The sequence below is a fragment of the Macaca thibetana genome, chromosome 1, assembly GCF_024542745.1.
Source record: "Macaca thibetana thibetana isolate TM-01 chromosome 1, ASM2454274v1, whole genome shotgun sequence".
NCBI lineage: Eukaryota > Metazoa > Chordata > Mammalia > Primates > Cercopithecidae > Macaca > Macaca thibetana.
Window position 1 is genome coordinate 202,312,301 of NC_065578.1, and position 283,239 is coordinate 202,595,539.

General features: G+C 43.4%; 4 protein-coding genes, 1 long non-coding RNA gene and 1 pseudogene across 16 annotated transcripts; 2 read left to right on the top strand and 4 right to left on the bottom strand.

Annotated features, from left to right (window-relative positions):
* Positions 1-27,908: 27,908 nt before the first annotated feature.
* C1H1orf198 (chromosome 1 C1orf198 homolog) lies at positions 27,909-59,273 on the bottom strand. 3 transcript variants are annotated; one of them, XR_007721490.1, is made up of 5 exons: positions 58,806-59,273; positions 46,360-46,410; positions 34,487-35,029; positions 30,348-31,000; positions 27,909-30,009 (listed from the first exon to the last, which is right to left on the bottom strand). XR_007721490.1 is itself a non-coding variant. In XM_050769313.1 (4 exons), exons 1-4 carry the CDS (start codon positions 59,136-59,138, stop codon positions 30,004-30,006), a joined length of 933 nt encoding a protein of 310 aa, XP_050625270.1. In that variant the 5' UTR covers positions 59,139-59,273; the 3' UTR covers positions 27,909-30,003. The 3 variants fall into 3 exon arrangements, 2 of the variants coding, with proteins under 2 accessions (XP_050625270.1, XP_050625257.1); XM_050769313.1 differs by lacking the exon at positions 30,348-31,000; XM_050769300.1 differs by having other exon boundaries at positions 27,909-31,000.
* A 6,094-nt stretch (positions 59,274-65,367) lies between these two features.
* LOC126942216 (uncharacterized) lies at positions 65,368-69,897 on the top strand. The gene is made up of 3 exons (XR_007721530.1): positions 65,368-65,676; positions 65,828-66,088; positions 69,674-69,897. It is a non-coding gene; the product is annotated as an uncharacterized LOC126942216 (long non-coding RNA).
* TTC13 (tetratricopeptide repeat domain 13) lies at positions 69,873-171,901 on the bottom strand. Of its 10 annotated transcripts, none has more exons than XM_050769087.1 (23): positions 171,589-171,871; positions 152,749-152,843; positions 149,829-149,904; positions 145,919-145,989; positions 136,940-137,005; positions 135,357-135,449; positions 132,376-132,492; positions 130,998-131,108; positions 125,357-125,439; positions 123,225-123,366; positions 122,787-122,961; positions 120,446-120,602; positions 116,957-117,087; positions 116,283-116,415; positions 115,283-115,375; positions 112,555-112,638; positions 111,642-111,726; positions 107,349-107,458; positions 103,435-103,570; positions 102,280-102,359; positions 99,422-99,500; positions 99,193-99,272; positions 69,873-69,957 (listed from the first exon to the last, which is right to left on the bottom strand). In XM_050769087.1, exons 1-23 carry the CDS (start codon positions 171,857-171,859, stop codon positions 69,921-69,923), a joined length of 2,505 nt encoding a protein of 834 aa, XP_050625044.1. In that variant the 5' UTR covers positions 171,860-171,871; the 3' UTR covers positions 69,873-69,920. The 10 variants fall into 10 exon arrangements, 8 of the variants coding, with proteins under 8 accessions (XP_050625044.1, XP_050625033.1, XP_050625025.1 ...); XM_050769076.1 differs by lacking the exon at positions 69,873-69,957 and adding an exon at positions 96,663-97,432 and having other exon boundaries at positions 107,349-107,455; positions 171,589-171,901; XM_050769068.1 differs by lacking the exon at positions 69,873-69,957 and adding an exon at positions 96,663-97,432 and having other exon boundaries at positions 171,589-171,901.
* On the bottom strand, positions 86,129-86,238 carry LOC126945670 (uncharacterized; annotated as a pseudogene).
* Positions 171,902-172,082: 181 nt separating the features above from the next.
* ARV1 (ARV1 homolog, fatty acid homeostasis modulator) lies at positions 172,083-192,530 on the top strand. Its single transcript, XM_050769351.1, has 6 exons — positions 172,083-172,308; positions 180,571-180,690; positions 182,341-182,494; positions 187,734-187,958; positions 189,073-189,219; positions 192,077-192,530. Exons 1-5 carry the CDS (start codon positions 172,135-172,137, stop codon positions 189,213-189,215), a joined length of 816 nt encoding a protein of 271 aa, XP_050625308.1. The 5' UTR covers positions 172,083-172,134; the 3' UTR covers positions 189,216-189,219; positions 192,077-192,530.
* Positions 192,531-208,820: 16,290 nt separating this feature from the next.
* FAM89A (family with sequence similarity 89 member A) lies at positions 208,821-229,672 on the bottom strand. Its single transcript, XM_050769397.1, has 2 exons — positions 229,328-229,672; positions 208,821-212,068 (listed from the first exon to the last, which is right to left on the bottom strand). Exons 1-2 carry the CDS (start codon positions 229,616-229,618, stop codon positions 211,805-211,807), a joined length of 555 nt encoding a protein of 184 aa, XP_050625354.1. The 5' UTR covers positions 229,619-229,672; the 3' UTR covers positions 208,821-211,804.
* Between the last annotated feature and the right edge of the window lie 53,567 nt (positions 229,673-283,239).

Below are 283,239 nucleotides of genomic sequence, written 5' to 3' on the forward strand. Positions count from 1 at the left end.
CCCTGCCTCCCTGGCTGCCCTTTCATAGTCTCATCATGCTTTCTCCTTGGGTTTACACCTAGTTTTTGGTGTTCTTCTCATCTCACTCTATACACTGCTCCTGGTTCATGTTTGCTGTTCTAGTCTCCTTGTGAGCCAGCGTGCAGTATAAAACATGTATAAAGGATTATAAAGCTGTACTCCTCCTGCCTTTCAATATCTCAACACACTCAGCTCCTCCATTATACACACTTACCAGAACCCAACTTGTGTGTATGGGTTTAGTGTTCTCTCTTGTCCTTCCCAGTCTACCTTCTACATTCTAAAAAGAGAGTCACCCACCCGGACGTTTCCTTGCAGTCACAGGCATGGAAGGAAGCATGGAGACTTTATGGTTCCATCTCTATGTCACTTCCTCCCATGCCTGTGTCTTCACCCTGGCCTCTTTGGGCTCCTTGACAACACATGGAGAGTTGGGGCTGCTCTCACTCGCAGCTCCACCAGGTCTTCCCCAGCGGCCTCTGCTTGTGCACTCTGCGGATGCTGGATGCCCACTCTGCCAGCGCAGGAAGGCTGCAGAGTAACCCCGCTGCTTACAATAGTTCCTGCCTCCCTATTGCTCCCAGAAAAATGCCAAGAACACCAGCAAAGTCCTGGTTACTTCTAGCGTGGTTAGACAAGCCCGTCAGGATGTAGCCCTGGACTGGGACTGACAGGTCTCTCATTTGGAACCGGGCCCGTAGCCTGGCTGGGTCACAGCACTGCCCTTAGCCTCTCAGCGCTCGCCCCCTGCAGGTCTCCCCCAGGAATGAGGAGCAGCTCAACAGTGGGGACGAGGTCAAGCCACGTTCATTGTCATGTATCCTCGGTGCCCAGCACAGCTTCGGACCCACGGGACGTGTTGATTAATGTTTGTGGAACAAAAGTGTGGATGAAAGGAAATCTTGGATTCAGAATATATTCCTGTCCCCTTCAGTCTCTTTGAATGGTCAGAATAGGCTTGTGTTTTGTGGCTCTGTGAAGTGTTGCTTACTGAACAGTCGTTTGCTGGCACATAAAACTGGCTCTGTCACTGCTCCAAAAGCATCCACGGTGTTTGGCTCTGGAGATGGCATTATGCCTTCCAGATAGAAATTGCAAGCACACAGCGTGGCCCTCATAGGAGCCATGAGCATTATGGTTAAAACCTTTGAGAGAAAACAGGTGCACGCCCTTTTGCTAAGCACAAGAATCAGTGCAATTCATAGAACATGCCTGCTGTACACAATTATTACAACTTTAAAAACATCACCAATCCAAGCTGCACTCAGTTGGTGTGAAGTCCCTGGAAATGTTAGAGAATGTGGGGTTGAGATTCCCACATAAACCCTATATTACGTTTACCATGATCTATTATTTCATTTTCTAGAAATATAAAACAAATCAGTTATTTACAAAGCTGATTTTTTTTTTTTTTTTTTGCTAGGAATTGGTCACTGTATTTGCAGCAACAGAACTTTCCTTAGCTGAAATCACAGAGCTATATATTATTTTGGATGGCATATCATGGGAATATGCACAATAATAACTCGTGAAGTCCTCATTGAGCTCTATCCACCAATTATAAGTCCTGCTATTTCTAAACTGCTTTATAAACAGTGGGGTGTTTTGTGATATATTTATTATAATGAGTTTAAGTCATAAAAATGTAAGGAAAACACTGTAAAATCTTCCCAAATATCATCATCAGTTTTGACAATCATTTTGTAAATCTTATCATGGTAAAATATGTACAACAAAATATACCATTTTAACCATTTATAGATATACAGTTTGGTAGTATTAAGTACATTCTCCATGTTGCACAACCATCACCGTTATCCATTTTCAGAATGTTTTCAACATGCCAACAGAAACCATGTAATCATTAAACAATAACTCCCCAGTCCCTCCTCCATCCAGCCTCTGGCAACCTCTGTTCTACTTTCTATCTCTATGAATTTGCCTATTCCAGGTATCTGAAATAAGTGGACTCATACAATATTCATCCTTTTGTATCTGGCTTATTTCACTTGGAATAATGTTTTCAAGTTTCATCGTGTTGTGGCATGTATCAATATTTTCTTCCTTTTTCGGGCGAAACAGTATTCCACTGTACAGATATCCCAAGTTTTGTTTATCCATTCATCTGTTTATGGAATTTAGGTTATTTCCACCCTTTGGCTACTGTGAATAATGTTGCTATAAACATTGGTGTACAAGTAGCTGTTTAAGGTCCTGTTTTCTTTTGGGTACATACCCAGCAGAGAAACTGCTGGATCATATTATAAATTTTTTAACTTTTCAAGGAATCACCAAGCTTTTTTTCCACTTAGCTGTATCATTTTACATTTCTACTGGCGATGCACAGGGTTCCAATTTCTTCGTACCCTCACCAACACTTGTTATTTTTAACAATAACAGCTATCCTAATGGGTGTGAAGTGGCATCTTGTTGTGGTTTAGATTTATATTTCCCTAATGATAAATAATGTTAGCACTTTTCATGTGCTTATTGTGCATTTGTATGTTTTCTTTAGAGAAATGTCTACTCAAGTCTTTTGCCCATTTTGGAATTGCCTTGTTTTTTATTTTTGAGTTGTGGTTCCTATATTCTGAATAGTGATCCCTTAGCAGATATATGATTTGCAAGTCTACTCTCATTCCATGGGTTGTCTTTTTATTCTCTTAATAGTGTCTTTTGCTGCACAAAAGTTTTTAATTTTGATGAAGTTCATCTATTTTTTTCTTTTATTGCCTATGGTTTTGGAGTTATAACCAAAAAACCATTGCCAAAACCAGTGTCATGAAGATTTTCTCCTATGTTTTTGTCTAGGTGTTTTATAGTTTTAGCCATTAAATTTAGGCCTTTGATCCACTTTGAGTTCGTTTTTGTGTACAGTTTTCAGTAAGGATCCAATTTCATTCTTTTGCATGTGAATAATCCAATTATCCCAGTACTATTGGTTGAAAGGACTGTCTTTTCCCCCCAATGAATGGTTTTGGCAGTTATCAAAATCAAATGACTGTACACATGACAGTTTTTTTTTTTTTTTTTTTTCTGGACTCTTTATTCCATTCCATTGGTCTGTATTTCAGTCTTCATGCCAGTTCTACACTCTTTTGATTACAGTAACTTTATAGTAAGTTTTGAAATCAGGAAGTATGAGTCCTCCAACTTTGTTCTTCCTTTTCAGGATTGTTTTGACTTTATTATTTTATATGGAATTCTTGGAGATGTCATATAAACTTTAGGATAAGATTTTCTATCTCTACAAAAAAAAAAAAAACCTGCACCTAGATTTTAATAGGATTGCATTGAATCTGTAGATCACTTTGGGAAATATTAATATCTTAATGTCTTTCAATCATTAACATAGGATGTCTTTCCAGTTATGCCTTCTTTAATTTCATTCAGCAATGTTTTATAGTTTTTGGTGTACAAATATTTGCCTTTTTGGTTAAATTTATTTCTAAGGGTTTTTTATGTGCTTGTAAATTAAATTGTTTTAATTTTCTTTTTGAATTGTTCATTACTAGTGTGTAGAAATGCAATTGATATTCATGTGTTGATTTTATATCCTGCAAGTTTGCTGAATTCATTTTTTGACAGATTTTTGTGGAATTGTTGTGGTTTCCTGCATATAAGATCATGCCATCTGCAAACAGAGATAATTTTACTTCTTCCTGCCCATTTGGATGCCTTTTATTTTTTTTTCTTGCCTAAGTCCTCTGACTAGGACTTTGTAGTACTGTGTTAAATAGAAGTGGTGATAGCAGGTGTTCTTATTTCTGATTTTAGGAGAAAAGTTTCAGCTTTTCAACATGGAATATGAAGTTAGCCTCAAGTTTTTTATATATGGCCTTTATCATGTTGAGATAGTTTCTTCTATTTTTACTTTGGTGGGTGTTTTTACCATGAAATGGTATTGAATTTTTTCAGATGTTTTTTTCTTTTCTTTTTTTTTTTTTTGTGAGATGGAGTCTCGCTCTGTCGCCCAGGCTGGAGTGCAGTGGCCGGATCTCAGCTCACTGCAAGCTCTGCCTCCCGGGTTTATGCCATTCTCCTGCCTCAGTCTCCTGAGTAGCTGGGACTACAGGCACCCGCCACCTCACCCGGCTAGTTTTTTGTATCTTTTTAATAGAGACGAGGTTTCACCACGTTAGCCAGGATGGTCTCGATCTCCTGACCTCGTGATCTGCCCGTCTTGGCCTCCCAAAGTGCTGGGATTACAGGCTTGAGCCACCGCGCCCGGCCTCAGATGCTTTTTCTTCATCAATTGCTATTATAATGTAGGTTGTATCTTCATTCTATTTATATGGTGTGTTACATTGATTGGTTTTCATATGTTGAACTATCCTTGCATTCCAGGAGTAGACCTCACTTGATCATGATATATAATCCTTTTGTTATGCTGCTAAATTCAGTTTTCTAGTATTGTGCTGAAGCTTTGTACATCAATATTCATCAGAGATATGGGAACATAGTTTTCTTTTATTATCTTTATCTGACTTTGTTATAAAGTTAATGCTTGCCTCATGAGTTAGGAAGTGTTCTCTCTTCAACTTTTTGAGGAATTTGAGAGTGGTTGATGCTAATTCTTACTGAAATGTTTGGTAGAATTCACAAGTGATACTGTCTGGTACTGGATTTTTTATTTGTTTCATTATTGATTCACTCTCCTCATTGAGTAGAGGTCTGTTCAGATTTTCTGTTTCCTCATGAGTCAGTTTTGGTAGATTGTGTTTCTAGGTACTCATTTATTTTGTATAGGTGATATAAAATTGATTATAATCCCTCCTTTCATTTCTGATTTTAGTAAATTGAGTCTTCTCTCTTTTTTTCCTTGGTCAGTCTAGCTAATGGCTTGTCAATTTCATTGATGTTTTCAAAAAACTGCCTTTTGGCTTTGTTGATTTTCTCTATTGTTTTTATATCTCTATTTTGTTTATTAATGTTCCAATGTTTATTATTTTATTTCTTCTGCTATCTTTGGATTTTGTTTTTCCCTTTTTTGGTTCCTTGAGGTGTATAGTTCAGTTATTGATTTGAAATCTTTCTTATTTTTTAATGTATGCATTTATAGCTATAAATTTCCCTTATAATGCTATTTTCACTGCATCTCATCAGTTTTAGTATGTTGTGTTTTTGTTTTCATTTACATCAGTGTATTTTCCAATGTTTTCGAGATTATTTTTCTTTGTTATAGTATCTTTGGTATAGAGTACAGGTTTCTAGATTGACTGTTCTTTTTTCTCTCAATATTTTAAAGACATTGCTCCACTTTCTTTTAACTTACAATATTTTTTATGAGAAATCCATTACCATCTTTTAAGATTTTTACTTTATTCCTGGTAGTTAGCAATGTGATTATAATGTGCCTTTGTACTTTCTTTGTGTTTCTTGTGCTTGGTGTCCACTGAGTTTCTTGGATTTGTGAGTTTATAGTTTTCATTAAATTTGGAAAATGTTCTGTCATTATTCATTCAAATATTTTTGTTCCCCTTCTTCTGCTTTCTGCTTTGGGCAATTTAATTACATGTATATTAGACCACTTGAAGTTATTCCATAGCTAACATGCTCTCTTAATTTATTTTTCAGTCTTTTTTCCTTCTGTATTTGATTGACTAGTTTGTCTTCAGATTTACTGAATTTATCTCTAATGTCTACTCTGCTGTTAATCACATTTTCTGTATTTTTTATCTAAGCCATTGTGGTTTTCATCTCTAGAAGTACAATTTGGGTCTTTCAATGTCTTCCATTACTTTTTTCTTTTTCTTTTTCTTTTTTCTTTTTCTTTTTATTTATTATTATTATTATTATTTTTTTTTTTTTGAGATGGATTCTCGCTCTATTGCCCAGGCTGGAGTGCAGTCAGCTCACTGCAACCTCTGCCTCCCGGGTTCAAGCAGTTTTCCTGCCTCAGCCTCCCAACTAGCTGAGATTACAGGCATGCACCACACCTAGCTAATTTTTGTATTTTTCATAGAGACAGGGTTTCAAGCTGTTGGCCAGTCTGGCTTGATCTCCTGACCTCAGGTGATCCACCTGCCTCAGCTTCCCAAAGTGCTGGGATTACAGGCATGAGCCAGAACGCCAGCCAATTTCTTCCATTTCTTTATTTAACATGTTCAATATTTTTTCTAGCTTCTTGAACACATGGAATACAGTTATAATAACCATTGTCATGTCTTTGTCTACTAAATATATTGTCTGTGTCAGTTCTGGGTCAGTTTCAACTGACTGATTTTCCCCCTCATTATGGGTTGTGTTTTCCTGCTTGTTTGCATGACTGGTGATTTGTGATTGAATGCCAGACAATGGTTGCTGGATAGTTTGTATTCCTATAAATATTATCAAGCTTTGTTCAGGGACACAGTTATCTGAAATGAGTTTGATCCTTTTGAGCCTTGCTTGTAAGTTTTGTTAGGTGGGACCACAGCAGCATTTAGTAGTTTTCGTTTTCCCCACTGCTGGACTCATGCAGAATATTCAGAAATTCAGAAAATCTGCCTATTTTAATGTCTATAACCTTAATTACATATCAAAATCCCTTTTTCCAGATGACATAATGCACTCACAGGTTTCTGGGATTAGGGCATGAATAATTTAGAGGGCCATTAGCAGGCCTTACACAGTTCACCCTCAGACTCCCTCCCCGCTGCAATATTCATGTCTGTTCCATACACAAAAAAGAGTTGTGCTCCTGAGTTTGTACCTACTGCTGCATGGTTGAAGGCACCACAGAGATTGGAAATTGTCAAAAAGATACTGCCTTTGCCCAGGATTGAGCCCAGATCAATCCTACTTCTGCTCAGGTGTTACCCTGTTCTTGCTGGTGTTACAAACTTCCAGAAACTACCACACTGTCAAACCCGAAAGAGAAGATTCTCTCTTCTTTCTGTGTTCTGATCTTCTCTCAGGCCCTCTCTCCTATTCACAGTACCTAACAGTAAGCCAGTTGGCAAAGTATCTTTGGTTTGCAGACACCTCACTTGGCAGTATGGATCATAGGAAGGTCAGTGTGAGGCTAGATGAATTTGGCTGGACTTACCTCTCCTGCTGTCTTTGGTTCTGACCAGTGGAGTCAATGCACAAATAGCAATAGCCAGTTGGTGAACAAAGAATCAGATATATTCATCACTGGGCAAACTCCTCTGAAGTGCTGCTTAAATCTGGATTGTGGAGAATGGGTTAGTCATGAGGGCAATGTAGCAGCTCTGAAGAGGGTGGGTTTAGGCTAACTCTACAAGGGTTAGAAAAACTGCAAACTGACTTTGCTGCAGCTATAGGAAGGTTCTACTGCTGCTGGGGTGGAGAATTCAGGGTGATGGTCATAGCAACAGTAAGTGGACAGAAGGCAGACAAGAAGGAGCAAGTCTCCTCTTCCTCCTCAAGCCTCCCAGTCTCTTTTCAGGCCTCTTACTGTTACAGCCTCACAGGGAGCAGCTACAAAACAGAAATGGGTTTTGCAGAGAACCAGCCTCAGTGCCACAGAGCAGGGCATATGTGGATAAATGTGGAGCTGAGAGATTAGCACCTAAGACTGACAAACCCTGTACCTGGGTGGTGCTAAAAGTGCATAGAACACATGCATGACCTCTCCATGCAGACACAGATCTGTGGAGTAGCTATTCTCCCAGGGAGGAGAGAACTTGAGGCTGCAGGGAGGCCAGAATATCCTCTCTAGTATGTCTCCATGTGGGAAGAGTTAGTCCTCCTACCACTGAGCCAAGACAAAACCTTCCTTCCCTTGCACAATGGCACTGGGCCAAGTAATAGTGACAATTGCTGAGGACAGTGGTTACACAGACTTTTGCAATCTGAGAAAGCAAAGATGCAATTTGTGCCATGAATATAGGTTGTCTAAAGGGAACACGTAATGTGTTTTTAGTAAAAAGTTATTTCCTATAGAAAAGTATATATGCATGCGATTAATTGTAATGATGAAATTCTAAGGGCTTGCTACAACTCTTATAGGAAAGACCAGAGTTAATGCAAATTTTATACTAACACATTGCACAGAATAAATCTTTCTAAAGAATATATAATTCAGATTAATGAGTAGTCAATCACCTTAGCCATTTTTTCTAAATATAAAGTTTTTTTTTTTTCTCTAAATTAACTTCTGCATTTTTCCACAAAAATCAGAAGGTGCTTTTGGAACTGTACAAAGCGTGAACTCAAATGTAAATGATAGATTTCAGTTGACAATAATGTGTCAGTATTGGAGTTCATCAATTGCGATAAATGTACCACATCAGTGTTAATGTGTGTGTGTGTGCACGCGCATGTGCATGAGTGTGTGTGTGTTAGTGTTAGGAGAAACTGTGGAGGGAGAGAGGGGAAGAGAGGATATACTCTGCTTGCTGTTCAATTTTTCTGTACAACTAAAACTGTAGCTTTGTTCTGATTACTTTTAAATTGAAAACCATTTCCTGAAAAATTGCCATCACTGTTTTCTAGTGCCTTTGACTTCTTATCATGGCCCCTTGATGGGGACTGTCCAGACAGCTCACGCCTCCCTTTGTTCATGAAGGTGGGCGTGTTCATCACTGGTGGGCGTGCTCATCACTGGGTGGTTTCTGAGACTGAGGAGCCATTAGCTTTCAGACTACCTGTGCTTCAACTTCTAGCTGCAGTTGGCTGGTGGCTATTTTCACTTCAGCAAGAACTTCACTAGATGTGTAGATCTTTGGAAATCAAGACCAAGCTTGAGTAGAATATTTTTCCAGACATCTCTGAGGTTGAATTTGCAACCTCCTGTGAAGATTTGTCAGTGTTCTCTGAATCCTGGGTTTTGAAAGCTTCCCAGTTTCATGTTTGTCTACGATTTTTACAACATGATTCTGAAAGTTCTGGCAAATATAACGTTTTAAATGGACACAACTTTCGGACTTCCATGTTGGTGTCTGTATTGTCCAGTTTTAGCAAGAACCCTGCTAAGTCAGCTTAACCAGATTGTCCATATTCAATATCTGATCACCATCAACATCTGATCAGGTTCCTCATCTTCCACCACTTGCCAGGTGATGTCTGATCACCCTGGCCTGCCTTCAGCAAGAATCCTCTTAGGTTGGTTTAGCCAGAATCCCCCTTAGCCCTAATGCTTCCTCTTACTAATTTTCCATCCGATGACCACTTCCTCCACTCTACTGCTTCACTATAAATTCTCACTTTTCCTTGTTGTATTCAGAGTTGAGACCAATCTCTCCCCTGCACTGCAGAACACCACTGCTGTGATCCCTACACCTATCTCCATGTTTCTGAATAAATAAAATCTCCCTTACCATCTTTTTTTTTTGAGATGGAGTCTTGCTCTGTCGCCAACCTCCTCCTCCCGGGTTCAAGCGATTCCCCTGCCTCAGCCTCCCAAGTAGCTGGGATTACAGGTTCGTGCCACCACGTCCAGCTAATTTTTGTATTTTTAGTAAAGACGGGGTTTCACCGCGTTGGGCAGGATGGTCTCCGTCTCTTAACATTGCGATCTGCCTGCCTCAGCCTCCCAAAGTGCTGGGATCACAGGCATGAACCACCGTGCCCGGCCTCCCTTACCATCTTTAATAAATGTCATGATTATTTTTTTATTTAACATTATCTCCTATCCCTGCCCTTCCCACCCTACACATGCTTACACCCCAGTGTCTCCCCTGTCTAACTCTGTTTGGAAGAGGCAGTACAGGATCATCTGCCAGATAGTCTCCCTCTCAGCCCCTGCTCCTAAGTCACAGGGCATTGATGTTCTAGACTAAAGTTTTTCTGAAATGAAACCACAGCCACACACTGCCCAACGTGTTTTTATTACCATAGTGTTGAAAAAAATATATAGAGATTCACTGAGGCCCATATAGGAACTGGAGAAACACATGGAATCACCATGCATGAAATCACTTAGAAGGAAGCTGCAAGACATTATGTGCCTATTAAATAATGGAAAATGGAATGTGCATTTTAAAAATAAGCCTTTCACCAAGACCCAAGACAAATGAGATCATCTTCTTGGAAAGAGCTAGCCAGGCGTGGAAGAAATCCCACCATCCTTGTTCATGCCTTTACATATGAGGATGTGAAGAGGCTGGAGGCCAAGGCTTCTCACATACATTCACCAGGGGTGCGGGGTTGGTAATACTTTTGGTTCTCAGACAGAATGAAAGAGAAGCACAGAGAATTTTGTTTCTCAGTCTGTCTCTCTCATCCTCTTCCCGTGTCTGAAATATCTAGACACTGCCCTTAATTGTGCCGGGGAACATGTGGCCCAGACAAATGAAAACCAATCAGTGCCTCATTTCCTCACTTTACAAATTCAGGAATTCTGATGTTGTCTTTGAAAGAAGGTAGAACAGGCGCAGAGAGAGGAATACTTACTCACTTCCACACAACCTTCCGGAGGAACAGTGGTGGCCCAGCCTAAAGCCTGACGGAAGAGAAAGAGTGGTAGGAGCCATGAAGAGGAAGGATGAAGCAAAGATGGCTGACGTGACCATGGGACAGACGGAGGAAATGGTCCCGCTAACACAAGTGAGTAAACTGGAAGCAGGCGTGGTGGCACGAGCCTGTAACCCCGGCTACTCCGGAGGCTGGGAGGATCGTGTGAGTCCAGGAGCTGAAGATCAGCCTGGGCAACATAGTGAGACCTTGTCTCAAAACCAAAAATAAAATGGGTCATTGTGACGAGGAGTATATTTCAGTTTGAGATTTGAGGTCACTATGGAATATCAATGTAAAAACATCCTGATCGAAAATGAGAGTGTGGGAGTGGATTCTTTGTGAGATTTTGGAGCTGGTGATTTGAATTTAAAAGGCGCCAATTCAGATAAGTCATTTAAAAGCCAAGATTTCACAAGAAAGCGCGTGTGAAAAGAGAACACCTAAAGGTAGAGAGCCTTACAGGAGCCTGGTGTTAGGACAGAGAAAAACGAAGAACTTCTAAAAATAATAATAAAAAAGTAACATACAACTCCAAAAAAAAATGATAATAATAATAGTAAAATAAAGGAGATGTCAGAGATGTTCTGAGATGTGTCATATGGCCCAGAATTTTGTTGGCATGGACTAGAGAGAGATTTGAACTCTGGTCTGTTTGAATCTGAAGTCCATTCTTTTCCCACCACTACTTCTAAAACAAAAACACATCCCCTCAACCCAAACCCTCTCTCTTCTTGGGCTCCAAAGGCTTCCAGAAGTGCAGTTACCTTCTAGGTCTTCAGAAAAGGAGTTCGATTCAAGGCACCAGAGAGGAGATGGAGAGGGCCAATAGCTAAGACCCAGAGAGAAGCCAGCTCCGCAGTGGAGAGAAGCAGATACCTGGCCTAGAGCCACACCACCGAAAGGTGATGCAACCTGGCTCTCTCTGAGGCTGAAGGCCAAGTTCTGTCCATGGTCCTACACTGCTGGGAGGAGAATGTTCTGAAGAAGAGATACCCGCTTGTTACTGAAAAGTCAGAGAGGCTTCAGATGCTGATGAATGGCTTAATTGTGCTCCAAGATTACCAGTGGCTTTCAAAAGTACAGATATGAATGGGTAAGGATGTAGCGAAGAACAGTTGTTATAAATGGCTCCATCAAGCATCCTGACCACAGGGAGCACAAGCTTGGTCTATAGGGGGCTGAGTGGGCCCTGGAATGAGGGAAGGCATTTGATTACAGAGGAACAAGGACAGCTGTTTAAAAGCGGAGCACAGTCTACGGCCTTACCACCTTGAATACACCTGATCTTGTCGGCTACACAGGGTCGGGCCTGGTTAGTACTTGGATGGGAGACCACATGGGAACACCGGATGCTGTAGGCTTTAAAAAAAATGCATAACGAGCTCCTTGAGACTGAGTTTAAGATGAGAGGAAACATTCAATTCAGTCCACTACCATTGAGGGTCTTCTATGAGCCAGGCACGGTGATAAATTAAATGCTGGGGATACAGCCTAGAGTTTGATGCAGTTCCTGCTACTAGGAGCTGCAGCGTGGAGGAGTGAGGCAGCTGCAGGAACAGACCTCTGTGATAGAGGAGTGAGTGCTCCTGGTGTCACCTGTGATCGATTGATTGCATGTGGCCCTACCCTTCTCCTGGCCTGTGCCATAGTCCCTGCCCCATCACTTTGGAGTGCCTCCCCTTTGACTCTGGGACCAGCCTTGAGATTTGCTTTGTGTCGGCCAATGGGACACAACTGGTATATCGAAAAACCTCGCTCTTGTTCTCAACCACTTCCGTGAGATTGTAGCAGTCTAATTTGACCAGAGTACAAGAGGGACACGCAGTTCAGTCACCCTGATGGCCCCGTGCCAGCTGATTGCAGACACATGATGGAGAATGAGTCCAGAACAGTTCTGCTGAGACCCCCAATCCCTGGCCCAGGGATCTAGGAGCTAAATAGATGCCTATTGTTCTAAGCCATGGAATTCTGATGTTGTTTTGATGCAGGGTTGTGTGGCAATAGATAACTGATACACTATTTGAACAGAAGGAAGCATTGTTTCAGTTTACTTTGGGGTGGTGGGGATGACAAAAAAGGGTAAAAAAAAAAAAGAAGGGATTCAAGGCTACACAAGGAAGAGCCTGGGGCAGTAGAGCCCCCATACATTTGCATAAATAAGGAAAATAGTACATAGCACGTAAGGCAGGGCAGAAGGTAGAGTAGGGGAGCTCAGGCATGAGCTGGCAGGTGGGTGGGTGGCTTCTTGGGGCTAATGGGGAGAAGCCGTCCTCATGAATGGGAGAGAGAAGCTGAAGAGGCTGCATGGAGGACCAGGTTTGAACAGACAGCGCTGGGTCCAAAGGTGGCCCCAATAAAGCAGCTGTTGTTCTTGGAGCCAGGCCTTTCTCCTGCTTCCTGTGTGACCCTCCCAAGAGCCCAAGAGTCGGAAGCATCATCACACCCACGTTCCAGATGAAGAAAGTGCACCACGAGAAGCAAGGCAGCTTGCCCAAGTCACCCAGTGCAGGCATGACAGAGAGCGCCAGAGCAGGAGAGGAGGGCCCAGGCCGGTCTGGAGCCTCCATTTCTAGAGGAAAGGTGAGAAGAAAGTCCTGGAGAGAGGACCCTGGGGGTGGTATGGGGGCTTAGGAAGGACACGAGAGACCAGCTGCCATGGAAAGTGAGGCTAGGAACAGATCAGGGACTGCAAAGCCTTGGCCACACCTCTCTCCAGCTCTGCTCAGCAGCCAGGAGGCAGGAGCAGACAGACAATGGGAGTCAGGGCATGAAACATTCACGCTAAGCTTTAGCAGGAGGCCCCGGCAGCCAAGGGATTTCAGATGGAAGGAAAGACATAGATGCGGAAAGAAAGAAACCAGGAAATCCAGGAGAGGATGGAGGGCCTGGCAATTGAAAGAAGATGAACCAAGGGTCTCAGAAGAGCCAAGTGGGTGGGGGGGAGGGATGAGGCCCTGAACAAGGAGGATGTGGGCAGAGGGGCTTCTGTACCATGAGACGGTTATAAGGCCCCTGCCTACTACCAATACTGTCCAAGTCACAGGAGGGCTGTCATGGCAAACTGCACAGCTGTCTACAAATACCAGGGATAATGACTCCCCAGCATCCCACTCCTGGGTCCAGGTGACAGCAGGCATCAAGACACTGGCAATTTGTCTTTTCAAGATCATTGCAAGATCTTTTGCAATGATGGAAATGGGAAAATTCATCCAACACACAATTATGCCCATGTGGTGGAAAAGCACTCATTCCATTTCTTTTCCTCTGAAACTTGGCTCCTCCTTCTCCTGTGACTTGGCCAGGGCCAGGCCAGGCGGATGGAAAAGCCAGCGTCAGTGATGTGGAGGTCGTTCATGGCACAGGGCTTAGGAGCCTGGATGTTCTGGGAGAGCCCTGCTCGTTCATCTCATCCAGGGACAATATTGCCTCTGTCCACGGGAAGAGCCGGGTTCCGGCAGCGAGGGAGGCCGCTTGCAGCTGACAGGGTATTAACTGTGAAGCCTTTGGGTGGGAAAATAAAACTCCCCACCTCTCCTGCCAAATGAATATTTAAATTGGGGCCAGGTGTGGTGGCCAGGCACGGTGGCTCACGCCTGTAATCCCAATACTTTGGGATGCCGAGGCAGGTGAATCCCTTGAGGTCAGTACTTCAGTTCGAGACCACCCTGGCCAACGTGGTGAAACACCATCTCTACTAAAAATACAAAAATTAGCCAAGCATAGTTGTGTAGGCCTGCAGTCCCAGCTACTCAGGAGGCTGAGGCAGGAGAATCACTTGAACCCAGGACCCAGAGGTTGCAGTGAGCGGAGATCGCCCTACCGCACTCGAGCCTGGGCAAAAAGAGTGAGAATCCATCTCTAAATAAATAAGCAGGCCTTTTTTAAAAGAGGGGAGAAGAGGCCCGGAAGAAGCAAAGTATATACCAAAAAATGAGCTGTCCAACAGCGTGAACCCTTCAGAGCAGCAGCAGCCCTGGCGGCGGTTGCAGTCCAGCCCGGTGGGCCAAGGATGGGTTTGGCCTGGATTTCTAGAAATAGCCTGTGGTGAGATCTGCTCACAGGGACCTTTATCTCTGGAAAAGCCGGGGGACCACACACTTCAGGTCACTTGCCTCTGGAGATTTAAGCATTTCTTTTTCTAGCTCCACATCCTGGTGGCTGACCTTGGTGGCCTGGTCTGGGTCTTCCCCCGAAAAGGTTGGCGGTGCCTGGGGCAAGAGGGCAAGAAGTCAAAGAGCTCCATCAGCAGAGATTTGTTGCCTACCTTGCCCAGTTCGTTTGACTGAATTCCCCAGGACCCAAACTGCCCATTTATGAATTTCTGACCCCACCTAAAGACAATAAGGTTTCGGAGAGAAAGCTGACAAAACTGTCCCTGTGTATCTAGAAGATCGAGAGTGTCATGGACTGTGAAATGTCACAGGTGGTGTCTTTTTCCTCCAGCAAATGGGCCCTGAGGCTTGGGCAGCCACCACCCCTGATATGGTGCCAAAGTTGGACCAGATCCTGCCCAGTAACGGGGTGCTGGAGACGTTGATCCAGACTGCATCCATCCTCGGAGACGCCCAGAGCCTCTGGACAGCGAGCCAAAGGAAACGGTTCTAACAGAGCTTCTGCCTCCAATTAGGAAGAGCACAGCACATTGGAGAACGCGTTTTCTTCCACAAGCCAGGGAGGAAACACATGTGGGATCCAACAGGAACCCCATCCTGGCTTCCCCTCTCAGTCACACTGCCAGGCTCAGGGCAGGACGAGGACACATGGCTTTGCCTCTACAGCATAGAGCCCCACGGAGGGGACTGACAGGAGCACCATTTAGAACTTCAGAAGGCTTGTGACGGTCAGAATCTCAGCAGGCCCTCTGTGGAGTGGTTCTCACTTTTCTGAATCAGGGACCCCTTTGAGAATCTGGTTAAAAAAAGTTATGAGTCTGTTCCTCCAGTACATGCACAGACACATAAGAACGTGTGTGTCATCTCAGAGCGTGCGCAGACTCCCTGACCACCTGTGGACTGCGGGTTAGTTCCTGTCTCCTCTGTCTCCCTGAGCAGGTGACACGTGGCTAATAGTGTGCAGAGCAGGACTGGACTTCAGAACTCCAAACCCAGAGCCTTTTTATCTCTCTTCCACTGCCTCCATCTGCCTGATAGATTTCAGAGCCTTTCGAGAGCCTTGGAGAATGGAAACTTCCCTGTGTTGATTCTAATCTGGACTTCATTCACCCCTGAATCAAGAACTCCAGTGAGGCCCCCGCCGAATCAAGAACTCCAGTGAGCACCCCCCCTGAATCAAGAACCCCAGTGAGACCCCCTTGTGCCCCCTCACACTTTTAAGGCTTGCATCCATGGCTTGAAGTCCCATGCCCCTGGGAGAGTGGCTCAGGGTCAGCCAGGTATTGGATGCCAACAGACTTGTCTAGGAACTGCTGCCTCCACGAAGACACTGGGCTTGGAGAGAGAGTAGAAGGTCTCATCCTCAAGGTCTCATCTCCACCAGGCCACAGGGTCCCAAAAAAGTCACATAGTAAATAGAAGGGGTATTTTTCAGGCCCAAATTATAGCCTGAGCTAAACTAATGAAACCGGTTTATTAGGTCAACTGTATTCACTGGGGAAATAATGCTCTTTTTTTTCTGCAACTGTACTACCTCTAGAATTCCTCTTCCCTTCTTTGGACAATATCTCCACCATTCCCTAAGGCCTTCTTCTTAGGGGCAATGACTCACTTTCTGGCACTAAATGTCCAGCTCAGGCCCAGCTAGCTTCTGGGTGTCCAGTTTGCACTCCAGGCAGTGGATGGGCCAGTGGCTCTCACGATGGTCTCTCTTGTTGCCCTGCCATGGAGATAGCCCCAGATAGCCCCCCACAAACATATAGGGTTTTCAAGGATGTGCAGAGGGAGGACATGAATTGCCAGAGCCATCTGGCAGCAGCAAGGCCAGCAGAAGTGATGCCTACCAGGTGCCAGACACTGCTCCAGAGACCGGACATTCTGCAAGCCTGGCAGAGCCTTGACTCTCAAGGAGCTGGTGGTCTACTGGACATGCAAGTCAAGGATGCTTTTATCTGGCAGCCGGAAGATGAATGTGCTTTGTAAAATGACTTGATTATTAAGATCATAGAGAGCAGAGACGGCTATCTATGTCGATTTTTATTACAGTTTAATCTAGAAAATCCAAAAATAGCTATATGAGTCACCAGTCAGGAGATGTGTTTCAGGGTAGATGGCAGTTTGCTGAGCAAAGAATCAGGAGGCTGTGGGGAGAAAGGACATGTTGTAACCCTAATGCCTGGAGGACATTAAACCTCTATCCCTGCTTCTGATTTGCATTTGCTACATAAGACAGACACTGATACAACAAAACTGTAAGCAACTCTCCAAGCTATAGGATGCAGCTGTCACCGAGTTTCAGGGGAAGGAAAGGGCACCAGAGTTTGCTTTCGGGCTGCTTTGATAATGAGCTCCCTGATAATGACAAACAACACAGGTGAGGTTTCCGCTACGTGCCAGTCTCTGTTGACTGTGCCTGCCAGTGTTATTCCTTTTGTCCTCATACCAACCATATGACACAAAACTATTGTTTTACCCGTATTACAGATGAGGAACTTGGGAAAGAGAAAAGTTAAGTCACATGTCTTATGTGACTTACTGATAAGAAGGCACTTAGAAATGGAAACTCTTTCTGGGGTAATTGAAGCAATTTGTAATTGCGCCCCTGACAGGACATAACCAATGGGTAGGGGAGGATTTTCATGAGTGGTCCAGTTCTAGAAAGCAGGTCATTCACGTAATAGCACATTTTCCTAAATGGCATTGCAAAAGTGGCTGTGCCTAGAATCCCAAGGGATTTGGGATTCTGGCCATGAGGAGAAGTGGAGAGAAACTGTCCAAAGTGCAGGCTATTTATTGATCACAGAAACCCTGCATCAGTGCTGACTGAGTCTGGGATGCAGGCTGATGCAAGGAAAGTGAGTGATTCCAGGAGAAATCAGCTGTTCTGCCTGCCTCCCATGGGGCCCTAAAACTGCACCGTCTGCCTCAGTGCACTACCTGTGCAAGAGCCCATGTTGGAGGAGGGCAAAGGCCCCAGGGAGAGCAGAGCTGGGTATGCAAGGGCTGGAAGACAGAAACCAGAGTATGCAGGGCTAGTCTGCCAGGAGCAACACTGGGCACCTGCTTCTCCAGCTGCCCAAGGCCAGGAGGGCTTCTCAGCCACTGTCCTCATCCACTACCCCTGTTCTGGTGCTGCCAGGCACAGAATGCACCTGGAGGAAGAGCTGAGTAGAATGAGAGCTGGAGGGTGGGAGCTGGCGTGTTGGAGGGAACTTGAGCATAACTTAGGTCCAGGCACTCGACACCCCCTCTGGAGTCAGCCCCTGGGGAGTCAGAAAAACAGAGGTAGCGAATCCCACTGCAGGGAGCTGGCAGAGTCAGGTGGCATGCACAAGAAAGAGCACAGCAAGAGGGGCCTGGAAATGGGAGCAAAGTCATCAAAGGCATGGCACCCTCTTCAGTGGACAGGCATGGCCTCAGAGGTGGTGGCAAAGAAGGAGGACAAGGGTCTGGCTAGCTATGTAGAAGCCTTTTGGGGCACTGGCACAGGGAGCCACCTTCTGCCCCCTCACCTCCAGCTGCCCCCGATTCATTGTGCAACTGCTGATAAAACAACAACTGTCACTGATGGCACACTTACTGTGTGCCGGGCGTTATGTTAACAGCTATTTTATTCAATCCTCTCAACAACCCTGTGAGGTTGAGAGAGATGATAGAATCCATCACATCACATGGCTGGGAAGGAATCTCAGTCTGTGCAACTCAAAGTCCATTCTTAACCCCCCACCCTCCTGCATACCCTCACCTGGAGCTCCCCAAGCTGAGACTAGAGGTGCTGTCCAGGAGGGTCCCACAAGCAACTGAGGATTGGAGACCCCCGTGTTCTTAATCTTGTGCTCTAGAAGGAAAGAGAGCTGAGTGTGGAGCAGGCACACACCGTGCCCAGGCACACACCGTGCCAAGGCCCCTGGAGCTCAGATCTAAGATTCAAGGCGTGTAGGGCCCAGGCACTTTTTGGTCACTGAGACTGGCTCACCCCTCCTGCCACTCCCTGTGTCTTCCCATCCACGACCCCACCCCTACCCCAAATGTGAGCAGTCAGTGATGCTCTTTTAGAAACCACACTACAGAGAATGTGGCTGTTTTCTGGATGGCTTCAACCTGCTTTCCGGCAACAATCAAACCCACATCATGCTCTGCCAAGGCCACGTGATCCTCCAGGCCCTGACACTGGCACAGTCAGTGGTCAGCATTGCCATTAGACATGGGAGAAGCTGAGTGCAGCATGAGGCCTGAATCTACCACAGGGAAGCCATCTCACCCAGGAAAAGGACTTCTGACCCCCAAAGCAGAGAATGTGCCCAGCCTATCTGTGGTTAAGAGACCGCTCATTCATTGAATGAGAACTCATTCATTGAACTCATTCATATGAAAGTCATGGCCACTCATCTGTGCACCATGTCTCTGAAGAAGCCCCTGGGTCTGGGCAGCAGCCAGCCTGTCCACCCCCTCCCCACGGGCTGCTCTCAGCCAGCTGCTCAATCTCTGCCTCCTGCATACAACTCTGCTTTTTACCTCACTGGTCCTACTCCCCTGGCCCTGGGATGCTGCTCTTGGCTCTGCAGCTGTTTGGCTGGATGCCTCTGAATAGAACATTCAGCCTCTATGTTCTTCTATTTCTTCAACTGGAAAACAGAGAGAAATATGGTCATCATTTTTTTGAAGGGGTGAAGGAGTCATTGGAAGAAATAGCCTGGTAAAGATTCAAAACCCATCGGCTATTTGGAAGAAAAGCTGCAGCATAAATAAGCTGCTTGGCCCAAGGCCCATTTTGTACGCTTCTTTGAGGTCGATCTTGTTTATTTTCCTGGCTCACAATCCCTAAAGGTTGGGGTGGGCCAAAAGGCAAACCTGCCCTTTGCAGGGGCCTCTCCTGTCAAATGAATCTGATGACTTGATGGAGCAGTGGGTGGAAGGGAACATGGCCCTGAAAGGTTAGTGGTGGAATCCCTGCTGGAGAGAAATGACGCTGGCCCAGGGGGATATGCTTTGTGCCCAGCCTGGACAAGCTAGTTCACTTCTCGGGGCATATGCTCTCCCTTCCCCGTCATGAGAATAAGAACACCAACTCTACTCCCTGAGAGTCTCCTAACTTGGTCTCCTGAGAACCCAATGGGGCTGGCAGGGAAGGGATGATTACATCTGTGTTATAGAGAAGAAAACAGACTTATTCAAAGTCGCAGAAGTAAGTGGGGACAAGACTTCAGTCTTCTGCCTACATGACTCATTTTCATACAATAGGTACATTAACCCTAACATAGAGCCGTGATATGAGTCAAATGAAAGAATGTACAGAAGGCCTTCCAAAAGGGGGTGAAGCTCTATGCAGTGCTGTCCAGCAGAAATATAATGCAAGCCACATATGTGATTTTTATCACATAGGTGTAACCACATTTAAAGTGTAAAAAGAAACAAGTGAAATTAATTTTCATTGATGTTATATTTTATTTAATCCCATATATCCAGAATATCATTTCAACATGTAATCAACATAACAAAAATATCAATGAAATATTTTGCCTTCTTTCATACTAAGTCTTGGGAATCTTGTGTGTACCTTACACTTCCATACACTTCAGTTAGCACTAGCCCCATTTCAATTGCTCAGTAGCTGCATATGGCCGGTGGCAGCTCTTTGGGACAGCTCGGTCTGTCAAATGGCAGGACAGGTAACTCCTGCCAGGCTACTCCTAAGCTGGGGCAGCTATGAGGATCCACAAGGCCGACTCAAAGGGGCTGGAGAACTGCTCAGAGACAGAGAATAAGAACCGTGGAAGCAACTCGAACATTTTCACTGCCCAGGGGTCTTCCACCTTTATGTCTTTTCACCAGAACCTTTTCCCAACAAAAACTGGATGCAAACCCTCAAGGTAGGAAAGAAACGAACCCAGGGCTCTCCAGTTGAAGGGCTCAGACCAGCCAACAGGCCTCTTTCCAAGGTGTCCCCCGAAGCTCCCACTTGAAATGTTAAGTGTTTTTCTTGTAGACATCAAATAGTAGGCTTTAAAAAATTTTTTTATTTATTTTTGTCAGTCTTGCTCTGTCACCCAGGCTGTAGTGCAGAGGCACGATCTCGGCTCACTGCAACCTCCGCTTCCCGGGTAAAAGCAATTCTCCTGCCTCAGCCTCCCCAGTAGCTGGGATTACATGCGTGCATCACCACACCTGGCTAATTTTTGTATTTTCAGTAGAGATGAGGTTTCACCATCTTGGGTAGGCTGGTCCCAGGAGTTTGAGACCAGGCTAGGCAACATGGTGAAACCCCATGTCAAAAAAAAAAAAAGAAAGAAAATTAGCTAGGCATGGTGGTGTGTACCTGTAGTCCCAGCTACTTAGGAGGCTGAGGTGGGAGGATCACCTGAGCCCAGGGAGGTCAAAGCTACAGTGAGCCATGATCATGCCACTGCATATCAGCCTGGGTGACAGAGTGAAATGTTCCACTTACTTTAAGCTTGTATATTTGGGGGTGAAACATCTGTAGTCATTTTTGTATTTTTTTTCCTTCTCTGTACTTCATAGGTCTTTTTTTTTTTCTAGCTGTTCTATAGATTTTCTTTATTATTGATTTTCAGTTATTTGTAGCATGCTTTGGTATGTTCGTGTGTGTGTGTGTTTGTGTGTGTGTGTTTACCCTACTTCAGGTTCATTGAACTTCTTCTGTAAGTTTATAATTTTTATCACCCCCACATTTTGAAAAAGTTTGGCCATTATTTCTTCAAATTTTTTGATCCCTTCCTCTCTCTCTTTTCTTTCTGGGACTCTCATTACTCATACATTAGATCTTGTAATATTTCCCCACATGATAATGAGGAATTATTCCTCTTTTTCCCAATCTTTTGGTTTCTGTCCTTCACTTTGGACAGATTCTATTGCTATGTCTTTTAGCTCAATAATTTCTGCAGTGTGTCATCTAATTTTAATCTGATATAGGAAATTTTTATTTTATATATTGCTTTATCCTTTCAGCTTCCATTATCCTCTTCATCATCTTCACATTTTACTTCACATCCTTGAGCATTTGCATAATGTTTATCACAGTTGTTTTAATCTCCCGTGTGCTAATTCCTCATCTCTGTCACTTCTGGGTTGGTCTATCAGTTGACTTTTCTCCTGTGTATGAGTCACATTTTCTTGCTTAGTCAGTAAGTAATTTTTGATTGGTTGCTGAACATTGCGAATTTAATGTTGTTTAGTGCTACATTTTGTGATTTTTTTTTTTTTTTTTTTGAGACTGAGTCTCACTCTGTTGCCCAGGCTGGAGTACAGTGGCACGATCTCAGCTCACTGCAACCTCCACCTCCTGGGTTCAAGCAATTCTCCTGCCTCAGCCTCCCTAGTAGCTGGGATTACATGCACCTGCCACCAGGCCCAGCTAATATATATATATATATTTTGTATTTTAGTAGAGACAGGGGTTTCACCATGTTGGTAAGGCTGGTCTCGAACTCCTGACCTGAAACAATTCACCTGCCTCGGCCTCCCAAAGTGCTGGGATTACAGACGCGAGCCACCATGCCCGGTCCATTGTGATATTTTTATAAAGGGTTTTGGGCCTATTCTGGTAGCAACTAAGTCATTTGTGAGTCGGTTTAATACTTTCATGCCTTGTTTCAAAACTCTTTTAGGGTAGATCTAGACTACTCTTTATTCTAAGGCAAAGTTAACCCCACTTCTAATGCATGGCCCTTCTAGCATCTCTGATGAGAGCCCCACATATGCAACCTGGTTTGCACTGTGGCTGGAGGGAGGTTGAGTGATTCTTGGCCTCATGTAAACTCTGGGAATTATTCATTTTTGTAGCTCCCTGATAACTGTTGCTTCGTTGGAAGTTGATGTTGTCCAGGCACTAAAGTTTCACACATGTACAGATTGGTCTTTGGCCAAAGATTTAGGAAATCTCCATGCAAATTTCTGGAAACGTTCCTTTCTGGAACTCTGCCCTGTCTATTCTAGCCCCTTTGGCCTCCCCAACTTCAAACTCATCCTCCTTAGCAAAGCAAAACTGCCAGGCTCTGTCTGTACTTCTCCCCCACTCCTATGCTACAGTCCAGAAATTACTGCCAACACTCTCAAGGAGACTCCAATGCATATTTCTGGAGCTCTTTTTCTGCACAGTTCCCTCATGCAAATCCCAGCCTCCTTTTTGTGCCCAAACTCATTCTCCTCAGCTCAGAGAAACTTGCGTGCTGTGCTTAGAATCCTCACCTCCTACAACACAATCGAGAAAATGTCTCAAGCCAGAAAGCCGTGACAATCATAAGGCTTATCTCATTCATGTCCTCTCTCCCAAGGATCACAGTTCTACATTGTCTGTTGTCCAAAGTCTATAAAGAGTTGTTTCACATACTTTGTACACTTTTCTAGTTGTTTATAACAAGAGGGTAAGCCTTGTCCCAATTGCTCTGTCATTGCCAGAAGCAGAAATCCTCTTTTAAGAACTTTCAACTATAAAATTGTTTGTGTAGTCATATATTTAGTCTGTCTCCTCCACTAGAATATAAGCCCCATGAGGGTAGCAACTATGTCTGTATTATACACTGCTGAATCCCCAGTACCCAGCACCAGGCTGCAACACAGTAAGACTATGAATAAAAAATACATTACAGTATTATAATTCTGGGGCTGGATGAATCAGGGAAGGAGAACGAAATGAGGGGGTTGAGGGAGGGAAACAGAGAGCATGACACAAAAAGAACTGCCAGGGCCCATGTGGTTTCCAGATTTGCATTTGGATCTCATTTCCAATCTGGGCTGTCCCTGTGAGATACATGCCTTTCATTTGGACTTGACTATTTTCATAATAAAATGCTTTAAAATGCTGGTATTGTGTTAACGCACTCGACTATATTTTCCAACACGTTCTGTAATGTAGTTAGAAAACTTAAAATAATTTCAGAAATCCTCACACATTATTGTCTATGATTTTATTGCATGACAAACTTCGTTGGAGTAAACTTCAGGTTGCTGTGGTGAAGCCACTGGCCAATTGATGAAATCATTTCTTCCTTTGCAGAGTGCCCTGCCCCACCTCACACAGCCTGTGTGACTTCTGTCCCCAAGGAACAGGCACCAGGTCCCACTTGCATTGATCCACTAACCTTTACACATGTCAGCTGATGAACTATAGAGTCACACAACTATCGAGAGTGACACCAACTGCAGCCAAACAGCCAAGTCACAAAATGTTGAATCAATGTCAGCCAAGGACCACCTCTGATCTAATAAGCTGGCTAAATAAATGAGACTCCTGTCTCATGTGAGAGCTCAGCAACAGACTTAGGTGATGCACAATATCGAATTTCTTTGTAAGTGGGCGCCTACTAGCACGTGATTACCATTGGTTCACTTAAGACCCCTCTGTTATATTTTTTTCCTGCCACCTTTATTTCCACCCCTATTCCTCCCATAGGCTACCATTCTATTCTGTTAAATATATCTTGTTTATTTGCATATATTTAAAATTACGCAAGTGATGTTGCTATATATACTATGCTTTTAATGTCCCCCCCCCACCCAAAACTCATGCTGAAATTTAATCCCCAATGTGGCTCTATTGAGAGGTGAGGCCTTTAAAGGATGATTGGATCATGAGGGCACTGTCCTTATGGTGGACTAATCTCATGGACTAACAGATTAATGGATTGATTTAATGGGTTACCATGGGAGTGGGACTCATGGTTTTATAAGAGGAAGAGAGACCTGAGCTAGCACACTAGCACACTCAGTCCCCTCACAATGTGATAGCCTGCACCACCTCGAGACTCCGGAGAGAGTCCCCGCCAGCAAGAAGGCCCTCACCAGATGCAGCCCCTCAATCTTGTACCTCTCAGCCTCCATATCTGTAAGAAATAAATACCTTTCTTTTATAAATTACCCCATTTCAGTTCTTCTGTTATAAACAACAGAAAAGGGACTAAGACAATATTCCATTTTGTGTTTTCCTTTTTCCAATAATATGCTTGTTCAGATCCATCCATATTTCTATGTATACATCGAATTCATTGCTGTTAATTGGTACCTAATACTCCATGGTGTGGGTGCACCTAGCCCTCCTTCCTCCCATCCAGCTTGCTTCCAACTCCCACAAATGAACAGCACTGTAGTGAACAGCCCCGTACAATGAACAGGTCCCTTAAGTAGCTGTGTGAGAACTACTAAGGGATATATATGTGGGAAATTGTGGGGTCACAGGATATACGTATAAATAATCTGGCAAAATAGTACCAGATTACTCTTGATATGCTAGCTGCACAGTTCCTCCACCTCAGGATTTCTCAGCCTTGACCCTATTACCCTTCGGAGCTGGATAATTCTTGGTTGTGGGGAAATACCCTGTGGACTATAGGATGTTTAGCAGCATTCCTGGCCTCTATCCACCGAATGCCAGTAGCACCTCCCTCCCCAGCTGTAACAATAAAAAATGTCCCCTGACACTGCCAAATACCCTCTGGGGTGGGGGAAGTCTCTGCAGTTGAGAACCACTGCTTTATCCCATTTTTGCCAAAACTTGGCATGATACAGCTCTCTATTTTATTTTCTCTACCAGTTATTTTTAGCACCTTTTCATAGACTGACGGTCTTTAGGATTTTCTCTGTTAATTTTCCATTGAGATCACTGACCTCCTTTTGTTAATTTACAGGAGTGCCCTCTATGTTCTTGATGCTTGTGCTTTATCGGAATTGACATAGCAAACATCTTCTCCATTCTCTCAGCTAATTAACTCTATCCATCTTCACTGATAAAAATCTAAACTTTTATGTAATCAGGTTGTTTTGCTTTATGGTTTGTGCTTTTGAAGTTTTATTAAGGACCTTTCTTGCCCTAAGTCACAAGCTTTTTTCCTCTATTAGCTTTACAGTTTTACCTATGACAATCTGGTCTTTAATCCGTAGAACTCACCTTCTACATAGTGTGGGGAAGGAACCCACATTTACATCTCTCTGTGCAAATTCATCCACCCATATAGTGAGAATCCTTCCTTTCCCCTGCCAGTTTGTGGTGCCATTTTGATTGTAAATCAGGTTCCCAAAGACACATGGCTTTGTCCCTGAGCTCTCCATCCTGTTTCATTCCTCCAGTTGTCTGTTCTTGCACCAATACCCACAAACTGTAATTCCATGGCCCTGTAACATGCTTTCATCACAGAGCAAGCCACCCCTCCCTCACTTCTTTAGTGAACTAGTTCTGTGTTTGTAACTTAATTTATCTGATTTCTCAAAACTATCCAACTGGAATTTTTATTGAAGTTGCACTAACTCTCAGGAGGCTGAGGCAGGAGAATGGCGTGAACCCGGGAGGCGGAGCTTGCAGTGAGCCGAGATCGCATCACTGCACTCCAGCCTGGGCGACAGAGCGAGACTCTGCCTCAAAAAAAAAAAAAAAAAAAAAAAAAAAAGAATAAAAGAAAGAAAGTTGCACTAACTTTATGAAATTATTTGGGAAGTAACTTTTCAAATATTGTTACCCATCCAAGATTAATCAGATCTTCTTCTAATTTTTCTATTTAACTTTTAGAGTTTTCCTTAAAGAAGTGTGTGCGCTTACATTGACTCCTGGACGCTGTATTTGTGCCTGCCATTATGAGGGGTATTTTTTTGTTTCTAGTTCAAATTGCTGCTTGTTAGGAACTGAATTGTCCCTCCTCCACCCCAAATTCCTTTATGTTGAAGTCCTAACCCCCAATATCTCAGAATGTGACTATTTGGAGTCTGGGCCATCAGACAGGTAATTAAGTTACAATGGGGTGGCTAGGGTGGGTCCTAATCCAGTACGACTGATGTCCTTTTTTTTTTTTTTTTTTTTTTTTTTTGAGACGGAGTCTCGCTGTGTCTCCCAGGCTGGAGTGCAGTGGCGTGATCTCGGCTCACTGCAAGCTCCACCTCCCGGGTTCACGCCATTCTCCCGCCTCAGCCTCCCAAGTAGCTGAGACTACAGGCGCCCGCCACCACGCCCGGCTAGTTTTTTTTTGTATTTTTAGTAGAGACGGGGTTTCACCATGTTAGCCAGGATAGTCTCGATCTCCTGACCTCGTGATCCACCCGCCTCGGCCTCCCAAAGTGCTGGGATTACAGGCTTGAGCCACCGCGCCCGGCCTGATGTCCTTATAAGAAGAGATTTGGACACAGCACAGACTGAGGAACAACCTTGGTGAGGACACAGCAGGAAGAGGGGCCTCAGAAACCAACCCTGCTGACATTTTTATCTCGAATTTCCAGCCTCCAGAACTGTGAGAAAATAAGCTTCTGTCGAAGCCACCCAGCCAGTGGCATTTTGTTATGCCTCCCTAGCAAACCAATACCCTGCTCTTAATTTTAAAAGTTTATCTTATATCCAGGGTTGCCCACTTGTTTTCTACCCAAGTTTGGGTGTGATTCAGAATCACTGATTTCCTCCTAGGGAGCTCCCTGTTGGTACCCATGTTCACAGAAAGCTGGCAAGTTCATCAGAAGACTGCCTTGGAACAAAAAAAAAAACTGCCAGAAAAGGCCACGAATAGTCCCACCCCGCAACAACTAGCATTCTTGCACCCCCGGATTCAGCATTTTCCCTCCCTGGCTGCGAAGTGCTGAATACACCCAGGTAGGTTTGGCCTCTATGTTAGCGGCTCCTCCCTCTTGCATAGAAACACTTTTTTAAAAGACGTGTTAATAACACATACTCAGTTACTGCCAAACCTAGAAGCTTGTTTGTTTTGTTTCCTCTCATAATGTATAGATAGAATCATCCAACACTGACGACCCACAAACTTCATCACAAATACTATATGCTACTAAGTCGGCAGGTGCAATTACTCACTCTCCCAGAAATGTCCAGTCCCGAAAGCAGCAAGGTCCCACTGTGCATAAGTTAGAAGAAGTCTGCCAACCTAGGTCAGCATTTTTCACCATTTTTAGCCTTAAAAGCTTATTTAATATGGGAAATTGACATCTCCTTAATCTAAAGTTGGTAATTTACCATCTACACTTTAATGAATGGAATAGGACTGACTGGCCATATTTTATTTTGCATTTCTATTCCCCATCCTCCCACCAAAAATCAGCTTTAACTAGATGCAACATGAAAGCTTTCAGGGAGGCAGCTTTTCAGAGCCACTCACCCAATACCATAAGCTTGTCTGGAAAGCCTTGCCAACGCTTCCATTTTGCCCAAGGGCTGTGCAAGCGCCCCCCAGGACAGAGCCCACCCCTCCTGCTAGGAGCCATCACCTCCCACAAACCTGCAGAGGGGACCACACCAAGACTGCAAAGCAGGCTTCGGGAAGTGGCTTAAGCTAGCTTTCACTAACACGAGCCCCTTTTTCTCTTTTGCGTTCAACTGCAATCATCTCCACAGGCTTCCTGACACCAGCAGAGGCCCATCAGAGACACAAATAGCATTTTTAAAATGGCTTTATTAAAGGCTACGAGTATAAAATATGACTAAGTTACAAGTCGTCAGTAAGAATTTATTATTTTTGAAAAGGTTAATTAAAGAAAGGGAGACCCAAAGAAAGTGAGGCTGTTCCTGACATCCACATAGAGGGTGCGGCTCAGACAGGTGACGGACCCCCACTGTTCCCAGTGGGGCTGCACCCCCAAACCCAGGGGGCCAAGGGAGGGGCCCCCAGATGAAACAGAGGCTGGTTGCTGATTTCTTGGGGGAACTTTTGTAAAAATGAAGACGCTGAATCCTTGAGCTGAATCCCAGGTGCAGAGACCGGGGGGAGGTGGAGAATCCAAAATCATGCTCAGGCTTCTCCTGAAAAGTGTGTATTTTCTAAAAAATAAATATAAACTCCTGGATTTAGAAACTCCCTCCTGATGCATGGGAGGAAAAACATGGCAAATGCAGAGCTAAGAAACCATCTTTGCATAGACTTTGCCCAAGGTGCAGAGGAAGATCTGCCGGTCAGGCAGGATGAAGACGCACACACGAGCCTGTGTCCTCCGGGCCGTCCCTTCTTCAAAAAGCAGAGCAAAGCAATACAACTTGAGGACTCCCTCCAAGATTTCCTAATTTTTGATTTACATTTAATCTCAGGAGGCTATTCCATTAAGAAACATTGTTATTAGAGTTAACATTGCTAGGTGCTGGGCCCCAGTCGGTACTGAGTGAGGCAGAAGCTTTCAATAATATCCACAGCCCTCGGCACCAAGAAGAACTTGGAGAGAATATTGGGCTTTATGAGAAAGGGGGAAAGAAATTAGAATTTCTGGCCGGGTGTGGTGGCTTACGCCTGTAATCCCAGCACTTTGGGAGGCTGAGGTGGGCGGATCACGAGGTCAGGAGATGAGACCATCCTGGCCAACATGGTGAAACCCCATCTCGACTAAAAAAAAAAAAAAAAAAAAAATTAGCCAGGCGTGGTGGTGGGCACCTGTAGTCCCAGCTACTCGGGAGGCTGAGGCAGGACAATGGTGTGAACCCAGGAGGTGGAGCTTGCAGTGAGCCGAGATTGCGCCACTGTACTCCAGCCTGGGTGACAGAGCGAGACTCTGTCTCAAAAAAAGAAAAAAAAAAATCAGAATTTCTTCCAAGAGAAGAGGCAGATAACCTTGGCCTAGTGTCTAAGACACAGGTCTTTCTTCTGTGCTACAACAACACTACAGAATACAAACGCATACATATACATTTGCTACCATAGATTCTGCAACAGCCCCGTGCTCTCCAGGCAGAAGGTGGAGGCAGGTGGCCGCTGATTCCGAGGATCCCTGTGTGAACGGTGCCGTTAGCCCCAAGGGGAGCTGGCGCCTGCTCAGGCTGTGCCAGCTGGGATTTCTAAGCTCCTTTCCCCTCACCACCGTGCTGAAACCTTTTTTGCCTCGCATATATCGACTATAATTAAATGGTACAGAAAGAACCATATTTGAAAAGTTACAGTAAATCACTGAAGGAGAAAGATAAAATACACCTCAAGGAGCCAAATGAGGTTTAGGGACATAAAGCAATTGGCAAGAACCAAACCAAATGTTGGCTATGCCACAGCTTTGGCAGAAACTTTCCTGGAGGTGATGAGGGGTTGAGGTGAGTTGCGATGTGCTTTATTTTGGAGCCAGATAAAATATTCTGGAAATCATTTCAGAAGGTCCTATGAAACACACATTTAAAAAAAAAAAACACACTTTGGTATTGAAACCAAGCGCTCACTGGCCGGGGTCGCCGAGATTAAGGCTTCAGGTGAGAACGCAGTGATGGCGACGTGGAGATGGCGCCATACCGGGCTTGAGGCTCTGCTTGGATGCCTCCTGCAGGTCACACAGCTCCAGGGCCACGGGGCAGGGCAGCCTGTGAGTGCAGCAGCTTCCCTAGGGGAGGTGGGCCACCTTGTACCACTGGGCAGCCTCGGCGTCTGCACCAGCTCCAAGAGATACTGCTGCTATGACACCACGCAGGTCTCCACGGGTGCTGCTGAGGTGATCGCGAACTCCACTCTTCTGCTTCTGGTGGTGGTCGGGGCTGGGGAAGGTCCGACATGATGCAGCCTGGCTAGCCCTTAGAAAAAGAATGCCCACTGCTCCTACCAGTCCCACGCTGGAAGACTTGAACACAACTAAGCAGAAGAGCCCTGCCCTCCAGCCACGCCTGCCATCTGCCCTGACTCCTGCAGGTGCCCAGTCCGGGGAACAACCAACAGGTCACATAAGCAACAAGAACTTCCAAGAGGAAACGGATACAAAACCAAAGAAAGTGGTAGCCCCACTGCTGATCATCTAGATACAAAATAATGAAAAGTTAATACAAAACTCTTTAAACATGCAACTCTTTTTAAAAACAACGATCCATACTCTGAATACGTATCAGGGCAGCTTAAAGACTACGCTGCCACATACCCACAGTCTGTTCCCTGGAAATGGCGTGAAAGTGGAGGGTGGCACATGATGTGAGAGACGTGGCTTCCGCCAGAGAAGTCCCGGACAGCTGCGAGCGCTGGCTAAGAAGGTCTCTGGGGGCCAATCTTTCCGGGGTCACGGCCAGCACGCTGATGTCATGGCTGATAACATGACCCTCAATCACCCCTCAAAAGGAACCCATATGTTAAAAAGGGGAGGGGGGGGGAAATAATGGAGAGGGAGATGGAAATCACTTTTACGATTTTTGTGACTTGGTGGAAATACATCCTTTGAGGAGGTGGAAAATTGGGTGGAGCTGGGAACAGAAGTTTTATTTACAAGATCTCCTGAATTATTAACAGACCTTAAAAATTCCAAATGTAAAACTTCTGTTATCAAATCACTGAAAATAGCATCTATATCTGGTTCTACCAAAAAAGAAAAAATCTGCAATATTGACCAGTTTCCAAATGATTAAGAAAAGAGTGTCAAGAAACCAGGAAAATACATAGGAAAAGGTGGCCCTTTTTATCCTCCTCCACCACACCACTTTGGAAAACATTTTAGGGTTCTTCATGGCATTTTTCTAATACATTTTACCAATTGTCCAGAAAATCAAATCCCGTCTTCAAGACGACATTACTTGAGCTGACCTGTAGAAGGGACAAAAACATGGAAGACAGACGTGAGCCTTTTTTTTTCAGTTATGCATAATCTAAAAACAGCATCTCATTTAAAACGACCCAGATAAAAGAGCCTACTTCTGTCTCAGAGGTTCCCTGACCTCCATTTATCTCAGTGCTTGAAATCAGAAGATTAAATAAAGTTCAATGCAATCTACGCTCTGCCGCCATCCAACACTAACCCCTCTTCAACCCCAGGCGCGTCTGGGAGCAGCTTACAGACCTTACAGAGAAAAGAACAATGTCTCTGTATTTTTCTATAAATCTTTTATGTTTCTGAATGACAGCCATGTTTAAATGTATTCATCCTAAATAAGAGAACAATTAATAAAGATATTCCTTCAAATATAAAACAAACATCACATGCAAACACAACAGAAAAGAACTTGCAAAGTTGAGAAAGTAAACAAAGCATGGAAAGAATGTGAAGCTTATTTCTTTCAGATCTTGTGAAAGGTTATGAGGTGATTTTCCCAAACTCCAGGCTCAGCCTCCGGGGCTCAACTGATCCTCTCGCCTCGGCCTCCCACATAGCTGGGACTACAGGCATGCACCAGGTGTGCACCACAAGGCCTGGTTTAATTTCATTCTTCTTTCAGGGGAAAGGGCTTGACTGACAGGTCCCCTCTTGTGAGCACAGGCTGTCTCAAGCTGCTGCTGTTTTCATAAACCTTCTGACTGGCTTCCACTCAGCAGCCCGTTTCCAATGTCCCTTTCCTCCAGCCTAACACCGGCAGACATTTACCTGGTGCGCTGAGGTCCTCTTGAGCAAAGAAACCTTGACTCTCCGCCCTCCAAGTGGCCGGCAGGCAGAAAATGCATACATGGCGGCAAGAGCAGGCAATGGCCTAAGGGGCTTGCCCTTGACACCTGTCTCAGGCCCAGTTTGGCTGCATGTGAGACTGGTGCAGAGTGAGGCAAAACATGCAGAATGGAAGAGGTGCAATCCAGTTTTCCTTATTCTGGTTTCCTTCCAGTTTCTTAAATGCAGTGGCATTTCACTGTGCTTTACTCTCAGAAATCTGTTCTCTCAAAGGAATTTCATGTGCTGTCTCCTACTCCACTGCCCACACAGAAACACGTTCCTGCTTCTCTTTAGAGTAGGGACTATCACCTATTTTATGGAAATCCGTCCTTCAGAGGAAGCCCCCAGTGCAGAGTCTCAGAGAAGAGTGCTGGTTAGGGAGGCAGCGAACACAGCCTGTCTGTAAGGAGGAGCTGATGGGCAGGAGGATGTAGACAGAAAACAGAACAGAGAGATGGGCAGGTACTGGAGGAGGCAGGAAACGAGAGGGCTGAAAGCACTGGCTTAAGAAGGTGCAGAAACATGAAGAGGAGCACAGGTTGGAGCGCTGATGGGGAGCCGAGGTGGGGAGAAGGTACTAGCACTGCTGGATCCTCCCTCCTCAGGAGGACAGCACGTCCAGCCATCTGCCGAGGGAGGCATGGAAGCACTGGAAACCCGCTCTGGGTGACATTCAATGTTATCAGTGATGATCTCAACTCAACAACAAAATAACCAAAAATTTAAAAATGGGCAAGGGACCATTGGACATTTCTCCAAAGAAGATACACAGATGGCCAATCAGCACATGAAATGAGGCTCAACACCACTCATGATCAGGGACAGGCAAGTCTAAACCACAGCGAGACACCACCTCAAACCCCTTCGCATGGCGCTAGCAAAGACACAGAAAATAACAAGTTTGCAAGGGAGTGGAGAAACTCGAACCCATGTTGATGGGAATGTAAAATGGTGCAGCTGCTGTGGCGAATAGGATGCAGGTTCTTCAAAAAAGTAGAAATAGAACCACCATGTGATCCAGCAATTCCACATCTGGGTATGCACCCAGGAGAAGGGAAAGCGGGGGCTGGAAGACATATTCGTACATACGCGTTCACAGCAGCAGTATTCCTAACAGACCACAATAGCCAACCTAAGTGTCTGTCGACGGATGGGTGGATACACAAAATGTGGTCTAAGCACACAATGGAATATTAGCCTTAGAAGGAAATTCTACACATGCTACAAAATGAATGAACCTTGAAGACACCACACTAAGTAAAATAAGTCAGTCACGAAAGGGTAAATACTATATGGTGTTACTTATATGAGGTACCTAGAGGAGTCAAATTCACAGAAACAGAAAGTGGAATGGCGCTTGCTAGGAGCTTGCGGGGGAGGGAGGAACGGGATGTTGGTGTTGAACGGGTCCAGAGCTTTAGTTGTGCAGGCTGAAAGGAGTTCTGGAGATGGATGGTAGTGATGGTTACACAGCATTGAGAACGTACTCAAATGCCACCAAATTTATACTGTAAAATGGTTAAAATGGTAAATTTTATCATAATAATATTTTATATTAATATTTTATCATAATATTTATCATAATAAAAAAACTTTTAAAATTCAGTATGTGGAACCAGCCCAAATGCCCACCAATCAATGAGTGGCTAAAGACACTGTGGTATATATATATATGATGGAATACTACTCAGCCATAAAAAGGAATGAATTAATGGCATTTGCAGCAACCTGGATGGGATTGGAGACTATTATTCTAATAATAAGTGAAGTAACTTAGGAATGGAAAACCAAACATCATATGCTCTCACTCATAAGTGGGAGCCAAGCTATGAGGATGTGAAGGCATAGGAATGACACAATGGACTTTGGGGACTCGGGGAAAAGGTGGGAGAAGGGTGTGGGATAAAAGACTACAAACTGGGTTCAGTGTACACTGCTTGGGTGATGGGTGCACCAAAATCTCACAAATCACTACTAAAAAACTTATGTAACCAAATACCACTTGTTCCCCAAAAACCTATGGAAATAAAAAATCTTAAAAATAAAAAAAAAAAGAATAGTAACCACAAGAACCAAGGAGTCTCAAGGGCCACAGGAGGCCAGGTGGGGCTAACATGGAGGAAACTGCATCCTGGGCTCACTCCTCAGCAAGGCAGCCAGGAGTCCAGCAAGGCCCACAGAGGGGCAAGACCCAGTATGGCCTCCCAAGTGTGCCTGCCCGCCGTGCCAGCAGGCAGCTCCCCTGGCCCAAATCCTAAAGAACAGACCATTGCCTCTATGGATAGCTCCCAAAAAGAAGGCCTAACACAGCCTTGAGCTGTGACAGCCCTGGGCGTAGCACCTTCCGGGGGCCTCTTCTGATAGCAGCCCCCACACCCGGGAAAGCGCAGTGGGCCACAGAATCCACTAACTGGCACACAAATCAGGGCGCCCAGATCAACTCGCAAAACTTGTCTTGTTGCATATGTGTTGGTGGTTCAGCACGCTGAGCCTAGGCCTCCTCTGAGGAAGAGGCAGGGGAAGGAGGATGGAGGGGGGAGAGGAAAAAGAGCATGGGCACCTGTGGCCTGCCTGCTTTGTGGGGGACCCTCTCAGTCCCCATGGAAGAAGGTATAACCCTGCCTGAGAACACGTTAGTGCAGGCCACCCACCTGTGCAAACTTGGGTTCCAAGAACAGGGTGTCTTCCCCGTCGTCCTGCCTGATGTCAGGAGATGGCAGCTTCCCCTCGAGCTGGGAGGGGGCGGCCTCCTGCAGCGTGCTGCCGAAGGCCTGGATGGGCTGGGCTCTCTCGCGTTCGGTGCTCACGTTGGGAAGGGGACGCTGCTCCTGACGGAGGGTGCTGGGCCTTTCCATCTTGGCCTCCCTGTCCTTCGGGGCAGGTTCCTGCCGGTAGCAGGGAGGCAAGACCTTCTCCCCCTTCTCCATGGACTTGATCTGGCTAGGGGTCAGCGACTGGAACTCGGCCTCAGGCCCCTCCCCTCGGGACCTCTCGGCATTGATCTTCCAGAAGGATGCTTCCTCCTCCTTCCTGGTGGGGCCCAGGGCGTCCAGGCTGGAGGACCTGCTGCCTTGGGAGGACTTGAGGGCCTGGGAGCCCTGGGAAGCTTTGGACAGGGGTCTGGGCTCGCTGGCGGTGGTGCCGTTGCTCGGCTCCTGGATGGATAGGGCGGAGATACTGAACTCCATCTGACTCTAGGGTGGGATGTGAGAAAGGAGAGAAAAAAGAAAGTGATACTGAGAATCGACCATTACAGGTGTGCCAGCTCACGTACCCCCTCCTCAGCATGCGGACACATGCCAGCCACACACGAGTTGTTGCCCATGTGCTGGAACTGTCTGTCCTGAGTGGTGGGTATGGTCAGGACTTCCATTGCACACCTGAAATGCATCAGAAGCTTAAATGCCAAGGCCGGATGACAGAGTGTGGGTGGGGGTCCCCTCCCAAAGCTCATGCTGAACTGTAATCCCCAGTGCTGGAGGTGGGGCCTGGTGGGAGGTGTCTGGATCATGTGGCGGATGCTGTCTTCATGAGAGTGAGTTCCCATGAGATCTGGTCATTTAAAAGAGTGTGGCACCTCCCCCTGCCTCTCTCCCTCTTGCTTCTGCTCTACCATTTGAGATACCTGCTCTCCTCTGCCTTCCACCATGAGCCACAGCCCCCTGAGGCCTCCTCAGAAGCCAAGCAGATGCCGAGGCCATGTTTCCTGTGCAGCCCGCTAAACTGTGAGCCAATTAAACTTCTTCTCTTTATCAACTACCCAGTCTCAGGCATTTCTTCAAAGCAACACAAGAACACACTAATACACCCCCTCATGCACTATGCTACATGCAGCTCAAGGCATCTGAGTATTACCGATGAGTAAGGGCTCTCTGCTTGGTAAACAGGGCACCCGCCTGTCTCCTCCAGCGTGGTTCTAGCACCTTCCTGGCAGGTGACAACCCTCACTGGGAGGATTATGAGGAAAGGTGCACACTGCAACAAAAGGCCACTCCGCAGCCAGGGTCAGAACCCAGCCTCAGATCACAAACACCCAGAGGGCAGGGCCCAGGACCCATCACAGCCCATGCCCCACATCTGAGCACCCACAAAATGCTTTCCTTGATCTGGATGCTGCTAACCACAGTGATCTCTAAAAATGATACTGCTGAGCTGTTTTGACCACCAAAATCATTACACGGCAACCTAAACCACCTCTTTGGAGTAGAATGTTGTCTTCCAAGCTCTGCAGAACAAGCCATTTGTAATCTCAATTATTTCTAAAATCAGTTTTGAAGACTTCTCTCTTCCCTCACCATTTCTACTCCCTCATACTTCCCTGCCTCTTTCTAAAATAAATTAATATGCCAGATGTGGTGACTCACGCCTGTAATCCTAGCACTTTGGGAGGCTAAGGATAGAAAATCGCTTGTGTCCAGTTCAAGACCAGCCTGGGCAACAAGTGAGACCCCTTCTCTGCTAAAATTTTTTTTTAAAAATTGCCATGGTGACACATGCCTGTGGTCCCCAGCTACTCAGTTGGCTGAGGTGGGAGGATTGCTTGAGCCTGGGAGGCCAAGGCTGCAGTGAGCCACAATTGCACCACTGCATTCCAGCCTGGGCAACAGAGCAAGATCCTGTCTCAAAAAATATATTAAAAATAGGCCGGGCACGATATGGCTCACGCCTGTAATCCCAGCACTTAGGGAGGCCGAGGCGGGTGGATCATCTGAGGTCAGGAGTTCGAGACCAGCCTGACCAACATGGAGAAACCCCGTCTCTACTAAAAATACAAAATTAGCCAGGCATGGTGGCGCATGCCTGTAATCCCAGCTACTCAGGAAGGCTGAGGCAGGAGAATCGCTTGAACCCAGGAGGCAGAGGTTGTGGTGAGCCAAGATTGCGCCATTGCACTCCAGCCTGTGCAACAAGAGTGAAACTCCATCTCAAATAAAAAAAAAGAAAGAAAGAAAAAAGAAAATATATACTAAAAATAAATAAACAAAAGTAATAAAACTACATGACAAAAAGTTTGGGAAATAGAAAAAAGAAGAAGAATCAGTCACAATCCTTCCCTCCTCCCATAATCACTACTGCTTTTTGTTATTTCTATGTAACCATTTTCATATATGTGTTTTATGAGGCTGTAGTTCTGCTGGGCATGTGATTTGGGGTATTGCTTTTCCACTTAATCATAAGCATCATCCATGTTGTTTATAGTCATTATAACCATTATTTTTAATGGCTGTAAAAATATTTCAGTAGCTGTCACACCACCTACTTAACCATTTTCTTATTATCAGACAATTTGCTATTTCTAGGCCTTATTGTTATAATTAAGGTTGCCATAAACATCTTCATGCATACAATCTCTTCCTCATTTGGGGTTAAATTTTTAGACAGATTTCTAGAAGTGAAATATCAAAATACAAACAATTTAAACCTTTCCTTTTTATGGTTTTGGATGCATACTATCAAATCTGCTTTCTAGCGGCTGCCCCAATTTCTAATGCCACCAGATGTACATCACAGTAGCATTTTCAGTCACTGAGTATAATAATTTGAAACTGCCTGTGCTAACTTAAGATACACAACATGGTTCTTCGTGCCTTTCATGCACAGTCTTCCACATAATCAATGGTCTGTTCAGTTCTTTAGGTCTCTGCAGACAGCAGCACTCTCCCAGGATTCTTGTCAACAGGCAGGGGCGTATTTGTCAGGGCACGGATGGAAATACTGCTTTTCCTGTGTGAACTGCAGGCCCTGAACAGAGAGAGCTGCACACGCTCTCTTGAGTCTAAGACTTCTAAAACCCCAGCTTCTGACGGCCAGACGTCTTCCCCCCAGGCTTGGGAGATGAGATCATGAGGCCATGAAGAATTCAACTTTAAAACGCAAGCCTAGGCTGCCCTGAAGCTCAATGTTATTGGAAAGAAAACCCAAGGGCCGGGCGCGGTGGCTCACGCCTGTAATCTCAGCACTTTGGGAGGCCAAGGCGGGCAGATCACGAGGTCAGAAGTTTGAGACCAGTCTGACCAACATGGTGAAACCCTGTCTCTACTAAAAATACAAAAATTAGGCGGGCATGGTATGCACGCCTGTAATCCCAGCCACTCAGGAGGCTGAGGCAGGAGAATCGCTTGAACTCAGGAGGCAGAGGTTGCAGTGAGCCAAGACCGTGCCACTGCACTCCAACCTGGGCGACAGCCATCAAAGCACTGGTTCTTCCAGGAGCTCTGGTTAAAGACAATGTAGATTACTCAGTGTGCCTGATGTGTCAGGAATGTTGTTTCTAAATTATTTTCATTCTACAAATGAGAAAATGGAGAATTGTCCTAGGTCACCAGCCCAATAGGAGATCGGCAGCTGGGATTTCAACCTGGATCGAGAGATTCCAAGCCTGAATCCATGGCTGGGCATCCTGCATTACAAAATAACACCAGGTACGACACCCATGGAAGCCACCAGGAGCAGTGGACACAGTAGGATTTCTTTATGTATGTGTGTGATCTAATTTGATTTTAAAGGACTGTTTCTGAGTGATGCATTCTGAATACTCTGCGTATTTCCAAATTCCACAACAGAATACAGAAAAACTGTGGGATAGAGATGACGGTTTCTTGAAATAGGCGAATCACTAAAAATGGCTCAGAAGTGGGGCCCAGCTCAGGGGACAGAGTTGACTTTGATCTGGAAATTGTAGTGTAAGGACAGCACTTAAAACTGAGCACTTCATCAAACCCCAGGCTTTTTTAGGATCAGCAATTTCTCCCATGGGTGTCTTTGCTCAGAAGCCTCTAGAAGGTGAGACAGAACTTCCTGTGTACGTGGAGGGCAGCAGTGGGCAGAGCCAGGGATGCTGGGGGGAGACGCCCATCACAGTGGTTCCTGGGCTGCTGCAGGGGTGCTGCGGGAAGGGAACCAGGCAGCACTTAGCTGGGTGTGACCTCCTCAAACAGAATGACAGAGGTTGCTCCCATCCCTGCTTGGGTAACAGGAGACCTGGAAACCTGGCAACAGCTCTTCAGAGGAGGGTGTCATCTGGCTAGAGGAGACGGCTTTGCTGGCAGAAGCAGCTACCTAGTTTAGGGGGTCTGGAGGTGACTATGGGGAAGACAAGAACTTAGAGAAGAAAAAAGTTCCAATGCATTTGCTTCTAAGTCTTTTTCCCTATGTATGTGTATGCTGTTCATAATTTTGCAAATAACATATAACCACAATCTCCTTTAACGAAACAGCCCTGATGATCTCATGAGGACAGGGAGTAGAAGAAATAGATACTGCAGGCTAGGAAGGGTGTGTGGGTAGGAAGGGGATGAAGAGAGGTTGGTTAAGGAGATAGAAGGAGTAAGCGTTTGCTCTAGTGTTCAATAGCAGAGAGGGGTGACTATAGTGAAGTGTGCTGTGTATTTTGAAATAGCTATAAGAGAGGATGTAAAATGCTCCCAACACACAGAAATGATAAATACTCGAAGTGATGGATGCCCCAAATTCCCCAATGTGAACATACAGTCTATGATTTCACGAAATATCACATGTACCCCATCAATATTTCAAACAACTATATATCAAAAAAAAAAAAAAAAACCTGCCCTCATCCATCACCCTGCTGGGTGCTAGGCCTCTTCCCCACTGCTTTCCCCAAAGGAAACGGGTTTGTCATCTAGAATTTCTAGACACAAACCTCTTGGGGTAGGGGAAGAATCTTTTTTCCTGTCTAGATCAACTCTGCTCAGCTCAAAAACTCCAGGAACTATAATAAAAACAGACTCTAGCAGGGCCAGGTGGGGGCCCCAGGGAGATGAAGCCCATCTCTCAGGTACTGCAGCCCATCCCGCCCAGGGACCTCATTCTACCCGGGCGGGACCTGTCCTGGTGTCTGTGCACGCAGCACCAGGACAGAGCGAAAAGTGGCTCCAAGCTCATTTTCAAAGACACATCGACATGCAGGCCACAGGAAGGCAGAGCCCCTTTTGCCATTTCAAAGTAAGTTTTACTGCTTTTTGTTTCGGTGACTCCACACTGTTGGCCGTTCCCCGTCTTCCAGTCCAGGGCACGTCCTAGACTTTCCTAGAACAAAAATCCGTTTTCTACAGGTGTGGAAAGAGCTGGGCTCTTGAGAAAGGAGGTCATGTCAGCCCTCTCCCACGGCACTGAGCAACAGGGAGCCAGGGCTGGCGGGAGGATGAGGCTCATGAAGGGGAGGAACCCATGGGCCACGGAACGCCAACTCATGGGCACTGGCCACAGACAGAAAGCCGGGGTTTGGGGATTCAACTTAGTGGGACAGGGGAGATAGGAGAGCCCACAAGGAAACCGTCCCTCCTAACAGCAACACTGACAGCCCAGCCTCAATGTCCCAAGTGCCCACGGAGGCTCTGCTGGGCGGACTCCCTCCAGCCAGGCCAGGGCTGGGCATCAGTCGTCCCATGCGGGGAGCTGGGTCTCAGTTGGCCATGTCTGTTCTAAAAACAGAAGGACCACAACTGAGCCCAGTGTCTATTTTTAACGTCCCACTCACTGAAGAGGAATGTGTAATATTTCAGTAAAAGACGAGGGCAGGCTGCCAAAACTAACTGTTTGGCTTGGCAGCCTTGGCCAGATCTAAATTGTTGAGACAAAGGCTACAGAAGCCTTGTCAGAAAAGATCACCATTTAATGGAGCAGATCCTAATACATTCACCAACCACTTAACACCGATTCTTGCCACCTCCCCTCCAAAGAGGGAAGAGGAGGAAGATGAGTGGGAGGACACTCAAAACCTTCAAATCACAAATTCAGTAGAAGTGGCAGCTGGCAGGGACAAACCCAGGGGCCCAAAGAGACGGGGCAATGAATGTAAGCAAACAAACACCCGCCCCGTCAGGCTCTAAGGCAACAAACACCAGCCAGGGAGAACTCAGCGGAGGCCCAACAGGGCATGGGTGCAGAGGTGCACCAGGCCCCAGGGATGTCAAGGTTAAGGGACAAATAACTGTGTCTGCCATTCTGGGCTCATCATCTCACAGGGACGAAGATGCACCAACAAGGAATTCATCAGCACGATCCCTGTTTTTCCTCTATCACAGTGCTTCCTAACGGTAACAAGGAAGAGGGCAACTCTGGAAGCTGCACAGGGGTGAAGGGCCCAGCCCTGGGCTTACGACTGCCTGGTTCACATCCTCACTTTATGCCTTGCTTTCCTCATCTGTAAAGTGGATTGTTGTGAGGATTACATGCTGCAATGCAGGGAGGGTGCTCAGCACACACCAGGCACGTGGTGAGATTCCTGATTGGGACAAGTGTGAAAAGAGGCTTTGTGCTGAGTCTGGAGGGCAGGTGGGGCCTTCTCAGGTGGATGGGCGTCAGGGGACTAAGCAAAACACTGAGGTTCAAGGGAACATAGTCTCTGAGGTGGGCGAGAACAGAGCCTGTGGGATGGCAGTGCAGGGTGAGGGCAGGGCTGAGCGAGTGACACCACCCCACATACATGGAGAGCAGGGAAAGGTCGAGAGCAGAGGCCCACAGGGGTCCACTGTTGTCTCGGGAAGGGGTGAGGCACAGCCCAGAGGAAGGGCAGGAGGAAGGGAGGGGACTGCTGGGCAGAGATGGGGGTCTCGGTGAGGAGCGCAGAGACCAAGCTGCGGGTGGGTGGGTGCCACCCCAGGGTGCCCTGCCTCTCAGAAACCTTGTGACTGGTAGTGAGGAGGAACCACCGAGCAGAGCCAGTGAATCCTCTATGTCCAGGAACATCCTGCTGAAACAGCCCTTCTGTCCCACCATGGGCAGCAAAGCCCTGCAAGCCACAGATAGACCCAAGCTCCAGTTGCTCTTCGTCCACTCGACCTGCCAGGCACCTGACCCCCTGCATCCCGGTGTCCTGACCCACAGCGTGAACAGGGACACCAGCCTCCCGAGAGTGAAAGAATTCAAAGTGCACACACATCCCTATCATGGGCACAGCACGGAGGAAGGGCCTGTGCTCATAAATGTTTACATGTCTTCCCGAGGAGGGCTCTGGAAGGCTTCCCTACTCTGGGAATGATCTATACTGGCCCCCTGAGATCTTTTGATATCCACCAAATCAAGAAACCGATCCCCAGCCCAACCTACTTACTGTCCTAATAGGCAGCTGGACATCAGGTGAAGGAATGGGGTAGCCAGAAAGGAGAAGCAGACAGACAGCTTGGAGGAGGGGCAAGGCTGGGGACAGGGTCAAAACGCCCAGCCAACCAAGAGCCCAGCCAACCAAGAGCCCAGCCAACCAAGAGCCCAGCCAGCCAAGAGCCCAGCCAACCAAGGCTGGGGATGGGGTCCCAAGAGCCCAGCCAACTTTGAGACAGGGCCTGACCTGCCCCAAAGGCATTTTCTCCTCTGAATTCTCCAGCCCAGGCCGCCTGGGGAATGTAAAGAATCCTCTCTCCACTCCCTGCCTCCTCATCCCGTCTGAAGCCTTCTAAGTGCTGAGTTTTTTCCTCTCAAAACAGCAGTAGCATGAGATAGTAATGCACCATTAGGTCCCCACTGGCCCCCTCTCCACCTGCACGCCTGTCAAGCTGATCGATGAGTGGAAAAGATGACAATCACGACCACCCCCACCACTTCTGGGACCGGCAGGCCTCCCTTCCACGATGGAAGAAGTCTGGGCAACAGAGGCACCACAGCCAGCATCAGCCTCAGAGGAGGCAACTGAGGCATGGGGGACAGGCTGGAAAATGAGGCAGGCGCACAGCTGCTACAGTGAGGCCACAGTGAGCTCTCATGATCAAAGCTGTGTTGCATGGGGGCAGCGACCACCAGTCCCAAGCACAACTGCAGCTCATTCTGTGGAGGTGGAACGGTCATGGGCTGGCCAAGAGAAAGGAACCCATACGGAGGTGCAAAAGTTGGGTGAGAAACCAAAAATCCCTGTGATTCTTAATTCTGCCCATGGCCGTGACCTTGGGTCAGGCTTACCTTTGTGTAGGTAGGTTTGTCAGAGGATGGAGAAGTCAGAGCTGGGCACTCTGCTGGCATCCGTTAAATGCCTATTGAACTGAATAGCTGAAGGAGGGCATGAGGTTACATCTACCCAACATGTGTACAAATATGGGTTAAATGAATGGGGAAAATGACTGGAGTGACTTGGTGGCTATAGCTTTTGTCCTAAGTGAGATTTGCCACCAAACATAGCTGTCCACTCACTGAGCTGTTTTTCGAGCACAGAAGTGGCATATGCTCAACTCTGGGCCTGCGGCATAATGTCTGACATAAACAGGGTACACAATAAATGTCTACTGGAAAAAAAAATCAATGAATGATTTCAGAGACAGAAAATAGATGGTGGCTGCCGCAGGCTAGTGGGAGTCGGGGGAAGTCATTCTCTAGTGGGAACAGAGTTTCAGTTTTGTGAGATGAGTTCTGGAGGTGTGGATTAATCATTCCACGATGTGTACACATATCAAAACATCTTGTTATACATCATAAATATATATAATTTTTCATTTGTCAATTAAAAATAATAATTTTAGAAAAGAGTTCTCAAGATGGATGATGATGTTTGCACAGAAATGTGAACGTACTTAATGCCACCAGACTATACACTTAAACATGATTAAGATGGGAAATTTTATGTTGTGTGTATTTTGCCACAATTAAAAATAAAACTTAAAAAAAATCGATGAGTGATTAATTAAAAATGGAAAGAAGTAACCAAGGTTAAGCATGGAATGAATGACATAGCTACTAGGGCATGGAATCTTAGATTTAAAATGGGTGCAAACTCACCGCAGCTCTTCTATCAAGAGGTGCAATCTCTTCCCTCACACATTGAATCTGGCCTGGCTTGTGCCTTGATTTGACCAGCAGAACAGAGCAGAAGTGATACTATGCAATTGCCCAGCCTAAGCTTCAAAAAGAGTCCTCGTACACTTCTGTTCCTGCACACGAATCTCTCCACCTCTGTGTGAAGAAGTCCAGGCTGGCTGCTGGAGACATGTGGCCCAGCTAACACCCAGCACCAACCAGACACATGAGCAAGGTTCTCAGAGCATCGAGTTCCCATCAGGAGATCAGATGACACATGAGTGATCCCAAGCAAGGCCGACAGAAGAACAGTCCAGCTGAGCCCTGCTCCAACCACTGACCCACACAATCATCAACACATAAAATGCTGCTTCAAGCCATTAAGTTTGTTATGCATCTATAGAGAACTGATAGAGTTAGGAAGGCATCAATTGAGAGGTAACAAGAAATGGGTCCAAGTCTCCCTCCATTCCTGCAACTGGAGATTGAGGGGTCCTACCTTCACTAAAGCCACTTCCTGTTTGTGGCTCTCCAATGAGGATCTTATAAGCCTTGAAGTCTTAAGAAGAGTTTGGCAAATCTCTTCAAGCAGGGTGGCAGGGCACTCCAGGGTTAAGACTAAAGAGGAATGAGTGATGGGCTTCTAAAACTCGGCACTGCCTAGTGAAGAAGGAGGAAGGGACAGCTCCCTTGCTCTCCGAGATACCCTCTATTTTGCCCCTAGACATTTCTAATAGCAAACTCTAGTAAGTCTGACCTCAAGAGATCAAACAGGAAGGTGAGGACACAGAGTGAGCCCAACAGTTTGTGAAACAAACTGGAACTCTCATCTAACAGGAACATGAAATGAAACTGCAAACTCTGAGCAATGAAGACTACACTTTACTAAAAGCATGCCAGTTATGATGGGTGACACATGTTAACCGGATTTTAGCAAGCTTCCTCAATTTACACTGGTTCCTAAGGGACCAGATATGCTGGCATCTGTGGACAATGAGTCTCTCAGCACAAGTGTGATCCAAGTGGACTGTACTTGCTCTTTCTGTTCTCGAGAACTTCTCCGGGCACCTGTTTCCCACTCTGGCCCCAGCAGCTGTGTCTGTATCAGTGGCCACTTCAGGAGCTGCATTACCTTGTCCCAGAATGTCTTTTATGCCAAGTTAATAAAAGATGAAATGTCCTGTCCCACAAATAGCTGATTCGGGAACATTTAACAAGGTAAATTCTTAAGAGAATAGATATTCTTATGGGGAACATGATGAGCTTAGGTCTTAGGACACTTTAACTATTTTTTACTTTCCTCTGCCTTTATCACTGTGATATCATCAACTACAGACCCAGTCCAGCAAAATCTGCACTGCTTTCTGGGCCACCACACCCAAGGTTGCTCATTTCCAACACACAGAGAATCTATCTGGCTATTACCACTAGATATCATCTATAGGATTAGTGTTTCTCACAATTACCCATTTTGGGAGCCCATAGAAAAGGAATATTGAGGGCCCCGGCTGAGAATCCATGTAATGATGCACTTTTTACCCACCTATGACTTCCTTTGCAATGTCAGTAGACACAGGATCCAGTGTTGGATTTAGGAGCTATTCCAATTGCAGGTGGCTCCTTAACATCTTGTGCTCTCTCCCAAGACAATGTTGGTCACCCCTGCAACCAGTACCCAGATCCCTAGGGAGACTAAATTAATGCCATGTCTTTCCCAAAATCACCTCTTAACTCTAACAATCATCTCAACTGTCCCATGCTCCCATGCCCTGAGGCCAGCTCGCTTCACTCAGGGCAATTGGCAATAGGTTACTAAATACTGTCTGTGTACCAAGAACAGTGCCAGCGGTCCTTGTCCATCTGAACCCTTGGGCAACATCTCATTTTAAGACACAGTCGCTTACATAAGGGCCTCTCAGGGTCCTTCACTCGGGCCCACCCTGCTCATAGGCCTCCTGCTGGGATGAGGGCTCTGATCAGCAACAATGTGGACAAGTGAAAAACCACAAAAAACCTTGAAGTTTCAGTATTTAAAAACCCTGATCTGCCCAGGAGTCCAAGCCCTATTCCAGGCTCACCACTGTCTCTGTCTGTAACACACTCTCATGATGTAAAGAACCCTCCAACACACACCACCAAATTGTTCTAGAATTCAGAAAATCTTGGTCTTTTATTTCTGTTCCTTGGGTTAAAGACACCTGCCTTTTAGTCATTTTGCTTATGAATGTACTTCTACTGGGGCAACTTAGGAGAGGGGAAAATGAATTAACATCAGTGAAGCTTGATGCTCTTAAGCAGCTCTGGCAATGATGATGATAATGATGAAGAAGAATGGCTGGGAGACAGAATAGTGATCCAAGTTGGGATGAATTAGCTAAATGCACGTCTACGTCTGTCAACCGGCTCGTCGCCTCTCATTTGCTCAAAACTTTGTCTTATGGGCATCTCTCACCAAGGTGCTAAGTGCTGGGGACTAGAGGCATGAGCAGAGAAAGGGCCCCCAAGAGGGCTGGCCCCCTTAATCAATGGGCATCATGGGGCCTCACTGGACCCTGGCTAAAGCACTACTACTTTGAACTCTATCACCAAACCACACACAATAGTTTCCTAGTTCCTCACCATGCTCCTCCCATCCCCTCCTTTTCTACCAACAATGGGCACATCCCCTGCAGCCTGGCAGTCAGGGGGCTGTCTTCTGAGTCCATCAAATGTTGAAAGAAAAATATACAATTATTCAATTATTTTTAAAGGAACAAATAGATCTAAATTTAATCCAACTTACCCTTGTTTCCCAGGAGAAAGGGGCAGAGTGCTCATCTTGCCAAGTTAGATCCTGAAATAAAAATTCAAGAATAAATCTGAAATCCAAACCTAGACATATCCCATGCAAACATCCACCCAGGACCATGAGGGAACCAAAACTTAGGAATAATCCCAACTGCTGGCTCTAAACGAGCCTGATGCTTTGACACTCTCAATATAACGTGCTGACCATCTTGGCCAGATTGCTCCCTCACCTTTCCCGCTGAGGCTGCCAGACACTCCCCTCCCCAGCCAAACAGACAACAGGGTATATGCCAGTGAGTCCCCCCAATGGACTCAGACAGATGAGCTGAGTAGGAGTGGACCAGAGCTTGATGGTCTCAGCAGAATCAGGCACAGACTCAGCCCTGAACAATGATTAGCTGTGTGGCCATGGGAAGATGATTTAGCCTTTTTGAGCCTCAGTTTTCTCATTTGTAAAAGTAGAATGATACTTCCCTTGCAGGGCTGTTATAAGGATTAAATGAGGTAATCTGGGAAAATAATGCCAGGCCATAATCTGCCAGTCAATGCCAACACAGGAGCTCCCCTCCTCCCCAACAGGCCTACCGGAGAGCTCAAGGGCATGGATCAGCAGAATCAATTAAGAAAAACACCAATGTAATCCATGTGACTAATTATAACAAGAACTCTGAAATCACGCCCCACCCCCACCAAACAGAGCAGGACAGAAAGAGCCCTACAGAACAATCACTAGGAATTTGACCTTGGATCCAGTATGTTTTGTTCACTGGCCTGCACAAATAACTTGGAGAAGTCACCTTTCCTTAGGTCCCACCCTCTGCCTGCAGTTATTCCTGTGCTAGCAAATGTCTCATCTGTGTCCAGCTTCAATTGGGTAACTTTTGTTTGTTTGTTTGTTTGTTCTAAAAGATGGGGTCTCAGTATGTTGGCCAGGCTGGACGCAAACTCCTGGGCTCAAACGATGCTCCTGCCTTGGTGTCCAGAGCAGCTGGGACTACAGGTGTGCACCAGGTCTGACTGCTTCTACTGGGAACTATTTTCAGAATGAAAAATCAGGACACACTGGGTGATACAGGCGAAAATGGGATAAAATATTTTAAACTGAGATCATATCCATATCTCCCCAAAACTCCAGGTGATTTATGTCCTTCCCTAAGTATCCCTGGATAACTGTTTTCTTCCCACCCAGAGATACACTGACACGGTGCCCCTAAGTCAAGTGGTCTGGCTTCCCTCTCATCTACAGGACAAACCAGTTCTGCACAGACCCTCTTCTTTCAGCTTCTGACAGAGCCTCTGCCACCCCAGCTTAGCCTCAGACACTGGGGGCAAATGCCAGGGCCCACGCAGGGGGAGTGCCTCACCAACATATAAGTGTACACGTTCAGCCTTCCAGACCCTGAGCGTGCATTCTCTCTGCAGACACCTCCTAACATGAACGGCCAGTGGGAGGCCAGTCTTTGAACTCGAATAACGAAGGCATGCCAGGGTCTGGGCAGCTGAAGGCCTATTCCCAAGAAGGAGGGATGGGGAAGGAAGTGTGTGATGACTCTCCTGCACAGCCCAAGCACGGCCAACCCTAGATGACAAGGGTGACAGAGCAGGGCCTTTGTCCACTCCTCTATCCCCAGTGCCTGGAAGACTCAGTGACTGCCCGTAGCGGACGCTCACTCACTCTTTGAGAATATGTGAATAAACAAACTCTGCACAAGCCCAGATCCTTTCACAGGTTGATTTTCCCCCACAATCTCCCCCTCCCAACACTCACACTCCCCCAAGACTTCTCAATGTGGGGGCACAGGCTCCTTACAGCTCTTGGCCCCAGGAGGAAGAGCTGGCCATCGACAGGGTAGAGATCCGGTTCTGTGTCCTGATGGCTGTGCTGTGTGCCTTGGTTCTGTGCAGTAGGGACTGGCACATTTGTGGCACAAATACTTCACATATACTGGGGGTAAAGAGCAAGGAAAACCCAGAGAGGAGGCAGTGTGAAAGGCCAGAATTAGGTCTTTATTTTCCCAGGAGTGCATATAAAAGGACTAAACATATTTATATCAGGAAAAAAACACCACTAACAAAGATACTAGTTATAAATATTAAGAATTACAAAAGTGGGGGGAAAGCCCTACAAACTGGGTCAAGCTGCATTAAAGTGTATCAGTCAGTTCTGAGAACCACGTAGTGTGTGCAACTGATGACCGTGTGCACAGTAAGGTGACCCCCATCCTCAAAGTGTTACAGTCATTCTCCTGTAATGGTATTTGCTTATGATCCTGACTTCTGAACTGGTTGGTATGCACTGCCTCATGGCTGTCAAGCAAAACCTTTAAAAATGAGAGGAACCTCATTTTGTTTGGAATTTCAGTTACACTCAAGTTACTTCCCAATGCACAAACTTCGTTCCTCCAAAAATGGAAATGGATGCCTGAAGGAATGTGAGTTACCAAGGCTTTGCGATTAGATGTCTCCTAGCAGAGGTAGAAGGCCAGCCTTCAGCTGTAGGGGGCTCCTGGTCCATGTCTCTGTGTGTATGCTAGGGGTACAGTTAAGCTAAATAACCAAAGTCCCTAAAATCCTCAGAACTCTCTGAGTTCCTTTTAGAAGTAATCAAACCAAGAAGGGCTTTGTTTTCACATGGGAAAAATAAAAGGGGCCGATGGAATAAGTATCATTTATTCTAGTTAATCATTCATTAACTCTTCGTGAATAAATGATCTCTGCACAAGCCTGTATATTTTCACAGGTTGATTTTCCTCCCCAGCCTCCACACCCCACACTCACACTCCCTCTAAGACTTCACCGGCTCTTCACAGCTCTTAGTCCCAGGAGGAACGGCCAGCCATCCACAGGGTAGATCCACAGCTTTGGATCTTTGGAAGAAGGTAAATGGAAATCAACTGGCAAAGGTGCTCCTTCCATCCAGAATTGAACAGGCCGCTGGCCACCCAAATGGAAAGACGAAGTGTATGAACACCTGCGGGGCAGGCAGAGGGCAGGAACGCTGGCCAGGGCGGGGCATGATGTAGCTGGACTCCCCTGTTACTTGATATGATTCTAAATATTAATTATATACCTTGAGTCCCTTTGAAACCTGCAAAGATTAAAATAATAAGGCTTTTGGCTTTGGAAGGTGGCTCAGTATATAAGACTCTTAGGAACAAAGACTTAGCCCAGAGCTTGGGGACAGCCAACTCTCTAGTGACGGCAACCCATATTAGCTGAAATTCCAAGGGGGTCGCAGGAGGAGAAAGGGTCACACTGTGATTTCTCCCCAACTTAGTGTCGAGTCAATAGTCTTTTGTTTGCTCCAGCAAGAAATGAAGTCAAGGGGCAGATTCCTTGGGTTTCTGTAATTCTGAGCTCATAAAAAACAATAAAGTTCTTAACAAAAATAAACATGCCAAACAAAAATGTGATGGAAGCTCTGATGTCAGCCTTCAACTGCACGCTCTAGCCACAAAAAGCACTGGTGGCAAGAACAGGCTCCCTAGGCTGTTGGATGCAAATGGGATCAGAATTGCAAAGTGGTGGCACCCACTCACACGCATACAATGCTATCCTTTCTTCTACTCCCATGGTGACCAGCAGGCAACCAAAATGAGGCCAGGCACATGCTCTTGGACCAATCACATATGCTTTTTCTAGGACTGCCTGGAAGGCTTTCCCACCCCCCTCTCTGGCGCCTAGGATCTGAAATCATCTAAGTGCCAAAACACATCTGTTACTTAGGCCACACGACAAGAGAGTGGGCTTCATTGTTGGCCAGGACTTATCCTCAGAGTCAAATTCCGTAAGAGGCATCCATACCAAAGGCAGCACTGAATCTCTCCAGAAACAATGTCTTCTTTGGAGTGCAGGGAAGAAAGATGCCTCGGATCACCAAATCCCAGAGGAGAAAGCCAAAAAGCAGAGGGGAAGCTATAGAAAGCCACCAGAAACACAGAGCACTTGGCAATTATCAGAGGCCAGCACTACATGTAAAAGGCTCTGCCAGTCCCCACGCAGCTCCAAGAACTCTGGAATAAACACACACACACACAATCTTTTCCCCTAACATCCCAGAGACCTTGAGTATTTGCTCTTCTCTGGGAAATGTTCATCCAATTCAGTGTGTACCTCCTAAACTCTAAATGAAACAGAATTTAAAAAATAATAATAATAAAGCATTTTTTTTCCATAGTGCTGGAATACATGTTTGAATCGTATCGCCAGCATTTACTTCTTTATTTGTTGACAAAAAATGGATACTGGAGGGCTTAAGAACTCTGTGGTTCCTAGACACTTTTATTTTTGGAGGCTGCAAGGCTGCAAGCAGAGGTGTGTTGGAGCAGGCTTGCACCAACTAACGAGAGCTGACTGTAAAATTTTGAGGACTTTCTTGAACCTGTTGTTTAACTGCGTGATTAAAAAGGTGAATTATATAAACTTGAAATTAAATCCATTGTATTAAAAATAAAGGTGATATACTTCACACCACAAGGATGGCTACTATCAAAAAGCAGAAAATAGCAAATATTGGTGAGGATGTGGAGGCACTGGAACCCTTGTGCACTTTTGGTGGGAATGTAAATAAAGTAGCCATTATATAAAACACTTCGGCAGTTCCTCAAAAAATTACACATACAATTACCATTTGTTCCAGCAATTTCATTCCTAGGTATACACCCAAAAGAACTGGAAGCAGGGGCTCAGAGATCCTTATACCCCAATGTTTGTAACTGCGCCATTCACAATAACCAAAAGATGAAAGCAACCAGGTATCCGCTGACAGATGAATGCATAAACAAAATGTGGTTATCCCTACAATGGAATATTATTCAGTCTTAAAAAGGAAGGAAATTCTGATACAGGCTTCAACATGGATGAACCTTAAAGACATTATGCTTAGTGAACTAAGCCAGACACAAGGACAAAAAATCATATGATTCCACTTATATAAGGTACCTAGAGTAGGCAAAATCATAGAGACAGAAAGTAGAACAGAGGTTATCAGGGACTGAGGCCAGGAAATGGGGAGTTATTGTTTAATATATACAGAGTTTAATTCTTTAAAGGATATAATTTCACTTCAAATAATACACGAGTTCTGGAAATGGATGGTGATGATGATTGCACAACATTGTGATTATACTAAATGCCTCAGACTACACACAGAAAAGTGGTTAAAATGGTGAATTTTATGTTATACGTATTTTACCACAATAAAAAGTCGTGGAAAGACACGGAGGAACCTCAAATGAATATTATTAAGTGGAAAGAAGCCAATCTAAAAAGGCTACATATTGTATGATTCCAGCTATATGATATTCTGGAAAAGGCAAAACTACGGAGACAGTAAAAAGATCAGTGGCTGCCAGAGCCTGGGGGGCGGGAGGCATGAGCAGGTGGCGCACAGAGGATTTCTGTTAAGGCAGTGGCTCCCCTCTGTATGATACCATCATGGTGTACACCTCCCAGAGCGACCCCTAGTGTAAACCAGAGACTTCGCGTGACAATAATAAAAACAATGCAGGTTCATTGATTGCAATCAATGCACCACTCTGGTTTAGGATGTCGATGGTGGGGAAGGCTGCACGCATATGCATGTCTGTGTGCACATTTTGGGAAAGGTCTGCGTGGGAACTCTCTGTACCTTCTGTTCAATTTTGCTGGAACCTAAAACTACTCTAAAAACTGAATGTTTTTTTAAAGTGTGCCCCCCCCCACCAAAAAAAGAGTAACAAACACTAGAAACTCAACATTTCAATACAGTTACTATTATCCATGGTCTTGAGGTTATTTGCATCCATTGTATGTATAAGGTGGAAATACCACATAGCGCGGTGCCCAGTTGTGCATCCCGTTAGTCACGCCAAGAGCATGGAACAGGCCACGGTGGAGTATCTGGTCATGGCAACTGGCAAATGCTAGAAGTCAGGGCTAGTCCGCCTCACTCCCCCAGAGCCGGCTGTTAAATATTTACCAGCACACCACAGGCTACAACCATAACAAACATCCTGATATTTCATCACATTCTGCAAGTGTTTCTTTCTGCTGTGTGGATGGATAGCGCCTGCAGAGGGCGCTGTCCAGCATGGGGGCTCCCTTAGGGCCTCCACAAGCTGTTCCAGGAAAAACAGCTGGGCAGGGAGTGAGGCTTTCTGGGGTGATTCTAAAACAGCATCAAGATCTGGGAACACGACCACACACATATTGACGCCAGAAATGGTCCTCGTCTGCCTGAAGTCCATAAATAAGGAGAGTTTCTGGTTGACACCTGTGGCATCTTGGCTTGAAGGTAAGAAATGTAAACTGAGAAATTCTATAAGCTAGAGAAATAAGGTTTAGACAGCAGAGCATGTGAGCAGGACAAAGTCCCATAGGTTGCAGGGTGTGTCACCCTGTAGTGATGCCAGGTGGCCTGGGTATCTTGGCTCACCCAGGGTGGAACACATTGTTCCTGGTGAGCTGTGTCGTGCCCATCACTCCCTCAGAGATGCCAGAGCCTGTCCTGTGGATCAACTGTAAGGCTTAATTACCAAGTGACAACACTGGTTGTTGTCACTGATAATGACAGCACCCTGGACATGTTGACCAACTGAGAGCCTCCCAACCGCAGCTCCATGCACAAATTCAACAGTGCTTCTGCTGTAGTTATTTCTATATTTATTTTTCTACAAATAAATATGTTACAGGAGTGAGATAATCACACTCCTTGGTATTTACCCAGATGAACTGAAGACTTCGGTCCACACAAAAAACCTACACACAGATGTTTTACTCGTAATTGCCAAAACTTAGAAGCAACCAAGATGTGTTTCAGTTATTGGATAAGTAAACTGTGATACATCCAGACAATGGAACATTATTTAGCAAAGAAATGAGCTACCAAGTCACAGAAAGACATGGAAGAACCTTAAATGAGTATCACTAAGTAAAAGAAGCCAATCTCAAAAGGCTGCATACTGTATGAATCCAATCATATTACATTCTGGAAAAGGCAAAACCATAGAGACAGTTAAAACATCGTTGGCTGCCAGGGGTTGGGGGGAGGGAAGGATAAATAAGTGGAACACAGAGAATTTTTAGGGCAGTGAAACTCTCCTGTGTGATATTATAGTGGTGGGTACATGTCATTATTCATTTGTCAAGATCCATACAGTGGACAACCCAAGAGTGAACCCCAAACTATGGACTTTGGGTGGTAACAATGTGTCAATGTACATTCATCAGCTGTCACAAATGCACCACTGTGGCGTGGATGCTGACAGTGGGGGAGCCAGAAAAGTAATGAGAGCTTTGTACTTTCTGCTCAATTTTGCTGTGAATCTAAAACTGCTCTAAAAAATTAAGTCTATTTAAAAAGAGGAGAGTATGGAAGAATGATTAAAATATGTTCTTTTTTTACCAACTGCTTATTTTTAGGATGTATTGTTTACATATTTATGGAATCCATGCTTTTCCCTTTGACTTGTAATATTTTTAACTCTGCTGAGATAAGGGGGTTTCCATAACTGGAAATACAACACTGCAGTTCCAAAGACAGAAAAACAGTCCTGATTTCACCACTGGGCATGTTTTCCGCCATGAATACGAATCCAGAAACTCAGTCCTCCATAGATTACAGCAAAACAAAAACTCAGCACGAGCATGGTAATGGGAACAGGATACAGAGTAGGTGGAGGAAATTCTAAGGAAATGAGCAAAATATGACAGGAAGTCTAAACAAATGGTCTCATCTTCCTTCCTTCATTCATTCATTCAGAAGAAGAAATAGATATTTTCTCCAGTACTACGGGAATCCCTTGCTTAGAGTGTAGAAGTGACTCTTATTAATTAAAAGATGACTCTACACCTGTCGCCATGCTTCCTGCCCTCCCTCCCTGCATGTCAGTGACCAAGTCACTTCATTTCTTTGCTAAACCTGTTCCCTGGCTGCCACTGGGCCACCCTCCCACAGGAGCTAGCAGAGGTGCCTGGGGAGGAGAGGCCTTAGCTCCCAGGGAACCAGGCCAGGTGCTACTCGGGGCAGAGAACCCACAGCATGAAAGGGAAGCTCACAGAGCAGGCCCGACCGCCCTCTCCTCTCAGCCCGTGGAACTGGATTTGAAGCAGGGTCATCTCAACTCCTGCCCAGGGCCCCAGGTAGAGGGACTCACAAAACCCTGCCATCCTTTCTAAAACATCCATGGATACACCAGGCAAAAGGTGGGAATCATAAATCAAACATTCCACCTTCCTTAAAAAAGGAGTCCAAAATGCTGAGAAAGCAACTCCCTAATTTTCTTTTTCTTTCTTTTTTTTTTTTTCTTAATGTCAGATTTCAAAGCGAAAAGGCCAGTCTACTAAAGGCAAAGAGGATGAGGAGGCACAGCAGCCAAACTCAAATCTAACGAAGATGTAATGCTCAAGGAAAGTTCTGAAGCGATTGATTCTACCAGCTGTTTTATAATGCTGCTTCTGCCTGGTTTGAAACTTTTAACATTAATGTACAGGTAAAAACTTTTATAATAAATTGGTTTATTTTAGCAAGCAAACCTCTAGGTTGGCCAGCACACAGGCTTCTAGGTTTGCAGAAGGGTCTTCTGTAGATAGCCCTAACCACACAGAACGGGTGCAGCAGCTCAGCAGTTTGCTAAACATAGGTACCCATAGCCACAGCACCTGTGGAGTCCTCTAGCCTAAGGACTAAGAGGCCACAGGCAATGCAGGAGATACAGGGAGGCAAAAACAGCTTCAGAAAACGAAGCTAAGGCCAAGAGGAGTAAGAGAGCAACAGCAAGTCCCCAGGTTCCTGTAGGAGGGGCAGACATGAAGGCGCTGGAAGGACACGGCAGTGGATCATGCCAAGCTGTTGAAGAGGGGACGGAGCTGTCTGGCTCCGGGGTATAAAAATCCACGTTCCACAACATGTGAAACCCCGGTTAGGGATATTGAAACACCCTTCCTGCCCAGCTCCACCATATGGAGAGATGGAAGAGGCAAGTAGGTCCAGGCAAACAAGACGCACCAGCTGCCCCAAGCTCCCCAGTCATCTGCTTAGGGACCATCTGGAGTCAAGAATGTCTCACAGAATGTGGAACCCTGTAATTCTCACCATGTACTCACATCTCGCTAGATCAGTGACAAGGAGATTGGGGGCAGGAGCAGGGAGCAACACATTCTTAACAATTCAGAGGTGTGTGGGGTTTTCTCCTTTGGGATAACAGGAAACAGCAGAAGCAGACAGGGTGATCCTTCTAAAATGAAAAACTTTCCCCTCCAAAGTAAGCCATTCCTGAAACCCTACTGCTGGAGGAAGAACGCAGCAATCAAGCAGCGCGGGTCAAAGACCGTCAAAAGCATCCATTTGCAAACCTGCCTTAATGTTCTTACCAAAATACTGGACCCAAAGTGCATGTCCTCAATGTCTGTGCCTGCTCCAAGCCAGGCCAGCGAGTTTGAAACTCTGTGAGCCACTGGTTCTGCCACCAGACTTCACAGAGGGGCAAACTACCCCTTAAGAGGGACGACACCTTGCTGGTGGCATGGTCAGGACAAGAATCCAGGACTTGGGGCTCTGCAGGCTTCTCTCCTTTTGCTGGTTGGGACACGTTCTTCCAGCAGCAGCTCCAGATTTTCCACAAAAGGGGGTTGGGTGGCTGTGGGAAGGGGTTAGGACCTAGGTTGAAGCTATACTTCTGTGCTTTTTTACTGAGATCATATGTTCACATGGGGGTATTTTTAAAGGAGTTGGTAAAGATTATGGGAGGATGAAGTACCCTAAGCTAGAACGCCTTGTCTCTAATATAACAGGCTTTGAGAAATATTTGCTCAGCTGATTTCCAAGGAAGCAAGAACCTAAAGACTGATAGGGCCCTTCACGGCTTCAGTACTCAAAGGCAGCAGCCTCCTTCCCTGAGGAGAACCAGGTTAAGTCATCAAGGCAAAGGGCCATCTGGGCCTCAGGCCAGAGGATGAGGATGAAAACATACACGGACACCACACCTGTCAGATGCACAGGCAACTTCAGTGAGTGAACTGAGCCCCTGACCACATTCAAAACCATGAAGATCTGTGATCAGCATCATATAATCAATTTCTGTTTGTTCCTGCAACACACAAGAAATGTCTAGAAGATGGTCACCACATTTGGAGGCTATATTTGCATGCTCTCACTTAAAATGTTGCTATGTGAGATAGAAAAATACTACTGGCAATGGGGGGGAAGACACCATTCAAAGAAATAGTCAGTGTCCTTCAGGGCAGCAGAAAGGGCTGTGGAGGCCCCAGGACCACATCAGAAGACTGATCAAGTGGGAAGGGACACAGGGCCCCACTCTATCTAGTTTACAGTCCTTTAAGACAAACTTGGGGTCACCTATTTGGTGGGTACCTCTGTTCAGCAGCCTACCCTGTCCTTATCCATCATCCCTGTGCCTAGGAGCTGGCCCTCCTCCATGAATGATCTCGTGGGGACAACAATGAGACAACTGACTCCACTTTGGTGCCAACCTCTGGCCCAGTCCAGGGGAATTTAAATTCCCTACTGCTATAAACCTACACAGCCACTGCAGGCAAAAACTTACCCTGGGCCACATTCCTATGTACCTCTGTTAAAATACAGGGTCTATCTGCCCCTCTGCCGTCTGAGCTGAGGCTGGTCAGAAGCATTTCAGAACATGCTCTCAGCTGGTTTTGCAAAGCTGAGATTCAATTCTCCTGAGCTGCTCCTGGAAGGACATGCAGGCACCACAGCACAGTACAGTCCCACTTGCTTTGAAATCACATTGAGTTTACAAATTAAGAAACAGCTCAGTCTGGCACCAGATAAGGAATGAGAATAAAAAATTAACTTGGCCATATTCTTCCTCGTCAGTGATACTGGGCTCTTCTATGACATGGGCTTTTTGATCATGAGTAGGCGTGTAGATATTCTTAGCTGGACACCAAGCTAAGGGAAAATGACAGTCACTCTCCAACATTTGTAAGTACTTAGAAGTTTACTTCCTCTCATATTTATTCGTGACTCTTCCAAAGGAGTGCTGCCTGCTTTTTCATCCCCCAAATCTGGGCGCAAACACTGCACACATGTCTTTATAAATACGCATATTTTCCCACTGAAAATGTTTCGGCTCTAGGAATATATTTTAAAACCTATATTTTCCCCTCCCCAGTTTACCACACCCTGTTTTTCCTGGCAAAGCCATCAGAATTTGAAGTCCAGTAGAGAATTTCCTTTTGATTCCATCAGAATAGAGCAACATTGGCATCATCCTTCAGTCATTTCACATTTCCCTCACATTAAAGTGGGTTTATGACCACGAACACTTTGTATTAATAAATGTCTCAGCACACCCAAGCCTGAAAATCTGATCTAAACCTCCTTAACTTGAATTCCATCCATAATCCACAACTTCTTCAGAAAAAAAACTCTTCCCAGCTTCTCTCCCCTCTAGCCTAAGAAACAGCCTTAACAGCGAGCAATTTCATTCTCATACTTTTTGCTCTGCTTGACTTTGCTCCTCATGGCAAAAGTTGAGTTTGAAAGGCCAAAGAGCCACAGTGCAAATTCTAATGGCACCAAACAAGCTTCGGTTAAACACATTTCTAAGAAAAAGAAGACCAAGTTTCTGAACCCCACAGAAGATTCAGGCCTTTGTGTCTAAGTGTGGGTCATCCCTGAGCTTTTTCTGGAACAGATTCGGCGTTTCTACTGCCCCTCCAGCAGTCTGGACAGTGCCTAGATCTGAGACCTAAACATGCCCTGTTATGTGGCCAAGACTTACTGGAGCCCATTTAAGCTTATCATCCCTTAGTTTTTTGGTGGAAAACAGGGTCACCATGCTCACCCCTAAAACATACCCTGGACGTCGTGCTCACTTGGAAAACATCTTAGGGTGATGGATGGGTTTCCCTCCTTATCATGGAAGACACCTTTTCTTTCCTGTTGCCTGGCTTGGCAATTTTACTTTCCCCATACATCTCATCACAAGTATTCATGTTAATATATATCATATGCTGAGTGCCTTCACGGGCAGGCACGGGATGGGCGTTATTATCCCTGTTTTACACAGTGGAAACTGAGGCTCTAAGAAGTTAATTCACCCACCGCCATACAGGTAGTAAGTAGCAGAGCTGGATTAAAACCCAGGTTTGTCTGGTTTAAAACTGCTTGTTGTTTCCACTTTGGTCAGCCTCGCTTACGACAGCTCCGGGAGAAGTCTCTGGAGTCCGTGCGAGCCGGCGGATCAGGTTTAGATGGAGGTTCTTTAACGACCCCACCTCTCGGCGATCTCTTAACCAACTCCCCCAGCGGAACTCCCATTCCCCGACCTTCGGCTCTGGGGCTCCCCTCCCACCCACTGCCATTCCTGCCTCTTCCTTTCCAGCCCATAGCAGCTGAGGCGGCCTCACGCCGGCATGTGCCCCCCCGGGCCGGGGCGCCAGGCGGGGAAGAGGGTCCGCGGCCAGGCCCGCACCTACCTCGTCCCCGAAGCGCACCACCTTCTGGCCCGTGGGCCCGCGCAGGCCGGGGAAGCGCGTGAGCTCCTCCGAGTCCCCGGGGTCTCGGGGCGCCGGAGCGCGCGGCCCCACCAGGCACCGGTCGATGATCTCGTCCTGCTGCGCGGGCGGCAGCCGCGCCCACTCGGGCCCGTACTTCTCGCGGATCTTCTCCTTGTCCTGCATGATCTTCCTGGCCATGGGGCTCAGCGACGAGAAGTAAGTGAAGCGCTTTCGCTCCCGGTCGTCAAGAGGCCGGTTCCCGCTCATGACCGCCGAGCGCGAGGCCGCGATAGCCGCCGCCATGGACGCCATGCCCGGCCCGCCTGCCGCTCCCGGCCCGCGCCCCGCCCCGCGCTGTGCCCGCCCCCGCCCCGCCCCGCGCCGCCCAGAGCCCCGCCCCCTCCGGGAACCCCGCCCTGCACAGCCGCGGACCCGGGTCTCCCAGCCAACCCATCTCCCCAAGCCCCGGGACCCCGGCCCTCCGCGGCCCTCTCCCCGGGAGCTCCTCCCTCCGCTCCCCTCCCCCTGCCCCCCCTCGCGGACCCCAATGGGTCCCCCTTTACGCCTCCATAGTGGATTCCCGCGGTGCCAGCAGGTTTCGGGTTCCCCTTAGCCGGCTGAGGTGGTGGCCGGCGTGTCCCCGAGCCGGCGCTTGGCGTCCTGAGAGTGTGGCCGTGGTTAATTCCCGGTAGTGACCGCCATAGCGCCACGTGGCCACTGCTTGACAAAGGAAACTTTTTTCAACCTCCAGTGAGCCTAAGAAAGCCCCAGCATTTCGGGCCGAGCCGCTGGCTGCCTGGCTTCTGTTTTTACTCCTTTCCTTCTGTCCCTTTCCCGGACGAGCCACACCTTCTCTGCTTTCTCTGGGCCAGTCCGGGACGCTGGGCCCGGGGCCTGGCGCGGTGAGCTGCAGATAGCCGGGGCCGCAGGACAGCCCGGAGGCGGGAGGGAGACGTGGAAGGCTAGACCCGTGCGGGGCGTCTGGTTCTGGCTTCCCCTCAGGGCCGGGAGTGTGCATGAAGTAGCCGGTAGCCCAGGTGCCTTTCCCCAACCCAAGGAGCTCAGAACTCTTGGCAGTTCGATGTTCGCAAACAAACCAAAGAGGAGCAGAAAGTTTTCAGACTCAGAGGCGACATCCCAACAGTAGGGGGCCGGGGTTTGTAATTTTGAGGTGTGTCCCAGACCACAAAATTAAAATTATAGAGAGCCCCTACTTCCCCCAGCCCCCTCTCTCTGTCTGACTTATTTTAACAAGACTAACAGGACTCAGATGAGAATTGTGTCCACTCGTAAAATAAAAAAAATTAAAAAACAGCATTTCAGCTGTTACTTAGAGTCTTTGCTTGGATAATTCTGAACACAGAGTAGAAATAACTTGCAAAGTCCTATTTTAAATGTGAGATGGCCTCATCTTCCGGCCCAGAAATCCTCAGAATATTTTTGGAATGTCATGAATGTGGCAGGCTCTACAGTTAAAGACATTATTATCAACAGTGTTCACAACATAATATATTGAAGCAGGGAAAGGCAAGAACCACCAAATATAGCCTCCACAGTAAGTGGCGGGTTGTTTATGAGACGGGAAGTTTAAGGACAGTTTTTTGGGGTGTGAACTTCTGTTTAAGTTGATGCTACAGAGGCTCAGTACACTGACCTGAATCCCACTGATTTCTCTCCTCTAATCCTTGTTTAATAATGTAGGTAATATTTAAAGATGTATTCTTGAAATTTAATTAACATCCCCAGGCTTGCTTTGATATTCACATGAGAAGCTGCCTGTACCCTTAGAAACTTGGTCTCATGATGTTTTCAAAGCAGTTGTAGAAATAATTGTTGCCTTCAAAAAGAAAAAGCACAACCCCATGAGGTGTTCTGGGTCTGGCAATAATTGATTGTCAAAGAAGTTTTCAAGATAACAAAAGCGTGAGATAATTCAGGGACATTGGCCAAAGTATGTAAAGTCTGTGATCTGAATGATAAGGGGGTAACTAAAAGAAAAATTCTTCCAGATTATAAGAAGAAACCCAGGGGAATTAAAATATGGCTCTAACAGATGACTTGGCTGAAATTAGAAACATTTTTTTTACATATATCTTTATCTACTCCTGGAGGGAATAAAAATAGCCAAACTCCGGCCAGGCACGGTGGCTCACGCCTGTAATCCCAGCAGTTTGGGAGGCCGAGGTGGGCGGATCACGAGGTCAGGAGATTGAGACCATCCTGCCTAACATGGTGAAACCCCATCTCTACTAAAAATACAAAAATTAGCTGGGCGTGGTGGCATGTGCCTGTAATCCCAGCTACTCGGGAGGCTGAGGCAGGAGAATCGCTTGAACCGGGAAGTCCGAGGTTGCAGTGAGCCAAGATCGCACCACCACACTCTAGCCTGGCGACAGAGGGAGACTTGGTCTCAAAGAAACAAAAACAAAAAAACCCAAATTCCAAATATGTAATTAAGTGACAGGATCTGAATGTTTACATCCCCCAAAATTCATATGTTCAAATCCTAACTGGTAAGATGATGTGGAGCCTTTGGGGAGATGTTTAGGTCAGGAGGGCAGAGCCCTCATGAATGGGACTGGTTCCCCTATAAGAGACTCAAGGGAGCTCACTTGCCCCATCCACCGTGTGACCAGACAGCAAGAAGGTGCCATCAGAAAGCACAACCTATGAGCCAGGAAGCAGAGCCAGACCCCAAGTCTGCGGATGCCTTGATCTCAGACTTCCCAGCTTCCAGGTCTGTGAGAAATAAATTCCTATTAATGATAAGCCACTCCGTTTATAGTATTTTGTTATAGTGGCCCGAATAGGCCAAGACTTCAAGTAAAATAGTGCGGGATTGCTGTAGTACTAAGAACCTGTCTCAGTCCCTTTGGGACATGGTATCATAGACTGGGCGACTTCAGCAACAAATATGTATTTCTTACAGTTCTGGAGGCTGGAGGTCTGACATTAGCATGCCAGCGTGATCACATTCTGGTAAGAGCCCTCTTCTGGGTTACAGACTGCCAGCTTCTTGTTATATCCTCACATGGTGGGAAAAGGGATACAGCAAGCTCTCTCATGACTCCTGTAGGGCACAAATCCCTTTCCTAAAGACTCCATTCTCATAACCTCATCTAGTCCTAATTACTTTCTTCAGGCCTCACCTCCTAATACCATCACATTGGTATTAGGTAGGGTTTCAACATCAGAATTTTGAGGGCACACAAGCATTTAGTCTGTAACATCTTCTTAGGTAAGAATTTGGATGGAGGCCGCCTAAATTATCTTTCTTTGTGAATGTGGTTTGGCCAGTAGACTCTCTCTGTTCACAAAATGAAGAGGCTAACACATGGTCCCTGACCCATGGAAATGCTTTCAAACCTTGCAGTGGTCCAAAGAGCATTCCTTTAATCATTAGCATTTTACTGAGGCATTTGCTACTTCATGTTAAGCAGTATGGGGGGAGATGAAAAGGGTGTGGGAACAGCGTTAGTTCCGTGATCAGGGTCCCACACAAGATCAGCTTTCCAGGGCTTTGAGCACACTCTACCAGGTCTGTGTAAGCAGCCTCAGGTTTTCATAAGTGCTCTGGTTTCATATTTGTCTCCTCCAAAACTCATGTTGAAATTAAATCCTCAGTGTGGCAGTATTGAGAGGTGGAGCCCGTAACAACTGATTGGGTTATGAAGGCTCTGCTCTCATGAATGGATTAATCCATTCATGGACCAATACTGGGTTAATGGATTAATGGGTTATGGAAGTGGGACTGGTTGCTTTTTTGTATTTTTGTTTTTTGTGTTTTTTGGGGGAGGGGTTGTTTTGTTTTGTTTTGTTTTGTTGAGACAGAGTCTCGCTCTGTCGCCCAGGCTGGAGTGCAGTGGCGCGATCTCGGCTCACTGCAACCTCCACCTCCTGTGTTCAAGCGATTCTCCTGCTTCAGCCTCTCGAATAGCTGGGGCTGCCACCATGCCCAGCTAATTTTTTGTATTTTTAGTAAAGACAGAGTTTCACCATGTTAGCCAGGATGGTCTCGATCTCCTGACCTCGTGATGCACCCGCCTTGGGCTCCCAAAGTGTTGGGATTACAGGCATGAGGCACTGCGCCCAGCCAACTTGTGGTTTTATAAGAAGAGCAGAAAAATATGAACAATCATGCTCAGCCCTTCACCATGGGATGCCCTGCACCATCTGGGGACTCTGCAGAGAGTCCCCACCAGCAAGAAAGACCTCTCCAGATGCAGCCACTCAAACTTGGACTTGTCAGCCTCCATAATTGTAAGAAATAAATTCCTTTTCTTTTTCTTTTTGTATAAATTTTGGGGGTACAAGTGCAGTTTTGTTACATGGATATATCGCCTAGTGATGACCATTCCCTGAAAAATGTACATTGCACCCATTAAGGAATTTCTCATCACTTACCCCCTCCCACCTTTTTTTTTTCTTTATAAATTATCTAGTTTCAAGTGTACTGTTTTAACCAGAAAATGGACTGAGACAACATGGTATTCGTTGCTGGAATGCTTTTCTTAGCAATTAGGGAGGCCAGATACAGTGGCTCACGCTTGTAATACCAGCACTTTGGGAGGCCAAAGCATGTGGATCACTTGAATCCAGGAGTTTGAGACCAGTCTGGGAAGCATGATGAAACCCTGTCTCTACAAAAAATATAAAAATTAGCCAGGTGTGGTAGCATGCACCTGTAGTCCCAGCTACTTGGGAGGCTGAAGTGGGAGGATCACTTGAACCCTGGGAGGTCAAGGCTGCTGTGAGCCAAAATCACACCACTGCACTCCAGCCTGAGTGACAGAGCTGTCCCCACCGCCTCCCCCACTCAAAAGAAAAAGAAAAAAAATTAGGGAGACATAGCAACAAGTGCTTTAACTGAGTCAAACTGTCTCTGGTGTCCTGAGCTGTGGAGTTCTTCCTTGTGTAGTGCCATTTCAGTCATTTTCCTCAGAAATGTTCTTGAGTGACCACTAGAAATCAAACTTTACAATAAGGAGAACCTTATCTGTCTTGTTTACTGTTGTAAACAATAATGCCTTATTCATAGTGAAGGAATTATGAATTATGAAGGAATGAATAAGTATTCCACAATTGGCATCATTAATTCCCTCTCTACAGAAAACTGAGGCGTCAACAGAAGAGACCCACCTAAGCTTGTCCGCGACCACCTGCTCACCTCATAGTTTGGGGCGGAATTGAGATCACAGAACAGGGGTTCCTTTGTCTTTTGTTAAATCCGTAACATTGGATTGATGTGTCTAAGGTTAACCATTGGATATAATAATAATGATATTAAAAACTGACCCTAAGGGCACGATGTATTAAAGTTTCCAAGTCACTCATTTGGAAGTCAAGTCAAACATAGCACTAATTTTTCAGTGTAACAATCGAATACCCAAAGTGATGGCCAACATTCCCATTACACGTCTGACATCTTGGCTCACAGTCATGGCCCTGGAACTCTTCTCCCTAGAACAGTCCCACGTAAAAAATCTATTAATCCCAGAGCTTTGAGAGGCCAAGGCAGGAGTATGGCTTGAGGCCAAGAGTTTGAGACCTGCCGTGACAACATAGTGAGACCCCATCTCTACAAAAATAAAATAAAATAATTAGCCAGGTATGGTGGCACACACCTGTACTCCTAGCTACTCGGGAGACTGAGGCAGGAAGATTGCCTGAGCCCATGAGTTTGAGGCTACAGTGAGCTATGATCATGTCATTGCACTCTAGCCTGGGTGACAAAGCAAGACCCTGTCTCTAAAAAACAAAAAAAATTTATTGAGAGAGAGAGACAGCAAGGCCGGCTGGTCTCGAGGAAGAGAAATAAACCTCTACAAGAAAACTGCCACACCCTGTTTGAGCCCAACCTGTTCACCCTCAAAGACAGAATGACGGTCTCCCCCTTCTGTCTGCACTCCTGGCTGTTCACAGAGCACAACAACAGGGAAATGCTGTCTGTTCTACTCATGTGTTTCTGGTGTCTTCCAGTAGAAATTCACTTTATCATTTAAAATAATTACTTATATATTTGTTTCTTTGGCATTTGCTTACCATATTCTCATGTTTTATCTTATCTCCCTGCTTAGAAAAGTGAAATTGACATTATTGAGGATCTCCTCTGCAACAGGCACCGTGAAATCACATTAGTCGGATGTCGTCCATTAGTCAGACATTTTTCTATTAGATGTTTTGTCTATGTTTTAATGAGAACCTGCTATCAAAGAACTAACTTCTGTTTTCTTTCCCAGCTTGGCTTAAAGGAGTACTTTAGGACTAAGAACAACAGGATGAAAACAGCAGCTAAAGTAGAACACACTGGCAGAGACGTTCATATCCTCGAGCTGTGCTTCCGAAGCTCAAGCATGGCAGAGTGGCCTTGTTAAATCAGAGTTCAGGGCGCCACCCCGACAGTTTCTGATTCAGTAGGTCCCCAGTAGGGACCAAGAACCTTTTTTTTTTTCTTTTTCTTTTTAATAGAGTCAGGGTCTTGCTATGTTGCCCACATGGGTCTCAAACTGAAGCAATCCTCCCACCTCGACCTCCCAAAGCACTGGAATTCCAGGCATAAGCCACCGTGCCTGGCCAAGAACTTTAGTTTTTAACAAGTTTCCAAATGATGCTGGTCTACTGGTCCTGAGACCACACTCTGAAATTGGTGGGATAGGAGGCTGGGATCTTTATCCATTGACTCAACTCCCTTTCCCTGTGGTTGAAAGTTGCCCTAGGGTCTTCCCTGGGAGGGCTGGAGACTGACAAGATTCAAACGTTTTGGTGGAAAGTCCCAAGACAGGGAAGTGGGGTGTGCTTGAAGTGGGGCACTGCCATCACCCACCTACCCACCACAGAGGTGGGCTCAAAGGTAAGGCGTGGCTCACAAAAATCTTCTGCTAAGTACCTGTCTGTGCCTCCATTTCTTCCTCTTTAAGATGGGGGTAACTATACCAGTGTTCTAGGGTAACATGTCACCACCCTTGAATACAGCGTTGCTCCCTGTCATGACTCAAGGACAGGTTACCAGACCGGAGCCTCCAGCAATCCAGGAGCACAAACAAGGACGCCTTAAAACAAAACTTGTGTCCAGGTTACCCTTCGCTGCCTCATAGGAAATCAAAATGGCCTGGTAGACAACTGTTCATAAGGACAAGAGCCAGCATCACTGCCTTTGAGTCCCAACCTACTCAAATCCATTTTCTGCACTGTACCACCTCATCATATCCCGGATATTGTTAGTGTCATGTCATTTCATGACTCAGGAGCTGCGGGTGACTTTGGTAAGAGTAGAGCAGTCGCTGTCTCATCTGTCACCTCCTCCCCTCACCTCTGTGCAGCCAACATCCAGGGAGCCTGCCTCTTGCTGTCCCTTTCAAAGCTTTCTGGGTCTCTCTTCTGTGCCTTTGATCAGGTCTTTCATGCTGCCCAGAACACTGTCTCTTTCTCCCATGCCAGTGACATCCATTACTTTCTTCAAGGTCTGGCTCAAAACTCAGCACTCGGCCAGGCACAGTGGCTCACGCCTGTAATCCCAGCACTTTGAGAGGCCGAGGCGGGCAGATCATGAGGTCAGGAGATCGAGACCGTCCTGGCTAACACAGTGAAACCCTGTCTCTACTAAAAATACAAAAAATTAGCCGGGCGTGGTGGGGGTGCCTGTAGTCCCAGCTACTCGGGAGGCTGAGGCAGGAGAATGGCGTGAACCTGGGAGGCAGAGCCGAGATCGCGCCACCGCACTCCAGCCTGGGCAACAGAGCGAGACTCCGTCTCAAAAAAAAAAAAAAAAAAAACTCAGCACTCTTGGGAAATTTCCCCTCCAGGGAGACAGGGTCACACAGGGCACAGAGAACCTTGGTGGGAGGCAGAAGCCCTAGGTTTGTTTATGTCCTGTTCAGACACTTTGCAGCCTCATAGATGACATTAAACAAGCTCCTTAGCCTCATAGATGACATTAAACAAGCTCCTTAGCCTGTTATCTTACTTTGGGCTACCCTAAAAGCAGAGACTATGATATGGACTTGGATATGTGTAGTTAATTTGGGAAGTGATCCAGGGAAGCCGGAATGAGGGATGGGAAGTAGGAAAAATCAAACAATTATGTGTCATTGAGCCCACTGCCACTGTGGGCTACTGGAGATCAGTCACACGGGGCACTGTCTGTGAACCGTGTTACAAGCCCCTCAGAATTGGCCCCCCAAAGAACAGGAGGCTGGGATCTTTATCTGTTGACTCAACTCCTATTCCCCATGGTTGAAGGTTGCCCTGGGCGCACCCCTGGGGGCTGACAAGACCCAAAGGCTTTGGAGAAAGGCCCTGAGACAGTGAAGTGAGTTGTGTTGGAGGTGGAGCGCCGTCATCACTCACCTGCCCACCACAGAGGTGGGCGAAGGGGTGACGTATGGCTCACAAAAATCTTCTGCTAAATACCTGTCTGGGCCTCAGTTTCTTCCTCTTTAAGATGGGGTAACTATCCACGTTCTAGGGTAGCGTCAAATGACAGAGGTGACATATGCGAAGGCCCCTCCCTCAGCACACACCAGCCACCCCAGCGTCCCTGACTCTGTGTCCACTCGACACTTACAGCTGTTGTATTTGTCATGTCTGCCTGCATGTACGGTCCCTCAGTGTTATCTATGGCTATTTCAGGTCTTTTACCTTAGCTGAAGATAAGGGCAGGGTTCTTCTTTTTCTGTCACCCATCCCAAAGTGCCTGCTACACAGCTGAATGCCAAGTATGCCCTTGGTACAAATGGGTGTCCAGTGAACTTGCTGTCTCAAAACAGTCATCTGTGAGCCTGTTCTTCTCCATGGAGATGTCCTGCAAGGCCATGGAGAAGCCACAGGCAGCGTCCTAGCCTGCTTCTTACAGCTGAGAGACCAGCTCCAACATTGCGTGAGCCCATTGCCAAACTGCTGGTGAAGTGCCGTGTGCTGTGGCAAACACATGGCAGCCTGGGGAGGGAAATCTTCTGACGCCTTGAGCCCTGGCAGGGCAATGGGCAGTAGATCAAGCTGGCCTGCCCCGCGTGGGCCTTCAGCAGGGATGCGGGCGAGGCTCCCAGAGGACGATGACTCATGCCTGCATCTGTGGCTGGTTATTCCAGATGCTGCCCTGCAATGGGACTGTTCTCTGCTCTCCCGACCCCCGGCACCGGTACAGCATGGGAGTGCATGAGAGTGAGCTTTGGTTTCTTTAGGGGAGTCACTGCGTAATTGGAGAGCAGTGTTCATGGGCAAGACAAAGGAGGGCCGGCGCGAGTGAGGGAAGACGAGAAGATGATGTTCCAAACTACTCTCGGCATAAAGTGTGCTTTGAATATTTTGGGCTATTTTTCCAACTGTAGGGAGAGTTTTCCCTGAGACACTGATTTGTCACCAAGGCAAGTGATGCTGGGTCTGGGGTGCTCTCTGCACCTACAGCCTGGAACAGAATCGTCTTCTCTGGGCAAAACCACGTGACTCACATGAGACTCAAAACTGGACCCTTCTGTCTGTCTATACCATACTTAGCAAAGACAACAGGCTTAACTGCTCTGTGAAAAATGCTAAACAACTTCTCAGAAGCAATAAACATCTCCTACCTACCTGAATGTTTACATTTAGACAGGCCTTTAAGATTATTAGCCTCTATAAAAATATACAGGCATACCTCAGAGATAATTCAAGTTCAGTTCCAGACCACTGCAATAAAGCAGATATCACAATAAAGCAAGTCACATAAATGTTGTGGTTCCCCAGAGCTTATCAAAGCTGTGTTTGCACTATACTATAGCCTCTTAAGTGTGCAATGATATTATGTCTTTAAAAAAAGTACATATGGCCGGGCGCGGTGGCTCAAGCCTGTAATCCCAGCACTTTGGGAGGCCGAGACGGGTGGATCACTAGGTCAGGAGATCGAGACCATCCTGACTAACACGGTGAAACCCCGTCTCTACTAAAAAATACAAAAACCTAGCCGGGCGAGGTGGCGGGCGCCTGTAGTCCCAGCTACTCGGGAGGCTGAGGCAGGAGAATGGCGGGAACCCGGGAGGTGGAGCTTGCAGTGAGCCGAGATCTGGTCACTGCGCTCCAGCCTGGGCGACAGAGCAAGACTCCGTCTCAAAAAAAAAAAAAAAAAAAAAAAAGTACATACATTATTTTAAAAAGACCTTATTGACAAAAAATGCTGACAGAGACACAAAGCGAGCATATGCTGTTGGGAAAATGGCACCGATAGACTCATTCGATACAGGATTGCCGTGAATCTTCAATTTGTAAAAAACATAGTATCTGTGAAACACAATAAAGTGAAATGCAATAAAACAAGGTATACCTGTAAATAACTCTAGAATCAGTTATTTACTCTTTTTTCCCTTCACCTGGAATTCCTACCTGGTTATCTCCAACTACAGTAATCCTGTCCTTAGGACCTTGCTCAAATGCCCCCTCCTCCAGGAAGTCCTCATGATCACCTCCACCCAAAAGAGCTCATGATCACCTCCACCCAAAAGAGCTCTTCCCTGGAGACAGAGGGAGGGCAGGCACAAAAGAGACAGTTTGTCTCCTTTATAGTTTGACCTCACATAAATTTTGGTGTCCTGGAAAGAATAATGCCAACATTTCCACATTATACATGTGGAAATGGCTTTAAACTCATATAAATCTTTGGTTTAATAACCGTGTATAAATGCAGTTAGAGAGAGAGGGAGGATGAGGGAGATTTAAAAATAAGAGGCCAACGGAGAGGAGGCTATTAAACTATGTGGCAATGATTTATTGATTGAGAAGTAAAGGGAATTCCTCTCTTCTTCTAAATGATCGGTTTCCAACTTCTAAACACTCCCAGATGTGGAATGCATGTTTCTTCCTTCCATTCCTCTCTGCAGGCTGCCCTGACATTTGTTAAATGGGCTCCTGGGTCCTGGTTTGCAAATGTCGGCACTTTGAGATCCGTAGATGGTCATCCCTGGCTCCCTTGGGGAGTGTCCTGGAATCCACCAGCTCCATCTGCTCGACGAGAGACTTGAGTTTGTTCTGTTACCTCTTTCATCATTAGCCAAAGCTCTGGGACTTGGTTAAAACTTTAGGCAGTTAAAAAGACTGACTTATGGAGATAGTAGTATTTTCATTATATTATCCGCTTGAATTTATGTTCTTGAATTCCATTAACCTGAAATATATCAAAATACCAAGATGTTATGAATAATGGGAACAAATACAGAAAAGTGAAAACAGTTGTCTATGAAGTTTCTGCAGGATGAGAAGCAAGGGAGGACAGCCTTCCCTCTCAGATGGCTCCCCACCTTCGGGTCCATGAAAACCACTGGCCAGAGCCTCAGGGGAGCCTTCAGTTAATCCTTTTTAAATGAATGAGAGGTGGATGGAGGAGGGCATCTTGCCTACAAGTTGGCCCCCAAATGTCATGTTGTATTAATAATTCAGCTCATGGCTTCATACTGCAGGTCTACTCAAGGAAAAAGTTATGTCATGCTTGCAATGGTCTTCAAAGTATGCCGTCCTTTTCTTTCCTCTTCCACTGCCACTAGCATACTCCAGGTCGAATTGTCTATCTGGTGTGCCTGGTCTTCCTAACTCCGGGTTACTCCCTCTCCAACCACCCTGCACCCCTCTGCTGGCCTCCCCGTCCTCAATCACCCTGCCCCCCCTCTGCCAGCCTCCCCTTCTTCAATCACCCTGCCTCTCTCCCCCACCAGCTGGCCTTCCCCTCTCCAATCACCTTGCCCCTCCTCTGCCAGCCTCCCCCTCCTCAATCACCCTGCACCCCTCTGCAGGCCTCCCCATCTCCAATCACCCTGCCCCCACCCCACACTGGCCTCCCCCTCCTCAGTCACCCTACCCCCCCCACCCACCTCCCCCTCCTCAATCACCCTGCCCCCCTCTGCCAGCCTCCCCCTCCTCAATCACCCTGCATCCCTCTGCAGGCCTCCTCCTCTACAATCACCCTGTGCCCCTCTGCAGGCCTCCTCCTCTACAATCACCCTGTGCCCCTCTGCAGGCCTCCTCCTCTTTCACAGACCCTCTGGTTGGGTGTCTCTATTTTTGTTATTACTTTAGATAGCAGCTCTTTCTGGCCTTCACCAGCCGTCACCAGTGACAGCACATCACCAAAGCCCTGGGTACAGACCATCCTCATTGTGACCTTTGTGCTTTGGTTTGCATCAGACCATTTGGTTAGAAAGCTGCTCTTCCTCAGGCCTGCCTGTCCAAGTTCTACCAATTTCTGAAGATCTGGATTAAATGCCATCTCACCGACCTTTACCACATCCCCTCTCCTCTATGCTATGGCCACTGTTGCTGCCATGGCCACAGCAGGAAGCAGACTGTGGGTACTGACTGCCACATAAGGACAACAGTCACGCAGCTCTGGCAACCCCTGAGCAGTTGCTGCAAGGAGGACACCTGATGACACAGGTGGCAGTGTGCCCACATGGACAAGCAGTCCCCAGAGAACCTCCTTGCCGCATGTTGTCCCCATCCCCTTCTCCCTTTGGGTCTGGCACCTACAGTGGCTGTCACCTTCCGCAATGCCCATGTGAACTTCCTAGCAACAGGGCACTCCTGTTGCCAACAAACAGAAATATGGAGGGCTCTGATTAAGCTCTTTTGAAAACATCATATAATAGAGATCAAATCAAGGAAGCTACATTTCAGAAACATTAGTTATGTTCCTATATCAATAAACAATCGCTATATGGGATCCACTATTGCAAAATCTCCCAATCTCCTCAGAAAAAGCAAAAACCACCCTTGCCATGTATCCTGTATTTGGGGGAAAATCAAGGAACTCCCTGAGATTAATCGTACCTACTTAATAGAAACCTTCATCTGAGAAGCACTAAGTACTTTGGACACGTTAGCACGTAGGTCCTAATAATATTCCTATTAAGAAGAAAGAGGTTAAATTTACTTCACCTAATGGTTGGGGAAACTAGTCTAGAGACAAAGAAAAAGTGATCTACTCAAGCTCAGGGAATATCTCAGTGTTAGTGATGAGAATAAAACTCAGAGGCTGGAATCTCAAACTAGTGTGCTATCACAGTATGTTATTCAGTACACATTCATTCATTCATTCATTCATTCATTCATTCATTCTGTGCCAGACACTGTGCTAGGCTCCCAGGAACAATGAGCATAAGACCCAGCTCTTATCAAGCTTGTCATCTAATAGATGAGGAAGAGAATGAAAAGCAAGCACACAGACAAAAGCACTAGGCTGTGCTAAGTGCTATGAAGGAAACAAGCATCCATTGAATCCTTACGGTGCCTGTCATTTGTTCTCATAGCATCCCTATGAAGAAAGTATTTTACAAGTAAAAAAGCAGAATCTCTACAAGGTCAGGTGCTTGCCCAAGGCCTCACCACTCACAAGTGACAGAGCAGAAATCTAAACACACTATCCTTTCCCTCCAACAGCCATTCACCATGGAGCCAAAATGCATCCACACACTCCCAGAGCCAATCTCGGAAGGACAGACAAACACCAGGACTGTGCCAGAACTCCCTTTTCCTTCTAGTGTTGTGTCTCTTCTTCCCTGTTCATCAAGGAGAAGAGGCTGGTGGGCGGCACAGCCTAAGGAAGGAATGGTGTCTGTCTTCAACGCTTAGGAAGCTTTGAGACATTCTCCAAACTCCAGCTCCAAAGAATATGCCCATTCTAAGCAGTATATACACAGCAGAGTTAAGAAGCTTTAGTAGGGGCCAGTGTGGTGGCTCACACCTGTAATCCCAGCACTTTGGGAGGCTGAGGTGGGTGGATTACTTGAGGTCAGGAGTTTGAGACCAGCCTGGCCAACATGTTGAAACCCTGTCTCTACTAAAAATACAAAAATTAGCTGGGCATGGTGGTGCATGCCTGTAGTCCCAGCTACTCGGGAGGCTGAGGCAGGAGAATGACTTGAACCCGGGAGGCGGAGGTGGCAATGAGCCAAGATCGCACCACTACACTCCAGCCTGGGTGACACAATGAGATTCAAAAAAAAAGAAAAACAAAAAGAAAAAAAGCAGCAGCATTAGCAGGTGCCTCTGAAACGGGAAAGGTTCCCTTGTCCCTCACAGGGCATGCAATGGGATATGGCTTGCTTCTTCAGTGCCCCGCTGCTCAAACTCAAAGCATACAGATGGGCAGGCTGTGGGGCTCTGACCCCACGGCAGTATCGAGGGGTGAGGGTTTACAGCTGAAGCCCCAGTGGGCGTGTGTTACAGGATGCTCTTTTAGTTTAGCCGTCCGTAGGCGGCTTGTGTTAGTCAGCTCAGTTGGACCCCTGCCTTATCACAAGGACAGAGGGCTTTCTGTATCCTGGGATTCTTGCTTTCATGTACTGGAAGAATCAGACCACACCTGCACTTGGGGAATGAGTTCAGGGTTTTATTGAGTGGAAATAGCTCTTGGCAGGTGGGGGAAGCCAGAAGGGGATGGAGTGGGAAGGTTTTCCCCTGGAGGGTGGCTACTGAGCGGCCAACTCTTCTCTGACCACCCCAGCTAAACTCCGAGTTGTTCTGCTGGTCAATGGCCTGCCGGCCTGCCGGTGCCTGTGAATATGCCCTTAACGTCCAGCCGCCTGTGTGTTTACCTGCTAGGGTCTCAGGGTTTTTATAGGCACAGGATGGGGACGTAGCAGGCCAGGGTGGTCTTGAGAAATGCAACGTTTGGGAGGAGAACAAAAATCCCTGTCTTCACCTAGGTCTGTGACCACGGGTCTGAGGATAGAGCCCTAGCCAGGGACCATACCCTAGGATGGAAAGACGTTCTCTCTGCCCTGGGTAGCATGATAACAAGGCAGATAAAGGCTACAGTGGAAATAAGCAGAAGCCACAGTGGGCTCTGCAGAGGAAATCCATAACTTTCTTGTAGGAGAAAAAGAACAGAGGGTGAAGGATAAGGAGGTTCACCTGGCACACAGGTAGGGGAAGCATGGTGAGAAAGAGACGACAGAGTCTCTCAGTCCTGAGAAGAGACAAAGCACGGGGCCAGGGATCACTCCGACCGCCTGGACAGGGCGCTTAAAGGAGAGGAAGTGTGGGTGGGGAAGGTGGAGTGGTGGAGACCTGAAGGGTCCACATTACATCAGAAGCTGCCTCTATTGCTTCCTCGTCTGCTTCCCTGGCTCCACTCCTTTTGGGGTGAAGAACTGGCTTTATCTCACCACACTGTCTTCTGCCTCTCCTGTATTTGCCTCACGATGGTCACAGCTAAGCTTGTGAAACTTAAAAACCAAAAGCGGGCCGGGCGCGGTGGCTCAAGCCTGTAATCCCAGCACTTTGGGAGGCCGAGGCGGGTGGATCACAAGGTCAGGAGATCGAGACCACCCTGGCTAACGCGGTGAAACCCCGTCCCTACTAAAAATACAAAAAATTAGCCGGGCATGGTGGCAGGTGCCTGTAGTCCCAGCTACTGGGGAGGCTGAGGCAGGAGAATGGCGTGAACCCGGGAGGCGGAGCTTGCAGTGAGCGTAGATTGCGCCACTGCACTCCAGCCTGGGCGACAGAGTGAGACTCCATCTCAAAAAAAAAAAAAAAAAAAAAAAATTAAAAAAACAAAACAAAAGCAAAACCACCTCTCTTTCTCCTACAGACACAGAGCCAAGCACATGTAAGTCCAAAGTATGCTGGGTGGCCACTTCGCTGCTGTGGCCAAGTTTAGAAATGTGTTGAAAAGGACAGCTGACCTCTGTGTTGAAAAGGACGGCTGACCTCTGTGTTGAAAAGGACAGCTGACCTCTGTGTTCTGCTGGGCACCCCTGTACACTCCCTCCCCTGGGCAAATGATTCCCTGGCCGTGAAGGTTTGTGCCTGAGCGTGGTGGAGGAGGTCTCAGGCTGAGGAGGAAATTGTCTCCTCAAAGAGGCACAGAGGGGGCCCTGGAGCCTGGCCACCTGCATTCCAACCCCAGCACCAGTGTTCTGGAGTGTGACACCAACAGACGACCTCCTGTGCCTCAGTTTCTGCGTATGTCAAATGTGATAGTAATTCCAAAAAAAACCACTGCAGGATTTTTTTATTTAGGTTAAGTTTTTAAATTTAGATTTGAAGCCAGCTGTGTGAGGAGAAGGAGCGAGCAGTCCAGGGAAATAGTTGGAAGGGAGGCTGAGAGTGGGAGGGTGAGAGCCCGCCAGCCCAAGCAACAGGGAGGGAGTGGAGAGCAGAACTGAGTGCCTGGAGGCAATGAATCTGCCTTTGCAAAATGACAGTAAGAGAAATCTAACATACCTAACTCTATCTTGCTTCTAACCTTCAAGCTTTTCTTGTTTATTCCTGGGTATAGACCAACCTAACTTTGAAAGGAATTTAGTTTATGGTTTAACCTTAAAGCAAGGATGATAATAACCCTTCCCAAAACTAAAGTGCCTTTGTAAAACTAACGAAAGTCCACAAGGTTAGGGTCATGAGAGGGACATAGGCATAGTTAAATGGAACCAGCACTGTTCTGGAAGTCAAAAAATTTGTAGCGTCCCCAATTACTCCCGTAGATAACACCACTATTGTAGAACCTAAGTTTTTTTTTTTAAGGTGTTTTTCTAACTTGCATTTCTGACAACAAACTGACCCCACTGGGTCCTCTCGCCCCCACCTAGAGGAGCATGAAGACCACACCCTTGTGATTTTATCCCTAATCAATTAGCAGCACCCATTCCCTCACCCCCTGCCCACCAAATCATTCTTTAAAAATCTCAGTCTCTGAATTTTGGAGGAGACTGATTTGAGTAATAAACCCCAGTCTTCTACTTAGCCAGCTCCATTTATTCAACTATTTCTCTGTTACAATATTGCTGTCTTGGTAAATTGGCTCTATCTGTGCTTCGGGCAAGAAAAACCCATCAGACAACAGTAAAAGGGGCTGGGTTCCAAGAATGCTGGGTTGGAAGTGACCAGGCTTGCCCTGAGAGTTGCTACTTCCCCAGGACTCTTATGGTCTCAGCACCTTAGGCAAGAGAGATGGCACCAGAGAGGCCCTCACATGGCACCTACCTCTTGCCCTGGGGTTTGTCCTATCTTCCTCCAAATATGAGCATGTCCTTACTTAGCCCAGGAAGGCTGAAAAGGAAGGAAGGTGCTCTGGGGGCTTCCTGTGGCTTAGCTAGGGGCACCTCTGAAGGATCAGAGATGTGGCCCAGCAGGACAGAAGCCAGCAGTGGACACTGCAGCCTGATGCAGAGGGGTGTGGGGTGACTTTGGGCTATTTTAGGAGGGTCAGGTCCTTATGCCTTGGAAGAGACCAAAGCTACCCCTCCACCACTAGACTGTGTTCTCTCCCTCTGCCCAGAGCTGCCTGGCTGTGTTTTCTCCTTCTGCCTCTCTGGGGCAGCCTGGCTGGAAAGAAACCAGTATTGTCCATTTGTCATCCAAATGCACATGGGGCATTTCCTACCTGTTTCCTCTGTCTCTCCAAAGTGGACAGATTCCCCTCCATTCCATTTTCTCACCACCTCCAGACTCTGGTCCTCTCCTCCCACCCTCCATCCCTACAAGCCAAGGCCCTCCCCTCAACACATTCCCATGTTTCACTCTGCCTCCTGATTGTCAAGTCTAGGTAGGGTCTTTCTCTTGTTCTCACCCTCGTCAGCCCCTCTGCTGAATGAGACAGGAGGCTGTGGTGGTTCTGGTCCCCTGGAGAAAACTCTCTTCATTCAGGCTTTTGTTGTTGTCCTGGATTTGTTTTTGCTTTTCTCACCATTTCTTTTCCATTTTCTTATTCTTCTTCAAGGTTGGAGGCCCTACCTTTGCTCCTCTCTTCCCCTGCCCTGTCCCACATTTTCCTATAGCATCCACTGCTTCTCTGCCAGCATTTCCCCACTATGTTCCTTAGGGCTCCAAGGAATAGGAAATGCTGCCTCACAGGCAGTTGAGAGGCTGCATTTCCACCAGGCTTCCTGATTCTGCTGCTATTGTGGCCTGTGATCCACACTTTAAGTAGCAGGTTCTAGAAAACAGGTGCCATGCAGGCATCGGAATTCTCTACCTCAGAAAGTAAGAAGCATTTGGGATTTACTTGTAGTACAGTATAAGACTGCCTGGGAGAAGGAGATAGCAGGAGCCCAGGAGACTTGGGGAGAGACAGTGAGAATGGCTGCGGGCCTTCCCAACAATTTGAAATTGTTTGCACTGTGCAGGTATGTAGGAAAGCCCCCACTGCTGCTTCTCCCTCCAATTCAAGAAAACATTCTACGTATTCAGTGTAGGACCAAAGCAAGAATACAAACAGAGGGTCCTATACCATATCTCTAAATATCTAGAAGTTACCAACTTGACTTGAAAAATACACCTTCACAGAGACCTGGGTGTCCTGGATTGAACTGAGAAGCTTCTGAATCCTTGGCCTTTCAACTGAATTGAGGATTCAGGGGGACAGGCCCCAGGTTCCTTTTCTTCCCACCCAGCCCTGACTGGCACTGAAGAGGGCCTCAGTATGGACATGTGGACACCCCAGCCCAAACAGCTGAACCACCAGAGAAATGTTGTCGTATCTGCACTTAATTCCACCCATTGGATTACATACATTCAGCAAAAGCAAACATAATAATAATAATGATTATTGGTTTTTGTTTTGTTGTTTTGAGACGGAATCTTGCTGTGTTACCCAGGCTGGAGTCTGGTGGCCAATCTCGGCTCACTGCAACCTTTACCGCCCTGGTTCAGGTGATTATCCTGCTTCAGCCTCCTGAGTAGCTGGGATTACAGGTACCTGACAGCACACCTGGCTAGTTTTTGTATTTTTAGTAGAGACAGGGTTTCACCATGTTGGCCAGGCTGGTCTCGAACTCCTGACCTCAGGTGATTCACCCACCTCAGCCTCCCAAATTGCTGGGATTACAGGTGCGAGCCACCGTGCCCGGCCTGATAATCGTTTTTTAAAGGAGAGGGACAGAAGAACTTTGCAAAAGCTCATGCCTGAGGTGAGCATGGGTAAGGACATACAAATCTGCTGTTAGTCTCTTCGTCGATTTCAGCTCTTGTTTGCCTTACATGGAGGGAGTGTTAAAAATACATCTTTTTTTCCAAAAATGCCTTCTAAATGCAAGTCAGTTACATTATCTGGCATTTGACAGAAGAAAGCACAATCTATTCCCCTGCTGGAGACAATAAATGTGTCTTTTTTGTTTTTTCTTGGAGATGAGGTCGTGCTGCGTTGTCCATGCTGGAGCGCAGTGGCTATTCACAGGTCCAAACGGAGCGCACTACAGCCTGGAACTCCTGGCCTCAAGCTGTCCTCCTACCTCAGCCCCCTGAGCAGCTTGGACTGCAGGTACATGCCACCGTGCTCAGCTAAGAAATGCATTTTGTTGTTGTGGGATTTCAGGAGACATAGTTTGTTAGATTTTAATATAGCATCTTCTTAAGAGGTTTTTCTTTTTCTTTTTTTTTTGGAGATGGAGTCACTCTGTCCCCCAGGCTGGAGTGCAATGGCACGATCTCAGCTCACTACAGCCTCCACCTCCCAGGTTCAAGTGACTCTCCTGCTTCAGCCTCCCAAGTAGCTGGGATTACAGGCATGTGCCACCATGCCCAGCTGATTTCTTTTTGTTGTTGTTGTTGTATTTTTAGTAAAGATGGAGTTTCACCATGTTTCCCAGGCTGGTCTGGAACTCCTGACCTCAAGTGATCAGCCCACCTCGGCCTCCCAAAGTGCTGGGATTACAGGCATGAGCCACCATGCCCAGCCTTCCTTAAGAGACTTTTAAGGGTAATTTTGATTATGCTCAATATTACCTTATACATGGCCCTATATAATCAGAACAGTTTTTTAGAAACTATACCAAAATAGGATGACCCAGGAGAGCTACCAGGGACAGGAGACCAGGTAAGAGGCTGTTGCTTCTATAACAAGGAATAGGTCTCAAGTAGGATGGTGGTTGTAGGTCTGGGAACGTGCAGGTGTCAGATACCACAAAGAAATACTTGACAGAGCTTGGACATGGGTTAACGATGAGAGTCAAAGAAAGGGAAGAGGTCACCGCTGTCAAGTTTTAAGCTTGGATAACTTGAAGAATGGTGAAACAAAGAGCAGAAATGAGTCGGGAGGAAGAACTGATTTTGGAGGGAAGGATTTGAAGAGTCTAGCTGCACACAATTTGAGTTTGAGGAGCTGGTGATCGATGTAGGTACAGAGGATTCGAAGCCAACTAGAAATGTAAGGCTAGAGCTGGCAGGGAGGACAGCACTAGAAATGGTGCAGGGATGATGGTTGAAACCATGAGAACAGATACAGTCAGTGAAAGAATTGAAACAAGAGAGACCTGGCCAGGCTTGATGGCTCATGCCTATAATCCCAGCAGTTTGGGATGCTGAGGCAGGTGGATCACCTGAGGTCAGGAGTTTGAGGCCAGCCGGGCCAACATGGTGAAACCCTGTCTCTGCTAAAAATACAAAAAATTAGCCGGGCCTGATCACAGGAGCCTGTAATCCCAGCTACTTGGGAGGCTGAGGCAGGAGAATTACTTGAACCCGGGAGGCGGAGTTTGCAGTCAGCCGAGATCACGCCATTGCACTCCAGCGTGGGCGACAAGAGCGAGACTGTCTCAAAAAGAGAGAGAGAGAGAGAGACCTAGAACAGAACCATGGAATGCGGTCCCAGTTAAGGATGGTACTGAGGCATGAGAGGGCTAAGGCTGCAGAGAGGAACCACATCAGGGGCAGGAGCAAAACCTGCCTTCTTTTAAGCCATCCTTGGTGTTGAAGGCAAATGATCTTCCTAATTCTAGTCAAGTCATTCCTATGCTTTACAATCTACATATAGAGAATGAAGTCCAAATTCCTGAAGATGAAGGCAAGACCAGCCCCTCTGCCCCACACTCCCTTTCCAGCCGCATCTGCAAGCCATCCCAAGCACACTAGGCACTTTCACCTCTCTGAACATTTTCTACCAACTTTGCCTCTGCTGGGAAGGTCCTTTGCTACCTGGCACATTTCTACTCCGCCTCTGCGGTCCCACATTCTCCACACCTCCTCTGTATAGCCGCCGCACAGCTATCCACCTCGGGTGGAAATAATTGGGGCCTTTTGGCTTTCCTAAAGCAACTTTGATGTTGCTTTTTAAAATCGTTATCACTTTGTCTTATTACGTATGACTTCTTTCTGAATCAAGCCTGAGATCAAGCAATCCAGAGCAGGGAAGCAAGAAAAAAAAAAAAAGACAGTCAACAAAAAAGCAGCCAGAAGAGAGCAGAAGCCAGGGGAAGGCTAGGTCCATGGACAGAGGAGAGGGAGGGGTCAGATCAGAGGCTAAGGTAGAAATGAGCGGAAGGCAATGCCGGAGCAGGTTCCACTACCAGTAGACGTGGGAATGGGTAACAGTTTGAGTGAAACTGATGGTAGCTGGTGGGAAAGGCTTCTAGAAGCATCTGGAAGCTCTGCCCTGGTGTTGACACGCTAGTCGTCTCTCCTGAGATTTGATAACACAATTGTCTGATTCACCTTGGCTTTTTTTCCTTTGACTTCCAGATTCGGTCATATCTCCCAGACTCCAAGTAAAACCTATGTCCAAACGTCTTAAAGGATGCTCCCAGGCACGGCTTGATCCTCGTTTTTGAAACTTCAAGGGCTGGCTAAGTAAGGGGATGTATTTATTAGTCCATTCTCAAACAGCTATAAATAAACGCCTGAGCCTGGGTAATTTACAAAGAAAAGAGGCTGAATTGGCTCATGGATCTGCAGGCTGCCCAGGAAGCATGGCTGGAGGAGGCCTCAGGAAAGTAATGGAAGGTGAAGCAAGTCAGGCCAGACCCGGAGCAAGCAGAGAAAAGGAGGAGGGGCCACGCATCTTCAAACAGCCGGATGTCAGTAACAAGAGGCGGGGTAGTGCTAAACCCCGGGAAACGGTCCCCATGAGCCAATCACCGCTCACCAGACCCCACCCACCTCCAACACGGGTTACAACTCAACATGAGATTCGGACAGGGTCACAGATCCGAACCATATCAAGGGAGAAGCACCTAACTCAACCTCTCTGCTAGGAAATGACCAACTAAGAAATTCCCTTCGGATGCTTCCCTGTCCTCAAGCCTCTCACTTCACGCTAAAGAAAAACTGGCAGTTTATGTAGAACGATGGGATGGCCATTTTCCCCGAAAGAAGTTTCTCTTTTGGACCCGGCCACCTTTTTCAATCATGTCTATCACTAGGATTATTGTTATTCCACAATTGCAGGCAATGTTTAAATTTTGCACCGAATACTAAAGACACGGCTTTTTAAGATGTTTTAAAAACGTGATTCTAAAACATAATGACTTCAGACCAGGACACTTTTCAAAATCTTTCCTTGAAAGATCTTAACTTTCAATATATTGTAAGAAGCATTTAAAAAGAACATTACAAAACTATAAATAAGAGGTATTGAATTATTTTCTCCAAACTATTTCTAAAAAGAGGCACTTATTTAGGTAACCTTTATTGCATTCGTTTGCATGTTGTCTTCAGAAATTAAAGTACTTGCCAGGTGCGGTGGCTCACACTTGTAATCCCAGCACTTTGGGAGGCTGAGGCAAGAGGATCACTTGAGCCCAGGAGTTGGAGGCTGAAGTGAGCGGTGATCGTGCCACTGCACTCCAGCCTGAGTGACAGCAAGATCCTGTCTCTTCAGATTAAAAACAAAAATTATAAAATATCAAATTCAGAACATAAATTATGAGTTTTCTTCCATCTCAGATAATTTTGTCAGTTAATTTAAAAATTAACTTTGTTCTGATGATCAAAATAATAAATGTCATTAAAAATGTGGAAAATAGGCCGGGCATGGTGTCTCATGCCTGTAATCTCAGCACTTTGGGAGGCCAGGTGGGTGGATCACCAGGTCAAGAGATCGAGCCCATCCTGCCCAACATGGTGAAACCCCATCTCTACTAAAAATACAAAAATTAGCCGGGTGTGGTGGTGGGCGCCTGTACTCCCAGCTAATCAGGAAGCTGGGGCAGGAGAATCACTTGAACCTGGGAGGCGGAGTTTGCAATGAGCTCAGATTGCGCCACTGCACTCCAGCCTGGTGACAGAGCGAGACTCCATCTCAAAAAAAAAAAAGTGCAAAATGGAGAAGACACAAATAAAATATAATTTTGCAAACGTTCTATTATATACACTCTGGTCTTCACATGCTTGTATATATACAAAAAATAATAATACAATTCTTTTTATATAAGAAAGTTATCCTTCTATAATAAAAATAAATATTACACTATAACTTTCCCCTTTCAATCAACAATATTATGAACATTTTTCTAACTTTAATATTCTACTTAAATGCCATATAGTATTCCAAATAAAAGGATACATAATTTATTTAATCGAACCTATATTTGGGGGCTTTTACAGACACCAGAAGGAAGACCCTTAGGAAAACCCACCTTTCCTAGAACTCTACCTCCCTCTCCTCAGTGTGTGACCGGGGCTGGTTTTGTACCATGCAACCCTGTCTCCCTTGGAACAGGCCAGGGCCAATTAGAGGACTTTACTTAGGAACCTGAAACTGCGACTCGGAGACAGGCCAGACAATCTCTACGCAGCAGGGAGTGAAAGAGAAAAAGAGAGAGAATCCTATTCTTTTGAAACGTGATTTTGAGGGAGAGACTCAAAGTTCCTGGCTTCTCCACAGACATCCACCTCCTGTCCTTGCCTGAGGCCAGGCTGTGCCATTGCAGGAAATGCACTCCTTTTGCCTAAGTTAGCTTGAATAGGTTTCTTGCCACCCAAAGAGTTCTACCTAATAATAAAGGAGTGAACATTTTTAAGGATTTTGAAACCTATTTCCAGAAAAATCATCTCTGCATTTTAAACGTCTTGAATTTTGGCACAGAGGAGCCTTCTGGATATGGTTCCTGCTTGGAAGAGAGTCCACTGTTTAATGTTGATTGCTACCAAAGAGAAAGAAGCAAGTGTATCCACAAGTATTTGCCAGGTATCAGCAGAGACTTAACTTGGATTTACAGGGCTGGGTGCGTGCTCTCCATCATAGTTGATGCGCATAGGCATGGGACCTGAGTACAAGTGCAATTTTCCTTTTGAGAGGCTGAGGCTAGGGTAATTTTTCTGACTAATTTGAAACAGAGAACAGTTCCTGTAAATTGCAGTAATCCAAGCCCATTTGTGAGGAGGAGGTAGACTTAGGGATCTGTTGCCATCATCTAAACTCATGTCAGCAACTAAATGTTAAATCCTTACTTCCTGGTAAGAGGTCTGTCCAGAAAAGGACTGAAGCTTGAAGAAAGTGGAAGGGGGTTTCTGCAGGAAGTTTATCCTCATTCTTTTTCTGAGGGGTTTGTAGCCACACCCCATAGTATGGATGACAGAAGTTATTTCCCCATTGTTCACAAGTCCTCATACTCAAACCTTCCATGATTTGCTCTTTTGTTAATTTGCCGTCTTTAGCTTCTCACGATTTCTAACCAGCTGTTTGTTGAGAAGCTGGGCACTTTGACACTACACCAAGGCAATAGTCCTAAAGTCTGGCTGGACCATACAACTCTGGCTGCTTTCCTCAAGTCACTTTTTGGTTTTTTTGTTTTGTTTTGGTTTGGTTTTTTTTTGAGACGAAGTCTTGCTATGTCACCCAGGCTGGAATTCAGTGGCACGATCTCGGCTCACTGCAACCTCTGCCTCCTGGGTTCCAGCGATTCTTGTGCCTCAGCCTCCCAAGTAGCTGGGTGGGATTACAGGTGCGTGCCACCATGCCTGGCTAATTTTTGTATTTTTAGTAGAAGACGAAGTGTTGCCGTGTTGCCCATGTGGGTCTCCAACTCCTGACCTCAAGGGATCCACTCGCCTTGGCCTCCCAAAGTGCTGGGATTAGAGGCGTGAGCCACCACACCTGGCCCCTCACGTCATTTTTAAAAGAGAAATTCCTCTGTCGCTCTGCAGCCCCTCAGGGATCCGCCAAGTGACACCTGGCAAAGAACCACCCTATTTGACATCAGTGATCTCTCTGTGGCCCTAAGTTACCAAGTTGGTGGATGCCTTTTCCCTCAGGTTTTATGACTAGCTTATTTATAATGCTGTAACACAAAACTAACAAAAGTATACTAAGCTGGGCATGGTGGCTTATACCTATAATCCAAGCACTCTGGGAGGCCGAGGTAGGAGGATAGCTTGAGCCTAGGAGTTCAAAACCATCCTGGACAACATGACAAGCCTCATCTGTATTCAAAAAAAAATTTTAAATTTAGCCTGGCATGGTGGTGCATGCCTGTAGTCCTCCCTACTTGGGAGGCTGATGCGGGAGGATTGCTTGAGCCCAGAAGTTCGAGGCTGCAGGGAGCTAAGATTGCACTTTCAAAGAAGGATTGCAGGATGTCAGTGCCCCGCGGTCCCTCTGCCCCTGTGTCCCAGCTCTTATCTCACTCGATCATAATTATTCATTTCTTCTGCAGTAGGTGAAGCTGGTAAAGACCCAGGCTCTGCAGTCGGACTGCCTAGGTTCAAATCCCAGCCCCACCATTCAACCTCAGGTCATTTTCTTATGTTTTCTCTTCCTCCATTTGCCCACAGGTATTGTTTTATTTCCCATTCCATGCATATCACACGAAGATTCAACGAGATAACGTAAATAAATGCTTAGCAAGTGCCCCGCAAATAGTAAGTGCTCACCAACCAGGAGCTATCATCATTGTTTTCATTATTATTATTTGTCTGTTTCCTAATTTGGCTATGAGTGGGCAGAGACTGTGTCTTTCTTATTCTTGTTCCCCAGCATTTAGCTCGGCGCCAGGCACTTATGGTGGGTTCTCCATAAACATTTATTAGTTGGATAGATGGGATGAATGAATGAGCTGGAAAGAGACAGGCTTATGTAGTCAGTGCTCCGTATACCGTCTCATTCCTTCTTCTTTTTCTTGTATTGGAAAGACACTCGTAACATTGAAAAAAGAGTGTAGAGAAAGGTTTTCATAGCAGAATCTGTTTCTCATCTCTGTTACATAGACACCATGACTCCTGTCTCCTATGTGATGGTCTGAGAATCATCTTTTTGCCAGTCACCAATATGCTTTTTCCTAAACAAAAAAAAATGAGCTATTTTTGTTTTTCCTAAACAAAAAAATGAGCTAATCATTTTTTCAAATGATTGAAAAAAATAGAAGGCTGGGTGTGCCTGTAGGCCCAGTGACTCAGGAGGCTGATGCGGGAGGATCGCTTGAGCCCAGGCATTCTGGGCTGGAATGTGCTATGCAGATTCGGTGTCTGTACTAAGTTCAGTACCAGGGAATTCCTGGGAGCAGGGGTCACCCAGTCATCCAGGTTAAGGAGGGGTGCACTGGCCCAGGTTGGAAGCAGAACGGGTCAAAACTCCTGTGCTGATCAATAGTGGGATTGTGCCTGTGAATAACCGCTATAACCACCATCCCCCAGTCTGGACAACATAGTGAAAATTTTAAAAAATAATAAAACTAGAGTAAGTGGGATAGAATAAAAGTGGGCTGTGGCTCCTCCTTCACATGCTTTCTCTTTTTTCTTCTTCTCTCGTCCCATTGATCACAAAACCCACACCACTACCTCACTGACACTATGCCTGCCAACACCGAGGCTTTAGTCATACAGGGAAAATAGCCATTTTATAGTGTTCTTCTGTGCTGTCATAATGCTTATGCCTTTTACTTAAAGAATTCCAGAAACTGACCTTAGGAGATCCAAATATTGAACCAAGTTTCCCGAATGTCCCACCCCAGAAAGGAATGCTGAAAACCTGATGTACAGCCTTGTTGCTACTGGCCAGACTACCAGGTAGCCCCTGCCATCACAACCAGGTAGGGTGCACTGACCTGCACGCCCTTCCCCTCACGTGCCTTGCCCAGCCCAGCCTGCACACCCTACCCCTGATGCCAAGTCCCATGCTTTGACTGATTACAAAAAGTCCTACCAGCTCTTCCCAGTGAGCTACCTGGAGAATCCTTGCACCTTCACTGTCTCCCTTCTACTGGAGTACAAGCCCCAAAATAAAGCCATGTCTGGGAAATCTGCTTGGCCCCGTGTTAATTCCCATTACATGGGGGAGCTGAAGAGCCTGTGGTCTTTAGCATCAGTAGTGAGCTATAGTGGTTAAGCTATTTTATCGTAAGTGTGACTCTAGAGGATGTTTCCTAATGATGCAAATTGCTACAGATACATCCATAAGCACAAGGAAATGGTAGAGAAACAAACATCTATGGTGAAATTATAAAAAGATGGATGGGCCATGTGATCTCAAAACTTAGGGCCACAGTTACCTTTTGGGGATGGCAGGGAATCGGGGGAGAGTGCACGGAGGGCTCCAGCTGCATTGGTGAAGCTTGCTTCCTTCACATAGCTTTTGTGTATCATTATTTATATTCTTTGTGTGTTTCAAATATTTCTCTTTTTCCTTCTCATGTCCGACAGGTAATGTGCCAACATTGTCACAAGGTTTGAGGGAGGGATATCTCACACATGAGCATGAAAAACCTTAAGTGTGTTTCACATTTATGAACCACAAAATAATGTGTTTCAAATCTTTCTTAATACATTGAAAGCAACAGCTGAAGATCATGAAGACAGTTCAACAAAGAAATACAAGCTGGTGGCTTGTGCATGTAATCCCAGCTACTCAGGAAGCTGAGGTGGGAGGACTGCTTGAGGCCAGCAGTTCTAAGACCAGAACGGGCATCATAGTGAGACTTCATCTCTAAAAAATTGTTGTAAAACTTAGCTGGGTATATTAATACATTTTGCATTTCTATAAAGGAATACCTGAGGCTGAGTAATTTATAAAGAAAAGAGGCTTATCTGGCTCATGGTTCTGCAGGCTGTACAAGACACACAGTGCTGGCATCTGCTTCCAGTGAGGCCTCAGGAAGCTTCCAGTCATGGCAGAAAGCAAAGAGGGAGCAAGCACTTCGTATGATGAGAGAGGGAGCAAGACAGAAGGGAGGAGGAGGAGATGAGAGGCTCCTTTAAACAACCAGCCAGCTCTCATGTGAACAAAGAAAGCGAGAAGTCACTCATTACCACCGGAAGGGCGCCAACCCACGCATGAGGGACCCATCCCCAGGACCCAAACACCTCCCACTGGATCCCATCTCCAACTTACTGGAGATCACATTTCAACGTGAGATTTGGAGGAGACACACATTCAAACCCTATCACTGTGTGTGGTGGTGCATGCCTGTAATTCCAGCTACTCAGGATGCCGAGGCAGGAGGATTGCTTGTAGCCAGAGTTGGACATCAACCTGGGCAAAAGAGCAAGACCCCATCTCTACAAAAAGTTTTTAAAAAATAACTAGGTGTGATGGCATATGCCTGTAGTCCCAGCTACTCGGGAGGCTGAGGCAAGAGGATCGTCTGAGCCTAGGAGTTCAAGGTTGCAGTGAGTAATGATCATGCCATGGCACTCCAGCCTTGGCTACAGACCCTGATTCCAAAAAATAAAAAAAGAAGGCCAGGCGTGGTGCTCACACTTGTAATCCCAGCACTTTGGGAGGCCGAGGCAGGCAGATCACCAGGTCAAGAGATCGAGACCATCCTGGCCAACATGGTGAAGCCCTGTCTCTACTAAACATACAAAAAATTAGCTGGACATGGTGGCGTGCACCTGTAGGCCCAGCTACTCTGGAGGCGGAGGTTGCAGTGAGCCAAGATTGCGCCACTGCACTCCAGCCTGCTGACAGAGCAAGATTCCATCTCAAAATAATAATAATAAATAAATAAATAATAAAAAAGAAAAGAAATACAAGTGGCCAATAAACACATAAGAGCTGTTTAACTTGGGTTGGGGCAGGAGAAAGTGGAGAGAGAGAGGAGTGAGAGATCCAGCAGAAAGAAATCCTAGACAAAGCAGATCGTAGCTCTACCAACAAGCAAGAGGAAGCAGCTCTGCAGGGACAGCTGCTCTCCCAGCTGTGCTTCTGGAGGGATCAAATAGTGCAAAGCTATGACTCCAGCTTTTGACATTAAAGACAGAGTAAGTATTTGTCACTGGGAGCCAGAGAACAAAAAGGAATTTGAAAGGCTTTCCTGAGAGTGCTTCTGAGTTTTGTTTTTTTACTCTAAGGAGGCAGGAAAAAACAGCAAAGTTTACATTATGAAATTATTCCAGCCCTTGTGACCAAGACAGTCTGGTATGGGGAAAGCAAGAGCCAGAAACCGTATTATTCTACTGGCCAGTTTTTATGTGTTTGTTTGTTTGTTTGCTTTGAGACATGATCTTGCTCTGCCACACAGGTTGGAGTGTAGTGGCGTGACCATAACTCATGGCAACCTCAAACTCCTGAGCTCAGGTGATCCTCCCACCTCAGCCTCCCAAGTAGCTGGGACTACAGGCATGCACAACCATGCCTGCATAGTTTTTTAATTTTTTGTAGAGACAGGGTCTTGCTATGCTGCCCAGGCTGCTCTTGAACTCCTGGGCTCAAACAATCTTCCCACCTCGGCCTCCCAAAGTGCTGGGATTACAGGGATGAGGCACTGTGCCTGTACTGGCCAGCGTTTCTTGGCTGGTTTCTCTAATTATCCCTACATCTCCCACATGGGATTCAAAATGCAGAGATCCTTTGATAAGTCTTTATCAGTATAAAAGCCTTGGTTATATCAAAAGCATGAAAAAGGAAAAACTATTTTAAATGAGCTCTGGTTTTTCTGAATCTTCTCAAATTGGCTAGTAAGTTAGAGAAAACTTAAGAATTTGTAATTGGCCCACTATACAACCTATCAAAACTGTAAAGCCGATAAAACACTGTAGATGACGTAGTTTCACGCTTTCCTTTTCCAGGTAAAGTAAGGCCAGAGAGATTAAATGCTTTGCTTGGTGGTAGGCGGCAGGGTTGGTTTTGGAGCCCACGTGTCCTGACTGAATACTCTACAGCTGGTCATTACTCTAGCTCTTTCTAGAGCATCAGGGAGTCCTGACTCTGGAATCCTGCAGTTCCCTCTGCCAGGGACTTGAGGACGTTCTGGTGTTCACACATGGCACAAGCACTTCCCCCTCCTTTCTCCTGATACCTGCATGCATACCTGAGACGCCTACTCCAAGACTCAACCTGGGGATGCAGTGGCCTGATTTCGTTGTCATAAAGGCATCCCTGATGGGTTCTCCCAAGTCAGTAATCCTCTGTGAGCTTTATGAATAACAAACATCTTAGCCTCAGATTATGTAGCTAATAAAAATAAGAGGTATATTCTAATATGCCAGAGTCAACAATTGGGAAGTTCATGTCACCCGGTCCAATGTTGCACCCTCTCTGGGGTCTTTCCCAGTCTCCCCAGGCAGAGCTACTCCCTGCTCTTCTGTTCCTACCCAGACTTCTTAGGCTGTATCATGACATAATTTGTACAATTTCTGCTGTTAGGACTGTGAGCTCCTTCTGGAAACAGTTACTGTCTTACTCAACTATATCTCCAACATCTAGGACACAGTTTGGTCTCTAGTAGTTGCTGGGTCTGGGAGGAAGGTGCCATGTGGACCAAACAGGGATACAAGTGAACTTTCACACTCACCAAACAAAAGGTCACTTACAGTCAGGGGCACCATAAGAATGATTATCCAAACCAGGATACTTTTGAATGGAAAGTGGCACTATTAATAATTACAATGGGACAGCAGGCATAAATCAGGATTGTTCTGAGCAAATTGGGGTTTAGGGCTGTCTTCCTTGTAACCTAGGTTTGGAAAGTTTTAGCTCTGGAAATTATGTACAACAGGAAAAGAAACATTAAGTGAATGCATGACTTGAAACCACTAAAAGAGAAGTCTGTTCAAATAAAGCAATTACATTCTGCCAAAGTATAATATACAATGAAGGGATGGTTAATCCAGAAATCACCATCCCTTTTATGATTTAAACAAGGGGTATCATATGACTCTACCCTATGGCAGTCTGGATTGGTCCAAGTGGTCACCTGACCTAAGCTGGCCCAATCACGAGTCCTTTCCCTGAGATTCTGGGATGAGAACTGCGAAGGATGGGCTGTTTTTAGGTCGCCGGTGCAAAGCTGAACACTGGTAGTAGCCCTGCACCCACCATGTCAGGAGAACAGGTTTGCAGATGGAGAGAGGAGCAGGAAGGAGAGACAGAGCCCACATCCAGCACAGCTGAAACATTTTGGGGGTCCAGGGCCAGAATATAAATGGACCCACCTATCACATATCTAAAAACTTGGAAGTCATAAATCCATTGTCACATAAAACATATCCTGTCTTCTTACTTTAATAAATGTACTTTCATAAGAAAAAAATGGATATGAAACATGTGTAAAGCTACAGGCTTAACATATTCAAAAGTTTGCAAAATGCCAAAGACCAGCAAATTTAATCATTATTACACATCTGGTGTTCTCGATAGGTTCTGACATCAGCCAGAGTAATAAAGATATGCATGATTCAAAAATCACATTAATTCCTTAAAATGTATCATTCTTGCCTTCATTTCAGCAAAATCACTAATGTGGTTATATTCAAGATTTTTACTGAATTTGTGCTCTATCATCAGTAATGGATTAAAAAGAATTTTTAAAAAGATGTAATTGTAGTAAAAATATGCCAGATCTAATATATTTTCAAAAAATTTAAATAAATGTAAACATTTTTAAACTTGGTTTTTAAAAAATTTTTTAAGTGTTCAATACGATCTATTAAAATTAAAGGCAGTGTGCAGATTATAGTTTACAAATATTAAATTAAAAATCAAACCTTTAAATCTAAATTTTATTTTAAAAATATAATTTCAATTTTAAATATAAAAATTATTTGCAATTCTAGCATTTGATGTCCATTTGGTTGCCAGTGTAAAGAACTGGCATCATGCTTTACGTGTTGTGGCTAGACCTGCATATCTAAAGTTATCTCGTGCAACTGTCACCTACTCCATGCTAATTCATGAGAACCTCTTGAATTGGAACAAAGCAAAGAAAAAAACAATCTGGACTACTGGAAAAAGGCACGTCACTATGTAAGAATCCAGTGCATTTATACTATCTGATGGGAAGAATTTGACAAAAGTTTTTTCCCCCCTTATCTAAGGCATTTCAATTGCTCAAATAATTTTTGGAAGGAATGTGCCGGCATGTAATTTCAATATTCTTGGTCTCCCAAGGATGTGGAGCACAGAACTGGGCTGCTCAATGGCCAAGCTAGCATCTCACTCGGAGGGCCAGAGCTGTGCTCCTATGCACACACATTACCAAAATCAGAGTATTGGTTAAAGCTGCCCTGAAGGCAGAGTAAGAAGAAGTGTAACAGATACAGAAAGGGAAAGTAGAAGGGTCAAGTAGCATAGGAACAGAAGAATGAAGATTATTTTAATGAAAATGTTCTTGTAATAAAAGGATTACAAAGTCAAGATTTTACTTTTAAGTAAAGGCTCTTAAAATAGAAGTGTTCATAGATGATAATTTTTAAAATCACAAACAGAAATATAATATCAATTGTTATAATGATAGGAGTGTTTCTGGAAAAAAGATTGGAGGTGTAAAGGCTGGAGTAAGCCTGAGATAAGGTGATTTTTCTTATTGGATTAATTTTAACAGAAATCACTTATGGCTGACACAAAATAAACAGGGTGATAATATACTGGATGAAAATCAGATTTCATAATACAAAAGAAAACAGCTATAAGAATGGACTGATATTAGATGACACTTGGTGGAGGTAAGATTAAATGGTAAAGCTTTATTAACAGATACAGCTGCTAGGGAAGACTGAAGTTAGAGATTTTTAGTTGACTTGGGTCAACAGTGTGACAAAGCTGCCTTCGAGAGCTACTGTATGTAGCTGTGTTTATATGGAATATGTTTATATGAAATATGTGATGTATATTTATACATATACATATACATATATTTATACATTATACATATAAACATATGTTTATATACATTCTGGGGTGCTGGTAATGTTCTGTTTCTTGATCTCAAAGCTGGTTATGTTAGGTTTGTGAAGATTCACCAATGTGCACACACATGTGCATTTTTCATATGTGTGTTGTATTTCAGTAAAAAGATTTTATTTATTAATAGTCCACACATGTGGACTATTATGTTTAACTATGAACAGTTATTTCATTTTAAGGAGTATGAAGAGGTGGGAGGAGCCACAGAAGGAGCTGTTTAGGCTGAACAAGCAAAGTCCTGGCAGGGGAGCTGTCTGAAGCATTTTTGTGCATTTCGCTCAATGACGGTGTTTACCTAGGTTGACCACCAGCTCCGTGGCATTCCCTGTTTGACCTTTGGGCAGCTACTCAACCTCTTTTTGTCCCAGCTTCCTCGATGGCAAATTACAGGAGCTTGACTAGATGATCTGAGAACTCCTTAGCTCTCAAGTGCTATGAGCATTGAAAGGCATCTGTATAAAACAAGTATACTTGATCAGTTAGTTGCTTCTCCCACTCATATTTTTCTTACGTGTTGTATTTTTTTTTATCCAGCTGTGAAACTGGATGGTTAACATTTATGTACTTACCTGAAACAGAAAGTGCTATATTCACTTTAGAAGTTACTTCTACACCAAACTGGTAATTCGAGGAGTTAATTTGCATATAAAAATTGTTCTAGTTCTTTGCATTAGAAGCCTACTAAAAGATGCATTGATTCAGAATCTATTTTTGGACAGATATGTATTATTTTAAATTCTGATCCTAGTAAGTGACAATTTCCAGTTTTTGTTGGGCTTATACATAAGCCTTGACAAATCTGTTCATTCTGACATTATCTCTAGAGTTGTGTTATACAACAAGCCAATCCGCGTGGCCCCCGATGGATGACTGCTGGAAGCCCCTTGAGTAATACGGTGTCATTTCTACCTGGTAGATGGCTGAAAGCAATCAAGCTCCTTGACAGAAGGGCTTATTTGTTTAAGGCCAAGAATGTGGCAGTCAAATCCCCGCTGGCCCCACCACCACTCTCCACTGAGGACTTAACCTCGCGTGGCAAGCACCCTAGGCAACATTCAAGAGCTATGGCAGGCAAGTCACTTCCCCTACCTGAGCCCGTTTGTCACCTAAGCGGGGATACTACTAGTGCTTATCTCACAGGCCTCTTCAAAGGATTAAATGAGTAAAACAATGTACAAAGCTTTAAAAAAATCGGCCAGGCGCCATGGCTCACGCCTGTAATCCCAGCACTTTGGGAGGCCGAGGTGGGTGGATCACGAGGTCAGGAGATCGAGACCATCCTGGCCAACATGGTGAAACCCCGTCTCTACTAAAAACACAAAAATTAGTCAGGCGTAGTGGCAGGTGCCTGTAGTCCCAGCTACTCGGGAGGCTGAGGCAGAAGAATCGCTTGAACCCGAGAGGTGGAGGTTGCAGCGAGCTGAGATTGCGCCATTGCACTCCAGATTGGGCGACAGAGCGAGACACCGTTTTCAGGATTAAAAAAAAAGAAGAAGAAGAAAAATGCCAGCCGCAGGAAGTGCTTAAAACACATTAGCTCCCAAAGGGCCCCAAACCCTGGGGAGAGAAGCATCCGGTTGCAATCCCCCACCCCTCGAGAGGTGGCGGGAAGCCCAAGCCCAGTGTGTCATAGAATAGAGTAGGGGGCCCAAGGGGGGCCTCCACAATGGCAGGGCACTTGCTCCTAGTTCTGCATGCTCAGTACCGCAGCCCAGGGCTCTGGAGGTAGAGAAGTCTGCTGCACAGAGGCGGCGGAAGCAGCAGCGCATGCGCTGTTGGCCAGCGGACCCGAGCGGGTAGAGGTCAAACAACAGTAGACGCTGGACCGACCATGGCTTGCTACCCTAGCACAGGGAACACGAGCTAAATCTCGGTGCGGAGGATCCGGGCAAAGGCCGGAGGGCGGCCGAGACTACAGGCTCAGGAAATCAGACTGTTCCCTGAAGGGCGAAGGCAAGGAGGCTGGGAACTTAAGGCAATTTAAAACTGCACATGTCTGAGTCACCTTGAATGGGCCCAAGTTAAATTCTTTATTCCCAGTAGGAATTGAAGCCTGTGAACCAAGTTCTGTTCAACCAAGCTCCCTGTGTTCAAGACTTAATTACATATATATTTGTATATCCAACTTAAAATGTTACAAATATATTTATTGACATATAATTCATTATGTGTTAACTGAAAAAAGTAAATTTTAAAAATTAAGCACAGTGTAGTGTGATCTCATTTTGTATATCCAACTTTCTGTAGACTAGTTTAACTCGTAAAATTTATGTTTACAACATATAAAACTAAAGGGACTCTATATTTATGGGAACACAGTTTGAAGCAAAAAGGACTATTATAAATCTAATCACAGCTCTAATATTCAAAAACATACTTGGTTTCATGATGGCAGTTAGGGAGAAAAAAAAAAATCTCTGGTACAGTGAGGTAGATTTTCATGATATTCTAGTTTGATGTTTCTCGAGTGTGGTTCCTGGACCACTTCTGTGTGAATCACGTGAGGTTCAGGTGAAGCTGGAGATCCCAGGCCTAACCACAGACCCCTTGGATCAGAAAACAGAAGGAAACGTTTTAAGCCAGTCTAGAAGTTTTTTTTCTTTCTCTCATTTGTGCCCCCATGCTGCCACCAAACACTGTGGTTTTGACCCATAAAGCCCCTGGACCCTTGCTTAAGACCACAGGGATACAGCAGTGTGTTGGGTTGAGCTGTTTGCTTTCAGGATAGCAGTGCTGCTCAGTGGGATGTCCTGTGGTGATGGGGCTATCCCACGTCTGCTCTGTCCAATCAGATAGCTGCTAGCCACATGTGGCTACTGAGCACTTGAAAGACAGCTAGAGAGACAGAAACAAGCATTCGATTTAGTTTAATTTTAATTAGTTTAGTTTTAAGTAGCTTGGGCCTGGGGGTAATAATGGAGATAGTTAGACATGAATGGATCTGGGATATTCTTAGAGGTAAACAGGATCGGACTGGATGGTGATGATTTGAAAACTGGAGGAGGGCAATGTAGACCCTAGAGGCCGCCTGGGTGTCTGGCGGAAGCTGCTGAGTGAAGAGGGAGCCATTTCTGACACAGAGAAGCATGCGGAGGAACAGACTTTGAGTGAAGGAATGATGGGCTCCATTACAGACATCTTAAGAGGTATTCATGAACCCTCAGATTTTGCTGGTCTGGGATACACTGGGTTTCTTTAGGTGATTTTGCTCATCTCTCCTCTGAGGCATATCAATTTTATTCCATATTTGCAAATTATCAGAGAGTAATGATCACAGAGTTGGAGGGCAGTTTCTTGTCCCTCATTTCTATACCAAAGAAATTCCACACTAAAGTTCTTAATGTACTAGCAAATTTTGCTCTAGATTTTTTCAAGTTAGTTTTTTAAAAGTTTGAACATCTTGATTCACAGGAGCAATTTTATCAATAGAACTGTGATACTGAGGTAATAAGAAAGCTGTATCTGATCTCTGCCCTCCAGTTCCTGGCACAGAGCTCGTAAAACTCTTGGTATTTTCTGAGTGATCAGGGTGAGAAGTGTTTTTTGTTATTAATAAGCACCTTCTAATCATACCTGAATTTATGCTGATGAGATGACTCTTGGAGGATGGGGGTTGGGGGCCAGAGAAACTAACCATGTGATTAGAGGAACTTTCAGTCCTAACCCCCAGCCTCCAGAGAGAAAAGAGGGGCTGAGAATTGAGCTAACTGCCAATGATTTAATCAACCATGCCTATGCAATGGAATCCCCATAAAAAACCTTAAGTGAAAAGGTTTGGGGGTTTTAGCTGGTGAACACATCGAGGTGGAGGGAGGGTGGTGGGCCTGGAGAGGGCATAGAAGCTCCATGCTGCCCCCATACCTTGCCCTGTGCACCTCCTTCCATTTGACTGTTGATGTGTATCCGATATAACAAATCAGTAATAGTAACTAAGGAGTGTCCCTGAATTGTGTGAGCCATTCTTGCAAATTATCAAACATGAGGTGGGAGGGTGTGATGGGAACCCCCAACTTATAGCCAGTCAGTCAGGAGTACAGGAGGCAATGACTTGCAACTGGCATCTGAAAAGGGGGCAGTCTTGTGAGACTAGCCCTTAACCTCTGGGGTCTGTTTAACTACAGGAAGTTAGTGTCAGATGTGAATTGCAGGATCCCTCCCCACTCCAGCTGATATATGGAAAGCTGGAGAATTGGTTGGTGTGAGGGGAAAACTCCACACATCTGGTATCAGAACTCTTGTGAATAAAAACGGATCATAGTAAGAGCTTAGCTACTCAGGCAAGTCTATAACCACAAATTCAAAATGATATTAAATTACCCTGGGAGACCACCATTCTGGATCATCTCTGTGCAAAAACCTTTAAAGTCTCACTAGGAACTCTGTAGGCTGCATGGACCAATATAATAACCACTAGCTACATGCAGCTATTTGAATTTAAATTAATCAAACTAAATGTGAAACTCAGCTCCTCAGGCACACCAGTTCTGTTTCAAGTGCTCAGTAGCCACATGAGGTTACTGACTACCATACTGGCAGCACATAGAACATTCTGGAACGTCATCACAGAATGTTCTATTGGACAGTGTCAAGTTAACTGAATGGTTCTCAAGGAAGGAAAAGGTTAGGTGAGTTGATGGTGCAAACAAAGGGGAGTGTGGGGAGTAAGAGATTCAGTTTGAGAAACAGAGCCACGTCAGCTAGGCTACAGCAAGAGACTGCGTTTCATTTTAGGACAAAGGGAGGCTGTGGGGTTTAAACAGAGCAGTAGCAGGAAGATGAGTCAGGAGACTACAGAAGTGGTCCAAGAGAAATTACAATGTACAGGGAGAAGTGGTCAAGCGAAGAGATGGAAGGTGCGTCCTGTAGAAGGGAGAGAAGAGCAGGCTTGCTAATGGATGGTGCCATTTGGAAACAGCAGCAGTTTTAATTAACCCATTTTACTCACTGTCATTTACCGTGCCTGGGAAAAAAAACGAGAGAGATTTTCTGAATGTTCTTATACCTGAAAGTGAAACTGGTTCACAAAATAAACACATACATAATCCAGTGCCAAAAACTGGTGATTTATAGAAATCACCCCGGTTTATTTTTTTCAACAAAGGAAAAAAAAACATGGTTCAATAATTCAGCATTTGGGACACTGGCAAATACTGTCTGTATTGTTCAAAATAAGTGTTCCTGGGTGTGAGCTCTGCAACACATACTGATGGCCCAGGAACCTTCTTCCACGGTTCTAATAAAATGAAGGACCCACACATGGAAGTTACGTGAGTCAACAAAAGATGCTCTATCACAATGTGCGTAAAAAGAAAGTTTGAAAAATATTCAAATCTCTAAAGGAATACAAACACTCCTATTTGGTTTTGTTTTTGTTCATCTTCATTATTATTTTTAGTTGTTGAGGAAAATGTTTTTTTTTACTGTAAGAAAGGAGTTATATGACTTTATAAATGGAAACCAACAGGTTGCTGGCTAATACACTTTCCCTCCAAGTCAAGTAGCTTTTTCCCCTGAAAGCTTCTTTCATGATTTTCGTTATGGTTCAGAAAAGTAAAGAAAATGATTTCAAGTATTCAATTCCTATCAAAAATTGGTATCAAAAGTAATAGAGGACCTAATTTCTTTATAATTCCATGTTTTAAAAAATAACTTAAGAAGCAAGAGGTCCGGCCCTTTACTTGTATAAATACAACAGAACTAGAGTTTCTTAAGACAACGTGGAGAAGAGTCCGTGTTTAGCACCTCAATCATCGATCTTAACGTTGGAAACGTTTCTGATACTGACGGAAGAGTCTTATAAGAAGGTGAAATACTGAAAAAGAAAAACACAAAGTAGCGGTATGAAAATTAACAAAATTTGCAAAAAAAAAAAAAAGGCAGAGCTTATATTTTTTCCTATCATTATATTTATTATATTCATTCTGTAATATCAAACAATGTTAGAAAGGCAGGGAGGAGCTGTGAACAGAATGGCTCCTCTCACAATGGCCTGTGGTATCAGCCGACGTGTGACAAGTTGCTTGGAAGTTAAACCAGAGCTTTGAAAAAGAAAATTAAACTCTTGATTTACATGTCCAGCTGTGGTGCATGCTGGGCTTGGAATCAAAAGACACAGGTTTCAGGTCCAGCTTCACTCCTTATTAGCTTTCTTTACTTCTCTAGGCTGCACTTCCCTGATCTGTCACAGGGACAGTGTTCTTAACTCGCAGAGTTACCATGAGCTCTGAATGAGATAAGGTATTTCGAGGTACACTGTAAAGTGTCAACTGCAGGATGTAAGGTAGCATTGTTATTCCTTCCTTAAAGAATGTCCAAAAGATTCACATTGTACAATTCTTAAAGAATGTTCAAAAGATTCATTGTACAATTATGTAAAAACAGAAGCAAGACCTTTGGCCTGGGGGTCGTATTACTAAAACATGTGCAAACTAATAAACCTGAAACAAGAATGTACCAGGACAAGGTGGAACTGTTAGAAGCTTTCATTGCAAAGCTAAATTACGAATTGAGCAATGGCGGACTACAGGCACAAATTTTTCTGTTTTAAACAGAATATAAATTACCCAGCAATAGAGTGGTTGCTATGTCAAATAGATGTGAAAGGCAAAACTGGGGGTGGCTGGGATGTAAAAAAGCAGGAGAAGGGGCAAGAATAACGAAGGTTGAACAGTGAGGCTTACTTATTCTTCATTAACTACTGAGGCATCTATGAGTTTAATTTCACACACTTCAAATTCACACAGTCCTCTCCAGTGCTTCTGGAAACAAGAGCCAGGAACGATCACGGTCTGCTAGACTCCTCACACACAGTGACCGTCAGGGATAATTCCTGGCTGCTATAAAATTCCTGGCTGCAATAAAATGCACTAAGTAGGCTAAGTGCTACCACTCAGTGTAATGTAAAATGGGCTCTGTCTACAAGTTCAAACACTACTGAATACTGAGCCGAAGAGTAAGTAGGCCAAAAGAAGTGAATACCTGATCATATAAATAAGATTTTGGTAATTTTCTTTCGCCAACTACTTTTTAAATTTTTTATTCATGGTTCTTTTTTTTTTTTTTTTTTTAAGAGTCAAGGTGTCACTCTGTCACCCAGGCTGGAGTGCAGTGGTGCAACCATAGCTCACTGCAGCCTCAAACTCTTAGGCTCAAGTGATCCTCTTGCTTCAGCTGCCCAGGTAGTTGGGACTACAGGCACACACCACTATGCCCGGCTAATTTTAATTTTTTTTGTAGAGGGGAGCAGTTTCACTATGTTGCCCAGGCTGGTCTCAAACTCCTGGCCTCAAATGATCCTCCCACCTCAGTGTCCCAAAGTGCTGCGATTACAGGTGTGAGCTACCGTGCCTGGCCTTCATAGTCCATTTTTATCCATACATTCACCCTTAAAAGGTTATCTTATACAACAGCAAAACACTTTAACCTTGAAAAAGTGGATCAAATTCGTTTTACTACATATTAACTTATAAAAATGAGTATAACAATTCCAGCTTTCACGGAGCTCCAAAGTAACTGGAAACTCCCTTTCCTCCTCCAGTTATGATACTGTGTGGACCCCCCTCAAGTAGTTACCTTTTCAAGTTCATCCAGCTTTTGGCGACTTTGCTAAAGGCCTCTGAACCAGGGGCTGTCATAGCTTCAAAGTCTACTAACTGAAAAAGAAAGACATTTAGGAACGTTACTAAATGTGGAGGACACAGGCTCGGCTGGAGATCGGTGTAACTTGTGTACCTTAAAATAAAAATCTGTCAATTGGGACTTAACATACAACCAAGCATGTCTCCCTTCCCCTCCAACGTACCTTCCCTTTGGGAATTTTTCCTGCTACTTCTTTTCCACTTGCCATCAGCGCTCCCACGATGACCGAGTAAGCGATTACACTATTTAAATAAAGAACAGTGGTCAATCCATCCTGAACGGTCTATACTTACCATGGTAAATTTCACCATGGACTTCCCATCATGAAAGATAAAATTTATTCAAAATTTCTTTCGAATAAAACACTAAATGTTTCATTTAACATGAAAATATGTCTATTTATTTAAGAATAGTTTACTATTTACTATTAGAATGTATTTACTGGCCAGGCGAGGTGGCTCACACCTGTAATCCCAGGACTTTGGGAGGCCAAGGCGGGCAGATCACTTGAGGTCAGGAGTTTGAGAGCAATATGGTGAAACCCTGTCTCTACTAAAAACACAAACATCAGGCTGGGCATAGTGGCTCATGCCTGTAATCCCAACATTTTGGGAGGCCGAGGCAGGTGGATCACTTGAGGTCAGGAGTTTAAGACTAGCCTGACCAACATGGCAAAACCGCATCTCTAACAAAAATACAAAAAATTATCCAGGAGTGGCAGCAAGCGCCTATAGTCCCAGCTACTTGGGAGACTGAGGCAGGAGAATCGCTTGAACCTGGTAGGCAGAGGTTGCAGTGAGCTGAGATCGTGCCACTGCACTCCAGCAATGCATGTATACAATAAATACAAATACATATGTTAGTCTTACTTTTTAAGCATTAGAAATGCTGGCCTTCAAGGAAGAAATGCAGAATACATTCTCACAATGTACTAACGGATAGATGGTTTGGAGCTTTGGGCGTGCGTGTGAACTGCCAGGGCTCCGAGGTGGCTGTTAGAGGCCAGGAGATTGTGGGATACCTTTGCCTGCTGGCTCGGAGGCTCGTGGGGCAAGGTCTGCTGCCCTGTCACTCCAGAACGAGTATAGAGCTGTGAATGTGCAGGTCTGGGGTAGGAGGCGTTTGCAAGGTGCTGTGCTTCTGCTCTTGGAGAGGGGAGAGAGGGAGCTGGCTGGTTCTGGGTGGAAGGAGCTGGCAAAAGGCCATGGGACCCGCTATTGTAACCACAGTGTTGTGCTTTTCCCAAAACAAATCGGCTCAAGATAAAGACAGCTCTCGCCCATGAGATAATGCATCCTAGCAGGGGGAAAGGATGGCATGAGCACCTTCAGAGAAAGCTAACAAGTGCCACAGGCGGACACCAAGAAAAGCAAGTCAAGGTGATTCATGGGGTTCTCCAGCAGGGAAGACTTCAGAGGCTAAAGACATGTGCCCTGCATCCTCCAGGGCCCCAGGGCTGAAGATGAAAGCGGCAGAGAAGGCAAGGAGATGTGGCGGATAGCCCATGCGGAGAGCCAAGGGGAGGAGAAAGAGCAGCGGAAGAGAGCGGTGCTGCAGCCAAGGCAAACCGGGGCAGGGCAGGGCTGGCACTGTGCACTGTGCGTGCTGCCAAGCTCGGCTTGAGCCCATAGTTTTCAGAAGGTGCTGGAGAGCCGCAGGGCACAGAGAGGAGCAGGAGCAAAGCTAGCTGCAGCGGGTATAGGGAAGAGAGAAACGGAAGTGTGGGAAGCACAACCAACAGACTATTTAGGACTAAAGAGATGTAGGGATGAGGGAGAGTTGAGGACAATCAGAGCTGCACTTCCTTCAATGTCACACAGGAGCCAGCAGAACTGCTGCAAGGAAAAAGGACAAAGGACAAAGGACAGATGCTGGCTGTTGAGCACGGTGCCTGCAGGTGGGGCCCACAGGCAGTGATGTGTACAGGCCTCACATCACTTATTCAGTGGACACAACTAGCAATATTATGCTGATAAGATAACATTTATGTTTCTATTTCATTTCTTTTTTTTTTTTTTTTTTTTTTTTTTTTTTTGAGACGGAGTCTCGCTCTGTCGCCCAGGCTGGAGTGCAGTGGCGCGATCTCGGCTCACTGCAAGCTCCGCCTCCCGGGTTCACGCCATTCTCCTGCCTCAGCCTCCCAAGTAGCTGGGACTACAGGCGCCCACAACCGCGCCCGGCTAATTTTTTGTATTTTTAGTAGAGACGGGGTTTCACCATGGTCTCGATCTCCTGACCTTGTGATCTGCCCGCCTCGGCCTCCCAAAGTGCTGGGATTACAGGCGTGAGCCACCGCGCCCGGCCTATTTCATTTCAATGAGTCTTAAATACTATAACCAAATTTACTATCGCGTTTAGGGGAGTTTTACTTCCTAAAGCATTAATCAAAGATAAAGACATTCAAGTGTATTATTTTTAGCCAAAACATCTTAAGTTCAACTATGTGCCAGCAATGGCAAAAGGCCATTTACATGATTTACTGCACACAGTACTGGGAAAAGGAGAATGAAATGAAAACTCTACAGTCATAGCCCTTGTTTTAATGATACCTAAAAAGCTCCTGATATACAAGTAGCAAGAATTTATCAAAAATAATAAAAATAGTACAGAGTGACTGGTGGCCCCAAAGTATAAAACATGAGGATTACGGGTCGCCTGACAGCCCAAAATGGAAAAGGGAGAGGAGGAGGAGGTTCAGTAAGAGGCTGGCAGATACAAAAAATCAAAACACACTGAGCACGGCGCATGGTACACAGTAAACTTCCCATGAACTTGTGTTGAATGGATGAATCCCTATCCTATTAAGCACTGTAAGCACAGTATATTAGAACTGTCTTCTATAATTCTTTTGATGATGTGATAGACTAAGGAAATATTTTTTCATGTAGATTTTGGAAAAAAAATAGGGAGTTCCTTACCATTTCTTTGTGTACTCTGTACCTACATCCATAACAGGAAGGATAAGCAAAAAAGAACACATTTCTCAATTTAAAATAATTTTAATGACTGGATATTACTTACCTGGATCCTCGAGAGAGTGGCATTAAATTATAAAAGTAATAAACTAAGGATAATATTAAGTTGCAGACAGCATCAGCCTCCTAGAAAAAAAGACACAGGCTGATAAACTTAAATACTAGATTACGAACTAATTTTTCATTAGGTGACAGGACACACAAGAATAATTTACATCAAGAAAAGGATTGTTTTCTTCCTCTCCCATAAGAACCTACTTTTCAAATTCTTGAATATTCTATACCCTTTTGTATCATTTTTTCCAATTTAGTTCAATTTAGAGCAATGTTTTCCCAGCTGTTTCTTAAACTGCAACTCTTTGATAAACATAAAAATCTCAGTCTCCTTTAATGTTATTTGAAATGTCAAAATATATATTGTGACTAAAATTTTAAAAGGCATTTATTAACACCAAATATGTTTCCTCAAACAACATGCATCCTTACCCCAAACGATCTGGGTAAGCCCCTTCCCCTACTCTGCATTGAGATTTGGATGATGCTCAATTATGTATATAAACTTAGATGTTTAATTATATGGATGCAGTGATTAAATGTTGGAGAAATAAGGTGACTTTTCAAGGGTAAGGGGCATCCGTCCACTGCAGAACACAGGGAGGGGGCATGGTGGGGATAGAATGTCCACCATACCCTGCTGCCTGCAACGACGCCACCTCGAGTCCAGGCGGACAACCAAGGGAGGAAGCCACAGACCAGGAAAGGGCCACTAAGTGCAAAGTATACACAACTTCATTGTACTTTCCTTGCCATTAACTCATCAGAATACATCATCCAGTTTACATTCAAAAGCTCATTATAAATATATTGTTATAAGCAACAACCACAATGAAGGGAAGAAAATGGAAGGAAAAGGTGAAGAACAGGTCATTTTCATTATGGACCAACTTTTTTATATCTTGTCAAAGTTCAAACTTATGATAATGTTGTAGCACAGTACTAAATTATTAATTTATTATCCTCCCCATTACTGTAGTTATTAAATACGAGAATTTTTGCCTATAAGAAATAAGAAATATTTTTTAGGTCAATTCAACCCAATTTCAAGCATAAGATGTACAATCTCAATGAAAGGGCAGAGGTTCAAAAAGTTTTAAAAATAATCATGAGAAGAACAGAAAAATGGAAACAAAGAGAAACCTACCCCAAATTCTGATGAAAGAATCAATACTTTTCCTTTTGCTGTCAAATCTTTATAAAGCGCATCTATTTCAGCATGATATAATTGTGTCCTTTCTTCCGTGGTTTGAGTTTCCACAGAAAATAATATATTGCCAACTCTGAAAATACAAAAATAAGTGTCAAAGGCATATATTATAAGTTCAAACAGCCAAACACACAAAGTTTTTTTTAAAAACCAAAGAGCATGCTGATGTGGCACTAAACATACACAAGAATGTGCCTTACCTTTCTAACTACAGACAAGCAAGGCAGGTGTCATGAGAATGCATTATTTCTTCATAAAATGTGATAGTTGCCTCACCTTTAAGTGATCAGTAACTCATTTGCTCACAGTTAAGTCTAACTACATGTACTTATTACACAAACTTAAGCTAATATGTGGAAAACAATTACACACAGTAAAGAATGCATTTAAATGACCAGTAAATATTTTCTAAGCCACCCCATAAGGATTAAAGGTCACAAGCAAGAACTGTGTGTAGGAAGATAGTTCAGGGACGACAACATGTTTTTGTTCTTTATCAAAACAAAAAAAAAGTGGAGCTTAAGGTCCACTTAGGTTCTATGGAGGATATAAGTTTGATACAACAGGCATTTTTTGTATAACGCCACTAGCAAAGTTTGCATTTAGTCCTTGGAGCCTACAAAGAAAAGCCCAGCTGCTGCCTTGATTGAGGAAGGAAGGAAGAAACTGGGCCACAAATTATTATTATTAGAGATGGGATCTTGCTCTACCATCCAGGCTGGAGAGCGGTGGCATGATCATAGCTCACCATAGCCTCAAACTCTTGGGCTCAAGTGATTTTCCTGCCTCAGCCTCTTGAGTAGCTGGGACTACTGGTACGCACCTGTAGTTATTTTAAAAAATCCATTGCAGAGGCAGAGTCTCACTATGTCGCCCAGGCTGGTCTCAAACTCCTGGCCTCAAGCAATCTTCCCATCTTGGCCTCCCAATATGCTGGCATGAGCCACCACTTCTGGCCAAGGGCCACAAATTATTATGAAACCATGATTCAGGTCATAATGTAGCTCATCAGAGGTTCAAAAAAAGAATCTAATTTGGACAACATAGAAAAAAGCAGGAAAGGTCTCATGGGAGAAGTGGCCTGACCGTGGGTCGGGATGGGAGTGAGAGACCCAGACATCAGAAAGCAGAGGTGAACTGGGGAACAAGCATTCCAGTCGGACTAGCAGGCCAGGTTCCAACAGGGAAATGGTCCAGGTCAAGCAGGAAATGTCTGAGGCCACTTTGTAAGAGGCTGTGAATGCCTGGCAGGGAAGCTGGTTCGGGTAGCCACAGGAAATGGCTGCGTATGGAGAGGGGAGAGATTTGTGGAGCTAGCGGAACGTCCAGTGAGGTGGAGCTTTAGCAACATTGGTGAAGCGCTGCTGAAGCAGGAGACAGGAGATGGGATGCCAGGCAGAGTCGTCTCAAGGGGTCAGGAGGCCCAGAGCAAGGGAGGCAATAAGTGGAGTGAAGCAGGCAATTGAGGAAAGATGTCACATTTCAGGGGGAGAAATTTCATGTACAGTTGACCCTTGAACAACATGGGTTTAAACTGCATGGATCTACTTATACGAGGATTTTCTTCCGCCTCTGCCACCCCTGAGACAGCAAGACCAACTCCTCCTCAGCCTACTCAACGTGAAGATAATGAGGATGAAGACCTTTATGAGGATCCACTTCCACTTAATACATAGTTAAGTTTATTTTCCTTATGATTTTCTTTTTTTTCTTTTTTTGAGACGGAGTCTCACTCTGTCACCAGGCTGGAGTGCAGTGGCATGATCTTGGCTCACTGCAACCTCCCCTTGCAGGTGCAAGCGATTCTCCTGCCTCATCCTCCTGAGTAGCTGGAATTACAGGTGCGTGCCACCATGCCTGGCTAATTTTTGTATTTTTAGTAGAGATGGGATTTCACCATATTGGCCAGGCTGGTCTCGAACTTCTGACCTCATGATCCGCCTGCCTTGGCCTCCCAAAGTGCTAGGATTACAGGCGGGAGCCACCGAACCCAGCCTACTTTCTTAATAACATTTTCTTTTCCCTAGCCTACTTTACTGTAAGAATACAAAATGTAATACATATAACATATAAAATAGGTGTTAATCAGCTGTTTATGTTTTTGGTAAGGCTTCTGGTCAACAGTAGGCTATTAAATTTGGGGGTAGTCAAAGGTTATATGCAAATGTTTGCCTGCTAGGGGTGGGAAGGTCAATCCGCCTAACCCCGGACTTATTCAAAGATCAACTGTACTTATATAGTAATTTCATTTCTGTTTGGGAATCTGATCTGAGGATACATATCATGGATGTGTGAAAAGGGAGGAAAACACTTTTTACATTAAATAGCACACCCTGCAATCAGGGGAGAATGATCTTTATTGGGAACATACTTTGATAAGAAGCTTGAGGTGAAGATCAAGACTTCAAAGATATAGAAAAGCCCCGAAATCTGGAAGTTGCTGAACTGGTCTTTACTCATGAAGACCTGTTTAAGTTGTTTTTTGTTGGTTTGTTTGTTTGTTTGTTTGAGACGGAGTCTTGCTCTGTTGCCCAAGCTGGAGTGTAGTCGCGCAATCTTGCCTCACTGCAACCTCCGCCTCCTGGGTTCACGCCATTCTCTTGCCTCAGCCTCCCAAGTAGCTGGGACCACATGCACCCGCCACCACTCCCAGCTAATTTTTTTGTATTTTTAGTAGAGACAGGGTTTCACCGTGTTAGCCAGGATGGTCTTGATCTCCTGACCTCATGATCTGCCCACCTCAGACTCCCAAAGTGCTGGGATTACAGGCGTGAGTCACCGCGCCCCACCCTGTTTAAGTTTTGATGTGAAACTTGAAGAGGTGGCTCCTTGTAGCTTAGAGGAAAAGTATGTGAGAAAGTCAGAGCCCAAGAGGCAGAGGGGCTACAGAAAGTGAGTCACAGTCTTACTGTTGAGCAGGTGGAAACCAGGGGGAGGGCATGGCACTTCCCAAGGCTATGCACCTGAAGATGGGGTGTGTGTATGTGGGGGTGTGTGTGGGTGTGCACGTGCACAGCTCAAGGCAATTCCACCCACAATTCAAGGAATATGGAGGCTGACAGACAAAGCTTGGATTTCAGATGTAAATAAAACTAGAGTTAACAAAAATGTTTACTACAGTGCTATTTATAAAGTAAAACAATGAGAAATACCCTAAGTGGTCAATAACAAAAAGATCAGAGAAATTCTACATCTATACAGTGGAATATTATGCAATTACTAAAAATACTTTTAAGAATATGACTGGGGAAATGACTGTGATAATGTAATGGTAAGGGTAAATAGTGGAACAGTCTAACCTCAGTTTTTAAAGAAAATAACTTGATTTTTATTTTGTTAATTTTGCTTATCTGTATATTCTAAATTTTCTATAAGATTATACTACTCATTAATTATTAAAGCTGTTTCTCTCTCTCTCTCTATAGATAGATAGATAGATAGATAGATAGATAGATAGATAGATAGATAGATAGGCTTACATATATATATATTTAAATCTACAATGGACTTCAATCTGCCAACTGCTCATCTTTTTTCATTTTATTAGTAAAAGCCTCCCTCGTGCCCCCCAAGGAACTTCAAAAACCCAGAAGAATGTCTTCCACAAACTACATCATACTTAGTATCTAGAAAGTCCTTAGATTTAGACAGTCAGAAAATGTATCTGCTGGTATAACACTTTAGATGTCACATTTTAAAAAATAACTGGTTATAACTGCTCACTGGACCTTGATACTTTTCATTTCAGGATGGAGCAAAAGTTCAACATGACAAAACTCCACAGCGACAATAAGCACAGGCACCCTTCCTGCCTCGTCTCTAGCTTACACCACATTAAGAAGCGCACATACTTGTCTCCTGTAATCGTGATTGTGAATCCATCATATTCCTTCCCTTGGTCTTTAAGGCTAGGAACTTTCGTGTTCACGGTGAACCCATCCTTTGTTTTAGTATTAAACTGCTTTCAGGGAAAAAGAAAATTCACGTTACTAGTGTTTCATTCACTGTAAACCCCAACTGCAATTCTGTAGCGCTGGCTCTACCTTACATGTTTTTAAAAAGGGCCAAGGAGGTCATCCGATACAAGAGATAGTGTCCTGGTGGCCAAGGACATCTCTGCCTGTCCTCAGGCCCCAACAGAGCCCAGGTTATGCTCCCCACAGCTCCCACCAGAGGCCAGCAGAGAACCTCAGCACCAAAAGCTCACAGGTTCTTTTCATCAAGAAGGGGCACTGCTCACTTCTAAGAGCTCCCTTTGAATGTTTTCTCATGCCCATCTTAGTAGGCAGCAACTTTGAATCACGGCAGAATAGTTGCACCTAACATCCTGTAACTCAAAAATGCAACTCTCATACTAGTGCTCAAAGCAGAGTCTGATTTTTCTGAATAGTAGCCAGGATTATATCCACTAACTGGAGAACTTCATTCACACCCACACCCACACCCACACCCACCCAACTCTGTGGGCCACAGAGAAGTCGGTTAAGTTAAAGGAATTACTCAGAGTTAAGAATGGCCTTCGGGGTGATAAGTGTATGAACACAGTTTCAGATGTTAGCTTTCTGTTTAAAACATTTGGGACAAACCTGCAATGGCAATAAACAAGTTTCAGAAAATGACCCCCAAATTCAGTTAACTTAATATTGCCTTTTTAAAAAAAATTGATGGACTGGAAGTTAAGAGAAGCAACAGTAACGTAAGAGAGGCTGCTGCTTCATGAGGGGAGAGTTTGTCTAGAAACAGAAAGATGCACCAGGTGTCACCAGCAGCCCAGAAGCCAGAGGATGAGTGGCACAGGCCATCAGGGCCACAGCAGGCACTGAACAGACAAGCATCTTTCATGCAAAAAAACTACTTTCAGAAGAAATGCGCTAACACACTATGTGCCAATTCTCATCTAATCCTCACAACATACTGATAGCACTAGGTATAGTCTCAATCTTACAGATGAGAAACGAACTAGGTGAGGCAAAGTCTGCCTGAGTCCCAGCCAGCAGGGAAGCCGCAGAGTTGGAATGTGGGCCCAAAGGCCTTGGTGAATTCCAGTCCGCGTTACTTGCTAACAAACCGCCTCTAGGGGGCGCTGACATACACGTTAACTTGGTTTTTCATCAACAGCACCCTTGTGCCTTTCAGTGGAAGCTGACCTGGTGCATTTCACCAAGCACTTTAAACACTGAAATATCTTGTTGTATATTCCGCTGTGTGTGCCTTACAAAGTACCAATATATCCGTAATCCTGGGTAAAAGCTGGATGTATAATGCTCAAGTGGAATGTCATCCCACCACAGAGAACAAACATCTTACATCTTCCAAACAGTTGGGACTTCACACCAAGAGGCGCATTGAGACTGGCGATGCCGCGTCTCTCCGGCTGCATGCTAAGTGACTACAGTCTTGTAGCCCACTCTGTTTTTCTTCTTAAACAAAGACATATAAAATATTAAAATCTCCCTAAGCTGATGCTGTATTCTGCCTAATACCACAGGACATCTAAATGCCTGACTAGAATACCCACAAGAAGGCAGCTGAAGAGCCCTCGCACACACTCCAGTTTCCTTTCTATATGCTACATCTCAGGGCCTGTGGTGAAGCCATTCTGCCCCCTGTGGGGCACTGAGGGAATTTATGGGAGACTGATTGTTTCAGGGATTGGAGAGTTGGGAGCCAAGCTTACTATATGTCCCACAGTACAGGGGATTGTCACACATAATGTATGATTTTCTAATGTCCCACTGGATTTTCATGTAGATGAAGAACATGTTTATCATTTAATCAATATGTGGGCCTGGAACCAGACTGTTTTGCACTTAAACACTGATTATTTATTATAAGTTTTCATACCACTGAATTTGCCAGGAATGCAAATAGCATATACATTAAGGAGTATACTATATATAGCTTGGAGCTTTGCTAAGCATGGTTTACCATTTCAGAAAACCACATTGCGAATGACAACGTAGCTCACCAAATAACTCACAGATATGGGGCTGACGGACTTGTAACTGTCACATTCACCATGATTTTATGTGCAGGTGTGAAGCACTGGCTGCTGCTTTCCGGCTTCTAGAGAAGGCATGCCTGAATTTCCACATACTGAGATACACTGTGTGGACATTGTGTGAACTGAGATACTGAGATGACTTTGCGTGGACATTTTTTAGTAGGTGAGACATATTCTCTATGAAGTTCATCCTAGTGCAATAAAAGAGTAAGTAAAGGGGGCATCTGAACATGTTTACTGAGTCAACACAGTGAGTTTGAGAAGGTTGAGGGCCGCTGTGTTAGTGCATCAGACCCTCACAATAAACTCTCCAAGGTAGGTCTGGCCAGAATATTTGGTCTTCAGCAGACAAAAACCTGGAATAACTGTAAAATAGGCTCATCCACACCCAGCCAGGCAGATGTGGGTCCTGGGTCAGATGCTTACCTGTGTTCATGATATGCTACTTCCTCGTTATTCCTTAGAAATGGACACACTTTGCTTATTCATACAAATTTCCTAAATTTTACATGAATCAATCTCATCTACTATAGCTACAAGGAAAACATTTACTGAAGTTCCATGTTAGTGTTCAAATCACTAATTGGAAAAGCAATTCTAACTGCTGTTGGAATGTTTTGGGGTAGTTTTACTCCTAGATGGAGGAAAGGTTCACACAGTTATAATTTCTTAATGGATTATACTTTAGTCAAATAATTTCTGTCCCTTGTAGTGTTCTTCCCATTGAATTCAAATGTTTCCATTATTGATATTGCCACACATACTTTTCTTCTCATTAGCATTTGCCTGGTATACCTGGATCATACTATCTATTTTTTTTTTTTTTTTATTTTAAGGAGATGGGGTCTCACTCTGTCACCCAGTGTGGGCAAGAGAGCAAGACTCTGTCTCAAAAACAAAACAAAACAAAACAAAACCAGAAATTTATTCTGGAGGCTGGGAAGTCCAAGATCAAGGTGCCAGCATCTGATGTGAGCCTTCTTACTGCTGCCTCACATGACGGAAGGTGGAAGGGCAAGAGAGGTCACTCCCCGAAGCCCTTTTTATAATGGCATTAATCCATTCATGAGGGCTCTGCCATTAAACACTTCCCATTAGGCTCCACCTCCCAACATGTGTGTACTGAGGATTCCGTTCCGACACATTCATTTTGGGGGGAACACATTCAAACAACGGCATTTACTTCTCTAGTAATTAAAGAGTATAGGTTATTTTGCCTTCCTTTAAAGGGTACTGAGTTTTGACAGGTAGTAAAATCACTAGCAGATCCATTTAATCCTTTAGACTTAGTTTCATTCTTTGTTAGGGCAGTCTATTTAGAAATGGTTCTCAGTCCTAGGTTGTGGGCGTTACTGTAGAGTGTGGTCTTACTTTTACAGCGTGTCCTTTCTGAGGTCTTAACTAAACGCCTGAGGTGTTCACAGGATCCATCCACATTGGCAAGGCTGAAACTCCAATGTCTCTCAGCACATACACCTCTCATACCTCTGCTCAGCTTTCTTCCCCACAGCAGTTACTCTCTGCTGAGCCTCTCACGGTCTTTCACTGCATGTTCATGATCAAGGTCTTAGTGAAGCATGAAAAGGAGTGCTCACATTGACCCCTGAACACTCCCCAGCCTACATGGCCTCCTTCTCTTCTATACTCTGCTCTGCAAATTCCAGCCACTTTGGCAGACCCAAACTCCACTCTCTACCTCCTTAGCTTAGCAAGACCACTGTACTCTGCTTGGGCTCCACATTACCATGCAGTGGTCTAATAAATACTCCCAGTAGAAACCAGGGGTGACAGTGAGGTTCAGAGTCTTGTAATGAGCCAGTGCCTGAAAATAACTGACTTATATTTTGTCCAGTTTTATAACTGCAATCATGTGGAAGGGCAGCTGAGTACCAGTTACTCAGCTGTGGCCAGAAGCAGAATTCAATTATAAGTATTTTTAAGTTTTCTTTTTTCTATATTAACTGCTTCCTCGCAAGCTGAGTCTGATGCGTGTATGTTCTTTTATTTTGGTTATTTTTCAGAATGTGTTCATACTAGTGATTTCAAATAGCATTTAATAATTCTGAATTCTTTTTTAGAAAGTGCTGTTGGTTTTCTTTTCCTCTAAAAACATGGACTGCCATGCTGATGTTAAAGTTACCTTCATAATTGGAAGAAGGTCTTCTACTTTGTGTACCTTTTCCAGGGCTTCTCGAACTTCCAGCAATCCTTTAGGATTGTTAGCTCTTAAAGAGAGACAGAGAGAGATGGCAACTGAGATTAATGCAGAATTGTAATAATTAATCATGCTATTATCTTTAAGTTAAATAAATTGACCTCAATTTTGAGTAGCTCAATATTCAAAATGGTAGGCCACAAATAAAGTTTCTAAATAATGGGATAGTTCAATTCTAATGAGTTTTGGACTACAGATAAAAATTAAGGAAACAGCAGCAGATGAGAATTAAGGAAATATTTAGAAGGCAAAACAGGAAAAAGCAGAATGGATCAACAGCCAGTGTTTGTGTGAACATGTATGGTTATGAGTTTGATTCTGAAACCCTGATTTTCCTGTTCCAGCTCTAAAATTAGATGTAGATGTTTTGTTTTGCTTTTTTCCTTTCTAAAGCTGCTCAAATGAAAGTATTCTGCTAGGTTTTTCCACCAATTTTATATTTACTTGGTGATATTTAAGCATTCAGATCTTTTTCCCCTAGTGTTCTGTTTACTGTTTTGTCTATACCATCCTGCCTTTCAAGTGAAGGAGAATAAGTATTAAAGGTGAAATCCCTAACAGATAAATCCAAAGAAACATCCTGCTTTATAGAAGAAAGAGACTAGAAAAGTCACAATAGTGCATGTAAAGTTAACACTTCAGTTGAGGTCTATGGATTTTGTAGAGTTATTAAAAAGAAAGTGATTATGAAAGCCTTTATGATTCTAAACACTATGTAAAAATTTGATAGCCCTTGTTTAGCCTGTCAACAGGCTTAGTTCTCAAGTTTCAAAAATACAACAAATATAAAATACATGAAATCAACTCATTACTAAGAAGGAGAAAATTAAAGGCTTACCCATGATAAACAAGAATTCTATCTTTAATAAAATGAAGTATTTTCTCAAAATATTCCAGGTATCTCATGTTGATCACCTGACCCCTATAAGGCAAAAATAATAAAATTAAGAATATTTTTATAGAAGAATATGCTTAAGCCAACATCTAATTTCAAAGCTAATTTTAAAAAAATAAGAAACTATGAGAATAATGTAGGAAAAAAAAAGTCTGGGAAATTCAGTTCATAGTCAATGAGTGGAGAAGCAAAGCACCATCTTAGCAAGACCGCCTGGCAGCTCACGGGGCCTATCCTGGCAGGAGAGCCATCAAACTCGGCGCCAGATCAGTCACAATGGGAAGACAAATCCCCCAGCACTGAAGTGAGCTTCAGACTTTCATATCAGCGTCCTCTGACGGACCCCATCACTTGTGGGCAGTGTGCTGCCCCCTCCCTCCGTTTTCCCAACAGCATTATCGAACACCCTGTCTTGCTCTCTAGCTCACTAGCAGTCTCCTTTCCTCTATCCACTCTGAATATTCTTTTCCTCACATTTCTATCCCTTCTGATCCTTTTCTTTCACACTCTCTCCCAGAACTCCATGTTCAGCCAACATGCTGAGTCACATGACACAGCCGACTGCTCCCAGTACATCGCTCCCTGGGTTCCCACCAGGCATCCCAAACCTCAAAGGTTACTGTCAAGTAAGAATTCCCTCCTGCACCCCACACTTCTCCCAGCCTCCCCACTAAATGTGTTCACCTACTTTTCATTCTGGTGCTCTCTCGCCTAATGGAACCACCATGTACCTGAGAGGGAAGGTGGCCTTCCTCTAACTCCATGCCCTCTCTGATTGCAGCCCACTGCCAGTGCTCCTGATTCTACCTTCTAAGAGTCTAGCTCTTCCTTTCCAACTCACTACCATACAGCTTTCGAGACCTTTGCACTTGTCCACCTGAACAACTACACAATTTTCCAACCTCCTCCCTTACCTCCGAGGTTCCTGCCTCCTCTCCAATCTATTTTGCCATCTGCTGCCAAGGTGATCGTCCCAATGTGTAAATCTGTTCCTGTTACTTCTCTGCTTATAATCTCTGAATGGCTCACCATTGTCTTCAGGGGAAAAAATTCCTTAGCTTGGACTATAGAATGATTTATGTTCTGACTTCTGCCTATCTTTCTAGCCTCAATTCCTGATACTCCCTTAATTGCAAACTCACTACCAGGCATAACAAGTTAGTCACAGTTTTCTGACCATACCTAACTCATCCATTGGTCCATGTTAATCACCCCACCTCTCTGTTTTCCATTTTTCCAAATAGCTCTGGTAGCACCAGAAGGCTAAATCAGGCACCCCTTCTCTAGGTTCCCATGGCACCCTGTGCATGTGATCACCTCACTCTTAACACACTGCATAGTAGTTGTCTGCTGGTCTGTCTGCTGTGAGCTTTCGGCAGGTGGGGCTGTATTTCCCTTCTGTATCCCCATCACACAGCACAGCACAGCACACTGGCTGATCCACAGTAGTCTTCAATTAAAGTTAGTTGCTTGAGTCTACCTATCTACACCACAAATTATTCCATGAGAAATAGGAATATACAAGTCACAAGGTGAAAATAAATTTGTTTTCTAGAAGTTAAAAAAATATATACATACAAATTATATTTCCATTAAAACCCAAACTTAAATGTCAAAGGTGTATAGAATATTTTCCTTTTTCTTTTTTTGAGGCAGAGTCTTGCTCTGTCGCCCAGGCTGGAGTACAGTGGCACCATCTCGGCTCACTACAAGCTCCACCTCCCGGCTTCAAGCCATTCTCCTGCCTCAGTCTCCGAGTATCTGGGATTACAGGCGCCTGCCACCACACCGGGCTCATTTTTTGTATTTTTAGTAGAGACGGGGTTTTAGGGTTTTACTGTGTTAGCCAGGATGGTCTCGATCTCCTGACCTCATAATCCACCCACCTCGGCCTCCCAAAGTGCTGGGATTACAGGCTTGAGCCACTGCACCTGGCCTGAATAATATTTTCTTAATTCAGCTTCCTTGAACTAGAAGCATTTTAGAGGTGACACAACTACCATATTTATACATTTTATCTAAAATTAAATTCATTAAAAGATGGGCTGATAATATAGGTCCCCTTGAAACTGATATTCTTTAACATTTGTTCACCATTTATTTAGAAGGCAGCTAGGCACATAAAGAAAGGGTAAAGAAGTGAGCATTTCACCCATGTCCCCAACTAGCAGAGGCTCTGGACAAAACAGAAGTTTTCCAGCCAACCTGACTTGCCCTCCCCAGATGGCAGCTTAGTTACCAGAGAGTGTTATTTATCCAAACCCTTTGTGTGTTGAGGTGGGACGGGGAGCTTTTCCTCCACAACGAGAGACTTGTCAAGAGCCATGTAGTATTATTAACAGAATATTATGGTAAATGTAATATTCTCCATCTAATCATTTTCTATGATGTTTTAGGACACCTTAAAGACTGACGCCCTAGGAAAACATCTGCAATCTACCCTTCGGTCGTGCTCTATACCAGACAGAAGGGCCTGGGGAAGGAGCATGGCACATACTATGTTTCTTTCTGCAGCTGGGCTACAGGAAAGGAATGCAGGCAGGATTACGTAGGTGTATGTTCCCCGGTCAAAAAGTCACCAGGAAAGGAGCAATGGGTCACTCCTGGTCTCCATGGCCTGTGTCTTGAGAAACTCCTAGGAAAAGAAGAAAGATGCACAAAAGCTTCATACCTGATTAAATTGATGTGGTTGTTAAAACCTCTGCTAAGACTTCGTGCTGGCATTTGATCTAACCACAGCACAGGCTGGTCTGGGTCAGCAATCCTATAAAACAGAGACCTTTATAAAACCAGAAGTGTTCAGAAGCATTCCAAATAAAACATGTAGAAGTGTTTGCAAAGGTGGAGGTAAAGCAACAGCTAGTCCATTATATGATGTTCATACCTACAAATTCCAAACAGGTGTTCCAGCTAGACTGGGCGAGAAGCCAGGTAAATGTAAAGGTTTAGGAGCGGAGCACAGTTTTTGTCATGCAAACGAATATCAAAGGTTACTCTAAACTAGCTAGTTGCCAGGCACCCCATTAACTATAAAGGGACTGGTCCAGTGAAGTTCATTCAAAGGTACCACAGGTAATAGATCTGTTCTTTCAAAGAGACTGTTTCTAAAATGCTTCAGGTAAACAGGTGACTGGAAATGTGACAACAATCAATTCCTTTTTTTTTTTTTTTTTTTTTTTTGAGATGGAGTCTCGATCTGTCCTCTAGGCTGGAGTGCAGTGGTGCCATCTCGGCTCACTGCAAGCTCCGCCTCTCAGGCTCACACCATTCTCCTGCCTCAGCCTCCCGAGTAGCTGGGACTACAGGCGCCTGCCACCATGCCTGGCTAATTTTTTGTACTTTTAGCCAAAGACAGGGTTTCACTGTATTAGTCAGGATGGTCTCGATCTCCTGACCTCGTGATCCACCCGCCTTGGCCTCCCAAAGTGCTGGGATTACAGGCATGAGCCACCGCGCCCAGCCAATCAATTCCTATTTTGAAAATATTAGTTAAGTGCATGTCAAAGAATAAAGATGCCAACAATTTCTGACAAACTTTAGAGAGGAAAACCTAACTTAGAAGGCCTGGTGTTAGCAAGCAAAACAGGGTTCACAGCCTGTTAGCTAAAACAGACTGACGTTATTTGACAATGATAAGACTTACAGTTTATTTTCACTGAGATGTTAGTTACCTTCTCCATTTAACCGCAATGTCAAACATGTCTCTCCACTGCATCAACCGTGTCTTTCCATTCATTCGAACTTTCGAGTTGGTCCATGTACGCTGTACGGCTTGCATGACCTCCAAGGCAGCCAAACCCATAGCTATGAGAAAGGAATATCGAGAAGAGTTAGTATACTTTAGAGGGACTGAGTTCCACCTACTTTACAGAGTCTCAGTGATAAGTCAATAGTTAACACATAAAGGGTCAGTTATATTGGTGATATAAGAAGACCCAACACATGTTTCAGTCATGATGGTCCTACTAAAATTAAAACCCATCAGAGTTAACTAGAGACAGCTGAGTTTGTCTGCTCCCAACTCTGCTTCCTACTAATCCAAGTGGAGGTTTGCATTCTTCCACACAGGGAGTAAGGAAATAGCTCCCTGGATCAGCTGTCTGATTTTAAGTAAGGACTTAAGACCTATATTCTAGTCTCTACTACAGTAATAGCAAAAAAGCCAAGTATGGAAGGAGTCTTCTTTCAGAATTCAGTTTGAATGATTCTACACATTTCTATTCTGATCACATGGAGAATGTGAACAAGTACAATAAATAATAATTTTTTAAAACACACGACACGGTTTAACCACCCTTGCTCTTATGCCAGGAATATTTTCATTTTCAGATAGTTTCCAGAATACCTCTGTGTATTCGCTTGTTTGGCAGGAAACCAGGTGTTTCATATTGCATCAGGGATCCCAAACGATCAGCCACACAAATCAGCTCCTGTACTTCAGGCTTATAACTCTCAAAATTCTGATGTAACACATCTCTGGAAGAAACATGTACATGATAAGGACTTTTCAACAGATATTTGGCAATCCAATTCCACCTGAAGAGCAGTCACCTCCTCCACTGGAAAACTAATGAAGCAGTCTACGACCACATAATCCTTACTTCAGTCCTTTGCACCCAACTACACCTCAGTTTAAAAGGGAATCTTTATGACAGCATGTGCATAATTGCCATCACATGCTGGTTAGTAACAGTGAAAACTATGATAACTAGTGTGCAATTCAGAAGACACCTCTTTCCATTATTTGCTTTGTAAACTTCTCCAGAATACATACCTGAATGGATTGCCTTTTTCAACAAGCAACCAAACCTCTGCCCTTTGTCCATTCCTCACTCCTGCCCAAGTTGTATTAGAACAAGTATACTTGGAATGGTACATGGAAATACTATTGTTTAGCTGCCAACCTGCTTGATGCTTTTATAACAAAGACTGAAACTAAATTATAGGTTGTTCTGGGGATCTCCAAGACCACCCTCACTCAGGCTCAGAAATTGGCTGGGAGGGCTCAGTGGACTTAGCACATAATGATACTCACAATAGTGAGTATCATTTTTTGTTTTGTGTCCTTTTGCTATAATAAATCACAGCACATGTGATTTATTACAGCAAAGGGACACAAAACAAAACCAGCAGAGGGAAGAAGCACATTGGGAGAAGTCTGGAGGAAACCAGGCACAAGCTTCCAAGGGTCCTTTCCCAAGGAAGTCATATATGATACATTAAACTCTCCCAGCAATTCGTTGTGAACACGCGTAAAATGCTGCCAACCAGGAAAGCTCATTAAAGACTCAGTGGCCAGGGTTAGAGACACCTTCTGCCTGGCAAGTTCCCAAATTCCAGATACCCAGAAGGAAAGCACGTGTTCAATAGAAACCACGTTGTCTGAACAAACAGTTTAGGCACAGAGAACTACTCCTATTAGTTTTGGGAGTGGTAGGAATCCCCTCGAAATCCAAGTTCCCAGATACCAACCGAGGGTCACTCTTGCAAGCGGTCCTTTCTAAGGACAGCAGTCATAGGCCTGCTATGTTAACACTTTTGTGCATAGAAATGTTTCTCAAAAAAGGAGTGGTTAGAGAACATACAAAACTTCCATGAGCAATCAATTTTCTTTTTATTATTTTTATTCATTTAATAGTTGAGACACATAGAAAACACAAAGTCAAATTACCCAGTTTAAGAACTAGAGTAATTCATGCAGTTGTATCTACTTGTATGCTGCTTTCCTATTCCATCCTCCTGTCTCTTGAAATTTGTGCTCCTGATTTACTTACCTTTTTAAAAACTAGGTTTGTTACACACACACACAGACACACACACACACATATACACACACAATATACTCTACAGTTTTGTTTATGAACTTTGGGAGAAAAAAATATGTGATAGCACAGCCTACTGACTTGCTGCTTTTATTCAACATTACATTTAAAAATTAATCCACATTGTTGCCTGAGTCATTTGTTTATACTGCTGTATAATATCCCATTGTGTGACTGTGACTATATCACATTTATCCATTCTTCTGCTGATGGACATTTGGGTTGATTTCCAGTGTTAGCTGTGAACAAATACTGCTGGTAGACCTGTTCAAGTCTCTCCTGGTAGATATGTGCACAAGTACAAAGTTCTCTGAATAGACACAGGAACAGAATCTCATATCAAGTATGAGAATATTCATCTTCACTAGATAATGACAAACTGCTTTCCAAAGTGGTTGTAGTAACTTATACTCTCATCAGGAGTATAAAGGTTCTCCATAATCTCCCTTCTGACCAATATTACTATTATCAGATTTTGTGACATTTGCTCATCTAGTGGCTGAAAAAAATCTCATGAGGCCTTAATTTATGAAGTATCTCTTCATGTTTATCATTCATGTTTTCCCTGTGGTAAAATTACCTGTTCATGTCTTTTGCACACTTTTCTATTGGTTGTCTCTTATTTTTAAATTTGTAGGGACACTTCAAAAATTTGGACACTAATTCTTGGTCAGTTATTAAGTCTGCAAGTAGCTTTACTCAATTTGGGCTTATTTTTCTTTCCTTATGGTGTCATTTGTTGAACAGAAGTTCTTAGGTTCAATGTAGTCCAATTTATCAATCTTTTTGTTTCAAATCTATGCTTTGTGCTTCTTAATAAATCCTTGTCTACCCCAAAGTCATAAACATCTTCGTTTATATTTCCTCCTAAAGTTTAAAATATTTTGCCATTCGTACTTCAGATTTTCATCCATTTGGAATTAGATTACTATGCCATCACAAATATCAATTTTATTTTATCCATAAAATAACCTAATTGGCCCACTCCCACATCTTGACCAGTCCCATTCTGATCTGTAACACACCTTTACCATTTATCTAAGGTATCTATTCTCTTCCTTTAGTCCATTGTCTATCCCTGCACCAATACCATTCTGCTCATTATTATATTAAGTTTTGCCACCTGGTAGGATGAGAACCTTCCCCTTCAAGCCTGAGCATCCTCTTCTTTGGGAGTATCTTAATTATTCTTGGTCCTTTGTTCTTCCATAGAATTTACAGAATTTGCTCAACAAGTGCCTCAAAAAACTTGGGATTTTGAATGGCATTTTATTAAATCTATAATTAATTTGCAGAGAAATGGCCTTCTAATGTTACTGAACTTCCAATCCATGAACACAGTATTTCTCACCATTTGTTTGTTTGCTTAGTAACTTTCAATTAAGTTTTGTGATCTCCATACAGGTTTTATACAGATTTTGTTAGATTTTTTCTAAGTATTTGTTACTATTATAAATGATATTTTTGTTATTCATATATAGAAATGTAACTGATTCTTGTATATTGATTATAAACAATGACCTTGCTAAATCTCATCATTTCCTATAATTTGTAGATCTTCTAGGTTTCCTTTGTAGATAATTATGTGATCTGCAAACAATGACAGCTTTCTATATTCCTTTCTAATCCATATCACTGATTTCTTTTTCTTCTCTCTGTGCACTGTCTAGGACTTATAGTTCACTATTACAGACAAGCACTGATTCTGGGCTTTTTGGTTTGACTCCCAATGCTAATGTTAATGTATCTACCATTTCATTAGTTAAAATGATGTTTGCTATAGGTGTTTTTTGTTTTGTTTTGATTTTAGAGATGGGGTCTCTGCTGTGTTGCTGCAGTGCGATGGATGGCTATTCACAAGCACAAGGATAGCATGCTTGATTGAACTCCTGGGCTCAGGCAATTCTCCTACCTCACCCTCCCAGGTAGCAGGGGGTAGCGTGCCACCATGCCAAGCTTATAGCTCAGTTCTGAGAAAGGGAAAAAAAATGATCTTCATTTAAAGCACTTACTTTATGTGGGGTTGCAACCCTGGCTGCTCTTCATAGTCTTCTATGAGGAAAGGCAGATTTTTAGCCCAGTGGTCCTTAAAGCTTCCAGGCAGATCCACATCAATGTTATATTCCGTAAGGGGGGTATCAAGGTGTGCATGAAGATATCGAGAATACTCTGCAGAAAGGAAATGAGATCTGACACATCCAAATACTGCTAAAGAAACTTTCTTATGTCTAACTGCTATGCAAATACTTTGTAACAAGCTGTTCTTCAATTATAAGAATTCTAAAAAGAGTTTCTAAATTTTAGTAAGTCACTATTAGTATATGATAGAGGTAACCTGCCACTGACTTGAGATAACAAGGTCAAATATAAGTCAGTCAGTCTGGTTCTACTTTGGCTAATTTTTTTTTTTTTTTTTTTGAGACGGAGTCTCACTCTGTCGCCCAGGCTGGAGGGCAGTGGCAAGATCTTGGCTCACTGCAAGCTCTGCCTCCCAGGTTCGTGCCATTCTCCTGCTTCAACCTCCAGAGTAGCTAGGACTACAGGTGCCCGCCACCACACCTGACTTACTTTTTGTATTTTTAGTAGAGACGGGGTTTCACTGTGTTAGCCAGGATGGTCTCGATCTCCTGATCTCGTGATCCCCCACCTTGGCCTCCCAAAGTTCTGGGATTACAAGCATGAGCCACCGCGCCTGGCCTACTTTGGCTAAATTTTAATCACCTTTCCAGGAAAACCACTAAAAATCTCATTGTTTTCAATTCCAGAGTTTGAGAATCCAAGTTCTGTGTCAGACAGAACCTGGTACTCTGTCAACTGGTATATAGATTAATTGGATATATGATTTCACCAACCGACTAATGGACTGCTGCTTATCTCTATGAAAGCACTGTAGGAAAAAACCCAAAGTACAGAGTGCCTGCCCCTTCTGCCTATAATTCACAAGTGCAAGCTCTACTAAACCAGGAAAAAAGGGAATTGTAATTCAGGGTAAAGAAAGATGTTGCCTAATAGGTAGCCCCAAGGCACCTGGCTATTGGATACTTAATGAGGCTAGGGTGATTGAAACTGAGTTTTAAAGTTTATTTAATTTGAATTAATTTAAACCTACAAACTGATACTTGATTCAATCATTAGAAAACTTCAGTATGTTTGAAATGACTTGCACATATGAACCTACTTTTTCAACTATAAATATTATAAATTCTAAATTCAGATCAAGTATTTCCAATGAAAATTTAACATCCAAATTGAGATGTACTATAGCATAAAATATACACCAGATTTCAAAGACTTAGTACAAAAAATAATGTGAAGTATCTAATGAATAGCAGTTTCATATTAATTATGTTATATGTTGAACTGATATTTTGGCTATACTGAATTTAAAATTATACGTTATTAAAATTAATTCCACTTCTTTGATTTTCACTTTTTTAATGTGGCTACTACAAATTTAAAATTACACACACAGCGTTATACTTTTTTTTCTTTTGGACAGTCATGGTATAAAGGGCTCACAATAACAAAAGAAAATGTAGGCTTTAATAAAAAAAACTGTCTTCAGAGACAGGAGATAAAAGGCGAGTAAAACTACAACTAATAAAAGGGTAACTGCAAGATTTGCTTTCTTCCTCACCTCATATTTCTCCAAAATATATGAGAATTTTGATATGAAGGAATGACAAGTCAAATATACCAAGTTCACATTTAACAGTAAGAACTGGCTGGGCATGGTGGCTCACGCCTGTAATCCCAGCACTTTGGGAGGCCGAGGCAGGTGGATCACGAGGTCAAGAGATCAAGACCACCCTGGCCAATATGGTGAAACCCTGTCTCTATGAAAAATACAAAAATTAGCTGGGCATAGTAGCACATCCCTGTAGTCTCAGCTACTTAGGAGGCTAAGGCAAGAGAATGGGATGAACCGGGAGGCGGAGCTTGCTGTGAGCTGAGATTGCACCACTGTACTCCAGCCTGGTGACAGAGCAAGACTCCGTCTCAAAACAAAACAAAACAAAAAACAGTAAGAACCTCACAGAATGTCAGTTTCTTGCCCTTCCTGTATTCTTGGATAACATGTGATGAGACACAAATACTCCAGATGCTCGTCACATTTAGTTCAAAATATGGCTTTTCAACTTAAGTAAAAAATGTTTTAACTTTAGAAAGTAAAAATTTTAAAAGTGGTAGAAAACGCATTCGACTGATCTTTCGAAGATATAAACATCTAGTCTCAACACTAGCACTGACAAGGTGTGGCTGTGGACAAGTCACCTAGCCTCTTAGTCAAGCAATATGATTTCTACAGCTTTGAGCATGAAAATCCAACAATTCTGTGATTTTCTGACTTACCTCGGAGATACTTCACTTTAAGATACTCAGGGCTAGCCTTCTGGCCTGGGAGAGGATCATTCAGCATAACTTTTGTTTGTGCTTTTATCCCTTCATAAAACTGTCCCATGGCAACGTGGCTGAGCCCTTTCATATACTGGCACACTTCGTTATACGGCTCTAGCTGCAGACACCGCTGAGGACAAAATGCTGCATTAGTATCAATACAGTTTAAGAAACCTTTGAAATGCCTTATTCTTTACTCCGGAATTAGTTTTCCCTCCAGGTTAAACCAGACCTGTAAACTAGACTATAAGACAAGGGCAATGATTTCTTCTCTTTCTTTTTGTTGTAGTAGAAACACTATTCTCAGTCCCCCTTCTCTATTCATTTCACTAAACTTCACTGAAGAATAATCCAAGAATTCCAATTACTGTGTACTTATTTACGGATGCTCACCTTAAAGTTCTTAAGGGCTTCCTGTAAGCTGCCGTGGTGGTAGAGCATCATTCCCCGGAGCTGGAGGGTTTGCACATGATTTTGGTTGAGCAACAGTGCCTTTTGAAAGCTCTCAGTGGCTGCTTCAAAATTGCCCAATTCTCTAGGTATTTAATAATAGTTATGAATACAGTATAGACATTACAGGAAACATACAGAATAAGCTGTCCTCAGAATTATGGACCAATATGTAAACAAGATACCTTGATGCGGGTGTTCCCTTTGTTACTTTTTTATAGCCTCTGACACATTACATTCTACTTACTTCTAAATCTTACCAGCTTATAGGATAACCACAGAGCTCTTGAAATTCTGTGGGGAAAATTCATCTGCTGATTTCCAAAGGCAGATGCTTATTCAAACCCCTCTCCTTGATTATTCACAATGAGTCCCAAACTCTAAAGAACTGTGTGTAAATTTTAATATATGGATAAAAACATACTTTTCCCATTTGGAAAAAAGTATACCAATTATAATCATAAACAGTTCATCATTCTCAATCAAATTCATAGCCTTAAAAATGCATTTTTTTTTTTTTTTTTTGGTCACCAAAGTTGCTTTGCTTAAAATCTAGTAAATCATTATATAATTTAGAATTCTGAAAAAAGAAGTGTATTTTAGAATTGTAACCATTCCAGAATGGAAATGGTTGTTATGGATCAATCTGCTTTTTATTTGCTTTTTAAATAGGTTTAGAAACTGGGTCTCACTGCATTGCACAGGCTGAAATCAGCCTCCTGGGCTCAGGTGATGCTCTCACCTCACCTCCTGAAAAGCTGGGACCACAGGCACATGCCACAGAGCCTGGCAGTTCATTCTTTTATATATTACAAAGAATAGAAGTAACTTCAAAATGTTCTATACCTAATTCTCTATATATAATGGACATTTTTAAAAAATACAATTCCTGCTTACATTCATACAGCACTTTACAAGGTGCTTTCAAATCTGTTTTCAATTTCTATTCAAAAATTCTGTGAGACAGGAAGCATAAATATCATCCCTTAAACCCCAAACAAATCCAGACACACTTTTTCCAAGTTAGTATAAGAGTTCCGCAAACTATCAGATAAATAAGTTCTTGAATATAATCCTTCCAGAATAAGGTACCTAATAAAGGGACTTTCTGTCGCTATTTTTCTTTTCTAGCTTTTGTAGCACCTTTACAAGGGAGAAGCCAGAAGCTCAGAGAAGTTAAGCACTCATACCTGCAGAACAACCAAGGCAGAACTAAGTCATGAGCTCCTTCACTCATGTCATCCTACTTCCTTTTCATAACACAATATACTTTTTTTTTTTTTCCTGTTTTGAGACGGAGTCTCACTCTGTCGCCCAAGCTGGAGTGCAGTGGCATGATCTCGGCTTACTGCAACCTCTGACTCCCGGGTTCAAGCGATTCTCCAGCCTCAGTCTCCCATGTAGGTGGGATTACAGGCACCCACGACCATGCCCGGCTAATTTTGTATTTTTAGTAGACGTGGGGTTTCACCATGTTGGCCAGGCTGGTCTCGAACTGCTGACCTCAAGTGATATGCCTGCCTCAGCCTCCCAAAGTGCTGGGATTACAAGTGTGAGCCACCTCTTTTTTTTTTTTTTTTTTTAGGCCAAAAGTCACAATAGCTCTATTCATCAGGGCAATGCATGGGGTCAGGAAGCCAAGTTCTAGTTACAACTTTTCATTCTCAATAGATGTACATTATAATCACAACTTTTCCATCCCTTCATTCTAGGACTTTTCAAAAAGATCATAGGAAATTTACCTTAGTTATTGTCTAAGAAAGTAGCAACAGCATCTATACCCCAACAGCTTATAATGCCACTGTTCAAAACAACAATCCTTGAAGGACGAATGTTTTCTAGACCAACACACACACTGAAGTTAAGAGAGAATACTGTGCATCATGACATCCTCTGACACTATTTTTTTCTGCATTCCAGAGAAAATATCAACAAATCTATACATACTTGTGCAATTCAAAATACCCATCTCCTTTGGTTAAGAAATATCATTTCTTTTAAAATATTATGTGAAGCTATCTTGTCTCCCCACTCTTCAGCCTCCCTCCTACCCCAACTGTTATTATTTTACTCACCTATACGCCTGCCCTAGACTTTTATATGCATCAATAAAATCAACTTTCTGCTTCAAAGCTTCTTTGAAGGATTCAATAGCTTCCTGTAAAAAGTGTACAGAAAATTATTTCATTTGCATAACTGTTAAAATTGAGTTTCACTTAAATCGTAAAAGGATTTAAATATATATCCTACATAGTCTGACAGATTTTCTTTTAAATAGGAGGACTTTAAAAAAAGACAGGCAGAAAATGCAATAAACTATAAGTCAGAAGGCTTTAATTTCAGTAAACAAATGCATTACTATGAAAAATACGAGCCTTAAATTTCTCCCCTTTACAATGGGAAATCAGCTTTCCATTTTACCTACTTTATTACTAGCTACTTCATTAAAACTTTGAATACTAATCATTTCACCTTCATATTATTAATATCATATCCTTAATTAATAAAGGCCCTAGGACCAAAAGCAAGCCTAACAGCTGTGTGAAATAATTTAAAACAATCATAACTGGCAACATTTAAAATTGAACCGAGAGACAAAAAAGAAAGCCCAATGTGAAACTGTTTATAAAACAAGCAAAAAGGCTCCTAGATTCACCATCTGAAGGATTCCCATGATCTACAAGGAAAAAGAAAAAGTAAAACAAAACAAAACAAAAACCTTAAGTTGCAGGTGTTTGGGGTGAGCTTCCATCTGCCTAATACCAAGTCTGAGGCTAAGACAGTGAGAACTGCTAAGCAGGCGCTGTGCTTTGGGAAGCTGTCCTTGGAAATGCATGGTATACTTGGCTACTGCCTAACTCCCTCTCCATCTATGAAAACTATTAATCAAATGAACCATTCTATTTAAGTAGAAACAACCTAGGCTTAAACCGATGTTAAATGTACTTTTCACTGTGACTCATACACTGCAATAAAAAAATTATGACTATATAGCTTACTAACATTTTTCCTAAGGAAAAGACATACTTACTAAAGTTACCTGCTATAAGGCATCATGATCTCTAATAGCTTTAATGCAAAAGATTTGACTTTAGATAATTTTACACATGATTAGATAATTCATAGAAGAAAACTACTGAAGATGTCACATACCTTGCACATGGTAGGCACTCAATAAATATTTAATGATTTGGTAAGGCACACAAAATTGTTTTGCAAAAGCAGTACAATTCTAATTGCTTTCAAAAAGGCATTCATTCCCTGCGCCTTGATTTTCTCTGAAAGGGAGACAGCAGGACAAGAGAGGCTGGTGTGCAAACTCTTCAAAGGCAACAATGGGATGACAATCTACTCATTAAAGACTCCTGCTGAATATCTACGGTTGGGTAGAGAGATGGGAATGGATAAACTTTAACATTTAAGAAATGTTAAAGATCACTTTTAGTTAGGCTTCTTGCCACAGTGTAACCTTGATCTTTTAAGAGTTTACCACTATATTCTTAATTCAGTAAACATGTATTGAGCGCCTACTATGTGCCAGAGACAGTGTGAGGTGCAGGGGAGGCAAGGATGAGCCAGTCATTATCTCTGTCCTCTAAGAATGGAGTCTAGTTAGAAAGCCAATTGTGTCACCAGGTTATTGGAATACAAATTAAGAGCTACAATAGAGATATAAGTAAGTTTCTGAGAATGAAGAGAAAGAAACCACTAACTGAGCCTGGGGTAACAGAACAGGCTTCAGGGAGGAAGTGACAATTGAGTTGGGTCTTGGGAGAATGAAAAGGAATTTGGTAAAGAAAGAGGGCATTTTGGAGAGGGGAAATAGTACTGTACAGTGGCATAGATCACTCAGAAATGGTGGAAAATTTAGTGAGGCAGGAGTGCAGGGTGCATGGTTGGGTACAGGGGAGAGGGAAAAGATGGGAGACCAGGCTAATGTGGAAAGCTGGGCCAGGAAAGGAAGGGCCTCCTGGGCCAAACTGTGCAGGCAGTGAGGACTAGGGGGCTTCACACAGGTGCATGACCTCAGGAAATGTACTTTTTAGAGAGGATTACTACTAGCAGCAACAAAGACAGACTAGGGAGGGAAGAGAATGGAGACAGGGAGCCAAATGAGGGAGTTGCTGCAGTAGTTGGAGCAAGAGATAATGAAAGCTCAAACTAAGAAACTGTCTCTCAGGAGAGAAAAGAAGGGTCAACCTCAGGAGACATTTTGAAAGGCAAACTACAACAGAGTTTGGTGGCTGCCTGGGTATGGGAGATGAGGGAGAAGAAAGGGTAGGAAGCTTTTAAGCTGAAGAGCTCGGACGGGTGGCGAGAGCATTAACCAAGTAAGGAAGTACAGGAGAAAGGGCAGCTGCAGGTGGGGATGGGGTGGGGCAGGAGGGAATAACGAGCCCATCGGGGCGTGTTAAGTCTGGAGTGCTTGTGGACAGCTAGGTGGAGACGCCCAGGGGGCTGCCCACTCCACTTACAGCATGCTTGGACGCCACAGTTCTTCAAAGTCTGATTTCTCTTCAGCTTTTAAGAGTCTTTGGTTTCAGGGTTCCTGTCTAATCACTGCACAGCTCTCTACCTCATTCTGCCAAAGAGGGGACATAGTAGAATCAAGATTTTAAGGCGTTGGGAACAAAGAAACTACGTTTGAATGAATCAATCTCTAAGCACATGAACTGGCTCTGAATTAATTTGCTTGGCAAATGCCATCCCACCATTTTCAGTCCCCATCTTTCTTACTAGTTGACAGGCAACCACCACCCTAGGGCTGTTCCTTGTTAACTAAGAGAACACTCTCAGAAAACTCTCAAAGTGAAGGCTGATGGTGCTTGGGACACATGGTTTGTGAAATATCCTTATAACATAGATAAAACAATGGGATTCAATAGAAAAGCTTTTGTTGTTTCCCTAGGAAGATCCAAAATGCCTCATATAACCCCTGAATTGGATAGTCATAAAATTTGTAATATTGCCTAATATACTTCTAACGTATGACATCATATAGTAAATAAGCAATCACCCACTTAATTAATTTTTAAATTGCTGTTGGCCAAGAGAGACCACCTTTAGGATATAAAAATAGCTCAAACTTATTGGTCCATTTAATACTTGTCTCTAAGGTTAACAAGAGAAACAAAAAAATCTAAACAAAGTTCATTTATTAATTCAGCCATTTCACTATGAACTCAGTTTTCCAATCTGTGTAACAGGGACACCTTCCACTCCTCCTATACCTCATGGGGATGCCGTTGGGATGAAGGAGACAGTAAGTAACCACTCTAACCTCCTCAGACAGCAGATCTATAAAAACGCAAAGCAAGAGTTCCCATCTATTATACTTGCTGATGCTGCGCTTATGAGCCTGGTGAAAAGGACAGAGCACCAAATAACTTGGTAGGACTAGTTTGCTGAGGGGCTTCTAACGCTCAAAATGAAAGCACTGTTTCTAGGTTCTTATCCGCAGATCTAAAGTAAATCAAAGTGAATTTCAGTTCTTGTGCTGAACTGTGGTTAGTTTCTCTTTTCTGAAAAATTCTCATTTTCAAATACCCCAAAGAGCCCCGTCCACGTTCCTAAACCTGGCTCTACAGTAACAACATTAAAAGTGAAATCGTTTGCATTTGCTTACTTTTAAAAATATTTTCAACCTCTTAATATGAAGAGTTTGGTATTTTTTTGTATTTGTAATCTTTTTCTCCTCCATGAGATATTTGAGTAGAGTACTGAGGTTCTGAATTTTTTAAATTTAAGGTGACTGTCAGAGAAGATGAGAGGAACAGAGGGTAGATACAAAATAAACTGGACAAGTCTATCTGGCAGCTGCTCAAAGCATGTTTTAAGAAATTGCTCTCAAAGTCTATGGCTGCCAGTCTGAATCCTGAGCGGAGAGAGAGGTCTTTATTAGGAGCATCCTCCACATACTTCCAAAAGGAATGTGAGGTTTATGAAATAGAATCTGCAAAATTCCTTTGGTTTGGCTTTTAGTGGAATGGGAGTTTTCTTTTAGAATCTGTAAAATTTTTAATTTTCACAGATAAAATAATCTATAATAATTAATATTCGATTCCTGTTTAAAGCTTACAAAGTACTTTTCACATGGAGTATTTTATTGAATCCTCGTGATCACTCCAAGAGGCAGAAAGTAGAATTGTTTCCACTTTACAGACGTGGAAGGAGAAACTGATTGCCCATGGAGCCTGGAGCAAGAGCTCAAACCAAGACCTTTTAACACCAACTTCAGTGCTCTGTCCTTGAAATTCATTATTCCACTAATACGTATTGAGCACCTCCTATGTGACAGGCATTGTCCTTAACACTGAGGATTTGCAATGTGCAGCCTTTTCACAGGTAAACACTCTCCCCACAACCCAAACATATGTATGTCAGATCCTCAAACCACTTTCAATAATAAAATGTCTGTTCTTTCTGTCAGGATACACATCCCTGCCACACACTACTGAATTTCTTCACAGCCTTCAAAGTTCTCGTTAAGTACCACCTTCTGGGGCTCCTATCAGAACGAATCAGCTTTTCAGTTGTGCAGGCTGACTCTATTTCGTTCTCAGGCCCGTCTGTCTTCCATCAGGTAGCTTGGATGTGTCCTTTGTGAGAGCACCTACTATGTGGCAGGCCTTGAGTGGCACTAAGGAAGCCCAGGTGAGAGAGGCAGCTCCTCATCAGGTTTCAGGCCCCCGGCTTCTGGCACAAGCCTTCTCACGGTGGGTTCCCCGCACAGACTCAGAACATGGAACTGAGTGCCTGGGCAGGAGGAAAGGCCAGGCTACAGGCCACATTTCTGCCCAAACTTTCAGTCAGTTCAGATAGCTTTCTTGTTTCCCTCTACCTCCTCTGCCCAGCAGTCAGGCAGTCCTCAAGTGATACCAATACAGTCAATCTCAGAAGGGTCTCCCAACCTGTCCCTGTGGTCTCTCAAGGAGCTGGGTCAAGTTTCATGCCCACTGACCTAGACCCAAACAATGTCACCCGGTCAGTCCTTCTGTCTCCCATCTCCTCAGCCACCATGCTGTCAGAATCGACTTTCTAAATTACAGATTTGGTCTCAGTGCTGGAACCTATGCATTTTGGCAATCTAGAATTTATAGCTCCTCTGGCCTGCAAATTTGAGTCAAAATGCTTAGCACAGTACTCCAGGATAAGGACCTGCCCTCCACCGACCTTCCAGCTTCATCTCCCTTAAACCACACCCAACTACTTCCCACTCTGTGAACTGCCCATATTTCCATCTCCCCAAGTCTTCACCCATGCTTTCCTCTCTGCCTGATGGGCTTTTCTTCTCCCACTTCCACCCCCTAATTCTACTCAGTCTTCCAGCTCCAGGACAAAGTCCACCTGTTCTTTGGAACTTTCTCTAACTCTGCAGTTCCAGTGAATCTTTCTTACCTACATTTTCAAAGCACTTTGTTTATATTATGTTCTTGAGTATGTTTACCATATGATAAATTATATGTGGAAAAAGCTTTGCAAACTGTATCCTCTATAAAGGTAAAGTATCATTTCCCCCACTTACTAACCTTTGATCCTTTCTCTTTCTGTATCTCCCTCCAGGAACCCAGCAAAGAATAGAAGCTCAATAAATAATAAATATGCTGATTCAGACTACCTTCTACATCAGATCAGCCATCAAGCAAAAGAAATTCCTCCCACCCACAAAAGAGAAGCAGAGTCATCATATGGTACACATATGCACAACACTTTCACCTTCAGAAGTCCTCTGTGAAAGAAAGTTAAACCTTTGTATAGCATAGCTATAGGCTGGTTTTTGTTCAGTTCTAAGGACTGCTGAAAGTCTTCATGGGCTGTTGCATAGTCCTACAAAAAGGAGAGTGGGGGGAAAAATAAAATAGTATTTATTAGATATGTGAACATTTCCTAATTTTTGACTGGTAGAGAAAAATATCTCAATTTATCCTCTGCCCTTTTTGGCTTCAAAGGAAACATTTTATGATACTATATATTGGTTAAATGCTTATGCTACTCATTCAAATAGTTGGGAGCTTTTTAAGAAAAGCAATTGTGAGAAAAACTCACAAAGGTTTAATTAAGCACTCTGTTTTAACTACAAAAAAATTTATCTCAAATAGTATTATAGTAATAACCTGTTAGAGAAATTTCTGGTACTAGCATTTTATCATACTGGATAGTTTCCAAAATAATTGTGCCACAGATTAACATTAAAATGTGTTATGCTGAGACTCTTTTAATATATTTTCTTTGGCACAGAAAATTGTTATTTAAAGTACTATAAGCCACAGAAATAATTGTGGCAATCATAAATGTCACTCTGATGATAAAAGACAACCTTGTTAGGCTTGGGTCACTTACATAGAGAAGCTATAGTCTGGAAAGCCATGCTAGTTCAGGGTATGTTTCTTGGGTTGTGAAACCCAAAGAAATTCAAATTGTACCTCTAAGTTTAATAATCACATTGACAACATGCACACCTGCTTCTCTATGATGACATTTGCAAGAAAGATTGACATACAATCCACAAACTAAATTTATCTTTCTCTTTTTTTAATGCCAGTCCAGAATTAGTTATTGCTGACAGCTCAAACAAGAAAATGTTTTTAGTATTTAATGTTCTCCACTGGGTTTAATTTCAGCTACAGAAAATGCTTTCATAATTCTTTACTTTTATTTATTTATTTATTTATTTTTTGAGACGGAGTCTCACTCTGTCACCCAGGCGGGAGTGCAGTGGCAGGATCTTTGCTCACTGCAAGCTCCGCCTCCCGGGTTCACACCATTCTCCTGCCTCAGCCTCCCGAGTAGCTGGGACTACAGGCGCCCACCACCTCGCCCGGCTAATTTTTTTGTATTTTTAATAGAGTCTAGGTTTCACTGTGTTAGCCAGGATGGTCTCGATCTCCTGACCTCCCGATCTTCCTGCCTCGGCCTCCCAAAGTGCTGGAATTACAGGTGTAAGCCACCGCGCCCAGCCTATAACTCTTATGACACAGATATATTACTAAACAGCCAAAGCCCAAATCTATCAAAGAGTCACTTTCTGAGGTCAAGGGAAAAATGAAATTTTCATCATCATAAAAAGAAATACTTCAAGACAAAAACAAGTCACCTCTGATATGAAGTACAAGGTTCCCCGATGTCTGTACAGCCGTGCTGAAGGCTGCAGTTGGATAGCTTTAGTGAGGTCATTCACTGCTTCATTAATTCGTCCCAGAGGGGACAGAATCTAGAAATCCCAAACATGTAATCAGGAAAAATACCGATGACCAATCCTAAAATCCCAATGTTTTTGACTCTTCAATTCCACTTCACCCTACTCCACTCACAAAATTACTCTCAGCAGGCTGCAATCCTTGACCCCATATACTATGTGGTAGTGTTCAAAGTCAACCACCTGAGGTGCCACTAATCTTTGTCCAGTCAAGCAGGAGGCTGATGAACTATGACTGCAGCAACTGCCTTGTCACTATTTCACATTCTGGGTTGTACCAGATGTTACTTTTCTTACAACATGATTTTTTTTTCTTGACTTTACCTTTTAAATCAAAATTTGGCATATATACACAAAGATGTCAAAATTAACCTGAAAGATAACTTTGAACCATTAAAATAGACAAATTATTGGACACAGATTAGAGTCCTCCATGGACTTTAGCTCTGTCCTCTATGGTAAGAAGAGCTGAATGACAACTCTAAGATTCCAGATGCTCTTTAAGCCCTTTTGTGTAACAACTTTTAACTCATGAGTCATGATCTGCAGAGTAGGAGGAAAAATATCTGCAAGCCTGTTTGGAAAAGCTCTTTTGAGCCAGCAATCAGTTGTATTCAGGCAACATGAAAATACAGAAGACAGTTCAGAATGCAAAAGTAAACCAAAAAGACATAAGAAAATCCAAAGTGGGTATCAGTGTTCATGCAATCAAGCCCCAGCACTTTATCCTGAATAAACGTCCTTAAATTAGGGTTTATTTTGTTGTTGTTTTAGAGACAGGGTCTCACTCTGTCACCCAAGCTGGAATGTAGTGGAACAATCACAGCTCAAGGTAACCTCGGACTCCTGGACTCATGCAATCCTCCTACCTCAGCCTCTTGAGTAGTTTAGGCTACAGGGTCATGCCATCATGCCCTGCTAACTTATTTTTTAAAATTTGTTTGCAGAGGTAGGGGTCTCACTACATTGACCAGGCTCGTCTTAAACTCTTGGCCTTGAGCAATCCTCCTGTGTTGGCCTCCCAAAATTTTGGGATTACAGGCATAAACCACTACGCCCAGCCTATTCTATCCTTATTAGACAGGTTATTTCTACCAAATTTTATAATTTCCTACTCTAAAATCAGCGAGAGAGAGGATTCGGGCAGGCCTATCACCAGTAGTAAGCATGATAGCTCAGAAAGAGGAAAGAAATTGAATATAAGCCTGAGAATTCAAAAAGCACAGTGGGCTGGGGTTGTATTTTAGAAGGAAAATCATCCCTCCTGAGTTTATCAACCCCTAGGTACATAACTGAATTATCATATCCCAGCACAACAATCAATATGCATAAGAATGAGTAACTTTAAAAAGTTAACTTATGTTCATCAAATATAGAATATTTCAGAAAGCATGAAAGTGAAAGATTTCTCATAAAATGACTTCTGACATATATAAATGGTATGTTATAATTTAGCTGGAAAATTCAGTATGTAGTAACATTATTGCCCAATAATGCCAGAAAAAGAGAATATTATTATACATAAGACAATTAAAAAGTATTTTTCTAATTACCAATTCCATTCTGATAAACAGTAGCTTTTTATTAGATATGCAAATTGTAAAGACCTGTTAAATAATTCTTACCTAAATATACTTAATTTAATTCATGATTTACCAGATTTTAACACAAACCAGAGTAATATAGGGGAAAAAGCATCAGTCCCCTCTCCCAGAAGCAGATGATCACCAAAGTTGTCACCAAATTAGCCACTAAACACCAACTAAATACCAGCAAGTCTCAAGCAGTGATAAACTATAGTCACTTAACCCTTAGGGTTACAATTCAAAATAGGTAAGATGTAAGAAATGAAATCATTCATTAAGAAAGATTTTATTCAAAAAGCCAAATCCCCAACAAAACAAAAATTCACTTTAAGAGACTGAACTGTAAGACACAATAATCTTGAGAACAAAAATATCATAAATACAGTTTTTAAATTCTTACACCCTTAGCACTTCCTTTACTAGTTTTCTCTCCCAAAAGAGAAAATAAAAAGTAATTTTTTCTTTAGTTCAACCATGAGATCATATCAGATGATTAAAAGTTGTTTTATTCAGACTAAATACAGTAACACATATCAAGCCTTCTAGATAGCTTATTATTTTCAGAAAGTAAAATAAACACATTTCACTTAAAAACATAAAACAGAATGCCTTTGTACAGACTCTCTTCCCTGCACTGAACACTCTCCTCCATCTTGTCCCCATCACACCATGGGATTGCATCAGCTCCAGCCTCGCTTCCTCTGATGGCCTCAGCAAACACTCCTAACATTCCCCTTCTTCTCTTCTCAAAGAAGCACCTCCTGTGTCTACTTGAGCCAGTCCTACATGGCATCTTCACCACATGTTATCTGTCTCTATGTCAAGTTCCATTAAGATGTGGCTGTAATCATCCACTTGATCTATGTGTCCACGCAGCTAGGTCTATCTCATAAGAATTACAGGTAAGTGCTTACACACATACACATCAGCAGAATGAACACTTCCAAGGGCTGTGAATTCTAGTTTGACAAACAGTCATATCAAGTTTTGCTAGAGTAGGTCACATATACAGTAAATATGTGTTATGTTTTTCAATGAATATCTATAGAAGTAGTATACATCATAACCACATATTTTCATACTAAATATTACTCTTCTGTGTTAGTTCAGGAATATCACTCGGTCCATAGTTTTCTAGTAATTTCAACCATGCTTAAAGGCATTAAGTACCTACATAGAAAAACATAAGAGTTTTAAGGGAGCATTAAAATTTACAAGTAATAAAATGGTAGGAAAAATATTGAGATTCAACTATTCCAATAACGACAGAGGGAAAAAGAAAACCACACTCACTTCTGCTCGCTGCTCAAATACCTCTGGACGATCTGGTTCCAAGGTAATTACTCGGCTCAGTTCGAACAGAGCAAGCTCAGCATTCTTAATGTCCTTGAAAAGGCATTAGCTTAGTATGAGACATACTGTTACTCAAAACCAGGCTGAAAAGATTTTCTGAGAAAACTAATAATTTAGTAATGATAATTGTTTAAAAATAAATACGAACTTCACTTCTATGTAAGAGATGTGCCATGTCAAATCAGTCATGATATTACAATTATTTAACTCACTCAAGTCTATCTACTTACTCACAACAATAACATGTTAGACCCGGCTACCTATCACAAGTTCCACAGATGGCAGGATATTATCTAAACTTAATCTACTTAAACATGGAATCAACGAATCTCAATGGATGAGTATGTGGATACCAGCACGTGAAATGATGCTGACCAGTGGCAATGGGGGAACAGAAATGGGTCAAGATAGTATCTATCAAAAACATAAGCCTATAAATCTATATCTTAAGAAGTTTAGGTAAATTCTCTTTAACATTTGCATGTTACTTTTACATTAAAAATGCATGTGTAACTTTTTATTAAATATACACGCAAATTTAATCTCAAGATGTATAATTTTAAAAGATGTGAATTAGGAAGAGGCAGCTCTGAACTTTACTAGTGCAACTTCAACCTGGTCATTTATTGATGCTCTGAGTAAAATATCGTTTCCTTCCTAAGCACTTCCATCATTCCCAATTCTGAATTCATTCTCAGTCCTCTATGTCTCAGAAGTATACAGATACACAAAGTTTCTCCAGTGGGCCAGCACAAGGTTAGTACAATATTAATTGTAATATGTTATAAATTGTAATAAAATAAAAATGTTAAACATTTAATATTTTTAATGTAAAAGTTGCAAAAGTGGTATTGCTCTCTCAAAGCACAATTTCACACAAATATTTTTAGTATACAATAAGACAATAGAAAAAGTTTGCATATAATGTCCTAGACTAAAAATTTGGAAAACTGAACTTACACCATTTCGTGATTTACTATATAATTTCAGGAGTCTTCATTTTTATACCGTAGTACCTTTGCTTGTGTAAAATATGATTATTATAGTCCTCCTCCAGCCTTCCTCAAAGAAATAAGGGGAATAATTTGATTACAGCTACAAATATATTATACCTATGTGCAAAAAGTATAAAATATAACAAATAAAAATAAATTTTACACACTTTAAAAAAACCTTTTGTTCTTTCATCAACCTTTAATAATTGTGAAAGGAACTCAAACTCTAAGTCCTAGTTCACTATTGATGCCCAGTCTCCACTTGGACCATTGAATATCTCTTAGGAATGCAAGCAGGTTCTCATGCTTTTCTTAGTCTATCCAGTTTATCAAAGTTTACTTCAGAAGATCTGGGTGGAAATCCCCAGTCCACCACTTACTAGCTGCCATTTTCTCATCTGTGAACTGGAACGATAGATACCACTCCACATGCCATCAAGGGTCAATGAACAGTAGCAGTTCTAGCAAAACCCTGGTCTGTGTCAGATCATGTAGGCGCTATGGCAATCGTAACTATTACATACTCACATGTAGTCCCTTCTTTCCATAGGCTATCCCTCGGCCATAAATTGCACTAACCAGATCAGGCTCCTCCTAGTCAGACCAAAACAGAAACACGTCAAAAACCATAAACAAAAAAAACAAAAAATCAGTTTCTGCTTAAAGCACGTTAATGCCACAAGTGACAGCTCTACTTCTTTATGCTACCACCACTCATAAGTCAATATGCAGTCTCCAACCTGAAAAGTCTATATTCTTAAAGCTCATTTGAATGAAATGTGATAAAAGTTTCATGTTGAAAGAAATAATAAAGAGAGGAGAAGGGAACCAACATTACAGAGCAATATGCTGGTTTCTTTCACAGAGTCATCCTATTTAAAATGCAATCCTCTCAACAACTCTGGCAGCATCAGCAATCATGTCTTACAGAGAAGAAGGCGGCTCAGAGGGGTAAAGAGATGTGAGCAAAGGATTGGGTAATGCCTGTAACTAGTGTGTTTCCTTTCATATATCCATGAAATAACCTGAAGAGGAAAGAACCACTCAGTGCCAATACAATGACGAACTAGAAATGAGGCTGCGCTGAAATCTGTTGGAAATTAATCCAACCCTTCATACTAATGGGTCGAAATAAAAAACCAGACTCTTTTTGTAGCCTGCTCCCATGCTTTCTCTGGTTATTCTGCAATCCAGATTGCATAATAGGTGGAAGAAACACCTATTAGGACCAAGGACAAAACATCTGTTGATCCCGGCCATTGAGTCCTTCCTTACATACAGGTTAGTTGGTGAGTGAATGAAATTGCCTCTCATCTACATTTAGCCTCTACAATTTTTACTTCTCTGAATGGTTTGCTATACAGTTAAGAAAGAAGAATAAACAGCCACCTCTGGCTATAAGGTCCTGGGTGGAAGTATTGCACTGCTAAGGGATTTCATAGAACAGCACTGGATTCTCCAGAAAGAAACTTTGCAAAAACTTGATAGATTAATCTATTGTTCAGTTTCATATCTGAGCTAGGGTATCTGCCAGTATTGTAGAAAATGAACACATCCACTTCAATGATGAGTAAATGGGAAAAAATAAAGGAGAAGATAACACTCATTTAAATTTTCTTAAAAGCTACTCAAATAGAATGAGATGCATCTATATCCAGTGGTAAACCGGCATATCACTAGCCACAACCCAGACAGCAGATTGGACTACATGGTGTATGAAAAATTGCAAAATTTAAACTAAACAATTTTAGGTTTCTAGCTTATCTTAGAACATCAAAAGATTCAACAAACATAGGCCCACATGTTGGCATTCTCACACAGCAATAAATACTTGACTAGAGCTAAGCACTGGCTGTCTCTTTAGATGAGAGGTACAAGTCCATCAGTTCACCACAGGGCCTACCCATCGCAGCCACACTGTGCCAACTCTCTTTGCTCATGTTACCTCCCTGGCCCCTATAAAGTTCTGGATTTATAGGTTATAACTTATATGTAACTGGCATAGAGGTCGCCATGCTATTTGCTAAGTGGGGCGGGGAACAGTACATGTTATAGACCTACAGAAAGATGGTATTTACATTTCATAAATCATACTTATACATGATTGTATGAGCCATTATGTGTACAGAAAGAAACTCTCCAAAATGCTACCAGGAATTTCCTCTGGGGAGTGAGATTACTAGATATATTCCCATTGCACTTAATACATTGTTATATTCCTGTTAATTGTTTAAAACAGACATGCTCATTTATAACCAGAAAAAAATATGTTTTAAGTAATACATGTTTCACTGTAAAAATTTCAGAAAATGAAGAAAAGTACCAAGCAGAAAGTAAAGGAGCCCTATAAGCCTGCCTCCCAGAGATAAGAACTTTAAACGCTGAAATATTTTTCCTGGCTTAAAGGAAGGCAGAATAAGTTGTTTGGATGGAGAAAGGATACAGGTGTCAGGGGGAAAAGGGGAGCAGGATAAAAGGGAACCTATTGAGGAATTAAAAGTAATACTGGCTTCATGCTTTTCTGTAGCAAAAAAGCCAGAAGACAGAACAGTCAATGGTTGAACAGAACCCTGGCCAGGCTGGTGTGGGAGTCAGTGAGCCCAGGGAGCTCATCCTCTAGAGCAGGGGTGTCCAATCTTTTAGCTTCCCTGGGCCACATTGGAAGAAGAACTGTCTTAGGTCACACATAAAATACTTTAACACTAATGATAGCTAATGAGTTAAAAAAAAAAAAAAAGATCTCATAATGTTTTAAGAAACTTTACAAAGCTGTGTTGAGCCACGTTCAAAGCCATCCTGGGCTGCATCTGGCCCATGGGTTGGACAAGCTTGCTTAAGGTAACATCGATCTCCAGGAAGAACCAAACCTATGCTCAGATTTGTTATGGTTCAAAATATATTATCTGAGCTGCTTTTCTCCTAACTGAGAAAAAACTTTACTCCAGATGACCAAGAGGTGAAACAGAAAAATATGTAAATAAGCAGTTATTCTATTAATACAACTGGCATCCCCGCACACCCATGGCCGGGGCTGGTGCTCTGGTATCCTCCTGCTCTTCAGCTCACACACCCCTCACTAAATCCTGGCCATCTCACCTCCTGAACAGATCAGCATCCACCCGCCCACTCCATCAGCCACTACCCTATTCTAAGCCTTCTTCTCTCACCTAGGATATTGTGATCACCTTACCTGTTCTCATTTCTTCCCATCTATTCTCCAGATACACACCAAGAGTTATCTAACACTAAGGTCTCATCATATCACTTCCGTAATTGAAATTATTCAGTGACTCCCCAACACCTAATACTGTGACATTCAAACTTTTTCAACTCCAAATCACTGAAATACATTTTACATTACAACCCAGTACACACATACACATGTGCACGATATATACACACACGTATTAGAAAACAGTTTCACTAGGTTACACCTAGGACTTACTGTACACTATGGAATCTGATATTCTCTAGTCCAGCATATTTCACTTAAAAAAAAAAAGTGTTAATCTTAACTTGTCAATTAATTTCAGGACCCACTAAAGGGCAGCAACCCACAAAAAAAAAAAAAAAAAAAGTAACATCTAAATGGCTCTGCAGAAAATATTAATCATTTTCCTGCCTTACTGTTCAGCCTCATCTCCTTCCTCTTTTTTTTTTCTTTTTTTTCCCATAAAGACAGGGTCTCACTCTGTCACCCATGCTAGAGTGCCGTGGTGCAAGCCTAACTCACTACAGCCTCAAACTCCTGGGCTCAGGTGATGCTCCCACCTCAGGCTATTTTAGAATTTTTTTGTAGAGATGGAGGTCTCACTTTGTTGCCCAGGCTGGTCTCAAACTCCCGGGCTCAAGCGATCCTCCTGCTTCAACCTCCCAACATGCTGGGGTTACAGGCATGAGCCACCACACCCAGCTTCATTTCATACCCCAGAAATCAGAACTATTTAATAATTCCCTACATACAAGATGCTTTCCCAAATGCAGTGCATTTGCAAATGCTATCCCCTCTGTCTGAAACACTCACCCATTGCCTTGGTCCCCATGAAATTCCTTTCATCCCTTAAGTCTAAGCTCAAACACCACCTGTGGATTCCTTGCAGACTCCCCTAGAAAATAAATATGCTCCTTCTCCTTTATCCCACTGTACACTGTATGGATGTCAGCCACTCATTCCACGATTATTTACTAAGGGCCTACTGTTAGCTATCTCAGGTTCCATGCACTAGGAATACCACACAAAGCCATGCTATTCTTGCCACCTACTAGGAATAGCAAGCAAAAACCAACACAGAAGACAAGAGATTCACCTACCAGATCAAAGTCAGCTCTGTTAAGCCTGTTCTTCCCAAAGGGGAAGCAAGCAGGACAACATGGCTAATAATAGTGGGGTGCAGTCAATGGAAAACAAGAACCCGATCCAGGATAACAGGAAGGCAAAGCTCTATGACAGATATACCACAGTGATTAACGTATGGTGGGCCTCCAGCTCTTGCAGCTAGAACATTTTTGTAGCAATAAAAATTTTAAACTTAAAACAATAACAAAAAAGAAACAAACCAAAAAAAACCCAGTCATTCAAGTTTGCAACAACTGAAATATCCGAACACTGACAACTTCCTAAAGGTAGCCATCATCATCTTGACTGCAGGATTGGATGTGTGCCCCACAACAGAGCCCCTCGCATGGGCCTCCCCTCAAGTCACCCCATGGTCTCATCATTACTACAGCACTGAATTGATTACTGCGCTTATCTGTAAAGTATTTAGGTTTTCTGCATTCAATTTATTCTTTCTGTTTATTTATTTATTTATTTATTTATTTATTTATTTATTTATTTTTGAGACGGAGTCTTACTCTGTGGCCCAGTGCAGTGGCGCGATCTCGGCTCACTGCAAGCTCTGCCTTCCGGGTTCACACTATTCTCCCGCTTCAGCCTCCCGAGTAGCTGGGACTACAGGCGCCCGCCACCACGCCTGGCTAGTTTTGTTTTGGTATTTTTAGTAGAAACGGGGTTTCACCGTGTTAGCCAGGATGGTCTTGATCTCCTGACCTCATGATCCACCCGCTTCGTCCTCCCAAAGAGGAGATTACAGGCCTGAGCCACCGCGCCCGGCCCAATTTACTCTTTCTTTTTAGAATTTTTTCCTAACAGTCAAGAAGGACATATACTTACTGTGGCTGTTATATCTACAGTCCAGTATCAAGCGTTCCTAAATTTAAGTAACAGATTTTATTACTTTTAATAGTTGATACTTTATTTATTATTTTTTCTATCATTAGCTAAAAAGCCAAAAACTTTTCTTTATGGAATGCCATAGTAAATTTCTGGGTTTTTCCAAATAAAAACCAATGTTTATTTCTAAAAACAAATTAGGCTCTGAAGAGCAATTTTTCAAAATATTTTTATAATATTTATACTTTATAAAGTTTTCAGAAACTTTTTCAAAAGTTTCTTTAAAAAGTTTCTATACTCTTAAACTTAAAAAGAGTGAAATGAAAATGAATACTTCAATCTTCCAATTTTACTTTATGCAACTGCAAAATCATGGTATAACAGTTGCCTAAATGGTGTTGTGTCTACTTAGATGTCTCAATTCTCAAAAAAAAAGTCTAATATATTATTCTCATTTTATTACTTATATAGTGACTTTAAATTTTACAGTATTTACTGTATTTACCACTATAAGGCTGGCTTTTTATTAAAACTGGAAAGTCACTGGATCTAAAAACAAACAAGTCGAAACAGTCAGTAGATAAGCAATGTAAAGAGGATTAGATTTCACCTAAGTGATGAACACATGTATCTGCATAAAGGATGTTATTAAAAATTCTGTGCAGAGGAATGTTTTCAATTTTGTATGCTAATGTAAAATAAGAAATAATGTTCTTTTACAAGTTCAGTTCCACTGGAATCAGATCAAAATCAGATGAGCTCAAGATCACACAATGAAGCAAAGGCCAAATTGCCTCATAAAATTGTTGAAGCATTTATGTTATACCCATCCCTGCATGGGGACCAAAGCAACACAGAAATCAGGAAAAAGTTCTACTTTTCAACTCAAGAACACTATTATTGATGCATTGACACATGTGGAAGTGACTTCAGGGCATTGGCATAGAGGCAACACTAACTTATAAGCTTTAAAAATCAAGAGTTTCCAATGCAGACCGACATCTATTAAACCCTGTCATTGTGCTCAGTTAGAAACCTTGACACTTCTGTAAAGGAAAATCAAACCACAGGGAATACACATTCCAATAAACACTTTGAAACACCGAGGATTATGGAAATATTTCCCAGGTTTGTCACCTGCTGGTGAAACCAAGACAACAGGAAAGGTATAAGAGCTTCATATCAAAAAGTCATTCTGGAGTTAAAGTACCCTTTATATGTAGATTTGAAATTCATATTAAATGAGCTTATCAAAATAGCAATTCTAATAAAATCCAAGCCCCCGAGTCCCCATTTGTTGCCTGATTCTATAAACAGAATCATATTCCATGCTCTGCTGCTTCATACTGGAGTTCATGAGCTGTCTCGTTAAAAAAAAAAAAAAAAATTTGCCAAGAGTTAATGAACTCAAAAAAAACAAAAAATCTGTGCATGAATAGGTACCACTTTGTAGATCTGTTAAAAGACATTTACTGGCTTAAAAATACTGCATTTTTGCATATCTAGAAGGTCCTGCAAGGAACAGGTAAAAATGTATTAGCATATACAGAGAAAAATGGTTCTCAAGTGATATTTAGTTCAGGAACAACCTGAAGAATGAAAAGTAGTACAGCAACATTTGCATATACTTGAAGAAAAGCTTTATCACTATTCTGAAATATTGGATATGAAAAAGTATGATTGAGATAAAAATGTATTTCATACTGCAAGAAATTTTATCACTACGTTTGCCAACAAAAGAAAAAACAAACAAAACAAAAAAGAGTAATTAGATTTAGAGAATAATCATATGTGTAATATATAATTTAAAGAGACTGATTTATGCAAATTATGATTCATGATGAAAAAAGGAGTTTCAGTCAATTGGAGAAGCAGCAAGAACTATTCTTTGGACATTTGCTACCACCTACTTTTATAGTGTCTTGATGACACTAGCTATCGAGAATTTGATGAAATCAACAGAAAACTCAAACAGAGACTGTGTGCATCACTTGCAAACATAAACTCGAATATAGAAAAGTTTTGTCCAGAAAAGTAGGATCAAGTTTCTTATTAAAATTTTTGAAAACAATGTTAGCATTTAACATCGAATCTTGGTATTTCCTTTCTTTTTTTCAGAGACAGGTTCTTGCTCTCTAGCTGGAGTGTAGAATCTTCGAATTTTCTATTTCTTATCAGTCATAAAATATAAAGAAAATGTGACAGATTTTCACAAAGCTTTATCTGGATGCCTCCAAATTATTCTTGCTTACCCATGTGCCATGCAAATATTATTTCCACATGTGCCATGATGTGGAAAGAGCTGGGAAGCACTGAGGTAAAGGGTAAGGGAAGAGAAATCACCGAGAAAAGCACCAGCAGGAAAGCCAAGGGCATTCTTGCTGCTATATAAAAATATGTTATACATGACCACCCAGTTCATTCTTCTGCATTTGAACTTTCCACTGCCTTCATCCCTGCCCCATCGATAGTCTGAAATGCCAGTAAAGCAGTCCAACCTTATAATCCACACATTCTCAAAGAGAGATTTCCCAGCTGAAAGCAACCCATTGTATCACAGATTGATGAAAATGCGGTATCACATTTCAATACATTATCTTCTTTGCACCAAGAGAAAAATGCTAATATACTTTCTGAACATAACTGCAAGAGAAATGTCTTACAACTATAAATGGACAAAACAAAGGCATATTATAGAGCCATTAAAAATAAGATTGTAGAAAAATACTGAAAAACATTTATAGCATAGAATTAAGTGAAAAAGTAATACAAAACAGTACATACATTCAGATTATAAAACAACTGCATACCTTGAAAAGGCATAAATAAAAAATTTAAACATGTTAAAGTGGCAGAATTCGAAAATTTTTTATTATTTAAAATATTTTCTTTAACAGTATTATATTGTCTTCAACCACAATGGTAATAACATTTTCAAAAAGTTGAATAAAATAATACATCTGCAAATTCCTATTTTCTGCTGGATTCTACACTCCAGCCTGGTTGCCTTAAATTAACTGATATTTGCTCCTATAAATGCATCAAAACCTCCCTTTCAAACCAGGATCAAGTGTTAACTGTGTAAAAGTGTTTGCTTACCTTTTATAACATTGCCAATACTTAATAGAAATGTGATTTTTAAAACTATCTACAATCTACCCTTTGTACTTTAAATTCCACTGAAGAATAGTGTTCCACATGACCACCCAAATACACTGCTCCTTGGATCCAAAGACCTCAAAGTAATAACTAAAAATATCTCATCAATTGTTTGAGAATGAAGATGTTATCAATATAATTAACCTTACTTTTAAAGAGAAAACAAAAGCAGAGCTAACATTTCAAAGTGGATCATTTAAATTAAGTCTGCCTGCTAGACTGTAAGGTATTTGTTGGCGCTTGCTATGATTAACACAGATGAATATACCAGAACAGTACTTTGACTAGCCAAAATTTACTAAGCATTTACTATGTGCCAGGCACTAGGTACTAAGTACTTTAATAGGATATTTCATTTAAACGAAAAAAGAATTTTTTTGGAGGTAGTTATTATTATCTCCATAACTCAGGAGTTTAAATAACTTGGTAGCAGGAAGCACAGTGGATTAGAATTAAGGTATCTCTAGCTCTAAAATCCACGTCTTCTTCACTGTACTTTACTAGAAAGACACATCAACAATCAATAAATGGTTAGGCACCAACAGTGCATACAGTTAAATAATGATACAAGATATAAGGCCAATGATGTTGGGCAGCTACCAGCCTTCTCTGCAACTCTTACACATGTAATGCTTGCATGTTTTATCTTAACTAGACTTTAGCACAGCCACCAATCAGTAAAGACCCAATACTTCATTAAGGAGTCTCATAATTATACTTTAAGGTGAGAAACATATGTATGAGTAGAAATTAAGTTAATCATGAAGATCAACTCCTGTGTGAAAATAAGTTGGAATTTCAAGAATTTCCAGTGTCCATATCTCATGGGAGATACTGTGGTAGAGAGGAAAGTGAACTGATGCTAATGTTTTTTTAAAGCTTGCATTTGAATCCCATCTCTGCAACTTGATGGTCGGGAGACTATGAGTAAATTGCTTGACCTGATTAGATTCCCTTTTTCTCATTTAAAATGAAGTTTTATTTAAAATCTTTCAAAGATTAAATGAAAGCATGTCACAAGGCCTGGCACCAAGAAAGTGCTCAGTCCATACCAATTTCTTTCGCTTTCTTGTATAATTTAAAAACACGTTGTATTACAGCACTTCAGCTGTGCATTAGTCCATATTTTGGCATGACCATAAACTCGAAATTCCATAAATAAGAAGAAAAATTACCTGAAGCATTGTTGAAAAATGCCGTATTGCTTCATCATAGAGACCACTGCCAATCAAGACGTAAGCAATAGCTATGAAACAAAATACAAAAATATTAAAGGAAAGAATAAAGTAGCTCAAACTAGAATCAATAACTAACTTCTTTGGTAAATCTCCAAAGGCAGCTCCAAGCACTGGAAGCAGTGAAAGAAAACCTAGAAGTTAATAAGGTGTCACTGAATTCTTCCACTTTCACCACTCTGCACTTGCTAATCAGCCTTCCAATTCCATTTAGATTTAAATTGTTAAAGTCATCTATAAAATATCTGCCTACAAGAGATACTTATCTTTTTCTAAGCCCATCATTCATTTTCAGATCCCAAATAACCTTTGTGATGTCTCCTAGCTATCACAAAAGCTAGTAATAAGCCTAAATAATGTCCACATAACATGGCAATGTGATTTTTACTGTGAATGTTATGAGAAATACCCAAACAGCATCACAAATTTCAATTCCTGAAAGTGCTAAATTTACTGCCAATTACCTAGTAAGAACAAAAACAGGGACTCAAATATGTTAACATAATGCTTAACTGTGGATAATACAAACCACCATAATGCAATGACAGTCTTTTTCCTACTTCTTCCATTCAAAATATAGTGAAAACGCTACTCAAAGTATACACTAAAGATGAATCATTTTGTATCACATTGTTTAGGAGAGTGGTATTTTGAAATTAGAGCCAGGACAATCTCTGAAAACACAGCAATATTCTGACTAAATTCTGCTACCCATCCAAAAAACAATCTTTGAATTTTCTAGATTACATTACTATGTATAAAATTTGTCCTGACTGCTTAACCCTTAGGCCCCCCAAAATCCTTGAAAAACATTTTATTCATCACTCAACATAACTATTTTGATAACATTTATTTGCAAAAAAGCTTTTCTGTAAAACTTTACTGCAATACCCTTTAGGACCAAATAAGTGTTCAAGAAGACGGGCAACGAAAACTTTTACTGTCATTAAGAGCTTATATTTCCTGACAGTTAAAAGTAGTAAAAACATTAAACAAAACAGAAATAGATATGAAATGCAGAAAGAGTTTAAAATATATTCATAAATCAATAAAGTAAAAATAAAGTTCATATTGAACACCACAATAATATAAGCACTTCTGGGGGCACTCTTCAAAATAAAAAGAGAGCCCTTTTGCCCTACTTTCTTTGGAAAGATAAATTAAGCCCAAATACATGTTCAGAATGCTGACAATGGATACCATTCAGTTAGCTAACCTCCGGGTAACCAGAGGATACCTTTAGTTTTGGCGGGGGTTGCAGGGGATGGGGGCAGTAATATTAGCAGTGAAAACAGCAGCAAGAATCACAGTGGTTACAGGCATTGCATTCTTAATATGTGTCAGGCATAGTAATATCCTTTACCAGTATTAACTCATTTGCTCCTCCACTGCAATGAGGTAGGTACAATTATTAACCCCATTTTGCAGACAAGGAAATAAAGCAGAAAGTGGTTAAACAAGCTGTCCAAGGACCATAAGCAGAGAGTGAGAGGAAGGCAGCAAGCTGCCTGGCTCCGGAGCCTAACCTCCCAGGGAGCCTGGTACGCTGAGAAAATTCAAGGCAGTTCCCAAACCACTGTGCACTGGAGGGATGGCCAAGTGGCTGAAATTCCTTAATGGTCAGATGAACATGGATAAAAACATAAACTTGTACTTCTTTGAATGCAGGAAGATGACGATTGCGCAGAAAGCCAAGATCTGAGCTCGGATTCTGGCTCTGCCACTCACCAGCCGTGTGATCATGGGGACCTCAGTCACTTCTCATAACTGTCTGGGTCTTGCTTAATATGCCTGTAGAAAATTTTCTTAAAGATTCCTTTCAAATCTAAATTTTTATTTCCTATTTATTATCCTATAATCAGTAAATATCTGTTGAATGAACAAATCAATCAATGAGCCATAAAAACAAATATGATTTTCAGAGATAAATTTTGTACTTTAGGAACATATTTAAATGGCTGTCCACATCGAAGTGATTGAATTCCACTTCAAATCAAATGCAGTTTTCAAATCTCTCCACCTAAAACTCAACATTTTGTGAACAAAACCAGAAGTATCTATTAATGAAAGAATAATCGGCCAGGCGCAGTGGCTTACGCCTATAATCCCAGCACTTTGGGAGGCCGAGGCAGGCAGATCACCAGGTCAAGAGATCGAGACCATCCTAGCTAACACAGTGAAACCCTGTCTCTACTAAAAATACAAAAAAATTAGCCGGGCTTGGTGGTGGGTGCCTGTAGTCCCAGCTACTCAGGAGGCTGAGCCAGGAGAATGGCATGAACCTGGAAGGCAAAGCTTGCAGTGAGCCGAGATTGGGCCACTGCACTCCAGCCTGGGTGACACAGCAAGACTCTGTCTCAAAAAAAAAAAAAAGAATAATCATAATCCAAATCTTGTGCAAATACAAATAACTATTAGGATCTAAATTTTGCTGTAGGAGTCTAAAGACATAAAGGAAAAGCTGGTATAACTGGACTTCTCTCAGAAATCTCTACTCACCAGCAACCCCACATCTCTGAGCAATGTATATGTTCACAGATGCCATTTTTTCAAGACAAAATACTGGGTACAAAAGATCGTAGGCCAGCTCAGGCGCTACACTACCCCAGGGTCTACTAGGATTATTCTTGGAGAACAAAACAGACCTGGCACATATCAGGCTCTGAACTCATTATTTAATAAATAAATACTACTCTAAGTAGAATCCAAGGACTTCAGAAAAGACTAGATCTGATGTCTTAAAGGGCAGTCGTCAAAGCCTCCTCAAAGAATATCACCACAAGGTAATCAGCATTTTCAAAATAGCACTCTGGGAGGCCAAGGCAGGAGATCCCTGGAGCCTAAGAGTTTGATACCAGCCTGGGCAACATGGGGGGTCCTGGTCTCCACAAAAAATAAAAAAAGATTAGCCAGGCACTGTGGTGTGTACCTGTAATCCTACTTATTCAGGAGCCTGAGGCAAGAAGATCATTCGAGCCCAGTTCAAAGTTGTAGTGAGCTATGATTGTACCACTGCACTCCAGCCTGGGCCACAGAGGAAGACCCTACACTAACAGGAAAGAAGCCAGTATAAGGAGCACTTAATCTTAATATCAAACATGTATGGCCATGGTAAGGATAAAATAATTATGCCTAAATTAGATAGAGAAGAATTCCTGCAGGTGCTTTGGGCGACTGGGCCCCATGCGAGAACATGTGCTTCAATAGACTGCCCAGTTGCACTGCTCAGCCCTATATTCAATTTTGTCTCCACTTCTTCAAATGTAAACTCACTAGACAGTGAGGGAAACACACCTAGTGCATATCTGACACTGACAAAATCAGCCTGTTTTAAAACATGCAATGAACACACCAAACTATGTGACTCATGCAGATATGAATGAATTCAATTTTTCACACCCACATTCTTAGACCCAAAAATAAATGACTAGCCAAATGAGTAAAATAACTTAAAGTTTAAGTTAAAATAACTTCAACATTGCTATTTCACTACACAGAAAAGTAGGTAGTCTGAGATTCTATTCTGCTTTCACTTCTTCATTGCTCACATCTGATGACAGCACACAAATAACCTTTTACTGAATCAGAACAGCTCATAAGACCTCACTGCCATAATTATTAATTTCCATAGAAATGGAGAGCTGAAACAGATTATTCCATCCAAACCTTTTTTTTTTTTTTGACATATAATAAATGGAATGTCACAAGGGCTGAATGCTCCATGCAAGATCAAACAGCTCAAATTGGCAAAGCCAGTCTCCCCACATCTTACCATCCTGTCTTCCTGCTATGCATCTAACCAAAAATTTGAGGCAAATATTACAGGAATATTACCAGATTCAAATCTTACCTAACTCTTCATTTGTGCTGTCATTATCAGTGGCAAATGGAAATCTCTTCTGTTCTGCAATAGACTTGGCCTGGCTCTGGGAAAAAAAAAAAAGAAGCATACATTTTAGCTTATCACAAATGAAGGAAAACTTGTATTAAAATCTGTATTTTTAAAAAATTACAGCTACATTTGATTTAAGTGGAAGCAAGAAAATGCCACTATTATGGGAATGTTTTACACTTTATGGCTTTCAGTAAAACCTTGATGACGAGAGGGAAACTCTTATCAGCTCCTTCCAGTTTTGCTAGGCAGCTGGGAGCTTCCACACATGGAACCCGGTAAAGCTTCAAGATGTGGCAGATTGAACAACGCGTAAGGGTGTTACTGATGGTATACAGCTGGGTGTGATCAGAATATGAGTCCTTCCTCTTTGTCAAGTGTTTATGGACAAGTTCACAGATGCAAAAGATTTTTCTCCTTAATAAATTACTTAGATAGATGGGGCATGGTGGCTCACGCCTTTAATTCCAGCACTTTGGGAGATCAAGGCAGGAAGATCACTTGAGCTCCAGAATTTCGAGATCAGCCTGGGCAACACAGTGAGACTTTGTCTCTACTAAAGTTCAAAAAACATTAGCTGGGCATGGTGATGTACACCGATAGCCCCAGCTACTTTGTTGGGGCTGAGGCAGGAAGATGGCTTGAGCCTGGGAGGTCGAGCCTGCAGGGAGCCCTGTTTGTGCCACTGCACCCCAAATAATTGCTTAGATGGCTTGATTGTGGCAATCATTTCACTATATATATGTATATAAAATCATATTATACACTGTAAATATATAATTTTTATTTGTCAATTACACCTCAGTGAAGCTGGGAAAAAAAGCAAGTAAATTGCTTAGAGCCAAGAAAAAGAGTCTGTAAATATTGCTTTATTTCATATTTGAGGAGAGTCTACCATTTGCCAAGCCTTTCTGCAAAAAGATACTGGGACGAGGACAGAAATAAAATTCCACAAATTGTTTGCTAAGCAACCTGAAGAGTACACTGAAGAATATATTTGATTTCAAGTTGTTTGTATTCATTAGAAAGTGGGCAGGAGAAGGATAGTACAAACAAATCAAATTCTTTTTTTCTGAAATGGAGTTTCACTCTTTTTGCCCAGGCTGGAGTGCAATGGCACGATCTTGGCTCACCGCAACCTCTGCCTCCCAGGTTCAAATGATTCTCCTGCCTCAGCCTCCTGAGTATCTGGGATTATAGGCTTGCACCACCACCCCAGCTAATTTTGTATTTTTTTAGTAGAGATGGGGGTTTCTCCATGTTGGTCAGGCTGGTCTTGAACTCCCGACCTCAGGTGATCCACCCGCCTCAGCCTCCCAAAGTTCTGGGATTACAGGCATGAGACACCGTGCCTGGCCAAACAATAAATCAAATTCTTGATGAAAAAGAATTTTTCCTATTTCTAATACTGCATCTATAGTATCCCCTCTGGATAAAGTTGAGAAGCTATGCTCAAGTAAGTTTGAACACACAGCTCAACATCACTAGTAGACTAATTTCAATCCAACTTTCTCATCCCTGCTTACGTTTCAGTTCCTGAAAGCTGAACTGCCCAATACCCCTAAATAAAGGGAGATTATGTTGACCCTTTGCTATTCCTTCATATGATGTGTACAATCACACTTTTATGTTTATTTGCATAATGATTTGGTTGGTGACTATAGAAGTCATGGCGCAGAGACCAACGCTATCTGGCTTGTTGCTGTATTCCTATTACCTAGCACAATGCCTTGTACATAATGCAGAGACCAACACTATCTGGCTTACTGCTGTATTCCTAATACTCACCTAGTGCAATGCCTGGCACATAATAGGTACAAAATAAATATTGGGAGACTGGATCAATAAATGAATAGTCTAAGTCCCGTATTTCAACCTCAGGAAAAGGAAAGGCCAAGACTAATGAGCTTTCTCCCATAGGACACTAGCTAGTGCTAGCTTAAACTGGAAATGCAACTAGTAGAAAATATTTTAACTACTCTCAGTAAGAAGACTTTCATAACTCTAAGAATCTAACTGCCTATACAAGATGGGATTATCCAACTTCTACTTAAACACTTTCAGAGATGACCAACTCACTGCTTTACAAGATGGCCCCTTCTGGTTTTAGGCAAGTCTAATTCAAGAGTTTTCCATATATCAAGTTGATTACTATGCAGCGAGTTAGGTAAAAGCAGCCGATCTCTAGTTTGCAGTTTCAATCCATCTTCAGTAGTTCTGACATGAAAAGGCAAGGCTTTGTTTGAGGAAAAAAAAAATCTTAAAAGGAAATTTTAAACTGAAGATGCAAAGAGTATCTATGCAGATGTTGAAGGAAAAGGCCTGGAGAAAAAAATATATTAAACTTGTACATGGAAAGAACAATCAGCTTCATAGAGTTGAGTGTGAACAAAAAGAAGACCCATCCCCCTTGAGGCAGCCAGGCTGGAGGAGGAGACACACTAACATGGATAGGGCAGACGCAAACATTACCTACCGTCAACTATTCACCCCTGAAATGGAGAGGTCCACTGTATAGTTCAGTTGGTACTGATAGAAAACATAGATACAAAAGATACCCACATATGCAAAGGTTGGAAAAATAAGAGTCTACTATACCTCCAAATACACAAGGCTGCTAGAAATAAGGTTGAACTATAATGTCCCCTTTATTTCTTGAGACTTGCAAATTAAAAGTTCTATGTCCTGAATGATCAACCGTCCAATGCATAAGTCATAATAATTCAATGTGACAAAATATCAGACGACCTATCTTTATCCTATGCATATAGACTCAATGAGGCCCAACTTCTAGTTGACAGAGGCGACTTCCACTTTTTGGAACTAGTATTACTGGACTTCAGGTCACAAAAACAGAACACAGAGAGAAGATACATACCAGAATCTTTTCAGTGTTGAGGGAAAGCAAGGAGTCACAGGGTGGTGATCCCTTGGGTTCACAGTCTGAGTCATGGAAGTTCAAAAAGGATGACTCTGAAAGGCAAGCATTCTTGGTTATTCTCTACACCTTAATTTATGCTCTTAGGTGCTTAATTATGAATCAGAAACTATGAATCCAAAAAACCAAAATAAGAATAGGTGTGAACAAGACTAAAAGTGGCAAACAGCTGGGCACAGTGCCTCACACCTGTAATCCCAGCAACTCAGGAGGCTTGCTTGAGGCAAGGAGTTCAAGACCAGCCTGGGCAACAGCAAACCAACCAGCCTGGTCTCAAATAGTGAGACCCTGTCTCTAGAAAACGAAAAATAGAAGTAGCAACCTGTATCCTACTTTTATAATTGGGTAATGTTTTACAGTTTGCAAGTATCTTGCACAACCATTAGTAATGGTCCTCACCACCATTCTCAAATGAGCAAAGCCAGTGAGCTTCCTGGATGGTGAAATGAGGTTTAAATAGGTTGTAACTTATCTAAAGGCAACAGGACAGAAATAGTACTAGTACAATGCTTGTCTCAGGACACATGTGGAACTAATATTGTTGTTAAGATCCTTCAGTTGAACATCTATGGGTCAGCATTTACCACAGATTAAAAAAAAAAAAATCACAAAAGGGAGAATAAGCCAAACCAGGGAGACTTAAATGTTAAAAGATACCCCCTAGGCCAGGCACGGGGGCTCACACCTGTAATCCCAGCACTCTGGGAGGTCAAGGCAAGTGGATCACCAAAGGTCAGGAGTTCGAGACCAGCCTGGCCAACATGGCAAAACCCTGTCTCTACTAAAATACAAAAACTAGCCAGGCATGGTGGCAGGCGCCTGTAGTCTCAGCTACTTGGGAGGCTAAGGCAGGAGAATCGCTTGAACCCAGGAGATAGAGGTCGCAGTGAGCCGAGACCGCACCATTGCACTCCAGCCTGGACAACAAGAGCAAAACTCTGACTCAAAAAAAAAAAAAAAAAAAAAAAAAGATACACACTATGAGTCCAGTATGCAACATATATAAACAACTCTTACAACCCAACTAAGACAACACAATTTACAGGCAAAGGACCTGTATGGGTCATTGAGCACATGAAAAGCTGCTGAACATCATTACTAATTACCAATTAGGGAAATGTAAATCAAACCACAATAAGGTACCTCTTCACACACACACTGGGATGGCTATAACCAAACAGCAGAAAATAACAAGTGATAGCAAGAATGTAGAAAACTTGGAACCCTTGTGCATTGCTGGTGGGAATGTAAAATGGTACACCGGTTATGGAAAACAGTTCCTTAAAAAGTGAATCAGAATTTCCATATGATGCAGCTATTCTTCTCCTAGGTATATACCCCAAAATTGAAAAGGGACTCAAACAAGTGTTGTGTATTCATGTTCATAGTAGCCCTAATCACAGTAGCCAAAAGGTAGAAACGGTCCAAGTGTCCATCAACAGATGAATGAATAAACAAATCGTGGTATATACAGAGTAGAATACTATTCAACCATCAAAAAATGAACTACTGATACACACTGCAATGTGGAAGAACTTCCAAAACATTATGCTAAATGGAAGAAGCCAGACACAAAGGGTCACTTATCATATGACTCCATCTATATGAAATGTCCGGAATAGGTGAATCCATAGAGACAGAATGCAGATTGGTGATTGCTGGGGACAGGGGAAAGAGGGAATGGGAGAAACTGCTTAATGGATAAGGAGTTTTACTTTGGAGTGTTGAAAACAACTTTAGATGGTTGCACGTGGTGAATGCCACTGAATTGTTTGCTCTAAAATGGTTAATTTTATATTAAAACATCTCACCTTGATAGATTATTGCAAAAAAAGATATGTTCTAATTCAGCAGTCATTAAAGAACATTAAATTATGTTCAAGGAACCATCTGAGGGAGAGAATAAATTATAATATCAAAATCAGTCTGTGTCCTCAAAGAACGTATAATTCAGCTAAATTCTCACATGTTGTACATCTTAACAATAAGAAGCAAGACATGATATGGCAAAGAAGCCCTGGGGTGGTGAATAATTACTGAAGCTGCAATGTTAAATTTCACAAGGCATAAGCAGGGTTTAAAAGAATGGATGGAGGCTGGGCGTGGTGACTCACGCCTGTAATTACAGCACGGGAGGCTGAGGCAGGCCGATCCCTTGAGCTCAGGAGCTTGAGACCAACCTGGGCAACATGGCAAAATACCATCTCTACAAAAGAAAAAATTAGCTGGGTGTAGTAGTACATGCCTGTAGTCCCAGCTACCCAGAGGCTAAGGTGGGAGGATCACCTGCGTCCAGGAGGTCGAAGCTGTAGTGAACCATGATCATGCCACTGCACTCCAATCTGGATGACAGAGTAAGACTCTGTCTCACAAAAAAAAAAAAAGAAAAGAAAGAAAGAAAGAAAAGAAAAGAAAAAAGAATGGATGGATTTAGACTGGGGCAGAGAAAGGGAAGGGGTATTCTGGATAGGATGACAAGTGTTACACACGAAGGTGCAAAGGCAAGGAAATGCAAAGGGCAGTGAGGAGACTCCTACTTCTACTCCCTGGCTAGAGCAGGGAGTTTGTGTTGGAAAAGAAAAAGTATGAGTTTGGAAGGTGAGGGGTCAGACTGCAGAAAGCCTGATCTGAACCCCAGGGAAAGGTTTTAGTCCCACAAGAATGAAGGTAGTAATGGTTCCTGGCAGACGGTTGGAGAATAATGACTCGCAAGATATTTTGGAAACTTACACATTTATAACCTGTTTCTCCTGCCTTTTCTAAGCTAAGAAAACTTAGCTTACTTACTATATGCCAGGCACTGTGCTAAGCAATGTGTATACATGGCCTTATTCTAACAATCCCTCTCTTTTGTGGAATCCATTTCAGTTTCAATAAATATACACCTACATAATTGTAAAAGGCTGCACAGCATTCCATAATATGGAACTTAACCATACTTTTATCATTGGATACTTAGGATGTCCCTACTTTTTTCTCAATATGAACAGTATTTCAGTAAGTATTCTTGACCTATAATTTTGAAAATGTACCCACTTACGATAGATTCCAACAAATAAAATTGTCAAGTCAAAGGGTGTACACAATTTTAATATTTTTCATATATATTGCCCCATTTCCTTCCTAGCATATAATAACAATTTCATTCCCACTAGCAGTTTGAGAAGGTCCATTTCCCTCCAGAGTACTGACATTCTTTTTGTCTTTCCCAATCTGAACATAGCACTAATAAAGTTAAACTTTTGGTTTATTGGCCATTTGTATCTCCTCTTTTGTAAATCGCTTATATCCTTTGCTCATTTTTAAGTCATCTAAACCTATCCATGCATAAGGTATTGAAAAAAATTCCTAATTATCTATTTTCCAAATGGTTAGCCAGTTGTCCCAGCACCACTTGTTAAATTATCAATTTGAATGCCACCTTTATAATACATTATAGACATTAGGATCTGTTTCTACACTTTCTTTTAAAGGAAATCTTTAAGAGTATTTAAATCCAGCTATAGTAACCAAAACAGCATGGTACTGGCATAAAAACAGACACACAGACTAACAGAACAAAATAGAGAACCCAGAAACAAATCCACACGCCTACAGCAAACTCATTTTTGACAAAGGTGCCAAGAATACACACTGGGGAAGGCAGTCTCTTCAATAAATGGTGCTGAGAAAACTGAATATCCATATGCAAAAGAATGAAACTAGACTCCTATCTCTCACCATATACAAAATGAAATCCAAATGGATTAAAGACTGAAATCCAAGACCTCAAACTATGAGACTACTACAAGAAAACATTGGGGAAGCTCTCCATGATATTCGTCTGGGCAAAGATCTCTTGAGCAACACCCACAAACACAGGCAACCAAAGCAAACAGGGACAAATGGGATCACATCAAGTTAAAAAAAGCTTCTCCACAGCAAAAGATACAAGCAACAAAGTGAAGAGACGACCCACAGAATGAGAGAAAATATTTGCAAACTACCCCTCTGACAAGCAATTAATAACCAGAATATATAAGGAGCACAAACAACTCTATAGGAAAAAATTTAATAATCCAAAGAAAAAATGGGGAAAGATTTGAATAGACATTTCTCAAAAGAAGACATACAAAAGGCAAACAGGCATATGAAAAAGTGCTCAACATCACTGATCATCAAAAAATGCAAATCAAAACGACAATGAGATATCATCTCACCCCAGTTAAAATGGTGTATATTGCAAAAGACAGGAAATAACAAATGCTGGTGAGGATATGGAGAAAGGGGAACCCTTGTACACTGCAGTGAGAATGTAAATTAGCAGAACCACAATAGAGAACAGTTTGGAGTTTCCCCAAAAAACTAAAAATTGAGCTACCATATGATCCAGCAATCCCACTGCTGGGTATATACCCAAAAAACAGGAAATCAGTATATGGAAGAGATATCTGCAATCCTATATTTGCTGCAGCACTGTTTACAATAGCTAAGATTTGTTAGCAACCTAAGTGTTTATCAACAGATGAATGGATAAAGAAAATGTGGAGTACTATTCAGCCATAAAAAACAATGAGATCAGCCTGTAATCCCAGCACTTTGGGAGGCCGAGGTGGGTGGATCACCTGAGGTCAGGAGTTCAAGACCAGCCTGGCCAACAAGGTGAAACCCCGTCTTTACTAAAAATACAAAAATTAGCTGGGCCTGGTGGCAGGCACCCGTAATCCCAGCTACTCAGGAGGCTGAGGCAGGAGAATCGCTCAAACCCAGGAGGCAGGGGTTGCAGTGAGCCAAAATCACACCATTGCATGCCAGCCTAAGCGACAAGAACAAGACTCCGTCTAAAAAACAAAAAACAATGAGATCCAGTCATTTGCAACAACATAGATGGAACTGGAGATCACTATGTTAAGTGGAATATCCCAAGCACAGAAAGACAAACTGCATGTTCTCACTTATTTGTAGGATCTAAAAATCAAATCAATTGAACTCATGGACATAGAGAATGGAAGGATAGTTATCAGAGGCTGGGAAGTATAGTAGGGGAATGGCGGGGAGGTGGGGATGGTTACAAAAAACCCCAGAAAGAATGAATAAGACCTTCTATTTGATAGCACAAAAGGATGACTATAGTCAATAACAACTTAATTGTATATTTTAAAATAACTTAAACAATGTATTTGGATTGCAACTCAAAAGATAAATGCTTGAGGGGATGCACACCCCCCTAATTCTTCATGATATGCTTACTTCACATTACATGCTGGTATCAAAACATCTCATGTATTCCATAAATACATACAACTAATATTCATGTACCCATAAATTTTTTTTGAATAAGTTAAAAAACATTTTTTTAAGATTTAAGTGCAACTTCAGCAACAGCTCTAACAAATGTCCAATCTCTGCATGGATATTTACGTTTTTAAAAATTACAGTAGTATTTCACGTTCATGTTCATTGTAGAAAATACGAAATATACAGAAATTGCAGAACATAAGTAAAAATCATTTAGAATGGCATCATTCATTGAGAACCACTGAAAATTTTGGTATACGTAATAAAAAGTGGTAATTCTGAAATCAGACAGTCTGGATTTGAATTCCTGCTCTCTGCTACTACTTCCTGGCTCTCAGCCATTGTAATCTTCCAGTTTCATTTGCAAAATACGGTCAATAATAGTATCAACTTCTCAGGGTGGTTGTAATATTTAAATAAGGAAATATATGAAAAGCATATGGTACAGTTTCTGACACACAGAAAGAGCTCAAAAAAAATGTTACCTACCACTATCGTCATTAGGATAATGTGAGAATGGAATGAGATACATTGCTTAGTAACCTGTCCTCTTAACTTAGTAATATAATGTAAATATTTTCCCATTTGATTAAATTTTATTTTCCTTTTTTTGAGACAGGGTCTCACTCTGACACCCAGGCTAGAGTGCAATGGCACAATCTCGGCTAACTGCAGCATTGACCTCAGCATCCCTAGTAGCTGGGAACACAGGCGTGCACCACCACACCTGGCTAATTTTTCATTTTTATTTTTTGTGAAGACAGGGTCCCACTGTGTTGCCCAGAATGGTCTCGGACACTTGGGCTCAAGCAATCCTCTCGCCTCAACTTCCCAAAGAATACTGGGATTACAGGCATGAATCACTGCACCTGACTTAAATTTTCTCCTAATTACTTAAACTTACGATTATATATCACTTTTCATTTAATATTTTTAAAATAAATTTTTAGTTCTCTATAAGAAACTTTTGTTTCTACACTTTCTAATCCTTTATAATGATCTGTTTGTTTTGATTTCAGTATCACATTGTTTCAATTATTGTAGCCTCACAATAAATGTTTTTTGGTTTTTATTATTTTTAATTGATACATAATAATTGTACATACGGGGTAGAGGGTGATATCTTGATACACAATACATACATTTTAATATAAAGCAAAGCTATTATCAATTTTATTCCAAAACTTTCTTGGCTATTTATATAAACATTCTTCCTTCAGATAAACTTCAGTTTTTTAAGTTCCAAAACAAAAAATCTCTCTATGATTTGTGTTAGGATGGCATTAAAATTGTAGATTAATAGGAGAATAAATACTTCTTTATAAAATTTTATCTTTTAAAATATTTTATTAAACTACATGACACTTCATACATTTTATATAGGATTTACATGTGATTTTTTTAAATTGGGTTGATAACCATTGATTCAATACATATTTGTTGAGCATCTACTATGTTCCTATCACTGTGTTAGCCTCTACTGAGCAAAACCAGAAATGACGCTTCTTCTACTTAGAGATTATAGTTCCCTGTGGGAAAACTGATAGCAATCAAAGTACACAAAGAAACGTAAACCAACAACAGTGTGAAAGCTACATATGACAGCACAGTAGGAAGACGTGGCCTGGTCAGCTTCCCGCGGATGTGAATAATATCAGCTAACACATAGTTACCTTGTACAGGCAACCTTTAAATCCCCATTTCAAAGATGAGGAAAATGAACCCGAGGAACTTACAGTAATCTTCCTGAGACTACCCTCTAGCAAAGCAGTGGAGGCCTCCCTGAACCGAGGCAGTCTGGTTCTGGAGTCTGTGCTCTTAGCCATGAATAAGTGGAAGGCGACCTGAAGGAAATTAAGAATTTCACCATGGGAGGCTACGGCACCGGGAGAGCAGTCAGGCAGAAATACCAGCACATGGTAAATCCTTTGTCTAACTGCCTAGTGCTGAATATTTTATCTGCCCACATTATTGAACTCTTTACAGCCCTATTAATGTCTCCATTTATTCAGTTGATAACTGTATTATCTGTATGTAATTTTATCAAGGTCTTTTAAAATATTTATATTCATTTAGCATCTTATTATACTAGATGAAACTTCTAAAAAGTGCTCAATAACGCCAGTGATTAACAGGCACCCCTGCTTATTCCTGACATTAATACTTCATTTAATAACTAAGATTTCATCAACGTTTGATACAACTTTTTCATCTAACATTTCTCAACATCCAGTGGAAAGCTGCTCTGTGGTGGCTATGAGTTGAGACTGATATACTTCACTGTATTAAAAGAACTATTCTTTTTTTTTTTTTTTTACCAGAAACTTTAAATCAGGAGAGCTTGCTGACCTTTATCAAGCACCTTTTGAGATTTATTTAGATGTTTCTATGATTTTTCTCTTTTGGCTTATGAACCAATTAATTTTTTCAAGTTGAACCATCTGTGTACTTCTAAAACAAACTCTGATTGAGGTAGATTATTCTTTTAATTGCTTGCTGGTTTCAATTTACTAATATTTTACTTAAAATTTTTACAACTATGTATGCATCTTCTAAGGTCTGCAATAGAGAAATAGTTGCTAGAGTTATAACTATAGTTGTTTGCAACAGGAGGTTAAATTTGTTCTTCAATCTTAAAATATATACTCACAATGGCTTTAATTACTATCATACATGATTATATTAAAGAATAACTACATAATATAATAAATAATTACAGCTCAACCAGCTGTACGTAAATTGTATAAATTTCCTTGGATAGGAAAAGCATTAGTTTTCTTCCTTGCTTACGTTGTACAAGTAAAATTAGTGCCGATTACTACAGAAACCATGTGAAAATGCATCACAGAATTCTATCTTGTTCTTCTACATCATCTCCGGACATTTCTTCATTGCGTCAGAGTTTAACTCCTTAGCAGAGATTTCTGCACAGTTGTCTCTTCATTCTCACGGCCTCTAGAGCTCCGCACATGCCTCTCGTTCACAAATGATGCTCGCACCTGCTCCCTCTTTCTGTGGTCACCTCATCAGACTTATCTATTTTATTCTTCTTTTTTGTTTTATTTAATCACTTAAGAATTTGTTCTCCTGCGGGGGGAAGGGGCTTTTTTTTTTTATTGTGGTTAAAACACACACACACACACACACACACACACACACACATCAGATAAAAGCAACCACGTTAGCCATTTTTAGGTTGTATGGTTCAGTAGTATTAGGTATATGTGCACTGATGTGAAACAGACCTCCAGAACTTCTTAAACATCCTTTTTTAAAAAAACAACTCTTAGGTCTATTTCTCAATTCCACTGCTGCTCTATTTCTAATTCACTTATACCAGCTTTGCTGTATTTAGGCCTTCTAATTTCCCTTATTACCTCTTCTCGCAGCTCAAGTTCAGTATCTAGTTCATTTATTCCCTTTCTTCTTAGTATTAAACTAAGAAGGCAGGGTGGGTTTAAGCAGGAGGTGACATCACTAACAGGTGTCTGAGGAGAGAAGGGGCAAGGGGAGCAGGGCGCAGGTGGGAGGCCATGGCCAGTAAAAATGAGCAAAGTCTGAATGGCGGCAGCAGCCATCAAGTTGAAACAGAGGGTCACAGTCTAAAGGATACAGCAAGTAAAAAGCACAAGGCCTTGAGAAAGAGTTAGGCACAGAAAGAGGGAAAAGACACAGGTTTCCAGTTTGTGCAATGAGGGAAGAAGTGGTGCCATCAACGGAAACAGGGAGTTTAAGAGGAAGAGAGGTTTTAGAGGGAAATCAAGAGCTAACTTTGGGTTTGAGTCAAGTGATTATGCTGGAGGCTGTCTAGCATGTAGTTAAGAAAGTCCAGAGAAAGGTAAATGCTACAGATATGGATGTGATGATTGGATAATCATTAACTTACAGTGGATGATAAGCTGAGACTGTAAGTACAATCTCTAAGAAAGCTTAGGAAGCTTACGTTTAATAAGAGAAGAGTTAGGCCGGGCGCGGTGGCTCAAGCCTGTAATCCCAGCACTTTGGGAGGCCGAGACGGGCGGATCACGAGCTCAGGAGATCGAGACCATCCTGGCTAACACGGTGAAACCCCCTCTCTACTAAAAAATACAAAAAACTAGACGGGCGAGGTGGCGGGCACCTGTAGTCCCAGCTACTCGGGAGGCTGAGGCAGGAGAATGGCGTAAACCTGGGAGGCGGAGCTTGCAGTGAGCTGAGATCCGGCCACTGCACTCCAGCCTGGGTGACAGAGCGAGACTCCGTCTCACAAAAAAAAATAAGAGAAGAGTTGACCCTGGTGAAGATGAACATTTAAGAGATAGTGGGAGAATCAACTTAGCAATTTATCTTTTGTTCATTTCTTTGAAAGGTTCTACATCTGGGCCATAAAGCTGGACATAGTTATTGTAATGATTTTCATATTTATTTACTTGCTTATTCCTCAAGCCAAACACTTGTTTCTTCTCACTTTTCTTGATTAGGCTTGCTAGATAACTGTCTAATCTTAAGCTGTATTTTCAAAGAACTAGGTCTTATAATTAATTCTAGTATTTCCCTGACTTCAAACGTAATTAATTAGTTTGAAGGCAATGTAACAGTGGTTCAGGGCAGGGCTATGGAGTCAGACTAACCCAGATCGGATGCTTCCCTGGCTGTTTGACTTACAGCAAGTCCTTTAGTACATCTTAGCCTCAGCTCCTTCATCTGTAAAACAGAAATAACCACCCCCAGGTACCTTCACAGGGCTACTGTAAAGAATAAAGGTATAAAGCCCTGTGCATAGAAAAGGATTGTTAAATGTTAGTATATGCTTATAGGCTAAAATCGTAGAGTTTTTCTGTTAAATTTTTCTATCTACTTTCTTTAAGCTTATCTTGGCCTTCACAGTGCTTCCCAGCTTCCAAATGCCTCCACAAACCTTATTTCTTTTGATTCTCCATCCTCCAAGGTAGGTACAAGGCACACTATGCCCACTGTACACATGGGGAAATAAACTCAAGGTTAATGAACATGTTTAAAGTCACAAAACAAAGACATAGCACAGCCGGGTCTCGCCACAGCAATGAAGAACACGGTACATTTGTCACAACTCTTTCTGCCAATGCTGGGTCCTAGTAAGAACAATTTAGGTATAGCAGTGTCTTGAAACTTCTTTCCTCTCCTCCTAAACCTCACACACAACTGACCTTAAGAAGAGCAGTTTTGGCACAGTGACGAGGACAAAAGCTAACCATAGAAGGTCCAAGAGAAAGTGGAGTGGTGGAGGCAGTCCATATGAACATCTCCTTTGAGGAATTCTGCTGTAAAAGGAGGTAGATGGATGGGGCAGCGGCTGGAGGGATGTGTGGTCATCTTGGTTGCTTGTCTTTTCAGGATGGTAGTTATTAAGACCATCTGTATGCTGATGGAAGACAAGAGGAAATGACAGCCAGTGAACAGAGAGCTGAACTAGGCAGAGGCACCGGCCACTCAGCCACCACAACAGCACAGAAAGCAAAATCGACCAGTCCATCTGCCAGCAGGCCAGCAGCTGGGGTGGTGGGGAGCAAGGAAGTTGTTTTCTCACTGCTTCTTTCTTAGTCAAATAAGATGACAGTCATCACCTCCAAGGAAGGAGAGAAGGTGGCACTGGCAGTAGCATGTATTTCTCACACATCCATGTGTGTGAGAAAACTGACTGAAAGCTTATAAGCAGCAAACCCATGGCCAGTTTAGAAGGAAATCAATAGCTGCTGGGTAGCACTCATCACTCAACCACCTAGTTATAACAGACTGTACACTGAGCTACTTGAATACAAGGATGACTGGGCTTTTCGCTTGGATAGGCTACAACTTATTTATCGACAATCCTAATCCCAGGTACAGGGTAAACCTGGGAAGAGAAGGCAGAATTCTTGTGGCTGGAAGAACTACCTGAAGGCCAGGTGGCTATGTGGTATCAACTTGTAGTGTCTTTTGCTTTTATCAATTTTTGCACATATAAGACAACCACAGGTGGCCAGGCATGGTGGCTCACGCCTGTAATCCCAGCACTTTGGGAGGCCGAGGCAGGCAGATCACGAGGTCAGGAGATCGGGACCATTCTGGCTAACACGGTGAAACCCCGTCTCTACTAAAAATACAAAAAAATTAGCCAGGCGTGGTGGCGGGCGCCTGTAGCCCCAGCTACTTGGGAGGCTGAGGCAGGCGAATGGTGTGGACCCAGGAGGCAGATCTTGCAGTGAGCGGAGATCGCGCCACTGCACTCCAGCCTGGGCGACAGAGCAAGACTCCATTTCAAAAAAAAAAATACAACCACAGTTGACATCATATACTACATTGCTCAATGGTCCCGAAATATGGTCCCAAGGGGTAAATTCCTTTTAGAGTGTAATAACAGACAAAATGCTCTGAAGAATTTATATGCTTCATTTAATGAAATGAAATATTCATCAGTACCTGAGATGTGTTATCGTAAAGCAAACTGAAAATAGAGACTGCCTGCTGAGTATTAAATTATAAAGTAAACATATAATTAATCCATTGGAACCAAGGATCCACAAAAGCCATCTTAAAGAGACAGAAGTTTTGTTTTGTTTTGTTTTTTAATAAAGCTTGAATGTAATCGAATCAAAGGTATCTTAACCCACATACAAATATTAACACATGTAAAGAATCAAAAGAAAAGGAATTCACTGCACAGGATGGAAAAAAAGGCACAGTAGCAAATTACATGAGCAGAACAGAAGAAGGATGCCTTAACCAACAAACCGGGTGGCCAGACCTTCCCCACAAAGGGCAGTTACTTAGCGTAAGTTTATACACTAGACTGAAGATGCATCAGATGCTCAAAGTGACACATACTTTTAAGAGCTAAAAGCTTTCTCATAAGCCCACACATACTGGCATACAACATCAACTCCACAGGGAATGCTGAAGCAGAGCCAGGCACTGACATGAAAAGATTAGTGACAAGGGAATACAGAGTCACTGAGAACATCGCAAACACCAGCAGGGAAAAGGTGCAAGAGAAGACAACTGGTCCTCTCTTGTAGAGGTGGTCCTGACATGCACCAACTGATTCCTAAGTGAAAGTCTATGGAAAGAATGCCAGCACATGTGCAGTGTAAGTCCACTGCATGGTGCTGGACCCTAAATCAGATATAAAGAAAGGCGAAACAGTTCCCAAATGAAACCAGGGTTAGCATGGAATGAGACTATCGGCAATCTTAAAAACAGACAGCTATTGATTTCGGTTCTTTCTGATTACATAAGTTGTTCAGCTTATGAAAATATATTGAGTTATCTACACTTAGGACATATGTACTTTCCTGTATATATGTTGTATTTCAATAAAAAAGTAAAACCAAAACATAAGAAAAGGAAAATGTCAGAAAGCATTCACCCAAAGTTAAAAGTATTAAAATTCTGCTACTTTGATAAATCGTGTATTTATTCTATCTGCAAGATAAGATGAGCCCAAATAAAATGACCTCTTTAAAACAACCCATTGTGAAAGGGAGAAGTTTTAAAAGTTAGTCATGTATTTATCGAGTGCAATGAAGCTAAGCTGTCTGTACATTGAGTGGTGCACATTGAAGAGCCTTGACTTTCCTACAGTCATGCTCCAAGTAGGTTCTAAAACCCAAGCCACGTAACTTCTGCCTCCACCCAGAGATTGGAAAATAATAATTAACCCTTATCACCTGAAGCTGAACAGGTTTAGCAATGTGTAGATCTTTTAAAAGGTAGATGTAAGTCTTAATGACAACAGATATATGTGAAAAAGTGAATGATAGGCTGCCATCATCGTAGGGCTTAAGCTATAAAATGCTACTTCTAAACCAGAGGATTTTCTGAAAGATGCCGTTCAGTGAGTAAAAGGGAAACACCCTCTGGCAATGGCACAGGGGCCAGGATGTGGCAAGATCACAATCTCTTCATCACTCTGTGCCTCAGTCTCTGAGCACAGCGACGTTGCCCTGGCAAATTTACTCAGGTACGCCTTGAAAAACAGGACATGAAGAGGTCTGCCATGAAACTATGTACGATGACAAACACAGAAAATCAGAGCCAGGAGACGAAAGGATTGACCAAATACACTCACAGTAATGGTTACCACAGTTGCTATGACTGAGCACAAAATGTGGTTCTCAACTTCCTCATAGAGCAAAAAAGGAAATAGCTCTCATACCGTAAGTTTCCTTCTGTTGATTCTCTCCCATCTCTAGGCATAGCAATGATCTATGTGCCGTGAGCGAAAAGACTGACTTCACGTATTTAAATGGCCAATTCCTTAATTAAGAAAGCTACCACATACACCGACAATCTCAGTGTTACCCATTTTGTCAAAAACACAGAGCTAGGTTCACAGCTACTTCCTTATTTTTCTGGCAGCTCATAATTCCCAAATTGGACAGACAGACTCTAAATGCCTTTTCCCATAAAGAACTGCGGAAAAAATAGAACAAACACAATTCTGGGTTCATTAATTTCAACAAACTAAAGAAAATTAAGACATCAAGTACAGGGCTGCATCACTCAAGAGCAGTGAAAAAAAGCTGAAGGCATTGGAAAAAAGATTCTCACAAACTCACTGTTCTTGTTACTACTACATTTTCAAGACAAAAGGAGAAAAAAAGTATTTTTAAAACAACTTATAGAAATGCATATGCTTAAACCATAAAATATACCTTATACTGTCTGTAAAGAGTATAAAGATATAATTTAATACATGATGCATACTACATTTGAAAGAGATATAGTTTAGCTTTGGTAAGAAGAGCAGAGGGGCCAGGTGTGGTGGCTCACGCCTGTAATCCCAGCCTTTTAGGAGGCCAAGGTGGGCGGATCACGAGGTCAGGAGTTCCAGACCAGCCTAGCCAACATGGTGAAACCCTGTCTCTACTAAAAATACAAAAAATTAGTTGGGCTTGGTGGCAGGCGCCTGTAATTCCAGCTACTTGGGAGGCTGAGGCAGGAGAATCACTTGAACCCGGGAGGCGGAGGTTGCAGTGAGCTGAGATCACACCACTGCACTCCAGCCTGGGTGACAGGGCAAGACTCCATCTCAAAAAAAAAAAGAAGAGCAGAGAACCTGAATTTTTAAATCAATGAACAAGTTACAATTTCACAAGACCTTAATTCACTAGATCTATAAAATTAGAGTGGCAAATTAAGATATTTCTAAGATCACTCCAAATCTCACTCTATCCAAGTCTCAGCTCAAATGTCTCCTTACCAGAAGCCATCCCAGGCCACCTCTTAAAGTAGCACCTGCACACTGCTCTTTATCCTGTCACACTGCTTTATTTTCAAGGCATGTATTACCAGGCCCTACTATATAGAGTCATGCGCCACATAATGATTTGGCCAATGATGGACCACATATCTATGAGAATGGTCCCATAAGACAGTAATACCATATTTTTACTGTACATTTTCTATATTTAGATATACAAACACTTGTCACTACGTTACAACTGCCTATAGTATTCAGTACAGTAATATGCTACAGGTCTGTAGCCTGGGAGCAACAGGCTATACCATACAACCAAGGTGTGTAATGGGCTATTCAATCTAGGTCTGTGTAAACACTCTTGGATGTTTGCACCATGATGAAATCGCCTAACGACACATTTCTCAAAACATATTCTGTTGTTAAATGGTATGTAACTGTACTTATTTCTTCCCTCATCAAGACACAGGATCCATACTAGGAACTCAGTCAGCTGTGCTGCATCACCAGGGTCCAGAATACTAAGTAGCATCTAGTAGGTATACAAATACTTTTTCAATGAAAGAACAAACCCATTCTAGCCATGCAGTTCAAAATACTAGGTTCGGTGAAGCATCCTTGTATTTGTAGTCAAATACAAAATTCTAACAGTGATTTAAGAATGTAACTTTCAACAAAGCTTGAAGGTATAGGACTTTATCATTAATATTAGTAAGAAATTACCCTAATATGCAACAATTACTGAAGATAACACACAAATGGCCAGGTCAGGTTCAAATCCTGGCTCCACTCTTCACTGTGTAACCTTAACTTCTCTGTCTCAGTTTGTAAAATGGGAATTAAAAACAGCATTGGCCAGGCATGGTGGCTCACGCCTGTAATCCCAACACTTTGGGAGGCTGAGGTGGAAGGACTGCTTGAGTCCAGGAGTTTGACCAACCTAGGCACAACATAGCCAGACGCTGTCTCTACAGAAAAAAAAAAAAAATAGCTGGGCATGGTGGTACACGTCTATAGTCCTAGCTACTTGGGAAGCTGAGGCAGGTGGATGGCTTCAAACCAGCAATTCGAGGCTGTGAGCTATGATAGCACCACTGAACTACCTCCGGGGAAACAGAGCAAGACCCTGTCTCTAAAAAAATAGAAAAAAACAGCACCTACTTCACTATCAAAAGGATTAAAAAAGATTGCAGAGTGTTTATGATGATATAACTAAAAAAGTGAGGAAAGAATTGGAAAAATACTTCTGTTCATTATTTCCTTCTACAGTTACAAATTAAAGATAGGGCTTCGGCAACAGGAATTTTACTTTTATTTTTAAAATATGTACAATACAGTGTTCCTTTTTTTAAAATATTATTTTCTCTACAAGTAAATAGAGAAGACAAATTTGTGGTTATATATGCTTTTCAAGTAAAAAGGTAAAAATAAATAAAATCAAAAATCAAAAAGGTAACAGTAAAAATGTGGAGTAGAAAATGTTAAAAGGGGGAACGAGAAACATGCAAAGCTCAGGCTGAGACATATGGCACCAGAGGGGCATCCATGCCTGTAACCTCTGCAGTGGATCTGGGTAGGACTCAGCCCACTGAACAATTAGGCTGTTCCCTGGGACCTGGATTCCATGTGATGGTGGTGTGTATAGCTGGGCCAGCCATTGCCAGTCTGTTGTTTTTGGACTGGTGGGCTCCCACCAGCCATTGTCCTTGTATGTACAATCACTGGCAGTTCTGTCTCAAGGGAATAAACATACTGCTTGTAAGGAGCTATGCAGATTTAAATTTAGACCCAAGCAGGCATCAGCTCAGCCATTTGAACCTGAAAGCTGTGGGAAAGATTCTGAAAAGTGGTTGTGCTGCTGTGCTTGTCCTCAGTATATGTGCTGGGTTGATATGAACAGGTTTGTGGCTGGACAGGCAAGCAAGAGACGATGGCATGATCAATGCTTAGTAAAGCCAAGTCTGTATGATTCTGAAGAACTGACTAGTTCTGGATCCTGACATTTGTCTAGACCCTAATGTTGCTCAAATGAGTTTCCAGATACAGAGCATCAGCTGCCCCTCAGGCTATGACATGGTTAGTTGTAAATCCTGAATTCATCCCCACATCCTAGGACAGAGAAGAAATGAAGCAGGTTTCATAGGGTCCAGCTTCTACACAGTTGTCCAGGGCGAAGAGGGAGAAATGAGAAGTATTTCAGTAGCCCCTACAACAACAGAGATGGCTTTTGTCGCATACTGCAGCCAGGAAAGCTGAGGGAAACAGCTGGAGCTCCAAGTAGTTGATTCTGGAAATGACTTCTTGGGTGACCACAGCGGCAGCTGCCCGCATTTAGCACCTGTTGGCAGCTACTCACACAGCCAGAGGAGGTGATCTGAAAGACTCAGGTCGTTCATTTGCAACAGTACATTTTAAATTCCAAGCTAGAAAAAATGAGTACTACATGGGAGAGAGAAAAAGAAGGTAGAAACATCTAAATAAATTATGTTTAAAGCTTCATGATACAGTGTTCATCCTCCAGGGAAAAATCATAATACAAGTCAGAGCTGGCTTGAACAAGGGTTCTTAAATACTGGTGGTTAGCCTGACACCAAAGAATCAAATGAGGCACTGACATCAATAATACCAATAGATTTCATAGTATTAATCAATATATACCTTCCACTGTCTAAACGCTGGGGCTCCTTTAGCCAGTAAGCACCACATGACCAAAGGAGAAACGGAAATTTACCCAACATGCACCATATGCAAGTAAATACTACAGATGTGGTTTGCCTACCTACAACAACTTAGTGAAGACAAAGGTTTTGTCTGGAGCCCGACTACATGGGTTCCTCCTTTGGCAGCTGTGGGATCTCAAGAAGATGACAATTTCACTATGTTTCAGTTTGTTCATCTGAGAAAATGAGCCACCATCTAATGAGGTGGTTACTGTTTTTCTGACAGACTAATATACTAGGCTCATAGACCTAAAGCACTTAGAACAGCACCTGGCATACAGCAAGCACTCAATATATGTCGGCTACTTCTCATTTCCCTCACAGCACCCTCGTGAGGAAAATAAAACCCCACAATTAGGTGAACAGTGCTTTCCACTTACAGAGGAGGCATTTTACAAAGACAGGTAATTCACTAGCTCAGAGATACAGAAAGTGACAGAGGCAAGTAAACGCCGTTCGTTTTCCACTGTGCAAGGCTAGCCGTGTTATGCTGTTACCAGCTACCGCCTACTGCAAAACAAAAAAAGTCACATACCTCTGAGTGACACTTCCTCAAGGAAGTCAGATTGTGCTAAAAGGAAATCAGATTGTGCTAATCTTGATGTCTCATCTCAACTAAAAAAAAAAAAAGGTATTGTTTTCCCAGACACACAATGCTAAAGAAAACCACTGCCAAGTCTTAAAAGCAACCATCTCCTAGTGAGTTTGGTAGACCCAGGCCTTTCCCAAAGCAAACTATAAGGGAACTCACACAGAGAATGGGGAAAGAGAAAGGGAGGGGATTGATGGGTAAAAAGACCCACGACAGAACTTCAAAACAAAAAAAAAGGTACACATGTATTTCGTTCCAGAGGCATCTGCTATTATTTATTAAACTGAAGCTAATAGCGCCCATTCTTAATGAATGAGCTGGCGTAGCTCCAATACACACACGGCACTGACACACAGGCTCAAGGCCTGCAGGGGCCTTCTTTCACTCTGGGAGACACCTGACAGATCGCAGGTTAAACAACTGGAAGCAGGATGTCAACGAGCAGATAAGAAGGGCTTGCTCTTTTTTTCCATTCCAGGGATCGAATTTTTAGGAACTGTTTTATACGAGACATTAACCCAGGAGATCAGGAAACCTGATTTCCAGGCCTAAGATGGGCCAGGCGTCTCCCTCCCGGGGCGGGCTCCGCAAGACGCCGGGCTGGGTGCTCATCCGCCCGCCCCTCCCTCGCCCCCTCGGCATCCTCGGAAGGCCGGCGGCGGGAACAGGGCTGTCCCGGGCCACCTGCCGTCTCCCCTGCCACCCTTCCAACAGTCGCTTCAGACTCAGGAGAGGCCGCCCTGGCCCCGGGAGCATGCCGTCAGCTCTTTTCTCGACTCGCCGCCCTGACCAGAGGCGGTTGCAGGAGGGCAAGCGGCGGCGTGGGTGGCAGCGGCGGGAAGCAGCCCGACAGGACCCCTGGCGGAGCCGGCTCCAGCGGATCGCGTGCCGCAGCCGGAGGCGTGAGGCCCGGGCGGCCCGTATCCCGGCCCCGGACCCCAGCCCCGCCGCCCCGTGGCCCCGGCCGACTTAGACGCCCGCCGCCGCCCACTCACCGCCGCACTCGGCAGAGTACTGGTCCCCCCAGTCCCCGGACTGCGGGCTGCAGCCGCCGCCGCCCGCCGGGGCCTCCTGCTGCTGCCGGTGCTGCAGCTCCTGCTTCAGCAGGGAGAGCGGCGAGTAGTGCTCGGTGGCCAGGGCTCCCGGCCGCGGCACGGCAGACAGGACCCCCAGCAGCAGCAGCAGCAGGACACGCCGGGCGGCGCCCGCGGCGGCCACAGCGCCGCCCCAGAAGCAGCAGCAGCAGCAGCAGCCGGCAGGTGCCATCTTCCCTCAAGGCGCATGTGCAACAGCCCTCGCCCGGCTCTCAGGCCTCCCCGCCTCTAACCCACGGCGGGCAGGTGGACCGTGGCAAGGGGGTGGGGCAAAGGGAGAAGCATTGTGTGCTGGGAATGGTAGTCCCAGCTCGACCAGCCCCAGGCCACCTTGCCGGTGCTGGGACTACGAATCCCAAAAGCCCCGCGCGGCGCAAATCTTCCGGTCTGGCGTCTGACGTCTTACCCGCCACAGAATCGGAAGTTCTGGGCTGCACTTGAGTGGAAATGGGCAACGGCGGGCGGAGCGGGCTGCAGCAGGGGAAAGGGAATGTGGATGGGGTGGCAGCGACTCCTACTGCTGCCTCGGCCTCCTGCCAGTACAGGTGCATCGAATGCAACCAGGAGGCCAAAGAGTTGTACCGAGACTATAACCACGGTGTGCTGAAGATAACCATCTGTGTGAGTTGTCAGATGTGGGGTGTCCTTGAGAAGAAAATGGCGCGGCGGGATTTGGGGACCGCGAGGAGCAGCGTCCTCTGATACAGTCTTTAGTTCGGTAGTTGATATTCCTGCCCGGGGTCCTTGCATGAATATCTGTACTGATAGAGAACTCAGCTACCCGACAGCGCTTTTCTCATCCTGGGGCATATTTGGGTGATACGACCTAAGCTGGCGAACGGACCGGACCGCCAGGCAGAGGTAGATGTGGGCATTTTGCAGAGAAATGTAAAGATCAATTCGGTTGACATTTTGGTTCATGCCAAAGCTACTTCCTTGTAGCTCTTCTCCCTTTGACAGAGAGATGGTACCATCCTTACCCTCCACAACTCGTGTTGAATCCACCTACGATGCTTTTTAAGGTTTCGTCATTTGTAGTTATTGAATGTCTGCTGTGTACAAAGCACTATGCTAGACGTTGGTGGTACAAAACCCAAAAGTGAGGAAGTAAAAATTCTCATTTCAAGGTGTTCGTAGTTTATTAAGAGAGAATAATCCTATGTTTAAAGAGTCTACAAAGTTGGAGGTTCTTTGGGGGTATTAATTAGCAAAGAACGTGTCACAGAATAGAGAGTACATTTTTGTCCCATTTTAGATCTTGTGATTTTCTAATAATCTCTTTAGTAAATTATGGTCTGTAGTAATATACAAGAGAATAGACAAACTGAGTGTATACCTATATAATCTGTCAACCACATAACGTTTTGGTGCATACACCTTCAATTTCCTGTTCCTCTCTCAAATGCTTTCCCTCCTTTGTCAAAATGTCAACCCTTGTTAAATCCAACATATTGCCCGGTCTTGTCCCTGTACCCATGCAGCAGTACGTTGCTGGGGGAAAACAAATTTGTGACCATTAACCTCATGTAGGCCTTTCATGCTGTCTGGCAATCTTATTTCGTTTTTGTTCTTTTTTTTTTTTTTTTTTTTTTTTTTTTTGAGATGGGGTCTCCCTCTGCCACCCAGGCTGGAGTGCAGTGGGGCAATCTCAGCTCACTACAACCTCTGCCTCCCGAGTTCAAGCGATTCTCCTGTCTCAGCCTCCTGAGTAGCTGGGATTACAGGCCCGCACTACCACGACGGGCTAATTTTTGTATTTTTAGTAGAGACCAGGTTTCACCGTGTTGACCAGGCTGGTCTCGAACTCCTGACCTCAAATGATCCACGCACCTCAGCCTCCCAAAGTGCTAGGGTTACAGGCGTGAGCCACCGCGAAAACAGAAGAGAACTTCCACCAGGTTTACAACAACATAAACCAACATAAACACAATGCTGGCATTTGTTATTTCTTTACTGTATTCTTGTCTTCTTCTGCCTTCTGCTGGATCATGCCCACCAGCATGCATACTATTACTTCTTCCATCAAAAAAATAAAAATAAAACCAACACCACCAACAAAATACGCTTGCTGCCACTTCCCCCTTTAGCTTCTGCTCTTTTTCTTCTTAGTTAGAAAGCAGGCCTTCTAAGATATGTTTGTACTGTCTATTTCCTTTCCTAGTTTCTCTTGAACCTGCTTTAGTCACATTCGCACCCACATTTCATTAGAAACTGTTCTTGTTAAGATCACCACTTCCACTTTGCTAAATCCAGTAGTCGATTCTCGGTTAATGATCAGCAGCATTTTACCTCATGACTTTCTCCTCCTTGAAATGCTGTGTGCGCTTCTCAGGACTCAGTGCTCTTCTTATTGTCTTCTTACTTCACTGGCTGTTACCCCTCAATCTCCTTTCTGCTTTTGCTTCACCTCCCTTAGCTCTTAATCATGGTGTATTCCAAGGCATAGTCATTGGGCCTCCTTCTGTCTGCATGCTTTCCCTGGAAGAGCTCATTCTGTCTCATGGCTTTATATACCATCAACATTTGAACAATTTCCAAATTTATATTTCTACCCTGAACCTCTTCCCTAAACTCCAGATTTAAATGTCCAACTACCTACTTGACTTGTCCACTGGGATTTCAATAGACAGCTCACATATACCCATCACAGTTAGTGGCAACTTTACCATTTTAACTCCTAAAACCAAGAAACCTTGGTGTCATCCCTATTTCTACTCTTCCTCTCACATCCCATATTCAGTTATTCAGCAAATCCTGTTCTGTCTTCAAATTATGTTCAGAATCCACTACTTCTCACTACTCCTGCTGCTACAATCCTCATCCAAGCCACCATCATGTCTACCCGAACTATTGTTGTAACTCCTATCTGGTCTCCCTACATCATCGTTGCACTTCTTCAGTCTTCTCTCCACGCGGTAGCCAGGGACTGATCCTTGAAAAATATAATTTAGATCATATCATTCCTTTGACCAAAACTTTCTGATGGTTTTCCATCTCAGAGTTAAGGCCAGAATCCCTGAACTGGCTTATAAGGCCCTATGTAGTCTCCTGCTACTCTTTCCCTTCCTTATTTTACGGCAGTCCCACTGGCCTCCTGGTGTTTCTCAAACTAGGCAAGTTCCTTTCTCAGGGACTTTGCACAACGCCTGGAGCACTCTTCTATCAAGTATCTGCGTGACTAATTCCCTTACCTCCTTCAAACACCTCAGAGAGTCTACTCTGACTACCCTATTGAAAAGTATGATAGGCTTCCCAGCTTTGTCTTTCTCTATAACGCCTATCTTCTTGTAATCTTGTATATAATTGACTTAGTGTTGTGTATCTTCTCCTACTGGAAAGTAATTTACACAAGGACAGACATTCTGTTTTATTCATTAACGTAGCTGTATCACTCAGAACAGCAACTGACATTTGGTAGCCACTCAGTAAATATCTGTTGAATAAATGTATCCCTTCCAGGTTTTTAGATTAGCATATGCTTGGCCATCCAGGTAGGAGGAAGAGAACAAGATCTTATATGTGGTCTAAACCTAATAACTTTTGGACTGGTCTAATTAAATGGTTCATTTGGAAGATGATAACCACATAACTGAATATGGTCTGAAGAAAAGCTAGTATTTGTATATGCATTTTAGTAGTCTTTAAAAATACAAAAAATATCTTTTTTGTTGGCATTAAGCTAACAAAATCCCTTTGCTAAACAACAGGTATTTGTTTTGTTTATGGAAAGGCAAAATAATTATTGGATAGCCTGTTTAGGTCAACATTCACTTCCCCCCTCCCCTTTGTTCCCTAACATCATACTCTTTCTCCCAGGAGATGGATTTTGGAGTTATATTTGGAGTATTGAATGGTGGCACAGTACTTTATGGATTCGTTATTGTCCACAGTCATTCCATAATGAGACAGAGTTTGTAATAGCCGTGTCACTATCATACTAATGCATACTAAACTTTAGACGATAATAGCACCACTCAGGAAAAATCGTTTCATTGATGCCAGACTAAAAAATTAAACCATGAAGCGACAAATTATTTTAAAGGCTCTCCAACCTCTGAGATACAAAAAGTAAGAAGTTTTTAGACATTAGACCATTTGTTGTGACATAATCTCCAGAGTTTCTAAGTGCTTACTCATACATACTTTGGTCTCTTCCCTACCAAACTTGGAGTCAGCAAGATACTCAGCCTGATTGCTCACCTGTATTTTTCATCCCAGTCTCCTCTCCTTTTGCTCTGCTTGTTTTTTCACTGCCATTCCTCCCAGCTTGCCTTTCTGTGTTTCTCTTTCCTCTGTCTAATATATCATGTGTCCCTTGCTTTTAGCCAATCCTGCTGCTTCAGCTCTTCACAATTTATTATAAGTATGCTTAAAGATACAGTACTTTTGGCCAAGCACGGTGGCTTATACCTGTAATCCCAGCACTTTGGGAGGCCAAGGCAGGCGGATCACGAGGTCAGGAGTTCAAGACCAGCCTGACCAACACGGTGAAAGCCCATCTCTCTAAAGTACAAAAATTAGCCAGGCGTGGTGGTGCATGCTTGTAATCCAGCCACTTGGGAGGCTGAGGCAGGAGAATTGCTTGAACCCAGGAGGCAGAGTTTGCAGTGAAGCTGAGATTGCGCCATTGCACTCCAGCCTGGATGACAGAGTGAGATTCTGTCTCAAAAAAAAAAAAAAAAAAAAAGATACAGTACTCTGTATTTACTATAGGACTTGGCTTATTTTAAGTGCACAGATATTTAATACATTCATTATTATGTTAACAAAACAAAACTCCTGTAAGATTCTCCTAAGTTTCCATTTCCTTCAGCACTACAGCATTCGGCTCCCACCCTTAGGATCCTAGATGTGAAGATAAATAAGACACAGCCCTATCCTTGAGGAGCTTAAAGACTTAAAGAAGGGAAGGGAATGCTCCTAGAGATGACAGGAAGGAAACAGCAGGAATATTTAAGAACAAATTTGGTTTGTCTGATTTATATTCTAAAAGAGATCTGATTCGTCAGGCATTGGAGAACACAGCAGGACAGAGGAAGTCATATCCATGTTGAGACAGGCGGTGGGAGCAGCCTGAATTCCCAGAGTATGCTTGGTCCTTGTGCTGTAGAGATTCTTTAGAGGAAGATTTTTCTCTTTTCAGGATACTTGCCTATAAAGTAGTAAATGAAACAATTTTGCCAAAATAAGAAACATAGTTGCTAAATCTGGGCAGGCATGATGGTTCACATCGATAATCCCAGCACTGGGAGACTAAATGGCAGATCACTTGAGGTCAGGAGTTCAAGACCGGCTTTGGCAACATGGTGAGACTACCCGCTGCCCCCGACCCATCTATACTAAACTACAAAAATCAGCTGGGCATGGTGGCACATGCCTGTAGCCCCAACTCCTCAGGAGGCTGAGGTGGGAGGTTCGCTTGAGCCCGGGTGGCAGAGACTGTAGTGAGACAAGATCCTGCCACTGCACTCCAGGCCTGGGCCACAGAGTGAGACCTTGTCTCAAAAAGGAAAGAAAAGAAAAGAAATATATATACTAATTTGAATAAATACGACTCCCAGTGGTCTGTTTTGGGATATCTACATTTGTTTTTTTCGTGTGTGCGTGTGTGTGTGTGTGTGTGTGTGTGTGTGTGTGTGTATGTGTAGTTTTTCTCTTTACATTCAAGGTGAAGGCAGAGGGAAAGGAAGTTGCAAGCAGCACTTAAGGGAAAAGCAAATAACAGAGGGAGAACAAGGAAAGTGAGGTGTAAACTGAGAGGGAACCAGCGAATTCTAATGACTTCTCAGCATTTATAAAACACGCCGAATGCTAAGAAGGGAAATGGGCAAAGCACATAGGATATCACATACTACCAGAAGCTGCCTCCTCCGTTTGATTTCATATCACCCTGTGCTCATCCCATTGTAGCCGTTGGATGCTACATAGTCTGATGAACTGTGGTCATCAGACCATATCATAGAGGCATGTTTGTCTTCTGCTTCTAAACTGTTAGGTCCTTGAGGATAGAAACTGTGGATGAAGGTGAGTATCTAGCACCTTGCAAGTTCCTGGTCCATACAATGGCCAAGAAAAGAGAGCGATTGTTATGCATGTGATAGCAACTCCAAAGACATTTGTCAAACAGATGAATGCAAAAGGAATAACAGCTGCTGTGTCTCTTGGTGTTGGTTTCTGCCTGCCTCCTTCCAAGTATTGTCCAAATCCCCAGCCTTAGACTTGTGATGCTGTCCAAAAATGGGTTTTAGAGAACATTTAAAGGACAGAGAGGACCCCTGACTTCTTAGGGTTTCCATTTTAACATGAAGCAGCCTCTCTGGTGTCCTAATATTGCACGTAGAAAGGAAGGAGATATGCTCCCCGTGAGTAGCCAAGGAAGACCTATCAAACAGCTCTTTGTCATGGACATGGAATTTCTGATTCTGGGGCTTCTGTTTAGATGCTGGCTTATTCCCTGCTCAGATAAAGAACTGCAGAAATATTAACTCCTTATGCCTCAGTTTGATTAAGCAGATGTTTTTTCTTTTTTTTGAGATGGAATTTTGCTCTGTCGCCCAGACTGGAGTGCAGTGGCCCGAACTCGGCTCACTGCAAGCTCCACCTCCCGGGTTCACACCCCATTTTCCTGCCTCAGCCTCCCAAGTAGCTGGGACTACAGGCACCTGCCACCACACATGGCTAATTTTTTGTATTTTTTTTTTTTTTAGTAAAGATGGGGTTTCACCATGTTAGCCAGGATCGTCTCAATCTTGTGACCTCGTGATCTGCCCACCTTGGCCTCCCAAAGTGCTGGGATTACAGGCATGAGCCACAGCGCCCGGCCCTGATTAAGCAGAATTAAGTTTGAGGTAACAGCACATCTCCCGTCATTGGATCACTTGGTAACTGGAAAACATACCTATTCCTGTAATGACGCAAATGAAGTGGAGAAACTATGTAAATTGGGAACACATCCAATTTTTTATTACATTTGAATTGCAGGGTCAGTATTCTTCAGTGCACTTCATTTTTCTTCCAGCACTTTAATGTAGTTAAAAGGCCAGCCTAGACTGTTTTTATACTCGCAACTCTTCTATTTTATCTCCTCAAAGTTTCCAAATGTTATGCGTGTGAATTGTAGCCATTCCAGTAGTCCCCATTCTCTTTGGGGGATAAATTCCAGGACCCACAATGAGTGCCTGAAACCATAGGTAGTACGGAACCCGATTACCATCAGTTGGAATACGTTTCTGTTCATGCCTTCCACCCACAAATGTAATACTTTTCCCATCTTTCTTTCTTTTTTTTTTTTTTTTTTTTTTGAGAGAGAGACAGAGACAGTCTTGCTTTGTTGCCCAGGATGGGCTCAAACTTCTGGCTTCAAGTGATCCTCTCACCTCGGACTCCCAAAGTGCTGGTATTACAGATGTGAACCATGGCACCTGGCCCTGCCTTTTCCACTTAGCACTTCTCACATACTGTGGCCTTAATTTTTGCAGTATGAAACGCCACAGCAAAACTAGCACAATTTATTTTCTTTACAGTTGCACAGGTAGAAGATTCATTCTTATCATAGATCTTAACCTCAGCATAAGATTGTTGTTTTCCTTATTAGCCGAGAACTTTCACCTTTTCACTTAAAGCATTTTACAGCTTCTCTTTGGCTGTAAAATTGCCAGCATCACTACTCTCGTGCTTTGGGGCCAATGTTGAGTCAAAGAAGGGTGACTTGAACCACAAGCACTGCAATACTATGATCCTTAATCCCGTTAACCTGGACAGCAACTAGATTGCTAACAGGCGGGGAGCATCTGCAACGTGGACACACTAGACAAAGGGATGATTCACATCCCGGGCAGTGGAGCAGGACAGCATGCAATTTAAAACTTAGGATTATTTCTGGATTTTTCCATTTAATTTTCAGAATGTTGTTGACCTCAGGTTACAAACTGCAGAAAGCAAAACTGTGGCTATGGGAGTACTGCTCTAGTTTTATAAAGTGAATAGTAGCTTTGATGCAACTTTGTGACTAGTACTGCTTTAGAGGTCACATTTCTAATGAGCTTGTTTGTGTATACCTGCATTTTTTATGTTCTAATGGTGTGGGAATTTGGTAACATTGTAATCACATGTGTCTAGAGAATCTGAACTCTAAATTGGTGACCCTTCAGGGGGGAAGAAAGCCATTTAATGTGAACTGCTAAGAGCCAAGGGAGCCTTGATTTTGGAACCTAGATCTAGGCTGCACAACCTAGTTCCTTACACAGCCCAGCACTCTCCATTGCCTCTACTCTAGCAGAGAAAAACCATTTTCTTTCCATATCCTTGATGTTACTGGAGAAAATCCCAGGCTTCCCCTGTTATCGGCCACCTCAGGATCTTTGGAATTGTGCCCCGTTCTTTACCTGCTTGCAGCTCTCAGTAGTTCTGGGGACAAGGTAACTTTACTGAGTACTTTTCTCCAAATCATATACCAAGAACCACAAAGTCAGGGGCATCTAGCCAAGAGGCAATAATTTATCAATGAAAGTGCATTATAAATGTATTTATTTTATAATAATTCCTACAAATTGAAAGTAGAATTGGACATAGAGTCTGTATAGATTGAAAGTAAAATCTTCTAGAATACTTTCCTGCCTAAACTCAGTCTTTAAATTAGATATGTTTTTAGCTTCTTGAATATGAGGTTAAAATATTAATATTCCTAGCCTAGAAGATTAGTCCTTTCTGAAACCCTTTCTTATGTAGATGAACATTTTATATCTGAATGGAAGTTTATATAAATAATTGCTAATATGGCAATATTGCTATATGTGTCCAAAATAGACCCTGCTGTTTTGAAATCCTTGAGGATTCCAGAAAGTATACATTTGCTTGTTCTAATATTATCCTGCATTATTTCAGAAATCCTGCCAGAAACCTGTGGACAAATACATCGAGTATGATCCTGTTATCATCTTGATTAATGCTATATTGTGCAAAGCTCAGGCCTACAGACATATTCTTTTCAATACTCAAATAAATGTAAGTTGTGATCATTTTATTTTTTAATTTTATTTGATGCTGTTACATTTTGAAAAATAATAATTTTAAGCAGAAGTAAAGAATATTATAAAAGAGAAAAAGAAATTCTAACTTAAGAGGGTCTTTTATTGCAACGTATCTGGAAGTTTCTAGAAATAATAGATGTTGATTTTAAAAGGTGCATAATGCTCAATGAGTGTTTAAGAATGTGGTCACTGGCAGGAAACTGACAAGTCATAATCTGAATTACTTGCTAGTAAATAGAAACAATCATCACTGGTTTTTAACAGAATACAATTAGACATATCCAAGTAGGGAGAGAATTATACCTAAATGAGGTAAGCAAACATTAAAAGAAAAATGTTTTTAAAAACATAATTTATTGCATTTTATACTTTGCTATTAAAGGAATGTATAAGATAAATAACTTTCAGTTTAATCAAAGTTTAATCCTGATTTATAAAGTTGAATAGAATTGTGAACTCTTTAATAGTTTGGGTAGAGTTGACAGATAACATAGAGGACAGTCAATTAAATTTGAGTTTCATATACGCCACGAATTAATTTTTTAGTATAAGAATATCCTTAATATTTCATGGAACGTACTTACACAATAAAAATTTATTCGTGCTGTATGTGAAACTCAAATTTAACTGGGCATCCTGTTATTTTATTTATTTATTTATTTTTGAGACAGAGTCTTGCTCTGTCACCCAGGCTGGAGTGCAGTGGTGTGATCTCGGCTCACTGCAGCCTCCACCTCCTGGGTTCAAGTGATTCTCCTACTTCAGCCTCCCAAGTTGCTGGGATTACAGGCATGTATCACCATGCCCAGCTAATTTTTGTATTTTCAGTAAAGATGGGGTTTCGCCATGTTGACCAGGCTAGTCTGGAACTCCTGACCTCAAGTGATCCGCCCACCTCTGCCTCCCAAAGTATTGGGATTACAGGCATGAGCCACTGTGCCCAGCCTCTTCCTTACTTTATTTTGATGGAGAAAGTTCAACCTGAAGGAGGACTACATAGAAAAAAGCCAATTTTTGTTGCCTAGTATTTTTTATTTTAGCCAAAATTTCAGACTCTTAAGAACTTCCAGATTTTATTTGTTCTCTTTTAATATATTGAATCATACTCATCCAGGCAGAGGTATTTTTTAAAAATTGATGTTCAGACTAATAGTTGCTTATTCAATATCATGGAATCTTCAGATTAAATCTGTTCTCTTATTGCTGTTCCCACATATACATGAATCATACATAAGTTTTTTGCTTGATTCTGTGGAAAGGACAGAAGTCAAAAATGTGTAATGAAAGGTGAACTATTATTTAAAGCAGTAATTCTTAACTAGGGGTGCACATTAGAATCCCCCCAGAACTGTTGCAAAATATGGATGTCTGTGTTTTACTACAAAGATTCTGAATCAGGACTGGGGCTTAGACATTTAAATTTTTGAAGAAATCTCCCCATGTGCTTCTGGGGTACATTGCTGATTAAAACCCACTGATTACAAAATGACTACAATTAGCCACTTAGTTGGGCAGTTCTGAATTTGAAAAGTGACTAGGTGGGATGCCACAAATACTCTGTACCTGTTGATATTAATGCAACTGTTTCGTTACCTAATTGAATGGCAATGTCTTTGACTATCAGATCCATGGAAAACTCTGCATATTTTGTTTGCTTTGTGAAGCATACCTGAGGTGGTGGCAGCTTCAAGATTCCAACCAGAATACTGCCCCTGACGACTTGATCAGATATGCTAAGGAATGGGATTTCTATAGAATGTTTGCGATTGCTGCTTTAGGTAAGGAGATGCCACGCTTTCCATTCTTAGTTAACTATTCTTACTTAACTAATCTGGTTAAAACTAAGACATGTAGTCTTAATCGTTGGTAAGAAGAGCTAGTTAATATGGGACTTGAGAAGGAATTTTCAGCTCCACCACTACTAACCTACGAAGTGAGTGTGTTTGAATCACCTGCTTTTTAAAAATCTGTTACAACATATATAGTATGGAAATAGTTGTGCTTATCACATTAGAAAGTTTCATAAAATATTTTGAAGCACAATATTGTTGATAAAAATTCTTTTATTTTTATTATTATATATTTTTTGAGACAGGGTCTCACTCTGTTGCCTAGGCTGGAGTGCAGTGGCACAGTCACAGCTCACTGCAGTCCTGACCTCCTGGGCTCAAGCAATCCTCCTGCCTCAGCCCCCCAGGTAGCTGGAACCACAGATATGCACCACCACACCATGCACCACCTGCAGCTAATTTTTATATTTTTTGTTGAGATGGGGGTCTCTCCATGTTGCCCAGGCTGGTCTTGAACTCCTGGGCTCAAGCAGTCCTCCCACCTCAGCCTCCCAATGGGATTACAGGTGTGAGCCCCTGTGCCTGGCCAATAAAATTCTTAATGTTTAAGTTTTGATTATCCAGTCTGAAAGTTACCTAGGTCCTATCTTTATTAATAGAGATAATTGCCAGACATTATGCAATGTATTGTACTAATTCCATTATACTAATGCAGTGTATTTTATAGGGTTCGTTATTTTTTGTTACTTGTTACTTATCTGACTGCATGCAGGGAATTTGGCTACTTCTCAAAATTCCTTAAGTTCAGGAAGTGCTTTTCAGAATTTGACTTCATAAGTTACTGTTTTCCTATTGTCAGAATTGTGTTGAGCATTATTCTGTGACTATTTTGTTGCTAGTTCCATGCTCCTCTGCTTCTCAACTCTTTGATTATAATGAAATCTTACTTTAGTAATACTGAGTCTCCAGTCCACTCCAATATCACATTTCTGGTCTGTGTGTCTTCTTTTGTCCTCTTTTTTTCTCTATCTGCCCTCGCTCTCTTGGTCATATAACCTGTCTGCTGAGAACTCTCAAATGTCCATCTCTAATCTAGATCTTTCTCCAGACCTCTAGACTCTGCATCCATCTGCCTTCTCAACATCACCACTTGGATATCTAATAAATCACCATACCCGTAATTAAGCTCCTCATCTCTCTGCCTCTACCGCAGCCTCCCCCTTCTCAGTTGTAACTCCATTCTTTTAGTTGCATTAACCAGAAAGCCTTGCAGTCATCCCTGGTGCCTCTTTCTTTGATACCCCATAGTCAGAAAATCTCGTTGGCTCCACCTTCAAAGTACTTCTACTTTTTTTTTTTTTTTTTTGACACGGAGTCTCACTCTGTCGCCCAGGCTGGAGTGCAGTGGCACGGTCTTGACTCACTGCAACCTCTGCCTCCCGGGTTCAATCTATTCTCCTGCCTTAGCCTCCCGAGTAGCTGGGATTACAGGCGTGCACCACCATGCCTAGCTAATTTTTGTATTTTTAGTAGAGACAGGGGTTCACCATGTTGGTCAGGCTGGTTTTGAGCGTCTGACCTCATGATCCGCCTGCCTCTGCCTCCCAAAGTGCTAGGATTACAGGCATAAGCCACTGCGCCCAGCCACACTTCTACTATTATACTACTACTACTCTCCATTCCCTCCGGGGCTGCCACCCTGGTGCAGGCCACCCTCATCCTTCACCTACGTGACTGCAGTAGCCACCTTGTATTTGCACGCAACACAGAGTAGTCCTTTTCAACCAAATCAGATCATGTCACCGTTGTGCTAGAACACAGTAGCTCCCCGTTGCACTCAGAGTGCAAGCTGAAGTCTTTACAGCGGGCCTTGTACTGGAATCTGCCCCTCCCAGTACGTCTTTCATTTTATCCACAGCTGTCGTCTCCCATGTCTACTCTGACCCTCCCCATCTAGTTAACTTGCTTCAGAAACACTGGAAAACTTCCACCTTAAGGCCTTTGAAGTGGCTCTTCCTGTGCCTGGAATGCCTGTCCCCCTAATGCCCAGATGTCTGACTCCTGCACACCCCTCAAGAGTTTGCTGAAATGACACTTTCTCAATTAAGTGTACCCTGATCAATGCTACCACCTCCCCTGGCACTCCTGATCTCCTGTTCCTGCTCTACTTTGTTTTTCTTATGGTACTTACCATTTAACATATCACAGAAGTTATTATCTTTTGTTAGTGCCTTTCTCCACTAACATATCAATTGAATGAGGTCAGGGCTCTTTGTTTTACTCACGGTTGTAGCTCAAGCACTTAGGTGCCTGGCCCATAGTAGGTGCTTAATAAATATTTGCTCAGCCGATTGAATGAATTATTGCATACTACATTCATGTACGCACTCTAACTTGAGCAAGTCACCATCAGTTACACTCGGTGATTATTCATTCACTATTCATTATTATTCATTCCCTTAATAAATATTTTTAAAATACTTATTAGGTGCCAGTTACTACTTTAGGTACTAGAGATATATCCATGGAAAATACATAGAAAAATCTCCACGTCCATTATTATTTAATTACTAAGGCTTATGACAGCTTAACCGCCATGATGTCCAGTCTATCGATAATTTTATATACAATTTGGACTTGCGGCAATTTAAAATATTTGAAATATACAAACGAATATGTTAGCCTTTTTATCTTATGAAACATAAGACTACTAAAAACATCCTTGAGCACATCATCTAGCCCAAGAATTAGAACCTAATATGATTTTAAACTTTAAAGCAAAGCCTCTTAAAATTTTTTTTAATTTTTATTTTTTTAAGAGTCAAGGTCTTGCTCTGTCACCAAGGCTAGAGTGCAGTGGCACAGTCATAGCTCACTGCAGCCTGGAGCTCCTGGGCTCAAGGGATCCCCCTGCCTCCATCTCCTGAGTAGCTGGGACTACAGATACATGCTACTGTGCCTGGCTAATTTTTTTAAAAAATTATGTAAAGACAGTATCTTATTCTGTTGCCCAGGTTGGTCTTGAACTCCTGGGCTCAAACAGTCCTCCCATATGGGCCTCCCAAAGTGCTGAGACTGCAGGCATCAGCCACTGGTCCTGGCCTTTCTTAAAATTTCTAAAGATAAACTGTTATATGTCCATATTTTGTATATAGTATTAAAAACCAGGCTTGTTTTTAAATGGGTTGGAATTCCTATAGCAACTACTCTGTAGTAGACATTTTGATGCTTAATCAGAAGTTTCTTTCTACGATCTTTCTGATGCTTAATCAGAAGTTTCTTTCTACGATTCTTTCTATGAAATCAGAAGTTTCTTTCATCACAACTTTTTTTGTGTGTCTTAGTCTAATCCCTAATTAGACTGTATAGTCCAAAAGAATATCTTAGCCAGGCGTGGTACCTCACGCCTGTAATACTAGCACTTTGGGAAGCCAAGACAGGTGGATTGCTTGAGCTCAGAAGTTGGAAACCAGCCTGGGCAACATGGCAATACTCTGTCTCTATAAAAAATACAAAACTTAGCTGGGCATGGTGGCATGTGCCTGTAGTCCCAGCTACTTGAGGGGCAGAGACAAGAGGATCACTTGAGCCCAAGAGATCAAAGCTGCAGTGAGTCACGTTCATGCCACTGTACTCTTGCCTGAATGACAAAGTAAGACTCTGTCTCAAAAAAATAAAAGAATATCTTACATAAATAAAGCATTTTATAATTTAAAAACTGCTTTTACAGGAATTATTTAATTTTCACAATCATCCTCTGAGGTAGGTAGGTAGGTTAGGGGTTCCCCCATCTATAGCTGCGGAAATTTAGATGTATAGATTTTCCCGAAGCCTCACAGTGGGTCACTATCAGTGCTGAGACTGAGGAAAGTCTCCCGACCCCCTTCAGTGTTTTCCACACTGGAGTATTCTATAGGTAGGTAGCAGCTCCTACTGAACTGACCTGACTGATGAGACCCTGAGGGCTAGTGTAGTTCCGTAAATCTCATGAATCCTACATTTAAAAGATGTGGAGGTTATCTAGTCTAGCTTGTCTGGTGCAAGAAATCTTTCTGTCTAGATTCCTGAGAGAGGTTGTAGCTTTGAATGTCTCCAGTGACAGGAGTCAACCTACCATTGTTAGATGGTTCTTGTTATTTGCTATTCATTCACTATGTATTCATTCAAGGAAGTATTTATTATTTTTATCCAAAATCCAAGCTTTACAATCTACCTGAGTAGATTCTTGTAGCTGACAAGCCTTTTAGTTATTTTGAAGGGAGACAGCATGAAATACATCCTATTTCATGGAGGTTAACCATCCTAAATTATTTTTATTGATCCTAATCCACCTACATTTGGAACCTCTTTAGTTTGGTTTTATTAAGTTCAAAAAAGAGGATAGTTGTTTCTGCTGTAATATAATACATGTGTCCAGAGAAACCTAATTCTGCAGACACCTAAACTGCTAATAACATAGCTTATATGGGAAAAAACAAAATGAGGGACTGGCCACTCAGAATGGATACAGTTGGGTAATCAGATGACTAACAATCCTAATAAAAATTACAGCACAGTTAAAAGAGATGTTAAATTCCTAGTTAGCAGAAGCTGAACAGATTGTGCTGTGTTCTGACTGTAGGGGACAGTGGAACTATTGCTGCTGCTACTCTGGACTCTGTCCTGTGGATACTTTCTGGAAGTGTAAGGAATTGCATGTTAAAATGTCGTTAAAATGAGTAAAGGAAGTCTCAATTAACAATATTAAAAATCATGTGGATAATAGGCACTTAAATAGTAGAAGAATGCACAAAGAAAAATGTCTTCCTGTGTTATCCCATTCTTAGGATGGGACCCATCTTTCAGGCTGAAAAGCCTCCATTCTCCTGTTTTATTCTTTGGAGAGCTCTTACACTGAAGATGTTTAAGCAGAATCTTACTTCCTTGAAGGAACTTCAGAAAGTTGATGATTACAATTCTAATGGAGTTACTTTTTCTTCAGTGGATAATGTTTCTGAAATTATACCAGCAGGATCTGATACAAAAGCCAGGAGTTTATTTAAAAAAAAAAAAAAAAAAAAAAAAAAAAAAAAAGAAGAAGAAGAAGAAGAAAAAGAGATTGTGATCTTGAGAAAGTATTTCTTATGTCAGCTGCTAAACTGTATTTTGGAACTGTGGTTTATTTGTTTTTAGGGGGATATATTTTGGATGGGGACATTCATACTTTTATTTTCCATTTCTTCTTTAGAACAGACTGCCTATTTTATTGGCATTTTTACCTTCCTGTGGGTAGAACGGCCCATGACGGCGAAAAAAAAGCCCAACTTCATTTTGCTGCTGAAAGCATTATTATTATCTAGCTACGGAAAACTCTTGCTGATTCCAGCTGTCATTTGGGAACATGACTACACACCTCTGTGCCTCAAACTCATCAAAGTATTTGTTCTAACATCAAATTTTCAGGCAATTAGAGGTATGTTTATGTGTTTATTCTGCCTTCTCAGCTTTCAACCCATAAAAAGCTTAAAGCCTTGTTTCTAGGGCGCAGTTTTTATACAACCTGTTGAACACTGGAATTCGTCATCACATAGTAACAGTACCTAACACTTCTATAGCAGGTACTCATGTTTTGTTACATTTACCCATGTAATACTTTATAGTTTTCAAAATGCTGTCATATGCATCATCTGTGTCCTGTGAGGTTAGTAGAACAGCCATTATTTGATTTTATGAATGAGCTCCTGGGACTCTGAGGGTTGAGTGACTTGTCCAAAGGTACATGGCTGGGCAGTTATCAAGTCAGGAGAGAATGCTGAGTATCTGCCTCTCAATCCAGGACAATTTCTGCTATACCAGGAAGAGCAGCCCTGTGTGCCTTCATTTTCCCCATATATTGTACACACTGCTATTTTATTTATTTTTATTTATTTTTTTGAGACAGGGTGTCACTCTGTCACCTAGGCTAGAGTGCAGTGATACGATCACAGCTCACTACAGCCTCTACTTCCTAAGCTCAAGTGATCCTCCCACCTCAGCCTCCTGAAAAGCTGGCCACAGGTATATGCCACCACACCCCGCTAATTTTTTGTAGAGACAGGGTTTCAACATGTTGCCAGCCTGGTCTTGAACTCCTGGGTTCGAGCAGTCTGCCTACCTTGGCCTCCCAAAGTGCTGGGAACAGGCATGAGCCACTGTGCCTGGCCGAAGTCCTATTTTAAATGAACTTATTACCTGATACTTTTTATCAGAACGCTTGTCATCTTGCAAACTGTGAGACTGGAAGTATCATTTTGTTGTTGTCGTTATTCTCTTATAGCCTTAGAATTTTTTGTTTTCTCCTTTGATATTCATGGGAATCTGCCACTTGATTTGAGGAGGAGGGGCTTAGTGTTTTGTTGTAAGCAGAGGCTTTGGTTCTCTAAAAACATGTAGATGGAAAAGTGGGAGAAGGTAACAGCACAGATTAATAAGAACAAAAATAGATTTTTCTAAAAACAGCTTTACAGAACAATTCATACTACACCAAAATTTACATATCAGTATCGTTTCATTAATTCTGAACTTATTGGCTGCCTTCTTTTTTCCAGTGACCCTAAACATCAACCGAAAGCTCTCCTTCTTGGCCATGGTGAGTGGCTTACTGCTGGAAAGCATCATGGTCTACTTCTTCCAGAGTATGGAATGGGATGTTGGAAGTGATTGTGCCATCTATAAATCTCAGGACTTCTGAAGAGGTACTGAAAGCATGTGGTGTTCATGCATTCAGACATATAGCCTTCTCAAATTAGACAGATGTCATTGTAAAAGAAGTCGGTGCCCTTACATAACCCATTCTCTAGCGTCTAATTGCCTCTAGGTCACCCTCATCTTCCTCGAGGACTTTAGTACATGGCTCCCAGGGGTCTTCACTTTAGTTCCTTTTGTCACCCTCTGGGACATCAACATCCATGTTTTTGTTGCTTCTAGGGTCCTATCCTCACAATTTTTCTAACACCTCCACTCCCACCCATTCTACTAGGATTGTAGACTCTAAAACTGTCTCCTACCCTTCCCAACCATTCTCCACCCTCCCTTCCCCCATGCCAGCTTTATGCTGCCTTTCTCACCTCTAGTCTCTTGACCTCTCACTTTCCTCTGCTTCTGACCCGCCTTGCCTCTTTTTTAACCATACCTGGAACCTGTAGGCTGCGTTGTGCTCTTCTCTGTTAGTACCTTGGCATCTATCAGCCTTTTGCCTTCCGTCATACACGCTTTGCTAAGGCTGTTTGGGTGGGTCTTGCCACCTGTCTCCTTGAGAGCCTCGCAGTGTTTCCTGAGCAGCCACCTCTGCCAGTGCACAGAACCTCAGAAGATGTCATGGTGCTCCTGTGCCTTCATAGTCACCTCCAGTGGCCCTTCCATCAGAGGGCCATACCTCAGTTGTTTTGTTCTGGTCGTCCCCTGTGTCTGCTCTGACTTTGCTGAGAAGTGAGACCTTCGCAAGTTCCTTAAGCTTCCCTCTTCACTTCAGGTCCTCTTCGGTCTTCCTCGTTCTTTTTTCCTTCTCTCCTTCCTATCTCATGTTGTGCTCAGCTTCCTCTCTGGGGCTGTTTCTGACCTGTGGGTGTCCGCCTCCCTCCAGTCACAGCCAGACCGTGGATGGCAGCCTCTGTGTTAGGAAGCAGGACCTTAGGCAGGATCCCAGAAGGCTGGGCCAGAGAGTGAGGAAAACACTGGAGCAGAGGGACAGAGTTGAGGCTGCGCTTTGGTCTCTCCCTCCTTGCTCTGTTACATCCTCCTTGCAAGTAGCGGCTGTAAAGCTTCTTCTAACACGCCATCCTCCACTCCTCCACTCCTGTTGCCTTAATCTTTCTTCATGCCCAGCTAATCCTCCTTTTTGGGTCTTCAGACATATCACTGCTTCATTGACCCTCTCTCTTGTATAGCAGCTCTCTCCCCTCTGCCTGTGTACATGCAGGCTCTTCATTCCAGAACAGTTGATGTAAGCCTGCTTCCCCTCCTTCTTCACTACCTTTTCTCTTTGTAAAACATACTTTCACCCAGAGTCTCCTGAACCTATGCTCCTAAAATTCACAAGGAGAGCAGGGCACAATAGCTCATGTCTGTAATCCCAGCACTTTGGGAGGCCGAGTCAGGAAGATGGCTTGAGCCCAGGAGATCAAGACCAGCCTGGGCAACATAGTGAGACCCCATCTTTACAGGGAGAAAAAAAAAAAAAACAATAGCTGGGCATGGTGGCATACACCTGTACTCCCAGCTACTCAGGAAGCTGAGGTAGGAGGATTGCTTAAGCCCGTGAAGTTAAGGCTACAGTGAGCTGTGATTGCACCACTGCACTCCAGCCTGGGTGACAGAACAAGATCCTGTCTCAAAAAAAAAAAAAACACAAGGAAGCCAATTCCCACTTGTTTTCTGAGTCCTCCTCCTCCCTCAGCTCTGCTCCAGAAACCTCTGGCTCCTGGCTCTTCCTGAAACAGGCCACCCAGTCCCTTCCTGTTAGATCTTTCTTCACTGACTTCTTTGCCTGTGCCAGGATTCTGTCCTCAGCCCTATTCCTTCCCCGCTCACTGTGCACATACCTGTGCACTTTCCTTCCAGGCCTCATACCTCCAGCTTCCCCTCTCTGCCAGGTCCCCTGCCTCCTACCAGGACGGTCCTGCCATTACCTCAAGTGTCCACAGGTCTGATATGGAATTCAGTGTCACCTGCACTCTCCTGTTGAAGCAGAGTCCTTTTCTGATAGTGTTTCTCTTAAAATGCTCCTCATCTCTTTTCACTCAGACCTCACCCTCTCCTGCCTAAAGGTTCTAACACCTCCAAACCAGCCTGCAACCCATACTGCTACCATGTAAGTCTTCAGGGAGCACCATTCCTGGGGGCCTTCTCAATTTTTCCATCATTTCTGATTGCTGACATAGGAGTTTCTTGTCTCTTTCCGAAGAATGTCTTTAGTTTTCTCTGAGCATTAGTGTGGCCCTCCATAATGTCATCCTAATTGTTCTCCCCAGGCATGTTCCTACTTACATTCCACATCCACCATAGGTCCTCTCTTCTCCAAACTTGCCTTATGCTCTCCTTGGGTCCTGCAGGGCCCTCGTCTCCACCTAACCAAATATGGTCAGCTTTGCCTCTCCATGGAATAAGTGAAGACTTTCCAAAAACTCCAGTTTGCAGTGCTTTTTCTGTTTACTTCCTAGTGCTCAACTTAACACCTACAGCAGTCACTTGCCCAAGAACTTCTGACATTGCCCCTGGGTCAGATCTTTTGTTTCTGCTTTCATAAGTGTATCTGCTTGTCCAACAGTCAATTATAATTTATAGTTAGGAAAATAAGGTCATATATCTTCAATCACTTGAAAGCCATTACACTGTTTTTTATGATCTCATGTTTTATACTTATCTGTGTCTGGCATTAAAATTTCATGTGTTTATGCCTCACTCCCGTAGCCTGCTCAGAAGTCTGGTGCTGGGAGAGGCATGCCTTGGGTTCCTTTGTATCCACCTTAACTCAGGACTTGCCCTAGTAAGTGTCTGTCAGTTTGATTTTTCAGCAGAATGTGCCATTCTAAATACATCCTTTATTTTTCACAGTTTTATTCATCTTTACTATCTGTGGCATGACCAGCTGTATCTGAAAGAGAAAAGACATGAAATATAAACCAACCTCCTCATTTCTGTTGAGTAAAATGAAGCAAAGATTGGAAACACTTTCTGAAAAAGAAAGCAATGATAATAGCAGTGGATACCCACCCCCACAGATGCACCCAAGAGACAAGCCATTTACATACAGATATTCACAGTCACATATAGAAACACCCACACGGACACAAAGAATGTTGCTGCAGAGACTAAATGACATGCAACAGGTGAAGATGTATATGTTATACACAAGCCCAGGTAAGCACTCATAATTCACACATAATAAAACATCTAGGTTTCATTCCTTTGACATGTTTGTATCTTTTTAATTTAAATGTTGTTACTGGCTTAAAATATTTTGTGTTCTTACAGTAGAAACGCTTTTAATAAAGTATTTCAGAATAAACCGAGTTTTTATAAATTTTCAATTCAGTAATTAAGGTAATCTTTAAAATTGGGTGATCCAAAAATAAATGATAATGAAAACCACTGAGTTATATACTTTACAAGGGTAAATTACATCTGAATAAAGCTGTGATTAAAAACAAATAACACCTCTCCCCTTTCCACTCTCCCTGTTTCATTGATTTGTTCTTTCATTATTATTCATGCCACAGATACTTACTGAGCACCTGCTGTCTCTGTGGCAGACCCTGTGGTTACAGGAGTGAATAAGACATGGTCCCCTTGAAGCTTACTGGGCAGTGCTGGACTCGGAAGTATGAGTAGAGAATCACAGTGCAGTGCAATGAAGAGGTGGGACAGGGTGCTTGGGCAGTACAGAGTAGCAACACCTATTGCAGCATTTGAAGTTGGGAGGGCTTTGGAGAGGAAGGGGAAAGGAAAGGAACTTTCCAGTATCCCTGCTAGAGAGAACAAGAACACATGTTGAATTAGAGGGTGGAGAGTGTGTTGGAGATTGTGCAGGGCCTGAAAGTACATAGACACCTGGACGAGGCTCGGCAGTGGGGGCTTCACAGTGACACTAGGAAGTCATATAAATGGTTTATGAAGAACCTTTTGTAATTTGTCCCCAAGGACTGTGAAACCAGCACAGCTAGTTAAACAGAAGAATCCAAAGATTAGAAAAAATTAATTGGGGTAACATCTCAAAACAGCCACAGGACAGAGAGGGCTGTTGACCCTCTGTAAGTGTTAAGGGGAGAGAGGGAGAACAGGATTCAAAGGCATACAACCAAAAGGAAAAGGTCAGTTAAAAACAAGTGTCGGAGGCCGTCCACGGTGGTTCGTGCCCATGATCCCAGCACTTGGGGAGGCTGAGGTGGGCAGATCACTTGCGCCCAGGAGTTTGAGACCAGTCTGGGAAACATGGCAAAGTCCTGTCTCTACAAAAAAAAAAAAAAAAAAAAAAGCCAGGCATGGTGGCACACAGCTATAGTCCAAGCTACTCAGGAGGCTGAGGTGGGAAGATCACTTGAGCCTGGGAGGCAGAGGTTATGGTAAGCCAAGATCTTGCCACTGCACTCCAGCCTGGGTGACAGAAAAAGACTCGTCTCAAAAAAAAAAAAGTGTCAGAAAAAGGACCAAAAATGTAATACATCAATGATTATAGCTTTGCAAATCTGTCTAATCTGTTAACTCAGACAAGTGAAGATAAACACATCTTCCATTTATAAATTAATAAATCTCATTTTTTTTTTTTATCACCACAGAAGTGTTTATTAGTCATTAAAAAAAAAAAGGTAGATCTGGAGGAAGATGGTGGATAGGAGACAGGGAGACAGGGCTAACATGCAACTCCCTCTTGGACAGACAGAACAGTGTGGAGACTCACCATGGACTTTTGCTCCAAGGACCACCATAGGAACATGCCAGGCAAGCCAAAATAATTTACAAATCCTTTGAAAGAAGCAGCACACCTCTGCAAATTCTGCAAGACAGGCAAAAAATTGTGAGTTCTCAATGTGTGAAAGAGGGAAAACTTACCTCTGAACACACATCCCCACTAGAGAATCTGAAAATCCAGATCACAGAAGAAGGATTTAACCCTACCTAGAGCTGGAACAGATTTAGGGAACCGCACAAAATACAAAAGTAGAAGCAGCAGTGGGAAGAGCCTTGTAGGCACTCCCAGTCTCCAGTTCAAGCCCAGGAAAGCCATTCCTGACTACATCTCACAGGAGCCCTCAGGGAAGGCAGACAGCAGAATTAGGGAGGTCTTAAACAGGGTGAAAGAAGCTTCCAACTGAAATTTGTAATAATTTTTACAAGGCATGAATTTTCTTGAGCAGAATCCAGTGGGTAAATGGTAACTGCTGCAGATATGAGCACAGGAGCCGCCACCAACAATGTGGGCAGACATGGAGGGGTAAGGCCTGAAACTTGTGCTTAGTTTCTTAGTGGGGAAGCTTACAGCCTGGGGCAAGGGCTGAGTGGGGCACTGCAGGAGTGAGACCAGCCTCACCAACTGCATGGGGAGGCCTCTCGCTACCAGCTATCTCCCACTTCCCTGGTGAACTAGATGACACAGCAGAGGCAGCCATAATCCCTTCTGGAACGTAACCCCATTGGCCAGAGAACCACCCCCTCATCCTTAACAATGGTAGTGGAAAGCCCTACCCAAGGAGAGTCTGAGCCTAGACCTACCTATCCCTGCCCAACCCCACCATGCTATTTCTCTACCCACCCTGATAACTGATCACAAAAGACATAAATTCTTGGGAGTTTTATGGCCTCACCTATCATCCGAGAAACCTGAATACTTATCCTCGCCAACTTACGACAAGCTTATAGCCCCCTTCTACTACCACAGCTGGTGTTCTCTTGAAACCACCACCTCCTGGCTAGAGGCCAGCCAACTCAGGCCATTACAGCAACTCATTGCAGAATAACCCTGTTCCCAGGAAGGAGAAAACAACAGCTAATTCCACTGTCTGCAACATCCTGGCTAACCAGAGGTCCTGAATCTGTCCACGTGACAACTTCACTACTGGCATAACCAGCATTCAAGAAAGCCAGCACACTAAGCATATCTACAACCAAGGACTCTAACAGTCTATTTCACTCCCTGCCACCTCCACCAGAGCAGGAACTGGTATCCATGGCTTGGAGACCTGAAGATGGATCAGATCATGAGACTCTGCAGACATTCTCCAGCATCAGCCCAGGCCTGGTGGACCCACTGAGTGGATACGCCCAGAAGAACAATAACAATCACTGCAGTCCAGCTCTCAGGAAGCTCCATCCCAAGGGAAAAGGGGAGCGCCCCACATCAAGGGAAGAACCCATGGCACAAAAGAATCTGAACAACAGGCCTTGAGTTCTAGGCCTTTCCACTGAAATAGTCTACCCAAATAAGAAGGAACCAGAAAAGTAATTCTGGTAATATGACAAAACAGGGTTCTATAACACCCCCAAAAGATCACACTAGCTCCCTAGCAATGGATCCAAACAAAGAAGAAATCTCTGAATTGCCAGAAAAAGAATTCAGAAGGTTGATTATTAAGCTACTCAAGGATATACCAGAGAAACTTGAAAACCAACTTAAAGAAATTTAAAAAACAATACAGGATATGGATGGAAAATTCTCCAGAGAAATAAATATAAGGAAAAAACAATCACAATTTCTAGAAATGAAAGACACTTAGAGAAATACAAAATGCACCGGAATGTTTCGACAATAGAACAAGTAGAAGAAAGAACTAAAGAGCTCGAAGACAGGTCTTTCAAATTAACTCAATCTGACAGAGACAAAGAAAAAAGATTTTTAAAAAATTAACAAGCCTCCAAGAAATTTGGGATTATGATAAATGGCCAAACCTAAGAATAATTGGTGTTCTTGAGAAAGAAAAGAAATCTAAAAGTTTGGAAAACTTATTTGAGGAAATAAGTGAGAAAAACTTCCCTGGCCTTGCTAAAGATCTAGATATCCAAATACAAGAAACTCAAAGAACACCTGGAAAATGCAACGCAAAAAAGATCATCACCTGAGCACACAGTCATCAGGTTATCTAAAGTCAAGATGAAAGAAGAATCTTAAGAGCAGTGAGACAAAAGGACCAAGGAACCTATAAAGGAAAAGCTGTCAGATTAACAGCAATTTCTCAGCAGAAACCTTAAAAGCCAGAAGGGATTAGGGTCCTATATTTTAGCCTCCTGAAACAAAATGATTGTCAACCAAGAATTCTGTATCCAGAAAAAATAAGCTTCACAAATGAAGACGAGAAAAAATCTTTTTCAGACAAACAAATACTGAGAGAATTCACCAATGCCAAACCAGCACTACAACAAATGCTAAAAGGAGTTCTAAATCTTGAAACAAAACCTTGAAATACACCAAAATAGAACCTTCTTAAAACATAAATCTCACAGGGCCTAGAAAACACACACACACGCAAACACACACACAAAATGGGGAAAAAAGGTATTTAGGTAACAACTAGCATAATGAATAGAACAATGCCTCACATCTTAATACTAATGTTGAATGTAAATGGCCTAAATGCTCCTCTTAAAAGATACAGAATGGCAGAATGGATAAAAATCCACCAACCAAGTATCTGCTCTCTTCAAGAGACTCATCTAACACATAAGGACTCATAAACTTAAGGTAAAGGGGTGGAAAAATATATTCCATGCAAATGGAAACCAAAAGCAAGCACAAGTAGCTATTCTTACATCAGACAAAAGAGACTTTAAAACAACAACAACAACAAAAAGAGAAAGTGGGCATTATATAATGATAAAAGGATTAGTCCAACAGGAAAATATCACAATCCTAAATATATGTGCACCTAACATTGGAGCTCCCAAATTCATAAAACAACTACTACTAGACCTAAGAAATGAGATAGCAACACAATAATAGTAGGGGAATTCAGTACTCCACTGACAGCACTAAACCAGTCATCAAGACAGAAAGTCAACAAAGAAACAATGGACTCAAACTATCCCTTAGAACAAATGGACATAACAGATATTTACAGAACATTCTACCCAGCAACTGCAGTATATACATTCTTTTCATTAGCACATGGAACACTGTCCAAGATAGACCATGATAGGTCACAAAACAAGTCTCGATACATTTAAGAAAATCAAAATTATATCTAATATCCTCTCACATCACAGTGGAATAAAACTGGAAATTAACTCCAAAAGGAACTCTTGAAACTCTACAAATATATGGAAATTAAATAACCTGCTCTTAATGATCTTTAGGTCAACAATAAAATCAAGATGGAAATTTAAAAAGTTATTTGAACCGAACAGTAATAGTGACATAACCTATTAAAACCACTGGGATACAGCAAAAGCAATGCTAAGAGGAAAGTTCATATCATTAAATGTCTACATCGAAAAGTCTGAAAGAGCACAAACAGACAATCTAAGGTCACACCTCAAGGAACTAGAGAAACAAGAACAAACCAAACCCAAACTCAGCAGAAGAAAAGAAATAACAAACATCAGAGCAGAACTAAATGAAATTTAAACAAAAATATACAAAAGATAAATGAAACAAAAAGCTGGTCTTTGAAAAGATAAACAAAATTAATAGATTATTAGTGAGATTAACCAAGGAAAGAAGAGAGAAGATCTAAATAAGCTCAATTAGAAACAAAACAGGAGATATTACAACTGATACTGCAGAAATACAAAAGAACGTCCATGGTTACTATGAACACCTTTACATGCACAAACTAGAAAACCTTGAGGAGATAGATAAATGTCTAGAAATATACAACCCTCCTAGATTAAATCAAGAAGAAATAGAATCTCTGAACAGACCAATTAAAAGTAGCAACATTGAAACAGAAATAAATTTCAACAAAAATAGTCCAGGGCCAGATGGATTCACAGCTGATTTCTATCAGACATTCAAAGAAGAACTGGTACTAATCTTACTGAAATAATTCCAAAAGATAGAGAAAGAAGGAATCCTCCCTAAATCATTCTATGAAGCGAGTATCCCCCTAATACCAAAATGAGGAAAGGACAAACAACAAAAAAAGAAAACTACAGATCAATATCCTTAATGAACATACATGCAAAACTCTTCAACAAAATACTATCTAACCAAATCCAACAGCATATCAGAAAGATAATCCACCGTGGTTAAGTGGGCTTCAGGGATGCAGGGATGGTTTAATGTCTGCAAGTCAATAAACAAATAAATGTAATAATCAGAATTAAAAACAAAATCATATGATCATCTCAATAGACTCAGAAAAAGCATTTGACAAAATCCAGCATCCATTTATGATTAAAACCCTCAACAAAGTTGACATAGAAGGGACATACCTCAGGGTAATAAAAACCATCCATAAGAAGCCCACAGCCAACATTATACTGAACAGAGAAAAGTTGAAAGCATTCCCCCTGAGAACTGCAACTAGACAAGGATACCCACTTTCACCACTTCTATACAACACAGTACTGGAAGTCCTAGCCAGAGCAATCAGACAAGAGAAAAAAATAAAGAGCATCCAAATCAGTAAAGAGGAAGTTAAACTGTCACTGCTCATCAATGATATGATCATATACCCAGAAAACCCTAAAGACTCATCCAAAAAGCTCCTAAATTCAATAAATGAATTCAGTGAAGTTTCAGGATACAAAATCAATGTACACAAATCAGTAGCACCACTATACATGAACAACAATTAAGCTGAGACTCAAATCAATAACTCAATCTCTTTTACAACAGCTGCAAAAAATAAAACACTCAGGAATACACCTAACCAAGGAGGTGAAAGATCTCTACAAGAAAAACTACAAAACACTCCTAAAAGAAATCATCAACAACACAAACAAATGGAAACATATTCCATGCTCATGGATGAGAGGAATCAATATTGTGAAAATGAACATACTGCCAAAAGCAATCTACAAATTCAATGCAATTGCCATCAAAATACCATCATCATTCTTCATAGAACTAGAAAAAACAATCCCAAAACTCATATGGAACCTAAAAACAGCCTGCATAGCCAAAGTAAGCCTAAGCAAAAAGAACAAATCTGGAGGTATCATATTACCTGACTTCAAACTATAGTTCAAGGCCATAGTTACCAAAACAGTATGGTACTGGTATAAAAGCAGGCATGTAGACCAATGGAACAGAATAGAGAACCCAGAAATAAAGCCAAATACTTACAGTCAACTGATCTTCAACAAAGCAAACAAAAACATAAAGTAGAGAAAAACACCCTATTCAACAAATGGTACTGGGATAATTGGCAAGAAACATGTAGAAGAATGAAACTGGATCCTCATCTCTCACCTTATAAAAAATATTAACATGGATCAAAGACTTTAAGACCTGAAACCATAAAAATTCTAGAATATAACATTGGAAAAACTCTTCTGGACATTGGCTTAGGCAGAGTTGACCTAAGACCTAATGACCAAGAACCTAAAAGCAAATGCAGCAAAAACAAAAATAAATAGATGAGACCTAATTAAACTAAAAAGCTCCTTCACCCAACAAAGGACTAATATCCAGAATCTACAAGGAACTCAAACAAATAAGAAAAAAAATCCATCAAAAATGGGCAAAAGGTATGAATAGACAATTCTCAAAAGAAGATATACTAATGGCCAACAAACATATGAAAAAAATGCTCAACATCACTATCAGGGAAATGCAAATTAAAATCACAATGAGATACCACCTTACTCCTGCAAGAATGACCATAATTAAAAAATCAAAAATTAATAAATGTTGGCATGAATGTGGTGAAAAGAGAACACATTTACACTGCTGGTGGGAAGGTAAACTAGTGAAACCACTATGGAAAACAGTATGGAAATTCCTTAAAGAACTAAAAGTAGAACAACCATTTGATCCAGCAATCCCAATACTGTGTATCTACCCAGAGGAAAAGAAGTCATTATATGAAAAAGACACTTGCTTATGCATGTTTATAGCAGCACAATTCACAATTGCAAAAATATGGAACCAGCCTAAATTCCCATCAACCAATAAGTGAATAAAAAAAGTGATTACATATATATAATATACAAGAAAATGTGATATGCAAGGAAATACTACTCAGCCATATAAAGAAATGAAATAATGGCATTTGCTGCAACCTGGATGGAGTTGGAGACCATTATTCTAAGTGAAGTAACTCAGGAATGGAAAACCAAATATCATATCTTATCACTTATAAGTGGGAGCTAAGCTATGAGGACACAAAGGTGTAGAAATGATATAATGGACTTTGGGGACTGGGGGGAAGGGTGGGAGGGAAGTGAAGGATAAAAGACTACACATTGGGTACAGCGTGTACTGCTCCAGTGACGAACATGCCAAAATCTTGGGAATCACCACTAAAGAACTTATCCATGTAACCAAAAACCACCTGTTTTCCCAAAAACTATTGAAATTAAATTATAAAAATTTTTAAAAGTACTAGAACCCCTTTCCCTAATAACAGCAAGATGTTTGTGAGCAGTGTTCAGCTAAGGGCTATGGAATGTGGTAGAGGACTGGCCTAGACCCACTAGTTGCAAAGGAAGCCCACCTGATTCATCACTAACGTTAGACTCCATTCAGCATATTATTTCTTATATCACTCGTTGAAGTGGGGAAAGAAAGAGTAAGACCCCAGGAAGAAGGAAGAGAGGCTGCCTTCAAGTGGTCTACTAGGTAGACTGCAAGAGAAAGTAACTCATTATTACCTCCCCACAGTCTTCCCCACACCCAAGCCTGGAGAGTTCATCTCATCTCTACACTGTGAACTCATGGCCCTAAATCTTTTCAACACTTCTAATGTAAAATTTCAAAGATACGGAAAAGTTGAAAGAATGGTACAATGAAAACACATGTCTACCACCTAAATTTTACAGTTGTTAATTTTGCCCTAACTTCATTTTACAGCTTGTTTTAAAGATGATTCCTGAGATTAGGCAGAACTGCCCATTTGGTTATGTTGGGAAGTTAGAAGGTGGTGGGGATGCTTGGTGCCTTAGAATGATGTCTATATTTCCCAAACCACCCCTCCTGACCACCCTCCTACATTGAGATGCAGTCTAACAACAACAAAATGTATTTATGTGAAAAGCCACTTGAAGTAATAAAAATTAAATCACTTTTAAGTGCCCTATCTTTATTGAAAAGTACATGCACTCCAGCCGTCCTAGAAAACCTGTCTTGGAATCACAATTATGTATCAGTTTTCTTCACACTATGGTTACGCTTTGACAGAGCCCACTGCTGGCTCTTGAGTTTTCAACACAGCAAAGAGCCACAGTAGAAAAAGTACTCAATTTATGAGAGCACAATATAGACTAATAAGTCACACAGAAAATAGACAAGTGGTCTTTTGTTAAAAGATTTTCTACCAGAGTGTTTGAAGTCATTTGAAGCGAATTGGGAAGAAAACATCATGGTGAGCCAAAGAAAGGGTATTTTTAGCTGTTTACAGCAAGACAAAAAGCATTAACCAGAAAAGTTAAAAGACATTTTTAAAATCAGTCTTAGAATGGTTAAGGGCCGGATACAGTGGCTCATGCTGTAATCCCTGCACTCTGGGAGGCTGAGGCAGGAAGATCGCTTTAGCACAGGAGTTCAAGACCCCATCTCAACAAATGAATTTTAAAAATTAGCTAGGAAGTGGGGCGCAGTGGCTCACACCTGTAATCCTAGCACTTTGGGAGGCTAAGGTGGGGGGGTCACCTGAGGTCAAGAGTTCAAGACCAGTCTGGCCAACATGGCAAAAACCCATCTCTACTAAAAATACAAAAATTAGCCAGGCGGGGTGGTGCTCTCCTGTAATCCTAGCTACTCAGGAGGCTGAAGCAGGAGAATTGCTTGAGCCCAAGAGACGGAGGTTGCAGTGAGCTGAGATCGTGCCACTGCACTCCAGCCTGGGTGACAGAGTGAGACTGCATCTCAAAAAAAAAAAAAAAAAAATTAGCCAGGAGTGGTGGCCTCCACCTGTGGTACCAGCTACTTGGGAGGCTAAAGTGGGAGGGTTGCTTGAGCCTGGGAGTTTGAGGCTACAATAAGCCATGATCATGCCACTGCACTCCAGCCTGGGTAAGAGAGTAAGACTTTACCTTAAAATAAAATAAAAACAGTTAAGGGCTTTGCCCAAGGTCACACAAGTAGTGACAAAATTGGGTCGGTCTGGGTCTCCACTCCTAGTCTAATGGAGGGTCCCTATTTGTATTCTAATGGTGGATCCCTGCGGGTGCGGGGTTGGGGCGGGGTCTGTCTTCCTTTACTGAGAAAGAGGATAATATCCTGTTCTTCAAATACAGGGAATAGGGAACAAAAGAATTTTAAATCAATAAGAACTCAAATGACCAGAACCCGATTTAAATCTTAGCCTTTTTTCTCCAGGGGAAGAAGCTCTGGTAGGAAACAAGCATTTTCCTGTATTCTTTCCTTAGTGGAACACCTGTGAGACTTCATGAGACCTCATGGCTCTAACACTTCTAACCACAACCTTTAGTTATAAAATTGGGAATGTTCTGAGGGGGAATTTTTACATTTAGTCTTCTTAAGCCAAGACTAAATGTAAAATATTCCCTCACTCCTGAACATCCAACAAAGGAAGAGCATTATAAAAGCAAGATCCTTGGTAGGCAAAACAGGATTCTATTTCTTTATCCAATTTAACAAATATTTATAAATACTATCTACTTTGTGCCAGGCACCGTTTTAAGGGCTTTAAAAGTATTAGTTTGTTTAATCCCCACAGTATCCCTAGAAGATGCTTGTCAGCTAGAAGAACGCATCAGGAAGTTTTCTGAGAGTACTGGAGGAGTTTGAATGATGTGCTGGGTCTGTAGATTGAGTGATGTTGGTGTAGACTGAGTGATGATGGTGTAGATTGAGTGATAATGGTGAAGATTGAGTGATGATGGCATAGGCTGAGTGACTGGTGCAGATTGAGTGATGACCGTGTAGACTGAGTGATGATGGCATACATTCAGTGATGATAGCACAGACTGAGTGATGATAGTGCAGATTGAGTGATGATGGTGTACATTGAGTGATGATTGTGTAGGTTGAGTGATAACGGCATACATTCTGTGATGATAGCACAGACTGAGTGATGATAATGCAGACTAAGTGATGATTGTGCAGATGGAGTGATGATCATGTAGACTGAGTGATGATGGCATACATTCAGTGATGATAGCACAGATTGAGTGATGATAGCACAGATTGAGTGATGATAGTGCAGATTGAGTGATGATCATGTAGATCGAGTGACGATGGTGCACACTGAGTGATTATAGCACAGAATGAGTGATGGTGGCATACAGAGTGATGATAGCAGAGATTGAGGGATGATAGTGCAGACTGAGTGATGATGGCATAGACTGAGTGGTTGTGTAGACTGAGTGATGATGGTGCAGACTGAGTGATGATGGTGTAGACTGAGTGATGATTGCATAGACTGAGTGATGCTGATGCAGATTGAAAGATGGTGATGTAGATTGAGTGACGATGGTGTAGACTGAGTGATAATGGTGTAGACTGAGTGACGATGGTGTAGACTGAGTGATGATGGCACAGATTGAAAGATGATGATGTAGATTGAGTGACGATGGTGCAGACTGAGTGATGATGGTGTAGACTGAGTGATGATTGTGTAGACTGAGTGGTGATGGTACAGATTGAAAGATGATGATGTAGATTGAGTGACTATGGTGCAAACTGAGTGATGATGGCCATCATGGCAGATGAAGGACTGAGGGGAGAGAACATACAGGTGCCCAGAAATCTGCATGAGATTCCTATAGCTGCTGAAGTAAATGATCTCACACTGGGTGAATTAAAACAGCACATTCATTCTCATCAGTTATGGAGGCAAGAAGTAAAAAATCAGTTTCACTGGGCCCAAATCAAGTTGTTGGTGGGGCCACACTCCCCACTGGAGGCTCTAGGGCAGAATTCATTCCTTACCTCTTCCAGCTTTCTGTGACTGCTGCCATTGCTTGGCTTGTGGCCACATCATTCTAATCTCTCTTCCATCTTCACATCATCTCTGTGTGAGTCAAATCTCTCTCTCTCTTTCTCTTTCTCTTGAGACAGGGTCTTGCTCTCTCACCCAGATTGGAGTGCAGTGGTGTGATCATGGCTTACTGTGGCAGCTTCGACCTCCCAGTTTCAAGTGATCCTCCCACCTCAGCCTCCTGAGTAACTGGGACTACAGGCATGCACCAACCATGTCCAGCTAATCCTTTTTTTTAAAAGAAATGGGGTTTCACCATGTTGCCCAGGCTGGTCTTGAACTGCTGGGCTCAAGCATCCTCCCCACTAAGCCTCACAAAGTGCTAAGATTACAGGTGTGAGCCACCACACCCAGCCTCCCTCTGCTTCTTTCTTATAAGGACATTTGTGATAGCATTTAGGACCCACCTGGATAATTCAGAATAATCTTTCTAACTCAAGATCCTTAATCACCTCTGCAAAGACCATTTTTTCAAGCAAGGTCACACTTACAAATCCCAGAGAGCTTTGGGGGAGCTGCATTTTTCAGCCTCTCACAAAATCATCTGGCTAGTAGTATCCCTGCCAACCTATCCATCCACACCCTCCCAAATTTGAGCAAGACTCTGCAAGGAGCAGAACACTTTATCTGCAGCTTCATCAAAGTTACAGAAAGGCAGATTTCATGGCATTGCAGGAAGTTTTTGAAAGGCGCCTCAAAATGCAGGAGCCAGTTGCCCTCAGAGCTATGGCCGGATGTCTGTGATGGAGATCCCCACACTGGTCAAGAGGTGGATTTGATACAATGCTAAAGATTCCCTTGCAACATTTAAAGAAAGCCACTCGAACGCTTCCCTGTTTTCCAGAAGTCACCTTACTCGAATGCCTTTGGCAGAGAAACCAAGCAAACACCTGCTCTAGAGCTGAGCATTTACCATCTATCTACGGTCCTTAATTTGCATTCAAGGTCAGTACCTGACTCATTTACGTCCTGCAAACAAATACGACTACTTGTCCTTCTCACAGTGAGTGCTGCTTGTACGATTTTATAACTGGTTTCATCTTATCTGTCCTGCCCTTGTATTCCCTTTGTCCCAATCCTAAAACCAGTTCTTAAAATTGCATTTTGTGCTATGTGAATTTTATAATGCATCCTGGAATAAGTTTAGGAACAAAGGGTATATAAATAATATCAATGCATTTAATAAATGTATGATAAAACATAGCTCTGGTCTAGAACATGTTCCTACCCTATAGGGGCATTTTTGGACTCTCTCTTCAGCACCAAGTGGAGACAAGTGCAACTTCCAGGTCTTATGTTGGAGCTCCTTCCAATTCGAGCTTTCTGCACATGAAAATAAGTTGGTAAGGGTGGCTGAGTCTGTACAGGTTTCTGACCAATGAGACAGTCATTCAGGGTGTGTCTGATAGAAGCATGTCAAGAGAAGTCACTTAGTGATGGTGTATGACTGGAGGTGGATTGAGCTGAGCCTGCCTTTCCTCATGTTTCTGCCAGAAAAGGCAAACAGAGCAAGAACTTTGGGGAACAGTCTCAAAAGGGACGAGTGCCCAGTTGAGAGGTTGCTGGTCATGACATGCTTGTAATCACAGTACCTGTGAGTTGAGCCCGGTTAGCGAGCACCCACCCTCAGTCTCCAGACCTCTCCATCTAGATTCCTGAAGCATGTATGCACAGGGACACACCAAACAAATGGGCAGGATTGCTAGCTTGCCCTGCAACCTCAGATCCCCATGGCCTTCCTACCATTGTGCTGGACTTAGGAATTTCAAACGAGCTTTCTTTCCACTTTAACACACCATCTTTAAAAAAAAAAATTATTTAGGCCGGGTGCAGTGGCTCACGCCTGTAATTCCAGCACTTTGGGAGGCCAAGGCGGGTGGATCACTTCAGGTCAGGAGTTCGAGACCAACCTGGCCAACATGGCGAAACTCCATCTCTAGTAAAAATGGAGAAAAACTTAGCCGGTCATGGTGACATGTGCTTGTAATCCTAGCTACTCAGGAGGCTGATGCAGGAGGATCGCATGAACCCAGCAGGCAGAGATTGCAGTGAGCCAAGATCACGCCGCTGCACTCCAGCCTGGGTGGCAAAGCAAGATTCCATCTTAAAAATATATATATATATATTGAGTCAGTGTCTCTCTCTGTTGCCCAGGTTGGAGTGCAGCGGCACAATGTCGGCTCACTGCCACCTCCACCTTCTGGGGCTCAAGAGATCCTCCCACCTCAGCCTCCTGAGTAGCTGGGACTAGAGGCATGCACCACCATCCCTGGCTAATTTTTGTATATTTTGTAGAGAAGGTGTTTTGCCATGTTGCCCAGGCTTAGATGCCATCTTAAATGGTCTCCTCTTTCACCCTTTCTCCCTAAGCCCTACTCTGACATCTCATCATCCTAAGGGCAGGAAAACAAATAAAATGAAAGGTGAGGTTATTTTTCCTTAACTAGAACAGAACTGATCAAAGTTGTTGAATCCTAATTTCCCTTCTCTTAGAATGTGCCCTGGGGGAACTGGGGAGAGCTGTCTGACTGTATGGTGACTGTTCCTTTTACCGTGCCTCTTTCTAATGAAAGTACCCCTCCCACCAAAATCTACTTTCCTGATATAATGGTTTCTGGGGCTCCATTCCTCACTGAGCTTATTAGAGATTCTCTATCTTGGAGACAGAATGGGAAACAGGAAGATGGAGCCATTGAGCTTCTGCCTGAAATTGAGGACACATAATTTTCCAGTTAGCATTTACCCCGTCCTCTCCTCGCCTCGGGCATCTGCATCCTAGGCTATAACATCTTCCTTACTATTGTTTCATGCTTTTATTTTTGCTAAGATTGCTTTGCTGGCCTTGCTCAACATTTTTTGTTGTGGTTGTTTCTTTTTTTGAGATGGAGTCTTGCTCTATCGCCCAGTCTGGAGTGCAGTGGCGCGATGTCGGCTCACTGCAACCTCTGCGTCCCGGGTTCAGGCGATTCTCCTGCCTCAGCTTTCCGAGTAGCTGGGACTGCAAGCACCTGCCACCATGCCCAGCTAATTTTTGTATTTTTAGTAGATACAGGTTTTCACCATAGTGGCCAGGCTGGTCTCGAACTCCTGACCTTGTGATCTGCCCGCCTCGGCCTCCCAAAGTGCTGGGATTACAGGTGTGAGCCACCGCACCCGACCCTTGCTCAACATTCTATAGATGCTGAGCTTGTGTAAGTTCTCCATGGCAGTCAGGAGAATTAGGTAGGAAGCTGGGTTTTCGGAACTTGTCCTTACTTTACCAGTGGCCAGAGAAGTTGGGAGGACTGAGGCACGGTGGAAAAGTAATGCATTCCTATCACAATTGGCTAGAAGAGAGGCATCAGCCAGGCTGTTTGGTGAAGCTGTTTCCAAGGCTCACACTAGGTGGTCGGAAGACCCACACTCCTGTAGCTTTTTCACCCATGAAATCGTCATCAAGCAGGGGTCAGCTGTTCATCAGGGGCAACTTCCAGATGTTATCTTCCAGAGGTTATCATAACCTTTACTACCTCCTAATAGAATAAATCTCTCTGAGCTGAAAGTATACTCAATCATGAAGACAAGAAGACTGTACATGCTTGGAGGTTTCGATTTCTAAAGTTTTCTTTGGGCAGGAAGTTGACATGAAATGGCCAACTCACCCACAGCGAGGTGACTTAAGATGCTGTAGAGCCTCCCCATTAGCCACACGCTTGGCGTATACTGCTGACAACAGGCTCTGAAAGAAACTAGGCCTGTCCACATAGAAGTCAGAGCAAGATTTGATTTCTTAAAAATTACACAATAAATCATTAAATAGTAAAGCACTGTCACATAAGATTAAAGGGTTATACCCGACAATCTCTCTAGATTTGTCATATTGCAGCACTTGCCTGTGCCTTATGTACACGGAGCACAAACTGCATCTGAGAAGGAACTCTAGCTCTGCCTGTATTTAGCCATGACCTTCAGCAAATCATTTAACCTGTGTTTTCATGATAGAAATGAAAATGTCCGCTTGAACCCGGGAGATGGAGGCTGCAGTGAGCCAAGTTCGCACCACTGCACTCCAGCCTGGCAACAGAGGGAGACTCCATCTCAAAAAAAAAAAAAAAAAAGCAATGAAAATGTTTTATGAAATACAACACTAGACATAAAAGTCTGTGGAGGGGAGTTTGATTATGCCACTCTGTCAACCTTCTCACTCTTCCTCGTAAAGAACTTATCCATCTTCAAAGCTGACTCAGATGTTATTATGGTAACACTTAACCATATGGGTTGGGGTGTTTGTGTAACTGTCACATCTGCCCAAGGCTCTTCATGTTATTCTTGGTGCCTGGACCAATGTGACCCGGAGAAGTGCTAAATTAAATATTAGTTGAAAAAATGGTATCAGCCTAGGTTGGGACAAATGAAAGCGACAAGTCGATTAGTTGAATAGGAATTCTACTAGGGACATAGAGGAACTGCACCTTATCTGTGGATTGCAAGGCTTGAATTATTAACAATTCTGGGTTCACTGCACACATGCTGTAGAAAGCTACAGAATCTTTGCTTTGACTACTATGTACTTTGCCTCACATAATAAATCATGTTTTTTTCAGCTTTCATCAGTTAATGTGGGATGGCCTTAACATCTCTCTGTTGGGCACTGAGTATAACCTCAAGAATAGCAGAGAAAGTCCCACTCTGAGCTTAACGATATGATTTATACCAGGTGGCAATAAAGGACAATCGTTGAATTTATTTTCTAATCCCTTGTGACACCTTTTGTAAAGAAATTATACTACAAAACATTTTATAGTTTTGTAAATATTAAATACCTTGCCAAGCTGTATTCACATTATACTTGGAGTAACAGTTTGGGGTTATTTACGTGTTTTAAGTGGAGTATAAAGAAGTGTGGTGGTTATTGTATACACGTGCATCTTCATCATAGGAACGAGGAATGTGCTGGCCCTTCCCAGCAGCAAGGCAGAGGCCCCTGGCCTGCCTCGACTCATTCCGCGTCTAACTCTGACAGACTATCCAGCAATAGTGAGAAGAAAGCCCCAAAACTCAAAAGCACAATGAATCACTGCAGTTCCAGAACAGCCCAGAGGCAGCAACCCAGGGAAGGGAGCCATTCTGAACCATGAGTTCCCCCAAGCCTGAACTTGTCCTTGGAGCTTCACTCCCCTGCTATTGTTGACCCATTCTGAGAGGACTGGGGTCTCCTGACGATGCCCGGGGGCCCGCTCTTCCTCAGTGCCGAAGGAGATCCTGGTAGCCCTCTACGAAGCAGTGGTCTCCAAGTGCTACGCACTGAGCCGACAGAAAGCTGCTTCCCAAGCTTTGTGCAGAGGAATCATCGGAGGCATCTTGTTAAGAGGCAGGGGCTGATTCAGCAGGGCCAGGGTGCTTTGAGATTCTGCAGGTCTCATCTACGCAACACTTTGTAGTGTTCTGAACACAGTGCTTTGAACACTATGTAGCTGAAGGACTGTATCGCAACATTTCTGCACATTAGAATCACCTGGGAGGCTTCCTCACTCCATAGAGGTGCCCACACCTCACTCCTAATTAAATCCAGACTAGGGATGCGGGGTGCTGGAGCCCAGGCATCAGTATTTTTCTTTTCTTTTCTTTTCTTTTTTTTTGAGATGGAGTCTCGCTCTGTCGCCAGGCTGCAGTGCAGAGGCATGATCTCGGTTCACTGCAACTTCTGCCTCCTGCGTTCAAGCGATTCTCTTGCCTCAGCCTCCCCAGTAGCTGGGACTACAGGCAAGCACCACCACGCCCGGCTAATTTTTGTATTTTTAGTAGAGACAGAGTTTCACAATGTTGGCCAGGATGGTCTCAGTCTCCCGACCTTCTGATGCGCCTGCCTTGGCCTCCCAAAGTGCTGGAATTAGAGGCATGGGCCACCACGCCCAGCCCTAGGCATCAGTATTTTCCTAAACATTCCCCAGGTGATTCTTAAAGTGGGCAGGTTCAAGAACAGCTGATCTAAGGGTTCAACTCACTGTAACCATGGAACAGCCTCAAAGAACAGGTTCCTGCAAGTGACCCAAACTTAACTCTGTTGGTCTTAACTGCTTTCAATTTTCTTGTCCCCACTGACCAGTTATGTGCTGAAGGCAATTAATTGGCGCCTTTCATTTTACCTCCTTTCAACAGAGGAAGTAAGCAGGCGTATTCTTCCTTCCCTGTATCTCACCCCAGTTCCTGACACAGGGTGTACTTGACAGGTTAACACTGGGCGATGCATGACGTTGAGATGTCTTCCTCTCCCTAACCTGAAGGAGGCTCTAGTGAGCAATTATCGCACCAAAAGAAAGATGAACGAGTCTGCAGCATTCAAAGACAGAAGAGTGGCCAGGCATGGTGGCTCACGCGTGTAATCCCAGCACTTTGGGATTACAAGGCGGGTGGATCACGAGGTCAGGAGTTTGAGACCAGCTTGGCCAACACAGTGAAACTCCGTCTCTACTAAAAATACAAAAATTAGCTGGGCATGGTGGTGGGCGCCTGTAATCCCAGCTACTCGGAAGGCTGAGGTAGGAGAACTGCTTGAACCCAGGTAGGCAGAGGTTGCAGTGAGCCAAGATCGTGCCACTGCACTCCAGCCTAGGCGACAGAGCTAGACTCCGTCTCACAAAAAAAAAAAAAAAAAGAGAACACTGAGAACCAGCTGTAAATGGTGATCTACTCTTGCTAAAATGATTCCTTAAGCTCAACAGATCAACCTTCTTTCAAATGCATTTAGTGGCAGAAAAACAAACTAATTTTCTTTCATTATTTGGACTCAATGCATTCAAGTCATGAAAGGTGATTATTTCAAACTCAGAATAAAGTAACACACGACAACAGACAGTTTAGCATTTTATCCTCATTTTTAACCTACAAAGTATAATGTTCTCATAAAGTATTTTAATAAATATATTAAGGCTTAAGGTAATTACTGGTTTGAGTGGAGGGTGGTTTGCTTTCTAGCACACTAGTTTACATTCAGAATCTTAAAAATGAAAACATTTGCCATCTTACAGTGAGTTTTACAGAACATTGGCTTGCCTCAGTTTTTTTGTTTTTTGTTTTTTTCACTATTCAACATGTCTTTGTATTATCTTCCTTCCTCTTGTACCTCATAGACAAAGAATGATATAAATTGTTGGTTGAAAAAAGCCAGTTGATCGGGGTGACTAGAAATGTGAACTTTTTCAGTAAAAAGCCTTCACCGAATCACTGGGCAGTTAGTAATGCAGCTTACAAATAAATAAAGCTGAAGCGAGAGGCTTAAAAGCTCATTAAACAGCAAGAAAAGCTGCAGAGCATATTGAGGAAGGGAAGCAGTGAAATGGTGGTTCTAACACATCCCAAACTGGAAGCAAGAACCCTAGCACAAAGAGGATTGGAATACTCTACCATCCACAAGGAAGCAGCTGGCTACAAGCCACCTCACACAAAACACCCACTGAGGCCTTTCACCGAGATCCTCTTGTTATATTCTCACTATGAATCCCCAGCAGGTGCACCTCAATAGAAAGGTGTGGAGGATACTGCTGAGGACCTCTAGGTCACCTAAGCAAAAACTGCTGCCATCAAAGCAGACTGCCACCATGCGTCCGCGGAGAACTCCCTGCCTACAAATGAAACTGGTAGCACTCATCCCCTGTGCCCGAGGACCATCCAAAACGGAGGTGCTTTCTTGCAAGAGAAGCAGCAAATGCTGACAGTGTGTCCAGTATGAAGGGCTTCCCAACAGTCACATCCCTCCCAAGACCCTCTAGATGGACTCCAGAATCCAGTCGCCACTGGAGAGGGAGGAGACAGGCAGTGACAAGTCCCGAGGAGGGCCTCGGTCCCTCCTGTCGTGCAGGGAGTTCTGCTCCTGGAAATATTCCTCCTCTTCATCGAAGAAGCCGTTCTCCAGAGCATAAGTGCAGTCTGGGCTGGAGGCTGCCTGGCACACCCCCTTGTATTCCTGAATCGACTCGTAGAGACTGTATAGTTGGCAGAGCAAGGACATGTCCAGCTGGCGGAGACCAACCTTGAGGGAAGGGGTGGGGAGGTAAAAAACAAGAAGTCAGCACTTGAGTTTAATTTCGGTGGAACACTCAGCCGGCAATCTGCGCCTGCCAGCACATTCCTTCCACACAGTGAATGATTCAGAGCATCACTCGGATGCTTTGGATTTCCAGCTTTGAGAACACCTTAATTGTGTTATGCCCACACCTCAGACGTTACTCAATGAGTCCAGGGAGGATCGCATCTGTGAGGCAACTAGGTCAGCCTGCAGAATTTACCCTGGCCCTCCTGAGCACGCCTGATGAAGCAACAGCACTGCACATTCTAGTGGCCCCACCTGCTTTCACTTTGGACGCCAAGAAACGAGTGTGTCACCTTCTCTCCCAATTAGACTCGGAGAAGACCGACATTGGCCTTCCCTGCTACTGTGTTAGGATCTGAGCGATGCAGTCATTCTCAACTCCCAGGGGCAACAGAATGCCCCTTGCCGGCGACAGCAGCTGGCCAATGTGACATCCCCTGGAGCACCCACCTCTGTGTAGCTCAGTGGTCAGAGGTTACACTGCCTCCCTCTCCTCCAGGCAGGGTCAGTCTTATCCCAGATGGTTCTGGGATCCCTCCCCAGAGTAACTGACTGAGTACGAGAAAGCCCTGGAAGATGAAGGGCTCTACAGTGCCTCCTGAAAACGAGCCCCACAAAAACAAGCAGCAAAAGAACAAAGAACATGTATAAAAGTCATATACTTGTTTATCTTCCAGTTCCTCCCTTCCCCACCACCCATCCCAGAGAAAAGAGCAGGATCAGAACAGGAAATGCATCGTTTACACCAATACCAAAGAGAGAACAGTTAAGCCACTTGGAAATGCAGCATAGAACAGCATCAGCGCCTCTTAACCTTTAAAGTGAATGAGAACCACCCGGGGATCTTGTTCAACAAGCAGACTCTGATTCAGTGGGTCTGGTGCCACTGGATGGCTGTGCTTCCACCAAGCCCCTATGGTGATCCCGTGCAATGCTGCTGTTCCACAGACCCTGCTCTGAATGGCAATGGGAAGAAACTCAAGAAGACACCAGGGGACCTGCCTTCAACTTCCTGGCCACTGAGCAAGGCATTTATCACCTTCATCTCAGTGCCTTGGTTGATGGCAAAATGGAACAATAATTTCTCTTATGGAGCTACTAGGGAGATTCAGTATCAATCCATTCAATAAACAGGGCTAATGCCTCCTGGGCTAAAGCACTAAAGATGCATGGGTATGTGCATGTAGAAAAGCATACAGAAAGTGTCAGAGGATTTACAGATTTTATAATTACCAAAATGACTCATTTACCTAGCAATAAGATTTTACACATAAGACAGCAGGGCTTTCACAAAAGGAAGCTGAGGCCTGGTAAAAAGTGTTCATCTTGTAAACAGATTGGGTGTTAAATTCCAGGTTTATTCTTCAAATCCTCCAACTACTCTAAATTGCCAAGTGAACACTGGCTGTCTCTCTCCTATGGCCTGAATAAACCATAAAAATCAGAACTATGTTTTATTACATAGCATACACACACACACACACACACACACACACATTTAGAGATGGGGTCTTGCTTTGCCAACCAGGCTGGAGTGCGGTGGTATGACCATATAGCTCACTGCCACCTCAAACTCCTGGGCTCAAGGGATCCTCCTGCCTCAACTTCCCAAGCTGCTGGGACTACAGGTGCATACCACCATCCCTGGCTAATTTTTTAAAGAAATTCTTTGTAGAGATGGGGTCTTGCCATCTTGCCCAGGCTGGTCTCAAACTCCTGGGCTCAAGTGATTTGCCCTGGCCTCCCAAAGTGCTGGTATTACAGGCATGAGCCACTGTGCCCAGCCTTCAGAGCATCTTTCGCTAAGACACTCGAGAAGACTTCCAGATAGAGAGGTGGGTTCTGTTGTTACCACAACTACTCATGACACTAGAATCTCTAAATTTTCTTAGGAAGAGACCTCAGTCACAGGTCGGGAGCGTGGTCTCCAGGCCCAGCTTTGCCATCCCCTGTGGCTTGGCTGAGGTCCCGACCCTCTGCCAGCCTATAAAATGGGGGACTTTGGCTGGCTCATCTATGGCTAGCTCAAACACTTTGTGACCCTATATAAACTGTTGCTTCTCTGTCCTAAATGAACTGCAAGCAAAAGAGAGACAGTTTCCAGGGCTGTACTCAGAGGGCAAACTTCATTCAATGGCATCTCAAAAGCATACCTTGAATAGGCAAGCAATGGGCAACTTAAGAGATGCCCAGGCCACCACACCCTAGGGCAGACACCACTGCTTGCTTTTTTTCTTGATTAGAGTTCGATAGGATGTGTGTCTGTCAAGGAGGGAAACAGCATATCTGTCATTTGTGTTTTAAAAATTATCCATAGTTTGGGAATTTTCTATTGAAAAAAAGGAGAGACAGGGAAAGAAAGAAGGAAGAAAGGAAGGAAGGGAGAGAAGGAGGGAAAGAAAAGTCAGTTTAGGAATTTTCTATTGAAAAAATAAATAACACAAAAGGTACCCAGATGATACTGATGCCCAGTTCCAGCAAAGAACCAGTGATCTTGACACAAATATCTTTCTGATTTTCCTGGGACACTTATATTTATTATCCTGTAAGTTTGGAATTTCAGGCCAGCCGAGCAGAAGAGCACGGAATTAAAAGTGCAGGCTCGGAACCTGCTTACCTCCCTGCCTGGGTTCAGATCTTGGCTCTGCCACTCACCAGCTGAGCAATCGTGGATAAATTGCTCAGCTACTAAAAAAAAAAAAAATCAATAGCCTCTACTCTCATTGTTGTTATTATTTCCACGGTTTCTCTTCCACTCTGCTAGCAGGCAGACTCGCCTCAGGAAGGAGCCGTAGGTGCAGCCAGGCTCTGAAAACAGAAGCGCCCCGTCCCACTGTTCCTCCCGCTCCTCTCCCAATCCAGCACTGAGGTGGTACATGAGAAGGAGCCAGATGGTCACCTTCGCTCAGAAGACAGCCAGCATAGTCAGGCAGGGTGACAAGGTGCCAGTGACACTGCCTCGTGAGGAAGGGGAAACTTTCAATTAGGAAAGGACTTGGGATATCTTACCTCAAACCCCAAAAGGAGGACCTTCCAAACCAGTGCGCTCCTCTCCAAACCAATACGATTATTTTATACAAAGTCAAAGCCTCCCAGCCTGGAGGCCCCACAGAGCGCTTGATGCTGGGTGTGATGGCTGGGCATCCAAACAGATCTAGTTTCACTCTTTCCTCACTACCCTTTAATCTGAAGGTCATTTACTTTCCACCACCCCTATGCCCTAAAACAAAACCCAACCCTGTCTTCTTCTCTCCAAGCTAAATATCTCAGGCTCTTCCACTATTTTCATTATGACCTCCTGCCCACTAACCACCCGCGGCCTTTGCTCTAGACTTGCTCCTGTTTTCCAGGATTCCTCTGCAGAATTGCATCTGGATACCATCAACATGCCCCAGGAGTCTGACTCGGCCAGCTCTGACGTCCCTATCTTTTCTAGGATTTAATAAAAGAAATATTAACTTTAATCAAGAAAGCCACGTCCTCTTGGGGGTCACATCAGTACGTGCTCAAAAATCATGGAAGAAGTTCATCTGGAATCCTAGACCTACTTCCCTGCTGAGCCCCTCTGACACCAGCAGAGTGGGTAAATCCAAGACTCAGTTTCTCACCCCAGGAATGAATCACTGAAAAACACCTAAGTAGCAGTAGGCACCCTGGTATCAGAGCAGGTCTGATTTTCTCCTTCCTAGGATGGTTTGAGGTCGGCCCAGGTAAACACAGGAGCTTGAACGCTTCTAGGTTTCAAAGGCTCTGACTCCCCCATGACTCCATTCCAGCCAGACACCTGGCTCCAGGCTTTTCTCCTGACAGTGCCATTTCCAAGTTATTCCCCGGCCCACCGAGGTGATGCACCCGGCAAGGAGTGGAAAGCAAAGAGGATCTCTCCCTGGACACTTCTGCACTGTAGCACCCAGATGACTCACAAAGCTGCCTTGTCATCAGGTGGAACACTGGCCTAGAAAGGAATTCTGACCCGCCTAGGAATACAGCGCAGCCCCGCACACACCTATTACCCAACCCAACACATGGCAAAAGTTCAGACGGATTTAACAAGGATTAGACGCACACACATACATATGCACGCGCACACACACGCCTACACACGTCCCAGCCTCTCAATGCCACTGCCTTCAGGCACCAGACTAAACTTCCTGATTTACCAGAAATCCTCTAAATCAGCTCGGAGGACATGAGGTAAGTCGCTGCACAGTAAACCAAGACTTCCTAGCCCGGGCCCCTCTTCCTCAGCTGTGGCGGTTTACACAGCAACACTTACGTTTTCTAGAGGGAGGCGGAAGATCCGTAGCCAGCACTCCACCATCTGGTCTGACTGTTCTTCAGGCTTATGCCCTTGACTCCCAACCTGCACAGCCCAGACTGTCCCCCACTACACCCCCATCCCCACTGCATCTGTCAATGCTCCTCAACCACCTGCCCTGTACCTGATTCCCTCCACTCTTCAGACTGTGATTGGTTCAGCCAGTTCGTTCACCCCTTCCCCTCGCCCTCTCCATCTGTCTTAGGGCATTTTCTCCTCTTTCTGTGATCAGTGTGTACACGGGTCTTCTCTCTCCTGACACGGGACAAGCTCCATGAAGGCAAACACCATTTCCCTTTTGGATCTCTCAGTATCCAGCCCAGAAACTCACAGAGCAGACAGGCAGATATTTGGTGAATCAGTGACAACGCCTGGCTGCAGAGATCTCAGACACCCTCCCCGGGAATACGTAGCTGCAGAAGTGGCCTGGCAGTGGGGTGGTGCTGGCACCCACAGACCTCCGGCTGCATCCCTCAGGCAGTCACAGAGGTGCAGGCTGAACGGGCAGCCACCGAGTGCCCTGCACACCACCAGGTGTCCCCGTGGGAAGCACCAGACTACTGAGTCCTCGCGTGCCTCCCACCACATCGAGGGCCAAAGACACCCAACCAAGTTTCCTCAGGAGCGCTCTTCAGAGAGCAGACCTGGCGGTCAATCTCTCTACACCAAAGGCATGTGGGTCTTGGTTGCAGGAAGGGGAGAGAGTGACCATCCAAAAGGACTTGATTGTAAGACATGGTTAAGTCACCATGAACAAGAACCTCTCACCCTTCCAGAAAAAGGGGTGGCTGGGGAGCCACCGTGCAAGCCACCCTCGGAGCAGAAGCAGCCTGCATCTAATGGTGCGTTCCCGCATGTCGTTGGAGGACGGCTGGTCTCCACATTCACAGCTGGATTCAGAAAATACAGCTCTCTTTTGAAAGCACACGTTTTGAAAATGCAGACAGGCTCATTTAAGAAAAACATGGAATGCTCAAACCCTGCAATTTGTGGTCCTTTATTCTCTACTTTAAATTCAAGAACAATCAGCAGCTTCCATGGCTGTAAACTGCGAGTGCAGGTCCTTCCGCTCTCTGTGCAGGCTTCCTGCTTCCTTCCTGATCATTCACTCCTCTTCTCCCATGCCCAGAGCTCCCCTCCACCCCTCCCGCAACACACGCAGGTGGCCCCGCAAGCCACAGCATTCCCAACAATGGGGCCAAACAAGCCCAAACCACCCTTGAAACTGCTTCCTTTCACTTCGGATTTTCAAAAGAGTAGGCTCCACATACAAATACACTTCAGACAGGGCGGTGGCTCCCAGCTGGGTGTTAGGTCACTGAAAGCCTCTGAGTATCTCTGGAGGCTGCATGGGAGACAGAGTTCTTCCTAACTTAAAGAAAGGACAATAGAAACATGACCACTAGGAAACAAGGCTTAAAAGATGAGAGGAACCTTTCAAAGGAAATTTGTGTCGATTTAAACCAAAACACCATGAAAAATGTTAAGTTTTTTTAGAAACCAAAAAACCGGCAGGTGCAGATTATAGGCTCACGCCTGTAATTCCATCACTTTGGGAGCCTGAGGCAGGAGGATCTGCTTGAGCCCAGGAGTTCCAGGCCAGCCTGGGCAAGATGACAAGACCCTCATTTCTTTTTTTTTTTTTTTTTTTTTTTGAGACTGAGTCTGGCTCTGTCGCCCAGGCTGGAGTGCAGCGGCCGGATCTCAGCTCACTGCAAGCTCCGCCTCCCGGGTTTACGCCATTCTCCTGCCTCAGCCTCCGGAGTAGCTGGGACCACAGGCGCCCGCCACCTCGCCCGGCTAGTTTTTTGTATTTTTTAGTAGAGACGGGGTTTCACCGTGTTAGCCAGGATGGTCTCGATCTCCTGACCTTGTGATCCGCCCGTCTCAGCCTCCCAAAGTGCTGGGATTGCAGGCTTGAGCCACCGTGCCCGGCTAAGACCCTCATTTCTACAAAAATATTTTAAAATTTGGCTGGGCGTGGTGGTACGTGCCTGTGGTCCCAGCTACTTGGGAGGCTGAGGTGGGAGGATCACTTGAGTCCAGGAAGTTGAGGCTGCAGTGAGCTGTGATCGCACCACTGCATTCCAATCTGGGCAACAGAGCAAGACCCTATCTCTAAAGAAAAGAAAAGAAAAGAAAGGAAAAGAGATGACAAAGGCCTTTGCCTAAGACCATTTAGTCAGTGGCAGAGTGACACCAGGTCTGCAGGACTCTGAAACGGGTGCTGTGACCATCACCCTGCACTGCCTATGCAGGGAAGATGAAGAGAGAGGCCCCAGACTCAGCAGTGGTATAGCAGGCTGCTTGGATCACAGGCAATTTTTATTTCTGGCTTTTCTGAATTTTCTAAGTTTTCTATTATGAAAATGTATTAACAATGAGAAAACTTTCACAGTTATCTTTTAGAAACACAATGAATGAGTAAGCATATACAGATGGCTCACAAATTTATTTTAAAGACTTGGTAAATGCCCCAAATCTAATCACAATGTCTAGTTTATATCCACAGGCCTGGACTGTAATTGAAGAAAGCAGAGATCTAATCGATTATAACCTGATTTCTGATAAAGGATGTGTTGACTGAAGGATGCTGCCCTTCATACTGCTTAGAAAAAGCCAAAGAGAGACTTCATCAGTGTTGATGCAGTTGGAGACGGCCCATGAGCTCAGCTACCCAAGCTTGACAGAAACACACTGAAGGACTCTCAGCTTCCTGGTGGGTTCCAGCTCTGTGCTCACTAAACAGCTTCTGATGACGTGGTCTCCTATGTAGCCTTCTCCTCCCAATGGGCAGAAACACACCCATGTCATTTGGTCAGCTTCATCCCCTGTTAATATTTCAGACCTGCCAAGCTGAGGACTAGACTCTAAAGAGCCATCAGGATTCAGAGACAGAAGATAAACCAGATTGCATGACTGTGCCTCCGGATTAAGCCCCATTAAACCCAAAGCACATCCCACCTCCACACTTTTCAGGAAACTCCTCTACCAGGTAAAGCGGTTTGGGTTGGATTTTCTGCTAACTTACAAGTGAGGGCATCCACACTGACACGGAGCCAGTTCTGCAATTTAACAATTCTCAGAAGGACATTCTCGTTTATCTCTAACCTAAACTAACATTTGTACAAACTAAGCCCATTTCCTCTTGTTCTGTCCTGGGAACAGATGAAGAAAAGCAATTGATCATTTTCTTTAAGAAATGTCTTTGTACATTCTTTTTTTTTTTTTTTTTCTGATTGTAAAAATAAACACTCTAATTGTATTCTAATTGTATTAAAAATTCAAATGGTTCATAATCATATGAACCAGTTCTCCTTAATTCCCTGTTATAAAACAGCAGACCTCAAATGTTTTGGTCTCCAAACACTCTTAAAAATTACTGAAGGTCCCAAAGAGCTTTGGTTTATGTGGGTTATACCTATGAATATTTACATTACTAGAAATTAAAACTGAGAAAATTTAAAATATGTATTAATCCACTAAAAATAATAAACCAGTCAGGTGTGGTGGCTTACACCTGTAATTCCAGCACTTTGGGAGGCCAAGACAGGTGGAGCACTTGACCCCAGGAGTTCAAGACCAGCCTGGACAACATGGTAAAACTCTATCTCCACAAAAAATACAAAAATCAGCTGGGTATGGAGGCATTTGCCTGTGGTCCCAGCTACTCGGGAGGCTGAGGTGGGAGGATCACCTGAGCCTGGGAGGCAGAGGCTACAGTGAGCCAAGATCTTGCCATTGCACTCCAGCCTGGGCAACAGAGTGAGGTTCTGTCTCAATAATAATAATAATAATAAGCCCATTACATGTTAACACAAATAGTATTTTCATAAATCTTTTTACATGTCTGGCTTATCTGGTTCTGTATTTGGTCCTTTGTGATGTGCTGTTTTGGTTGAAGTAAACAAAGAAAATCTGGTCTCACACAGCTGTATAACTGGGAAAGGAAGGAGTATTTCAATAGCCTTTTCAGACAATCGTGGATATTCCTCTTTGCTACTGCCCTTTAGTTGATTGTTGTTTAGTGTGGAATTTGGAACTATACCAATGAAATGTTCACACTCTATTACATTAAAACCATCAGTCTTGCACATTGAATGGACCTTTTAATATCAAGCGTTAGTCATATGAAAAAGGTGGAAAATGGATTCAATAAATTATGCGGCATCTTCCAAATGTTGGTACATTTTCTTACACAATAACCAAAAAGTCACATTTGTCAGTATCACCATCATATAATTATGGACCCTCTGAAAGAATCTCGGGGGCCCCTAGGGGTCCCCAGACCACACTTTGAAACTGTGGTTCTTCAGATATCCACTTGTAGTAGTTTAGCATATATTCCTCAAGGCACTATGCACACCCATGTGGTTTCTTCTCTACTGTTACCACATACACAGAGTCAGGTAAACACTGTTTTGTAACTTTACACTGTGAACGTCTTTCTATATACATATATAGTTACCATATTCTTTTCAACAACTGTACAGTATTCTATCACTATTATAAAAAAAATCCTGCAATACACATCCATGTACAAGTGCTGTTATCCACTTGTGTGGATGCTTCTTTAAGATATACTTGTGAATATGAAATTGTGGGGGACAAGAAGGACAAGAGGAGAAGAATGCCCGAGGCGCATTTCCAATCCCGGGCCTCAGATCCAAAGCAATGGGAAAATGTAATGGGAAGAAAGATATTTACCAATAAAGTGATTCAATTTGGACTACTTTTCATCACAAAATAATTTTATGTTTGTATTGGTATAAAAAAAGTCAGTAATTGGCTTTAGCTGTATGAAGATTTAACAGTCATACTGCAAACATTTTACATCGCTTTTGTGACCTAAGTTACACATATCTTAAAACTATATTGCAATTCTGCTTTGCTATTTAATACAAGGCCATTTTAGAGTTTTTAAAAAATGCAATTACAGGGTCAAAAGACAGGCATACATATTCAATTTCAGAGGTATTACCAAACTGCGCTCAAAAAAACCCTGCAGCCCTTTACACCTACCCCACCCCCCAGCAATGCATGAGAAGGTTTACTTCTCCAAACCCTCACTGTGACAGGATCATGCTTTTCTATCTTTGTCGGTCTTGGAGGTACAACATGATACCTTATTGTCTTAATGCACACATCTGTGGTTATAAGGGATGTTAAACACCTTGCCACTTCTCTTTTAACAGCGTTTAACTTGGATATTTTATATTCAATTTTAATTGCAACTGAGAGTCCCAAAGAGCTTTTGTTTATGTGAGTTATACCTGTCAATATTTACCTTATTGGAAATGAAAGCTGAGAAACTTTATTAATCCATTTAGGTGAACCAAGTCACCGACCTAAGAATACACTCGCTTTCACGTGCATCTCAGTCACCTTCTTCCTCAGCCTAGGCTCTCCTGGCTGGGACAGGCCTGGGGTTCCCCAACAATTACCCCCTGACTAGAGAGCCCTGGGCAGAGGACAGAGGCCCTCCTTTCTCCCCAGATCCCTCCTCTGGTCAAAGATGGTGCCTCCCTCCCGAATCCTTGAGACTCAGAAAGCGCACACCTGCAAAACTAGGCCAGCTGATGGCTGTCAGGGCCAATCAAGGAAGTGAACAGAGAGTGCCCACCAAAATGGGAAAGGCCACATGTCTTAATGAATTTCTGTAGACTTCTAAAGCAGGCTAAAGGTTTTTCTGTCTCCAGAGTTCCTGGGAGACGGTGACCATCTGTGTTAAGTGTCTGTGGGGAACGAGCCACAGGAAGCCACGGGCAGCCTTTACGAATCCTGTCTAATCATCACTTCCAAACATCAGGAGCGTGTGGGCAAAGGCTAAGGCAGCCAGGAGGCCAGGGCTCCATATGGGGAACAACATTGGCAAGGGGGGCAAATATCTGAGCAGCCAGCCTCGGGGCTTGCTTCCTGAGCATGGAGTCTGTGGTCTGTCTGGTTTCCTCCACGGGATTACGAAAAGCTTGGTTTTTCCAAGTGGGGGGTAAAGCCTCCATGGAGTTCCTGCAGCCAATCCCAGGGCAAAACTGTGAAACTTCCATCTGCAGCTTGGTGGGAGTGAACTGCAACGGGGGCATGGTCCCCTTCTTGAACCCTCCCTAAACATCCTTGCCCACCTGGTCTCAGGGGACTACAGCCGTGTCGGTGAGGCCAGGACCCAGAGCAGGGGAGGCACCAGTGTCTGCCAGGCACAGAAATGCCGGGCCTACAGCTCACTTGAGGCTATCTGCAGATGAAGAGGTGCCCACACTGCCAATTATTGGGGCACATTTACATTTACACTGAACAGATGCATACCTTTAAACAAAAAGGAAAAAAGAAGAAGAGTTGTAAGATACTTGTGAGTTATGAAAAATATCAATTTATAGTACTTTACAGGTAGGTACTGTAATAAAGCAAAGTTTAAAGTGGTATTTAAAAAAAAAAACTTTCAATCCTTTGTATCTTCAAATCTTGGGACGAGAATTCTAACCTCACTTGGAGATAGCACCAAGTGAACGAAGCCAGGCAGCGACCCACACACTGCCCTTACTGTCCCCCACCTCACACCAAAGACATGGGCAAGCTTTCATACACACAAACCATTAGATATTCTTTTTTTAGGTTTTGCTTTTATAAGGTGGATACTGGGATGGGGTCAGGAAAAGTACAGGGTAGCAGTGGCTTGAAAATCTTAATAACTGCTGCAGACAGCCTAATTTTTGATGAACTGAGCCCAAGAATAGCAAACTTGTACCCTTCTTCCTTTCCTGCTTCCCATTCTCTGCATTCAAGGAATTCACAGCAACTAGGTATAGCTGTGAAGTGTCCTTGGGGACACCAAGCATATTGCTTGGTGACAGGCCCCGCACCTGTGCCCAAAAGTTATGACAGAGCAAATTTCTTCTATAGGCACCAGAAAGAACCACAGGGGCATGAGGGGTAAAGAATATTGCCGGCCAGGCGCGGTGGCTCACGTCTGTAATCCCATGGGAGGTCGAGGCGGGCGGATCACGACGTCAGGAGATCAAGACCATCCCGGCTAACACGGTGAAACACCGTCTCTAATAAAAATACAAAAAATTAGCCAGGTGTGGTGGCGGGTGCCTGTGGTCCCAGCTACTCGGGAGGCTGAGGCAGGAGAATGGCGTGAACCCGGGAGGCGGAGCTTGCAGTGAGCCGAGATCGCGCCACTACACTCCAGCCTGGGCGACAGAGCGAGGCTCCATCTCAAAAAAAGAAAGAAAGAATACTGCCATGGCCAAAAGGGCCCTTTATGGCATTTAATTCTCATTTTCCCAATAAGAGATTTTAGCCCAAAAAAGTGAAGTGGCTTATCAGAACTATATCACACAGTTTATTAACACCAAATTCGAGCTTTTGATCCCTGATTCATGTGCTTCTCTAGTCTTAAAGGGCTTGCTAAAAATGCGGATTCCTGCCAAGCACAGTGGCTCACGCCTGTAATCCCAGCACTTTGGGAGGCTGAGGTGGGCAGATCACCTGAGGTCAGGAGTTCGAGACCAGCCTCACCAACATGGAGAAACCCGTCTCCACTAAAAATTCAAAACAAGCTGGGTGTGGTGGCGCGTGTCTGTAATCCCAGCTACTCAGGAGGCTAAGGTAGGAGAATCACTTGAACTCGGGAGGCGGAGGTTGCAGTGAGCCGAGGTCGCGTCATTGTACTCCAGCCCTCCAGCCGGGGCAACAAGAACGAAACTCTGTCTCAAAAAAAAAAAAAAAAAAAAAAAAAAAAAAAGGCAGATTCCTTCTCTCAGCTTCTGATTCCACTAGAATGTGCCCCTGAAATCTGCATTTGGGCCAGCAGCCTAGGAGATTCTGGAGCTGGCAGTCCATCCTTTGGGGATCGCTGTGCTAGACTATGCTAGTGGAAAGACCAGTGAAAACAGACAGTATTAAAGGCTGCTGGACATTCCCAATCTCCTCTGACCAATGCCAATCAAGAATGCTGCACTGGGAGCTAATCCTCTTATTCCAAATGGCACTTCGTAGCCTGACTCAATCACAGCCTCTTAAAGACTGAAACTTCCTCTGTAAGACACTGGTTTCACATTAAGGATAAGGACTGTACTCCACTGGGGTGTCAGCTATTCCAGCTAATGAGCTGGAATCCAGTTCACTGGACAAACTCATTAGGCATTTAGTTGTTTCAACTAAAATGTAGGAAAGCTAATTGTTACTGGTTTCACAAATTCAACTTCTTTTTTTCTTAGGTTCAATTCTTTACACAGCATTGCAATTTGGGAATTCAAAAGTTCTGTGTGGATGACTTCCCACTCTGCACAGGTGGGAGACCACAATAACTGATAGTTTAAAGAAAAAAAATGAGGCAAAGAGATTCCAAATCAAAGCTACTAGACCTTGCTGCTGACCATGGGAGCAGCTGAACCCAAGAATCCCCAGTTCCTCGAAGCTCTCCTGCCCCCAGGGCCGAGGGTCTTTGTGTCTCTACACTCTAGTGTGACTTCCGGTTACCTGTAAGGCTGATGATCTAACCTCGCACAAGTGCTGGGAAGGGCAGTCTATGTAGAAATCTATGCAAGGACTGGTGTGTGCCAGGGGTCCCAGCTGACACCCAGTCAAGGACATCCTTCAACCACATGCAAATATTTTAAAGGCCAACCAAGATCTAGTTAGCCAAGCTAGCCATCAGCTTAGCAGATAAAAAAAATCTTTCAAATTGTGGGACCCTTGAGGGCAAAGTATTTTTAAATAGAAGGGGGTCTGCAGTATATATCTACTACATTACCCCTTGCTCCATTTTTGCAAACTGTCCTTTCTTTAGAGAATCCCCAGTGTCTGATTCCATCCACATGCTCACACCATCTTATTAAAATACAATCCTGTCCTTGTCACTGTTGGCTGGCCCAGGCTGGCCAGGCCACCCAAGCTAGGCCAACTGGCATCCTTCCACAGTATTTGCAAACTGCAACTAAGCAGCATGGCCAAAATTGAGGGGGGCCACTGTTAGCGGCCAGGTTCCAAAATGGAGGAAAGAAACAAAACAGAGGAGGAGGGGAAGAGAAGACCTCAGTGGACTTCCTAGGTTCCCCATAAGCCCTGGTTCTAGTCTGTCTCTGTATACATCCAGCCTACAAGATTCTCCTTTTGCAAAAGCTAGTTCAGACTAAGTTTCTATTACTAATATACAGTCTTTGGTCATGAAAAATGAAAACTAGTCCAAACTAAAGCAATTCTTTTTCTGTAAAGACACCCACATCTACCAGGTGTGATAAGCCCCTTAACATCTAGATATTTCCTATTCACCCTTAAAGCGTCCACAGCACTTTCTAACATACACCCAGTAATCATCTCTTAAACATGATCTAAAAATATTCTCTGATGTAAAAATAATCATCATCAACTTTTTCAAAGGGACTTTTTTGGTCTATAGAGCAGTAACTATCTGTGTGACCCTTGAAGCTTTCCAAATGGGCCCTTCTCGGGGTGGGGGACGAGGACTTACGAGTAGTGCAGAATTTCACAAGGGTTACTAGAACAGGAGGTGTTGAAACTTGGAGCTGAAACCACAACTCTCCAAGCAGAGGAGGGCACCAGCAGTCATGGGACAGACGCTTCTCAGCCCTGGACTCCAGCTCTCCCAGGTTCCACCCTCGGAATCCATCCTAATGGCCTCTCCTCTCATTGAGACTGTATTACTCCCTCAGCTCCAACCATCTCTTCCACCAGTTATCTCCAGCCCAAAACCTCTCTTCCAGCTTCCAGCTCCACATTCTGAAATGTTTAACATGCTCTTCAGCTGATGTGATGACAAATTACTTTCCTCCCTAAAGCAACCACTCCTCCTGACTCCCCAAATGCTACAGTGAACCCCACTTCACCAGTGATTATTAAGCTTCAAAACCTTGCTAACTGCCATACAGTGGTATACGACACACTCACTGAAGTCATTATATCTTGACTGGGAAAATATTTGCAATGTGCGGCCCAAAAAGCAAACCAAAATATACGTGATCAATGTGTTGTATGTATGTGTGTGCGTGTGTGAGTGCGTGCGTGTGCACAGACAGCAGACTGCAATGGTTAAATAGGGTTTTGGAACCAAATAGACCTGGTACGGTCTGTGACCTTAAGGGAGTTCAACTCTCAGCATCCCATTCTTTAATATAAAACAGACTTTGAGTATCTATCTCATGGAGAATTTATACAATTAAATAAGATACTATATGGAAAGCACTTACATTGCACCTAACAGAAGATATCCCAAAATATTAAAAGTGATTATTTCTAGGTGCTAGCACTGTAATTTTTAATTTTTTGCTTGGCTGCATTTTGCATAAAAAAGCTTAAGTTATCTTTGATCCCCTTTTCATCATCTTCCCTGACTCAGTAATTCCTCCAGCTTCAGAAAAGTGTCTCCCACATGAGTCTTGTTTCACATTAGCAAGGCCCTGCCCTGCTGGGGACTCCATCACCTCTCCCATGAACACCTCTCATCTTCCCATTGAGCCTCCAAAGTCCAGCTCTCCCTCCTGCACCCTGCTGTAGATTTCATTTCTTCAAAGTCCAACAGGGATAGTACCATTCTCCTGCTGAACACCCATCCTTGCTACTCAGCTTCCCAGAGTCCAGTTGGTCAACCTGCCCAGCCCCTTCTTGCTCACATTTCAAACTGGGGCACTCCCATTTCAAACTGGGGAACTCCCAGCTCCACCTCCGCAGCTGCCTTCCTGGTGCCTTTTTCCCTTGTTGAAATTCTTTCACCTTCTGAGGTCTTCCACACCACCCTGCTCCCTGTCCCTGCTGGAAGTTGTCCCTCTTTCTATGCTTGCTTTAAAAAATAAAAATAAATAAAAATTAAGGCATTTATCACTTTCTGCCATGACATCTAGTTATGTCTCCTGCCACAGATTTGACCTCAGGCCTTCAACTTAAACAGATCAACACAAACTATTCTGCAGATATCTCAGAAATGAACTCCCAGTTCTTACTTTGCAAGGCCTCCCCAGAGGGAGTCTCAGCTTTGTCCACTCAGACCCCATGGTCAGTAAATCAACTAAAAAGTTGAAAGATTCTCTGGGCAACTTTAAAGGCCTTGTGACATTTCTTGAAAGGAACTTGTCAAGGCCTGCAGCCATACCTTATCTTTATCTCAGCTAAATACCAGGCAGACCAAAGATGGCTGTTTATTTTTCTTGTGCTTCAAATAGGCTTACAGAGAGCTCTGGTCCAAGGCGTAATTATACGGATGTGGTTGTGCTTCAGTCACACCAGAAGGGACCTGGAAAAATACTTTTGGGAATAGCACGTTGACTCCCAAGCCACCATAGCAAGACTCCAGAGCATGTTTATAAACCACAGCTTCACAACAGGAGTGGCCCTGAGGTTTTTCCGTCTCTTGCTCAAGTATGGAACTTAAATAATCAAAGATGATCTTCCTACTTCCCCCCGTGGTTCTGCTACGTCCAAGTTCAGACTGTGAACACACTACGTGTAGATTTATCTATTAAAATGCAGTTCACCAGCTGTGTGATGCTTATGTCAATGAATGTTTTTTAATAAATTAAAAACGGTTGGCTTGGAATTTAAGTGGTTCTGTAAGAAGCTTAGAAAATCTTTTCAGTGAGAATTGGAAATCACTTCAATGCCAGCTACAGAGTAGGAAGACAATATCTCTTTGATTAAAAGTGTTAAGGCTGCTTTCTGAATTCAATTAAGTCTTAGTTTTCAGAACAGATAATGCTCCTGAAAAAAAGTATGCATACTCTGAATGTTTCTAAACAATATCTTAAATGCACTAGATGCATATTTAAAAGATTCCTGTAACAATTTCTTTTTTTTTTTTTTTTTTTTTTGGCAAATTTAGTTTTGGGAAAAGGCAGCCTTCCTAATGTTAGATTTCCTTAATAATTTACCCATAGGGAAAAGAGTCAACCTGGACGAGGTGAATGGAAAGGGAGGCTTTTAAAAGGAGGGAATTGGGAGGAGGTGATGGGGGCCAGTAACATGGCAGAAAAGAGGAAAAGTTTTTGTTTTCTTCTTGTCTGGCCTATGCCTGGCCGAGAAAGCTGGGGAAAGACTCGCTGTTGCCTAAACCCCTGCCCTTGTCCTACTTTTAGCGTCACCCTAAATCATGTGTGTTCTGGTCCACAAACAGCTAATGTACTTCCCAAGCACAGAGAAACACTGAGCCCACGGTTTGGAGCTCAGACACAAGGCGCAGAACTCACATGGACAGCACCCAGACCGGGAGGACAGCCACCTCACATCTTTCTCAAGCGGGTTTGGGCAATCAGCTTCTAGGGGCTGAGGGACCGGGCCGCCTCCCTCGCCCGGGGTGCGCGTCCGCTTTCACAGCCATCTGTGCGCCGGGGCCATCCCGCGGTAATCGGATCATGGACGCGCGGCCTGGGGCGCCGGGGAGGGGGCCGGGCTGTTCCAATCTGCTGTCTACACTGGCGACGGACAAAAGCTGTCCTCTTCGTGGTAGGAAAACGCAATCGCGTTAACCCGTTGGGCCGCTGTGAAAGCCTTTCCCCCACCGGAAAGGTCTGTTTCACTCGGGGAGGGGTGACAAGGCCGCCCCCGCCCCCGCCCCCGCCCCCAGGCCAGGCGCGAACCCCGCACTGCGCTTCCGGGCGCCCAGGTTTCCGAGCCAGCGGGGCCGGACTGAGGGCGCCGGGCGTAAGAAAGCCGCTCTCTGCGCGGGGGCCTCTCCCGCCCGGGGGCCCAATCGTGGGCACGGGGCGCGCGAGAAAAAGGGGGCTCGTTGGGAGAACGGCGCCGCAGCCGGGCCGAGGAGCCCGAAAAGGCGGGTGGGCGCCGGGACTTCCGGACAGAGCGCGGTCCCCGCGAACTTTCCCGGGACTGCGAGTCCGACCGGGAGGAGCCCCCGCTCGCGGAGCCCCACTCACCATCTCCTTGCGGAGTAGCGCCAGAGCGGCGTCCAGGTTGGGAGGCTTGGCGGGCGGCGCTGCCGCCCGGGCCCCGCCGCCGCCCGCGCCCCCGCGGCTCAGCTCGTCCTGGATGCGCGACTTCTGCGCGTACAGCCGCTCCAGGTGCCGCCAGCCCCCAGACGCGCCGCCGCCCGACGCCGAGTGCAGCAGCCCACTCAGGCTCTTGGGCAGCGGGGGCAGCCCGTCCACCCGCAGCCCCCGGACCGCGCCGTTGCCCGTGGCCCCGGGCGCCGCCCGGGCCCCACTCATCGCGCCGCAGCCAGGCCACGCGCCCGCCCCGCTGCCCCAACCCAAGGCTTCCCCGGGCCCGCCCCCTTCCCGGCGGTGCCCCGCCCACTTCCCCTCCCTCGCCACGCCCCTCACGGGCCCCGCCCCCTCCCCTCGAGGCCTCTGCGCTGGCCCCGGGTCCGGGTGGCGTCCGCGTCCAGCAGCCGGGCTCGCCTCCACCTGAGTGCCCCCCTACCTCTGTGCCCCTCCAAAGCCTTAATTCATCTCCAACTCCACGTGCCTACCCTTTAACCCCCCGACTCACCTCCAGCCCCGTCACCACTGTGCCACTCCCTAGCTCCGAACCCACTCACCACCCCCGCGACCCCTAGCTTTCCGGTTCACCCCCCACCTGTCCCCACCTCCTCTGTGCCAACCCCCAGCTTCCCGGCTCACCCCAGCTCCGCCCCCACGCCCTCTGTGCCACCCCCAGCTCACTGGCTCACCCTCAGCTCCGAACCCACTCATCCCCACCTCATGTTTCCGGCTCACCCCCATCTCTGTCCCCACCTCCTCTGTGCCACCCCCGCAGCTCACTGGCTCATCCCCAGCCCCGCCTCCACTCCCTCTGTACCACCCCTCAACGCCCCCTCACCTCCAGCCCGGCTCCAGACTCCCCCCCTCACCTGCCAGCGCTCCTCAGCTCCTAGCCTCACCGAGCCCTGCCCTGCCCAGGGGGTGGCCCAGCTTCAGATTCCACGAAGCAGGCTGTTTCAGGGGGTGGGGGTACCGAGGCTCTGGCTCGCAACCGGCGGGACGTCGAGGGGAGGAGGCTTGGCTCTAGTCCCAGGACCCCCAGCCCTCCCCGAGGGCGGAATCCAGCCCGCTTCCTGCTACTTCCCACTCGCCGCCGGGAGGGCTGGGGGCCCCAGACCGGGGCAGGTCGCTCCTTGCCGCCGGGAGCGCTGTCCTCAGCACGGCCTTGTGCAGCAGTACCCGCAGCAGTCAGCAAGAACGCCAGGCCCACTTTTGAAACTTCAAAGCACTAGTAAACATGCCTTTCATTCTGGCCATGAACACAAGAGTCAACTCTAAGTGGAAATGTCAGGAAACCAGAGAAAGGGATTAAATCTCGGAAACTATCCATCAACTCAGGCAAAAAAAAAAAAAAAAAAAAAAAAAACACTTCGCACACCTCAGAGGAAAAGAGAAAAGAGGCTCTGCCCCTCCCAGGAAAAGTAAAAATGACAGGCAGTTATAACCAGATTAGAGATAGAAAAGATCAAGAAGTAAAGGCTACAGCCCAACCGCAGATTAAAAACTAATGCGGTGTATAGATTGGATAACTTTAATGCCCTTTCATTATTGGCTTTAATTATAAAGGGATTTAATTTTCTAAATACATTCAAGGGGATCAAAATTACAAAGTGTTCTCGGCCCTTCAGACACCCAACGTAAAAGAGCCCTGCACTTTGGATTGTTTTGTACCCTTTAATCTACCACCTCCTAGAGCCCACCCCAGAAGCAGTGTCTTTGAAATTGGCACAATATTCTCCCTGGATGGTTGCAACTGGGTAAGACTGATATGAAGAAGCTTTAGTGCAGGCGGTGTGATTGACAGCACCCAGGCTTCCCACCCCACCCACTGCCCAGAATTTTCCGCCTCTTCACTGTGCCTCACCTCCCACTAATTACCTAGTCACATTTCTGGATGTCAGGTATTTATTCATTCACTTATGTAAACGGTGGGTGTCTTCAGAAGAGTGACCAGTCTGCCTGTGTGGGAGTAAGGGAAAGGAAGGGGTGGGAAGCATTTTGACATTTGGTTCACACCTTAGCAGGAATTTCTTTTTTTTTTTGTTTTGAGACGGAGTCTCCCTCTGTCACTCAAACTGGAGTGCAGTGGCGCCATCTCGGCTCACTGCAACCTCTGCCTCCAGGGTTCAAGCAATTCTCCTGTCTCCGCCTCCCAAGTAACGGGAATTACATGCACATGCCACCACGCCCGACCAATTTTTGTATTTTTAGTAGAAATGGGGTTTCACAGTGTTGGCAAGGCTGGTCTCAAACTCCCGACCTCAGGTGATCCACCCACCTTGGCCTCCCAAAGTGCTGGGATTACAGGTGTGAGCCACTGCGCCCAGCCTGCATGAATTTCTTTAATTTCATTGGTCACGTTGCAGTCTTGCCTGCAGTAATCACTCAAGGTAGGTGATAGGAGGTTCAGCTATGTGATGGTGAAATAAGAAAAGAAATCACTTTGAAGTATCGTGGCACTGAAATCATTTTAAAGCACATACATCAGAGAATTATGGATTGCAGAAGGAAAAGAAGGTTAGGGTCAGCAAGACAGCAGCATGAGGTCTGTGGTGTCAGGACTCGAGAAAAGAGACATAACTTAGACAATGCCAACCTTACCATGTTTTTTTTCTTTTTTGAGACGGAGTCTCACTCTGTCACCCAAGCTGGAGTGCAGTGGTACGATCTTGGCTCACTGCAACCTCCCCTCCCGGGTTTAAGCAATTCTCTGCCTCAGCCTCCCAAGTAGCTGGGATTACAGGCGCCTGCCACCACACCCAGCTAATTTTTGTATTTTTAGTAGAGACGGGGTTTCACCATCTTGGCCAGGCTGGTCTTGAACTCCTGACCTCGTGATCTACCCGCCTCGGCCTCCCAAAGTGCTGGGCTTACAGACATGAGCCACCATGCCCGGCCAGCCTTACCATTTTAAAGGCAGGCTCTGCGTTCTGGCCTATACTCAGTGAGGTGACTGTATTGAAATCAGTATCAACAAATAACATCCCGGGGTGAGGAGAAGTTTCTACAGAATTTCTGTGGTGCTGGTGAAGACATTATTTGTATAAACCTGAAACTATTATGCAACAAATATTTTGACATCCTTGGGGAGTGTTAGTGTCTGTTTATTCAAATGCCAATATAAAGTAGCTTTTAAAGTTCGTGCTTATAATGGGAGAGAAGTAATAAATAACTTTGGACAATGTGTTTTTTTGCGTTAAGCCACTGAAACATTACCTTAGTCCATTTAGGCTGGACTGGATAATGTGTAAAGAACAAAACACCTGAGACTGGATAATGTGTAAAGAACAGAAATGTATTGCTCACAGTTTTGGAGGCTGAAAGTCCAAGATCAAGGCACCAGCTGCTGTGGTGTCTGCTGAGAGCTCATTCCTCATAGATTTCACCTTCTGGGTGTCCTCACATTGCAGAAGGGGCCAGGGAGCGCCCTCAAACCTCTTTTACAAGGGGACTGATTCTGTTGATGAGGGCTTCACCTTCATGACCTAGTCACCTCCCAAAGACCTCACTTCAATACCATCACATGGGGGTTAGGTTTCAACATATGAATTTGGGACTGGCAGGGGGCACATACATTCAGACTATAGCAAAACATCTGTATTCTGAGTTCAAATCAGAGTGAGGCTTCATCATCACCCATGAAGCTAAATCAGTCTTTTCTGTTTTTTGTTGTTGTTCACGGGCTCTTGGAAATCAGAAAACACAAACTTCTAATCCAGTACTCTATTCACTAACCCACGTCTTTTCTTAGACTTTTTCAATCAAGGTTAGGGACCTGGGCCTTGGAGCACAAGCCTCAGAGTCACCAGTGTCCAATGACACTGGGTAGATCTAAAGCTAGATTTATCAGTCTTTCTAGCCGGTACTCAACTTACCTATTAATTTCCAGGCATTTACTTAGAGATATTCTCGTGTGCCTCCATTCTGACCTTCTATTAACCCAGCCACTAGATTCCTCCCCACCTCTAATCTCTGCCCACTTGTTGTTTGCTTTCAGGAACTCTACAGTCTTTGTGTGTTTTATTTATTTATTTTTATCATTCTAAAAGTTTAATAACTTAGGTTGTTAATAGACTAGAAGGAACCTGAAAAAGACACCAATTGAGCTTGCTTTTTCAAGCTGATGACTTTAAATGCTGCTAACTATAGAGAAGTTTATCTTGCCATTTTTCATTTGTCACAGAACCTAAAACTGGATTACTTTGAGAGCAACTGTACAATGAATTTGGGCTAAATTTTAGCAAATGTATTTATTTCAAGACATAATTTCTTATATTTCAATCATTTCTAAAACAAGTTATAAATTTTAAAGCTTATATAATGCCTCTTAAAGATTTTTGTGTGCAACTATGTGTACATAAAAATGGGAAACTTAGCATTTAATCATAGATTCCTTTATATAGTTTTTAAATTGTTGCCTTGTCGCCTCGACAATATTTTTTATTTGGTCAGAGACAAGTATGAAGCTTTCTTTGCTATAGCACAATGCTGGGTGCCTCGTGATAGCAAATACATATATATATATATATATATATATATATGTAGTTTTTTAATGGACATACTATTCAATGTAATTTGTTGAATAATTACTGTTAAAATAATTAATTGGGAGGTCATTAGGCTGAGGCAGCTCCAGTGCTCTGGGCTCCTACTTAAGCAAGTTAAAACCTAATTCAGTGTAAACAGTAAAACAAAACAAGCTTAACCAGTCAGAAACCTCCAACTAACCTCTAACTGGGGGCTGTCCACTGGAATGATCCAAATAAGGCCATTGCTCCACTTTAACCAATCAAATATTTTCTTTGCTTTGCTTCCTCATTCACCCTATAAAAGCTTTTTCCCTCCTGTCCCTTTGTCAGAGCCTAGAGCCACTTGTGGTCTGGAGCTGCCTGATTTATGAAACACTTTTTGCTCAAACTCTTTAATATTTCAGTGTGTCTCAGTTGGTCTTTTGACACTACTATGTGTAAGCTACAGTGCAAAGCTCTATGGTGAACATGCATGAGGGTCAATCCATGACTTCAAGTGACTTCCAATTCATCAGGTGAGATCATGTAGGAGGCATCGTGATAGGAATGCAGATCAAACACTGTGGCAGTCCCAGCAGGGCAGGATTCATTGTACAGTTCAGAAAATGTATAACAGAAAACTGTTCACTTAAAGTAGGCTTGAAGGGTAAGTAGACTTTCAGAAAGTGAAGACAGACCAGGGAGAGTGGGTAGACTCCTGGTTGGTTGGAAGCTAGGCTGGAACAGTGGCTTTGACCTCAGATTGGGGAGAGTTTTGAATTCCATGCTAAGAAGTTTGGACTCTATTTTACAGGCAATGGGAGGTTATATTTTAAAATAATCAGAGCATTAGAAAGATCATTCTGGCACTTTCATGTCTAATAGGCTGTGTATGAGTGGACACTAGAGGGAGGAAGAATAGTTAAGAGGGGAATGCAACTTTGAATTGAGAGGCAACCTGGCCTGATTTAGGTGGTAATTCAGAGATAGGAAATAGAAATCATCAGCTCTTGATACTTTAGAAAGAGCTTTCTCATTTGATCCAAACAACTACTGGGGGGTGAGTATGACTCAGAGTTCTACCTGGCAATGAGGAATAAAGGGCTGATAAAACGTAGTTGTGTTGCCCAAGTTTGCTCAGTTAATAAACAATAGAGCCTTGCCACAGGCCATTGGCTTCTTACTGGGAAGATACCAAAGGCAGAATCCATGTAACTGTTTATGTAAAGGCTGAAACAAAGTCTACACTTAGAGGGGATAGTCGAAACACTGGAAATGGAAGAGAGGACAGGGGAGTCCATTCCTCAAGCAGTATGTGGAAACACTGTCATTCACTAGCCCCCAGAAGGAAGGAGGGAGGGAAGGAGGGAGGGAGGGAGGGAGGGAAGGAAGGAAGGGAGGGAGGGAGGGAGGGAGGGAGGGAGGGAGGGAGGGGGAGAGAGAGAAAAAGAAAGAAGGAAAGGAAAGAAGGAAAGAAGGAAAGAAGAAAGAAAGAAAGAAAGAAAAAAAGAAAGAAAGAAAGAAAGAAAGAAAGAAAGAAAGAAAGAAAGAAAGGAAGGAAGGAAGGAAGGAAGGAAGGAAGGAAGGAAGGAAGGAAGGAAGAAGGAAAGGCAGGCATTATTACATGGTGGTTCACATCTGTAATCCCACCACTCTTGTAGCAGGATGAGCCACAGACAAAACTCATCAGGCACCGAGTTAAAGAAGGAAGGAGCTTTATTCAACTGGGAGCTTCAGCAGACTTGTGTCTCAAAAGCCAAGCTCCCTGAGTGAGAAATTCCTGTCCCTTTTAAGGGCTTACAACTCTAAAGGGGTCCACGTGAGAGGGTCATGATCAATTGAGCAAGCAGGGGGTACGTGACTGGGGGCTGTATGCACTGGTAATTAAAACGGAACAGAACAGGACAGGGATTTTCACAATGCTTTTCCACACAATGTCTGGAATCTATAGATTACACAAGCAGTTAGGTCAGGGGCTGATTTTTAACTACTAGGCCCAGGGCGTCCATTGGGCTATCTGCCTATGGATTTCATTTCTGCTTTTTAGTCTTTACTTCTTTTTTCTTTGGAGGCAGGAATTGGGTATAAGACAATATGAGGGGTGGTCTCCATCCTTACTCTGAAAGGCCAAGGCGGGAGGATCGCTTAAGCCCGGGAGTTGGAGACCAGCCTGGGCAACATAGTGAGATCCTGTCTCTACAAAAAAATTAAAAATGAGCTGAACATGGGGTACACACCTATAGTCCCAGCTACTTAGGAGGTTGAGGCAAGAGGATCACTTGAGCCCAGTCAGTCAAGGCTGCAGTGGGCCGGGTGCAGTGGCTCATGCCTGTAATCCTAGCACTTTGGGAGGCCGAGGCGGGTGGATCACAAGGTCAGGAGATCGAGACCATCCTGGCTAACATGGTGAAACCCCATCTCTACTAAAAATACAAAAAATTAGCCAGACGTGGTGCGGGTGCCTGTAGTCCCAGCTACTCAGGAGGCTGAGGCAGGGGAATGGCATGAACCCAGGAGGCAGAGCTTGCAGTGAGCCAAGATCGCGCCATTGCACTCCAGCCTGGGTGACACAGTGAGACTCTGTCTCAAAAAAAAAAAAAAAAAAAGAAAGAAAGAAAAAAAGCCCTTTTACATGTGTTACCTCTTCATCTCCACAAAAGTCCTTACTTAGTCAAAATATGCCACATAGGCCAGGTGCAGTGGCTCACGCCTGTAATCCTAGCACTTTGGGAGGCCAAGACAGGCGGATTGCCAGAGCTCAGGAGTTTGAGACCAGCCTAGGCAATGTGGTGAAACACCATCTCTACCAGAATACAAAAAATCAGCCAGTGTGGTGGCAGGCGCCTGTAATCCCAGCTACTTAGGAGGCTGAGGCACAAGAATTGCTTGAACCCAGGAGGCAGAGGTTGCAGTGAGCCAAGATTGTGCCACTGCACTCCATCCTGGGCAACAAAGCAAAACTCTATCCCCCCCCAAAAATTATATATATATATCTCACATAACTGACGGAACCCTGGGTGAGCACTTCTCCCTGAGCTCATTCCAATGGCTATTTTTTCCTAGAGAATTCCTCCAAGATGTCCCTTCTACAGTTCAAATATCCTTAAGTCCTCAAACAGCTGGTCTTCGGTCAAGAAATAGTTTTAATATTTTACCTCCTTTATCACCCTCCTCCACACACACACAATTTGTCAGTATTTGTCTTAAAAGGTCGTGCCTGTATGTGAGTGAAAAATTTCAGATGTGTTGACATGTTCTAAATAGCGGCGGCCGGCTTCTTCCACTTGACAGCCTACTTCTTTTGAAGCATAAAATTGAATGAAAGTTTGGAGTGACACATCACATTTCTGCATGCTATTGAACTTAAATCCAACTTCAGTTTTATTTAACCCCTTTCCAAGTAAGATGCACAAGAGAATAACAGTCTATCCCCCTAAGTGTTAAAATAGAAAAAGGATAAACAAATACATCCTTGTTTAGGTATAGGATATTTCCAGGAGGGCATGTCAGAAAATGTGGACAGTGGATGTTAACTTCTAGAGTGTAGGGAAGGGACGTTTCTAACCCTTTACTGTATACCCTTTAGTACTACGGTCATGCATCACCTAAGGACAGGGATACGTTCTGAGAAATGCATTGTCAGGTGATTGCATCATTGTACAAATACCATAGAGTGTACTTACACAATCCTAAGTGGTGTAGCCTACTACACACCTAGGCTACATGGCACAGACTATGGTTCCTAGCCTGCAAACCTGTACAACAAGTTACTGTACTGAATACTGTAGGCAATTGTAACACAATGGCAAGTGTTTATGTATCTAAATATATCTAACCATAGAAAAGGTAGAGTAAGAACATGGTGTAAAAGATAAAAAATGGTTCATGTGTCAAGCACTATGAGTGGAGCTTGCAGAACTGGAAGTTACTCTGGGCACGTCAGTGGGTGAGTGATGAGTGAATGTGAGGGCTGAGGACATTATTATACACTGCTGGAGACTTTATAGACACTGGACACTTAGGCTACACTAACTTTATGAAAAAACTACTTTCTTTCTGGTTTTTTTTTTTTTTGGAGACAGAATCTTGCTCCATCACCCAGGCTGGAGATAGTCGCACAGTCTCGGTTCACTGCAACCTCTGCTTCCTGGGTTCAAGCAATTCTCCTGCCTCATCCAGCTGGGATTACAGGCACCCGCCACCACCTGGCTAATTTTTGTTTTTTTAGTAGAGACGGGATTTCTCCATGTTGGCCAGGCTGGTCTCAAACTCCTGACCTCAAGCGATCTGGCCGCCTCAGCCTCCCAAAGTGCTGGGATTATAGGCGTGAGCCACGCGCCTGGCCAAAACGTTTTTCCTCAATAATAAATTAACCCTAGCTTAATGTACCTTTTCACTTTATAAACTGTAAAATTGTTTTTGACTTTTTGACTCTTTTGTCATAGCACTTAGCTTAAAACACGAACACATTGTACAACTGTCCAGAACTATTTTCCTTCTTTACATTCTTATTCTATAAGCTTTTTCCTTTTCCTTTTTTTTTTTCATCTTAAAAATTTTTTTTTGTTAAAAACTAAGACAAGAACACTCACACTAGTCTAGGCCTACACAGGGTCAGGATCATAAATATCCCTGCCTTCCACCTCCACACCTTGTCCCACTGGAAGGTCTTCAGGGATGATAACATGCATGGAGCTGTCATCTCCTATGACAGCAATGCCTTCTTCTGGAAACCTCCTGAAGGACCTGCCTGAGGCTGGTTTACAGTTAACTTTTTAAAACTATAAGTAGAATGAGTGTATTCTAAAACAATGATAAAAAGTATAGTACAGTAAATACATAAACCAGTAATATAGTTGATTATCATGATCAAATATTATGCAATGTGCATCATTATACGTGCTATACTTTTATAAGACTGGCGGCACAGTAGGTTTGTTTACATCAGAATTACCATAAACATGTGAGTGATACACTGCGCTACAACATAGGGATGGCTGTGACATCACTAGGTGATAGGAATTTTTCAACTCCATTATCGTCTTATGAGACCACTGTCATACATGTGGTCTGTTATTGACCAAAATGTTATGAGGGACATGACTGTATTTGAATTTTTATATTATAAAGGTGATAAAATAACAATGTATTTTAAAAATAATTTTATTCTGAATTATATTTTGTCTATATGAGTAAATAAATACCTCTTCATGTGTAGTTGGATTTTTTACTGTAAGTGCCATACTTAAACTTATTTATATTACATTTCCTTTTGTTTTACTCAATCTGTTAAATCCTATCTGAGAAAAGCTTTTTGAGCATTGATTTTTTTTTTTTTTTTTTTTTTTTTTTTTTTTTTTTTTTTTTTTTTTGAGACGGAGTCTCACGCTGTTGCCCAGGCTGGAGTGCAGTGGCGCGATCTCGGCTCACTGCAAGCTCCGCCTCCTGGGTTCACGCCATTCTCCTGCCTCAGCCTCCTGAGTAGCTAGGACTACAGGCGCCCGCCACTGCGCCCGGCTAATTTTTTTTGTATTTTTAGTAGAGACGGGGTTTCACTGTGGTCTCCATCTCCTGACCTTGTGATCCGCCCGCCTCGGCCTCCCAAAGTGCTGGGATTACAGGCTTGAGCCACCGCGCCCGGCCGAGCATTGATTTTTTATACCTATTTTTCCCAGTATTATCACATCTACCAAATCAATATATATACAGTTAGTAGTGATATAATAGTGGTGATATCTAATTTTTTTTTTTTTTTTGAGATGGAGTCTCGCTCTATTGCCCAAGCTGGAGTGCAGTGGTATTATCTCGGCTCACTGCAAGCTCCACCTCCCGGGTTCAAGCAATTCTCCTGCCTCAGCCTCCTGAGTACTGGGATTAGAGGCACGCACCACCACGCCTGGCTAATTTTTGGATTTTTAGTAGAGATGGGGTTTCACCATGTTGGTCAGGCTGGTCTCGAACTCCTGACTTCATGATCTGCCCACGTTGGCCTCCCAAAGTGCTGGGATTACAGGCATGAGCCACTGCTCCCGGCCAATACCTAATATTTTTAAGAGCCTAATATGTTCTGTGCACTGGGGTAAGCATTTTATAGGCAGTATCTCATTTACTCTTCATGACACTCCTTTGAGGTCTGTATAATTATCCTCGTTTACAGATGATGAAATCAAAGTCAAGGGAAGAAACTAACTTCCCCACGTTCACACATGTTGTGAGTGGTAGAGCTGAGATTTGAAAGTAAGGTTTTTTTTTATTGTTGGTTGTTTGTTTTTAATGTGGCAAAAGAAACATAACATGAAATCTACCCTCTTAACCAATGTTTAAGTGTAGAGCGCGGTAGTGTTGACTGTGTGCCCATTGCAGAGCAGGTTCCTGAACGCTGCACCATCCCAACCATCGGTGAAAACAATAAACAGGAACAGCGCAAGGACAGAAATGTGTGCCTGGTGACAATCTGTTGACTCACATATTTTGTGTATATTTTGCCGTCACTTAACTATGGGATACTAGGGGCTAAGAATGCCTAAAACTGATCTGCCCAACAGGACAGCCACTATCCACAAAGGGTTCCTGAGCCTTGAAATGTGGCTAGTCCATATGGAGATGTGCAGTCAGCATGACATGCAGTCTGGATTCCAAAGGCTGACCGTGAAATAAATGTGAGATAGCTCCTTAATATTTGTTCATATTGATTGCATGTTCAAATAATATTTTGGATATATTTCATTAAGTAAAATACATTTTTAATTTCACTTGTTTATTTCTGTTGATTTTATGTTTATTTTTCTTTTTGCGTCAGGGTCTCACTTCGTCTCCCCAGGCTGGAGTGCAGTGGTGTGATCATAGCTCACTGCAGCCTTGACCTTCTGAGCTCAAGCAATCCTCCCACCTCAGCCTCCCAATGTGCTGGGTTTACAGGCATGAGCCACTGCACCTGGCCTGTTCCTGATTACTGTTTAAAAATGTAAATGGCTACTGTTTAAGTTTACTTAAAAGCGGCTACTAAAAAATTTATAATTACATATGAGACTTGCATTTTTGGTTCACATTATGTTTCTATTGAACAGTGCCAGTCTAAAATAAGTCCTGGATTTCAGGGGCTCATAATTTAAATATGCATGTGTGTGTGTGTGTGTGTGTGTGTGTGTGTGTGTGTGTGTATGTATATGTATTTATGAAAGGGTTAAGAAAAATACAATGCATTAGTGAATAGTATAAGTACCAAAATAGAGTGCTATTGACTCCAGGAGTTCATAAATGGGGACCATCCATAGAAAAGGACTTGGAAAGGGAGTTAGACTTCTTTGGGCCTTTAAGAAGTTAGAGACAGGACAAGACAGAGGCCAACATGAGTGACATCGTGGAGATGGGGAGTGGGCATGTGAGCTCCCCATGATGAAAATCTAATGAGCTGAGGAACTGCATAAACCAGATGAGCTTTTAGACAAGAAGGGAGTGTAAAGCACAGGTAGCACAGGTACCTTTAGTGCAGGAATAATGAAATCTGTGTTTTGCTTTTGTTTTTCAAGATGGAGTTTCACTCTTGTTACCCAGGCTGGAGTACAATGGTGCCATCTTGGCTCATGTCAACTTCTGCCTCCTGGGTTCAAGCAATTCTCCTGTCTCTGTCTCCCTAGTAGCTGGGATTACAGGCGCCCACCACCACGCCCAGCTAACTTTTTGTATTTTTAGTAGAGACGGGGTTTCACTGTTGGCCAGGCTGGTCTCGAACTCCTGATTCCAGGCTATCCATCCTCCTTGGCCTCCCAAAGTGCTGGGATTACAGACATGAGCCACTGTGCCCGGCCGCAATCTGTGTTTTACAGGGTTAACACAGCAGAGGTACAGAAGGGATGCAATGGGAGTGGAAAAGGAGCTGACATACGGGAAGAAGAAAAGAAAAATTAAGAAGCTAATGCTTTATTGAGCCCAGGAGTTTCAGTTGCAGTGAGCTGTGATTGTGCCACTGCACTCCAGCCTGGGCAACAGAGTGAGAGCTCAACTCAAAAAAAAAAAAAAAAAAAAGGAAGGAAGCTAATGTTTTAGTACATGCTGGAGTTAAAGCTGCCCCCCAGATCAAGGGCCTGGCTGTCAGGATGGAAAGGAGAGGGTGTGTGTAGTGCTTGATGACTGGTTGTGCATAGAGATTTGAGAATTATCCTCAGAGAACATCTATTCACGTTCCTTTTTTTATCCTGAATGAATACAAATTGAGAGAATGACTCTAGTGGTCACTGAGACTGTCACACAAAATAAAAGTCATTCAGTTGACAAAATTCAAACGGAAACAATTCATTCAAAAGCTCTTCTTAACTGCAGCCAGCATTTCCAAGAATCCTTTGGTTAAGACACTGTTTGCAAACCCTGTTCAGATAACAACTTAACTGAAACTAAAAATCAGGGAGTTTCCACGCTTGGCACCGTTCACTATTTAAATGAACATTGAATAATGGGGTTAAAATTCACTGAACAGAAAGTGGAAGAAGACCAAAAGCTCTCAGCGCACACTGGCCAGGAAACTGCATGAAGAGCAAAGGGGAACTGGACTGTAAATAGAATCAGGAGCACCAGACAGAATTAATTTACACAGAGTCATCAGTGTTTCCTACAGCAGTGTGAAAGCGAACTGGGCTTTATTCAACTCTACAGATGAGCCCAGCTGAATTCTACAATAAATCCCATGCAGCAAACAGCAGTACAGGCCAGCAAATAAGTTCCTACCTTTTTTATTCTTCCAGTGGAAAGCTTTTTACCAAAGTTTAATTAACGAGTGAAATAGATTTGCATACTCCCTCCAGATACATCTGTCATGAATTGAAAATAACTTTTAAAGTGATGGCCTCCCTTCTACTCTAGAGACCTTGAGATCTACCATTCTTAATTTACTTTTTTCACTTAAGTGGTTCATTCACTTATTATTAATTTTTATTTATTATTTATTAAACATCTACTATGTGCCAGCCACTGTGCTATGTGGTAGGATACAAACCAACCAATATTTCCTCCCCTTAAGATACACAGGAGACCAGCATGTAACCTCACAAGTTAAATATGCATAATTGGTCCTATGATCAAAGTGGGGCAGATGATACCCAGCTTCCCGGGTGCAATAGCAAGGCACTGAATGCTCAGGCAGGGGGATTTCAGGGTCCATTTGTACAGTCCATCCTCAGTATTCACAGGTTCTGTATTTGCAGATTCTGTACTGCAAATTAACCTTCTTTTTTTTTTTTTTTTTTTTTCTTGAGATGGAGTCTCTCTCTGTTGCCCAGGCTGGAGTGCAATGGTACAATCTCGGCTCACTGCAACCTCCACCTCTCAAGTTCAAGCAATTCTCCTACCTCAGCCTTCCAAGTAGCTAGGATTACAGGCGTGCTCCACTATGCCCAGCTAATTTTGTATTTTTAGTACAGATGGGGTTCCACCACGTTGGCCAGGCTGGTCTCGAACTCTTGACCTCAGGTAATCCGCCTGCCTCAGCCTCCCAAAGTGCTGGGATCACAGGTGTGAGCCACCATGCCTGGCCAACAAATTCACCTTCTTGCTAACATTTATTTGTAACCTCAAGATCAATACTTGTGACAGTTTTGGGGTCACTTGTGGATATATGAGTGGTGAAAATTTTGAGTCACCTGATGCACACATTCCCAGCTGAGGTGGAATAAGCCAACACTCTGCCTCTTGTTTCAGCTCTCGTTTTGTAAACAAGTGTTCTTTTTGCAATCTACTTAATAGCATATTTTCCCCATTTTGTGCTTTTGATAGGTGATTTCTCTGTTTAAAATGGCCCCAAGCATAGTGCTGAAATGCTATGTAATGTTCCAAAGTGCAAGAAGGCTGGGATGCACCTCATGGAGAAAATGTGTGTGTTAGAGAAGCTTCATTCAGGTATGAGTTATAGTGCTGTTAGCAATGAGTTCAATGTTAATGAATCAGCAATGTACATTAAATAAGGCATCTTTAAACAGAAACATGCATGAAACGAGGTTATGCCTTGATGGACTGACAAAAATGCTGTGAACAGAGGCTCATAGGAACCTTATCCTATATTTTCATTTAGGAGCAATGGTTTAATATTCATTAATTCAGTGTGCACAGCAACTTTATAGAATGGAACCTCTGTGAATAATGAGAACTGAGTGTATTTTAGAAACACTTTGTCGGCTGTAATCCCAGGACTTTGGGAGGCTGAGACGGGCAGATCACGAGGTCAGGAGGTCGAGACCATCCTGGCTAACATGGTGAAACCCTGTCTCTACTAAAAAATACAAAAACTAACCGTGCGAGGTGGCGGGCGCTTGTAGTCCCAGCTACTCCGGAGGCTGAGGCAGGAGAATGGCGTAAACCTTGGAGGCGGAGCTTGCAGTGAGCTGAGATCTGGCCACCGCCCTCCAGCCTGGGAGACAGAGCAAGGCTCCGTCTCAAAAAATAAAACAAAACAAACAAACAAACAAAAAAAGAAACACTTTGTCTTAGTCTGTTCAGGCTACAATGGCAAGATGCCTTAGACTGTATACTTTATAAACAACAGGAATGTATTTTTCACATTTCTGGGGCTATGAAGTCTAACATCAAGATACCAGAAGACCTGGTGTCTGATGAAGGCCTGTTCCCCACAGATGGTGTCTTCTCACCATCCTCACATGGTAGAAGGGCAAAAGGTCTCCCTCAAGCTTCTTTTACAGGGACACTAATCCCGTGCATGAGGGCAAATCCCTCATGACCTAATCATATCCTAAGGTCCCTACTCTTAATACTGTCACACTAGGGATTAAATTTCAACCTGAATTTTGGGAAGACAAAGATTTAGGCCACAGTAGGTCCTTTTGGTAGAGTTGTGGTCAATGGGTTGAAGGGTTTGTGACTTGCTCTCATTGAATTCAGTAAGACTATCCTAGCAGTTCATCTGAAAAGATGAGGGCCTACATCAAAGTAGTAGCAGTGAGGATCAATTCATTCATTCATTCATTCATTCATTCATTCATTCATTCATGCAGCAACTATTGCTTGAACACCTACGACATGGCAGGGCACTATGCTAGATATGGGAGGTGTTTCTGAGCACAAGGCAGATAAAGCCCCCTTATCGTGGAGTTTTTTATTGAGTGGGAGGAAGAGGAGAGGTCAGATGGACAGATATTATGGATGGGGAACCAACAGTGACTGATTACAGTGGAAGAGAGAGAAGAAGTCAAAGGTAAGCCCAGATTCTGTGTCAGGCAGCAAGGTGAATGTGCTAATTCTCCCAAAGAGAAGGAACATAACAGGAGAAATAGTCTTCAAAGAAGACAGTGAAGAAGTCAGTGTGATACACATTAATTTGGAGGCCATGGGGGAATTGCCAATCAGAAGTCCAGTGGCAGGTACACCTAAGAAATCAAGAAAACCAGGTAAACCCAGCAATCAAGAAAGCAGTCACTACCCCTCTACTACTCACCCTTCCCAAGATGAGCTCCAGGCAAGATTGTGAAGTTGAGGACCACCTCTCAGCAGTTCCCTCATTCTTGGAGCCTACCCTTTGGGTAAAGTTCCCTGTCACTCATCATGGTCCTCAGGCCATTTGCCTCTATCATATGTCCACCCTTCTTGCAAGGGGCCTCATTTCCAGCTCCTTTGGGTGCCAGCTCCTTCCTCATCTTCCTCATCCTCAGCCAACTTCCTTTATCCCTTCAGTATCTAGGCAGGTTCTGGTTCCCATAGTGCAGCCACCAGGTAGCCAACCACATTATAAAAACAGGCCTGAGGAGAAGCAGAAGTTCTAGACAATTGCCTGAGTCCCCAGTGAGTTTTCTCCTGTTCTGTGCATCCCATACACCGATCTCTCTAGCTGGCTCATACACCAGCTTCCACACCATTTCTGGCTTCCTTGACTGTCCTTACTTTGCACCTGTATTAGTCCGTTTTCACACGCTATGAAGAACTACGTGAGACGGGAATTTATAAAGAAAAGAGGTTTAATTGACTCACAGTACTTGGGGAGGCCTCAGGAAACTTACAATCAAAAGGGAAACAAGGCATGTCTTTCATGGAGGCAGGAGAGAGACTCAGTGAGGAGGGAACTGCTACACCTTTAAACCACTGGATCTTGTGAGAACTCACTATCACGAGAACAGCATGGTGGAAATCCACCCCCATGATCCAATCACCTCCTACCAGGTCCCTTCCCTGACACATGGGGATGGGGACTATAATTTGACATGAGATTTGGGTGGGGACACAGAGCCAAACTGTATCAGCACCCTACTCAGGTCCCCACTTTTGCAGTGCCTCCTTGCCTCGGGGAAGAAGCTCCCTGCTCAATATCTGGCCTGTGGAATGCACTGGCCAGGTCAGTGCCTGGGCCTGCCAGAGAAGGATTGCGGAGACTCTGCTTCTAGTGTCAGTCAATCTTTCAAACCAGTGGTCTTGGGGACATAGGTGGTTACAGGGAGTTGAATCATTGTTTTCATACATGCCTCATTTCCCCCACCAGTTTTAAGCTGATTGGTGGCAGGGGGCGTGCTTTACTCATCATCAAATCATCCTCAGCATCCAACCCAGTAAACAGCACATAGCAGGTATTGGGAAAAAATTTGTAAAGTCAAGCCCAGAGGTGGGGATTTTAAGGCAGAAGGTGATCTTATGGCAGTGGAGTGGTAAGAGGATGCTTTGATGACAAGCAGGGCTTTTTATATCCTTTAAATTGTCCCCTCCAGGCTGCTACCCTTTTTGCCATCTATGTGGCAGTTCTGGATTAAGTTCCACTAAGCAGGACCCTTGATGTCTTGTTCTTTGCTGCATCCCCAGGCCCAAATGAAAACCTAGCCATCGTAGGCACACACCAATTCCTTGTTGAGTCAATTATCCTTCTATTTTGTTCTGCAACTCTCCCAGGTGGGATAAGAGATACAAAGAGCTTTAAAGGTCAGTCTCACACTCACCAAACTCCTGATCCAGAATGTGAATAGCCCCATTTAGGAGATGAAGCCTCTGACCTTAAAATTTTATTTGGCAGAAACCAAGATATAGCTACAAACTCAGCTTTGCAGTTCATGCACTAAAGTATTCTTGCTTTTGCGGCAGAAGGACTTCAGCCTCCGATTATTAGGTGATTGCCACGGATGACCAGTTTTCTGCTGAAGGCCCCTGCTTAGTGTCTTTTACTCTTCATCACTCTGCATTCGTGATTTTAATCCTGTCCTCTGTGCACAACTTTTGTGTGCTCTTAAAATCAGCTTTACATTAAGCAAATCTGTGTCTACTTTAAAAGATTGGAAATGAAAAAAAGATAAATTACTGCCAAACTATTAAAAAAAACACTCGCGTGGGGTCTTCTGCCTCTGGTCATAATAGAGTCACTGGTACCAGAGTTGCTGTCCTGCAGCTAACAACTAGAAAACCAGACAAAACCTAGGAAACAGCTGTTTTCAGACATTGGGTAGCAGGCAACAAGGGACTGTGGTCCCCGAGGGAAACTTAACAAGTAAGGTGAGTCCTACACTTGCCCTGGCTTCTACCTGGAGACACTTTCTGGAACCCAGGCAGAGCACTGGGGGGCCACTTCTGAAGAGACTGAGATTGAAATTTAGAGAGCATGTGGGGCAGGGCATCAAAGAGGAGAAAGCTGTGCAGAGGGAAATCTGCATGGGGATACCCTTCCGTCTTTGCTGAACACCTACAGCTTCTACTGATGAGCTGTCAGTGAATGATTGCCAGAGCTGGCCCAGTGCTGGGGGAAGCTGAATTCTGACAGACCAGAGGGGAGAGATGAGGCAGCATGCTCAGCGCATTCAGTAGAGAAACCTGAAGTTTCTTAGTAGTAGGACTCTACTAGCCCTGGGCAAAGGCATTTGCTGTGTTTAAATTGACCAACTCATGTAAAGTCCTATTTCTACATTTCGTGTGTTTGTATGTGTGTGTATGTGTGTGTGTGTGTGTGTGTGTGTGTTTGTGACAGTGTCTCGCTTTGTCACCCAGGCTGGAGTCTAGTAGCACGATCTTGGCTCACTGCAACCTCTGTCTCCCAGGTTCAAGTGATTGTCCTGCCTCAGCATCCCAAGTAGCTGGGATTACAGGTGTGCGCCACCACGCACAGCTAATTTTTTTGTATTTTTAATAGAGATGGAGTTTCACCATGTTGGCCAGGCTGGTCTCGAACTCCTGACCTCAAGTGATCTGCCCACTTCAGCCTCCCAAAGTGCTGGGATTACAGGTGTGAACCACCACGCCTGGCCTATTTCTTAATGTATAAATATACAGCTTAACTGTCTTCTACACACTCAGATCCCTCAAAAACACTCTGATATCATCAGTTTGAGACATAAAGTTAACAAAGGAAATTTTATAAAATTAGAGCTTAATACCAAAAGAAGAGTTTTAGTAACTTCACTGCATGATTTCTTTTTAAAATATATAATATTTTAATAAAAATTAATTTTTAAGTGTCAATTATGGATAACATAAAGATGAAAAAAAGATGATGTATAATCCCATCACTCACACAGACAACCATTCCATGCACTGTGTCATTTTAAAAGAGCACTTTCTCATACATATCTCATTTGGTCATCATGGCAACTGATTAAGCAGACAGATTGTATATGATTATGCACATTTTACAGATGAAATTAAATGGCTTGCCTAAGGACACATGGCTTAATGGCCAGGAAATCAGATGTGGAATCAGATACTTTGATTGCAGATGCTTCTAGGCCCTGGGAGTTGCAGTTCCCAAGGAGTGTATGCCCTCACACAGGCTTCACTGACCTTTTCCAGCAAGGTATAAAAGAGGCCAAGGAAACGTCTCAACTATAACTAGCAAAGAAACTTTTTAGACTGAAAGAGTTAAGGAATACCGTCCAGAAAGTAAAGAGAAATGCATTCAGAATGAGTCATATTTCCTTGGATCAAAGAAAACGACTGGGTTTAATTTCACTTTTAGGTAGTAGATTTTAAGAGGGAAAGAAGGACGCCCTAGTTTATATCACACACATTAACAAAGTTGCTTTCTAACCTATGAGAGTGTAGACAGCCCATATCAAGAATCACACTTGTGCAACTAGAGATGCCAGAAAAATAATAATAATAATAATTACACTGGGATAATTTGAGGATGAAACTAAGTAAATGACAGGGAAGGGGTCCTGAAATTTAAATGATCATTTTGGAAATCTCAGAAGAACAGAGGATTCTTCCATTTCCTAAATCTGCTTTTTTTTTTTTTTTTTTTTTTTTTTTTTTTTTTTTTTTTTTTGAGACAGGGTCTTACTCTGTTGCCTGAGCTAGAGTGCAGTAGCGCAATCACAGCTCACTGCAACCTTGAACTCCTGGGCTAAAGTGATCCTCCTGCCTCAGCCTCCCAGATAGCTGAGTACACCCTTCTGAAAATCATTCTTTCAGTTGTCTTTCAGTCTTTCTGGCCTTTGAAAGCAGCCTGGGGAAGTCGCCACAGCCTAGCCCCTTCTTAGACCCATTTAGGCTCTTAGAGCCAAGGCTGTCCTCTTAGCCAGAGTGAGTGATTGGCAGAGTAAGGCATATTCATAAAGGAGGTAAAAAGGTTTGCCTTGGCTTCATCCTCACTCATCCCCTTTGCCATCCCTATTTTAAAACAAATTTTCTTCTTAAACAAACACAAGCGAAGAAACACGTGCCCAGCAACTTTACATTGGGCCTGAGATTTACGTGTAAAGAGGGCTGTAGGATGGGCCCCCCCAATACTTGGACAACAGGGATGGTCTCTGCTCTGACTCCAAGTCCCCTTACCTCACTCCATGCTCTCCTATCATCCTCACCACTCCTAAGTGTGGTTTCTGCTGAAGACAAGAGGCCTCCTCATTTCCAAAGCATGTCAAAATCATGGACTATGCCAATTGCATATCTATTCTTCCTGCATATATTAACCCTGTTATGGTGATTGAACCAGTAAGCCCTGATGAGCACTGCACAGTTCTGCTGTCTGGGAAGATTTTGCTGCTGCCAAGAGATCAAGTTCTAGAGATAAAGTACATTTGTTACAGGATATTTTCCTGTTTCAGCCTTAAGATATAGCCCATAAGACTAGGTGTGGTGGCTCATGCCTGTAATTCCAACATTTGTAGAGGCCGAGGCAGGTGGATCACTTGAGCCCAGGAATTGAAGACCAACCTGGCAACATGGCAAAACCCCGTCTCTACAAAAAATACAAAAAGTTAGCTAGGCATCATGGTGCATGCCTGTAGTCCCAGCCACTCAGGAAGCTAAGGCAGGAGAATTGCTTGAGCCTGGGAGGTGGAGGCTGTAGTGAGCCATGACAGGATGAGACCCTGTCTCAAAAAAAAAGAAAGAAAGAAAAAGAGGAGAAAGAGAGACCTGAGCTAGTGTTCTTAGCCCACTCACCATGGGATACCCCGCACCACCTCCAGACAATGCAGACAGTCCCCACCAGCAAGAAGACCCTCCTCAGATGCAACCCTTTGACCTGGGACTGCTTAGCCTCCAAAACTGTAAGAAATACATTTCTTTTCTTTATAAATTACCCAGTTTCAGGAATTCCATTATAGGCAACAGAAAATGGACTACTAACCCTGATACTGCCCTGCACTAGTTAGTTTTTCAGTACCCCAGTGCAGAACTGCTGAGGCCAGAGTCTAGGAGAGCCGCAATGAGGAAAGAGAGGCTGGCATGTATTCAAGAGGTCCTAGGGAAGTAGAATCACAGGAACTGGAAAACGGAATGGGAGGGAGGAGAGGAAAGGGAGAATAAATAACTGCAAGATTTCTGGACCAGGCAGCTACATGCATGGTGGGGTGATGTGATCAAATAGAGACTATGCAGGCGGAGGAGGAGGAAATTTTGGAGTAAGACAATGGTTTCCATTAGGGTCATGTTGAGTTCAAGTTACCCGTGAGAAAATTAAGTAGAAAAGTGTTATATTCTGGAATCTCTAGGATCTAAGCTTGGAAGAGAGATAGCAGCTAGAGAATTACATGTGGGAGACAGGAGCCTGGCTGGGGGAGACGAAACCAGGAGGATTGAGAAGAGAAGCTAATAATGATATGCCAGGGGACACTGGCTCAGCCGTGGAGGCAGAACCATTTTGGGTTACTGATTTCCTAGACCATGGACTAAGGAATTGATCCTCTATTAGCATGTGCAGGCCTGAATCAGATGTCTCTTCTTCAATAAGGTTAGGAATTTCTTACTTCATAAAATAGGTAAAACATGAAATTCATATACCATAATGAATAATCATAATGCTACCTTATATGACTCTAACTCACAGCCTTTGTCTCTAAGGTCTTCTAAACCTAAATAGAACAGTCTCATTAAGGACAAAGCAAAAAAATAAATATACCTGACATGGAAGAATGTGCTGCTCAAAGACAAACACTTGATTCGGATGCACAAGCGGCAACCTCTGAGCCTAAGAAACCCATTAAATGGTCTTCTTCATGCATTTCTATTAACAGAAATCTTAAGTGCTTAGGGGATCTTTTATTTTTTACTTCTCACTTCCGTGCATTCATTTCTGAAGCCCTATGACATCATTAAATAAGTATCAGATGAGAAAATACATCCCCTGGTTTACCATAGACAGAATATTCCATATATAATACTTAAGATAGCATTTTCCCATTGAACAGACCAAAGAATCCTCAACAGGCATATGCAGAAGTGGTCAAACGAGGGTTTTTCCCAGCACTCTTGGATGTTCTTTGAAAGGGCTAAAGTCAAAAGAATAGTAAAAATTTTCCCAAATGTTACAGACTGAGCAATATCTCCCAAAACCTCATATGTAGCATGTGACCTTATTTGGAGTTAGGGTCTTTAAAGAGGCAATTAAGATACAATGAGATCACTAGGGTGGGGTCTAATCCAATATGACTGATGTTCTTTAAGAGGAGGAAATTTGAACCTGGCATGGTGCAGTGGCTCACGCCTGTAAACCCAGCACTTTCGGAGGCTAAGGCAGGTGGATCACGAGGTCAGGAGTTCGAGACCAGCCTGACCAACTTTTTGACACACCATCTCTACTAAAAATACAAAAATTAGCCTGGTGTGGTGGCAGGCAACTGTAATCCCTGCTACTCAAGAGGCTGAGGCAGGAGAATCTCTTGAACCCAGGAGGCAGAGGTTGCAGTGAGCCAAGATTGCACCACTGCACTCCAGCCTGGGTGATAGAGTGAGACTCTGTCTCAAAAAAAACAAAACACAACAAAACAAAAAGCACACATACACACACAAAACAAAGGAGGAAATTTGGATAGTTACAGAGAAATGACAGACACAGGGAGAAGACAGCCATCAGCAAGTCAAAGAGAGAACCCTCAAAAGGAAATACATCTGCCGACACATTGGTCTGGGACTTGCCAGCCTCCAGAACCGTGAGACATTACATTTCTGTTGTTAAAGCCACCCAGTCAGTGCTTCTTTGTTATGGCAGCCAGAGCAAACCGATACATCAGATAAGCAATATTTCATGTCCCTATATGACTATAAAGCAACAAATGGCTGGATATGGGTGGAGAATTCTAGCCTGCAATGTTTTCATGACATGGGCCATAAAAGTGGATGCCGCCTTACAAATAGTTGCCTTAAATCTTCGGTGATTACAATGAATGCAATGCTTCAGTCCAGGAAAAAGGCAAAGCTGCTTTCAAGGGAAGGCAGCAAACAGTAATCTGAAACTCCATCTGTACAATGACCACAAATAAAAGCAAATGTGTTTGCAGTAGGCCTTGCCTTCTGCCCGAATTTTCTTTGGTTAAAACTGGGTAACCTGGCACTTCAATATTAGCAGCCATTTATAAGTAATTGCTGGCAACAGGGAAAGGCAGACATCCAAGGCAGATGAGATGGGGAGAGGGGAGGCAGGATGTGGGGTAAATGTCCAAGATAGTCACTTCGAGCCAGTCCACAGGCCCTTGTGTGAAAATAATGCAGTTTCTCTAATCAGTGTTTGCTGAAAGCGAACCCTTTATCTTCTGCCATGGTGAGATTAAGGTCCTTTCAGAAGAAAGCAGGAAGGAAATTTAATTTGCTTGCTCTCCTCTCTTTGAATTTGTTTCCTACAGAAAAATCTAGTGAGTTGATTTTGAAAAAGACCTATATAATTATGGTTCCCTAGATTCTAACATATTTTCTCCTCTATATGGTTTCTAACTTTGGATTGCTTTCTTTTTTCTTTCTCTCTTCCTTCCTTCCTTCCTTCCTTCCTTCCTTCCTTCCTTCCTTCCTTCCTTTCTTTCTTTCTCTCTCTCTCTCTCTCTCTCTCTCTCTCTCTTTCTTTCTTTCTTTCTTTCTTTCTTTCTTTCTTTCTTTCTTTCTTTCTTTCTTTCTTTCTTTCTTTCTTTCTTTCTGTTTGTTTGACAGAGCCCAGGCTGGGGTGCAGTAGCGCAATCTCAGCTCACTGCAACCTCCACCTCTTGGGTTCAAGTGATTCTCCTGCCTCAGCCTCCTGAGTAGCTGAGACTACAGGCACATGCCGCCACACCTGGCTGATTTTTGGATTTATAGTAGAGATGGGGTTTCTCCGTGTTGGCCAGGATGATCTCAAACTCCTGACCTCAGGTGATCCGCCTGCCTTGGCCTCCAAAAGTGCTGCAATTACAGGTGTGAGCACCGTGCCCGACCTTCTTTTCTTTTTCTTCTTTTTCCTCTCCCTCTGTACCTCCCTCCCTCCCTCTCTCCCTCCCTTCCTTTCTTTCTGCCTCCCTCCTTCCCTCCTTCCTTCTTTCCTTTCCTCCCTTCCTTCCCTCCTTTGGGAGCAGAGACTGTCTTTAACATCCCTACTCAGAGATACAAGATCCATTCTCCTGCTCAGCATCTTGCTACATTGTCTGTTAACCTCAATCTTGCCCATAAATTCTATCCAGTACTGCAGTCCCTTAAAGCAGGGTTGTGCTGTGATGTGGAGGAATCCTGGTACATTGCCCTTGGCCCACCCAAAGTCACAAAAATCATTCATCCACAGATTGTTAAGTAGCATGAGAGGTGAAGAGGTGGCTGCAAGAATGTTTATCGAGCACCCCTCTGACCATCCTCTCTACACGTCCTCTTACCAGCTGACGTGGTGGAGCAGTGTTCTGTTCTAGTCAGTGCTAACATCCTTAACTAATTTCGGAGGCCAAGTTGTTCTCCTATTTGGGGCCCAGGTCGTGTCAACCTTTTTCAGTCACCCCTGAACCACCCTCAAGGATTATTGGGGAGTTTCTCTTCCTCTGATAATCTGTCCTATCACCCAGCAAGGGGCCAGTTGTGGAGAAAAAGCCCCCAAGGGCCTGGTGCAGTGGCTCGTGCCTGTAATCCCAGCACTTTGGGAAGCCGAGGCAGGCAGATCACAAGGTCAGGAGATCGAGACCATCCTGGCCAACATGGTGAAACCCTGTCTCTACTAAAAATACAAAAATTAGCCAGGCATGGTGGTGGGTGCCTGTAGTCCCAGCTACTTAGGAGGCCGAGGCAGGAGAATAGCTTGAACCTGGGAGGCGGAGGTTGCAGTGAGCTGAGATCGTGCCACTGCACTCCAGCCTGGTGACAGAGCGAGACTCTGTCTAAAAAGAAAAGAAAAGAAAAGAAAAAGCCCCAGGATTGCCCTGCCCCTAGCTCCCTGAAGAATGGGCGTGCAAAGGTGAAACAGAAGAAAATCCTACAACCGTGGGGAGTGGACCCAAGAGGAAAGGGTGTGGGTCAACTATTGTGCCTAAGAACAAAGAAAACAGCTGGGGTCTGAGGGGGAGGTGGTTGTTATTAGTTCTTCTAGAGGAACTGTTTTTTTCCGGGAGGTGCTGGGATGGGCGTGGACATGTAGGGACCAGCTTGAAAAGTAGCTCCTTACAATCATACCCATCTTGGTTTGAGTCCTCCTCCAACCACTGGCTGACAGTGAGACTGCAGACATCTCATCCCAAAGTGAAAGCCACACTATCATATGGGGTAAATGTAACCCTTCACACCCATCATCCTGTTAGCAGGGTAGCTCTGATGAAATAACTGGGAAAGTTTCACTTCCCTACTGCTTTTCTTTAGTGCCTTTATCTATAGGCACAGTTGCTTAAAGAAACCAGATGGCCTAGGATACTGCCAGAGCTTCTTGACCCCTGACCAAATACCAGAGGAAGATAAGATCCGGGAGAAACCGGTGCGAATTACAACAGGCAACCCCTCTTGCCTTTAGTTGATTAACAGAGCGTTATAATGCTAAAAACCCCCTCCCCTAAGAGAAGGTCACCACTATTTGGTGTATATGCAATGTATGAAGAAGCATGTTTAGGAAGCATGCCCATGTGTCTGGAGTCCCACCCTGCGCATGCTAACATACCTCTCTCACTCCGCACCCAGTCCTTAAAAACCCTGCCTCCTGTTGCTCAGGGAAAGGATGCCTTTGGAAGGAGAGCTTCCCTACTCCATTCTCTGGCCAATAAATAAAACCCAGCTGCCTTTTCCAATTAGATGTCCTTTCTTTGCCACTGATGCAAAATTGGGAAAGAACTCAGTTTACTGATGACAACCCCACCCTCCACACATGTCGATGCATCTGAACCTAAGTAGGTGCTGTGAGTACTGAGAACGCTGGTGAAGACTGGAGAGCCTGGCCAGAAAGAGCTGGATCAAAGGCCACAGCCACTCTTGGGGAACAAGGCCCAGGGAGACCCATAAACCTTCCCTATCGCTATAGAGACCAGACCTTTGCAAGTCCACCTGAACACATAAAGCTGACACAGGCAACGGTTTGTCCACTCAAAACATACACCCCTAGGGCTAGAGAGCAGCAGGAGGAGGGCTTTCAAGGGAGATTGCCAGAATGTCTAGTAGGTACTTGCCTAGGTAAATTTGGAGGGGCCTAAGGTCAAATACAATTCCTCCATCTGTCACAGAAGCTGGGACTCTTGATGGCAGCAGCATTCTAATCACAGATGTTACACTGAGAGAGAAAACGTAGTCTTTGGGTGTGTCTCATGTCAACTGAAGAATAACTAGGTTCATGTTTGGAAAGGAGAGCTTCATTTCTCATAAAGGGCTGCAGACTGCAGGATGGCCATTCCAACAGGCTGGGAAGTGTAGCCTCCAGCCAGAAGCCAGAAACAAACACTTCAAGGGAAGGGCAAAGGGAACAGGAGTCTAAGCTGAGCAGGGTGGTCTAATATACATATTTAATAAGCTATAGGAGGAGACATGAACATTCATAAAGAGAGCAGTGTACACTGCACAATTGAGCTCCATGCCCCTTTATGGGTCCCATGCACAAAAAGGCAGCATTAGCATGATCCAAGGGGGCAGTTTTCAGCCCTCTGACATCAAAAGGTGAAGCAGAGAGCATGAAAACCTGTACTGCACATTCTCCGTAAACTGGCCAAAGCCACTCCTTGGAAGGTGATCTCTTATCAGGCAAAAGAGGAGGGGCAGTGTCCAGCAGCTGGTTCATCTCAGTGGTGGAGTCTTTTGAAAGGGCTGGTTTCTGTTCAGCCCTCAGGGAAGAAAGCCTCATTGCAGTTATTGAGGGATTGAGGGAGAGGGTATAGCAAGGTGCATCTGATCTTCTATCCCATCACAGCTGAGAACTCAGTTTGCAAGGTTACTCTGGGCTTCCCATGGTCAAGCAAAGGTCCATTCAGTTAGGTGGGTGTCTTAGGATATATATACATATTTTTTTTTTGAGACAGGCTGGAATGCAGTGGCGTGAACACAGCTCACTACAAACTCCATCTCTTGGGTTCAAGCGATTCTCCTGCCTCTGTCCCCTGAGTAGCTGGGACTATAGGTGCACACTACCATGCCCAGCTAATTTTTGTATTTTTTGTAGAGACAGGGTTTTTCCATGTTGCCCAGGCTGGTCTCAAACTCCTGAGCTCAGGTGACCCGCCCATCTCCACCTCCCAAAGTGCTGGGGTTGCAAGCGCGAGCCACCGTGCCCGGCCGACAGTCGTTTTTACACAGTGTTCACAGAAGCCCCCGATGCTCCCAGGAGTCCCTCCAGGGCACCCAGGCATAGGAAGTGAGGATGTGGCATAGTGGAGCTCTGCACTGACGCTCTCCATCTGCTTCAACAGAGCAGATACAATTTCTTCTACTTTCTGCATTTATTGAGCTTCTGGGTAGGCTTTTATTTCAATAAAGGCTTATTAGTTAAGGTTCTTTGGTTGAAAGCAAAGAAACCAACTCAGGCAAATAAGCAAAGAGGATTTATTGAAAGTGTGTAGGGCTGGGGTGTTTTCCAAAACCACAACCAATTTTCTGATTTTTCTAGACACTAGTGGGTGTTCTACAATTCAATTCAATTTTGACACAAACTACCCAAAGTTAGCACAGACCTCACAGGTTAGGGGCTCAGTGTCACAAGACGTCTCCCCACCTCAGACAAAGCCAGCTGCAAATCCCAGGCCTCCTGCACTTCTGACCTACTGGCTGTAAATCAGGGGTCTCCATGACCCTCTCCTCGAGTTCAGTGATTTGTTAGAATACCTCGTGTAACTCAGGAACTCTTAATATTACTGTTTTTTTGTTTTTTGTTTGTTTGTTTTAAAAAAGCATACAGCCGGGCACAGTGGCTCACACCTGTAATCCCTGCACTTTGGGAGGCCGAGGTGGGTGGATCACCTGAGGTCAGGACTTCGTGACCAGCCTGGCCCACATGGTGAAACCCCGTGTCTACTGAAAGTACAAAAAAATTAGCCAGGCGTAGTGGCAGGCACCTGTAATCCCAGCTACTCAGGAGGCTGAGGCAGGTGAATCACTTGAACCTGGGAGGCAGAGGTTGCAGCGAGCTGAGATCACACCCATTGCACTCCAGCCTGGGCGGCAAAGCAAGACCTCGTTTCAAAAAAAAAAAAAAAAAAAAAAAAAAAAAAAAACGGAAAAAAAAAAAGCATACAACTCAGGAACAGCCAGATGGAACAGATGCATCAGGCAAGGTGTGGAGGGTGCACGCAGAGCTTCCATGGCCTCTCCAGCTGCACCTTGCTCCCTCCCGACACCTTGATGTATTTATCAGCACAGCAGCTCATCAAATCTTATTCAAGAGTTTGAAATAGTGTTTAATCTCCAGCTCCTCCCCTTCCTGGAGGCCAGTGAGTGGGGCCAAAAGTGTTGACCCACTTGATTTTTTGGTAACCCAGCCCACTCTGAGGGTTTCTAGGGGCCTCACCCTAGTCACCCCATTCGCATAAACTCAGGCATGGTCAAAGGCACTCTGTTGTAAACCAGCACAGCCGCTGTGGAAAACAGTGTGGAGAGGTTCCTCAGGAAAACTACAAATAGATTCACCATGTGATCTAGCAGCCCCCTGTTGGGTACATACCCAAAAGAAATGAACTCAGTGTGTCTAAAAGATATCTGCACACCATGTTTATTGCAGAGCTACTCACAACAACCAGGATACGAAAGCAACCGCAGTATCCATCGGTAGATGAATAGGTAATGAAAATGTGGTGTATATACACAATAGAATATTATTTAGCAATAAAAAAGAACGAAACTCTGTCAGCCAGGCGCGGTGGCTCATGCCTGTAATCCTAGCACCTTGGGAGGCCGAGGTTGGCGGATCACGAGGTCAGAAGATCGAGACCATCTTGGCTAACAGGGTGAAACCCATCTCTACTAAACAAAATACAAAAAATTAGCCAGGCATAGTGGTGGGTGCCTGTAGTCCCAGCTACTCAGGAGACTGAGGCAGGAGAATGGTGTGAACTCGGGAGGCAGAGCTTGCAGTGAGCCAAGATTGCGCCACGGCACTCCAACCTGGGCGACAGAGCAAGACTTCATCTCCAAAAAAAAAAAAGGAACTGTCATTTGCAGCAACATGGAAGAAACTGGATGTCATTATGTTAAGTGAAATGAGCCAGACACAGAAAGACAAATATTGCAAGTTCTCACTCATATGTGGGACCTAAAAAAGTTGATCCCGTGTAGGTGGAGAGTAGAATGATGGTTACCAGAGGCTGGGAAGGGTAGGTGGGAGAGGGATGAAGAGAGGCTGGCTAATGGATAGAAAATCACAGTTTGACAGAAGGAATACTTCTAGTGTTCAATAGCACACTGTAGCATGACTATAGTTAACAATAATTTATTAAATACTTCAGATAGCTAGAAGAGAACATTGGGGATGTCCCCAACACAAATAAATGATATTTAGTTTGAGGGGATGGATATGCTAATTACCCCGCTTTGATCATTACACATTCTACGCATGTATGAAAACATCTCCTCCACCCCATAAATAAGCATAATTATTATGTGTCAATTAAAAAGGGGAGCTCCTTATGAATAACAAAAGCCATTCTTATCACTCAGGAAATTCCAAGGGTTTTCAGCATTCTGTGCCAGGAACTGTGAACAAAGACCAAATATATTTCTTATAACACAACAGCAGATCTGATGAGATCACAGGAGAGGCTGAGGAAGCAGGTGTGGAATCAAGTATCCTCGAAGGTCTTGGCGGGAAGGCTTGCTCATCTTTCTCTGCTGCTGGAAGTGAAGAACTCAGACTGTCTCCATCAGCACATCACCCCATCAGCACATCACCCCTTTCAGGAGTCTATACTGTGGAGGGGAGAGGAGGGCCCACCAGGCAGCCTCCTGGGCTCTCAGCCACCGTGGGGGAGAAGGGCACCTGCCTTTAGATTCTTACTGAGACAGCACACACCAGAGGGGCTGCGGAGAAACAGCAAACGTCCACATGCCTCAAAGGGGTGAGAAGCTGGGTGTCAAAACCAACAAATGCCCATTACAAGCATCCTGGAAATTACCATGAGTAGAAAAAAGCAGTCACAAATCAGCCACCTGTTCACTCCTCCACCCACCTCCAGATGTGCCAAGACAGCTGCCAAACGTGCTGCTTTCCCAGTGGGTTAGGAGTATGAGATCCATCAGACAGGCAATTCAGTTCTCTCTCAGCTCTTCTCAGCCTTACCTCAGGGAACCACTGGTGCTGGATGCAAAGAACTGGCAACTTCTGCCATTCCTACTCTGTCTACACAGACTGCATCCTAATTCCACCCCGTGTCATGCGTCAACACTTGTGAATCCTTACTAATGCAGGACAGGAAAAGGGGAACAGGCTGGGAGCACAGGGAAGATGGTGAGGGGAGACAAAATAAACAGTGGAGAAGGAAAATATGTTAAGTCGTTGCTCACTGCAGAAAGTGTTACTGTAAGCCAGGCACGGTGGCTCACGCCTGTAATCCCAGCACTTTGCGAGGCCAAGGCCGGTGGATTGCCTGAGGTCAGGAGTTTGAGACCAGCCTGACCAACATGATGAAACCCCGTCTCTACTAAAAACGCAAAAATTAGCCAGGCCTGGTGTCGGGTGCCTGTAATCCCAGCTACTCAGGAGGCTGAGAGAGGAGAATCACTTGAACCTGGGAGGCAGAGGTTGCAGTGAGCCAAGATCACGCACATTGCACTCCGGTCTGGGTGACAAGAGTGAAACTGTGTCTCAAAAAAAAAGAAAAGAAAAAAAGAAAGTGTCACTGTAACCGCCCAGTGGGTTCATCTTACCCACTGCCCAGATAAAGCTGATTTATCAAGACAGGGGAATTGCAGTAGAGAAAGTTTAATTCACATAGAGCTGGCTAAATGGGAGACCAGAGTTTTATTATCACTCACATCAGTCACTTGGAAACTTCAGAGGCTAGGGTTTTTCAAGGATAGTTTGGTGGGCAGGAAATGGGTGCAGCTGATTGGCTGGGGATGCAATCATAGGGGTGTGGAAAACGGTCCTCATGCACTGAGTCTGCTTCGTTGTAGGGGCCCACAGAGGAGCTGCTGGTCCAAGTGGAGTCATCTGGTTGTCAGAAAAGCAAAAGTCTGAAGAGACATCTTAAAAGGTCAATCTTAGGTTCTATAATAGTGATATTAATTACAGAAGTAATTGGGGAAGTTGCAGATATTGTGACCTCTGGAATAATGGCTGGTAACTGTGTATGCCTGCATCTTAGCAGAATTCAGGCTCCTCTCTTCCTCTTAAACTTATGACCTTTTATTTGCTTTATAAAGGCAGTTTAGTTTTAGGAAGGGTGATCATTTACACTATAAACTAAATTTCTTCCAAGTTAATTTCTCCCAAGTTAGTTCAGCCCATGCCCAGGAATGACCAATGGCAGTTGGAGGTTAAAAGCAAGATGGAGTTAGTTACGTCAGCTCTCTTCCACTGCTATAATTTTCTCACTGTTACAATTTTTGGAAAGGTGTTTTCATCGATATAAAAGGGAAAAGTGTGCCTCTGACTGCTCTGAAGGTATACTAACACCCTACAGAGGGCAAGAAGGACCCAGAACCCTGTTGAGACTGAGCCAGCTGTCACAGGAATGCCTGAGGGCAACAAGGGTGTGTATTAAGTGTGTGCACTGTAAGCCTGTGATGGGATGGACTGCTTCCGGGTCACATCCTGTCCTAGAGACAAGCAAGCAACTGGGTCCCCAAGCTTGTAAGGCTCCCGGCAGAATTTGTCTCGTTTTAATGAAATAATAATTTTAATAACATTACAATAACTTTAATGAAATGATGAAGGCTCAACATTATCAGTACTCTCTTTGCTGCATTCTAACCTCCTTTCCCTGGACTCATAAATCAAGCTTTGCAAGAGTCGTTGAATTTCTGTACAGAAGTTCAATCGCTGGGCGGGAAATGGGAGGATGGTGTGTCTGGATCCTTCTGGGAACAGGAGGAATTGTCCTGAGAATCCACTCTAGGTGCCCCCAATTCATAGACTCCCCTGGACACTCTTGATGGTCCATTCAGGTTTGTTTAGAAACCCCAGTGGTAGTGTAAATAAAAAATAAAATCCTAAGTCCTCCACTGACTGAATGGATTCCCTCTGGGCCAAGGGGACCCCAGGAAAAAACCTTAAAAACTGAGTTTTCAGCCATGATGAGACAAGAGGTAAGACACTCCTCGTTATACCTCCTCCCTCTTAAGGTTTAGACACAGCAACTGACCTGCATTCATGTTAAAATAGAGGTCATAAGACTGACAAAACTGACTCTCTGTGACAATAAGATACCAAATTATCAACAGGACCGAAGGCCAGGCCAGGCAAGGGTTAAGTCTCTCACCCCTACACTCAATGAATCAACTGTGTTCTAACTGAGTCTGCTGGCACCTTGATCTTGGACTTCTCAGCCTCCAGAACAGTGAGGAATAAATTCTTGTTGTTTATAAGTCACCAGTCAATGCTATTCTGTTATAGCAGCCTGAATGGACTAAGACAGGGCCCTTAGTGATTTTTCAATAGGGGACTATCATCTCTCACAAGCAAATGCTTTGGCGCCCGGTTATTTTGAGCTGTGCTGGGTAAATATGACCAAGAGGCAGCCCAGGCCTACAAAAACTGTCTGGGGTGACGACAGGGCTATATTCACCTGTGCACTGGTCTCTGAGGTCTGGGAGAACAGCACCTGCACCTGCCATTCCCCAGCACACCCAGTACAGTATCAGTGCACAGTGTCGGTACACCGTGGTGCATGCGGAACCTTTGAGGAACACAGCATGGAACTGCAATGCTGTTTCCCACATGCGATTCTCTCAACCCAGGTCAGGATTCGACGCCTTCAGGGCTGAGACATCAGAAAAGTGCTCCTCAGGGTCGTTCAAGTTCATCTGCCAGTAAATCCACTTGAGAGAGTAAGGCTAAGGAGGTTTAACCGTATTTTTCCGGGTGAAGTCAGGTCTTCCTTAAGCTTCCTTAAAGCTTTTCCGAACCTGGACATGAGCCAGACATTTAGGTGTGCCTTATGTTCCGTGATAGGTAGATTAACTGAAGCTGCTCCTAAAAGTGATTTCAGGACAAAGATGTTATCAGATGAAGGCAAGGCCACAGACGCTTTTACTTTCTCTTTAAATAACGTAACTCAATGTTGCCAGTTTTCCATTGTCCAAAGAACACTTCCCTCATTTATGTAACTCAGGTTGGCCTACCTGGAGGACTAACCATCAACAGACTAGGAATATTTTAACTACCGTGTCTGTCTATTAGATGCCTGAATTTTTACTTACTCAACTTCCAGCTTTACTTTTTTACTTACTCAACTTTCCAGCTGTTCCAGAAAGGTTTTAATGCAATGACTGAGGACTGTGTGGTGGGGGAACTAGAAGGCAGGTAAAAGAATCTCAGTCTGAGAATCAGGATCCCAGATGATCTCCCTGTTTGCAACCACTCACCCACCCTGGGACCCCCCTGATTCCTTAGCAATGAGGAATCTAGGTTTCCAGCTTTGGCATTCAGTGATCTGAAATGAAAAGCCAAACAAGAGTCAAAACCGGGATATAACCTGAGAAACCTGTGTCCCATTGCAGGGCCTCTTGGTATCCTGGAACCTCAGAGTGGTTTACAATTTTCCAAAGGGTAGAAGTGCAATTTGAGAGGAAGAAAATGGCTTTGGGACTTTATCCCGCCCCCTAATCAATGACAAAAAGCCTTCTTCTTGTCAGATGTTATACATCATCCTTTCGGGATGACACAATTAGAGTCCATTTCTGTGATTCATTATGTCCCAATAATCATTTTAAAGAAGAAGAAACAGTTGTCCCTTTTAAAAGAATATTTTATGTGAATCACTGTAAATAAATAGGATTTTTAAAACTCAGACGCTCTCTAAATGTTTGCTTTTCTGACATCCCTCTCTAAAACTTCACAAACTCAAGGGTAAAGCAGTGCCACAGGGGCTACTAAAGCCAGCTCCTTCTCTCATCAGCAAGGTCTCCAGAGACCAACGGAAGTCCCCACGCAAACCATGCCTCCTTCTCCAACATGCAGGCACTTCCACAGTGCTTCCCGATTATCCACTTGGATAGTGTGAGGCTGTGCTACCCTGCTGGATAATGGAAATACGAAGAAGAGCTAATGTGCTTCTGCCCTTGAGGATTCCACAATCTAGCTTAATGAGGGAGACAAGCTGTGAACACATAGCACCACGTGGTGTAGTGTAGTGCCATGGGCTGAACTGTGACCCTCCTAAATCCAGATGTTGAAGTCCTAACCTCTAGTACCTCAGCATGCCACTGTATTTGGAGATACGGTCTTTAAAGAGGTAATTAAGGAAAAATGAGGTCATCAGGGTGGGTCCTAATCTAATATGACTGCTGTCCTTGCAAGAAGAGGAGATGACACAGAGGCACATGGAGGGAAGACCATGAGGACACGGGAAGACAGCCATCTGCAAGCCAAGGAGAGAGGCCTCAGGAGAAACCACCCCTGCTGACACCTTGTTCTTGGACTTCCAGCCTCTGGAACTGTGAGAACATAAATTTCTGTTGTTGAAGCCACCTTGCATGTGAAACTTTGTTATGGCAGCCCTAGCACATGAAGACAGAGGACAATGGCGGAGTTTAGGGCTTCAGAGTAGCGGCAAGTCTAGGTCTGGAGGGATAGGGGAATTTCAGGGGGAAGGTGCACCATTGTCACTGGCACCGTATCATAAACTCCTGGAGAAGTCACATCTGTGTGTTTGTGTGACTGCAACTTACCCAAAAGACCAAAGTGGTGCTCTCAACCTTGGCTGCACTCCAGAGCCCCCTTGGAAGCCTTAACCCCCTGATGTCCAGGCCTCACCCTAGGAAGATCCCCCACCAGGCTGGAATCTCTGTGGCTGGGATCCAGGCCCCCATTGAGGCTGAGCCATGAGATGGGCAGAAGAGGAGTGGACCTTGGCTGAGGGAGACACCACCAAGGAAACTGAGACTGTAGGGACCCTGGGTCTTCCCTAATGGATTCAATTTAGGATTCCATCACTTGTACATGTAGAAATGAACAGTGTATGGCTGTAGGAGGATTAACTGGAATGGATAAATGCCATTGTCATTTGCGTTAACTCTTCCTACCTTAGTGCGAACAAATTCTTTTGTGTGCATCCCAGCAAGGCAGGAGGATAAGAAGGAATGAAGGGCATTGACTTTGAATGACAGCGGGCCACATCAGGAGGCTGTAGAAGCTAGTGGAGTGCTAGTATCATGAATTTGTGACCATGCGTGATACACGCACATACATATACACACAATGTACACATACAGTATTTATAAAAACTTATATTTTAATATACAGTAAAGAATATACTGTATATTTGTTTTTTTTCTGGACTTAACATTATATTCTTTAGAACATCTTTTTCTATGGCTGTTACATTTAGTTACACGTGTACTATGATTAATTTTACCATTTTCTATGTTTGATTCCCTGAACTGGGACTGATTATAAAGTCAAACTCTATGAATTTAAATGTCAATCCTGAACTAATATCATTTTTTAATTTTTTTGAGATGGAGTCTCGCTCTGTCGCCCAGGCTTGAGTGCAGTGGTGCGATCTGGGCTCACTGCATGCTCCGCCTCCCGGGTTCACACCATTCTCCTGCCTTAGCCTCCTGAACAGCTGGGACTACAGGCACCCTCCACCATGCCCGGCTAATTTTATATATTTTTATTAGAGATGGAGTTTCACCATGTTAGTCAGGATGGTCTCGATCTCCTGACCTCATAATCTGCCCACCTCAGCCTCCCAAAGTGCTGGGATTACAGGTGTGAGCCACCGCGCCCGGCCACTAGTACCAGTTTTACCCAATCTACGTTTTGACAGATCCCAAGAAACAGGATGGGTGAGTCCCTGCAAGCTTCTTTCATCCTAGAAGGACATTCTGTAGTGGGGGTGCTGGGTCCCTCTTTCCCCACTCTCTACAAAAACTTACAATATAACTTTAATCTCATCTCTCATGTGTCTTGTATTTCTCCTTTCTTTTGGATCCCTTTCATTGTCCTGAAACATCCTCAGGTTTTTCCCATCTAAAAACGACATCTTTCTTCCACTTCACTTTCCCTTCTAGCTACTGCCCTATTCTCTATTTTCTCTTCTCTTCGCTGTCATGTGTCTTAGAAGCTCTGTGTACACGCGATATTCCTATATCTCACTTCTCACACTATTCTCCCTCATTCCAACCTGGCCTCTAGCCCATCACACTACAACATGGAGTGTCCTAAGGCCGCCAATGAACTCCATCGCACCACCCCCAAAAGGGGTATTTAGTGCTTATCTTGGTTGACCTTCAGCAATGACTTCCTCCTCCTTCTTTTTTTTTTTTTTTTTTTTTTGAGACGGAGTTTCGCTTTTGTTGCCCAGGTTGGAGTGCAATGGAGCAATATTGGCTCACTGCAACCTCCGCCTCTCTGGTTCAAGCGATTCTCCTGCCTTAGCCTCCCGAGTAGCCAGGACCACAGGCATGCATCACCACACCCAGTTGATTTTGTATTTGTAGCAGAGACAGAGTTTCTCCATGTTGGTCAGGCTGGTCTCAAACTCCTGACCTCAGGTGATCCACCCTCCTCGGCCTCCAAAAGTGCTGGGATTATAGGCGTGAGCCGCTGCGCCTGGCCCGACCTCCTCCTCCTTCTTTAAATACTTCCTTCTCCTGTAGTGGAAACAAACATCCTACTCTAAGGGTTTTCTCCTATTTCTGTGATTACACCTTCACCTTCTTGCCTCAGTGCTCTATATTCAGCATGAAATTTTAAGAGTTCCTTAAGTCTTGTTCCTAAGCCTCCTTCTACTCTGCTCTCTCTCACTGGTCTTTCTCACAATGCCCACGGCTTCAGTTACTATCACACAGAATGCTCCGTAGCCTCTGTCTTCCACTCACACATGTCTTCTGAGCTCCAAATTCATTAACCCCACTGGCTACTAGATATCGCTACCTAGGTGTATAAAGGCACCTCAGGTCCCAAACCCAATCCTCCTCTATTGTTCTTAACTCACTAAATAGCAGCATTATCAGTGGAGGTGTGCAGCCCCGGAACCAAGGAGTTATCTTTACTCTTTAAAAAAATATATATATTTTCAGCATTCTCATTCCCTGGCTTTCAGCCTGTCCCCAAACCCTGCTGGTTCGATTAAATCTTCCTTTGTCTCCACCTATTGTCACTACCGTAGTCTCAGCCTCTAGCCAACAGGGCCTGGATCACTCCAACTTTCTGAGACCTGATTTATTCACATTTACTCTGACTCCAATTTCATTTCAGTCTCCACACTGTAACCGGGTTACAGAGTTAACTGGGAAGTCACTGAGGGTTTTAACCAGGGCAGTGGTGTGATCAGATTTGCCACTCTAGTTCTTTTAATTGTGATGTTAGGGTGTCGATTTTAGATCTCTCCTGCTTTCTCTTGTGGGCATTTAGCGCTATAAATTTCCCTCTACACACTGCTTTAAATGTGTCCCAGAGATTCTGGTACATTGTGTCTTTGTTCTTATCGGTTTCAAAGAACATCTTTATTTCTCTTTTCAGTTCGTTATTTAACCAGTAGTCATTCAGGAGCGGGTTGTTCAATTTCCATGTAGTTGTGCAGTTTTGAGTGAGATTCTTAATTCTGAGTTCTAATTTGATTGCACTGTCATCTGAGAGACAGTTTGTTGTGATTTCTGTTCTTTTATATTTGCTGAGGAGTGTTTTACTTCCAATTATGTGGTCAATTTTAGAATAAGTGCAATGTAGTGCTGAGAATGTATATTCTGTTGATTTGTGGTGGAGAGTTCTGTAGATGTCTATTAGATCCGCTTGGTCCACAGCTGAGTTCAAGTCCTGGATATCCTTGTTAATCTTCTGTCTCATTGATCTGTCTAATATTGACAGTGGGGTGTTAAAGTCTCCCATTATTATTGTGTGGGGGTCTAAGTCTCTTTGTAGGTCTCTAAGGACTTGCTTTATGAATCTGTGTGCTCCTGTATTGGGTGCATATATATTTAGGATAATTAGCTCTTCTTGTTGAATTGATCCCTTTACCATTATATAATGGCCTTCTTTGTCTCTTTTGATCTTTGTTGGTTTAAAGTCTGTTTTATCAGATACCAGGATTGCAACCCCTGCTTTTGTTTGCTTTCCATTTGCCTGGTAGATCTTCCTCCATCCCTTTATTTTGAGCCTATGTGTGTCTTTGTACGTGAGATGGGTCTCCTGAATACAGCACACCGATGGGTCTTGACTACAATTTACCAGTCTGTGTCTTTTAATTGGGACATTTAGCCCATTTACATTTAAGGTTAATATTGTTATGAGTGAATTTGATCTTGCCATAATGATGCTAGCTGGTTATTTTGCCAGTTAATTGACGCAGTTTCTTCATAGCATCGATGGTCTTTACCATTTGGCATGTTTTTTCAGTGGCTGGTACCAGTTGTTCCTTTCCATGTTTAGTGCTTCCTTCAGGAGCTCTTGTAAGGCAGGCCTGGTGATGACAAAATCTCTCAACAATTGCTTGTTTGTAAAGGATTTTATTTCTCCTTCACTTATGAAGCTTAGTTTGGCTGGATATGAAATTCTGGGTTGAAAATTCTTTTCTTTAAGAATGTTGAATATTGGCTCCCACTCTCTTTTGTATTTTTAGTAGAGACGGGATTTCACCATGTTGGCCCGGCTGGTCTCAAACTCCTGACCTCAGGTGATCTGCCCGCCTCGGCCTCCCAAAGTGCTGGGATTACAGGCATGAGTCACTGTGCCTGGTCACAAATAAACTTTTTTAAATGAGAAAACTGTATTTTCCAAGACAAAATGAAATATGACAAGAACTGCACTGCTTTATGTTCTTGCCCATCTCTTTAATGTCTGGCTTAGTGGAAAACAACTGACTTCTCTGTCATATCTGCTTCTGCATTTAATGTATTTTGATAAGTTGTTTTGGTAGAAGTATATAAAGAAAATTTTACTTTGCACAGACATGTAGTTAGAAAGTGGAGTTCAATAGCCTTTCAGATACTGAGGATTTTCTTCTTTGATTCTACATCAAAACTCAACAAGAGGTAGTTTTTAAAGGCTAGTTGCAATGTGGAATCTGAAATTTTATCAATGAAACTTTCATATACTTTTTTGTTTGTTTGTTTGTTTGTTTGAGACAGAGTCTCTCACTGTCACCTGGGCTGCAGTGTAATGGCACGATCTCAGCTCACTGCAACCTCCGCCCCCCGGGTTCAAGCGATTCTCCTGCCTCAGCCTCCCAAGCAGCTGGGAATACAGGTGCACACCACCACACTCGGATAATTTTTTATATTTTTAGTAGAGACGGGGTTTCACTATGTTGGCCAGACTTGTCTCGAACTTCTGACCTCGTGATCCACCCACCTCGGTATCCCAAAGTGCTGGGATTACAGGCGTGAGCCACCACACCCAGCGCTTTTATATACTTTTACATTAAAATCTACCGGTCATCCTGCACTTTGTTTTTGTTTTTCTGTTGTTGTTGTTTGTTTGTTTGTTTTTTGAGATAAGGTCTCTGTTGCCCAGGCTGTAGTGCAGTTGTACAATCACGTCTTACTACAGCCTTGACCTCTTGGGCTTGAGTGAGCCTCCTGCCTCAGCCTCCTGAGTAGCTCAGACTACAGTTGTGCACCACCATGCCCAGCTAATTTTTAAAACTTTTAGCAGAGATGAGTTCCTGCCATGTTGCACAGGCTGATCTTGAACTCCTAACCTCAAGCAATCCTCCCGCCTCAGCTTCCCAAAGTGTTGGCATTACAGGCATGAGCCACCAAGCCTGGCCTCAGACTGCACTTTCAATGGCTCTTTTACCCACTAGCAGTCTGGAAAATATTTCTTCACTGAATTGTGCAGAATTTCCAAATAACAACATTTCACACAATATCAAAAAACCACATTCATTAATTTTACTACTAATCTCACTGGAAAAGTTTTAGCAGATACAAGTTTTCCAAAATTCTAATTTCCACTTGAAAACTTGAATTTTATCAATTGCAACATTGACAGGCTCACTTTATTCATTTTCATGAAAACGTCCATATGAACAACTCTAGTTTGTCTTTCAGTTGTTCTTTCAAGCAAAATTGATGATCCCTGCAGCTGGTTCAGCTCCGTCATCCATGCTTTCTGCAAGCTCAGCATACAGCAGCAATGCTTCATAGATACTTCGCATTTCACCGCTTGGAATATTAAAGAGATCCTTATTAAAGGGTTGACACACTAAAAACTAATAGCCTTGGGCTGGGTGCGGTGGCTCACGCCTGTAACCCCAACACTTTGGGAGGCCGAGGTAGGCGAAACTCCTGAGGTCAGGAGTTCCAGACCAGCCTGGCCAACATATAGTGAAACCCCGTCTTTACTAAAAAAAATACAAAAATTACCTGGGCATGCTGGCGCATGCCTGTAATCCCAGCACTTTGGGAGACTGAAGTGGGAGGATGATCTGAGGTCAGGAGTTCGAGACCAACCTGGCCAACATACAATGAAACCCCGTCTCTACTAAAAAAATACAAAAATTAGCTGGGCATGGTGGCACATGCCTATAGTCCCAGCTACTTGGGAAGCTGAGGCTGGAGAGTCACTTGAACCCAGGAGGCAGAGGTTGCAGTGAGCCGAGATCGCGCCATTGCACTCCAGCTTACGCAGCAGAGCAAGACTCCATCTCTCAAAAAAAATTAATTAACTAATTAATTAATAGTCTTTAGTCTTCTTCATCCAGGACATTCTTAACTAAGAGTGGCTTTTATTTTCAACCACAAGCATGTGGTGGGAAAGAAGACCATGACAACGACCAATGGTAGAGTTTCGTGCCACTGCCTTGATCTATGTTTTATCCATCACTGCTTCTGCACCGAGGATGCAAATGAAAATAAAGTTCCAAGATAAATCATGAGATTCAGAAAGTTATTCAATCCTTTGAATATTTATCACCATTTGTATCTGTTGCTGAACATTCATATAAAATAAGTTACTCTTTGAAGAATAGTTGGTGCTGTTACAGCAAGTCAAGCCATGTCTATAGATTTGCTCAATTGTAAGGCGAAAGGAAATTTCTGAAAATAAGATATTAACTTGGTCTTCACATATGCAGCTAAACCTTTAATTCAATGAGTCCCAGCAACATTTGAAGTGGCACTGCCTTGAATTTTACTGACTTTTCATCCAGTGGGCATTCAGGAATGTAAGCTGTTCAAGACTTTCTTAGACTCTCAGCTATTTTGTGGGCTTCTCCAGCCAAAGCAATGGCAGCTAACTCTGTTAGATAGAGGCTTCAGTGACTTTTTCATTTGTAGTTTGAAAAGCTGGAAGAAATTTTGGCTTTTAAAGAGCTCATAGGGCCTGTAATCCCAGCATGTTGGGAGGCCGAGGTGGGCGGATCACCTGAGGTCGGGAGTTTGAGACCAAAATCTGACCAACATAGAGAAACCCCATCTCTACTAAAAATACAAAAAATTAGCTGGGTGTGGTGGCACAAGCCTGTAATCCCAGCTACTCGGGAGGCTGAGGCAGGAGAACCTCTTGAACCCAGGAGACAAATGTTGTGGTGAGCCGAGATCGCGCCCTCGCACTCCAACCTGGGTAATGAGAGCGAAAGTCTGTCTCAAAATAAATAAATAAATAAATAAGCTTATAGTATGTGTGCATAAAATATTCAATTCCTTTTTCTTTCAACTCTAAATGATCTTGAAAGAATGCCACAACTTACTGGTACCATAATACTATATGAAAAAGTTCTGTTGCATAGGAACGGTAAGGTACATAATGAACATCTATAGAGGTGAGAAAACAGCTTTCATTATTATTTCATTTTTCTTCTTTTCAGTTCTTATCTGCAGTTTTGTCCAGTTTCTTTGGTGTAGAGTCCCCCTTTACACTTGTTGATGTGTCCGTTTCGGTATCTTTAAACATAGAAGTCGCAGCTATGGGTTGAAAAAGCAAATCTTCTAATCTCTCTTTTTAAAGCCAACGATCCATCCTCCTCCATTCCGAAGACAAAGCTTTGGCTCTGTTTTCAAGTTCTTGATAGATTTTAATCACTAACCCTTTGTCAGTTTGTGTTGTGAATGTTTTCTACCAGTTTGTGGCTTATCTTTTCACTCTCTTCATGATGTGTCTTGATGGACAGAAGTTCTTATTTTTAATATAGTCAAGTGTATTGATCTTTCCTTTATGATTTGTATTTTTTGTGTCTCGTTTAAAACATCCTTTTGTTCTAAATATTGTCTTGTAGAAGTTTTATAGTGTTGTCTTTCACATTTTAGACTTTATATGGAATTGATATTTGTATACAATATAACGTAGGGATTTGATTTCATCATTTCCCCCACTCACCTGAAATTCTACATTTGTCCTAAATGAAATATACATATGCATGGGTCTATTCCTAGGTCCTCCATTGTGTTTATTGTTCAGTGGGCATATCTTGTGCCAGTACTATGCTGTCTTTATTATAGCTTGGAAAATTATAACTTACTTATTATATTTCATAGGCAGGTCTCTCTACCTTGTTCTTTTAAGGAGTGTCATGACTATTCTTGACCCTTTTTTCATCCTTATAAATTTCAGGAAAAAGGGTTTTAGGTTTTATTTAAAAAGAAGGAGGAAGAGGACAAGGAGGAAAAAGTGGCAACAAAGAAGATGAAGAAGCAACAGCAGCAAAAGAAACAACTGCATTGGGATTTTCATTGGAATTGCATTAAAATACAGATTGGAAGAGAAATTACATTTTAAGATATTGAGCCTACCTATTTAGGAATATGGAATATTTTTCATTTGCTTAGGCTATCTTTCATGTTTTTCATTAAAGTTTTATCCTTTGTCTCCATAAAGGGGACTTGAATATTAGATTTGTTCCTAGGCATTTTACGTTTCTGTTGCTAGTATAGCTCTTTTTCAAAATTACCTTTTATAACCAATTAAAGTAGGTATATAGAAATGCAATTGAAATGCAGTCAAAATATTGATTTTTTATTTAGCCATATAGTTTTTTGGTTTTTGTTTTGCGATAGGGTCTCACGCTGTCTCCCAGGATGGATTAGAGCTCACTGTAACCTTGAGGTCCTGGGCTCAAGTGATCTCCTTCCTCATCAGCCTCCCGAGTAGCTAGGACCACACGTGTGGGCCACCATACCCAGCTAATTGTTGTTTTGTAGAAATGAGGTCTCACTATATGCCCAGGCTGGTTTCAAACTCCTGGCTTCAAATGATCCCCTGCCTCAGCATCCCAAAGTGCTGGAATTACAGGCATGAGCCACCGCACCTAACCTAAAATCTCTCTTTCTTTCTTTCTTTCTTTCTTTTTTTTTTTTTTTTTGAGACAGAGTTTTGGTCTTGTTGCCCAGGCTGGAGTGCAATGGAGCCATGTAGACTCACCACAACCTCTGCCTCCCGGGTTCAAGCAATTCTCCTGCCTTAGACTCCCAAGTAGCTGGGATTACAGGCATGTGCCACCATGCCTGGCTAGTTTTGTATTTTTAGTAGAGACAGGGTTTCTCCATGTTGGTCAGGCTGGTCTTGAGCTACCGACCTCAGGTGATCCGCCCACCTCGGCCTCCCAAAGTGCTGGGATTCCAGGCGTGAGCGACCGCACCCTGCCAAATCTCTTATTAATTTTGATAATGTACCTGTAGATTCTTTGGGGTTTTCTACATAGGCAATGATATGCTCAAGTAATGACAATTTTGTTTCTCCCTTTCCAATCCGTATTTTCCCCTTTGTTTTACTGCTCTGGCAAAGAAGTGATATCAGTTGTGCTGTTACTTTGTTCCTGATCTTAACAAGATGAGTTCAATATTTCACTTTTAAGTATTATGTTTGCTGTAAGTGTTTTGCAGATGCTTTTTAAAAATCAGGCTAAGGAAGTCTCTTTTACTCCTAGCTTGCTAATAATTATTTTAAAAATAATGAATGGATATTAATATTATTACTATTTTGTTTGCATCTATGGAGATACCCTGTCACATCCACCAAATTTTTTAAGATTATAGTTTATCTGTCAGACGTGGTGGCTCATCCCTGTAATTCCAGCACTTTGGGAGGCCAAGGCAGGAGAATTGCTTGAGCTAGGAATTTGAGACCACCTTGAGCTTCATTAAATCATTCTGATATTTCTATTGTTCAGGAAGAAGTAAAGATTTTTGTTCAGTTTACACTTTAAGTTAAATACTATAATAAAATATTCAATGTAATCTCTAAACCAGTGCTATCCAACAGAAACAAAACGCTAGCATTACATAAACAAAATGCTAGATTACATATATACAAACACATAAATGCAAGACACATATGCAATTTTAAGATTTCCCACTGGGTATGGTGACTCACACCTGTAATCCTAGCACTTTGGGAGGCTGAGGCATGTGGATCGCTTGAGACCAGGAGTTTGAGACCAGCCTGGGCAACATGGCAAAACTGCGCCTCTTACAAAAAAAAAAAAAAAAAAAAAAAAATTAGCTGGGCGTGGTGGCATGCACCTATAGTTCCAGTTACTTGGGAGGCTGAGGTGGAAGGATCACCTGAGTCCAGGGGTGTCGAGCCTGCAGTGAGCTGAGATCACACCACTGCATTCCTGCCTGGGCAACAGAGTGATACTCTGTCAAAAAAAAAAAAAAAAGAAGGAAAGAAAGAGAGAGAGAGAGGAAGGAAACAAGGTAGGAAGGAAGGAAGGAAGGAAGGAAGGAAGGAAGGAAGGAAGGAAGGAAGGAAGGAAGGAAGGAGGGAGGGAGGGAGGGAGGGAGGAAGGAAGGGAGGAAAGAATTCCAGTAACCACATTTAAAAAGAAGACACAGGTGAAATTAGTTTTAATTATATATTTTAGAAGGCCCAACACGGTGGCTCACACCTGTAATTCCAGCACTTTGGAAGGCTGAGGTGGAAGCATTGCTTAAGCCCAGGAGCTCAATACCAGTCTGGGCAACATACGGAGACTCCGTCTCTAAAATATATTTATGTATATATAAATATAAAGCAATAATTAACAAAGGAACGAGCAGAAAATTTCAAATCTACCATCAATAGTGGAAATTATGCTATACCTCTCTTTGTAATTGATAGAACAAGCAGGCCAAAAAAATCTTTAAGGATGTAGATTTGAAGAGCATATCAGTATACCGGGTTAGTTAATGAATTTATGAAGAACATTACCTCTAAAAATTAGAGCATACATATCATTTTCAACCACATGTAATGTTTTTTAAAACTAGCCATGGGCTAGGTCGTAGAGCAAACTTCAACAAATTTCAAATGACTGGAATCATACAGATCACATCTGGCAACAATACAATTAAATCCATGACAAAAAAGATACCAAGAAAAATCTCCAGCACATAAAGGATGTCAAAAAACACACTTCTACACAGCCCAGAGGCAAAGAAAGCCGCCGCAATGGAAATTTTTAAAACTTAGGACTGAGCCATAACAAATGCAACACAAATAAAAATTTTTAGAATGGCAAAAACAAAACTTGGAAGGACATTTACTATCTTAAATGCTTACCTAAGAATAGAACAGAAGCTCAGATTAAATGAGCTAAACATCTAAATTAAGAAGTTAAAAAAAAAGTAGAGTAAAACAAAAAGAAAGGAAATAGTAAAGGTGGCAAAAATTTACAAAATATATAACAATCATACAATAGAAAGGATCATAAGGCTAAATATTGGTTCCTTAAAATACTACTAAAATATCTCAAACTCTGGTAATACTTATCAAGGAAACAAGGAAGAAAGCACAAATAAATAATGCTGATAATAAAAGAGGGCTATGACAATACATGCAACAGAGATTTAAAATGTGATATGAAGGCCGGGTGCGGTGGCTCACGTCTGCAATCCCAGCACTTTGGGAGGCCAAGGCAGGTGGATCACCTGAGGTCAGGAGTTCAAGGCCAGCCTGGCCAACATGGCGAAACCCCGTCTCTACTAAAAATACAAAAATTAGCTGGGCATTGTGGCGGGAACCTGTAGTCTACTCAGTAGGCTGAGGCAGGAGAATTGTTTGAACCTGGGAGGTGGAAGGTGCAGTAAGCCACGATAGTACCACTGCACTCCAGCCTGGGTGACAGAGCAAGACTCTGTCTCAAAAAATAAAATAAGATAAAATAAAATAAAATAAGAATAATTTCATGCTAACACATTTGAAACCTTAGATGAAATGGATAAAAAATACAGCTCATCAAAAGTAACTAAAAAAAAAAATTGAAAATCTTAATCATTCTATAATCGGTTAAGAAATAAAATCTACAGCTAAAAATCAATTATAGACCCAGATGCTTTACAGTCAAATTCTACCAAACATTGAAAGAACAGATCATTTCAATCTTACATGGAAAAGGACGGAACATTTAAATATTGGCACATAAAATCCAGCAATGAATTTAAAAATATATTGTTTTCCCAGGAATGCAAGATAGTTTTAAAATTAGAATATTGATGAATGTCTAATATTTTGCTACATTCATAAGCCCCATTTCTTACATCTGTAATAATTTTCTGGCATTGCTTTTAAACAAGTCAGAAACATGCCTCCTGCCCTCACTTGCTACACTACACCAGCTGAAAAGTGTTCCTTGGAGTTGGCATAGAGGAAAATACCAGGGAGATTAGTGAGGACAATTTCAATGCCACATGGGGAGGCAGGGCCGAAATAGGACTACAGTGGATTGAAGACAAATGGGAGGTGAGGACCCTTTGTGAGGCTGTTAAGAGTTAGAGGCAAAGGCCAGGCGCAGTGGTTCACACCTGTAATCCCAGCACTTTGGGAGGCAGAGGCGGGTGGATCACGAGGTCAGGAGTTCAAGACAAGCCTGGCCAAGATGGTGAAACTCCGTCTCTACTAAAAATACAAAAATTAGCTGGGCGTGGTGATGGGCACCTGTAATCTGAGCTACTTGGGAGGCTGAGGCAGAGAATTGCTAGAACCTGGGAGGTGGAGGTTGTAGTGAGCCAAGATGGTGCCACTACACTACATCCTGGGCAACAGAATGAGACTCTGTCTCAAAAAAAAAAAAAATTAAATTAAAAAATAAATTTGGAGACAAAAAGAGAAAACAACAACAGACAAACAAAGAGATGTAGACAGAAGAACCAAGAGGCAGATGCAGTTTCCCAGCTTCCTGGACCCCTCCTACAATCCTGAGAGGGTTTGTCTGTGTTTCCTTCATACTTCCCATTTTAGTTTGCCGTTTTATTTGAGCCCATTCAAATCAATTTCTGCTCTAATAATATTCGCCTAAGATAACCGCCTTCTTTGTGAAGGAATTCCTACTTATCTTTAAGACAGAGCTGAAGTTTCAGCTTCAATGGCATGTCTCTCAGATGCTCAGACACATTTGTTTCTTTCTATGTGATCTTCTAGCACTTTGTTTATAATCGGCTTTACTGTCTAATTTCAATACCAGGTGAGAAGCATCACTTATGACATCGCATTACAATCAGATTTTAAATACTGATTTCTTTTAATACTTGGGATATATTAATGGTACATCCTCAACAACTGTTTCTTGAATAAATAATATCAGGCATTATTATGCACTAGGCACTGTGTTTGGTGTTTACGCACATCGACTCATCTAGCCTTTGTAGCTATGAGATACATACTTTTATTATCCATTTAATAAATTACAAACTGAGGAACAGAGTAACTTGCCCAAGGTCACATAGGTGAGTACTTAGACTAGGGTTCAGATCCAGACAGTCAGTTCCCAGAACCCTCTATTATGATATGGAGGTCATTCCCATCTTAATTTGAAACATTTATTACATTATCATCTTAATTTGAAACATTTATTACACTAGGGGAAGATTTTTCCAAGGGACTCTGTCTACAGTTAGAGGGAGACTGTAATTTGCCTGTATATTTACATCTTGCACAGTGACTTCCACTGCTTTAGAAAGATAAGAATGGTGTTTTAGTCTATTTTCAGGTGAACAGAGCTCCCTGAGGTTGATCATTAGTCACTGTGACAGTGACATGGGGCTTAGGAAATGATGAAGGTGATAAGAACTGCGGTGTTTTGTTTTGTTTTGTTTTGTTTCTTTTTGAGATGGGGTCTTGCTCTGTCACCCAGGCTGGAGTGCAGTGCAATCATAGCTCATTGCAACCTCAAACTCATGGGTTTAAGAGATTCTCCCATCTCAGCCTCCCAAGTAGCTGGGACCACAAGTGCACACCACCAAGCCTGGCTAACTTTTAAAAACTGTGTTGTAGAGATAGGTCTCATTCTGTTTGCCCAGGTTGGTCTCAAACTCCTGGCCTCAAGCGATCCTCCTGCCTTAGCCTCCTAAAGTGCCGAGATGATAGGTGTGAGCCACTGTGCCCGGCCAGAACCGCTTTCTAAGCTACCTATTGCTCAGTGTTGCCCAGAGATACAGTGAGGTCGTGGTTATTATCCATTTCTTTCACCGTCTAGGATTTGTAAATATCTGTTTTTGAGAATGATGCTCACTAGTTCCACTAGCGCATATTCCCTAATTCTCATTGATTTCCAGGCCCTATGCTGAGCACTTCATTATTCCACGCGGTCCTCGTAGTACAGAGGAGGAAGGTCGGGCTGAGAAATATCAGGATAACGTGCATAAATTTTACACAGCCAGGAGGAGATGAAGCGAGAATCTGACTGTAATGTATGCTCTGAACAACTGCACCACGTCGCCTACGCTCTGGGTCCCTGCACGCGGTCTCTCAGCAGCTCACTGGTCTCCAGAGAGCCCAATCTGGGCTCTGGCTGGGTGTCGGGATGTGGTTAACCGGGATGGAGGAAATCCTTGTTTTTCCTACTGTTGCATCGACTGGTCTTTATGTTGTGTATGAAATCCGCCCTCCTGAAAGCAGACGGAGAAGGTGCTCGTCAGCGCCCCCTGCTGGTCTCAGAATGCTAAAGAGGGTGGATTTATGGGAACCCCCGCGGCCAGCTCTGCGTGGTCACAGTATCCAACATCCAAGCAGATCCCTCTTTTTGAGCAACAAACACCACTCTGTTGTAGGTTTGCTAGAGAGCTGGGCCAGCATGTGTGGGGAAATTCATACACTTCCAGCATGTGTGGGGGAAATTCTCCAGCATGTGTGGGGAAATTCATACACTTCCAGCATGTGTGGGGGAAATTCTCCAGCATGTGTGGGGAAATTCACACATTTCCCAAGGCTTTATTGGGGATCATAAAGGGATTTTATTTAAGACAGAGTAAGCTACATGTGGCCAAGGGACCTTGCAAATTTAGTGGAGGCAGCCGGCAAAAGGGAAGGGTTATGGGGGGTGGGGGAGGATAGGCTAGAGTCAAATCCTGGCTTCTGCGTTTATGAGCTTTGTAAATCGGTGAGTTTTTTTTCCCCCATTAATTCATTACCTTGTTTCCCCATCTGTAAAAGGGGACTAACCATGCTTAATTGGCAGTTCTGAAAAATTACCCAAGAAGATGCAGCCAAAGTTGTTCAGTAGCTCTTCGGTTAGATTGTTTGTGAAATCCACGTATGGCTTAGACCTAAACGCCCATATCAATGGTTTGACAATTCCAAATGTAGCTGCGAAAATGAAAAAAAAATTAAGGGTCTGAGGGAAATCATTTTCTCTCTTGAATATGTTTCTTTAAAAAGAAAAAGAGGCTAATTTAAGCGACAATGTCTGGGTGTTTCTAAAGGGTTGAAAATTTAGCGCCTAGTTATCTGGTCAACTTTAAAATAAAGGCAGTTAAACACACTCTGGGCCGGGTGTGGTGGCTCACACCTGTAATCCCAACACTTTGGGAGGCTGAGGCGGGCAGATCACCTGAGGTCAGGAGTTCAAGACCAGCCTGGCCAACATGGCAAAACCCCGACTCTACTAAAAATACAAAAATTAGCCAGATATGATGGTGTACGCCTGTAATCCCAGCTACTCGGGAAGCTAAGACATTAGAATCGCTTGAACCCAGGAGGCAGAGGTTGCAGTGAGCCGAGACTGCACCACTGCACTCCAGCCTGGGCGACAGAGTGAAACTCTGTCTCAAAAAATGAAAATTAAACACACACACACTCTGTCATAGAAGAATTTCTGGGCACTGTCTAATTAAGGACACTGCTCTGCTCCAGAGAACGTAGGGGGTCATGTTCTCACTCGCCGCTCCCTCGTCCTCAAAGGGAAGTGCTGCATATATAAAATCACTGAAAGAATCACATGATTTCCTTTATTTCTCTGGCCTTAAAACCTCCTGAGTGGGTAATCTGACTCACAGGTCTAGGAAAAAGGCCATTCAGGATAGTAATATTGGCTGGTATTTTACAATGGAGCTGCAGGCATCAGCACCAGCCTCCTAAGGACACCTTGAAGATGGACACAAAGGATGCAATTCATTCTTGAAGAAGAAGAAAAAAAATCCCACACAACTCAGCCAGGGCCTGCTAGCATAACCAATCCCCACCCTTCCCTCCTGCTTTTCTTATTTCACAGGCTCTGCGGCTCCCTGCAGATGGAGCTGCTGCCTGTACTCCCAGGCTGGTCTTTCCGTGGCGCAGCTGACCGTTCTGCTGCCCTCTGCCCTGGGCTCCCATTCAGGCAGAAATTCCCATTAGACGCTCCGCACAGAAGACAGGACTCGGCTGGCAGGTATTGTGCGGGGTTGAATAGGTGCAGCTGCTGTGTGGCATTTTGATTGATGCTGAGTCCGGATGCGACCTTTTAAAATGCAGTTTCCTTTGGAAAGGCAGCTCGGAAAATCACTCTGGCCGTGTGTGTGTATGTTTTCATGTGTGTGTGTTTATGCGTGTGCTCTGCACGCCTGAATGACTCTACAAAGACACAATTTGTTCCTACTGAATTTAACTGAAGCATCCCCAAAGGAGCAAAACAAATTCCTCATCCAAGAACCCTTAAAAGAAGAGAGATCCAGGCCTTTCCATGTCTAAGACACAGTAAGATTACCCATAATTTTACCTTGAGCCGGGTGCAGTGGCATGTGCCTATAATCCCAGCTACTCGGGAAGCCGAGGTGGGATGATTACTTGAGCTCAGGAGTTCGAGGATGTAGTGTGCCATGATCACGCCATTGCACTCTGGCGTGGGCGGCAGAGGGAGATCCCATCTCTAAATTTAAAAAAAGAAATCACTTTGCATCTAATACTTCAAAATAGGCAGTTGTAGTGAGTTTCCGTGATGCCCCCAGTATGTTTCCAATTCCAGGAGCCCACTGCTTTGCCTTCCCCTTCCAGGTAAGTACAAAAATGTAGCTTTGTCCCATAGGACATTAGACCAAAAAAAAAAAAAAAAAAAAAAAAATCCAGCCTTGCAGTTATTCAGCTATTCTGGAAAATAAGACCTTGTGATTCTGGATTCCACTGTCTAAACAGTAGTCATAGTGACAAGATTCTATAGAAGTTGCATTTGTATAATCCAGTTATTAGCTAAATCAGCCATCAGACACACATCCACTGGAAAGCAAGTCGATTAGTTCAGGTGGTTGTGAATGGTCTCATCATTTCATTTCACAGCAGCTTTGGCATTCTTTTGAACTAAGGAAGACATGAAGATACAAAGCTTTTTTCCAGTTCATGGCACCGCTAAATGATGAGTTAAGAATCCATTTCATGATGTTAGATTGTTTGCACGTGGTAGTCTTTCTCATTACACTCTTCCCAGTTGCGGTCGTTCCTCTCTACTACACAGTTCTTACTCAGTGCAAGATTTCAAGAGGCATTCATGGTGACCGCACAGTCCAACCCTTGGGATTTGGAGAAGGGGCACCATTTGAGAGATAAATCTGTGCAAAACTAACACACCAGTGACGGCAGGAGCAGGCTGAACCCGAGAGAGAGTTTCTACATGTTACCTAAAAGGCCTGGAGGACACCAAACCTAAAGGGGTGAACAGCTCATATCCGTAGAACTGAAGTGTAATTTAAAACACATGCCCAGGCTGGGCACGGTGGCTCATTCCTGTAATTCCAGCACTTTGGGAGGCCGAGGCAGGTGGATTACCTGAGGTCAGGAGTTTCAGACCAGCCTGACCAACACGGTGAAACCTCGTCTCTACCAAAAATATAAAAAATTAGCCAGGCATGGTGTGGCCGCCTGTAATCCCAGCAACTCAGGAGGCTGAGGCAGAAACACTTGCACGCAGGAGGCGGAAGTCACAGTGAGTCGAGATTGCGTCATTGCACTTCAGCATGGGCAACAAGAGTGAAACTCTATCTCCAAATAAATAAATAAATACAAATAAAACACATGCCTGAACCAATTTTGGTAACCCCACATAAGAATACAAGACGTACTGACACCAGGATGGGTGTGAGTTGCATTTGAAGGCTGAAGAGCAGGGAGGCAGAGTGTCCAAATGTGCACTGTCCATGCCTCAGGCAGAAGGGGAGTCCTCATTCCAGAACACCCTTGTTCTTTAGCCAGAAATGCTCCAGGTGCAAGAAGGGCATTTTTCAATCTGCTTTGGGTGGATAGAACTGTCCCTTGGTAACCATTTATTTTGCCTGCTTCAACTCTGTGCTCAAAGCACAGCTTTCTAACATAAGAGCTATGCCTTGTATTGTTTACTCCGCGGGGCATCCTGGGTAAATGGCCGCCCGCACTCTCCACCTACAAGGGCTTCTCATCTAAGGAATGCTTTGCCCTATCAATGGGTGCCAAGTGAATTTGGCCAGTGAGCCTGCCCCGAGACGGTCATCAACTCTAAGGGGAAGGATAAAACTATGTTTCTGGCCTTTTAAACCTGGATCTCTGACTCTGAACCATGGAGACTGTTGAAGGTCTGCCCACCCACGGGGCCCCCTGAAAGCACACAGTAAGGCACCCTGTGACTTGAGCTCCTCTCTTAGTTGTCATAAGCATGCCTGTTCAACTTACTGGCATTTGATGTCCATCAAGCTGGAAGTCACGACTTGTCTCTACAGTTTTTCACAGAGAGATTTTGGTAGGTTCAGATTGTATTTCTTTGGTTTATGTTTGGTCGGTTGTTTGCTTGGTTGTTTAGTTGGTAATTTGGCTGCTTGCTTGTTTGTTTAGTTGGTTGGCTAGTTGTTTGTTTGGTCTGTTGGTCAGTCGCTTGGTTGCCAAGGTAAGATTGTGAGCAGCTCGTTGCACACCCACATTTGCTCTGAGTTACGACTTAAAGTGAGTTCCAGTGGCCTAGGTTCTGGTACCAGCTCCAACCCTAGCTAAGTGTCACTCCCTGGGTGTCTTACTTTGGGTTCCCTAAAGGCAAACTCTGAGACAAGAACTTGGGAATGAGTGGCTTATTTAAGCGGTGATTCCGGGAAGCACAAGTGAGGCATGAGGAAATGAGGCCAGGAGGGAGAAAAGTCAGGAAAGGGTGTGCTGGGTTCCCCCGGGGCACCTGAAGCTTAGTTCCACCAGAGGCCCTCAAAGGAGAGTGTAGAAACACTTCAAAGCTGTCCATGTGAGGGATGGAGAGAAACCCACCAGTCCACCTGATGTGGCTGACATTTGCCCTTGGAGTCATGAAATCCTCAGCATTGTCCAGCCTACCCTACATACAGACTGAGCAAGATTCCATAATAGAAGCTGTTGGCCTGCAAGGACTGTCCACTGAAATTATAGACTAATGCAGAGGTGGCTGAGGGGACAGGGATACCATGGTCTTTGCCAGTAAAACGAGGAAGATGAACTGGAGCACATCTCTGGCTCCCTCTGCCTGGGCAGTGACTCTCGCCTCCCTGGACTGCAAG

Bases quoted from the DNA above. Each gene is read 5' to 3' on its own strand.
- ARV1 (XM_050769351.1), top strand. From the start codon at position 172,135: ATGGGCAACGGCGGGCGGAGCGGGCTGCAGCAGGGGAAAGGGAATGTG. The intron at 180,691-182,340 runs GTAAGTTGTGAT...TTTGACTATCAG, and splicing joins TTTTCAATACTCAAATAAAT to ATCCATGGAAAACTCTGCAT. The intron at 182,495-187,733 runs GTAAGGAGATGC...TTTCTTCTTTAG, and splicing joins GTTTGCGATTGCTGCTTTAG to AACAGACTGCCTATTTTATT.
- TTC13 (XM_050769068.1), bottom strand. From the start codon at position 171,859: ATGGCACCTGCCGGCTGCTGCTGCTGCTGCTGCTTCTGGGGCGGCGCT. The intron at 132,493-135,356 runs GTGAGTGTGGTT...TGGGATTTCTAG, and splicing joins TATTTGAGCAGCGAGCAGAA to ATTCTGTCCCCTCTGGGACG. The intron at 112,639-115,282 runs GTATGAAGCTTT...TTTGCCTTATAG, and splicing joins AACCACATCAATTTAATCAG to GGGTCAGGTGATCAACATGA.
- FAM89A (XM_050769397.1), bottom strand. From the start codon at position 229,618: ATGAGTGGGGCCCGGGCGGCGCCCGGGGCCACGGGCAACGGCGCGGTC. The intron at 212,069-229,327 runs GTGAGTGGGGCT...CCTTCCCTCAAG, and splicing joins CGCTACTCCGCAAGGAGATG to GTTGGTCTCCGCCAGCTGGA.
- C1H1orf198 (XM_050769300.1), bottom strand. From the start codon at position 59,138: ATGGCGTCCATGGCGGCGGCTATCGCGGCCTCGCGCTCGGCGGTCATG. The intron at 46,411-58,805 runs GTAGGTGCGGGC...TTTTTATTTCAG, and splicing joins TGGTGCGCTTCGGGGACGAG to GATCTAACTTGGCAAGATGA. The intron at 31,001-34,486 runs GTGGGTGGCCTG...TCCCTTCTACAG, and splicing joins TGGAACCCAAGTTTGCACAG to GTCAGCTCAAGTAATGTCGT.